The 277,473-nt window shown below is 41.7% G+C and overlaps 14 protein-coding genes across 19 annotated transcripts in view; 7 read left to right on the forward strand and 7 right to left on the reverse strand.

The window, feature by feature from the left end:
- Positions 1 to 48,561, forward strand: part of LOC115366287 (AF4/FMR2 family member 2-like) — a 65,341-nt gene extending 16,780 nt beyond the window's left edge. The window contains exons 6-23 of the mRNA XM_030061642.1: positions 6,499 to 6,536; positions 21,188 to 21,305; positions 23,780 to 23,885; positions 24,086 to 24,236; positions 24,457 to 24,672; positions 26,266 to 26,467; positions 30,127 to 30,815; positions 30,921 to 31,209; positions 31,357 to 31,472; positions 37,552 to 37,789; positions 38,685 to 38,818; positions 41,497 to 41,560; positions 42,213 to 42,349; positions 43,392 to 43,463; positions 44,321 to 44,414; positions 45,821 to 45,873; positions 46,970 to 47,193; positions 48,413 to 48,561. Coding sequence (XP_029917502.1) covers positions 6,499 to 6,536; positions 21,188 to 21,305; positions 23,780 to 23,885; positions 24,086 to 24,236; positions 24,457 to 24,672; positions 26,266 to 26,467; positions 30,127 to 30,815; positions 30,921 to 31,209; positions 31,357 to 31,472; positions 37,552 to 37,789; positions 38,685 to 38,818; positions 41,497 to 41,560; positions 42,213 to 42,349; positions 43,392 to 43,463; positions 44,321 to 44,414; positions 45,821 to 45,873; positions 46,970 to 47,193; positions 48,413 to 48,534 — 3,063 coding nt within the window. The 3' untranslated portion in view covers positions 48,535 to 48,561. The remainder of the gene's footprint in view (positions 1 to 6,498; positions 6,537 to 21,187; positions 21,306 to 23,779; positions 23,886 to 24,085; positions 24,237 to 24,456; positions 24,673 to 26,265; positions 26,468 to 30,126; positions 30,816 to 30,920; positions 31,210 to 31,356; positions 31,473 to 37,551; positions 37,790 to 38,684; positions 38,819 to 41,496; positions 41,561 to 42,212; positions 42,350 to 43,391; positions 43,464 to 44,320; positions 44,415 to 45,820; positions 45,874 to 46,969; positions 47,194 to 48,412) is intronic.
- Positions 48,562 to 62,696: 14,135 nt separating this feature from the next.
- Positions 62,697 to 77,948, reverse strand: ids (iduronate 2-sulfatase). The gene is made up of 13 exons (XM_030062488.1): positions 77,768 to 77,948; positions 77,056 to 77,192; positions 76,709 to 76,886; positions 76,423 to 76,511; positions 75,027 to 75,227; positions 69,866 to 70,036; positions 68,773 to 68,899; positions 67,828 to 68,001; positions 66,687 to 66,793; positions 66,314 to 66,430; positions 65,100 to 65,210; positions 64,772 to 64,897; positions 62,697 to 64,625 (listed from the first exon to the last, which is right to left on the reverse strand). Exons 1-13 carry the CDS (start codon positions 77,841 to 77,843, stop codon positions 64,545 to 64,547), a joined length of 1,695 nt encoding a protein of 564 aa, XP_029918348.1. The 5' UTR covers positions 77,844 to 77,948; the 3' UTR covers positions 62,697 to 64,544.
- Positions 77,949 to 80,425: 2,477 nt separating this feature from the next.
- Positions 80,426 to 85,752, forward strand: LOC115366040 (m7GpppX diphosphatase-like). Its single transcript, XM_030061245.1, has 6 exons — positions 80,426 to 80,657; positions 82,538 to 82,688; positions 83,777 to 83,922; positions 84,022 to 84,135; positions 84,499 to 84,609; positions 85,226 to 85,752. Exons 1-6 carry the CDS (start codon positions 80,466 to 80,468, stop codon positions 85,490 to 85,492), a joined length of 981 nt encoding a protein of 326 aa, XP_029917105.1. The 5' UTR covers positions 80,426 to 80,465; the 3' UTR covers positions 85,493 to 85,752.
- A 4,308-nt stretch (positions 85,753 to 90,060) lies between these two features.
- Positions 90,061 to 96,057, forward strand: LOC115367069 (m7GpppX diphosphatase-like). Of its 2 annotated transcripts, none has more exons than XM_030062781.1 (7): positions 90,061 to 90,079; positions 90,411 to 90,685; positions 92,565 to 92,715; positions 93,807 to 93,952; positions 94,052 to 94,165; positions 94,529 to 94,639; positions 95,257 to 96,057. In XM_030062781.1, exons 1-7 carry the CDS (start codon positions 90,076 to 90,078, stop codon positions 95,521 to 95,523), a joined length of 1,068 nt encoding a protein of 355 aa, XP_029918641.1. In that variant the 5' UTR covers positions 90,061 to 90,075; the 3' UTR covers positions 95,524 to 96,057. The 2 variants fall into 2 exon arrangements, with proteins under 2 accessions (XP_029918641.1, XP_029918642.1); XM_030062782.1 differs by having other exon boundaries at positions 90,414 to 90,685.
- A 1,887-nt stretch (positions 96,058 to 97,944) lies between these two features.
- On the forward strand, positions 97,945 to 154,291 carry LOC115366459 (cancer-related regulator of actin dynamics). The gene is made up of 16 exons (XM_030061918.1): positions 97,945 to 98,048; positions 127,714 to 127,796; positions 133,661 to 133,835; positions 134,963 to 135,089; positions 137,406 to 137,540; positions 138,481 to 138,540; positions 145,137 to 145,295; positions 145,416 to 145,515; positions 145,635 to 145,932; positions 147,219 to 147,777; positions 148,163 to 149,621; positions 150,176 to 150,279; positions 151,026 to 151,185; positions 151,414 to 151,532; positions 152,254 to 152,344; positions 152,973 to 154,291. The coding sequence occupies exons 1-16, from the start codon at positions 97,984 to 97,986 to the stop codon at positions 153,485 to 153,487; spliced, it is 4,209 nt and encodes a 1,402-aa protein (XP_029917778.1). The 5' UTR covers positions 97,945 to 97,983; the 3' UTR covers positions 153,488 to 154,291.
- Positions 154,292 to 159,742: 5,451 nt separating this feature from the next.
- Positions 159,743 to 176,337, reverse strand: LOC115366182 (LON peptidase N-terminal domain and RING finger protein 3-like). Of its 2 annotated transcripts, XM_030061501.1 has the most exons (12): positions 175,352 to 176,337; positions 172,335 to 172,453; positions 171,984 to 172,106; positions 170,761 to 170,946; positions 170,436 to 170,655; positions 170,249 to 170,321; positions 169,801 to 169,915; positions 169,136 to 169,257; positions 167,872 to 168,030; positions 167,510 to 167,672; positions 166,822 to 166,971; positions 159,743 to 166,136 (listed from the first exon to the last, which is right to left on the reverse strand). In XM_030061501.1, the coding sequence occupies exons 1-12, from the start codon at positions 176,037 to 176,039 to the stop codon at positions 165,978 to 165,980; spliced, it is 2,277 nt and encodes a 758-aa protein (XP_029917361.1). In that variant the 5' UTR covers positions 176,040 to 176,337; the 3' UTR covers positions 159,743 to 165,977. The 2 variants fall into 2 exon arrangements, with proteins under 2 accessions (XP_029917361.1, XP_029917362.1); XM_030061502.1 differs by lacking the exon at positions 171,984 to 172,106.
- An 8,241-nt stretch (positions 176,338 to 184,578) lies between these two features.
- Positions 184,579 to 192,425, reverse strand: commd5 (COMM domain containing 5). The gene is made up of 7 exons (XM_030061506.1): positions 192,238 to 192,425; positions 191,678 to 191,838; positions 190,622 to 190,650; positions 190,443 to 190,493; positions 189,914 to 190,009; positions 187,881 to 187,956; positions 184,579 to 185,337 (listed from the first exon to the last, which is right to left on the reverse strand). Exons 1-7 carry the CDS (start codon positions 192,395 to 192,397, stop codon positions 185,236 to 185,238), a joined length of 675 nt encoding a protein of 224 aa, XP_029917366.1. The 5' UTR covers positions 192,398 to 192,425; the 3' UTR covers positions 184,579 to 185,235.
- Positions 192,426 to 192,463: 38 nt separating this feature from the next.
- fam199x (family with sequence similarity 199, X-linked) lies at positions 192,464 to 202,639 on the forward strand. The gene is made up of 8 exons (XM_030061504.1): positions 192,464 to 192,589; positions 194,082 to 194,260; positions 194,898 to 195,117; positions 195,494 to 195,652; positions 196,675 to 196,836; positions 196,975 to 197,158; positions 197,564 to 197,667; positions 199,045 to 202,639. Exons 1-8 carry the CDS (start codon positions 192,464 to 192,466, stop codon positions 199,216 to 199,218), a joined length of 1,308 nt encoding a protein of 435 aa, XP_029917364.1. The 3' UTR covers positions 199,219 to 202,639.
- A 1,111-nt stretch (positions 202,640 to 203,750) lies between these two features.
- On the forward strand, positions 203,751 to 206,854 carry smim19 (small integral membrane protein 19). The gene is made up of 3 exons (XM_030061507.1): positions 203,751 to 204,041; positions 204,408 to 204,532; positions 206,163 to 206,854. The coding sequence occupies exons 1-3, from the start codon at positions 203,917 to 203,919 to the stop codon at positions 206,228 to 206,230; spliced, it is 318 nt and encodes a 105-aa protein (XP_029917367.1). The 5' UTR covers positions 203,751 to 203,916; the 3' UTR covers positions 206,231 to 206,854.
- Positions 206,852 to 220,293, reverse strand: pld7 (phospholipase D family, member 7). 2 transcript variants are annotated; one of them, XM_030061499.1, is made up of 12 exons: positions 220,000 to 220,293; positions 219,338 to 219,445; positions 217,879 to 218,907; positions 217,083 to 217,270; positions 215,433 to 215,613; positions 215,209 to 215,323; positions 214,890 to 215,017; positions 214,300 to 214,503; positions 213,475 to 213,614; positions 210,254 to 210,419; positions 209,695 to 209,794; positions 206,852 to 208,907 (listed from the first exon to the last, which is right to left on the reverse strand). In XM_030061499.1, exons 1-12 carry the CDS (start codon positions 220,111 to 220,113, stop codon positions 208,705 to 208,707), a joined length of 2,676 nt encoding a protein of 891 aa, XP_029917359.1. In that variant the 5' UTR covers positions 220,114 to 220,293; the 3' UTR covers positions 206,852 to 208,704. The 2 variants fall into 2 exon arrangements, with proteins under 2 accessions (XP_029917359.1, XP_029917360.1); XM_030061500.1 differs by lacking the exon at positions 220,000 to 220,293 and adding an exon at positions 219,811 to 219,967 and having other exon boundaries at positions 206,860 to 208,907.
- Positions 220,294 to 220,354: 61 nt separating this feature from the next.
- gpr137 (G protein-coupled receptor 137) lies at positions 220,355 to 225,779 on the forward strand. The gene is made up of 8 exons (XM_030061505.1): positions 220,355 to 220,515; positions 221,250 to 221,836; positions 222,162 to 222,211; positions 222,372 to 222,609; positions 222,734 to 222,883; positions 223,599 to 223,724; positions 224,162 to 224,280; positions 224,751 to 225,779. The coding sequence occupies exons 2-8, from the start codon at positions 221,456 to 221,458 to the stop codon at positions 224,845 to 224,847; spliced, it is 1,161 nt and encodes a 386-aa protein (XP_029917365.1). The 5' UTR covers positions 220,355 to 220,515; positions 221,250 to 221,455; the 3' UTR covers positions 224,848 to 225,779.
- Positions 225,780 to 226,160: 381 nt separating this feature from the next.
- Positions 226,161 to 240,186, reverse strand: syvn1 (synovial apoptosis inhibitor 1, synoviolin). Its single transcript, XM_030061503.1, has 16 exons — positions 239,983 to 240,186; positions 236,832 to 236,983; positions 235,386 to 235,478; positions 235,020 to 235,172; positions 234,473 to 234,521; positions 233,423 to 233,526; positions 232,191 to 232,317; positions 231,941 to 232,040; positions 230,775 to 230,840; positions 230,198 to 230,314; positions 229,802 to 229,959; positions 229,169 to 229,315; positions 228,502 to 228,648; positions 228,199 to 228,382; positions 227,724 to 227,839; positions 226,161 to 227,134 (listed from the first exon to the last, which is right to left on the reverse strand). Exons 2-16 carry the CDS (start codon positions 236,961 to 236,963, stop codon positions 226,935 to 226,937), a joined length of 1,893 nt encoding a protein of 630 aa, XP_029917363.1. The 5' UTR covers positions 236,964 to 236,983; positions 239,983 to 240,186; the 3' UTR covers positions 226,161 to 226,934.
- Positions 240,187 to 242,317: 2,131 nt separating this feature from the next.
- Positions 242,318 to 257,854, reverse strand: smad5 (SMAD family member 5). Of its 2 annotated transcripts, none has more exons than XM_030062340.1 (7): positions 257,625 to 257,854; positions 251,467 to 252,400; positions 247,712 to 248,014; positions 245,993 to 246,100; positions 243,990 to 244,211; positions 243,648 to 243,904; positions 242,318 to 243,418 (listed from the first exon to the last, which is right to left on the reverse strand). In XM_030062340.1, the coding sequence occupies exons 2-7, from the start codon at positions 251,867 to 251,869 to the stop codon at positions 243,275 to 243,277; spliced, it is 1,437 nt and encodes a 478-aa protein (XP_029918200.1). In that variant the 5' UTR covers positions 251,870 to 252,400; positions 257,625 to 257,854; the 3' UTR covers positions 242,318 to 243,274. The 2 variants fall into 2 exon arrangements, with proteins under 2 accessions (XP_029918200.1, XP_029918199.1); XM_030062339.1 differs by lacking the exon at positions 257,625 to 257,854 and adding an exon at positions 257,078 to 257,236.
- Positions 257,855 to 261,043: 3,189 nt separating this feature from the next.
- Positions 261,044 to 272,355, reverse strand: ap1ar (adaptor related protein complex 1 associated regulatory protein). Of its 2 annotated transcripts, none has more exons than XM_030062283.1 (10): positions 272,164 to 272,355; positions 270,528 to 270,576; positions 270,409 to 270,435; positions 269,990 to 270,015; positions 269,739 to 269,835; positions 269,369 to 269,467; positions 267,902 to 267,963; positions 266,457 to 266,530; positions 265,901 to 266,023; positions 261,044 to 265,548 (listed from the first exon to the last, which is right to left on the reverse strand). In XM_030062283.1, exons 1-10 carry the CDS (start codon positions 272,232 to 272,234, stop codon positions 265,277 to 265,279), a joined length of 900 nt encoding a protein of 299 aa, XP_029918143.1. In that variant the 5' UTR covers positions 272,235 to 272,355; the 3' UTR covers positions 261,044 to 265,276. The 2 variants fall into 2 exon arrangements, with proteins under 2 accessions (XP_029918143.1, XP_029918142.1); XM_030062282.1 differs by having other exon boundaries at positions 267,902 to 267,966.
- Between the last annotated feature and the right edge of the window lie 5,118 nt (positions 272,356 to 277,473).

The raw sequence follows: 277,473 nt of genomic DNA on the forward strand, positions 1-277,473 counted from the left end.
GTTATCAAGCGGTAGCGATGCCAGCGTTGGATTCAAAGCAGTCGGTTTGGGGGGTCGTGGCGCTGCCCTCTCCCACTGTGCAAACAGATCCGTGCGCTCATCAAAGAGAGTCCATTAGACATTTTCTGTTAATGAAAAGATACCAACTCCTCTCATGCCCCTTTAACTGCCCCCTTGATAATATAATTATCAGAATGCTAGACGTTATAATTATGGATGACAGCGGATCGGGATCATGATTTTAGTTGGTTTTGTAATCATGGTGAAGGTAGACCTGCTAATTACAGATAGCAGCGAGAGAGAATTTTAGCAAGTGGCTCTCTTAATCATAGGGGTTATTTATTGAGACTATGATCCCTCTTAGCGTCGCAATCTGTAGTCAGAAAGGAGCAGGATAAGACTTCTTTTAGCTTCTTTTTCGTCTTCTTTTTCTCCTTTCTCTCTTTATTCCTCCTTTTCGCTGTCATGCATACAAATTCTTTTTCTCATCTTCATTTTTCCCCCCCTCTATCGCTCTGCTTCTGGCTGTAGCACAATCTGTCTTTATCCCTCTCTAAGTCTGTAACACACAGTCTCACTCTGTATCTTTTGTCCATCTCTTTCTTTTTGGATGACGGTGCAAGTGAGGCACCGAGAGCGACTGAAATAAACAGAGGGAAAGCAGGAAGAGAGAGAGAGAGAGAGAGGAAGGGGGGAACAACGAGGACAAGAATAAGCGGGACAGAAAGGGATGGAGCAATTCTGAGAGAGGGAGACAAAAAAAGAAAGACAAGCCCGATAACGAGTAAACAGGCAAAGATAAAGAGAATGAAAGAGAAAGAAGACGACGGAGCGAGAGACAAAGAGATGGAGAGACAGACAGAGAGAGAGAGATTAATTCAATGGCATTTTTCCTGTGCATGCTGTTAACAGGCTTATAGCAAATGACTGCATGGTGTATTATCAAGCTTTTATAGCCTGGAGTAAAACACAACACACACACACACACACACACACACACACACACACACACACACACACACACATGCACACATCCATAATCGAGCATACAGACATGCATGTATCACCCGCCTGTATACACACATATGCATACCAACACATGCAGAGTACACACAAGCACGGATATGTACACATGCGGACAGGCTCTCTCTCTCTCTCTCTCTCTCTCTCTCTCTCTCTCTCTCTCTTTCACACACACACACACACACACACACACACTGTCATTAGTATGCTGTAGCACAGTGCTGTGAGGGCAGCAGAGGAGTATGATGAATATGTTTTTGGCACAGGGGAAAGAGACAGGATAGAGGAGGGAATTGAAAGAAAGAGGAGAGGAAGGCGGTTAGGGTGGACGAGTGGAGAGGATAAGATGGAGAGAGAGAGAAAAAGAAATGAGAGAGAGAGAGAGAGAGGTGTTCCTAATGACTTTGGATACTCACAGAAAAATAAAAACCCAATTACCGCTACATGATTCCTCTCCCTCTCTCTCTCTCTCTCTCTCTCTCTCTCTCTCTCTCTCTCTCTCTCTCCCTCTCTCTGTCTCTTCCTCTCTGGATGAAGCAGAGGAGGTTTGTGATGACAGATCACCTTGGTCGGAGCAAAGTCAAGCTTAAAAGCGGTGTCTTTATATGAAAGTGTGACCCGCAGCTAGTTAAAAATGCCCGGCGCAGCGGGGATGGTGGTCATGGCTACCGTGCGACTGTGGCACGGCTCAGCAGGTGGCAAAACTACTTAGACAGCTTATCTGCACTCTCTCCATCCTTTAACGCTGCACCCACTGTTTAGACGACATAATGCAGTAAACCTGGTAACATGTCATGGCAGGACCTTTTAAACTGCAGCTGAAAACAAACTTTGGATGCAATTAATTCTGAAGATATGAAAGTCTTTGTTGTAAATGTAACCAAGAATGTAGGCTCATTTAGCTTTATAGCAGAAGCATACTGCTATTATACTACTGTTACACTAGTATTATCTACAATTTTCCCTTAAATTTCCCCCTATGTAGCTGTATCTGTTGGTTTCAACGCTTCATGAGTGAAAAATTCAAACCCAAGATCCTGTTGTTTTATGGCTGCAGGATCACATCAAATATAAACTATGTAGATGTCTTTTGCATCATTTCATACACATTTTCCTGTAATTCAGCAGGGCATATTTGATATCTTTGGAAACCTTTGGATCTCCACTTGAATTTAGAATAAAGCTCTGTGGGTTTGAACAAAGCTCAGTGGTGCAGCAAAGACAAACACACCAATGGAGCCAGCACGGTTCAAGAGGTTAAAGAGGAAAAAAAAAAGTTTTTCCATTCAATAATTGAGTGAAAAGATAACTAGTTTCTGAGGAGAAACAACTCCCACACTGGGTCTTTTTCTTTTTAGGACCACAAATTTGAACATAATCCGGTTGGACATGTAAAATATTCATCTGCTAAAAAGGCTCCAAGTGCCGATCATCCGAGGTTTAACAGGGTGGGAAGTGGCAGAGCGCGGCTGTCATGTCACAAATTCAATGGCAGCTTGGCAACAAGTTTTTAAACCATATAATTTTCTTGGAGTGACATCAAATCACAGTTTGGGCTGGTTTGAATATGTAGTGGCAAACTTTCAATATGGAGGATCTGATAAAGTTAATGTTAAGACAAGAACACAAGGTCGAGGGTCAGAAGAGACCTCGCTGTTTATGAAGTGATCGCGCTCAAATCTGATCATTTAGCTTTATTATGATATTTTTTCCGATGGTACTATCACCCTGTTTGCTTGGTGTCTTAATCTGCTCAGATAATTGTTTCCTCCGCTGCGTGTTTGTGACGGTGTTTATTTGATTGATTTGATTTTAAAGTTAATCACAGATCTTATATCGAATACAGATATAAAAGTAATTCCATATATAAAGTGGAAAGTGTGGCTCAGGAGTGACTCATCAGTCTGTTGTGCAAATCAAATTCATTACTCTACTTAAATATTAATATACCTTTATTGCCCAATATTAACACTGAGGAGATGCTAACTGCACTGTTACCATAGAAATTTGTCAGAGGGTGTGCTAAACTCGAGCTCAAATCCTCCGAGGGCTTTTTCTCACCATTTTGTTTCACACCACAGTGACATTCAACCAGCTGCACTCCCTCTCCTTCTTCTTCTTCTTCTTTTTTGTTTTTTTCTTCAATTTAAGAACAAAACACATCATTTAGTGGATCCGATCTTGTTTTCCATGAAGTGTGAAAAAGCACAAGAACATTCTCAGACCCGTGATGATTCGCCACGCTGTGTCTCATCCACCAGTGTGTCGATCCAAATGTTATCATGCAGGCCTAGAACCCAGTCCTTGTGTTGCATATTAAAGCCGATGACACGGGATGCTTTTGTTATACGTTGATGTTTAACCCCCTCAGGCGATCATGGTTATTGAGGACTCTGGAGTCTTAAATTTTCAAGTCAACCTTGCTTTTCCTCCCTGCTTTATTTGTAAATTAAGGTTAAAGGAAAATGGTATTAATATCTAAGTATCTTTGAGATGAATACTGCATTTGCAGAGGCTGATAGAATGTAATGCATAGAAATTTAACACAGTGCTGCTGGTGGATCATGAAACATGAGAAAATAAGACAAAGTGAACAAAGCATCACATGAAGCAAATATGATTTAAGATGTAGTTGAAATGCTAATTGCATTCTTAAAGCAGGGTGCTCTGCTGTCTCGCTGCCCTAGAAAAATCAAAATCACCTTTAGTAAGAGTGAAAGTAAAAGTAAAAGTTGGAGTGTTTTAAGCCTAACCTGTAACCACTGGAGAAATACTAAAATCTTGGATACAGAGTCTCTTTGTTTTGCAGCAGTTAAAATCCCACAGTAGCTGCTGTAATTTTTTGGGGGGGGGGTGGGGGACGCGATGCAACCGCTGCGCAAGAGTTGCATCAGATACTCAGGATTTTGAAGCTCTTGTTCAGGTGTTAGAAATGCTTTATAAACTGTCTCTTGCACTGTAAAGTGTCACCAAACAGACGAGCGCGCACTTCATTGTTCAGTTGGTGTGGGGGTGTTTAAAGCCTTGTTAAAACAACACCGCTTGGCCTGATGTACAATACTGTGATGTCTTGCACCCACATATGGGAGAGATGAGCTCAGTGAGAAAAAGGACAGCTGGAGATTGAAGATTGCATGAACAACCACATAACGTGCATTGAGCTCACTGTGTCTCCGAAGCTTTACGATTTCAATAGTCTCTGTCACAAATAGTCGGGTACAGCAATACTGTAACAGAGAAGAGAATAAATACTAGTTATGTTGTTTTTCTTTTTTTTTTCCTTTTAAGTATCTAAAATTCAAGCAAAAGCACCAGATGGCTAAATATATTCACAGATAGATCCTTTCCATGAGCCCTGCAAGTCTCTCAAAGCCAAAGATCTGAGGAGGTTTGTTGTTCTAGCCCGAAGCTACGCATCGATCTATCAGAAACTTCACTGGTCCAGTTAATCACCTTATTCCTAGAGAGAGAGAGAGAGAGAGAGAGAGAGAGAGAGAGAGAGAGAGAGAGAGAGAGAGAGAGAGAGAGAGAGAGAGAGAGAGAGAGAGAGAGAGAGAGAGAGAGAACCAGGTGAGAGTGGCTGCATTTTGTTTTTTGCAATTCTGTTTAATTTTGCTGGGTTTCAGTGGTTGGAGATGAGTTAATAGCAGATATTTGCAGGGCCCTGTTTACTATTTTTGTTTTGTTATTGTAATTGATGCCATGCAAAAAAAAAATAGACTTTGAGTTGACAGAGGGAGGAAAATTGGAGGGGTGGGAGGAAAGGCTTCACTGATGAACTTAATCACCCCATTCTGCAACTGAGAGGAAGAGATGACTAATAGAAAGGCTGAGCAGAGGGGTGAGGGAGAGGACAGACCAACGAGAGGGGAGAAGGGAAGGAGAGGACTGAGGAGGGAGAGGAGAGAGAGACAAGAGAGGAGGTTAAAAGGGTTTTCTTGCCATCTTAATCACCCTGTTCCTCCTCTCTGAGAAGGAGGAGAGGGATAGAGAGAGGATGGAGGGGTGAAAAGTGAGGGTCAGAGGGATGAAGGTGTTAGAGAGTGGAAGGGGGAGAGCGAGCGAGTGACTTAAGTTCTATTGATTTACAATCGAGTCACAGCGACGTGGCGTTTGGGCCCAGTGAGCCGCAGCCTTTCTTTACAGCTGTCTCATGACACTGTAATCTGAATTTCATATCACCAAAAGGTGACAATATTTATTTATGGGTGTATTCATTTATTTATTTATTTGCTTTTAAGTGTGAAACATGGAGAATTATTGAAATAGTTGAATGATTCTGTACCTTTTAAGAGCGCACAAATCTCACATAGTTTTTTTGTCCTTCAGTTCTGCTGCTTCTGAGACTATCGCTGCTGTTTCAAACACTGTTAATATACATACATGTATGCATATATTTATATATGTATACTTTTTTTTCCTTACTTTTTCATTCGTGCATGATGCTTGTATGAGTTGGAAATTTTGAAAATTACCCGCTGAACTCATTCAAGGCTTAGTCCGACTCACTGCCACTGGGGCTCTAAAAAGTCTTACTTAAATTCACTAAACTGAACTTGTTTAATCTGATTTAAAGTAATCTACACTAAACTAATCTATCCCAACTAAATTAAATTATTCTAATCTAATGTAATATCAATTTAAGTAACCTCAAGTAAACTAATGTAATATAATCTCATATAATCTCATATAATATAATCTCAACTAATCTAATTTTATCTATTTTGATCTAATTTAAAGTAATCTTAACCAGTTTTAACTAATCTAATCTAATCTGATCTGGTCTAATCTAATCTAATCTAATCTAATCTAATCTAATCTAATCTAATCTCAACTATGATAACCTAATCTAATGTAAACTAATCTAATGTAATATCAACTACACTAGCCTAATGTAATCTAATGAAATGTAGTGTACTCTAATCTAAAATAATCTAATTACTGTATTGAAAGACTAAGTGATAAATTGTCGGGTGATTGGATGAAGTGAGGAGTGACTGGATTACACCATTAGTGGTTCCATAGTAACAGAGCCATGTTTCATCATGCGTCCTCACCGTCTCTCATGAATGTATCGATCGTGCCGCCCCGTTGCCGTCGTGTAAACCCAACAGCCTCTCATTTATTGTTTAGCAGGGACGTGATCAGGCAGCTAAATGTCAGCCGGTAAACACTCCCACTGACATTTATCACTCCTGTTTCCAGAGTGAATTTGATTTATGTCACGCACACATTTGCGTGTGGCGGCGAGGCGTTCGGCCGCCGCCACGTCGCTGCGAACGCAAAGTGCAGCTTCACCCACATTCAGCCCGCAACTGTAATTTGGACTGCAAAATACAGGCGAGGTAAAACTGTGAACGTAAGCACGGTTTACTGGAAATTGAATGTGTTGAGTAAAGACTCTCTTTCTCCCTCTCTCTGTCCTGTGTGTGTGTGTGTGTGTGTGTGTGTGTGTGTGTGCATCTATATTGACAGGTGTCTGACAAGCCCAAAGCCAGAGGCACAGCCCTAAGGTAAGACAAATGACCAAACTCGGTGTTGTCATTACATTGTGCTGTGGCGGTTTGTTTACTTACACTGCATTATTTGCAGTGCGCTGTGTGGTACACCTCCACTCACAACAAAGACGGATACTTGCACAACTCTATATCTTATTCGCTCGTTAGCCTCGGCTCATTAGTTTTTGTTTTGGTTTTGTGGAATACGAAGATAAATACAGCCCAGTTTTATTCTGCATTAGAGCCATTAGCTAAGACATCACCACGTAGGCGTCTAGGTACCAATTTCACCTTGTCACCGTCCATGAGTGGGATATACAGCAGTGCTGCTATATGTGACAGACTGATGAGTCACGGTATCTGCTAAACAAGGAGCCGTGGACAAATTTTCTTTGCCTACAGACAAGGAAAGTGTTGTTAAAGTTGGTCGATGTTTTTTTCTGGGCAGGAAATGAACAGACTCGCAGCGACTATTTTCTCTAGTTGTATGAAGGCTCAGATAAGGTCAGGGATGTGACTGGGATCATGGAGCATCAGGGGTTTAGTCGTGAGGCAGACATATGGGGGGGAATTATTTTCACCACAGCAAAATACATCATTGTAGTGCAAACTGGGGACTGCATCACCTAAAACCTGAGGAATTAAATAATTGTGGTTACATTTGTGAAAAGGCGATGCTGTTAAGTTTAAGTGTAAATGATGTTAAACGGGATCACAGTTGCTTTTCGGAGTAATGATTTTTGGCAATCATCATGAATACAGAATCAGAATCAAAATATCTCTCTTATACTGTTATTGGCTCACGGTAGTTTTGTTCCCTTTTTATATTGTACATACATGTATGATAATCTTAGGTCACAGTAAAATGAAAATATTCTCAGCTGAAAGCATATAGGACCACTGTTATTGAATGAAGAAATAAAGTCTCTTTTAACACAGGTTTAAATATGATCTTGATGATATGCCACATTCATCCACAAAATAATGAACAGATGGATGGTTATTTTAAGCCTTTTCCATTGTGATTTTTTTTCCCTCTAATAATTATTCATAATAACTGGGCTATGTTTTGTCATGGGCATTGATTTGACTCAGCATATTTTTGAAGCAGCACAGGTAGCCACACAGCAGGGTAAGTCACTCTAGTATCCATATTTACAGTCGTTCATTCATTCATTTTCCAAACCGCTTATCCGTAAGGGTCACTGGGGGTGCTGGAGCCTATCCCAGCGCTCACTGGGCGGAGGGCAGGGGAAACACCCCAGACAGGCCGCCGGTCCATCACAGAGCATATACAATCAAATATGTATAAATAATTTGCAGATTGATGCCTTTTAGAATGCATTTTCATTTTGGCAAACAGATCTGTGACACCTCAGTTACTGCAGATGGGACGCTCTTCCCTCGTGCAGGCATACTTTGTGATTTAACCCTTGAAACTTGAGTAAATTCACTTGATTCTTCTAAAAAAACATGGGAAAAAGGCAATTAGCTGAATATATTACATAAGCAAAAATTACTGGAACATTAGTAAAAAATTTAGCAAATTAACAAGAAATTAGTTTAAACAATAATTAGAAATAATTACCCCAAAGTGTGTTTATAAAAATACAAGAAAATATGAGAAAAAACAAAAAAGAATTTTGTTATAAAGGGGAAACAAGACCTTTCAAAATAAAAGCCCAACCATGGACTACACGAATTCAAGGGGTTATGGGGAGTATTTTTGCTTAAATATCTTGGATATGTATATACTACAGTCCCACAATCTGTGGTGTTTTTTATTTTTTATTTTTGTTTTGTTTTGTTTTTACATAACATTGCCTACAGTTGCAGTAACCCTAGTTAAAGCCCCGGTCCACAAACGCAGACCATGCCGGCTCAACCGTGACTGCTGAGGCTGCTGCACAAATGGCATGAGGCTTTAAGGTCATGACATACAGGCAGAAACAATGCAAATGGAAAATTGTTATCCACTTTAGTTTTCTTTCATTCGTGCTCTCGGGGTCAAGCACACGGGGTTGTGCTTTGCTTCATCATTGTCTTGTAAGTGTTGACATCCTGGGGGAACATGCCACCAAATTAATAATTTTAGAAATATTAGCCTTAGCTTTAATTTTAAAAAATGGGGAACAAATCATGTAAACAGATGATTTTGACATGAAGATACATTTTTCATGAATTAATTTTTTTCTTGGAATTTGTTAAAGCACAAAATCAGTGCATAAGAATAAAAGAATCTTTTATAAATGAGACCCGTTGTGCTCACAGTCTGAGGGCATTAGTATGCAAGTCTGGTCTGTGACTGTGGTTTTGTGTGCACATATGTATGTGTGTGTGTGTGTGTGTGTGTGTGTATGTGTGTGTGTGAGAGAGAGAGAGAGTGACAGCGAGAGTGTGACTGCGTTGTGTGTCTGTGTGTGCCCCAGGCCATGTGTTACTCTGCTACCGCTAATGAGCCCATTCACACTGCAGCCCACTCTACTGAACACACACACACACACACACACACACACACACACACACACACAGATATATCCACAGGGATGCTGAGACTAGAGATGCTGCAAGCAATCCACTGGCTATATCCCCCGTGGAACGCCACACACACACACACACACACACACACAGACACACACACACACACACACACACACACGCTCACACACACACACACACACACACACACACACACACACACACACACACACACACACAGACACACACACACACACACACACATACACACACACACACACACACACACACACACACTATCTCCATCTCTCTCACTCACACTCCACACACCATCCACACAGACACATGCACACACATTTTTGTTCAGAACCTTGCTCTGACAACCTCACCCACACACCAATTGCTTTTCTTCTACCACACACACACACACACACACACACACACACACACACACACACACACACACAGCCACCCACTCTCCCCATCCCTCTACAGCACATAACAGACCATATCATTTTTGAAACACTTGTGTTCTGTAATCTTTATGAGGTTCTGGCTCGTCTCCATGCAGCATTCCTCCTGTGCATCTTTCATCAAGAACACCCAGTTGTGAAAAATGCCCTCTAGCTTTATGGATTCCTCTTTCATTTAATTTAATTATTTGAGGTTTTGCCTACATTGCATTGTTTCACCAGTTTCCTGTAAAGCGCTGCACAAACTGTAGCACCAGTAGAAATAATAGAGGCAGCAGTAGTAGCAACAGATAGATAGATAGATAGATAGATAGATAGATAGATAGATAGATAGATAGATAGATAGAAACTTTATTGATCCCAGAGGAAATTCAGGCATCCAGTATCTTATACAACATATCTCAACACCAATAAAATACCCTAGAATAAGAATAAGAATAAAAAATACAGGAACACAAAAAATAATAAACAAACAAAATAAATAAATACATAAATAACAAAAATACAAACACACCAGTGTAGTTATCGTCCAGCTGCCAGAGTATGCCAGTGGAGGTAGTGCAAATAGTGAAGTACTGGAAAATGTATAATAATAATAATAATAATAATAATAGAATTAATATGATAGAGTAATATACAGTATTATAGTAAGAACTGTATCAGGATGATAGATAATAGTGTAGAGTAATATAACAGAATCATATGATATTGATAATAACAGTATGAGATAGGATTCAAGATAAGATAATAAGATATATATAATAATAATGATATAGTAGTAATAGTATGTCAATATTAGTGATAATATACTAGTAAACTAGGAAAGTGCGTACATCACTGTGGTTCAGAAAAGAATATCTCCATTTACGTGTCTCAAAACTCACTTTAAAATATTTTTAGTCATTTGTTGTTTGCCATCGACTGGATCATATATTTTAAAGTAATCTTACAATCAGTATTTATCTTCTGATCTGTCTCAAATGGATTATTTTTATCTTCATTTATTCTTCATTTGTTTGTTTGTTTGTTTGTTTTGTAGCTATGCTAGTACAAGCACTAAGACTACACATCCCATAAACCCTCAACTCTCCTGTTTGCTACACTAGCAAGCTGATTCACCTTGTAACCATGGCGACCCTCAGTGCCATGCTCTGTTTTTGGTGGGAAATCCTTACAGGCAGGACACATCGAGGAATTTAGTTTTTGTGAGGGTGAGTCGTCCAGGGGAGCAGCTTTTTCCAAGTGACCCTCGTGGTGCACGAAGGGAGATGTATTTCATCAAAATGGACAACGAACAGGTGCATGAAAATATTACATTTTCAAAACCAGTGAAACAACAAAGAGCACAAACTGAAAAGTTTTTTTTTTTTCTGTTAGTGCTCATTCCATAATTCACTCCAGCTCTGTGGCATTTACTCGTCTAGTTTGGTTTGTTTGGCCCGGTGAGAGCAAAAAGCTACAGTTTGAACTTTTGTGGCACCAAATAACAGAACTGAGGTTTTATACGGAGTCAGATTTAGACATCTGATAGTTACTCATCCTCCATTTCTTCATGTGTCTTCATCCGGTTTGATCAACAGAGAAAGGTACATTTACAAAAAGCACAAACAAGTCCATAAAGTTACTGGGACTGGATGCCACTGATGCCACCAAAATCTCTAACCTGACAGGATGCCACGTTACTAAAACTGCCTACTAAACAAGTCCCTGTTGAGTTGTGTGACTTTTGTTTACAAGCCCTGCATGGCTCACACATAAGTAGGCAATACGAACCTAAACACCCTTTAGCACAAAATGCAGCGTAGCTGGGGCCAAAGAAAACAAACTGTAGATTTGCTGGCAGTCTAAAACTAAACACTGCCAGCTTATAGCAGGCTGCACGGGTCACCCGCTCTGATTTACTGTCTTTTATTTAGACATTCTCATCAGGCACTAGGCTAATTACTTCAGCCCATTAAATTGCAGGTATGCTAACCTGATGGCAGAGAAATGAGCAGACTGACTTCTCCCAATATGGCTGAACACAGATGTGTGTGCTCACATTTATTGTCAATAATAAAAACGTGAGTAGGTAAGAAAAGAAAAGAAAAAGCCCCCACATGCACACGTGGGTTAAGCAGCGTCAGTGCACATGTCAGTCAGGTGCATCAAGTGTGACATGAGGCTCCATGTGATCCACTTCATCAAACACTGTCATTCCCACCGCTGCCAGGGAGCATAACAGTACATATGTAGGAATGGAAACCTATTATAGCCTTCCCCATGGTACTGCCCCAGGCACACACACACACACACACACACACACACACACACACACACACACACACACACACACGTGCAACTGAATGCTGGAATCTGCCAGCCTCTGGGTTTGTGACAAGTTGACAAAGTTCGTTCTTCTGGGTGTTTTGTTTTTATGACATTAAATTCATTTTCATAATTTGCATATTTTGAAATCTTTATATTATTCATTTTTATTACCGGTCTATTATGCAAAAAACAATATAACGTATCTACATGGGCACCGATAGTGAGTAATCCTTATTCAAATAATTTTGTCATTTCGCTGTTTGCTAAATTGTTATACTGCAATGAAATTTTCAACATAGTCAGTTGTCATGATGGCAAATCTAGGAAAATAAGTGGAATTATCCTTTAAGTTGACACAAAATGCACACCGAATATGAATCCAGTCTTCAAGATTATTTGTTACAGGCAACAAGGGATGAAGGAACTCCTTTCTGATGACACACTCTCAAACCTAGATAAACACACACATAAGCATGCATGCATGCACACACACATTCATAAAGACGCACACAGACACAAATGCAGATTGCACACATGTATACATGTGCTTGAGAGCGCACACACATGAGAGAGTGTGTGAGTGATTGAGGGAGAGACAGAGATTGGAAAGCCAGCTGTGCAGCAGTAAAGCCTGCCAAGTCGAGTGCAGAACTAGCAAGCTGAAGGCAGATGATAACATGACAGATGAACTGGGTCCAGCTGACCTCCACATCTTCACTTTACAGGCACATGATGCTTTTATAATACTGCAAATACTCAGGTGGTGCTCTGCTAACTTTATTGACATTTATTTACCTATAAAAGGTCGACTACACCTGCTCTTCTCCAGTAATATCCTGCTCTGCACTCAGTTTTGTCTTTGTCTCGTCTCTGTTGGCAGAGGCTCAGCCGAGCCATGGCCTGTGTGGCTCCAAGCCACCAGCTCCATTGTTTTTAGAGCCTGATCAATTCAGTTTCCCAAGAAAAGCAATTGGGAGAAATAAAAGAATGAAACTGTCAATTGTCTGCTGATTGTCCTCCTTGTGTTCAAATCCTGCTGGTTAATCAATGGAGACACAATCCAAGCCAGACCATCTATCACAGCTGGACCCAGGAGGGCTGAGCAGAACAAGGAGTAAAGGCATAATGATTACATGGTTTAAATATTCCTTTCATGAGGAGGAATGAAGATGCATAAATAATTAATCAGTCTTGGTGTGTTTGGCCCGCACTTTTTCCCACCTAACAAGCTATGCCATTTTAAACATTTGCATAACTTAGCTCAATAACGATGCATAATTTTGACATTTAGCCTTGGTGTTTTCCATGTTAGACTCTACACAATAACTAGTGATATCTCAAACGCAAGTCCAGTCCAACAAATGGAAGTATAACCAAACATTTGAGCAGCATTGAAAGCATTATTGAGAATACAATGAGAATTAACTATTTTATAATTTCAGAGTCTCTTGTCTCAACATGAAAAAGGTTCTTTTCTGCCATTTTGACCTTATTCATAGATAAATAGAAGATAGAATAGGTGTTAATAAGCCCTGATTATGAACAGACAAATTAACTGATGATAATTACTAATGCACAAAGGTCCTGTGGTGCAACAAACTGTAAATTGTATCATACTTTCTGTCATCATTTGGGAACAACCAAAATGATTTGTGGAATCAGATGCAGCACTTCCATCTTGCAGATTCACCAAAACTCCAGACATTCATTCATTTAAGGGAATGTCTGATGTTTCGTTCTAACACTAACTTTGAGATCATAACATTATTGGAACATTTTGTCACTCATATTACAAACATTTTTTGAGAGGAAAAGAGCAAAATGAAGGATGCTGAGATGTGGAGTGGAGTGGGAAGAAAAGGGTGGGGAGAGAGTGGGAAGAATGTGCCCTGCTTAAGGTAATACTTCATCAGAGGAAGAGGATCTTTTACAAGCAGCTTGTGGAGACTGAGCCTCTAGAAGGAGGCTAGAGCTTTCAGGAGCCAGTCAGTCTATAGCAGTGGTAGACACAGATACAAGCTCAAGTCAAGGCTGAACATGCAAAGGCAGAGCAGAAAGAGAAGGAAGAAGGACCAATGAGCTTACAGCAATCCAAGGTGGATGCATCGTGCAGCGATAGTGAGGGCTGAAAAGATAATATCAACGGCTCTTGAGATAGTCATGAGTGCAAAGCTTACATAGATTGAAAATCTGAAAAGAGATTACCACTGAAGAGAAGCCCTCTGCAGGATGCAATTGATGAGCTCCAGACTGAGAGAGCCAATATGGAAAAGGAGAAGGAAGAGCTTAACAGGCTGAGCAGTTTAAAGAATCTTTATACTTGAAATGGCTGAACAACTCCCAGAGAAATGGCAGAGCACCTAATTATCATTATCCAGGACTTGTAAAGCAACAGAGAGACCATGACATTGCCTCTCAAAAGGCCTGGTCTGCCCAAGAAGCAGGTAGAAATGGCCAAAAAAAAAAAAAAAGGAACTCAGGCTGCAGGTGAGTCAGGCCTCCATCTCATACCTAAAGACTCAGTGAGAGTTAGGAAAAAAGATTGCATTTGATTAGCAAGGCAGCTATCTCAGAGTCAAATTAAGTTTTGCCAGGCTGTTACTGATGCAACTCAGGAACAACTTTTCTGACGGCCCAATAAGAGACAGAGAAAGACCCTCTCCTCATTGAGAAAGAGGAGGTGCTTGCTGCCCAGGATAACCACAAAGTCAATTTTTAATCCCCAACAGTAGTATGTTCTCTCAATCTCAAGAAGACATTGCTGTTTAGGTCTTGACTCGAGGCAAACAGAGAGTTGGCCGAGGGCCAGGCCACCCAGCATGTGAATGAGTAGAAAGGAGGCTAAAGATCATCTGGCCTCCAACCACATCCACTGGGATGAAGAGAGAGGCAATCTACTCTCACACCAACGGGAGGCCATGGTGGCCCACAAGTGGGTAGAAAATGACTCGCTGGAACTCATTAAAGACCACCAGCACACCATCCCTGGGCAAGAGGTCCAAGAGGCAGAGCTCCTCAAGGAAAAGTTGACAGAAAAGGGCAGCTTGAAGAATATTAAAACCGAGACCCTTTAACTCAAGTGGGAAGACGCCAATGAGCTTGATGGATGAGCTGGAGGCCAAGAGGAGAAGGCAGGTAGTGGAACTGAACCCAAAGACTCTGCTGCTGGAGGAGGAGAAAAGAGCAGGAGCACATCTTCACGTACATAGACACAGGATCTTTTGTTGCATTCAAGCTTTATATTATACATTTCTGTACAAGTTTCACTCATGACCTCAGTTTCTTTCTCCAGCAGCTGGCAAAGAAAAAGCAATGGATGTACAGCTGCATGCTTTGGCAGAAAACCCTGACATTGATCACTGACACTGGAGGAGTATAAACGCACCATTCCTGGCCAATAACTCATCCCACGTGGAACATAAAGCAAGCTGTGTCATTCCTACATTGCATATCTGTCCTCAGTAAAGATGCATGGTCTTGACATTTAGCCTGTGTTTGACATTAAGCCTGTAAACCTGTGTTTCCTTGGTTTCCAACATTTGCAACAATATCTAAAGAATGTAATCAGTAGTCTGTACCCACTGTTATTCAAAGAATAGACACCCTGCTTTTCTCCATTGAAGACTGACCTACACTTACGTCACAAATCTTTTTCAGGTATCTCTCATTTGTTATATACTTGGACATATTTTGCAAATAGCAAATTCTCTACTCGACCTCCATGTTGTTTCCAGTGGTTGATGCTGTGAGATTTGTAAAGCTACTGCAAAACTTCAATACAAAAGCCGAACCGCTTGCAATCCTAGCCTGTTAGCGGCACCCCATAAGTAAACATCTGTGTCATGTGGATCTTCTGAGGCCCATTGGACATATCAAACCAACAGATCATTTTGTTAAGGCTGTAAGGCTTTCATTTCCCCCGTGGTGTTTGTGATTTTATCACACAAATACACAGACAGACACAAAAGCCTCTGCTGGAGTCGAAAGATCTGACAAAGGCTATTTTGTAAGTCTTATCAATGCTACTTATGCAACATGCACACACACACACACACACACACACACAAACACTCAGAGGGAGAAGAAAGTGAAGGCTCAGTGTCTTCAATAAACAACACTAATACAAGAAACACAGAGGCAGGGAGACAGAGACTTATTTGAAACACTGAAGAAAAAAGAGACTTGTAGTCAATCAATTTGTACATACTCCTTATATTTCTGTTTTGTGTTTACAATAATGTTAGATGGACCTCATATGGGCACAATATCTCTTGTGTCTGTATGGCAAAAAAGACATAGGAAATGAAGAACCACACTCACTACTAATATGAGTACTTCCCATACTTCAGATTTATGTTATTCATTACACAAAGTAAAGACACAAAAATAACTACCCACCACTTTTCAAACTTAATTGCATTATTAAAAAAAAAAAAAAAAGCTATGGTCAAAATATAATGCTATTCTGAAATTTGATTGGCTGAAATTTACTCTTGCATTATGATTTAGGTATCATGTTTCATTCTCTAGTGAAATATCAAAGACGTTTATTTAAAATATCCAGCCACATTCTTGTCCTTCTGTGTATTACATTCTAACTCTTCTAATTCTGCTGTTGGCAGTCGAGTTGAATATTAGATCGTTGATTTAGATGATGACCGAGTCCTGAAAAGGAAAGTGAGCCAGGGGCAGGGCTTTCACACACACTCACACACACTCACACTCATTATCTGCTTTAATCTGAGGCTTCCATCGAAGCCAGTCACTGGATTTGGTTGCCAGAATCCAACAGATTTACACAGCAATAAACTAGCAGTCCCATGAGGAGGGGAAGACACTCCTGCTTACCTCTGACTTTTTAACTACAGCCATTTCACTTAAAAAGCAGATAAGTAAAAATTATCTACAGTACATCCAACAATTTAAAGGTGAATTAACCGTTTTGCGCCACCTGGCCTAAAGCTACAACCACTAGAATTTGAAACTTCATGACACTGTCATGCTGGCTGCTGCTTGCTCATGTTATGTACGCTGTAGTATGTGCAGCTAGATATGTGCAACTGAAATTGCTAAATATGTGTGACAAATACTATTGTTGCTGGCAAGGATTTTAGTCACAACTAGACTGAGCTAGCAAAGTAACAGCTTGGGCAACAGCTGTTGAGTTTATTAAAACTTGGAAAAAATAAGGCTAGTAATACATTTTGGCTAACAGACTACTTATCCCGAAAATAGCTAATGTACTGGAGGCCAGCTGAAAATGAATGAATCTCTTCTTCTTAGCAATATATTAGGTAAATGAGTGAATGATTATTGGATGGATCCATTGGATCACTGGATTATTGGAGAATTGTAGTAACTTTTAAATCAATAGCTGATGCTGCCCAGCTTTCTTTAGGCATTTTGGGACTGGACAGCATCTGGACTCATGGGACTATGACACACTTTGGACAAATGTGTGTTTTGTGTGGGACAATGACCATTTGTATCTGTGACTCATTGTGAATCACCAAGAAAAGGTGCAAGTTGCTTATATTATATTGAATTCAGTTATTTTCTATGTATCTAACAAAATAATTGTTGTAACCCCCTACAGTGTTTACTATGAATGTTTGAGGCAGGTGGCAGGCTGGTGTGGTGTGTGGTGCTACATGCACTCTGACAGCAGGAAGGACATCAGACGTGCCACTCAGGAGCTGTTTGTCCTTTCAAGAGTGTGGCATTTTGACAGATGAATAAAAATTCAGCATAGTTGCAGCACTCTCTGGTCAATGATCTCTGTCTTTTTCGGGGGGGAGGGGTTTGAATCAGGAATGAGTAATGAGTCCCCTCCACAACACAAAGCTGCTGCTGACTCAAAGGACTCCAGTTAGATGACAAAAAAACAGAAAAAAAAGGGCGATGAAGGACAAAACCCAGACTGAGGCTAAAAAGTCCAGGATATGTTTTCACTATCTGTCTGGTATCTCCACCTCAGCGCTCCAGTAATCCATGTATGAGTCTGTTCAGGAAAAAACAGACATTTTTGTTTGACAGCAAATAATGCCAAGCTGCCATGTTCCAATGCCTGACATCTGATTGCCTGATATCCCTCACTACCAATGATTTTAATACACAGAGCCTTTTCTGTTGGCTTGTCGGGAGGCGGGAGGAGCTGATGAACACACAATCAGCACACGCACACACATCACAGACGCTTTCAGAGATGCATATGACCCACTCCCTCGACTGGATATATCATGTGATGTGTGGTATATTGCTAGTGTAGCCTTGTTTCATATAAATTTTTGCTTTTATGCGCTTGGCTACAGTACTAATTTACCCCTTGGCATATTAAAGTTTATCTAATAAAATTGGTGTTTCAGCAGCCGTGACATAAAGCACACATGCACTGTGCTGTAAGGTAACGCGGCTGCAAATATGACAGAAACAAATCACAAGGAAATATGGATGCATGGACATGCAAATAGAGCTTTTTCACGGCAGCCATCTTGACATGAAAAAGGAGGTAAACGCAGGTTACTAATGGCATTAATGAAGGTTCTGTTCCATTTAAGTGTAGGAGAGTCTTTTCTTTTCAGGAGCCTGGATCTGTCCGACCTGAGTGGAACTGAACCTTCATTAATGTCATTAGAGAAACCCGTGTTAACCTGCTATTTCATGTCAAAGTGGCTGCTAAGGTCTATTCCCCCATTACAGTGGGAGGATACATTAAAGCTACAGTATGCAACTTTTACATATAAATAACCTAGTTACATTCAAGATAATGCCAAACGAGTAACACAGGTATTATTAAGCCTCTCATCAAATAAAACTCCCTGTATTTTGCATTCTCCCAGACATTCCCTCACTGGAGTGCGGCCGACGTTTAGTGACGTGTTTTACACCAGCAGCACTTCACAATGTCTACTTTTAGAATAGAAACGATAGCATGGCTAAATACCACAGCTGACAATTTCATGACTCAAAGGATTTTCTCCTCTTTTTCTTTGCATGAGAAGATTGTGACCTTGAAACCTAAATTCACTGCATTTCTGTCAAATATATGTGCTCAGCAGTGTTCAGCAAATGACAATAAATTACAAGAAAATTACAAGAAAATAAGCAAAAAATCTAAAATTACCTGAAAATTAGCAGTGATTAACTCAGATGCTGGATTTCTTCTGCTCTATCTATAATCACATTACTTAACAAGTGAGAGAATTACAGAAATAAATTAGATATCAGTTTGATATCAGTTTGATATGTGTTCAAAACAGTTGCAAAAACAATTTGAATTTAGTATTTAACATATCCTGTCCTTCTTATTGATACAGCATTATAGATCATCATCATTTATCGTTTTTATCCCAAAGCTTTTTTGCCTGTTTATGTGTTTGATGCTGAATTTGGAAATCTTGCGTGTCCTGCTCGCTGGGAGGGTAGGAGACGCGCCGCACATTTTGATGCTTCTTTGTTTTCCAACACACAACAACAACTTTCAGTCAGACTGCTGGTGGTCGTGGCACGGTGGAGGGTCTGTGTAGGGAAGATGAATACACAGGAACCGCGTCTTCTATAGGCAAGGCGAAGACGCACACACACACACACACACACACACACACACACACACACACATTCACACAGACTTAAACTCACATCGCCAGTATTTTTCCAGCTTTGATGCTAAGAGAGCAAGCTGAGGTGAAAATTTAATTGAAATTGAGAGACAGAGGGAGGGAGAGAGAGAGAGAGAAGAGATGAGTAATGATGGAAGAGGAAAAAGAGGGCAGAGACTGCATTCATACAGTATCCGCCACTGTGTGTGTGTGTGTGTGTGTGTGTGTGTGTGTGTGTGTGTGTGTGTGTTGCCTGAGGAGCAGTTGATGGATTTGCTGCTTGACTGCTCACACAGATTGGTGCCTGCTGTGATGGCAGCCTTGAACTGAAATTACACACTCTCTCTCTCTCTCACACACACACACACACACACACACACACATACACACACAGTGCATACACACACACACACACGCACACAGAAAGAGAGAGAGAGAGCTACACACAATTGCAATTTCTGTGTGTGTGTGTGAGTGTGTGAGAGCGAGAGAGACAGTCGGTGTTTGTGTGTGTTTTAAGTGCGGGGAGCGGCTGTGCTGCCTCACAGGAGGCCGTTTCAAAGGACTCTGGGAGGATGGATGAATAAACAGCCAATCAAAGCAGCACAGAAGATGAACCAACAATTGAGCCGGTTCAATACAGCGTGTGCATGTGTTTATTAACAGCCGTTTATTATACGTGTGTTATTGTGTCACAAGGCTTCACTGTCACTAAACGGGGACAAAGGTGGCTGGCTGCTCCTGTCATTGTTTTCACAGGTGAACAGCACAACCAGCACATTAATGTCTGTATCGGCTCAGTGATGAATTTAACCTCCTGAAGCCCACGCTGTCATTTCGTCACGGCATCACTGAGCTGCTGGCAGACTGCCTGCAGGTTCCACTCTCCAAAAACAAAACCCTACTCTGCCTGCTACTGTCAAAGAGGTTTTAATGAACGTAATTTGTGTTTAACCCTGTGACAGCTGAATGAAATTCCCTTTATTTCATTCAGAAATGATTTTAAAATTGTTATTTTGGTCTTTATGGATTGCATTTTTCTTCTCTTTTTCTTTCAGTATGTTTTTTTTTTTTTTTTCAAATTTGTTATATGTTAAATATTGTAAATCATTTTCATATTTGAAAAAAAAAAGTCTTCTTCATATTTATTTAGTTAGCATTTAGTCATTAATTCATTCATTTATCTGCCTGTCTATCTATCTATCTATCTATCTATCTAGAGGGCCAATAGCAGTGGATTAGTGTAATCACATGTTTTGATAGCCCTCTCAAAAGGTTGTTATATCACCTTACTTCATTATGAAAATGTTGTGGAAAATGTGAATTTATGAATGCAGAAGACTTGCAGTGGCCCAAAGATGCTTGGGGCAAAATTTCAAAGAAACAAAATTCAGCCTTGGATTGTAAGGGATGTAAACCAGATAATGTCAAATAGAAAAGCATATACCATGTATGCTAAGTACCTCTGCTCACAGTGTCCATCACTGTGCAAGGAGCGGTCATGATGTTGAGCCTACAGAGGGGTTCAGGGGCTCTGAGGGAGGCTGTGTTACATGGAGGTGAATGGAGGCGGTTGCAGAGTGGAGCGGAGCGGAGCACTCTGTACATGCAACTTTTAAGGCTATGAAAGATTCATGCATGCTAGTTTGTGTTTACTAAGGACTAACACTGTGTGCCCAACTACATGGAAGTCAAGGGAGTGTAAATCTAGATGTTATGACCTTCTGTGGGGTAAAAATAAATTATTAATAACATATTAAGGATTAATTACAATATGTAACAAATCTATCTATCTATCTATCTCCAGTGGAGCGTCCGGGAGCAGCAGCGAATCAGAGAGCAGCTCAGAGTCGGACACAGACGAATCAGAGAGCAGCTCTAGTGACAGCGAGTATAACCCGGCCTCCCGCACCAACACTCCAGAGGTATCGTATAAATTGTGTGTATTTGTGTGTGCGTGTTATTTGTGCATGCTGGGAATGGATCGTGTGTGTGTGTGCATGTGTAAATCAACCCGTCAGTGGTTCATTTTTATCTAAATGAGATGCGCAGTTGCATAAAAACTAAAATTATGTTTATTGTCTAAGCACAACAGTAGTACACTGTTGAAAACAAGAGGCAGATAAGATTTTTGGAGGTTGAGTTAAGTATGTATACTTTACATTACTACCAATTTTTTTCAAAGAATGAGAATGAGAATTTAAAAATAAATAAATAAATAAATAAATAAATTCCCTACTTGGTAATTATCCAGACTGTCTATCACAACTTTCTAGAGCAAGACAAAGCCAAATACAAATCCTCCTTTTCACGAAACCCATGTTCGCTGATCATTTATCTCCTGGATTTGATTTTCCAACAATTTGGCGCCTGAATGCAACACATTTTGGCAGCCGGCTTTGAAGTCCTGGATGTCTAAGCTTCCCAGCAGCGTGTGAATGCACCAGAAGACGTGCACACTTCTCAAATCAATGCAGGCATTAAACTAACACGATGATAAAGTAACTGACAAAACAAGAGCCGGACAGGATGGTAACTGTGATGGATTACGTATCTCGAGCAACTTTCAGGCCTCCGCAAGCTGATTTTCACGCTGCACTGAAATGAATGGAAACAAATGGCTACCTTTCACGTCTGAAAAACACATTCAAACATCAAAAACAGTATTTATACTTTGGAAAATGGTTGATAGTAATGTAAAGTATATATGAAGAAAAATCAGCTAAAACACACAAATGGCTCATTAAGGTGTTTCTTTCATTACCTTCAAGCTGAACGCTGACAACACTTCGTTTGTTCACTGAAAAATAAATTGTAAAAAGTACTGCAAAAAGAGATTCTAGAGAAAATCCTGTTAATTTTCTGTCACTGGCAGAAAAGCATGTCCACATATGTTGGAGTCACAGCACTTGGAACAAGAAGAGATATATTTTTCTTAGCATCAGGCGAGATGAATTTCTTCAGTACACAACAAAAGCGCACGTGTGCCATGCATATTTCTAAACCCAGGTTGGAGACACCTATCATCAGAGGAGTCATGCATGGCTTTCTTTGCGCCAAGCGTCAAAATCTCATTTTCCCCTGTTTCTTTTTTTTGCAAAAGGCAGAGGTAAGGTTTTTTTTTTTTTCTCCCTGTCGCTAAAATCCCACAGGAGGCCAAGTAAACAACCTTTCAACAAGTGATGGTAAAGCATGTTGCTAATATAATGTCAAGGATGTCTCCGGCTCTGACAAGTGTCTCCAATTTCTGTTTACATTTCCTGAAGTGACAAATGCACTTTCATTGCCTTTTTTTATTTTCTCTAACTGGTTCACCATCACTCACCATGTGCAGTACGCTGGCCCATGTGTGTGTGTGTGTGTGTGTGTGTGTGTGCTGGTACAGTATAAATGGTCTCTTTGTTCCCGCAGTTTCTGGGTGGTTTGTTAAAGTCGTAAAACTCCACAGCAGAAAACTGAATTGTCACATTATTATAATGGCTCGACGCTGACTGGTTTCATGGAGTTAGTCAGACACATGAGAGAGAGAGAGAAGCTCAGAGAAGGAAGAAAAAAGATGAAAAGACCAGTCATCTCTCTGGAGCTTTCAGTCTGAACGTCCTGCCTCCAAACATACATGATGCATCGTGAGTCACACACACGTAAAAACAAGCCACATCACGGTAATGAGCGGCGCACGGTAACATTTTGTGCAGCAGAGTGTAAATGAATGGCTGATTGCCAATTTATTGCACATTTAAGATTTCATAACGGTTATCTGTGTGTGGGGAAGAGAGAGAGATTGAGAGTGAGTGAGTGAGCATGTGTCTGTGTGTGTGTGTCTGTGTATGTGTGTGCGTGTTGTGTGTGTTTGAAGGAGTGTGTTTGTGACACTGAGTGAGTGAGGGAAGGAGGAAATGGGTGATCAAGTGGGCGGTTGTTAATAATTGCAGTGCTTGCGCTGTTTAGTGCAATAAAATTGAAATTATATGTTTTTTTCAGTATTTGCTGGTAATTGTTAATTTTGCTAAAGCAATCATCTATTGCAAAATAACTATTTTCTGGTGTTATAAAGGATAAATGGAGCTGCTTTCCCGTCTTCCTGAAAAGCATTTGCTAAGAGACAAGTATAGACACCTGTGGTCTGTCAAAAAAGATAAGCATTTAATTGATTTATGACTGCAAGAAAAATACTTTTGATGTTGACTTCCCCATAAGAGGCAGTAAAAGTAAGCAAAACAACTTACATTTCCTTCGAGTTTTTGAGTGATATATATTATGAGATGTTGTGTGACAGATAAGAGGATTTATTTGGTAGTTTTATACAACTCCTCTGTTCTTTCTCTTTTCTCTCCTTTTCATTGTTTCCTTCTCCCCTTCCCTCCTCCACCACTCATCGCACTCAAACCCTCTACCAAAGCCGGAGCCTCCCTCCACCAACAAGTGGCAGCTGGACAGCTGGTTGAACAAAGTCCAGGCTCAGACCAAACCCCTGGTGCCCCCACAGCAAGAGCATCATGACACAGGTGGGCACACACACTGTATGTATCGTAAAGGGAAAGTCAATGCCAGTGTGTCTATCGGTTAAACTCCACGGGGATTGAACTTCAGTGCAATTTACAGTAAAGTGTGTATATTTACATAGTTCGGAGTGCAGGTAAAAGCTTGTTATAAATGGGACAAATATTTACAAAAATGAAATTCACTGGTTAACCCTGCGGCCCAGGCTCTGTCACCCAGGGTCCGGAGACTTTCTCCCCAGGCAGCGAGGCGCCAGGAGTGGGTGTGGCTGCCAAGACCAAGCCCTGCGGAGCCACCAGCACCCCCATAACACCTGCACAGCCCGCCGAGCACAAGGACACCAGGGGAGCCTTCTGGTATGAGCTGTGTAGAACAAATAAACAAAAAGCACTGGTGCAGTTCAAATTTCACCGTTTGATAGATGAATGAATGAGTGAATAAATGAATGGATGGATGATGGCTAAACAGACAGATTAGAGTGAAAACTGACTGACTGAAGGGGCTTTTCTGTCTAAATCTTTGCCTCCAACCATCAAAAAAAAAAAAAAAAAAAAAATCAATTTTTATTCTCCACAGTCCCGGCAGAGAGAAGGCCAAGGCCAAGCTGAGCCAGAAGGCCTCAGCGGAGGGACAGAGGTCAAAGATGAGGCTGTCGCCAGGGTTGTTGTCAGGGTCAGAGGTCACGACCCTGAGGAGGAATACAACAGGGAAGAAGCAGCCCAGACGGACAGACAGGTCAAACAGTCTGGAGGATAATCCGAACCAGACATGGAACAAAGCAAACCAGCACAGGTGAGGAGGCATGAAAGAAAGAAAGAAAGAAACAAACAAACAAGTTAGTATTCAGCTGAGGTGTAAATGAGTTTTTTTTTTAAAAGGTTTTGAATCACTGCAAACACGAGAGGTCCTTGATCACACAGTCAGCTGTGCACAAACAGTATTAGGCTCGCAGATCCACTAGTATGTGAGAGTGGCTGCAGACAGACACACACGACCAAATGCATGATACCCTCCCAGCTACTGAGTGGCAGGGATAACAAATAAAAAGGGAAAAAATTGGGGAAAAGGCAGATACAAAGAAAACAAATGAGGGAAGCATGGAGGCTGAATGAATTAAGTGACATCTGAGGAAAAAGCAAGGGCGGGTGAAGCCACCGAGACAGAAAAGCAGGTCCTATAATCCAGTAAACGGCTTGTTGTCAAACCACTTGGCCGCTCCACCCTTGACCAAGTGGCCACTTAACTTGAGCATTTCAAAGTAGTACCTCCTTTGCATTTTGGGTAAACTGAATGTGATTTCCATCAGTCATTTGGCAGCATCCCAAAACCTCATTTGACTCTGCTAAACAACAGTGCTGCGCTCTGTGGGGCGTTGCTAGGTTACAGAGCTGAGACCGTCCCACATTAACTCAGCAGTGTTTGGGTTCATTATTCAAAAAAGTAAGACCTTCCTCATTACTCAGTATTCATTTCAAAAGTAATATTACTCATTACCGGTCAGTGTTCTTGTCGTCCTTTTGATCAGTGACATTAAAGTGGTGGGAACATTTGCAGCCAGAGGAAGTCGGCTTTTCTATACCGTTTCTCATCTAAACTGGCTCAGCCGGAAACCGAAACTAATTAGGATGTGGCTGCAATACAGTTACTATTTGATCATTCAGCCTCTGTCTGGTATAAGAGGGGGGTGAAAACAAAATTTGCAAATTTCTTATTGATTAGTTAGTTAGTTAGTACATTTATTGTCCCCTTAGGGAAAATCTTTTCCATAATCAGCACAGGGTAAAAGCACAATGACTGAGGAAAGCACAGCAGAGAATAATGATTCATGAAGGTGTTGGGCAGCTGGGTAAAAAAACAGAGGTGTGTTAATTGTATATGTGGCAATATAACTACAATTAATTGATATTCGGTCAAAGAGAACTAACTTAACTTCCTTTTGCCCCTTTTTTCTCCCTCATCACCTCTTTCTTAATCTTTGTGTATCCAAGGATTCAAGGATTCTTTATTGTCATACCAACAACACATACATGCACATGAGGAGGTACGAAATTAAGCACTGAATCCCGGTCAAGCCGAGAACAATACAAGAAGTAAACACAAATACAAAGAAGTAAACACAAATTGAATCTAAAAATATAGCGTAAAAATGTGCGATAAATAGTAATCCAAAGAAATGTGTGTGCTCTTTCTTCAGTCCTTAAATATTTTTACATTGTTTGTGTTTTATTTTTTTCAAAATTACACACATTCACTCTGGGAACTCCATCATCCGCCACTGTGTCCACTGTAAAGCTCCACTGCAGCAGCTGTGGGTTCACTGACTTGGTCTCTCCATGCCTTTAAATCCTGCTGATTTGTATTTGTGACTCTGCTTTATCCCTCCAGCCCTGCAGCTCGGGACAAGGACCTGTTGCCTCCCCCCTCCCTGGAGCATCCGAACCCCCCCAGGCAACGCACCAAACCCCCCAGCGGGAAAACAGCCCCCAGGAAAGAGCCTCGTGGTGCTGCCAACGCTAACAACACAGTCACTAACCCTTCATCGATACAACAAACCCCTATGACAATCCCTGCTGTGAGTGTAAACCAGGTGAGTGATTGGAGGTTTGGTCGGGGGGCCAGCAGAGTTCAGGTTAAAAACAATCACAGCTCAACTTCAGTGAACATGAAGAAACTGTGTTTACTGAATCAGTTGGAAAAGACAATCATGGCATTTTAATGATCAAGGTGCTTCAAGGAGCATTTTAAAAATCACTACATTATGGTGAAATTTAGAGTGATTATTTTGTATAATTACTGTAAACAAATGGCAGCATGGTTGAGATGACTGGCCTCTACCTCATGTCACATTTCCCAGAAACCCACCAAATCCAGCTGACTGACAATGTGAAATCTAGTTTGTTTAGATACTATTGTCTCCGGATCAGTGTGTTAATTCTCATGACTTATTAATGTTGAAATGGTTCGCATGCCGCAGCACATTAAAAGGTAGTCCACTTCCTAATTTGGATGAAGTGAACTGAGTGTAACCCCGATGGCTGGCTGTTCCTGTGTCTGTGTGCGCCTGCAGAAGAGATTTATCCTGAACCGAGATATCCAGCCTTTGAAAAATCCTTTGCTTTTAAATGCAGGCCGGCTGGTTTATTTTGGCGCTGGAAGTATTCTACAGTACAAATTATTTGTCTCTGGGTTTCTTAGAGCTTACAATAAACCCAGCTTTATGGTTGGGTGGGAAGCCTTAAAAACAGGCAAGGTAAAAAATAAAAAAAAAAAAAGAAAGAAAAGAAAAAAGAAAAAAGAAAAAAAGAAAAAGGTCATTTCCAAGAGCTTCAAAGCCTACGGTCTTCATCTGATGGGGATGGATTTCAGTTCCAAGGCAAAATAAACAGTTTTGTTTTCCAGCAATCCCATATTCATCCAAATGAGAGTTTCTGGTGGAAAGAGGACATTAGCTGAGTAAAATACACAACGGGAATACAGGCCTTCTACCCAAAGCAAGCACATTAGGGGAGTTTCCTTTCCGCAGTGTGCATCTGGAATATGACAAAATACTCGAGTCCAAGTCCTCCACGCATGTTAGATAACCACTGTCCATGTATCCCATAATAATCTGTTCATCCTCATAGTCTCTGGGTGATTTGCTGAAGTCATAAAACTTGACAGCATAAAAAATTCATTATTACATGACTATTATGGCTCAACTCTGACTGGTGTTATAGAAACAGAGAGACAGGCAAACAGGCAAAGAGAGAGAAGGGAATCATTGTGTTATCCTTTAATGAGCTGACGTTTAATGGTTTATGAAAATTATGTGGTTTCAAGTAGAAAGAAAGAAAGAAAGAAAGAAAGAAAGAAAGAAAGAAAGAAAGAAAGAAAGAAAGAAGGAGCTGAATTATCACTTAAATCATTTCCCCACTTAACTCTGAGTGACTTTATGTACCCAGACAGAGAGAGAAGGACAGAAAGAATATAAAGGGACTATAAAATATTAAACTGTTTCTATTCAGTCAGTAATAAAGAAAAAAAGAAAATTGGAGCTCTTTGCATTTCAAAATAATTCTTTTTTATTCCTAACTAATTCATGTCAAAACATCAATAGTGAAGAAGATCAGTGTTGCAGTTGTTGGCTGTCAAAATCATGCTCTGAAATCCCTCCTGTGTCCCTGCAATTTAAGGCATGCTTGCTATTGAAGCGCCGTACACTCAGGAACAGCGATATAAAAACCTGCAAAAGCAGTTTAGGGTCACAAGAAGGTGAATCTTGACATTGTGTGTCCCCAGAGAAAACATGAGAAAAGCACTGAGGTCGGGCCTACATGTCAGAGAGATCAATAGATATGCCTCATCCTCAGAGGAACAAAATAACCAAACGTCACCGTCGACTCACGCTCCAGGCTGGAGTTCGGTTCTGTTTTGGATGATGTGCCGTGTTTTGATCTTTGCTGATCTCTGTGACAGGGGTGCCTCACATCATTATATTAATAGGGGGGAAAAATTAATAGGAAAATTAATAGGAAAAAACATCAGCTTAGAGGAAACTTGTATTGCCAAGAAGTCAGCTCTTCAGGCACTTAGAAATATTAGCTTGGATTTCCTGCAGACACCCATGTGTGTTTTCTGTTTTAAAATCCATTTAGATAGTTATGCTTGGTCCCAGTGTCATGACACATTTTCTCCTGAGCAACGCCAACTCTGTCAAAGCACGCAGCCTAAAATGTGAGTGATCAGCCTGACCTCCTCTACCCTTGTCACTGGCAGCTTGAGGTTTATCCATCTGGACATCTGGCTCATAGAGCCAAACATTAATTCATTCCTATGTCCAAATAATTATCAGCAGAGGAGTATGGAAGAATATTAGGGCCACAAAAAAAGAAATGTGTCCTGAGATTAATGTCAAAAAATCAAGCGAATTCTGAATTTAGTCTCACAGCTCTTTTTTTTTTCTTTTCTCAGAATTCCAAGATGAATCTTAAGAACTCAATTTGTGTGTGTGTGTGTGTGTGTGTGTGTGTGTGTGTGTGTATAATGGTTTTATAAGGAAGAATTCTACGACAAAATATTATCTCCCTTTACAGGGAGAAAAGAAATTATGGAGCTGGGGGAGAGGGGTAATATTCAAAGAAGAAAAAATTAGAATTTCCAAAATTAAAGTCATAAATTTCCAAGATAAAAAGAACTGGATATTTTTTAAATTAAAGCAGTGAATTTCTGGTGAAAATTCACAAATTTATGAGAAAAATTGAAAATTCTGAGATTAAAAACTGATAAATTTGCGAAGTACAAATTTACTGGACAGAAGATAACATCATAACTTCATTCACTGTGGGCGCACATTTTACAACTCTACACACAGCAAAATTTACTGTTTTGTTGTTCTCTATCTGTATAACAGCAGTTACTTAGCGCCACCCACTGGCCAGGGTAGGATTAGCTTTCAGAGCACATCATTCGAAAGATTTGAATTTGCTGAGGTCGTCAGTTGCAGGTGTGATGCACGGCAAGGCTTTAAAGGCTGAACCAGCCTTTAAAGAGAAAGAATGTGCTTCCTTGACAAAAAAGTAAAAGAAAAACAATTTTTTTATGAGTCTTGTTTCTCATAAGTGTGTAACCTCAGAATTTCTCAAAGTTTTTTCTCATTAATTTTTTTTTTTTTTACCTTTTTTTTTTACCTTTTTTTTTTTTTTTTTACCTTAATCTCAAATTTCTAAAAAAAAATCTGAATCTCAGAATTCTGGGATTAATGCCATACCAACAATAATCATAAGGATTGTGATCTTTTTTCAGAATTTTGAGATAAAGTAAGAGTTCTGGCTTTAATGTCACAATTATGACATGAATCTCAAAATTCTGATTTTACTCTCATAATTCTGAGATTAATTTCAGCACTTGTTTTATTGTTATTAGTGTTGTTGTTGTTGTGTGGACCTAATATTCTTCTGTACATGGTAAATCATTACAGAAAAATAAAAAATCTTTTCCAGCCAAATCCACATTGATAACAAGGCTACTGGTAAAGTTTTTAACTGTGCTGTGCCTCTGTGTGACACTGTGGCCTTAGTGTGAGATAAATTCTTCCTTTGAGACAATTAAGTCATCCTAAACCTTATGTAGTCCAGGAAGGGCCTAATGTAGTCATTAATATATCATTATGCTATTTGGGGCCACGGGGAGAATCGGGGCTGCTGTCAGGGTTCGGTGCTATGCTTAACCCACATTACTCTGTCCCTGTTTCTTTTGTCTTTAAAACAGGATAAAAGGAAGCACCGCGGCCCGAGCAGCAGAATCACACCCAAGTCCCGAGAATTCATCGAAACGGATTCCTCCTCTTCCTCGTCGGAATGCCAGTCGGATTCAGAGGAAGCCATCAAAATTCCAGTTCTGCCACCTCAGACGACACGCGCCGCCATGAACACGCAAACCCTGTCCAACACACACATACACACACCCCTTCTCCCGTGCCTTGGCTCCACTAGCAGTATGGGGAGTCTCGGGACATTTGGAGGCAAGGGCCTTCGAGTCAAAGACAGTAGCAGTGTGAACACGAACGGTAGCAGCAACAGTAGCATCAGCAGTGGAAGTAACGGCAGCAGTGGTAGCTGTACCTCCCTAAGCATCCCCAATCTAAGCGGCTCGTTTGGTACTTCGGTTCCTGACCCTGGAGGGTTAGCGGGACAGTGTAAGGACTTGGAATCCCTGTCCCCACCTTCCAACCTGGGACACGAGCTGCCTCTCTCACCCCTAAGGGAATACCAAGAGATCCAGAGCTTATGGGTCAAAATTGAGCTGAGTTTGCTCAGCAGGGTGCCTGGGCAGGGCCTGGGGGAAAGATCCAAAGGAGAGATCGGGGAAAGGGACGGGGGTGAAGGGCTGGGGGAGAGGGACAGAGAGAGACAGGGCGAGAGAGAGAGAATCGGGACGGCGGAGAGGGAAAGGCCAAGGCAGGAAGAGAGAGAGTGGCCAGGGCTGAGGGAGAGAGAGAAGTTAGCCAAAGGGGAGAGGGAGAGACAGGAAGAAGAAAGCGAGAGGGCGGGGCAGGAGAGAGAGAGGCAAGGCGACCGGGACAGGTTAACGGAAAGAGAGAGGCAGACGGACAGAGATGACAGAGAAAGATTCGGACTCGGGGAGAGGGACAGGACGATGGTGAGGGACAGGGAGAAGGCAAGCCAAGGTCTCGGGACCTCGGACCACCCGGCCATGCAAGAGCAGAGTAATCCAAGGCTGGCCGGCAGGACGGAGAGAGGCGAGAATGGAGGCAAACACAGGAGGCAGACAGCAGGGAACATGGCGGTCCCGGCCGAAAAACACACCAGCAAGAACAAAAGGAAACACAAGGTAAGGACTTCCTCTTCCCTGCTCTAATCCATTTCTCTTTCTCTTTGAGTGTACATTTCTTTTTCACATGTGCACTCTGTGTTTTTTCATGTCTGAATTGCATGCGCTCTCTCTCTCTCTCTTGCTGTGTGTTTTCTGTATCCTCAGCCGGACCACAGTGAATCGTCCGTCAACAGCAATAAGAAGTTGCGATTGGACAAAGACTGTCAGCTCCTCCCGCCCTGCATCTCTCCAATACACACCCACAAGAACAGCTCCACAGAGTAAGTACTAACATATAGCCTGTCTCAGAAACTCAAGAATTTTTTTGAGGAACCAGAAACCCTTAACCCGGCTTCCACCAGAGGAACCAGTCCCACAAAACTGCGGTACTGCTTCTCTGAGTTTCTGTGGGTGTTTCTGCACTAAACATCCCCGATTGGTTAAATGTATGACGCAAGCAGCAAGAAAGTATCAACGATCAAACACAAAGACTGTACGCAATGTGAATTATTAAAAGAGCATACTATCAAGAGTTTGTTCAGTTGGTATTTGAGAGAAAAATTGACCATTCATCTCTGCAGCTGCAGCCCGCATCACATTGCTTTTCTGACATCCTCAATCTAATTTTTGACCACAAACACACAAGGGTCCTGGCTTTGCCACAGAACACTCATCCGATTTTTGGTGGAAAGGAGGTGCTACACAAAAGTAGTCCAACAAAGTAAACAGAAATTGGAGATACTCATTACAGCATGAAATATGCCCAATATTGTGCTGGTAAAAGAAAATACCACCCAGAATCTACCAAACATTGTTATAGCTACGGGTGATCATTGTAAATTACCTTTGTGCATCTATTTTATTGTTTGGTGGTGCATATTTCTTATTACTGTGGATACCTGACCAGATGTAGATGGCACAGCATCACACTGAAGTATTTCTAGTGCAACTGCAATGCAGCTTAATGGGAGAAATATTTTAAACAATCTAAAACAGAAAACATCAAGTTTTAGTGTCAGTGTATCAGAATCAAAATGCAAGAGCTCCTTATAGAAATGGCCACAAATACCAGTTTCTCCACCCACAGAGGCCTCAATAGACTAGGATGCAGTGCAGCCATGACTCTAGGGCACGACTCTAATTTTTCTGGAAAATTATTCTGGGAGTAAAAGTCACAAACTGAAGCAGAAATAGACAAGGAGGATGGTGAGAGAGGGGGTGCACCAAAAAGTCAAGACTGATGATTGAGGTCTTCCTTTTAACTTTATAACCATTGGTGAATAATCAGTAAATATGCTCATCCAATGCACTTTCAACAGACAGTTCCCTCACTCTCACAAACAAGGGAAGGTGGAAAATGAGATTTTGACAATTTGTTTGAAAAATAATGGAATGCCATGCAATGTTCAAGTGATTAAAGTCAGACTATGTCTAAATGATACAGAGATATGGAAGTAAGACACTGACACTTGCTGCAGATCAGAAAATCAAATCTCTCTATCTGACTTTATCAATAATTTGAATATTTTCAACTGATTCCAACAAACTGGAAATGGCCCAAGTTTGCACCCCTTTCCCTGATTCCCATGCTGAACACCAGGACCTCCTTTGGCCGGGACGGGGACTGGTAGACGTTGTCAGACATGTTATTTGGAGATGGAGATTTTGGAGAATATTTTCAGAGGGGCTTAAACACTTTAACGTGGTGATGAAGTCGCGGGAGACAGGATTTAAATTTACACTGTGACCCAGGAATGACAAGCCATGAATTTCAGCTTTCCATTTGAATTATTAACAACAGACTAAGCTGGCTGTCTCTATAAATAAGCCTCATCATGACAACTACAGAGGAAATATTTTTACAGCATCTCCACTTCATTTGACAGTATACAGCGGCGGGAGTCAGGAAACGATGGAGGGGAAAGAGAGGTTGTGGCCTGGATTTGAACCCGTCACATTGTGTGGTACACAAAAATGTCCCGTTATCATCTGGCCTCTGTTCAGCCTGAGGAAATTAGGAGCCTCGTTATGAAAGCTGTAAACTGGATGATGTGTCAGTTCCCTACAAGGCAGGATACAATGTGTTTTTAAAGGAGCATTACATAACGCACGATGAGCTCTGTTGGCGACAAATAGGCACTGCAATAAAATTGATTGAACTTGTCTCCTCTTACATAAATACATTCCCACTTCCCTTTATTACACTGAACTATGGTGACCTGTAATTGACAGAAATAATGAAGTTACATTTTCACAGTAGAGAGGAGTAAGGGCTTACTTGTACTTATGCGCCGGATATTTTCAATCGATATTTTTCAACAAAAACATAGACTGTTGTTGCGCAATGCCTGCATTTATACACGATGCACACAGCGTGGTCTGTCCTTTCCATGGTAACAAGTTGCAAATTAAATTAATTGGCAAAGCTCCTCATAAACTCACTGGTCCCACAGATTCTCCCATTAGTGTTTGCATTCCAATACGCTGATGTTCAAAGTGTCGGAGATGTTGTGCCAAGAGTTTGCTGCCATTTGGACGTTTCTGTGTTCTTGCTCTTATTGCTCCTTATTATTCTTCCTTTGGCAGCCAGACTTTCCTTTGAAGACTTTTTCCTCGGCCGCCATCTTGACATGAAAAAGCAGGTAAACACAGGTGTTACGAATAACATTCATCAAGGTTCTGTTACGTTTAATTGCGCCGGTCGATCCAGTGAGCCAACATGAACAACATCAGGACTCTGGCTCTGTTGGACCGGAGTGGAACAGAACTTAAATCAGTGTCATCAGTAACACCTGTATTCGCCTGCTATTTCATGTCAAAATGGCAGCTGTGGAAAAGGTCCATTCTTTCCATGTTGTTGATGCAGTTATTTTTATTTATTTTTTATTTCTTGCCAGCCATTTATAGAAGTGTAGAAGCATCTCCTTGGCAACTTATGTCCAATCACACTTTGCAACAGTCCTGACAGTGTTTGCAACTATCCAGATTCTACATGACACTTTTTTTTTTTTAATCAAAAGTGCATCATTCATGTTGAGAGACTGTTGAGAGTGTCGAGCAACAAAGTATAAATAAGCCTCAAGGGACCTAATTGGACCAGGCATCCAAAAAAAGGGGGGTTTTCATTGATTTTTGGCTAGAGAATGAGAAATTGTGGCTTGAGTATTTAGCCTATGTCGCTGAAATATCTTGTGATATTGCTGAGGAGTTGAAAAAGGGAGTAGGTGTGTGTGTGCGTGTGTGTGTGTGTGTTTGTTCCAAAACAGAGTGGAGAAAAAGGGAGTTTGGAAAGCTAACACCTGGGCAAGTAATCACTGAGTCAATGGAGATGTATTATGGCAGATATATTTGGCAGATATACTATGGTCATTCTGTGTTATGGGGCAGTAAAAGTGTTACTTATTTCCCCTTTAATAACTGGGAGAGTTCACACACATAATTGATGGATGCACACACCAGCATTCGCTTATGAGAGCACACAGACACACGCGTGTATGAGGAAGCATGCACCTGATCATGGTCACGCACGGGCTCGCACACACACACACACACACACACACACACACACACACACACACTACAGCAGCTAATTAGTCTTTGTCTCTCTGGTTTTGTGTATTATCACTAATGTCGGGGCCTGGGGCGGTGTTCTGCGAGCTCAGCACTTTCTCGCCACATCAAACCCCCAGAGTTTCCAGGGAGAGCAAAACAGAAAAATATTGTCTGTTGTGTTGCAAACAATATGAATCACAAGAGCTACAGTAAGGCAGCGGAGGGGATAATATCCGATGTTCTGGCTAGAGAGGAAGAATATATAACAAATCTGAAAGGAAAATATCATTCAGTAACCGCAAGCTAAATGAGAAATGTTGGATATTTTCAGCAGTGAGATGATTTTGCCCAAGCAAGGGAGCCTGTTACTTTTAGATACTGGATTTCTGTTTCAGTAGGAGACATATTGACTTTGTTTTTGCCCTGCTGGCAGGAAGGGACTAAGCATGTGCATGCACATGTGTCCTTCTGTCCATCTGGCCCTTCACTGCAAGGCAACATAACATGTAACATCCACAAAATGGGACAAAATCAAATTAGTGTTTTGCCATGGTATTTGGTGAGTACGTTCAAGCTCTTCAAAGGGAGATTCCTCTTCATTGTGGTGACCTTAAAATGTATCGGGCAGATTTCCATGAAATTCGATGAGCACAGCATGCAGTATGTCAGTTTTGGTGTCACCGTGACCTTTCCACTAGCACCACCATTAGGCCAAAATGTCAAATTGATATTTTAAAGTCTCTTGCCATGAATTGTGGAAAGGACATTCATGCTACCCATAGGATGAACCCTATCAGCTTTGGTGACCTTTTCCTCTAGTGCCACCCTCTGGCCAAACATTTGACTCAGTTGAATATACAGTGGTCCCTCGTTTATCGCGGGAGTTACGTTCTAAAAATAACCCGCAATAGGTGAAATCCGCGAAGTAGTCAACTTTATTTTTTACAATTATTATAGATGTTTTAAGGCCCCTCACTACACACTTTACACACTTTTCTCAGACAGGCATTAACATTTTCTCACTTTTCTCTCTTGTTTAAACTCTCAAAGTTCAAACCTTCGTAGAAAAATAAGTCCAGTATTATAGAATGAACGCATTCTGTACTGTACAGGAGACACGGCACGGAGGAGATTGATTGACAATGGTCTACAGTCCCTTAGCCAATCAGGACGCAGAACACAATGTGATGTAAAAAATAAATAAATAAATAAAAATTTTTAAAAAAGCATGCAAAATTTGCAGTCTTTTTTCCTGAACTTAGTTATAAACTTCACCTATAGGGGATGGATTGCCATGCAGTTTGCTGAGTGACTTTAGCCTTCCTAGTGAATTAACTCTATCACTTTTAGTGGGCCCAACACAGTCTAACACTGCTTGTAATTAACTCTGACAAAGCAAAATGCTATTACACACCTAATACCTAACAACCTCACCCCGTTAATTTGGGGAATCTTATAACATTTCCCCTAGTAACATTCTCAACCAAATGTACAAGCCTCTTTTTCCCACAACTTGTCTTCCTCCAACGTACACCACAGCAGTGGGGCACCAGTGGTAAAACCTATACTTGTTTATATCTGTCCACTTTTGGAAAATAAAGTAAAGAGAAATATAAGACAATTTGCAGTAAAACAAGAGGGCATTATATCTTGTGGCACCTCTTTAAATATATTGGTGGGTTCACAGTATACATACCTCTCAACCCAACTACAATTGATTTATACTGAATTATAGACCACCAACTGTATGATACCCAACTCTTGGTCAAAATATAATATATGATCAGCTTTCCTCCAAAACCTTGTATTTCCAAAAACTCACTGGTACAAAAAATGAAGGATCCATTTTCCCGTTGATACTCAAACATTATTGGCATTTCATGTTTAATGGTTTCATGTTCAGAATCAATTAAATCATTTCTATCTATATGGGATGGTTACAGATTAAAGTAAATCATGAAAACATGTTTCCCTTGGGCCAAATAATGATCTGTCTTTTAGAGATGTATGCCAGTCAGTCCCCTGACCAGAGAGCCCTCGTCTGATCCTCCATGTAGTCGCACCTGCTTAAGTGTCCTTGAACAAAACACTTAACAGCTACTTGATTGTCACCAAAGACTCTGCAGGTTTTCATACCACCCAAACACCGAAAGAGCTCATTTCAGTGATTGGCACCTTCAGCCAGAAAGTAGAAGCGAAACCAGTGAGATCAGCTGGTGTAATGTCTGGTGGGAATGAAAAACTGCTTACCCCTGAGTTACAGTGCACTGCGTTTTTACTGACTACAAGCATGTAAAAGATGAACAGGATAGATTCCTGGCAGCACATGCATTTGTATTTGCTAATGCACATGTTGTATCAACTGCTACATTGTGCAAAGGAATCGTAAATGCAATACTATTAATAACAATAACAATATGTTCTTATCTCAGATATAAAGACAAAATATAGTTACATACCATATTACATAATTAAGTTACAATTGGTTTGATATGTGAGATGTCGTCTGAATGCCTTGCTGATTGTGGATTGATCACTTTGTGTTAATAATGTTGCCCCTTATTGTCAGGATTGCTTGTGATTATTTGCTTTGTGAAAAAATAATGAAGTAGCTCACCTCGATAAAGCTCATCCAACAAAAGTTTGTCTACTGACACAAATTGGACACAATTGTCACTACTTTGAAGAATATCAGAGAGTTCCCATATTTTAAATCTCAACTACTCTGCAGATCTTCAGTATGTCTTTATTAAGTGTAAAGTGTTTTCTGCTTACCTTACCTGTGTGTGCACCTTTGTGTTGTTCCAGCTCCCTGAACAGGAAGCAGTCTCGACGGCGCGACGAGAAGCTTCTTCCTCCCCTCCTGTCCCCCCTCTCTGATGATCCGCCCCGCAAACGGACCTGCGATGGTGGCTCCTCGCTCGGCCAGGAGGGCGGCGCCACTGGGATGCTAACCTGCTCCTCCTCCACCTCCTCCTCCTCCTCGTCCTCCCACAGACACAGGAGAGGAGAGGGCAAGACATCATCGCATGTGAAGAACAGCAGTGTAAGTACTGCAATAGTGCATTGAATTACAGCAATTAAAGGTTTGTGGTTATTTTCAGTTAACAGTGAGATGATAATTAACAATGGTTACTTATTACAAAGTAAACTATTTATTAACAGTTTATTGTTGCACATATTATATGAAATAAATTGACCAAAGGACCAATTCCCCCAAATTATCATTATTGTTATTATTTTCAGAGTTGATCTGTTTCATGCTTGCATTTAATCTGGTTTTGGAGTTCAGTTTAGTCACAATGATATGCAAGAAAGCCTTCAGGTAGAGTATCAGGTAATGCATCAAACACAGCTGGAAGGGGAAATAATGGAATATAACAACAGTCAGCAGGTCCCGGCAGCTACATAAGCAGGACCAACTGTACCAACAGTTACCTTAAATTGACAATGATACATTAGATGAAACCCTGCACGGGTCACCTCTAAAGGTTTCACATTTCAAAGTTATAGCTTCCTTTGTGAGTAAGGTTAAAGACAAAGAGGAAGCTGCAAACTGCAAAAATGTATTAGTTGCTCTGTATTTTCACAAACAAAACAGTTATTTTCTATGGCACAAACCACCCTTAAGACTCTTTAACTGAAAATATAACTTTTGAGGTTCATGTAGTATTGATGGATTCATTTAAATGTACACTTTTACTGCTCTTACATTATTCTGATCATTGTAGTGTATTGATACAGATTAGTGTGTTTAACCCCATACCCGCATTTACTCGTGCAGTATAATTAGTTTTCATAAAAACACCAGGAACGTCTCTTGCACACAGTCGTTCTTCTCTTTCTTATAGCCTCTCTTGTGGTCACCTGCATACTGGAAGACTAATTAATAGCAATATAAAACGATGCACCCCCTCTCCTTTCCGCTCTCCCCTCCTCAGGAAATAGATGCCCATGGTGACAAGCCCTGTGGAGACGGTTACCATGCCAACGGGCAATCAGACTCAGAGGTGTGGTCCGAACCACTAATGGAGCCCACAGAACCTCGCAGACCCAGACTGTCATTCAGCGACACGTATGTAGAAATACAGAATGAAAAACACGCACGCGCACACACACACACACACACACACACACACACACACACACAGTAGAAGCCCTATCTGAGATTTAAGAGCTCACATGCACCAGATCTTGACATTTTAAGGTAAGACATGTACCACCAATAATCATCTCCCCACAATTTTTGACACACCAGTAAAACCATAAAATTCAAGGCCATTGGCAAGAAAATTCGTCAGCCATCTGCTGGACAGAGTTTCTCACAGTGGCCAATGAAAAAAAACAATGCAAAATATCAACCAATGGACGTCGTCTTTACTACAGGAAGCAATTGGGTTTATGGAAAATACATTAATAATTCCTCTAGTGTGAGACAGAGGCTACCAGTTGTCTCAGTTGTTGTCAGTCATTTACAGTGAAGTTTCCCCCATGTGATGAAATCACAGGGAGCGAATATGGCTTGGACTGTGTCCCTCTGTCCATCCATCAAATGTCTCAGGCACCACTGGTCAAACTGGTCAGGGACACTGGCTCTTCACATTATGTTTGGACCAGAGAACTTGAATTGACTAGAACTGGCATGGGCTTTCGATTCATGGCAAGTCACCGTATTCCTGGGTGGTTCATTCTTGTTGCCAAGGCAGTTGTACACATTCAGTGATGTCACCAATCTCATAGAGGACTTTGTTCACGGTGGTGAGGAGATCAAGGCTAACTTGATGCACAGCTAATGGAAAACATGCTCAGCTGTCACAGTACTCTAAGAAATCAGATAAAAGAATTCAGAAAATAAATTCTTGGGTCATATTTTTTTTTTTATTTCCATACTCCTTTATATTTTATATATAGTATAAAAGTATACTACATATGTAGATATAGATACACTATATTACCAAAAGTATTCGCTCACCTGCCTTTACTCATACTATGAACTGAAGTGCCATCCCATTCCTAACCCATAGAGTTCAATATGATGTCGGTCCACCTTTTGCAGCTATTACAGCTTCAACTCTTCTGGGAAGACTGTCCACAAGGTTGAGGAGAGTGTTTATAGGAATTTTTGACCATTCTTCCAAAAGCGCATTGGTGAGGTCACACACTGATGTTGGTCGAGAAGGCCTGGCTCTCAGTCTCCGCTCTAATTCATCCCAAAGGTGTTCTATCGGGTTCAGGTCAGGACTCTGTGCAGGCCAGTCAAGTTCATCCACACCAGACTCTGTCATCCATGTCTTTATGGACCTTGCTTTGTGCACTGGTGCACAGTCATGTTGGAAGAGGAAGGGGCCCGCTCCAAACTGTTCCCACAAGGTTGGGAGCATGGAATTGTCCAAAATGTTTTGGTATCCTGAAGCATTCAAAGTTCCTTTCACTGGAACTAAGGGGCCAAGCCCAGCTCCTGAAAAACAACCCCACACCATAATTCCTCCTCCACCAAATTTCACAGTCGGCACAATGCAGTCTGAAATGTACCGTTCTCCTGGCAACCTCCAAACCCAGACTCGTCCATCAGATTGCCAGATGGGAAAGCGTGATTCATCACTCCAGAGAACGCGTCTCCACTGCTCTAGAGGCCAGTGGCGGCGTGCTTTACACCATTGCATCCGACGCTTTGCATTGCACTTGGTGATGTGTGGCTTGGCTGCAGCTGCTTGGCCATGGAAACCCATTCCATGAAGCTCTCTGCGTACTGTACTTGGGCTAATCTGAAGGTCACATGAAGTTTGTAGCTCTGTAGCAATTGACTGTGCAGAAAGTCGGCGACCTCTTTGCACTATGCGCTTCAGCATCCGCTGACCCCTCTCTGTCACTTTACGTGGCCTACCACTTCGTGGCTGAGTTGCTGTTGTTCCCAAACGCTTCCATTTTGTTATAATAGAGCTGACAGTTGACTGTGGAATATTTAGGAGCGAGGAAATTTCACGACTGGATTTGTTGCACAGGTGGCATCCTATGACAGTTCCACGCTGGAATTCACTGAGCTCCTGAGAGCGGCCCATTCTTTCACAAATGTCTTGTTTCACAGTCTGCATGCCTGAGTGCTTGATTTTATACACCTGTGGCCAGGCCAAGTGATTAGGACACCTGATTCTGATCATTTGAATGGGTGAGCGAATACTTTTGGTAATATAGTGTATATATACAAGATGGCTGTTGGTTTGCTACAGAACTTCCTATATAAATACAATCCCCTACTCAACTCCATGTTTCTGACATTTAAAAACACTACACATGTTGGACTGATGGGAGCACTATCATTTTAAAGGTCAAAATTTGTAATTTGGAAACGTCATAACTGCTACACCACCAGCCTGATTTTGATGAAAATTGAAGAGATGATGCATCTTGTTACTGACGGCCCCAAGGGACGTCTGCACCATTTGTGGGGGCTGACATGTTTACTTTTTGTACCGAGGCATCACAATTAACATGACAGTGATGTGCTGAGGATAAACAGCCCGCATGTAAACTTCAATTTATGTTTTAGTCTCTTGTTTTTTTTCTCAATCAGTCTTCATACAACTGTGTTTTAGCGTTGACAGCATTTTGACTGAAATCAACTTTTATTATTAACTGCAATCTGTGGTGATGAAATGAAGAAGTCTAATACACAAGTTGTTGTTGTTGTTTTTTAAACTGAGCTGTCTGTGCAAAGATGTGATGACTGTTGCCCTCCCTCTGTGCTGTGTGCAGGGTCCACAGTGCAGACTACTACATGCAGGAGGCCAAGAGACTGAAGCACAAGGCTGACGCTCTGGTAAGACGGAGTGAGACTTTGATGTAGCCGCACCGCAAATTAGTCCAATTACTCTTCATAAGAGGCTGACAACACACACAAACATACACACACAAACAGGAGGCGGTCGCACACAGAAATACAGACAGATAAAGACACACAGTGTCAACAGCTACAGTCTAGACTCTAATTGTGTGCGTTTGTTCACACGTGTGTGTGTCGTCATGCACGTGCACGCCTCTGTAGTACCAAAATCTATTCCATATCCAAAACTGTGCTGCATAATTCCTGTTATTTATTGCACCATTTGTCTCCAAGGGAACATTGTATTCAAGGACTGATGATGTCTGCAAGATTATACAATATCAAAAGGATTATCTGATCCCCCCCCACCCCCCAAACAATGAAATGAGATTTATTTAACTTGTTATTTATCTTTGTTTACGTGTTGTCTCCTCAGATTTATCGGGGGATTTGCATCTTAGCAGGGGATTATTCAAAGAGAAGACTGTGTCTGCCACAATGTTGTGAAGATGTTGCTTATTCCATCTCTCTCACACTTGCGTTCTCTCTCTCTCTCTCTATGCACTTATTCTCTGTCTTTGAATGTTGCTTTCTTTCTTTTTATCTATGCCATGACTGCATTTCTCCTTCTTTTTTTGTCCCTTTGTAGATGGATAAATTTGGTAAAGCGGTGAACTACGCAGACGGCGCCCTCTCCTTCATAGAGTGTGGAAACGCCATGGAGCGAGACCCGCTGGAGGCCAAATCACCTTATACCATGTACTCTGAAACTGTGGAGCTAATCAGGTGAGGATAGATAGATAGATTTTAGATTTCTACACTCACTATGAGACTAAATGACTGGTTATGATGTAGTTCTGATTGTCTGTGGGTCAAAAGCTTAAACTTTTTCATCTGCAAACTTCACATCACTGCAGCAGGGAAAAACTTTCAGCCACTACTAGATGGCATCAAATTCAAGATTTTTCTGCCTGGGTTTCATGCTCTTATAAATGTGCACTAGGCATTATTTTTATGCAAAAACACAACCATCATATCAACTGAATCACATGTGCATGCTAACAACATGCCAGAGATTCAAGTATGAGCACACAGAAGCTGACAAGTGAAATCCAAACCATCTTCCAAACTGCAGAAGAAGCTAGACTCACCACCTTCATGTAGTTTGCCTCTCGTCTTTTTGGTATCCTCTGGTAAACTGGCTGGGTCGGTCAACATGAACGAGCTGTGTGCGGTTTACTGACATCACCTTACATGAATTTCTTGGGTATTTGGTTCTAATTTTTCAATCCGTTACCTCCGGCTGCCATTTGAAGCTGCCAGTGCATGACGTGGGCCCGGTGCACCGAGAGAAACAAATGGCTTGTTCCTCTGGAGGCTGACAGAGGTCGGCAGCAGGGTCACGCAGTCAGCACAGAGCACAGCCCTCCGCTGGAAGACTGCTCAAGCCCCGGCGTCAGCAACCCTGCACCCTGCTGAAGTGTCCTTGAGCAAAACGCTGAATCCCCGTCAGGTCACATACAGAGCAGCAGCTATGGAGCTTGGAGGGATTCAGTGCCTTGCTCAAGGACACGTCAGCAGTGGAGGTTTTTTGCGGCATTAGGTAACTGAGCGCCGGGCCTCGCAGCTGAAGGACGGTTAATTGCTGTGCCGCCATTTTATCATTTTGATGTGCAGCGGCGAGAGCGGCTTTAACCTCAGTTTTATGATTGTCATGGGTCTACAACATGTATTTGGTATCGTGAGAAAGATCAAGTGCAGCGGCGTTTGGGCCACATTCATCACTGGAGCTGTCACAAAGTGAGTAATGGACCTCTCTCCTCTCCAGGTACGCCATGAGGCTGAAGAACTTTACCAGTCACTCAGCCACCGTGGCCGAGAAGAAACTAGCTGTGCTCTGGTACGTTTTGGTGTGCCTGTCAAGTCAACTTAAATTAAAAAAAAAAATACTACTCTCCAAACCTATTCTACCATGTACCAAAATATGGGAGCAGAGCTTGGGACACCAACAGCAAATTTAAGATGTAATTTTATGTAAAACAATTCAGAACTCATTCTGCCTGCTCATTTCATCTTTGTTTTCCTCCTCTTCTTCCCTCTCCACTATCTGGCTGGTTTGAATGGAAATGAAATGGGTTACCTAGCAATTTTACTGGAGAGTATGTGTCTAAAGGCTTGGACGATATCCATAATATTAATTTAATATCACAATATGGTGGAAGGTGATTAACAAAACATTTTTAAAAATCATCAATTTAATTTAATCTATTCTAAATCTCCCTCTACAAAATTGCATATATTATCCGGTATTACTGGATATCTTCCCAGTCCGAAAGTGTGTAGATTTTTATAACTAGGTATATAAATAGGGAGAAGTTTTAGGCTGTAACCTTTTTCATATTTTGTTTTGTTTTTTGCTTAGTCATCCAAAAGCAGGATAGGGTGCAGTGCCACACCTTGTGTGTTTGTTTGGTTTGTTTTGTTTTGTCTTCCAGGTGTCATTTTGCCTTCTATTAGAATATTTATCGATTTGTTTTTCTACACAGTTTCAGAGTCGTGGCTCTGTGTTTTTATATATGTGAGAAATCTAATTGTCCTGCTGTCCTCAAGTTTCTCACAGTCTGTGAGGACCTGTGGAGTTTATTTGAAGTCCTGACACACTTCTGGTGGAGGACATGAAAACAGTTTTAAAGATGGAGCTTTGAATGGGATTTGTACAGCGGATTCATCTGCCTTCTAATGGTTTTGTTTCCATAGTAACCGCTGTCTGTCTCTGCTGTATCTGAGGATGTTTCATCTGAAGAAAGACCACGCTGTCAAGTACTCACGGTCGCTCATGGAGTACTTCAAGGTAACACACACGCACGCACGCACGCACGCACACACACACACACACACACGCGCGCGCGCGCACACACACACATAGACAGACACACGCGCACACACAGACTTTCATTCCCTCCACCTCCCTGTCTCTCTCTCTCTCTCTCTCTCTCTCTCTCACAGGTTGGAAACATGCAAAGCCAATTACAATCCCCTAAATACAATTCATATTCATTTTCATGGTGCCTGTGCATTAATTTTGCATGACGTTATTAAAATCCATTCTTTCTCTTTGATATTAATGTGCTAATTAGCTCCATCAATCATCACAGTGGATTGTTAGAGTTTAATGTGCTTGTTTTGATTAATTATGTTTAGTTTAATTAATTACATTGGATGTCATTATCAGAGTATGCCGTTTGCATTGGTGGAATTGGATTTTTTGGAAGCGGGTGACAGGGTGTATGTGTGTGTGTGTGCGGGCGGTGCACATATGTGTTAACAGAGAGAAGAAGAACAGAAATTAGTTAAGTTATGAAAGAAAGAGACGCACACAATCTAGGTCTAGCCAGTTCTGCAACATGCTGATGGGTTTCATGTTATTTCTCACCATGTTGCTACGCACTGCTGGGTTTATGTGACTTTGTGCATTTTTCAATTCACACATGAGCGCCAACTTGGTGGCTCCATGGGCTAAGGCACTCATAGTAACAGATTTCTTTCGGCATTTATCGGCTAAACTGAAGCATTTCATTCCAAATTGTTCTATATCCATTTACGAAAACAAAAATAAAATCAAATATTTATTGCGCTGTGTTTTAAAGAACACATCATGTCATTAAAAAATGATGCAGCCCAACAGGATAACTAAGAACTTGAGAGATTTTAGCCTGTTATGCCCAACACTATTTTGCCAGTTTGGCATGACATTATCATTGAGGAATGAAGCTCTTTTAACACAGACATCTGGCCCATGCTATCACGTCTCTCACAAAAAGGACCATACCAGTGATTTTGAATGTTTGGCTCACTTAACTACAATTTAGCCACATTTTACATTGCAACAAGCCATTTTGTAAATTATGTGGAGGTGCTGAACATTTCACTACATATAATCAAAATCTCTCAATTTTCAAATGTGAATTGATTGAAACGCCCACCTTATAATGTGCTGCTTCTGTGGAGTGAATGAAAACCAACGCTTGGATGAAAGGTGGCAAAATGATGTCAGACTTCTACAACGCGACTGCTCGCTTTGGGAAAAGATTAGCAGAAATGTGAAGTATATACAGTTTGTAGATATTATGCTAAACATGCTGAGTCACCTGGATGGTCTTTAAATTACTCCCCTCTCGCTACCTTGTGGAATAAATCCTGCATGCCAAAGATATGCAACTACCACTGTTTTAACAAACTTGTCTGTGTGTGATGCAGAACTCAGCAAAGAGCTCCCACCAAGCACCATCACCCTGGAGGACCAATGGGAAGTGAGTGTACACACACACACACACACAGACACAGGCACACTGGTCCCTCTCGATTCATATAGATAATTGAGAATTTGTAATTCAGCAGAGCTCTGCTGCAAAACAGCGTACCTTCCCTGACAGCCGCTTACTCAAACAAACCCCTCAGGAAGCAAATAAAGGGATTGATTTGTTGCTGGATGGGTAGATATGAGAAAGAGAAGACGGAAGGTGCTGTGGAGGGAGGGCCGGGGTGAGAGCGAGTGATGAAAGGAGTGATGATAGATGGAGGAGCAGAGGCGTGGAGGAGCGGTGGATGTGAAGCTAATGAGTTTAGACAGCTCCGGCTCTGCACAGCAGCAGGACCGGGGCTCGGCGTGTGCACGTGTGCGGCGCAGGACCAGCACCAGTCGTCAGGGCAGCGAGGGTCAAGGCCACATCACAGACATCATTACATCAGTGCCAGACCCGCACACCCTGCTGTGCACGGCGCTGGCACGGCTGCTGCTTACAGTGCAGTCGCTATCAAAGGTCTTACACACACTTTCACAGGCTTTATTGCCTTGACGCCTGAACTGACAACCCATTAAGCCAGACATTTTGCACTTTGATATGGATGTAGCAACCAGAAAAAAAACCAGGTAAAAACAAAAGACATTTCCAAAAAGGCATTAAAGGTGCTGTGTAGCATTTCAAATATCAGCATATCACAAACAAGTTAATTGTGACACCTCAGTATAAGAACGTTGGGGTATTTTCTGATTCCCATTTTGGAAAAGGACCTTAATGATTTTTTGAGGCTGAAAATAAGTGCCCTGCTGGACTGTGTTAAAGTCAAGTAAGATGCAACATTTCAATACAAAAACCAAGCATGTCCTTTAACAGTGACCATGGTCAGAACAAGTGGTAACTTTTTCATGCCAGTGGTATTCTTTTTCAAAACTCAGACCACATTTCCCATAAACGCTGCTGCCTCCTGTTGCAAAGAGGATGTTGCTGCTTTCCTCTGCGATGTACAGTATGTGTTACCACATGTCGCTTTACATTTTAACCCCCCCTGTTTAATTCCTGCAGTGCTATAGGCCTGACTGCCTCTCTGTATGTTTTTGTGTTCCAGGGTTAATGGCACTCCGTCTCCTCTCTCCCTCAGCCCCTCCCCGGCCAGCAGTGGAGGTGGAGGAGGGGGAGGAGGGTCTGGAAGTGCCCCAGCATCGTCTGGCAGCGTGGCGATTCCCCAGCGAATTCACCACATGGCTGCCAGTCACGTTAACATCACCAACAACATCCTGAGGAGCTATGAACACTGGGAGACGGCAGACAGACTGGCCACCGACAGTCAAGGTGAGGCTGCAAAGACACAAGACAGCGCCTTATTTGTCAAGACCGCACCGCCCCCCGACACACAGTACAGTGTTGTTCTGTTGTGGGGGAACACATGTCGCACGTCAGCGGCCATGTAATGTCACGTAGCTCGCATGTGAACATTATCTACATATTATTGTTGTTCAGCATCAAAAACATGTTTTTTGGGAATGTGTTTAGATGAGAGATGAGAGCTTTAAACAGAACCTCAATCATCACATAAATGGCTCTATACCTTCAAGTCAAAACAATAATCAGCAGTTTTTTTAATGTAGTCATTTATTTGCTTATTTATTTTTGCCTCCGTGTGCTGCTAAGTGCTCACTGCTGTGGCGTTTGTGCTCTGCTCTTCACTTGTCAGTCAAACAGTGTGCGTAGGACTGTAACGTCTTTTTTCTTGGGTTTTCTGTTGAAGGAGTTTCAGTATTTCTTTTTTTTTTTTTTTGTCCATTTAGCCACAGCGGCTATCACTACTCCTGCGAAAATACCCAGTTCTTCTTATCTGTTTGTTCCAAAACAGCCGGAAATATGAAGCTCAATTCCTGTGCACCGCAGGAATTCAGACACCAGGTGTTAAGAACAGCGAATGTAAAAGCTTTCATGAACTGGCCACAGGTTGAACTCATATCATGACTTTAAAGTAAAAAAAAAAGGATTCTGCACAGTCCACATTGCTTTGTGTTTTTGCAAGCTAGCTAAAAATCTATTTTAAAAGTGCAAATATCAGTTTCAGACAGGGCTGTGAACTTTGAGCTATACATTGCACCCTTTGGTGGTTTCCAATAGTTTACATCCAATAAAAATAATCATAATTTTTCCTCACACATTGACGTGAGTAGTCAAAGGTCAGGACGTCAGAGTAGTTATTTCTGAAAAATGTGTAATTCCCACTCAAGGTTCACAATAACAGATCTGTTCCCAAAGCCGTCTCATTGATTAAATTGTTCCTCAGCAAACAACAGACATGATTTGTAGGAAATTATTTCCTCGAGTGCTGTAAATCATGATGAAGTGGTGAACTGTGATTGATAGTGTCTAGGTAGAGGAGTGAAGTGTCTCATCTGATTGAATTTGTGTCTTAATGGCATCGGGAAAGACAACCTAATTGTATCTAAGTGTTTTATTTTTTTCCTACAAAAGCAGCAGTGGAGACAGTAACCCATCCCCGCCTCCACCTTTGTCTCTCTGCCTCCTGTAGAGTTCTTCCAGGAGTTGGACTCGGTGATGGAGCCGTTGAGTCAGCAGAGCAGCATGACCGAGCTGGTCCGATACATCCGGCAGGGACTGCACTGGCTGCGCATAGAGGCTCACCTGCTGTAGAGACTGGAGCCGAGCCGAGCTGAGGAATACTGCGCCTGGGAACTAGAACTGGGAGGACAAGCGGGATGAGAGCGAGGAGAACTCTTCAGTGCTTTCTGGAACCAAACCCTGAAATGACCCGACGTTACCTATGGACACACCTACTGAGCATGTGGGACTGTCTAGGCATCAATATCTTCAAATTCACCCACAGTAAGGAAGAAACAGCAACCAAGTGTATATGGTATCACAGAATACAGATCCACATTTTACACTTTGGCTCCCGCTGTTACTTTGAGTCGAACAGTAGAGTCAGCTTAAATTCCTCGAGTGCAGTGGGCAGAGCTACAAGGTTTTGGTGAGAGATGCTGCAAACATTCCTGTGTCCTTAGGTAGGTAAAGGTAAGGTAAAGTTAGCTCTTTCCGGGACGGGGCCATTCTCAGGAGAATGTGGCAGAGGGTGATGTGATTTAGTCGGCTGACCGGATGGAAGAAGCTCAGACAGAGGCTCATCTCTTACAGCGACCGTCTAGAAGTGTGTCTGTGATTGGGACTAGAATTAAAGCCTCAAGCTGATATTGATCTGAAAAGAACCGGTCTAATCCATTAGAAAAGGACCATGCTGGTAACAGAAAGAGGCTTAGGCTTGAAAGACTGGGGGTGAATTAATGGGAAAAGGCTGAAGCTAGTCTTCTGCTCCTCTTTCAGTAGAGCCATGAACAATCCATCTTCAGTCCTAAGAATCGGCCTCTCCAAAGCAAATCCTGGCTGAAGAGGCAAGTAGCTTCTTCAGCACGGTGATATTCTGCATCCCCATCTGAGGGAAGCAGAATAGCACCTGCAAAAGTGCTGCTGCGAGCTGCAGCATGTGGTAAAAGTGAAAGAATGGTTGTTGTTGAATATCTGAAGGCCGGATTTGGACGCCGGATTTGCTCCTTAATACTGGATCATCCTCTGATTCGCCACAAGGAATCAGAGGATGCATCCATTCAAGTTCTACACCGGTTTATACGAATGCCCAGCCATGCAGTCACCCTTGCCTGTACCCTTGATATAGAGGGCTCTGGGTTTTATGCAGCGCCAGGGACTTGGGTAAAGCTTCCAGTGCATCTGTGAGTGTCGGGATATCTTTAGCATTCCCAGTTGTTATCAGGTCTCTTGCCTCTGACCTGTGTGATTTGACTGAAATCACTTTTCATACTAAACGCCGGGCAGGTTTTGTTGTGCACGGGGCCGTTTTAGGAGTTGAAATACCCGCGGCCCTGGATTTCCAAAAGCTCCAAGATCTCAGCCCTGTAGACTTACAATGGGATAAAGCTAATCTCAACATTAAGATGCATTTGGCTAAGCTGAGGATTGCACAAGACTCGGTCAAGTTTTTTCGTCGAGGGAGTTAACGGCTCAACGGAACAAGCGCTCAATTCACTGGTCCTGGAAATGAGGGCTCTCTGCCATTAAATAATGTTTGTCTTGTTCTTCTCTTACCGGTTTTTGGCTTTTATGAAATTCCACTCAGTTCTAGTTCCTATAGTAACCCACCCACTAAGGTGTCAGACACTTACGGAGGGGAAAGACTACAAGATTCAGTATGATTTGGCTCTAATTAAGCCCCCACCCACACACAGTTATAATAAACAGGGTGAGAGTCTCACATCATCATGTTACTCAAAGGTTTCTGCCTGCGCTTACGTCTAAAAAAATCTGTCCAAGATCAGTGACTTTGTACAGTTACACTTAAGGAGTTCAAAGAATCCAAATCTCGTAGTCTTTTTCCAACATGTGTTGTGTTGTGGCGTTGTGTGTATAGGTGTACAGCTGATTGTCGAGTCTATTTAAATCATCACCTGACTGGACACAAATGGTGTTTGTGTATTATAATGTACAGACTGTGACTCCTGAAGATAGTGTTTGCTTTGTGTTTTTTTTTTTTTCTTCTTAAGTGTCTTTTCAGTGTGAGTGAATGGCGAAGCAAGAAAATAAGAGTATCTGTGTGTATGTGTGTGTGAGTGTGCAAGTGTGTGTGTGTGTGTGTGTGTGCTTCCACGCACAGTCTATTGCTGCATTTACACCGCAACAAAACAAATCAGATTTTTAACCCTTTGTGGCACAGATCAGATGTTCCCATGGCAGTCTAAACAAGAGGAGACCGTGCGGTGTCCACGAGGTCCCCTCTTGTTTAGACGTGTGCTATAAAGACTTGAAAACTGGATCTTTTGTGCCTCTGTAAATCCAGCTCATCAAGCATGAGTTTCCTTTTTTGGACCATTTCACCATCGCTGAATGTGTATGGAAGACAATGTGGATGTGAAAAGTAATTTTCACTTCGACAAAAAAATAACCAAGTGCCTCTATTAGGGTCCAGCGGGAATTGCTCTATTTATTTAAGAACAAAGAATGAATCTAAATGATTTTTCCATACCATATTGGTATAAATATGAGATTGTTTTTCGTAAAATCAAATGTTTCCATAAGCTTTTTACTGGCGTTTATGACGACACCAGGGTTTGGCTTTAAGAAATTACAAATGTGTGACTTAACATGTCAAATTTGCATCAGTTACTGTTTTGAATATTCGAGTATGGGATTGTCTGAAATGCCTGATATGACCTAAAAATTTAAAAACCATCGCATGCAATAAATGAAAGCTTCAGACCAAGAACTACTGGCGTCCATTTTGGAAGAAAACAAAAAAAATGAAACCGTCATTGTACTTGTTGCATAGTCATTTACAGTGTGAATGATCTACATCACCTGAAAATACACAGCCGCTCCTGTGTTTAGCTATAGATGCACACAACATACAGCTCATAGTCTGGAGGTGAATAAAAGAACGGAAACATCGCTCATGAAAAATGGAAAAATGGACTCATGGTTCTTCATCTGAAAGCCTGAAAAATGTTTACTAGTGAACATTGCTGGGCAACACTCCAAAATCCACTTCCTGATACGAAACAAAATGCCTTCTCAAGTTGCTTTTTTATTCCAATGTAGTGTTTTTAGGTCATGAAGCCAAAATAGGTGTTTTAGAGCATCCCAAACCAACCAAACCAACAACTTCAACTAACAGCAGCCAACAATCAGAAACCATTAGGTCTCCGACGTTAGAAGTCAGTAGTTGATCCACAGTGTTGCTCAGTCTTCTTCAATGATGTTTGATGTTGTTTTGTTTTTTGGTGAAACAGTGTTGTTACTGTATGGTTATTGCTAAGTTCACACAAAAGTCCTTATTTTGATTATATGCAGCAGTACAATATAATTCTACAATAATATGCTGTAAAATGTCAATACATTGCATCAGTGACATCCACTTACATGGGAAACATTAGTTTCACTCCACTATGCTAACTGTCAAATTATGGGTATGGTAATTATTGAACTCATGCAACAGTTTCTTTTTGATTATATGCAATGATAGTCAGTATGTCAGTATTTCTAAAAGTCCTGGAGACAGCCTGCATCAGTCAAGACGCATGGTCCTTTATTGTGCTGACACATTATTTAAGATCAGTTTTATCCCATTATCTCCCATCACGCTCTCACACTTGTCAGCTTGTTTATAAAAGGCACCAGTGACAGAGAAACATCATCGCTGCTGTCAAGATCTCAATGGAGAGCAAACCAAACGGATTTCTTTTCGACAACAGATGGTTACAGAGCTGCTAATGCATTGATAATTTCTCCAGTAGTAATGAGCGTTTCTAATATTTGTTTGTGTTTCGCAAAGTGACAGATACACTTTGACTGTTTACAGGAAATTTGCCAGTTCCTTTGGATGTGAAAGTGGCGAGAGACCAGTATTCAGAAGGGATAATTCACTTGAATTTTTTTTTTTTTTTTTTTTCTTTTTGCTTCTTAACTCCTGGGAATCGACAGAAGCAAAGTGTGTTTTTAGCTGTTAACCAGCAAAGTATAGACTGTCCTCAATAATAGAAGGCATGTAGCAGTTTCTTGGCCTTGTTAGCAAGCACTATTAGAAATATCACAACACTTTGTTTTGAACCTTTCTCTCAGCAGACTCGTCATCTGAATGGAAAGCTCCAGAGCGCATCTGAAAAAATTAAAACAACTCACCACCAGACAGATCAGCGTCAGAAAATAATCGGTAACTTTATGAGTCTGTCTTATTTGCAAGGAGGCTTCTTATCACCTTGGTACCTTGTTAGAAACATCCAGTATTAGGAACCTACTTTTGAAAAAAGAAAAAAAAGGTCACATGAATTTAGAAAACCAAAAAAGCAAATGTTACATGCAGTATCCTCCGTTTCCATGGTAATCAGGCCTTTTGTGAAACTGGAATGTAAAAAACATAACATAAAAGTAACTGAAGGTGACTAGTGGCTAGGCTAGTGCAACGTACAGTACCAAGTTTTCAGCTCACCGCACAGATTCATGGGATACAGACAGTGGCCATATTCCCTAAAAATGCTACCTAACCAGGAAGTCTCCTTGCAACCGAGACACGCCCTCAGTTCTGATTCCCGTTTCGCTACCAAGCAATAACCAACCATGTGGCACATGCAGTATGAGGTCTTAAAAGTTATAACTCACCATGATCGCCAATATCCCCAAAGTGTTAAGTAGCAAATCAAGTTAATTAACAAACAAGTTAATGAACTGTTGGCAAACATCAGTCTCTTGATAGCATACTTGAACAAATCAAAACCAAAAGTGGCATATGTTCAGATTTGTTGGATAAGCTCTTTGTGCAGCTCGCTACATGCTCGCTTGTTCATGATTTAATGCATTACAGTGCCTCTGAGTTTATGTTACGCTCACTATTACAGATATTACGGATGACAGGTTGTTCTGGTTGTGGATGCTGCCTTTTGGGATGTGATTTAAATGATGTTAAAAGATGGCGGTGGTGCTGCTGACCCCCACCGGCCACTTTGATTCATTAATTTGCTCAGCCCACCCCTGGGACAGCAGCCATTGTTCATACCATGGAGGAGGACAGGAAATGTCACAGTTGTATTTTTAGACAACAGTTCATCATCTAAAATAGCCAATAATGATGAAAGCACCCCCCTTTAAACCTGTATAATGCCGTGTGCCAAAACTGAAGCATGTGCGAATATGTAGAGGTTAGACTCATAGTAATCATCTGATCAATACCAGTTCACTTACAGCAGTAAGTTAATCCAAGAGCTTATTTGTCCAAAGCTGTGCATATTAACTGAACAATGACTCTACCTGAGCTCTGACCAACAAAACATCAGAAACCAGGTTATGACTCCTAATAAAAAACAGTCAGTGTTATTTACTTAGGAAGTAAATCCACCTTTATTTTTTCTCATCAGTGTTTAATGGTTTGTTTCAGTTTCCCATCTGCAGCTGCTTTGTAACAGCCATTTTGCATCCCCACACAGTTCACAACCGGTGAATATGACTGAAATGAAAAGGTGAGAGCCGTGTGATGCTGGAGAACAAAGAGGTTTTATTTGCTGACATTGGCACTTCAAAGCAATACGACAGTAAACTGGCTCGCTAATGCCGCTACTACATGCACAGGCAGCATGTTTCAAGCTTGGTAACAGCTATTTTGCATTCCTCCTGGGGAGCGAAATTCATTTGGGGATTCAAAATGGCACCGGTGTAACCAGCAGTAGTGGAAAAAAATGGCTCACAATTGGTGAAAATAACTGAAATGAAGGAAACCGTGTGATGCTGGAGAAAAAAGCTTTCTTTGCTGATATTATGGCTCCAAACCGAGTAGCACTTCAAGGCAATATGACACAGTAAACTGGCTGGGTGATACAGCTGCTACACAGCTTTGTAAGAGCCATTTTGCATCCCACCTGGGGAGCAAAATTCATTTGGGGAGTCAAAATGGCACAAGTGTAATCAACCCCCAGAACAGGAGGTCAGGAAACAGTGCTGGCTCTTGGCAGGCCGTGGTGTTTTCAGTCGTCCTGTTTCCTGAGCCGCCGCGCTGCTGTTGGCTCTGCAGCTCATATGTAAAGGTTCAACGTGTAGCTTATTAATATATCACTGCATAACTATACTAATGTCTCAATGTGGTAATAATGTATTGATGTTAAAACGCTACACGTAGCTCCTTTACAGTGCTGGGCGTCTCACTGTGGTCCTGCTGGATGTTCACATGACTGTACTGGATAATTACAGCCAGACCTTGTTACGTCTTGAGGGGCAGCAGCGTGGTGCCTGTGACACGGCGTGACGAAACCCCTTTTAATCTGCTGTACATCACAAACTGAGTGGATGCTTGTAAAGACGAACGCAAAATGGCACCCATGTATCTGAGAACACACCCGTCCCATCTGGGTTGCATTGTATTTTCAAATGTGTTGCACAACTTCCGCTGTTTTTCTTTTTTTTTTTTTTCCTTTCTTTTTTTCTTTTCAGTGTTTTAATCAGTGCTTTTTTTGGCCTTTTATATGGTTCTTTTTATAATGAAGTTGTTCTATGTGATGATCAGAAGTTGTGATGCAGTTCCATTGTTTTTAAATATTTAATGTCTCTAGAAAATATGGATTAAAACCTGTTTGAACCGGTGGTCTGGATGCTGGCGTGGTCTTATTGCCTACAATCAGTTTTTGCTGGACAACATGAAATATCAAGCATGACCAGAAAGTGCACTCTCACACTCCACTGACCCCCATCTTATCAGTTGTGGAGTACATTAAAAATATCCAGGAACTAAATTTTGAAATTGACAGATGGAAACTTCACTTTTCATACTAAATGTCGGTCAGCATTTTAAAATCTAGGGTATATTTCTGTGTCTCTGCTGTACAACACCACGTCTCCAGCTCTGGCTAAAAGTCATGATTCTACTGTGAACTTGTTTCATCAACAGAGATAATACCATTAATAAATAATATGATGTGCAACGTCTCAAATGTCATCATGCTTGTATGCAAGTACAGACTGTGTCCAGTTCAAAGATACATTTGTGCCGATGAGACTTGATTTATTGGTTTATTTGTCAGACACAGAGCATTTTGATCAACAGAAAAACAGGCAACAGAGTGTTTTACAGTCCATTCCATCGCCATCCTAGGAAACAAAAACTGGCTACCAGTGGTTAGCTTAGCTAGAAGGGAGGTGCCAGCTTTGAATGTTGTGTTTACAATCCACAACCAATAAATCCTACTCATCCTGCCTTTAAATCCTACCCCTGACAAACACTCCGCATATTATAATAAAAAAAATTAAATAAATAAAAATAATACCAAAACTAATAAACACTAACCTAAAACTAAACATTTTTAAACAATAAAAACTAAGCTGGAATTGCCAAACCCACTTGGGAAACCAATTGAAACTAAACTGAATTGAAAACAAAAATTAAAGACAAAATAAGAATAAAAACTACTAAAAACAAAAATGCAAAAATTATAATAACTCTGGTTGGTGGTGGTGTTTTGGCTGTAACATCAACGGCTTCATGGAAAATGGACCGGGCTGTGCTTCCCAGAGCCTGTCGCCACTAAAAGGCTCCACTGTATTCTCTCTGAATGAAGTCAGTAAGTCAGTGAGGGACTAACGAGTTGGTGGCCCCTCCACCTCCCAGCGGGGGCCCAACAGGAACAGCTAAACAGCTCTTCTTAATAGAGCTAATGGACTCTTATTCTGCATCATAGCAACTATTAGCCCACTTCCCCATGCATGATTAACTCACTGAACACAGCCACACATTACAATTCAAGAGGGAGGGAGGCTGTGTGTCTGCAGAGAGGACAGACAGTGAAGGAGAGACAGACAGCACAAAGAGTGAGTGAGAGAAGAAAAAGAGAGAGAAAGAGAGAGAGAGAGAGAGAGAGAGAGAGAGAGAGAGAGAGAGAGAGAGAGAGAGAGAGAGAGAGAGAGAGAGAGAGAGAGAGAGAGAGAGTCTGGTGTTCAAGTCCAAATTAAAGTGTACATTTTCTACTCGACATAAATCCCAGCTAATTAAGTATTTCCCTAAACGAGTGAGGAGGAGGAAAGCTTATTTGCAGACCCTGATACATTTATTAGACTATGTGTGTGTGCATGTGTGTGCATGTGAGTGTGTGTGTGTGTGTGTGTGTGTGTGTGTGAGTGAGTGTGTGTGTCCTTGGTGCAGAGCCAACAAGCTGACAGGTTAGATTTATAGGTTTAATTGCCATAGGTAACCATGCAGTCAAATAAGCTCGCAGAGATATGGTTCAACATCACATCACATCTCACACACACACACACACACACACACACACACACACACACACACACGCTTGCACAGAGACTAATGTAAACTGAAGATGTATGGACACACACACATCAAATGCACAGTGTAGAGATAAGTGTCCATTAGCCCCAATGGGAAATCTGGCCTGGGACTGTAGTTATTTACTCATGTGGCTGGGGCCTGACTTACTGACACACACACACTAAAGTACACAATTTATAGATTAAAAAAATATCAAAAAAGCAGTTTTTATCCTGGCTTAAGGCAGAGCAATATTTTGTCAATAAAGAAATTGTGTAATTAACATTGTTATTATTTTTTTTTAAATTTCTATTTATTTTCTCTGATACAGATCCACTCAAATTCAGGAGGCTTCTCGACTTCATCCCAGCTGACAGCAAAACATATAATTGTTTTGTTGTTGTTGTTTTTTTTCTGCAAGGTTTCAAAAGTTCACTTAATATGTGCGAGATCAAATCTGCTCCTTTTCACGAGCAAAACAGACCTGTGTCTGGAGCTGTGTCAGGTTGTGAAAGATGCAAAAGCTCATTAACCAGCCCCGTGTTGAACAGAATACGGCTGAATAAAATTCTGCTTCGGGGCTTTAAGTGAAAAGCATCTTGGGCTTTGATTCAGAAGCGCCGAGTTAATTTAAATCCTCCAAATACAAGCACGTCTTCAGATGTTTGCATCCTGACTCGCAGCTTAACAGCTCTGGAAGTTTAACACAGACTCCTGAGAGACGATAGAATAAGCAAACCTGGCAGCTGTTGAAATAAAAATAATATCAGTATTGCATTTTCAAGTGATAGTAGGCCATAATGTAATGATGGCAAACGGAGATCAATAGTCCAGCTCATTTGCTACACAGTACAAACCGCCCTGCTGATAATCCTGCACATGCATACACTCTGTTTTTCTTCTCATACTAGAGAGCTGGAGGCAAACCAGGAGCCAAGGGGGTTTCACACTTTTTCATCTTGTGGACTCTGATTTAAGACCCAGACCTCCATTTAAGGTGATTTCGCCCGCAGGACTCTGATACGAGAAGATATTTTGGTTTATGTTAATAATGGAATTGTCTAAGGGTCAGACGTGTCAAATAAATTCAAAATGAGACAATACAACACAACGTTAAAATCACTCACATGTGTTTGTGTTGTAGCGATGTTTGCTGAATTTGAAACCTGAGCAAATTTACTTGATTTTTTTGGAAAACATGGGAAAAAGGTGATCAACAAAAACCTTTTTTTTTTTTTTTTTTTTAAATAGCAAAAAATTACCGGAATATAAGAAATTAGCACCAGGGAATTAACAAAATAAACAACCAAAAATTAGCAGCAGTGAAAATGATCAGATTTCTTGGGTCTGAATGCTTGTGAGAGGCGTCTTTACAGTGAAACTAAGCTATTCCTCATTTTGCTGCGGGTCCCCTGGAAGACCCTACCGGCCCCCTGGGGGTGACTGGGCCGCACTTTGAAACCCCCTGACCCCTGAGCCCGACTGCATGGGGAGAGAACGGGCTCCTGCTGTGAGGCCCGGAGCCTCCAGAGCCTCCAGAGCCACACTCGATCAGTTTAACGTCTCCACGACGACATGAGCCTGAAAACCTCTCTCTTTGAACTCTAATCTAACGTTATGATTATGCTGATAATAATTTTTTTTAATCTCATTCTCCAAACAATAGCCTCTCATGGCTGTAATTACTGGCAGAATTACATTTTGCTGAAGAAGCATTTTGCCCCATTTTCAAGAAGCGCGGCTCTCCCTCGCCAGCTCCCTCCAAAGAGTTGATTACAACCATTCAGCTTCATTAAAAGACACCCACTCAAAACTCATTCTCTCTGTCTCAACGCACAGAGTGGCAATTTTAATAGATTGTCTCTTCCCGCATTCTTTGGCACCTGTTTAAAAGTGATTCTGTTAAACAGTGATTTTTTTTTTTTTTTTTTTTTTATTTAGCTCGGTAGTTCACAGCTCCGAGGCGCTAACGAGGGAAGGGCTCGTCAGCTCTAATTGAATGACTCCTGATTAAACCGGTTTCACACTGACAGCCAGCACCTCGCATCTTCTCCGGCTCCTAATTGGCTGCTTCCTCGCCGCTCCACGTGGAATTACAGATGGCTGCATTCTGCTTCACAACCGCTCCACAGACGTGCCGGGGCGCCGAGCTCAGAGGCCAGGCCGTGTTTGGACAAAGAAAAACAAAATTTTGCATAATTTTTTTCTGCAGCACAGATCAAACAAAAAGGTTCGCCCCAAAATCAGAGCGGCTGTTGATTCGCTCACTCACACGCAGCAGCGAAGCGTGGCATCATTAAAGGAAATGAGACAGCATTTTGAGCTGCTCCTGCTCGTTTCTGGGTGCACGGTTGACACAGAAAGGCAAAAAGAGTGAAAAAGTGAAAACCAACAGGAGATCATTGAGGGGGAGTGCTTTGATGGGAGGGGCGTTATGATTGGCTGGAAATGGTTTTGACGTCACACTGGTTCAGTTTGGTGTCAGAGACGGGAAGGAAGTAGGACAGTTCACCTGCTGGCTCCTCCCATTATCAGTGCTGGGGAAAATAAAAATAAATAAAACAACACACCTTGGTGTTCAAAATGTTTGGAGTCAAATATATTTTCTTCTTCTACCAAAAAAAGTATGACGCTTATTTGTTTGAGCAGCTTATTGAAATACATATCGTTTTAGCAACATATTGACGTCACTCTGTAGATATTTCAGAATAGGTATTTTAACATATTCAAGGTGCGGTTTGATCATGGATCGTGTTTCAAAGGCCGTTAAATAACCAAGTTTTAGTTCTATGTCGTCTTCAAGGCTGTAAAATCAAGTTGTGCGCTGCCTTTGTTGCAATAACCTTCAGTTTTCAATAACTGTTTTTCCTAAACAACACACAATGTGAATTTAACATTACCTGAGTTCCAGCCCTTTCCTCCCCTTTAACGCCCTCTGATGACATCACCACTGAAAACTGTGTTTTCCTGGAGGCCATTTTTTTTCTCAAGGATAGCGAAGTCATTTGAGTTGTCATTTTGTCTTATTGGTTCAGGTTAGAGTTAACATTTGGCATCAACAGGTCACAGCTGAGATTAGGGGAAGGCTGTAGAGAATTAATCAATTATACCATGACTTTGCCATCCTAGGGGAAAAAAACAGTATAAAAGTAATGGGATTTTGATATAAGAAAACAATAAAATAAGATAAATTAGTGAATTCTTTAGCATTTCCTGTTAAATAGGTGATTGGAAAGTTAACTAACAAGTTGAAAAAGTCATCAGTGACTTTAAAACTGTGTTAGTCCAAACACTGCTAGTTAAAGTGCACTATGTAAAACTGCAAATGAGGACCTTTTAGACTCAGCTGAAAAAACACAGAACACACACTAAGGCTGAAGGTTGAGTCTACATGGTTCTCAGCACAGATCTGCCTCTGAAGCTCAGATAGCTGCTCCACTTTTTATTTATTTATGTTGCCAGGTGAGTCTACACAATCCATACCTCCACCTCAGTTTAGCACAGGGCATCGTGAACGCTGGCAGCTCACTAAGACTGATCAACTTTTCGAGGAGGCCCGGCCAAGGAAGCATCGCAGAGAAACCGTAAAGCCCCGGCTGAACTCTGTCAACAGCAGATTCTGAGCACAAGCCGAAATCCAATCCGTGGTCAGAAAGGTCGCTGTGTGCTCCAGAGGTGCTGGGACAAACTGAAATAGATCCTGGAGGCAGCCCGTCTCCACTTTTTTCTGTCACGCCGTCAAACAGAAGCCCTCTCATGCTGCACACGCTGGCAGGTTGCTGCTCCTGGTGATACAGAATAAACACTGAATGTTCTTCCAGCAAAGACAAAATCCAGGTCATATATACACAAAGTTTCACCCAAGTAAGCAGAAATCGATACTGAAGGCGTGGAAGCCAGCGCTCAGGTCAGGCCTGGCGAAGTCTGGGCTGAGAGCTGGGACCCAGGAAGTTTAACATCAGGCCACAAATTATTCTGAATTTTATTTACATATTTATTTTTTAGACTGGAAGTTTTTGCATAAAGCTGCCGGCTACAGAATGTCTGAGCAAAGTTTTCCTCCCATGGTTTCAAATTGGCCAAATAAAGTACAGGAGGTAGGTTGGTTGCCTCAATATAAATAAAAAAAAAAAAAAAAAATGAATTTTTTTTTTTGAGCGGAGTTACATCGTAAACTAGAAAATCAATTTGGGCGCTGAAAGCATTTCCTTTGAAAAATAGTTCCCAAGGGAAAAGATGTTGAAACCACTTCTTCAAGTCCTTGGGAGGGATTGTGCAGCATAGTTTGTTTACTATGTCTAGCTCTATTGTACACACACACATACACACATCCCTGAGACGAACCACAGCCATGCTACCGCTGAGCTAAGCACTTTTTGCGCGCACACACACACTCCGTCTCTCTAATGTAATTGTGTATGTCGCCAAACGTTAACAGAAAGGCAGTGTGACCTGCCAGAATATCAACCCATGGCCGTAATGCGATTACCCGCGTATGAAACATAATGATAGAGAGAGGATGAGGGGGGAGACAAAGAGAGAGTGGATTGGATGAGACGGGTGGTGGAGGAGGTGGTGTGTGTGTGTGTGTGTGTGTGTGTGTGTGGTGGGGGGCAGAATGAGAAAAAAGAAAGAAAGGGCAAACAAACAGAGAGAAAAACAGAAAGTACACTGTAATGTAATTGCCATCAGATGATCAATTTGGTTGTGGTCAGGGATCAGTGCTCAAGATGATAAATATTGATCTAATAAACTCAGTGAGGCAGGGATATGAGCTGACACACACACACACACACACACACACACACACACACACACACACACACACACACACACACACACACACACCGGGAATAGAGGAAAGCAGTTACAGCCACACTGACTCAGCCTTTAACCTGCAATTCAAAGCGTAAATATGAAAAATCAGGCAGGTTGTGAAGACTCGCAGTAGACTTCTCATTCTGCATACCAAAACAAAACCAGGCTGCACGGCAGATACTACATCTGCAGCGCCCTCTAACTTTAGTGAACTGCCCTTGAGCAAGGCAGCAAACTGCTTCAGCGAAGGACAACTCTGGTTTACCTTGTGTTGATAGTACCATTAAAGGAATTATTGATAGTGTATTTGTTAGGTTGCGCATGAAATATACAACTGCACCCACTGCCTTCAGAGAGCATGGGGAATGTAAAGGGAATTACAAGAGCTGGTAGTGAGAAAGACCCAGACAGGCAGACCTGAGGGGGCTGATGTGCTCAAAGAGGAGAGGAGAGGAGCACAGAGAAGGAAAAGTAAGGGAGAGAGAGAGGGGGGAATGATGGAAAAGAGGAGAGGTGATTGGAAGGGAGGAGAGAAGTCGAGTGCTTCCCTGGTTTCTGGAAAAAATTCGGACTTTTCAATTTGGCGTGTATGGACTTCACTTCAGGCTGGGTTCTACATGGATGAACACATTCGATCACTTGGGAATTGAAAACAGTAAAACGTCTAAAAGGAAAAAAGGTATGAGAGTGGATTCATACCATCTTTCAAAATGCATTTAACCGTTTGTGTTGAGTGGAATCTGCTGCTCTAGCATATGCACACTTCAGTCTGCACGCTGCAAATGAGCAGTCCAAATTCCTCCAGTGCCCAGGTAATCTGTTCTGGAGAGGAGACAGGAAACAAAAAGAGAAAGTGAGTGTCGGTGGGAGAAAGAGAGAAAACACTAAATAGACCGGCGGTGCCCCTGAGGAGCTCACTAGCTGGCTCCCTCGCCGCTCTGCAGCGCTGCTGCTCCTGCAGTGTGTGAGCAGAAAATGCATTACAACAGAGGCAAGGAGAGAGAGGGGGGGGCAGCAAAATATGCTGGTGAGAGAGTGTTTTTGCAATAAGTTTGTGGGACACAGGAATACACACACACACACACACACACACACACACACACCATCACCTGAGTCAAACAGAGTGAATGATGCTGAGAGAATAAGTGACTAGAAAACACCAAGTCAAGCTCTGGGTTGCTGTTTTGCCTGTTTTATTTAACAGAATGCATTCTGCAAAAATATTTTATTTTTTAACAAACTGATCAATACACATATATAAATATATCAGCAGCTTGTCCTTGCCAAGCTTGAGATGTGAATTATTGCTGCAGCATATATTTTTTATTTTCCCTTCAGAGAGCTGGTGCTCAGGCTTAAGGCTGCTTAGACACAACCATACATCTTCACATTGTTCCTGCCTTGTACAACTTTGAAATCGTGTAAGCAATTAAGGATTACAATAAAAATGTCAGACGTGTTAATATCTTCCAGGAGACGGGAGCCACAATAAAACCTGAAAATGCAGAGTAAACCGTCAAAAATGGAGTGGACGTCAGCAGGGTGAAAATTCTTTTCCTGAATACTGGAAAGTTGGTTGGAGGTGAGGATGATATTGGACACAGAAAATGTTTTTTGTTCAGACAGCGTTGAAAAGATTTGTTTTACAAGTGGGGAAAGGCACAAAGAGCGCTTCGTATTCCAGCTTAAGAATCAATGTGACCTCCAACATATTGGCGCGCCGGCAAGAAACCCACCGTTCACAGGTTTCAGCTGCATTCCACTAACATCAAGTCGGTACAGCCAATAATAATATTACAAGAAATGTGGGAGTCCAAATCCCTCATTGTTGGTGCTGAAATTCAAGCTGAAATTGCATTCCACTGAACTTCTGCAGTACAAAATGTTCAAACGGCCTTGATTGGAACGGCAGAAAATCACAACGTAGCCACATTCAGAGGCATTATAGATATATAATGTGCGGCTTTCACTCGCTCCTTTGTAGCTCCCTAAATTGAACCGCTTACTAAAGGAGGCGAATGGAAGCTGTGACATCAAGTGCAAACAGAAAAGTCATAATGGTCAAGACTGTACAGTGCAAAGCGATAAGAGGCCCTTTTTGTCCATCTTAGTTTAAAGCGGCTGCTGTAAGTCCCAAAGGAGACTGAACGATCAAGAGTCTATTTAATTAGACTGGTATCGCTATGAATCAAAACAGCTAAGCCTTAGGTTTCCTCAATATTCCTTTAAGTGAAGAGCAGCTGCTACCAGCCTGGAGGATGTTATATTAAGAATTCCCAAGGAAGAGGCAACGCTGTGACAGCCAACCAGAACTGCCCATCAAGTGCTCATGCTTTCTAGTGAAGTTGTCAGGAGGAAAAAAAAAAAAAAAAAGATTGCTTGATTCAGCTGCTCAGGCTTCTGTGTGGTGTGAATTAGTGAGTAGTCTGAGAGATGTGTAAATTAGGCAATCACAAGTTTGTCCACTCGCTGGTGAAATGGGAATCATTTAAGAATAGAGCGACACTTCCTCCACACGAGTGAATGAACAGGCTTCACAGACGTAAATGGTGGGTCTGAAGTGGCCAATTCACCAATTAAAAAAAAAAAAAAAGTCCGGGACTTGTGTTTGGCAGTGGGAAGTCAGACCAATCACAAACAAGGTTCAGCACAAAAATTGTCGACTTTACAGAAAAATATGAGATGCCCTTTTCTCCCCTAAATCAAGTTCTTTGTGAAGCATGAATTCCCCTCGAGGGCGCAACTTCTTATAAGAAACTGCTCAAGTGCTTTCCCATTCACGCTCCCCTGGTCTGCCTGGCCACACAAAGTCCCCAGGGAGGCACGAGGTATTGAGCCTGTAGGATTAATAGTGATACCTATATTTCTGTGATTGAATCAAGTGTTTATTATGCTAAAAAAAGAACAGCGTTCAACGTTTTTCCCGTTGGAGATTAAGCCTTTCTTGCACCGATCTTCCCTTTTGTACTTGTCTCCGTCGGCCCATCTGTCACATTTCATTCTCATCTTGTCGTCGCAGGCATCACACCTTCCTTCTACTCGTTTTCATCCCCGCTGTGAGGTAGAGGAGCTGCAGCCTCATCCTCTTCTGGAGACTCACAGCCTGGAAAGCCAAAGAAAAAAAAAAAAACAGCAGAAATAGTAAGTCATTGATAGACAAAAAAAATCCAGCAGTGCTTGGGATAAAAATGCATTTCTTAACCCTGGCAGTAAGACACAGGTGTGTTTCTGAAAGAGAGGCAGGCTCACCTGATGAAGGCCGCCCATCTTCCTCATCATCAGGCCGTGGTCGTTGTCGTTGTAGAGGTTGTTGTCCTGACCGGGGTCGTCCTCTAACATGTACAGCTCTCCAGCGTGGACGTCTGATGCATTCACCTGAGACACATTCATATCATTTGTTCTCGGCTTGGTAAATGTCTTGCAACATACTGAGCGAGACAAGATGGATGAACAAACTGAACTAGATCTATCTGGTTCTCTAGCCTGAGCTCGCAGACGCGTTCAGAGAGACGAACAGAGAGAGATGTCCGTCACGTGCAGGCGCCTGAAACATCTGCTGGCTGAATCCCTACAGTACCTCGTATGTTTTGGAGTTGAAGCCCAGCCAGAGGGTGTATCTGTAGTCCCAGGACCGCAGAGAGTAGCCCATGATCTTTATGTCCTTCAGATCTGGCAGATCTGAGTTCTCCTAAGAGACAAACACACAGGTTTTCGTGGCACCTCAGAATTTGCATACGGTACAAAAACTTGTCTGCAGTGCTGGCAAACCTGCAGCTGCCAAGTCATCCTGCCAGTCGGCCCAGGAGCTAATGTCAGGCTGCCAGATTGTTCTGTACAGAGATTAACCTACAGCGGCTGCTGAGTTCACCTGGATATTTTAGATATTTTAATCCAAAGGCCTGAAACAAGCCAACAACACGATGCAGCAGGTAGAGGATCAGAGGGTTAAACTGGAGTGTCAAGACAGGACACTGACTTTAACTAATATTGCAATCAGTTTAAAAGCAACTTCAAAAAATGCTTATTCAATCTAATAAAGTGTGACGTTTTTCTATAAATAACTCTGTATCATTGATTTAATGCAATCGTGACTTAATGTATATCAAGTTCATGAAAATCTTTTATTTGCTTTGCTGTAGGTCTTAATAATCCTCTGAGGAAAGGAAGTTCTGTTCTTATGTTTCTGGCAAAAGCAAAAGTGTTTTATCTGGCATAAACACAATAACTGTGTGATTATCATGAGCGGTGATAGCCATCATGGCTGATCAGCGCAGCATGTACAGAAATTCAAACTTTATCAGCAAAAACTCCAAGGACAAAAGACACCACAGGCCCGCCCACACTGTGTGATTGACAGGTGACCTCTGGGTTTGCCGTACAGAAACACCACAACAAAGATGGAAGCAAAAAAATATAACAAAACAAACATGATTTTCACATGCTGTGGCTTTAACATAGAACCCAGATTCAAATGAAATGCTAAAATATCAATTCAGAACAGGATACGTAGTCATACAACAAGTACTTTCAACTGAGTAATTTGATTGGTCAAAGACGTGTTTCAACTGTGTTGATAATTTGGTAATATGACAACTCACGATCAGTGTTACCAGACTAACATAAACGTCCCAAACTGAACTTCACTGTTGGAAAAGTGAATCACAATCAGCAGGTCTTGATCAGTTACCCACAGACTGTTCATCTCTCTCTCTATCCATTAATGTATACGTCTATTAGTCCGAGCAGCGATTCATCAGACCATCTGCGTGTCCCCCGCCCCTCCGGCCGTACCTGTGGTGTGTCAGCGGGTCTTGGGTACTGGCTGAAGGCTATGTCCTCCTCATCCTCTCCTCTCTCTCTGTGTCGGAAGGTGTAGGCCAGGTTGTCTCCCTCCGTGCACAGCTCCTCCTGACAGCAGCACACACACACACAAAGGGAGAAAAAAGGAATGAATAAACAAGATAATCAATTAAACATGGCAATGATGCCATTTCACCTCTGATAAACGAAATGAAAAATTGTAATTTAGTAGGTTTAGCATTTCCACTACAGCTCACACAAAGGAAAATAACTGCAGGTGTGATCACACCCTTGGAGTGCAAACAAGTATTTTTTTTTTTTAAGCGTAATAAGGCTGAGGGAATGAAGCTTTATGTCTTGTTACCTTGAAGGAAACATCAGGACAGGGTGCCGGCGCTTTGAGACCAGCCAAGTAGGAGACGGTGGGAAAGACATCCACCAGCTCCACCACGTTTCTTATCACTCTGTCGGCTAGACACACAGAATATGACTTTACTGGAAACACCGGAGCAGAACAAAAAGCGCTCATAATTGAGACGGAGATTGATGTGACATTGAGATCAATGCATTGGGGAGCTTTAACCTTGCAATAAATAGCCTTTAGCACAAAAGCCAGGAGAGCTTTGTGTGCGATAAAAAGCAAAGTCGGCAAAAAAAATATATATATATATCTGCGTTCTCTGATCACACTCATTTCCCATTATGCTCTAGAGAAATATTTGGCCCCAATTTCACAATTTAAAAATGATCACCGGCTTCACAGAACAGCTAGAAAGTCTTTTCATGTGCATCTAGCTCGCTTAGTGTTACATGTACGGTATGACTGTATTAATACTACAACACAGAGAGCTTCTCGCATGAATACATTTTGATAAATCAATGTGTAAATCAAACGGCACTATATTGTAGGGTACATGATGTATTTGTGTATTTAATAATTTGATCGTATTTCTTGCATGAACTCTGTATTGTACTGTCATTACCAGATTTTATTGTTAACATGATTCTTTTTATCTATTGTTTTTCCCCTCAATGCTTTAGCAAGACAAACGTATTTAAATGTCATGCCATGAGACTGAAATTGAAATTGAGACAGAGAGATGGCAAGAGAGATAATTATCCAACCACAGAAGACGAAATAGTGAAGAGATCCACTAAATTGCAGCAGACGTTTTGCACTTCAATTTCATCATCATTGCGCCATTTTGCATTTGAAGTAAAAAAAAATTGTATGGAAGCAAAATATCAAACAGTGTATCCCTGTTTAAATACTTGGAGCTCTCTCTATGCATATGAAAGACATGATCAAAGGCCAGCTGGCACTTTTCCTCAGCGTTTTGATGGGGCTTAAAGGGGCAAAAAAAAGAGCAAGAATCAAAACTCAGACTTTATCTTAATCTGTCTGTGTTTGACTTTGCATGCATGAAAAAAAAACACTGTACTTGTTTGATTAATTGAGTAGCAGTTTTTGTTTTGTGTGTTAACACAATACCGTGAACTCTTACTCTTAAAGCTGTGCTCTGATTGGCTGAAGACATCAATGAAGGGGAAGGTAGACTCCTCTTCTGGCCAACTACGGGCTGCAGTGACGCCAGGGACGTAGAACATGAGCGGGACTCGAGTCGACACATCAAAGTTCGAGTATTTCGCCCACTCACCGTGCTCACCTAATGACCAACCTGGAAAATGCAGACAGACAGTGAAAATAGAAGATTAAAGGGACACGAGTCGCTAAAATCAAAGTCACCAAACACAACATACTCCACAATGGAACAGCAAAAATTGCAACCAAAAACACAAAAATACTGAAATAACTCATTTGTTTTGAGCTGAGTGATGAGCTCTCTAGAGAAGGAAAATGTAATCCCACAACATCAGTGAAGACAGGGGTGAAACTAATTTTTTGGACAGCCGTGCTTCTATATCTATATTTAACAAATACAGTTTTAGGTACTGAAAAGTGTTTGCATTTCATTGATGTTTTCCCCAGTCATCTTAAATCTGAAAAGCATGGAATTTGATTGGGCTGTGGTTCCTGCAGAGGATTCAAGAGATGATTTAAGCCGTGTCACCTCTGCACCACTGAGAGAGCAGGCGAGGAAAACAAAAAATAGTTTCTAAGTCACAAAGGAAAAAAAAGATGTAGTGCAAGAAAAGACAAACATTTTTAGGATGGAGCCAAAGTGGGAGGAAGCAAGTTGAAGCAAAATATGCTGTTATCATACTGCCACCTAGTGGGGAAAAAGAGTACAGCCAAGACAGTCAAATACTGGCAGCATTTTAGTTTGGTGCATTTACTTTGTTATTGTACTCATTTGCAAAGAGATGAAAAAAAAAAAAAAACATGTGATTGTGAAGCATAATCAAATCAATAATCTTGCCCATTCCCATTTTGTTAAAAGCACTGACGTGTATGTGTGTGTGTGTGTGTGTGCTGCGTATGTCCTTACCATGATCTGAGCTGAAAACCACCATAGTATTGTCAGCCAGCCCGAGCTCATCCAGAGCGCTGAGCAGCCGTCCAACCTGGGCGTCCATATAGGAAACAGCAGCAAAGTAATGCTGACGGATACGCAGCTGGAAGAGAAAGACAGAAAACAGCTGGGATGAGGAAAGAAAAACACTGGTTGGTGTGTGTAAGATGATTGGGCAGATTGATTGATTGCCTGATTGATTGACTGATTGGGGGAAAAATGAGAGCACCAAAGCTGTGCTGACCGATGCAGCTAGAACCCAACAAAGGCCAAGGAGCTGAAATTACAATAACTATCCAGCTGCAGGATCACCAGCAGACCCTTAGTTTAATCCAACCCAGCATGTCAGGCTGCGACCAAAACTGCTCCTACCTACCTGGACTCTTTCATGTTTACGCTCCCCCTCCCGCCCACTTCACTCAACCATGGAGCAGCACTTGGTGCTGCCAGCACAACAAGGCCGTAAATCAGCAGCTAGACTCTTCTCTTCTGTGGTTCCTCGGTGGTGGAACGAGCCAACAAACTCTACCAAAGCAGAGTCCCTCTTAATCTTTGAGAGAGGGCTAAGAACCCAGCTCTTTAGGGAACACTTGATCACCTAATGGACTGTGCAACTAAATATCAAAAAGATTGCCTCTATGCTTTCCTCCATCCCTCATGCACTTTTTGCACTCTGTATATATTCCCTCTTTGCACTGCCATGTGGCACCTCTGTGCTTTGGACCAGAACCGGGGGTTTGTGGCACTTAAATAGATCTTTGCTTGTGATGTATAAAAATCTCATATGTATGTCCCCTTTGATGAAAGCGTCTGCCAAATGTGAATTGTATTGTAATTGTAATTGTAGCCTAGTCTGTTGCTACATTAAGTTCTGGTGATTGTGTTAGAGCTGATCTTGAAAAATGCCGTGGCTCTCACAGAAGATAATTAATGGATACTACTGACTTGCAGCCATCATGTAGCTCTAAGGAAAGGCCTGGCTAATGTTACCCTGAGCAAGGTATGGCTCCATATGTTGCTGCCCCTCAACGGCACAATATTTACTGTTTGTGGGCTGGCCAGTTCTTACCTGGAAGTCTTTGGGAATTGGTCCATAGGGGAAGCTGACGTTGAGTTGCTGAACATCGTCTCTCCTCCGCAGATCCACCCAGGGGTTGTAAGCCACCCGGGGAAGGAGTTTGGGAACACTGGGGTCAGGGGCCAGCGTCATTTGATCTAATGGATACAGGCGCAGGTACTCCTGTAATACACACAAACTAAACTGCTGAACGGCACTTCTGCCAAACAAAGGGGGGAGGGGGGGGGATCAATATTGTAAACAAATCCATCAAATACAGTACGAGTTGAAACCGTTGATGTGTTTGTCTCTTATGTTTTGTGTATACATTATTCATTATAAATATGCACTGTAATTTATGCTGCATCGAAATTTCCAGTTCAGGAAAATTCAAGCATTAAACAAAAATAGCAACATATGTAAAGTTAAAACTTAAATTTTTAAATATTGTTCTTGAAAGACTACACTTTTAACCTCTAGGAAAATGTTGTACTCAACCAAGGGAGAAAAACATGATGAGAATATGCATCACTTATTTTTCAGGCACTTATCTTTTCAGGCAAACACATAACACAGAGGTGGGAGTGAGTGTTTTTTTTTGTTTTGTTTTGTTTTCTCTTTTCTTTTCAGAATGTGAGGCCTAAGGAATCCTGGTGGCATTTAAACTCAGTGGAAGCAACGGATCCATCTGCAAAACCTAAGAAAGCTTGCTTCCTAAAGTTTAGCTACATCATTAAAAAAAACAAAAACAAAAAAAAAACATCCGTAATATTTTCTTTGTCTGTTCCCAGAAAAGAATGTAGCAGCAAAACAGTCTAAAAATTTTGCAATATTTAAGGAAAAAAGAAACTTTAGCCAAGCCAACCAGCATTACAATTCTGCCTTGAAATCAAATAAAAGCTACATCAAATGCAGTGCAAGTCCCTTGACATAATGAGTAGTGTCTGTACTTTGGTCTCCACACTGTCATTAACCAGGACAGCAAGTACAGAGTCTCTGTGCCAGGCTGCTCCGGTGGAGAGAGGATCTGGGGCACACAGCAAAGTGGGCTCATCATTTAGACTGGCTGCCTTGACTACTGATCAAGTCATACTGAGCATAGCTGTGTGTTCATCACAGCGCACACACACACACACACACGCACTATTAACTCATGCTGCTCTGAATACCATCACATCCATGTTTAATATTTCTGTATTTTAACATTTTGAATAAATTATTAAAGTAATCTGTCAGAGTACACAGTTAGATGGCTGTGAAGTTTCATATAATCTCTTTTGTATGCATTTACTGTAAACCAAAACACAGACAGACCCCTCCTCAAAGGGTTCCAGTAGCTCCTGCAGGTACGGCTCCAAATTGCGTTCCATGATTTGTGATTAATACAGAAGAGGTTTTCATGCATAAAGATGAATGAAAAAGTCATTTATTACTGAGCTCTTGGTCTGGTTGATGTATTGGGCTGCTGGCAGATCAGTCTACCGGCACATCACCAATAACAAAATGACATTTTTCAAAACACTAATTCATTGTTGTGCGTGATTATTTCAGCAGGATAATGACATTATAACTATTGTCATTAGTCATGCGAGCGGTACTAGTTGTGGTAACATCTGACAGCGGTTGCCTATACCAGCAATATATTTAGGCTTTAAAAAAGTCATCAATTTATAGCATAAACAGCATAAATTGGAGAACTACAATGCTTTAAGCAACAGCAGTAAATTCTCAGTTTTAGGCATGCTAGGAACTGTGGACCTGCCAAAAGAAGCAGTAAAGTAAGAAGTAGTAAATAAAACTGCCCTGGTCGTTATTGAAAGTCTTGCAGTTTATAGGAACTCATTTCGTTCCTGATGACGTAAACCATGGGGTGATCAGTCAACATAAACACAGGAGCTTAAATTACATTTGCCTTGCTGACAATGAACTAAAATAATGCCTCAATAATTAACTGGATGTTTTACTGACAATATTTTAGACTTATTTTTATATTATATGGAGCTGAACAGAACATGGGTCCTTCGAGTAATGTGGGTAAAAGATCTGCTGTTTCCATGACGGTGATCAGCCTGACCATCCAACAAAATTACAAATGCAAAAAATGTTTTCAAATACTCCAAATCCCTCATGCAACTTGGTTTGCAGAAATAGTTCAAACCTATTTTATGGGTTTGCATGTTTGGAGTCCAGTTTTTCCTCATTATTTCAGAAATTGCCTGCTTCCCTCAGTGGTAGAATCTTTGCTCTTTAAAGTTGAAATGAAATGAGGATGGGCCCACATTTCTGTCTCATTTCCTTTGACAGGCAACAGGATGGTCCTCTGAATGTGGTGCTTGGCAAACACACTATGGTTTTTGCTTTGGCGCTCGCTTTGGCATAGATGGCTGTGTGTGATCAGACAGTTTGGAGCGAGTCGCTTGTTGCATACATCACATGCTGGCAGATGGGAGTTAGAGGTATTGACTGCAGGGCTGATTCCAACTTTTGGCTTGACCTCTTCCTCCTTTTCATCTTTCAGCTTATAATTACACTTTGCAGGAGGCTTCTGTGGTTTTCTGCAGAATTGGTTCCTGCTCTATCACTCTCCACTCTCTCATCCATCTCTCTGTTTCCTATCTGCTCCTGCCAAAATGCATCTACCATACTTCTAGAGCAATCGTCAACTCACAAATGTACATCTCAATTACAGCTTTCAGGGCCCTCTTTTCCTGTTTTTCCTCAATTCTTTTACTCCTTTTCTTTTTCAGCATCTGTACAATCCCTCATCAAAAGTAATTGCCTGATGCCTGACTTCAGGCTTCCAAGAGAAAAATTTCCAAGATATCAATTTTGTTTTGCCCCGCTGGCAGACAAAGCATAAAGACGGTTGTGTTGGGCGGTCTGTGCATCCCACACTTAACTCGATGGCAACTTATCTTCAAATTGGATTACCATGAAATTTGGTGAGCACATTTATGCTCCCTGTAGGGTGTGCCCTGTCAGTTTTAGTGACCTCGTGGCCTTTCCTCTAGCGCCACCCTCAGGGCAAAATGTCACAAGATCAGGAAATGTAATCAGTGGATTGCCATGATATTTTTGTGAGTGCACTCATACTCCCTAAACAAAGATTCCTCTTTGGTTTTAATGACGGCATGACCTTCCCTGTGGTGCAACTCTTAGTCCAGAATTTCAAATGTGAAAAATTTCAAATGTATCTCAAAACTCTTTGGGCGGCTTGTCATGAAATATTTACAACGACCTCACGACCTTTCCTCTAGCACTACCCTCAAGCGAAAATGTATGAACCTCATTCTCATATAAATTGCATTTCTATGGCATCCACCAGCAGGGCACCAGCAGCGGAGGGCTCAAGCTATTTGTCTGTTTGCTCAGTCGGTATTAAATTTTCAGGTACCTTACAAGCGCTGGTTCTGTTATCGCCTATTCAACTTCCTTCTTCACCTCCAGTCCACCATCATCTCCCTTTCCTCTTCCTCTGTGTTTCCAGTGATCCGGTGTTAATCTGGTGTTAACACTGCCATTCTGTGGCATCTTTTGCTCAACAGGACTTGCAGTACTTGAAACAGTTATAATCATTTGGGGACAGTTTCTGGATCAACGCCAACATTGTCAGCAATACAGTTTCTTGAGTCAACGCACCAACTGGTCAATAATTTAGGCATTCAGGAGCTGGACAAATGAGGGAATTTCATGAATGCATGAAGTGAGTGAGTGACTGTTTATACTATTGTGCATTGTTGGTCTAGATTAAACAGACATAGAAATTCCAGTGGTGCCAGTTAAAAGCTGCCCTATGAGCAAACACGAGGCTTGGTTAGGCCTGTGTAGCCATGGAAACTTTATCTGTATTATGGGGTGTGTAGAGCACCGCTGTTCACCTGATTTGTTAGCATCTTATCAGGCGTTTCACAGGTCACAGGAGTGGGATCTACACTGTATGTGGTTCATATTAGGAGCTGCTTGATGTCTGATGTTGAGTTATTGATTCATTTAGAGTAGTCAACAGAAAGTTGACCAGTCAGTGTTCCCACTGAGGATTTTTTTTTCCAGACAAAGTCAGAGTGAAGCATAAAGCACTGGCACCTTGAATGAAAACAGTGGTTTATCTTGTCAATCCAAATGGTTACTGGAGTCAGCTTTTTTTAGTTCACATTAATAACTGTTCACATTGTCTGTTATTGTCTAGTCATCTGCCTGGAGTATTGTCTGTCACACAGTTACTGCTTCCTCTTTCACACTATCTGCCGGTAAAGAGTAATGTAGAAGAATGCACGACACTTTTGACAAAACACACGACCAATCTGCTTCGAATGCTCCATGTTCAAATGAAGGCCAACATATTAGAATTACATCTCCGGGGTTGTTTGATTGAATGTTTTGTATTTTAATGCTAAAGTTTTTGTGCCAAGTATTAGCCAGGATGTCGAGTTTGGTTGTGATTGTTGTTCAATATACGGGCACAGCCTGGCACAAAGAGATCCACAGCATACTAAATCACTGTGTCCTACATGTCCCAACTTCTAACTGCAAAAACTGTCACAGGGAGGCAGAGGAGTTCAGTGTCATGTTAACACAAAGATGACTGCATTAACTAGTAGTAAGTCAAGTGAGCAAGTGTAGATTAGGGCTGGGCAATATAATACTGTGATATATGACCAAATATCACCTGGGACTTTGGATATCTTAGTATGGTGATATGGCCTAAGTGTTGTCATTTCCTGGTTTGAAAGGCTGCAGTACAGCAAAGGGATGAAGTCTCTGAACGTATTAGACTGTCATAGCTTGATCATATCCACATTACTAATGACTGTTTATCAAATATTTCTTGTGTTTAAATATCTTACGAAAACACCAAAAGTCATCCTGAAAATGAAATCACAATATCAATATTGGGATATTTGGTCAAAAACATAGCGATATTTAATTGTGTTCATATCGCCCAGCCCTAGTGTAGGTCTTAACTGTCGTTTGATTATTTGGTGAATTCTCTTGTCACAATGACATTTGCTGTCAAAGGAAACTTTCAGTTCTCACTCAGCAGCAGCATTCGCTCTATGAGTGGCCTGAAACCCAGCATGGTTCCTTGCAGATATGTTCAGTTCCAGCTTTCACATCAACTAAACGTCCTACGTTGATTACAAACGCCACACAAGAGCGTCTGAGTGTCACATACCTGTGGGATCCTGAACGGTATATGTGGTTTGTGAAAGCCGACAGCCAGGAAGAATGGCGTGTCATCGTTTGCCCTGTGTCTCAGTAATCTCACGGCCTCGTCTGTGCTCTCCAGGTCAGGAAGCGTCTGCCCGGGCTGCTCTGTCACGTTCACTGCACACAGCAGATTGACGTGGAGTTTACCATCCACTCCTTTGCACATCTGGAAACAAGGGACAGGGTGAGGCTCATAGCACAAATAAGCTGCTATTGGTCAAGTTTCCAGACAGCCGGCTTCCACCACATGGAAGGTTCACATCAAGTTTACCTGCCTGCTTCCTTACATACCTGAGAATCCCAGAATGATTAGCTTACACGTTTCAGACATATGCAAATCAATGGCAAGGTATTTTACCACTTATTTGTCAATATCTGGTACACTTGGAAAAAAATGCAGAACCAGAGGCAAGAGAGTTCCTCTATGCATTATGGGTACACATGGGCCGTCCTGATACTTGCAGAGTACTGCTAACTGGTTAGCTTTTCTGCCAGTCTCTGTATTCCTGTTGGCACCAAAAGGTTTTTATTTCTTCATCAGCTTATAGTCTGAGATCCAAGACAGCCAAGTTTGTGAAACCGACCATCAGAAGAGACAACGAGCATGGGTGACAGAGGTCTAGATGTTGTTCATATGATTTTATATCACATGGTTTGTACTGGAACAAATGTGTACCAGACCAGTGTGCTGTATACGCAGCAGGAGCAGTAAGCCTCCTTTCAAGTATGTTAGGAAGAGAAAACTAGAAATAATGGCTACACTATTGCTAGCTGTCAGAGACATGTAATATTATTTTTATTTATTTTAGTTTTGTTAGTTTAACAAACAACAGAGTTGCAGCTTATATGTTAAGTGAGAACAGCCTCCCACAAATAATTTGAAACGATAGATTTAAAAGCTTGTTAGATCTGGCAGAGTAATAAACAGAATGGCAAGTGAAGTATGATAAATAATTAAGTTGTGTCTTATATATAACATGATAAATAGATATAGTAAAACTACATAGTAATATCCATCTTCTCACATTTTTATCACAGCATATGTTCAGTCTCCGAGGCTTCTCAGCCACTTACATGGAGAGAATGTCACCGTGTCCAGTCCACATTCTAGCCTCAGTCATGTGCACAGGGAAACAAACGGTCTGTTATCAACTCAAACCAATTCATTCTGCATCCTGAGACCATGAGGGGGCGTTCAGGAGACTTGCAGTGTTGGAAAGTAGCAAGCTTAAATGGCACAGGATTTGTTGATTGGTACATTTTCATAACAGTGGTGCTGGTTTGTCATGTTGTGTTCATGCAGACCGACACAATGCTGATGAAATATCACAAGTAGAAAAGAGATGTTTTTTTCTTTGTACCTTGGATTTTTCATATGCAAACGAAGGCGGGTGGTAGGCAGGGACAGACCAGCTGTAGGGGAAGTCATCGGTGTGGTTGGAGGCAATGCCTGAAGGCAAAATATAAGATAACAGAGCACAAAGCATCATTATTACACAGAACTCAAACTGCCATCTGCATATTGTTGATTGAGGAATATAAAATATGTCCCATTTGTTTCAAGTCAATCACCCTGTCACTTTCTCAAAAACACGACATGACGCTGCAAGTCATATTTTAATCTCAGTTTAAGGAGATCAGACACACCTGGATGAAATATCTTGCCCACAGACATGGTGAAGTACCCTCTGGATTTAAAATACTGCGGCAGGGTGGTGTAGTTTCCTGCATGGACTCTCCAGTAGGAGTTAAAATCGTAGAGCCTGGTCGTGTCTGGTCTTCTGCTGGTCAACATGGACGTGCGGCTGGGACCGCACACAGCTTGCTAAGAGAGAGAGATGAACAAGACACAGACAGACTGAGAGAATGATGAGACTTTTGAATTCAATACCAAACTCAATTATGAAGCAGCAACATTTGGCTGAGCCGGTCACTCACACCAACGCCGCTGCTGTGTCAGTTTCAGACAGTACACGAGCAAGATGCCAGCTGACCTGTGCGTACGCGTTGAGGAAGACTTGGCTTTTGGAAGCCAGTTGGTCAATGTTTGGGGATTTCACTACAGGGTCTCCATAGCAGCCCAGGGTTGTCCGTAGATCATCTGCCATGATGAAGAGGACATTCCTCCTTGCTGAAAACAAATGAAAAAACTGGTGGACTTATGTTTCACACAGCTTCATGTTAACCACTGATAATCACTTTAACACTTCAAGCATAACCTAAACAAAACTTAACTCCAACTTGAAAACTATAGTCAAAATAAATACCAATGCAAAACGTTTCTAAGTAAACCCTGGAGGACAAGCAGCAGAAAAGTACTTCAGAAACCAGGAATAGCTGAAAATCTCTTCTGAAATCTTGTTTACCATGAGTCAGCTTGCATGATTTATTAGCTCTAAAAATCACATTTGGACTCACAGATTCCAATCGCATCACATAGATAAATCATGGGCTAATGTGTTTATACAGCTGTAAATCTAATTTTCTTGCTGTTTTGTGAATTAACCACCACGTCGGGCGAAGGGAATGCTAAATGATAAAATTATGAATACAGCCAGGTTATAAAGCTAAAATATACTATAGCCAGCCCACACAACATACAGGATAACCTTATTAAACCAACAAACTTGAATTTATTTGGATGTTACAGCTGCCAGGGCAGTTTTGTCTTTTACAGACACAATCAGTGCAAAGTACACACTTCACCTCTCTTTGCAGTGACAGCAAGTACGAGCGTGTGGAGAAGCAGGAAGCCAAGCCACCTCCAGCCGGATAAAAACATCGTGGTTTACCGCAGAAAACCACAGACACAGTGCCCTGCCAACACAGTAAAGGTAAAAGTAGTTCAATGTGGTCTTTAGTCGGCTTCCTCCATCGTGTCCCCGCCGTCAGGTGTCTAACTAAGCCGGTGCGCGTCGCCGTAACCTTAAATAACTTCCTGATTATCCGCGTCCACTGGCTGCTGCGTCGTCATTGGTCCAATCACACCCGCCCCGCCCCTAGCGCTAATCACATTAGTTAAACGATGTGTCAATCATTTTTTTGACCACCACCTGGGAGCCACAGGCATCAACAGCCTCTTCATTCACTAACAGATTAAATTCTGTATATTCACTTTTAATGGCCCACTGTTTAACTTAGAAAAGCGCAAATGCAGGGTTGTCATTTTGTAAACGGGATTAATACATTCTATGTTATATTCCGGTTGGTTTTAATTGCATCTTGTATCTCCCGAGTATCCATTTATGTCTGACTGATGTCTGTCAGTATCAGTATCAGATCAGATCACTTTTTTCACTGAGCAAGTGTTCAAATACAAGATAAAGGAAAATACAGGAGGCTCTTGTGAGATGTAACTCAGAGAATAATGCTCCGTTCAGAATCTTAATCGAATGAATAAAGACTGTAGTTGCAGTACAAAGACTGTAAATAAACTAAATAGCCTACTTTTGTGAGTAAAGAATTCCCTTAATAAATTATCTTATTAAATAGCTCAAGACACGGTCTATCTTGCAATTCTTTGTATAGACCCCACAAAACCATGTAGTCCCAGGAACACAGGTTCTCACTCCACACTATATTTAGTGGGGAAAAGTCAATCAAATATCAGTGCCAACGATGTAATGCTCTAGAAGATGTCAAAAATATCGTCATACATTGTCGTAAATATAATTCAGAGCGTGAGACATTAAGAACTTGTGTACATAAGACAGGGCAGGAATGGAGTTTAACATCAATATTGAGCACAGGGCTTAAGAAATTAGAAATGGTTGAGAGGTTACATAATACACACAGAATTAGGAAACAGTGTGTAATTTTCTTTCTTTTTTCTTTATAAATAGATTAATCAGTGTATTTACACTCAGTGGCCACTTTATTAGCTCCACCTGTACAATCAACTACAATCTAATGTAAGTGTTCTGCTGTAGTTTCCTTCTCTGCTGTCTATAATGCTCAGGTTTTCTTTTTGTCACAGTAATAGAGGTGTTCAGTCAATTCTCTGTTTGGCATTGAGCTCATCGTTAGTGCTGCTGTTGTACTGGACTGCATTTTATTGAGAGATGTTTCTAATTTTCTGTCCCCCCCTTATGTATATAAATAAGGAGGACAAAAAAATCAGAAACACTAAATGTAGTCCAGTACAAGACCCCTTCAAACTACAACCTCAATAATAAACATAGAATTAAATTTATACATTCTCCACATTGTCAACAAAAACTGAACATTATAAACTTTTCAAAAAAGGTAGAATTAATGGCCGAGCTGTTGCATTGAGCTGCATTAGATTGTACAGGTGGCTCTAATAAAGAGGCCACTGCGTGTATACATATATAAATAATGTCATGCATCGACACACTCCAATATAGTAGATGTCAGTATGCACTTTTATTTATTTATTTATTTATTTAGAAGAAGAAGATGAAGATGATGATGATGATGATGATGATGATGATGATGGAGCAGCACAGGAAGAAGCAGGGGGTCACCTCCACACAGAAACTTGAAACCAAAGATCGCAAAAGGGCAGTGGCTTGTAGGACAATTAAATATACACTACTCACAAAAAGTTAGGGATATTTGGCTTTTGGGTGAAATTTATAGAAAATGGAAAATGTTCACGCTACAGTGATATTATATCATGAAAGTAGGGCATTTAAGCAGAAGCATACACTGGTGATTTCCTCATCTCAAACAATTTCTTGAAACAAAAGCCAACAACAGTGGTGGGTATACCACAACAAAAAATGTCAGTGTCAATAACTTGTCATGTGCCCTTGAGCATCAATTACAGCTTGACAACGACGTCTCATGCTGTTCACAAGTCGACTTATTGTCTGCTGAGGCATGGCATCCCACTCTTCTTGAAGGGCGGCCCTCAGGACTAATGATATGACCTCGATGCACTGAAACATTGAACAGTTGGACATGTGCATTCAAAAGTTTACAGAAGGTCACATTAAGTTCACCTGTAAAGGTTATAATGCATTTTAGGTTCATCCTGAAATTTCACCCTAAAGCCAAATATCCCTAACTTTTTGTGAGTAGTGTATATTAAAAAAAAGTAGCGAGGACACATGGAATGGAGGCTTTAGGGTTCACCAGGTCCACTCCAGTCAGTAGCATACCCTCCTGGTAAAGATGGACAGCAGTATCCTGGAAAAGAAAAGAGTATGGAGACTGACGGGTTACTGGGAACAGAAGGAGAGGGAGAGAGGATAAGAATCACTGTTAGGCATTGTTTAGGTTTATAAGAGACACAAGGTTGGTGTGTTCAATTTAAGAAAGAGTAAAACGACATGATGTTACCCACTCTTGCACAGTAGGTGGCGGTACGCACCTTAAGCTGTGTGCGGTCCGCCAGTCAGGCTTGAGGGAAGAAGCCGAAGAAGAAGAAGAAAGCGCCATGGCGGACACCGGCGCCAACCCGAACAGCGGCAATGAAAGCGATGAGGAAAATCGGAAGGTCAAGAAGCTGAAAGGGGAACCAAAAGGTGACCGAGGAGAAAATGGAGAGGAGACCAATCTGTCGGACTTCAAGCCAACGTCCGTGCTGAGGGACTCTGCACGGGACAAAACCATATTCGTCCACGGAGAGGTACGGCTAGTGCAGCTAGCCTCAAGCTAACCATAACATAGTAGACTTTTTCTTTTTATTTTCCCTTGTATTTTTCGTTTTTAGCTGCAAACTTGATATGTGATGTGACTTTGACGACTACTTCTTTAAAATAAAGACTCACGACCTGCATGCAAAAGGGCTATTTCAGTATCTGTTAGGCCCTCCTTGATGAAACTGAAACTAAAAAGGAAAGGTGATAAGGTCAGACTGGCTGGAGATTACCTGTTAGAAAAGCAAAGAGCAAAGTTATGACGAGGAGGCTTTTGTGTGCTAATTATAATTTCATAAATTTATTCGAAATATTTAGTTTCAGCTCCTTTTGTGTTTTATTTAGTGAAAAAAAAACTCCTGTAAAGTAACACCAGTTCAGACTAGGGCTGCACCATATGGACAAAACTACAAACCTGGATATTTATGTCAAATATATATGACGATGGGTTCACGCCCATTTGAAAGTTTAAATGTAGCTACATGACATAATAATACGATTTGGGTGTGCACAATGTAATTAGTTCACAAAATATTTTCTTAATCAGAACTGTCTTACACTAACTCTAACCCTAAATGTGATTATCATCCATTGCGTTGCCTTTTGAGATATTAATATCTGGCATATTCATGTATAGATAGTTGTGTGATAGTGATATACGGCAAAGCCCTAGTTCAGAGGGACAGTGTCAGGTCTGTAGTGTTGTTGGAAGTTGCTGTGCGTATCTTTAGTGCAGACTGCATGAGTGTGTGCTTGTTGTGGGTTGGGTCAATAACTCCAATGTCATAATTATTATTATTTTTTTTAACCATGGTGTTCAGCCCCACTGCACACCTACACCTTTCAAAATATTAGTCCCCAATCACAACTGAGTATCCAAAATGAAGAGTAATGAAAAAGTGGTAATAAGTTATGTCCTGTGGTTTATGATGGTGGTGGTGATAATAATGATGATGATGATGTCTCAGGGTAAGGGGAAGAAGAAAGTGGACTTGTCTTGTCTTGTTTTCTCCAAGTCACGACCATACCGGTGATTTTGGATGTTTGGCCCATTCACTTCAATTTGCCCACATTTTACTTTGCAGCAAACCATTTTGCAAATCACCTGGGTGCACTATAGATTTCACCGCAAATAATCAAATCCCCTCCATTTTTAAATTAGATTTTCTTTGGTTGAAACACCAAGCTTATAATGTTCTGCTTCTGCGGCTTACAAAGTCAGTGCCTTTCATAATGGACTGAACAAATAATTGGCCGTGTAAAGCAAACGTTTCCCAGGGGACTATTTTCCCCGCCGGAGGGAAACTCAAGAGTGCTGTTGCTTTTAGGAAAGTTAATGTGGACGACTTTATTACAGTGATGTTATACTGGAGTGAAGAAAGTTTGAAGTCTGTGAATGTTCAATTACATGTTGTAGTGGGATGAATGGAAACCAGTTGCTGGATAAAAGGGAGGAAAAACACCACTGCTTGCTTTGGGGAAAGATTAGCAGAAATGTGAAGTATAAATGCAAAATTAACTGACGTGACCCTTTTTATTACGACTTCTGAGTCAAGGAGAAAACCCATCATGTTACGTTGATACATGTCAGTGGTATACGGCTTGATGAACAGAATGCTATAGGTTGATATAGTCCAGTTTAAGTCTCAAAGTTCATCGTAGTGAAATGAATGGAAACCAGTGGCTGGATAAAAAGTAGGTGTAATGATATTGCAGTGCTAAAATACAACTGCTTGCTATGGGAAAAGATTAGCAGAAATGTGAATTGTACATTTTGTAGATATGCAAAACAAAAAAAACAGAAGCACTGATAGATGCGTCCTGGGCCAGTTTATGGCTAGAGTGACACTGTTGTACCTGTCGTCATCAGCTGAAAGAGCAGCCGGCGGTGGTTGTCCTGGAGAAGACCCCCTTCGGTGAAGATACCCTGACCGAGATGTTCAAAGGTGCCAAAACAAACCTGGAGGTGAAGAACGACATCTACAGCACCTACGTGTTCCAGCCTCCTGCACATCTCAACGGTACGCTCACATACACAGCTGTGAACTTCTTGCATGTGTTTTGTTTTGTTTTTTTAATTTAAAGTTCACTTTTTCAAAACTCTTGACAGCGCAGCAGCACACCACGTCAGCCAAACTGTGGCGTTTTCAGAGTTCTTGAATTGATTTCTCACTCCAACCATCAGCAAAACTTTTAATAATACAAAAAAACAAGAACAATAATAAATTCAAAGTCCTAACAACCAAAATCATAGATATTGTTTGTGTTTTTTGGTGGAATGAGTTCAGACATGCAGACAGCTGCAAGAGGACTTTTGAAAAGTACTGAGAAATACTGATAAACTGTTTTAAAAAAAAAAAGTCTTCACATCCTGTTTATTTAAATGGCGCAGTCCCTCATGCAACAGATAGTTAGCAAGCTGTACCTGTGACTAGTCTTAACTGTACGCTCTCTTATACTCTAATTCAAGTCAACCAGTTTAAATCGCTGTGTATCAGATTAACTTTGGCTGCCAGGCAAATGCCGCTGAAGTTTGGCAGCACAGTTTAATAATTCGAGTAGAAAGAAAGCTTATGCACACCTACAAAATGACAGGTGTGTTGCAGAAGTGGCTCATTAACAAGAGAAACACATGGCTCCTGCACACTTCAACTAAACTTATTTGCAAAAAAAAAAAAAAAACTTTGAAGGTCTGTGGTCTGTAACCTTGTTTGTGTTTGCTGAATAAATTCATTTTTTTGCAAGTACAGGAGCCTTCTGTTTCTCTTGTGTTTGATAATTGTACCAGATGATTTTTGGGGGGAAAGCAGCCTTTGTTCAATCAGTCTGGACTCTTAAAAAAACAAATCAGTCACGATTTGCCAAGCGGTAGCCAGTTCTAAAATACAACTGCGTGCTTTGGGAGAAGATTAGCAGAAATGCGAAGTATAAATGCAAAGTCACTGATGTGATCCTTTTATTAAGATTTCTGAGTAAAGGAAAAAACCCATCATGTTATGTTGATACAGGTCAGTGCTGCACAGCTTGATGATCAGAATGCTATAGGTTGATATGGTCCATGACTAAATGCCACACTGGCTCATGGTCTGTCTTTGTTGTTGCTGTGCAGAGATCAAGGCCACTGTGGTGTGTCCAGCCACGGAGGCGCATGTGCAAAAATACCAGCGCAAGGAGATCATCATGGTGGAGGAGACAGAAGACGACTACAAAAACATCACCCTGCCTTACATTACGAGCAAGGGCCTCAGTGTGACGGTCAGTTTCCCCCATAAGCCCCCTGAGTACAATATCAACATCTTTATGCTGGCGAGTGTTCAACATTAACTCTTTTTTTGCCTTCCCTGTTTCTGCCAGTGGGTGTACAACATCCTGGAAAAGAAGGCAGAGAAAGAACGGATCATTTTTGAAGATTCAGACAAGGAGCTTGGCTTTGTCCTCCTGCCAGATTTCAAATGGGACCAAAAGCAGGTGAGGCAGCAGGCCTGACACCAGAAGGAGACACTGACGATGCAGTTCAAAGTGGGACTCAAACTCATTGGCTTTTGCCCCCATCATGACCAAAGCAGCACCCACTTTTTGCACATGTAATCATCCTGAATGGGGACTTTTGATGCCAAATGGTCAAATTCATTTTCCATTTTCAGGGCATTTTACTTTCAAATGTGAGTTATTTCACATTCATTGAGTAAAAACAATTATCTCTGTGTGGAGTAGGATTTTTTTTCTCTCATTCTGTAAGTCCTCTTCAGAGCTGCTAGGGGCCTGAACCTCTGGTGGTGAAGCATTACTATAAAGGATATCGCTAATGCAGTTTCTCGTCTCCTCTTCCAGGTTGATGACTTGTACCTGATAGCCATCGTGCATAAGAGAGACATTAAGAGTCTCAGAGACCTGACGCCTGATCACGTGCAGCTACTTCAAAACATCTACCAGAAGGGAACGGTGAGGACGTATACAGTGAAGTTAAAGGAAACATTCCTCCAAAATACCAGCACTGATATTTCCCCACTTCCTACTGGTGCGATCTGTCCATCCAGATAGATTTTGTGTGATTTGGTGAGTCTTCGCCCCGGTGCAGTGGAACAGGATGAGTTTGGTTTTGTTTTGTAAATTTCAAACCATCAAATTTACTTGTGGAAAAAGTCAACAAATATTACACATCCAAATACCCAGATGTCAGCAAACAGTATTTATCTGCTCCATCTGAGTTCAAGCAAGAGGTGGATTGATACAGTTTCCTGGGCATTAAATAGTTCCCAACAAGGCTTTGTACCCCGAGGGGCTATGGATTATGTCAGGAATATTTTTTCATAGACTGGACTGGATGGATAAATTGTACTAGGGCTAGGGTAGGGAATATCTTTTTCTTGCTTTTTGTGTGAAGTATTGCTTTAAATTTGGTGCTGAGGTGATTATGACATGAATTTTAGACTGAATGTTTGCCAGTTTCGGTTGAATCTTTGTTTATAACGCCTTGGCAAGGAAACATCAACCCTGAACATATCTGTGCTGTCAGACGAGCCAGAAAAAAAAGCTGATCCCTGTTCTGTTGTTACAGGACGCCATCGTGCAGCGCTACGGCCTCCCCACCAACAAGCTGAGGGTCTACGTGCTCTACCAGCCGTCCTACTACCACTTCCACGTGCACTTCAACGCTCTGAGCTACGAGGTGCCGGGCAGCGGCGTGGAGCGCGCCCACCTCCTCCAGGACATCATCCAGAACCTCAAGTCCAACCCACAGTACTACAAAACCCGGACCCTCCTCTTCCCGATGAGAACCGATGACGAGCTGATCAGCATGTACAAGGCGGCGGGGAGGTTGTAGCCGCACACGACGTCAACAGGAAGAGGCGGGGCGACGTACAAGGGGGGCAGATCAAAACCCACTCATCCCCTTGTTGTTGAATCCTTCCCAAATCATGTGGCTGTAGTTTCTCAAGCCAGCTGGGTTTACCAAGACCAACTTGTTAACTCAGTTTCTTTTGAATAAGTAAACATGTGAAGAAAGGTGTTAATCCACACAGCTTGATATTCTTGCACTGTGAAATTAACCAGATTTTGCATTTCCGCTGTTCTATAATCAGTGTATTTAGGGCCCGAGCACTGGAACAGTGCGAAGCCCTATTGTTATTGTAGTGTTTTTAGGGCCCGAGCGCTGGAACAGCGCAAAGCCCTATTGTATCTGCTTCGTTTTTTTTTTTTTTTTCTTCATTTTTATTATTATTACGTCTAAATAACCCTTAATTTGACCCCCTAAACATGCTCCAAAACTCACCAAATTCGGCACGCAGGCCAGGTCTGGTGAAAAATTTCTGTGCCTAGGTGGCGCTACCGAGCGCCACCTAGGCGCAGCAGCCGCTGCGGCCCACAGGAATGTGATAGAAACACCAAACCAACGCCGAAATGTAGGTCTCATCAAGCCCTACAATTCACGTGCTGACACCCCCCACCTAAAACCAACAGGAAGTCCGCAATTTGCGTTTGAACGTCACGTTCTCGCCCAAAATTCCGCCTTTGAACAAAATCTATCTCCTCCCAGGGCGTAAATGCCAGCGGCTTGAAAATTTAATAGATGACAGAGGACACAGTGCTTAACAAAAGTTGCTAAAAACTCCGTCATTACTCGATTAGCTTGGATTTTATAAGCCCTCAAAGTCAGAGTGGCCAGAGCCAAAATCTCATTTTTTCCCATGGAGTTTGGTGTGCAGAGGCTGACACTTGGCATTAATTAAGCCCCTGGAATCTAAAGTAAAAGTCTGACGGCTTTGAAACTATGCAAATGGAAAGAGGACGAAAATTCCTACAAAAATATGTAGTTTTGATGTAGATTGGACCAAGTTTGTGGGAGCTATGAAGAGTTTTCAAACATTTTTGACTCTGGTGTGCTCTGCTCTGCACTCTGCCTGGACATGTGACTCACTCTAGCTGCCTCAGGAATGCGCAATACACACCCATTGTAAGAGCTCAGAGGGAGTAGAAAACACTCTCAAACTAAAACTGCCATAACTCAAAAACGGTAAAAAATAGCAAAATCATGTAAATGGGAGATTTATAGATCCGAGTCTTGTGACTCATTTAAGCTTTTAATCAAGTCTGTAACTGAAACGGTGACCGAGCTGTGACGCCTCAAACAGGGCTGGGTTTTCTGGATTTCTCCATTGGATTGAATGAGGATTTCTCTGTCTGCCTGCATTTTGGTGTGATCATGGAGCAGCTGCCAGTACTCCTGTCGCTCACACACTAGGACTTCCGCGGCCTTTCAAAATAAAAGCCCAAAACTCTTTCAAAATAAAAGCACCGAAAAATACCCTTAAAACTGGCAAAAACGGACAAATTGTCCACACTTCGACACGCGCGCCGTCCCCGACATGCACGGGGGGGCGAGGGCCCGTCCAACGCTGCTTGCAGCTTTAATTTTCTTCTCCTTCTCCTTCTCCTTTCTTATTATTATTACGTCAAAATAAACCTTAATTTGACCCCCTAAACATGCTCCAAAACTCACCAAATTCGGCACGCAGGCCAGGTCTGGCGAAAAATTTGATAAAATGGACAAACGGACCCCCTAAGTGCAAAAATGGGCTCGGTAGCGCCACCTAGGCACACAAAGGCAGCCGCTGCGGCCCACAGGAATGTGATAGAAACACCAAACCAACGCCGAAATGTAGGTCTCATCAAGCCCTACAATTCACGCGCTGACACCCCCCTCTAAAACCAACAGGAAGTCCGCAATTTGCGTTGGAATGTTCACGTTCTTGCCCAAAATTCCGCTTTGAACAAAATCTATCTCCTCCCAGGGCGTAAATGTCAGCGGCTTGAAAATTTAACAGATGACAGAGGACACAGTGCTGAACAAAAGTTGCTAAAGACTTGTTATTAATTCGAATCGTTTGGATTTTATAAGCCCTCAAAGTCACAGTGGCCAAAAACAAAACCTCATTTTTTCCCATGGAGTTTGGTGTGAAGAGGCTGACACTTGGCACTAATTAAGCCCCTGGAGTCTAAATTAAAAGTCTGACAGCTTTGAAAACTATGCAGATGGAAAGAGGACGAAAATTCCTACAAAAATATGTAGTTTTGATGTGGATTGGACCACGTTTGTGGGAGCTGTGAAGAGTTTTCAAACGTTTTTGACTCTGGTGTGCTCTGCTCTGCACTCTGCCTGGACATGTGACTCACTCTAGCTGCCTCAGGAATGCGCAATACACACCCATTGTAAGAGCTCAGAGGGAGCAGAAAACACTCTCAAACTAAAACTGCCATAACTCAAAAACAGTAAAAGATAGCAAAATCATGTAAATGGGAGATTTATTCCGAGTCTTGTGACTCGTTTAAGCTTTGAATCAAGTCTGTAACTCAAACGGTGACCGAGCTGTGACGCCTCAAACAGGGGTGAGTTTTATGGATTTCTCCACTGGATTGAATGAGGATTTCTCTGTCTGCCTGCATTTTGGTGTGATCATGCAGCAGCTGCCACTACTCAAGTCAGTCACACACTAGGACATGCTAAGGGCGCCATCTGCTGGAGGGGCGCTGCTAGTGGCCAGAGGGGCACCAGCAGCGAATGTACTACCAGTGGGTTTTTGTTGGCGTCGTGTGTGTGTGTGTGTGTGTGTGTGTGTGTGTGTGTGTGTGTGTGTGTGTGTGTGTGTGTGTGTGTGTGTGTGTGTGTGTGTGTGCGTGCGTGCGTGCGTGCGTGCGTGCGTGCGTGCGTGCGTGCGTGCGTGCGTGCGTGCGTGCGTGCGTGTGTGTGTATGTGTGTATGTGTGTGTTTTTGTGTGAGTGAGTGAGTGAGTGAGTGTGTGTGCCTGCATTTTGGTGTGATCATGCAGCAGCTGCCAGTACTCGTGTCGGTCACACACTAGGACTTCCGCGGCCTTTCAAAATAAAAGCCCAAAACTCTTTCAAAATAAAAGCACCGAAACATACCCTTAAAACTGGCACAAACGGACAAATTGTCTGCACTTCGACACGCGCGCCGTCCCCAACGTGCACGGGGGGGGGGGGGGGGCGAGGGCCCGTCTAACGCTGCTTGCAGCATTAATTTTGTTTGTGTCTGCCTGAGACCCAGCAAGTTGTTTTTGTATACATTTTTATGTACATTTAATGTAAAGGGCATTAATGCCACCCCTTCTAGTTAGCACTGTTTACTTGTTTGTCCCATTTTTATACGAGAAAAAATAGATTTTGATAAAACACTGTACTCTCTTTGAGATGCAGGCCTTTGCATCCCAGTGTGCTTTTCTAATGTCTGATGCCTTTTCATGTGTGTATTTAACCGGTATGACTGAAATAAACACTCTCATTTTACTAGGCCTGAAGGGAGAGATGAGAAGTCTTAACTGTTGGATGGAAGTACAGCAAATGAAATTAAAATCTATTTTCCAAATAAAGCTGTTTTGTATTGGGTATTCACTGCTTTGCACATGGAGATCTTTGCAGGGATGCAAACAGCGCGCCGAAAAGCGCAACTCGCTTTTTTCGTGGCCATTTGGGTGACTTATGTGAATCATGCAGATCCGATGAGATTTTTTTTTTTAGGAGGAGTGGTGGTGGGGGGTTTACTTATCGATCACAGAATTGCGGACGGAATCGCGGAATTAGCCAAATAAAACAATCTATCGGAATCTAGGATCGGAAACTTCTCTCTTTTTTGAGGTCTTGCTGTTTGCATCCCTGTCTTTGTGTGTGTGTGTGTGTGTGTGTCAAGCCAAGCAACAGTTATCTGCTTGTGTGAGATCATTTTACTTGTTTCTAGTGAAGTGCAACAAAAAATGTCTTGATGCTCATGAAGTATTCTTCCACATATGTCGTGTGTACATATACAACTTTTTTTTTTTTTTTTTTAATGATTTAAGAAAAGTGATTGTAGTATGAAGTGAACTGATTTTAAATCAGTTGAGGGTGAAGATGACAGACTGGTCGCTGCATAAAAGCTCTCGGTGACTTTCACTTAGCTCGCCAGCAGGGGGGAGTGTTGAGCCAAGAGCGTCAACTTTCTGGTGTCAGGTCATTTAAAAGTCTCCACTTATCCAGTCTGGGCTCTCTCTGTGTTTACTTTGTTTACAGAAAGAAAGCAAATGGTATGTTTTGTGCCATAGTTTTTCAAATCATGTAGCCTAAACACACGGCCAACATTTTCTACCAAACCATATTCACAACTCCACCAGGTGATTTCACTGATCACCCTACCTCCAAACAGAGAGGCGGGACTAATCAGTGAAATCACCTGGTGGAGTTGTTGGTTGGAATGAAAACCTGCAGCCTCTCGGCCCTCCATGGCACGAGTTTGACACCCCTGCTCTAGAATATGTTTACTTGCTCTGCATCAATCGATTATCTGAAGTCATTCTGTCTTGACTTGCTGTGCTGGGTAACCAATCAGGTGTTAGGATCCGCCCACTGACTTTGATGGGTGAGTTTGACAGATAAAATTAATTCATGAAGCACTGCAACACCGGTCCATGAAATAATTAAATAAATAATGAAATAATTATATATATGTTTTTACATTAAATGAACTGGTATTTTAATGAATTAATGACACATTTAATGACACATTTATTTATTTAATTCCCATTTTAATTAATTAATGACACTTTTAAGTATTTATTTAAAGATGTATTTATTTATTTCATTCTGTCCCTTTTAGTCCTCCATATTGTTTAGGTTTTTAAGAGACACAAGGTTAGTGTGTCCAATTTAAGAAAGAGTAAAACGACATGATGTTACCCACTCTTGCACAGTAGGTGGCGGTACGCACCTTAAGCTGTGTGCGGTCCGCCAGTCAGGCTTGAGGGAAGAAGCCGAAGAAGAAGAAGAAAGCGCCATGGCGGACACCGGCGCCAATCCGAACAGTGGCAATGAAAGCGATGAGGAAAATCGGAAGGTCAAGAAGCTGAAAGGGGAACCAAAAGGTGACCGAGGAGAAAATGGAGAGGAGACCAATCTGTCGGACTTCAAGCCAACGTCCGTGCTGAGGGACTCTGCGCGGGATAAAACCATATTCGTCCACGGAGAGGTACGGCTAGTGCAGCTAGCCTCAAGCTAACCATAACATAGTAGACTTTTTCTTTTTATTTTCCCTTGTATTTTTCGTTTTTAGCTGCAAACGTGATATGTGATGTGACTTGACGACTACTTCTTTAAAATAAAGACTAACGACCTGCATGCAAAAGGGCTATTTCAGTATCTGTTAGGCCCTCCTTGATGAAACTGAAACTAAAAAGGAAAGGTGATAAGGTCAGACTGGCTGGAGATTACCTGTTAGAAAAGCAAAGAGCAAAGTTATGATGAGGAGGCTTTGTGTGCTGATTATAATTTCATAAATTTAATAGAAATATTTAGTTTCAGCTCCATTTGTGTTTTATTTAGTGAAAAAAAAACTCCTGTAAAGTAACACCAGTTCAGACTAGGGCAGCACCATATGGACAAACCTTCAAACCTGGATATTTATGTCAAATATATATGACGATGGGTTCACGCCCATTTGAAAGTTTAACTGTAGCTACATGACATAATAATACCATTTGGGTGTACTCAATGCAATTAGTTCACAAAATAATTTTCTTAATCAGATCTGTCTTACACTAACTCTAACCCGAAATGTTATATAATCCATTGCGTTGCCTTTTGAGATATTAATATCTGACATATTCATATCTAGATAGCAGTGTGATAGTGATATATGGTAAAGCCCTAGTTCAGAGGGACAGTGTCAGGTCTGTAGTGTTGTTGGAAGTTGCTGTGCGTATCTTTAGTGCAGACTGCATGAGTGTGTGCTTGTTGTGGGTTGGGTCAGTAACTCCAATGTCATAATTATTATTATTTTTTTAACCATAGTGTTCAGCCCCACTGCACACCTACACCTTTCAAAATATTAGTCCCCAATCACAACTGAGTATCCAAAATGAAGAGTAATGAAAAAGTGGTAATAAGTTATGTGCTGTGGTTTATGATGGTGGTGGTGGTGATAATAATGATGATGATGATGTCTCAGGGTAAGGGGAAGAAGAAAGTGGACTTGTCTTGTCTTGTTTTCTCCAAGTCACGACCATACCGGTGATTTTGGATGTTTGGCCCATTCACTTCAATTTGCCCACATTTTACTTTGCAGCAAACCATTTTGCAAATCACCTGGGTGCACTATAGATTTCACCGCAAATAATCAAATCCCCTCCATTTTTAAATTAGATTTTCTTTGGTTGAAACACCAAGCTTATAATGTTCTGCTTCTGCGGCTTACAAAGTCAGTGCCTTTCATAATGGACTGAACAAATAATTGGCCGTGTAAAGCAAACGTTTCTCAGGGGACTATTTTCCCCGCCGGAGGGAAACTCAAGAGTGCTGTTGCTTTTAGGAAAGTTAATGTGGACGACTTTATTACGGTGATGTAATACTGGAGTGAAGAAAGTTTGAAGTCTGTGAATGTTCAATTACATGCTGCAGTGGGATGAATGGAAACCAGTTGCTGGATAAAAGGGAGGAAAAACACCACTGCTTGCTTTGGGGAAAGATTAGCAGAAATGTGAAGTATAAATGCAAAATTAACTGACGTGACCCTTTTTATTACGACTTCTGAGTCAAGGAGAAAACCCATCATGTTACGTTGATACATGTCAGTGGTATACGGCTTGATGAACAGAATGCTATAAGTTGATATAGTCCAGTTTAAGTCTCAAAGTTCATCGTAGTGAAATGAATGGAAACCAGTGGCTGGATAAAAAGTAGGTGTAATGATATTGCATTGCTAAAATACAACTGCTTGCTACGGGAAAAGATTAGCAGAAATGTGAATTGTACATTTTGTAGATATGCAAAACAAAAAAACAGAAGCACTGATAGATGCGTCCTGGGCCAGTTTATGGCTAGAGTGACACTGTTGTACCTGTCGTCATCAGCTGAAAGAGCAGCCGGCGGTGGTTATCCTGGAGAAGACCCCCTTCGGTGAAGATACCCTGACCGAGATGTTCAAAGGTGCCAAAACAAACCTGGAGGTGAAGAACGACATCTACAGCACCTACGTGTTCCAGCCTCCTGCACATCTCAACGGTACGCTCACATACACAGCTGTGAACTTCTTGCATGTGTTTTGTTTTGTTTTTTTAATTTTAAGTTCACTTTTTCAAAACTCTTGACAGCGCAGCAGCACACCACGTCAGCCAAACTGTGGCGTTTTCAGAGTTCTTGAATTGATTTCTCACTCCAACCATCAGCAAAACTTTTAATAATACAAAAAAACAAAAACAATAATACATTCAAAGTCCTAACAACCAAAATCATAGATATTGTTTGTGTTTTTTGGTGGAATGAGTTGAAACATGCAGTCAACTGCAAGAGGACTTTTAAAAAGTACTGAGAAATACTGATAAACTCTTAAAAAAAAAAAGTCTTCACATCCTGTTTATTTAAATGGCGCAGTCCCTCATGCAACAGATAGTTAGCAAGCTGTACCTGTGACTAGTCTTAACTGTACGCTCTCTTATACTCTAATTCAAGTCAACCAGTTTAAATCGCTGTGTATCAGATTAACTTTGGCTGCCAGGCAAATGCCGCTGAAGTTTGGCTGCACAGTTTAATAATTCGAGTAGAAAGAAAGCTTATGCACACCTACAAAATGACAGGTGTGTTGAAGAATTGGCTCATTAACCAGAGAAACACATGGCTCCTGCACACTTCAACTAAACTTATTTGCAAAAAAAAACAAAAAAAAAAACTTTGAAGGTCTGTGGTCTGTAACCTTGTTTGTGTTTGCTGAATAAATTCATTTTTTTGCAAGTACAGGAGCCTTCTGTTTCTCTTGTGTTTGATAATTGTACCAGATGATTTTTGGGGGGAAAGCAGCCTTTGTTCAATCAGTCTGGACTCTAAAAAAAACAAATCAGTCACGATTTGCCAAGCGGTAGCCAGTTCTAAAATACAACTGCGTGCTTTGGGAGAAGATTAGCAGAAATGCGAAGTATAAATGCAAAGTCACTGATGTGATCCTTTTATTAAGATTTCTGAGTAAAGGAAAAAACCCATCATGTTATGTTGATACAGGTCAGTGCTGCACAGCTTGATGATCAGAATGCTATAGGTTGATATGGTCCATGACTAAATGCCACACTGGCTCATGGCCTGTCTTTGTTGTTGCTGTGCAGAGATCAAGGCCACTGTGGTGTGTCCAGCCACGGAGGCGCATGTGCAAAAATACCAGCGCAAGGAGATCATCATGGTGGAGGAGACAGAAGACGACTACAAAAACATCACCCTGCCTTACATTACGAGCAAGGGCCTCAGTGTGACGGTCAGTTTCCCCCATAAGCCCCCTGAGTACAATATCAACATCTTTATGCTGGCGAGTGTTCAACATTAACTCTTTTTTTGCCTTCCCTGTTTCTGCCAGTGGGTGTACAACATCCTGGAAAAGAAGGCAGAGAAAGAACGGATCATTTTTGAAGATTCAGACAAGGAGCTTGGCTTTGTCCTCCTGCCAGATTTCAAATGGGACCAAAAGCAGGTGAGGCAGCAGGCCTGACACCAGAAGGAGACACTGACGATGCAGTTCAAAGTGGGACTCAAACTCTTTGGCTTTTGCCCCCATCATGACCAAAGCAGCACCCACTTTTTGCACATGTAATCATCCTGAATGGGGACTTTTGATGCCAAATGGTCAAATTCATTTTCCATTTTCAGGGCATTTTACTTTCAAATGTGAGTTATTTCACATTCATTGAGTAAAAACAATTATCTCTGTGTGGAGTAGGATTTTTTTTCTCTCATTCTGTAAGTCCTCTTCAGAGCTGCTAGGGGCCTGAACCTCTGGTGGTGAAGCATTACTATAAAGGATATCGCTAATGCAGTTTCTCGTCTCCTCTTCCAGGTTGATGACTTGTACCTGATAGCCATCGTGCATAAGAGAGACATTAAGAGTCTCAGAGACCTGACGCCTGATCACCTGCAGCTACTTCAAAACATCTACCAGAAGGGAACGGTGAGGACGTATACAGTGAAGTTAAAGGAAACATTCCTCCAAAATACCAGCACTGATATTTCCCCACTTCCCACTGGTGCGATCTGTCCATCCAGATAGATTTTGTGTGATTTGGTGAGTCTTCGCCCCGGTGCAGTGGAACAGGATGAGTTTGGTTTTGTTTTGTAAATTTCAAACCATCAAATTTACTTGTGGAAAAAGTCAACAAATATTACACATCCAAATACCCAGATGTCAGCAAACAGTATTTATCTGCTCCATCTGAGTTCAAGCAAGAGGTGGATTGATACAGTTTCCTGGGCATTAAATAGTTCCCAACAAGGCTTTGTACCCCGAGGGGCTATGGATTATGTCAGGAATATTTTTTCATAGACTGGACTGGATGGATAAATTGTACTAGGGCTAGGGTAGGGAATATCTTTTTCTTGCTTTTTGTGTGAAGTATTGCTTTAAATTTGGTGCTGAGGTGATTATGACATGAATTTTAGACTGAATGTTTGCCAGTTTCGGTTGAATCTTTGTTTATAACGCCTTGGCAAGGAAACATCAACCCTGAACATATCTGTGCTGTCAGACGAGCCAGGAAAAAAAAGCTGATCCCTGTTCTGTTGTTACAGGACGCCATCGTGCAGCGCTACGGCCTCCCCACCAACAAGCTGAGGGTCTACGTGCACTACCAGCCGTCCTACTACCACTTCCACGTGCACTTCAACTCTCTGAGCTACGAGGTGCCGGGCAGCCGCGTGGAGCGCGCCCACCTCCTCCAGGACATCATCCAGAACCTCAAGTCCGACCCACAGTACTACAAAACCCGGACCCTCCTCTTCCCGATGAGAACCGATGACGAGCTGATCAGCATGTACAAGGCGGCGGGGAGGTTGTAGCCGCACACGATGTCAACAGGAAGAGGCGGGGCGACGTACAAGGGGGGCAGATCAAAACCCACTCATCCCCTTGTTGTTGAATCCTTCCCAAATCATGTGGCTGTAGTTTCTCAAGCCAGCTGGGTTTACCAAGACCAACTTGGTAACTCAGTTTCTTTTGAATAAGTAAACATGTGAAGAAAGGTGTTAATCCACACAGCTTGATATTCTTTCACTGTGAAATTAACTGGATTTTGCATTTCCGCTGTTCTATAATCAGTGTATTTTTGTTTGTGTCTGCCTGAGACCCAACAAGTTGTTTTTGTATACATTTTTACGTACATTTAATGTAAAGGGCATTAATGCCACCCCTTCTAGTTAGTACTGTTACTTGTTTGTCCCATTTTTATACGAGAAAAAATAGATTTTGATAAAACACTGTACTCTCTTTGAGATGCAGGCCTTTGCATCCCAGTGTGCTTTTCTAATGTCTGATGCCTTTTCATGTGTGCATTTAACTGGTATGACTGAAATAAACACTCTCATTTTACTAGGCCTGAAGGGAGAGATGAGAAGTCTTAACTGTTGGATGGAAGTACAGCAAATGAAATTAAAATCTGTTTTCCAAATAAAGCTGTTTTGTATTGGGTATTCACTGCTTTGCACATGGAGATCTTTGTGTGTGTGTGTGTGTGTGTGTGTGTGTGTGTGTGTGTGTGTGTGTGTGTGTCAAGCCAAGCAACAGTTATCTGCTTGTGTGAGATCATTTTACTTGTTTCTAGTGAAGTGCAACAAAAAATGTCTTGATGCTCATGAAGTATTCTTCCACATATGTCGTGTGTACATATACAACTTTTTTTTTTAATGATTTTAAAAAAAAAGTGATTGAAGTGTGAAGTGAACTGATTTTAAATCAGTTGAGGGTGAAGATGACAGACTGGTCGCTGCACGAAAGCTCTCGGTGACTTTCACTTAGCTCGCCAGCAGGGGGGAGTGTTGAGCCAAGAGCGTCAACTATCTGATGTCAGGTCATTTAAAAGTCTCCACTTATCCAGTCTGGGCTCTCTCTGTGTTTACTTTGTTTACAGAAAGAAAGCAAATGGTATGTTTTGTGCCATAGTTTTTCAAATCATGTAGCCTAAACACACGGCCAACATTTTATACCAAACCATATTTAAGCCGAGTCAGCTTGCTGCAAACAGCATGTGTGGTGGCTGCAGGTCCCCACGCTCTCTGCAGAGATCACTTCATGTGACACCTGCCCAGGTGCTGGACAGCAGCACACCTGTCTGTGCTCAGGACGGTCCCGAGGTGTCCCTGCTCTCCAGGCCAAGTCCCTGAGACAGCTCTGACTTCACTAAAGCTCGTCATCACACTGGACTGGCAACAGGCCTCTCAGTTTCCCAGAGCACATTTTGCAGCGGACATGAGTTTCTTATCTGATCTGAGGTCAGCTGGGTGGTGCTCTGCTTTGGCTTAAGGTGCGTTCAGGTGTTCCTTGTAAACTCTTGAATTTACGGACGTCCTCAAAAGCCAAAGCACCCAAAACAGCTTTGGAAAGAGACAGTCCTCATATACTCTCCTTTATTCCAGCGAATGTAGTAATAATAATTACAACTGTAAGTAGATACTAGCCTACTCAAAGCATCCACTCTCTTACTGGGGACCTTTACTGGGAATCCTCCTTAAGGGTCTTTAGTGGTCACCAGACCCCATTACGACCACCACTAGTCTAAAAAACTGCATCTGACCTTTTCATATTAACAGTACCCTCAGTGATACTCACCTTTACCTCTAACCCTTTATTCTGGCGAAATAATTCAATGTTTGTATACAAAATCACATTGAGAAGATACTGTTTGATCTGTTCCTAATGCTATTTCACACCAGCTGCATCAGGAGTGAAATATCACTTTACATCTAATTAAGTGTCCCAATAGAAAAAAGAGGATTATAGTCCTACTGTACAAGATGAAATATGTACAAAAAGGTCACAATAAACCCACACTTGATTTTATTATTTTTTTTAGTTTAGTGTATAAGTTTATAACAGTTTAACCTTAAATCTTTTTATTGCAGATTTATACGCTCAATTCCAAATACCTCATATACTTTTTACAACTAGGATTAAGCACAAGCAGGATTAATGCACATATTTACACATTATGCACATTCTGTTTTGTTTTTTGTTTACAAATTTCTAATGCATATATTTTTATATTTCTTTTTCTATTTCTTGTAATTTCACTTATGCGTCTGACATATTCTTCTCTTGAGAATATGAGCGACTGCGGCTGACCAAGTTTCCCCGTGGGGCATTTCTGATTCTGCTGATTCTGGTTTTGATTCTTAGCGTCTAAACAGGCGATTCGGAGTGAAAGCGTGTTTTTACGAGGCGCGCCTGAACGCGGCAGCGGGGAGCGGAGGACTGCAGGGAGGACTGAGACTCATAATCTGGTCATTAGTCCTCCAGCGCCGCTCATGTCCTGGTTCCAGTCCCTGCGGGATGACTTCACTCTGAGGCCGTTTGAGAGCCAGCGGACGCCGTAAGTAGGCCGGTCGCCTTCTGGTGGCCCGGAGTTCATCCGCCACTCCAACTTTTGCTTTGTTTGGCAGCGGAGATGCGTTGTGGGGCTGCAGGGAATTCGTGTTGTTTGATTGGGTGATCGATGTGTGTGATCGATGCGCGGTGCCGTGCTTTTTTTGTTTGTGCCATCGATTGGAACCGGAGCGACAGGGACTTCTCTGCTCGGGTCGATGTGATTCACAAGCAACATGTTGAGGCGATGGGGAGTTTTGCCTCCCTTAACGAAAAATCACTCTAATAATCCCGAGTCTGTGCTCCTCAACAGTGAGTTTATAATGATATTAGTGTGCTTCAGGCTATTTCATATGATAAACATTTGCCTTTAGGGACACGTTTTGCTCTGATAGCCCATTAGTGTGATTACTGTTGCCCATCAGGGTAAAAAGTTGATTTCCTTTGACTTCCAGTTGATGATCATGAGGCAAAGCGTTGCCAGTATGAACCAAAATTAATTAGCCACACTTTGAGGAAAGCACAAGTCTTTTCCCTTTACAAGATCCATAGGTACGTGTCATGCTGTTTACAGTTATTTGTATCATCAGGGTAGATTTTAAATCCCTGATCATTACCTGTCCTGTCTTGTCTTCACTGTCCTATAGTGGCTCATCAGGTGTGTGAGTGTGTCCAACTCTCATGACAGTTATCTCATAACAGCAGATTATGTTTCCCTGTGCTACAGATTTAGGAGTGTCTTTTGTTTGGACTAAATGCAGCCTTATGTTTTGTTTTGTTTTGTTTCTTTCAATGAAGGCACAGAGCTGAAGTCATATTCCACCTTTTCCTGCTCTTGGCAATTACTTAGCTCAGTGTCAATCCAAAGATTATGCATTCTTCACCGCAGTATAATTCTGTGTCTGTGAGATCACACAAACACACTCTCTCTCTCCCTCTTTCTCTTTCTCTCTCAAACACACACACACACACACACGCACACAGGCAGTGTAAGTGAAGTGTGTGTATGAGCTCAGTGTTTGGCAGAGGCAGGTCAAGGACAGTCCAGATTAAGTGGTTATCTTTCCCTGTGTGGGAACCACTGTAATCCTGATCACAGACACTGACTGTTGACTCTCCAGAGGCAGAGTGATTCACAGTAGAGCCGTGCTGCCGGTCACCGTGTGAGGAGCAACAATGCTCAGCCGTGTTCCTCCTGGAGTCTGTCACGAAGATACTGCAGAATAAAACAGATTGTAAAAGAATGGAGCTGCATGGTATCGTTCAAAGATTCAAATGAAGCTTCTTTTAAATCACCAGCATTTTATTGTCAGATCAACAGTGAAAGCTTGGAATAATTATCATAAACAAATGAGATCATCGTTGAGTTGATTGAGAGTCTCTACTTCATGGCAGGGTTATTGTCATCAGTGTTTCTCAAAATTAAAACCACATTTTCCATAAACTGTGTTGCTTCCTGGCACAAAGAATATGTTGCTTCTTTGGGTTTCTCTTTGGCTTTGCTGAAAAAGATGCATATGTTGGAGGTGATTTTTTTTCCTCACTCTTCCCACCATCTCATCTATCGTTTTCAGAGACTCTGAGTGTTTTTGCTGTGCCATAAAGCAGTTCAGCAGTTTTCCCATCAAATGGGCCCAGCATAAGAGATGCAGCATACAGGCTGACATTCTCCTCAGTGAGGATCTTGTTTGTTTCATAATGAAGGTGGTGATGAGTTATGGATGTCAAGGCACTAAATGTGGTACCCTATTAATTGTAATTACATGAGACGAGTCGTGCTGCAAATTAAAACGGAAAAAACACAACTTGAAGAGCGCAGATCTCCACCAGCCATATCTCTCCTTCTCCAGTGTTAGTAGAAAAAAAAAAACAGCTGAGGAGTTAGCACTAAATGATGTAGAACAGTTTTGTTTTTTTTTTAATCAATGAAACTATGAGACGTCACCAATCATTCAGTCATAACTGTGCAAAAAACAATGTTAGGCTGATGGGTCTAGTCGTATGCAAGATTAGCTGTTGACTCAGACTTAGACAAAAAACTACTACTTTTTTCATCTACCAGGAGAAGGGAAAATCCAGGCGTACTGCCAGAGGAAATGTCCCCCTCTCCGGTGCTTGTTTTTTAAGGTTTTGAATCACCACAACCATGAGAGGTCCTTGATCATACAGTCATAATTGTGCACAAAAACATGTATCTATAAAAATACAAATAAGGTTGATCGGCCCAGTAGTGTGTGAGATCAGCTGCAGACAGATAAACACACACACACACATGATCTCCTCCAGGCTGCCGACTGGCTGAGATGGCAACAGTCAGCTTTTATGAAGCAAAGACTCGCACGGCCTCGTCATGACTCATGATGTTAGAGTTTGTTCGGAGAGCTCAGTGAAAATCATCAGAACAGCACAACGTTCAGCCTTCACAACAAAAAGACTTTGTATTATCTCACTGGATGAGGCCATGCAATCGCGAGGGCATCAGGGCTGCTAATCTAGACTTCAGAAATAGGCCTGCGTGTCTCTCTGTGTGTGTCTGTGTGTGTCTGTGTGTGTGTGTGTGTGTGTGTGTGTGTGTGTGTGTGGCCTGTCAGTCAGCCAGCTGATTAGAGGGCTGATCATGTCATTGAGCGAAACCTCTGAGGTTTTACTACTGTCCTGTTTACTGTGGTGCAAGGAAATCCTCTCATGACATGTCACTGACACATAATTTGTCACATATGTCACTGTTAATGTGTGTGTGTGTGTGCGTGTGTGTGTAACTGAATGGCCTCTGTTGTGTGTGTGTGTTTGCGCTTTCTTTCACAACGCTTTGGAACCTACCAAACAGTTTTCAGTGAAATCTGGACAGGATGCATCTCGCTACAAAATTGCGCTGATTGGCCTGAAGACGACGATGAAGCAATTACCTGCAAATTTATGCAATTATTCAAGCGCAGCTCCCGAGTCCCGCCTGGACTGAGCTGCCTGCACGTGTGTTTCCTCTCTCAAAAACAAGTTTGTCTCGAGTCTCCAAGCTCATCCAGGTAGATTTTCCAGGAGCGAAGCCTCTTATCTGCCTCATCAGGAAATTAGCGTTGTTGCCACTGATTATTCATGTCCTGTGCGATTTGCTGAATCACTTGTGGTGGGATAATGTGCTTACTGAAAGTGTGTCTCATAACTGTTCCTTAAAGGAGCAGTTCACTCAAAATACAAAAGCCAGATCCGGGACCATATTTCTCCTTTCCTTGCATCTCTTCATTGGTTACCTGAGTGTTTTTAGAATTGATTTTAAGGTTTATTTCTAACTTTTAAAGCTCTGCATGGACAAGCTTGTAATTACACTGTGAGCCTTTGGAAATCCCTCCCTGAGAATCGCAGACTAGCCAATTCAGAGTCCTCTTTATGTCTCAAAGCTTATTTTTATGCTCCGAAATGTGTGATGTAAGCCCATTATTGTACTGTTGTCAGGAATATTTCCCTGCTCACGTTGTTCTCCTGTACTCATTTATTTTAATCTTCTTTGTGTAGCACTTTGTAACTCTGTTTTGAAAAGTGCCATATAAATAAAGTTATTATTAGTGCAATCTGTGCATGCAGGCAGTTTCTGTGCGAGCGCTTTCCAAAAACAGTGACATGGACACCTGACATAATCCACAGTCTCTGGGTGTGTGAGTTTTGTTGGGAACTATTTCCTGCCAAAGAACACCATCAAACTGTATCTGTCCGCCTTTAATTCATACTGAATCGGGGAGGCAGTGACAGCTTGCCAGGGAAAATATCTTTTTTTGGTATATTGTCTCAACAGTTCCTTGAAATATTGCCAACAAAATCACTCTTGGGCTTTGTAAAGCTTCTTCTTAGTGTTGTGCTAGAAGACGAATTGACGGGGAGTCCAGGTTCCTCAGGATGAAGTGCTCACTTACTGCTGTTTAGGATTTTAATCTTCAGTTTTGATAGGTCAGTTCCTCTTGGTGGAGATTTCCTGCGAGTGCATGCAGTCCCAACTTATGATCGAGGCTGATAAAAAGCCTTCCCTGGTGCAGCGATAAGCATCGCAAGACATTTTGTTGTCTTTTTATTTGTTGTGTCTGTGGTCAGCGTGCGAGGATTAGTTAAAAGTGTACCTGGACAGATGGAAGTTGGCCTGGTGGCCTGTTTATTTGCAAGTGATAATAAGTAAAGCCTTGCTGCCCAGAGGGATGAGCCACTCTTAGTCTCTTCCCGGAGGGTGAAGGGAGAGGAGAATCTGTCTGTTTCTCTCTCTCGTGTCCCCTCGTTCATCCTCACGTCTCTTTCTCGCTGCTGTTCATATCCACACAGCAAAATAAAGGGATGGGAATGGGAATTACAGCTGTAATCTGTTGTCCTGTAAGTCTTACTCTGCAGTCACACACACTGCCAGCGACTCGGTTGCTGGTTCGTTCTGTTGCCGTGGAAGCGGTGAGAGGCTTTGATTCCGTCTCTGTGGTTAAAAAAAAAAAAAAAAAAATTCTGAGACATTTTTTGGTGCTGGGAACTGGGAAGCTGTGAACGTTCTCCCATATTTTGCTTTATCTCTCGCCAGGCAGAACTGTAAGTCGTGAAGTTACATCACACTGTTGGAGGAAACAAGGAAGCGTGAACGCGACAGGCATTTACAAAAATGCATAGCAGATGATTGGCTCAACCAGCGATCATGAGCAAACTCGGCCGAGCAGACAAATGAAACGTCACAGGTTTACTGCAGTTTACAGTGCTCAATATTGCTGATAGCAGGCAGATGATGATGATATTAATGAGGAGACACCGCACCACACATCAGACTGCGGTTTAAAGCAACTACAAGGAACTTTTATTTTGTGCTGATTTTGGCGCCCCCCTGTGGACAAACATGGTAGTGCTTCCCGCGATGAAGGCTAGATTTTCCCATAAGCACCACCTTTTCTCTTGACCTGGCCGTGTTGTGAAAGTGAGCAAAATACAACACCTGCAAAAAGGATATTTCATGAAAGGGGGAATGCACCTCCTATCCTCCGCAGCACACACACCTGAACACACACACACAATAGGCGTGTCACCGCGAATGAAGTGAAACAGGGCTGTTTAGTTTTATCACCCTGTAAACGTCAACAGAGGACCGAGAGAGCAGAGGAGGAGGGAGATGGACGAGAGGTTGAGGATGAGAGAAAGAAGAGGGGTCTGAGGTTGTTGAAGTGAAGTGTGTCATGTTGAAGATCACACACACACACACATACACACACACACACACACCACCCAGTGCGGCAGGCTCAGAGCAGGGGTATGATTACTGGGCTATTTACGCTACAACGTAGAGGGACAGGGAGAGGATGAGAGAGATTGGCAGAGAGGGAGAGAGAAAGAGAGAGAAGATGGCTTCCAGATGTGAGGAGGAATTCTGAGCGCTAGAGCAACTCCCCTTTGTAAAGAAACACACACAGAGAGAGGGAGAGAGAGAGAGAGAGAGAGAGAGAGATCTGGATCAGTTTCTGTATGTTGTAATGGAGAGAGTAAGAGACCGAGAGAAAGAGAGAGAGAGAGAGAGAGAAACCGCAAAACAAAGTAAATGGAGAGAAGAAAAGCGTTGCACTGCAGGGGTGAGCAAGAGAAACTTGAGCCCACAGAGGGAAAAGAAGTGATGGAGATGAGGAAGGGGGTGGAAAGAATAAAAAAAAAAAAAAGAAGAGAGGGAAGGAAAGCAGGGCCTCTTGGTCGACCACAAGCACAGAGATCGAACTGCGAGAAATTCACTGGTTTGTTGCAACAAATCAGTCGCTTGCAGATTAAAATATTTATTACTGTTATTATGATTAATAATACAGGTGTCTATCTACCATTGTGCAGTCTGACTTCTTGTCCTCTCTCTCTCTCTCTCTCTCTCTGTGTGTGTGTGTGTGTGTGTGTGTGTCTAGTTTTCAGAGGGTCCAGACTCAGGCCCTTTCAGGAAATACCAACATGCATTTTTTTTTCTTCGAAGGGAAACTGACCGACATTCCTCTTGCTTCTATAAACAGAAATGCTGTATGACTGATAGATGCATATTCACTAATATACAAACTCTCTCACACATTTGCACACATACACGCACGCACACACACCCCTGGATCCACTTTGACATGTTAGGACTGTGAAATTCATAAATATACACACTTGCGCTGGGGTATTGGATAGCTGTGTTTTGAAAAGCCGTTCCTGTTGATTTCTGCAAGGCACAATGAAAGAGGGGGCGGGTGTTTTATATTCCAAATGCCCAACATGGAGGCCAGGATCTCCCTCCATTCAGGGCATGTTTGGTTAAGCTTGCAAGATGTCGATCACGCGAGGGTCCGTCTTGCCAGGCGTCACGGGATGCGCTTGTGGCAGCACCGCCGTGCTTCAGGCCAGTCAGCGTCCCACTGGCAGCTACGAGCGTGGTTTCTGTGTGACGACAGCAGGAACAGACAATGGCGGCTTCTAAAGAGGTCAGTGGGGTTAACGTAGATGCTGCTAGAGCATCAGTTATGTCAGAACGGGATGTGCAAATTTTCCTTAAGATGTCAGCAAGAATAGACTGCGGCTTGTGGTGATTTCCTCTCCGTCGCGCTCCCGCTGCGTCAAAGGGGTTTTTTTTTTTATCTTATTCGTTGAAGTTAGCCTGTGACAGACAGATGGTTCATCCAATCACCTGCCACATATTTTCTGAAGTAGCTTCCAATGCCAACTTCTCAGATGGCTCTGTATAACAAACCATCTGGTGCCTCAGATTAATATTTGTTTTCCTTTGCAAAATACTTAGACCTGAGTTTATTGTCATGCTTATAGGAGTTGAAGCAATGCATGGCTTAGGTGCCTTCGCTTTGCAAAAGAAACACTTCAGGTGTGATGATGCATTTTTACTCTGTCCTCTGGACTTAATTACATGATTAGCCTGATGGGGGCGCTATACTTAAAGACTAGAATTTCAGACATGGAAAGGCCCTAACTCAGGGGTGTCAAACTGGTGCCATGGAGGGCCAAGAGGCTGCAGGTTTTCATTCCAACCAAAAACTCCACCAGGTGATTTCACTGATTAGTCCTGCCTCTCTGCTTGGAGGTGAGGTAATCAGTGAAATCACCTGGTGGAGTTTTTGGTTGGAATGAAAACCTGCAGCCTCTTGGCCCTCCATGGTACCAGTTTGACACCCCTGATCTAACTGCTACACCACTGGTCTGAGTGTGAAGAAACTTGGAGGGAAGCTGAATCTGAAACCGTACCAGTGGTTTTGTGTGTTTAGTCTTATATCTACAACATGTATAGATTCCATCTTGATCTTCTCCCAAAGCAAGCAGTCATATTTTAAAACCCCAATATCATTTTTCCTGTCATCCAGCCGTTGGTTTCCATTCATTCCAGTATGATATGAAAATTAACATTCAGAGAAAATTTCTTTGTGCCAATGTTCCACCACTGTAATAAAGTCGACCTGAATATTATGTGGAATTTAAAAATCTAGGGATGTTGTGAAACCTGAGTACCCTTGCATGATTTGCAAAATGGTTTGTTGCAGTGCAGAATGTGGGCATATTGTGGTGAATGGGCCAAACCTGCAAAATCACTGGTATGTTCCCATTAAAATGAGGACCGTTTAGACTCAACTGACAAAAAAAAAATAAATAAATAACTAAACCTATGACTGAAACATATGTTCTTACATTTTTCTATTCTGTTCTGACTGAAACTTATCATTTTTGAACCAACTCAGTGATCATTTTTTGGTTATTTCTGATTTTGTGAGTCTAAATGGTCCTCATTTGATCATCCAGTGATAGTATCCCAGTTCAAAATGGTTTCTCTGCAATACCATGATGGGTTATATTTTTGGTGGCCTTCAGGGTAAGACGAATAAGCATTTTAGAACCACGAGTCCTAATTGAATAGATCTTGCCATCATGATCGACGGTAAAGACTGACTCGCCTGTTGTCCAGGTCCAACCCAAAGCCTTCTCGCACTTATTTAGATTAAAAAACAAACTGAAAATTGGAGGTTATTCAACCAAACGCTCTATTTAACCCATTGCAGAACTACTCATCTAACCGCAGCTATCAGGTTGCAATTGCCAAAAAATGCTGTACAAAATAACAAAACGTTTGAGTAAATAGCCCTGAACTTCGGGCTGGAATTTGGAGGTTTGGTTTTGGGTTTGAACTGACCTGATTTGGACAAGTTTAAACATGTCTTAGGTTTGTGTTACACTTTCCCCCGTACACTCCACTGCCACACAGACCCAAGAATGGTCCTGACTGATAGTCAAAGCAACATATAAATACATACAAATTGGTTCTAAACTGTGCAATTCTCCTTTAAGTGGAAATGTAGATTAGGATGCTTTACATCCATGGCACAAGCTGTAATTTGATGGAAATAAAGAGGTCTCCTTATACAAGCCTAGATTTCCTAAAACAGTTTATGGGCACTAAAATGTTTGCAGTCTTCAAAGTCAGCATTAAGACTTGTCATTGGTGCAGGGAGACAATCTTCTTCACCAGTCAGGGGACATATTACTCTTTTTTCACATGCTAAAGACTTAAATCAGGGTCATGATGTGTGGAAGTCACGTTAGAGGACTTTCCCCTATAAAACTGCTCCGGTGTGAGTTGCTCAATCAAACTCCTGCGTCACCGCGTCTCCATTGCTTGGCAGCCATGGGTCAAATTTACCCGTCTAAGTGGTTTGTCCTAGTTTCACCAAACTGGGTGTGGTTCTCGGTGGTTCTCAAAGTGAGGATCCAGGGACCTTCTGGGGTCCTTGAGGGGCTTCCACACGGTCCCCAGGAAAATGAGGAATATTTCAGTGTCATTGTTATTATATTATCTGGAAATGATCCCAGTTAGAGAATGGATGTAGGCTTCACTCTCTCCACTTCTATCTCACCAGATAGATTTTTTAGTATAGTCAATACTAAATCAATAACAAGAAGAGTCTTCCCATATATGGAGGTTTGAGCGACACAGTTTTACCAAATGTGGCACCAGAGTCTTATTCCTCTCTGGCGGGCGGCCCATCACATGAAAACATTTTAAAACATTTGCATTCCACAGATTTGCACATTATTTAATTTCCGTCCTGGAAGAAAAATGGAGAGAATCAGGATGGGAAATCCCAGGGTCGTGGTTCCTGGTGTTAATCTCAAGAAAGTACAAGGCGATGCCGACAATACTGGTGGAAACTGTGATTAGCACCGAAGTTTACTATGTTGGAAAGACTTTGTCAGCACTGCTTCGGTCTGATGTGTGTGATTGGTAATGCTGTGCCTTAGTTGCCTCTATGGAGAGGACGCTGTGTGTGTGCACATGCAGGAATTTCTCAATCCCAACGTGCCAAAACTCATCCTATTAGAGAGAGAGAGACAGAGAGAGAGACATTATGTTGTTGAAATGGAGCTGCAGAGCTCTGGAACTGATACAGACTCTTTCATTGTTTACACAAAGACACACACACACACACACACACACACACACACACACACACACACACACATTTCTCTGGAGAGTTGGACATCTTAGATCAGTTTCAGCATGTTTGGACTGAAAAATGAATCACACAGACCTCAGACAACAATCAGACAGATGCAAACAATGACACACACACTCTCTCTCTCTCTCTCTCCCTCTCTCTCTCTCTCTCTCACACACACACACACACACACACACACACACACAGAGTGGAGAGTAGAGCCAGTCCCATCAGTCTGGGCATGTCGGGATTGAGAAATCCATTCTGCTGGTGTTATTAATGTGACTTGGATGTTACTTTGCAGGGCCCATTTTAACACTAACATCTTGGCTCTAAGATCACAGCTGTATTTGCAGGTTGGGTTTGGGGGTGGGGGGGGGGGTGTTGCTGGGTGAGGGGCCGCTGGGGGCCAAAGCATTTTTCCAAGAAACAAGCACTGAAACTTCTCCTTAAAATCTCTTCTGTGCTCACTCCACAAGGAGCTGCCATAAAAAAAAAAAAAATTACCTTTTTACTGGAATTGTCAGATGACTTAATTAATGATGAATGAATATACTCAACAGTCATAAAGAGAAAAACCTCCATAAAGCTGCTTTTAGTGGCAGACAGTAATCCAATTAAAGTTGTTGAGGATTTAAAAAAAAAAAAAAACACAGCCAGCTTACATGATGAGACAAAACAAAGCAAACAGGACAGGCAGCATCACGTCACACTGACTGGCTTAGCATGTTATGAAATGACTTAAACTACAAACATAGATAAAATCATCTTTTGAAAAATTAAAGATACATATTACCATCAGAAATAAGTGATTTCTGTCCGAGGGAGGCCTGGACAGCAGCAGTGTGCACGGAGACGAACGCAGTGTGGGGATCAGTTTAATTAGCATCGATGTTTGGTGACTCCATAATGATTTAACTCCACTGACGAACGACAACACAGCTAGTTAGCTGAAACATCTGCTTCTTTTGACACAGCCCGTGTGTGTGTGTGTGTGTGTATGTGTGTGTGTGTGTGTGTGTGTGTGTGTGTGTGGGTGTCTAAGAGGATATAATTGTAAGGAATCTCAGCCAGGATCAACCCTTATATCGCCTCACACCCTCCCCCTCGCACACACACATATGCGTGCACGATACACACACACACACACACACACTGTAGTGGCTATAGGTGGTTAATCTGCCTGTTTAATTGTGATTAGCTACGACAGGCTGTCGCACAGCCTGTAGGCCCTTACTGAGAGAGAGACAGAGAGAGAGAAGGAGAGACAGAGAGGGAGAGACAGTGGCGGACATGTCCTGTCTGAGTTTTGCATGGTCATGGTTTACATTTTGTAACTGTTGTACCTCACACTCGGAGAGCTTTTGTCACCCAGTGAAGTGCTGGAGGTGGCCATCATTTTATTTCTATTCCACGTCAGATGTTTTAGTTTCGGTGATGACGTATTATAGAGGGTTTCTCCCCTTAGAGCCCATCCATTCACCATCACAGAGGTCCAACCGCAAACTAGCTGTGCGCAAACGTCTAAACACAATAACCAACCTCAGAAAACAAAAATGTGAATAAATAAATTTAAAAAAAAGTAAATAAATAAAAAGTAAATAGTAAATAGTTACATATGTCCACTCTGTCCCAGTAGAGTGAATGGTCTAATGAGGTAGATTTGGTGAAAAGATGAACAGAATAAATGTTACAGGCTGTTCTACCTGTAGACCTTTACTGAAAATAATATATTCAGATGCAACTCCTTTTGCAATCACCCATATTTTGATTATTGGCTGCCAGGGGTGTGTCATGTCACCTGAAAATCTGCTATATCGTCTGCTATAGAAGCTACTGTAGATGTTTTCGTACCAAACAATGAATCATCTCACTGTGGGCTGACTGTATAAACAGGTGTTGGTTGGTTTTGGATATGTACATTTTGCACACTGATGTTGTTGGTAACAGCAGTCGTGAAGGAGAAGGAGAAGGAGGGAAAGCGAGAGAGAGAAGGAGAGGTAAAAGAGACTGAAGGGTAAGAAGGGCATGTGGGGGGCAGTCTGTTACTCGCACGTGCCTCCTCCCTTTCCCCTCCCTCTTCACCTTCATCCCTCCCTCCTGCCCTCCCTCTTCAGCAGAGCGGTGGCGGTGGCCAGGAGGAGAGCAGCGAGGCTTTCAGCAGCCAGCCACTCATTCAGTGAGCTGCTTTCCCTCCAGCTGACTACCAGCATATTGTACCACTCGTGAGGATTTGGACTACACCTTTTTCCTGAGACGCAGGAATCACATGTTTTTCCTGTTTTGGGACACACACAGAATCCCCCTCATTCACTTGAAAGGGACATTTCCTGTTTTTCTAATTTTATTCCAGTAATCTTATACTTCTCGTGTGTTGCCCTCATCCTGTCATAATCCCACCTTGGCAGCAGCTGAGACTGGCTGGCTCGAGTCGCACCGGTGCCAAAGTTTGGAGAAAAGAGTTATGTGTGGTATTTGACTTTATTGGACCTCGAAGGCAGGAGAATCTCTAAAGATGGTTTGACTTGGAACCGGGATCTTCTCCAGTGGCATCTTTTTTTTTTTTCTTTTTTTTTTCCTGCTGCACACAAGGAAGAAATACAGGGAGGAACAGGAGTCTGATGCAGAACCAAACCACAAAGTGTTGGATTTGAAGGGTTCATTATTCCACGCCTGGACAGCTTTCCGGGGGGAAGCATCATCCATTTAGCAGAAAAAGGATAAAGACGTCCTCTGTTTTGCAGGAGAAGTTTGATTTTCCCAGCGTGAGTGTTTTTCCCCCCACTCGCTGAAGTGTTAAAGCATGGCCGGGATGTACGGATGCTTCAAGAGCAGGAAGTAAGTTTGCTTTAATAATGATGTCACTCTAGGTTGCAAAATATGCCTGGAGGCAGTAAAGCGTTATCATCACAATAAACAGTATGTTTCCATGACACCTACGTTACTCACTTGGTTTTCCACATTGAACACTCCTCATCCTGCTAATGATAACAATATTGCTCATCTATATTATTTCATCACATATAATACTCAAGTTCTTCTGAAAGATGTTTGATGGGCTGTGGGTGTCATTTGACTCCTCGTCATGTTCAACACATGACTCGATCTGATTAGAGACCACACACTCCTTGTGATACCTTTCAATGCAGCGCTTAAGAAAGGCAAACGCTGAACATGTTGTCCGTAACCAGATTAAAGCTCCGTGCTGGAAGTGACAGATCCACAGGGGCACACTGATTCAGTTTGCGAGCTGGGGAGCTTCCCAAAGTTGACACACTCTCTCTTTCGTGGAAGCGGTCTCATCAAAGTTTTGTTTCTCTTTGTCTCATGAGACAAATGATGGATTGTCGCCGGCTCCAGCAGTCAGCTGCATGACTCAGAGCTGATTGACTGAAGGGATTGATTTTACAGTGGGAGTGAGTGACTGATTAGTCAGAACATCCCTGAACAAAAGTGACTTTGTACAACAGAATCGTGTTTGTTTATTGTAGGTGGCTGTCACTTTCCTGTGAATTCCTCCGCAGGAGTCGGGACTTTCTTGCATCTTAATCGGCGTTTGATGACTAACTTGAGGTCCAGTCCTTGTTGAATGATGCCTGCACTGATTTCAATGCAACTTTCCTATATATAGCCTCACACTCTGGCCGTGGCAGTGTAATTGTGCCACAGAGGGAGGGGATAATGAATGCTTGTGGCGGTTTCAACATGGTGAAGTATCTCTTTCTCCCAGAGCTGTATGGATGTTGTGTTGGGCGCACTGATACCCCCTTCCACTGCCTTTTGTCTCTGTGCTTTCAGTCTCATGACATGACAACAATACAAGCTTTTATGGCTTCCCTTCGCTTAGTTCATTTAGATAAACACTGTGTGTGTGTGTGTGTGTGTGTGTGTGTGTGTAAGAGAGGGAGATTGTGTGTGAATTAGCAGGAGAGAAGAGGATAGACTGAAAAGATAGAGTCAACAAGAGTCAGATTTGTATCTCAGAGTCCAACCCTGACCCGTGCAGAAAGCAAGACTTACTGGAGCCCTACACACACACACACACACTCACACACACACACACTCTTTCTGTATCTCATAAAAGCGGTGATAGATTTAGTGTAAAGAGGTCCTTGTGTTTCCTGTGTCATAATAACATGATCCCTTCCTGAAATCAATAAGCCCAGAGATCCCCATCATGTGCTTTTAATGGATTTTGTTTGAGCACTACAAGAACGGAGGAATGGTTTCTCTCTCTGTTTGCAGCGAAAGCAGCGCAAACTCTGTTAAAACCTTTATAAATCTTTATCATTGATCCACATTGCTGTCGGCATCGCAAAGCAATCGATTCTTACCATTTCACACTCTGTTGACAGCAGAGACGGGCAACATATAGAGAGTTGACCCAGCTCGGCCAACAAAAACACAACGCAGGGGTTCAGCTTCAGGCGGCCCTCGGTGAAAAAAATGCACAGGACAGATGGGAGTTTTCAAGCAGATGAAGAGTGTGTGTTGTGTGTGTTGGTTTTTTCTGCCCGGCCCTGCCTCTCCTTGCGTTCCTCTGGCCCGACGTTCATTATATAACCGCAGCGGATTGGGTTTGTACGGCAGGAGTGGTGATGCAGCTGTAAATGAATGTAGCCTGTGCAGAGTGACTGATGAGACTGTTTGGTCAGTGTCTCCCTGAGTCCATGTATGGCTCGTTGCTAAGAGCGCAGCCCCACATTAAACAGGCAGTCAGAGGGGAGAGGAGATGTTTGATTCAGACGTTGGCAGGTTTACTCTCAACCATCTGCACGGCTCAACTTTATTCTTTACTGATAGTCAGAGAACTGGAGACATAACAGGACGTCCTTTTGGTTATGACACATCCCGCTGTCAGAACCCGAAATATCTGAAAGTCCAGCTGCTGAAATCATTTGAGATTTAAATATTTCCCTCCAAAGTTCTCACAACCTGTTCAGTTCTAAGGCTTTGGCTGTGGCCAATCACTCCCTGTGTTGTTTTACCTTGTTCCTGCTGGATTATTGTGTACAGCACTAGTCCAGATTAATACAGTCAGGCATGCTGGACTAAGAGGCTAAGCTCTCTCCTTTTCTAGCTGATCTGGGAGTTGCTTGAAACAGGCGGCCTCTGGCTTTGTATCAGGTATTTGCTGGTAGTTTACCTTCATGGAATCTGAAGGAAGCGAGCTGACACTGTCTGGTGCAGAATGATGGTTAAAGGATGGACGGCTCCTTTGATATCTGAAGTGGAAATGCTGAGAAAGCACTTACTGCCAGACACAGGGGCGTAGCTACGGTCTGAGAGATGTGGGGGGGCACAGTTTTCAGTTTTGAGGGGTCCTCCCTCTGGCAAATTTTAACCCATTTAAAACGAATTCTCTGCATTTTTCCACAACCTTACATGACTCTGTACACCAACTAGCAGGCTGAAATATGATATACTAACCTACTGATGGGGAAATAAACATTTTTATACAAATGAGTAAATGCCAGCCAGCCATTAGTTCCACTGATGCAGTTGAATAGCTTCGGCTTTATCCTATTACAGGCATGTTCAGTCCAGTTCTTCAGGACCCCAGACATTTCATGCGTCTTTTCAATTCTTGGGCCAGCACATCTGATTTAATTAGTCAAGGCCTTGATGAGTAGGTGACTAATTTAAGGTGTGCTAGTCCAAGAGAACTAATGTGTGGAATATGTGGCAATCCCTGGATTGAAGGCCCCCATCTTTTCACATGAAGCTGACTGTGCAGTCATTTCAAGGATATTGCAACACAACTCAGGCAACACAGAGCCATTTCAATCCTTGCAGATCTGAAACAGGTTCGGCAAGCTCTGCTGGGAAAAAACATTTGGGTGACAAAAAATTTTCGGAAGTGGGATGACTATGGGAAATTATACATGTGACCAGACATGAATGTATTCCCGCATTCAAACCAGCTTTCATTTTGAACACTTGTTATGACATGTACTCATTATGACAGTTATTTATTTACTACGTACGGTCGCTGCCGACTCGAAAGACTGGAGAGATCAAGGTGATGAAATGTGATAGAGGTCATGAAGCATGCACACATTATACCAGCATCCTCAAATCAGTATCCTTGGATATTTTCTAATCTGTTGGCCACAGGTAGTGTGACATGTACAGTGGATATCACGCTTCCATTTTTCTGTTGTATTTGTCTCATCTGTCCAAGGATGGGATGATATTTTGAAATCACAATTTAACAAAAAAAATGGGCAGATTGTATGGTGTGAATAAAAATGAATCATGATATTAGCTATTTTACTCTGCTGTAGTAATCGTGAATGAGATGGCTCACCCTTCACAGTTTCACGAGATCTCTGTTGAAAATGAACCGTTTGCACTTTGTTATGACCACATTTATGAGGTTTTTACATTCTAGCAGGCATTGCCATTGCTAGAAAGATTCGTAGTTGAGAAATAAATGTAATTCTGCCGTTATACAGTGTTGTTCTTTATTACACTGTATCTTGGCCATATTAAATCATCAACTCCTTATTGTGTAGAGAACTGTGTCATGAGTTAAACATCTCATCTGTAGTCCATGTTACATATTCCCCTATCTCATCTCATTCTGTGGTCCTTACAACTGATAACAGCCTTGCTCCTGTGAAAACCTTCTGCTATTTCAAATTCCAGTGAAAATTCCTTTATGTGTCATGTGTAGCAGCTAAAAATACGCAGGAAATTAGGATGGGGAAGCACATGATACTTACAAGTGCAACACTGACATTAAGGTCCAGCAGTTGGTGTACTATGGACAGACTCAAAAGAAACAAAGAATTTGAAGCTGCACTGTTGAGTTTGTATTACTTTATGTGGCTTACTGTCTCCAAAATAAATTTTTCCACCTAAGGAAACCCCGCTGTCTGTCTTATCAAAATGGCTTAAACATTCTCACATGTCAGGCCCAAGGAAGTCAAAGTAACAATGGAATTCTTTGGAGTTCAGCACCGAAATGCAATGAATAACTTTCCTCTTAGTCATCCGTCTCCTGCTGACCAGGCAGGGGTTGGATGGTTGAATGGGTCAAGAGGAAATACTGCGGTTCTGGAGGCTGTGGCCGTGCTCCTGCTGAGGTATGTGGGGTTTGCCGAGGGAGAGAGAGGGAGAGACAGAGAGCGAGAGAGACAGGAGGGATGGGGAGATAATGAAACAGAGGGGGTAAAAAAGAATGTAGCAGGAGGAGGAGGAAACGGGGAAAAGGTGGTGGAGTGCAGCTGTGTTGTTATCAGGGTACATTCCTAATATATTTCTTGTTATATCCTTATATGGCCCTCTGGAGCCCCTTGGAGATGGAGATGGGTAGCAAAAGTCGCGTAAAAGCTTTTTAACGTCTGCACAGAGAGCGGAGAGAGATTTGTCATCAGAGAAATCCTCCTTCACTTCCTCTTTTTTTACATGCGTTTGGCCATTATGCTGTTTTATTAGATTCACAAGAGGCATGAGGTGGAAGTCGAGAGCCAGACTTTGTTCGACAGAGCTTTCAAAAGATGCAACAGCACCTTTGATCTACAACCTTGAGCAGTGGAAGTCTCTACATCCCGATTTGCATGAGACTGATAATGTAATAACAGCAGCGACTGTTGTTGGGTTTTAACCCAGGCTAAATTTGCCATGTGGAATTTGTTAAGTAGCAATTCCAGCACAAGTTACTATCTTGTGGTAAACACGGATCCCCCTTGATTACACTAATGCTGTGCAGCTCAAATGATCTGTTATTTCAACCATGCAGTTTCTTTTTCATCCTCACAGATGATTTCTTAAAATTTAATTATTGCATGTGATGTGTTACGTGAAACCCAACACACAAAACCTCTCTCATGTGAATAAGTCTTTCTTTCTCTCTATCAGTCCTAATTGCATTTCTACACTGGGTTTAAATAAAATTCCTCATAATTCTCTCCCTATCACATCAGGGTGGGATGGCTGCTTGTTTTATCTTGCAGAAGAAGTTTATCTTATTTATCACAAGTCTATGTTGGATAAAAGTTGTATATGAGGCAATAGAACAGGCCATTAACTTTTGATTATGGGTCCTTAGTGGCATGTAAAATGGCACCAGTGGGGGAAAAAAAGAAAAAAAAGAAAAAGAAAACATGATCTCGCTGGTCCATTACTTAAGATTTGAAAGGTGCAATGCGAGTGCACTTGTGCCAAAGCTTTTGACCTAAAATAGAAAGTCCTCCTCTAGCAGGCCTGTCTCCCTCTCACCACACTGGGCTGAGGGTTCCTGTCAGGATGATGTGGCCTACAGCCGCAGTGGCAGATCACTCCAGGTCGTTCACACAGTCAGCCGAGGTGAGCCAAGTTATCAGCTTTGGTTGAGCCTGTGGGTTCAAATCCGTATCGCCGCCATTGTCCTGTCATCCCCATTTTCCCCGACCCATGTTTTTCTGCCATTCTCCACGGCGGAAGAAACATTTCACAGCAAAACCAGACCAGGGGTTTTGTGTTTGTGCCTGAGATTCTGGAGTTTGACTTTAATTGTAGTCTTATTTTCCAACAAATTTATTTACTTTCACATTTTTTCCCTCAGGCTACAAATGGATGTTGGTTTATCCAGAGGATTTTTCCGTCAAAATTCACTCCATATTGTGTTTAATGCACTTTGTCCTGTTATGTTTCCTTTTATTTTATGTGCAGTTTCTTTCCAGAAACTCAAAATAAATGTTTTTTTTTTCCTTTCTTTTTTTAATTACTGCTTTCTACACTAAGGCGCGGTTTCCCAGACAGGGATTAAGTCTAGTCGCAGACTGCGCTGCCCTTTTACACTGGAATAGCTAAATTTCACTTGCTGGGTCATGGATTGAAATAGTTCTCGCTGTTTATCTTAATAATCAGTGTTAGTCCTGAAGTAAATGAAGGTCTAAATCAAACTTCCAAGGCAACAGGTTTAACTTCAGATCGCTGCTGTTTCTCCTCCAGTTCCACACAGTTTGTGGCTTTTCGAGATCCACTCCAGGCTTTATGAGCTTCCCTGGGTTTTCAAATGAACCCTTTGAGCAAATTTGCTTGATTTTGTTTCAACAACATGGGAAAAAGGTGATGAGCAATCAACAAAAAACCTGGAAAATAGAAGAAATTTGTCAAGTAAAAAAAATAAAACAACCAGATAATGCAAAAAAATGGGGAAAGAGGCAGGTTAAGAGACATTTGAGAGCCAGTCGAGTTGACACAAGAATTATTTCAAGGAGAGGAGCTCCTGGCCTGATGCATACTCTGTGCACAGTGCAGAACATGAAGAGGACAGAGGGGATAACATCAAACCGAGGCCCTGAGCCAGATCTGAGCCCACATTGTTATGAGAGCACTGTAAACATCTGAGTGCACCGAGCGCACCGCAGCACCACAGAAATCTCTGTTTTCAACAAATCACGAGAGTGTGCCAGATAACGTGTATATATAGATCTCCTCAAATTGCACACGCCGCACATTATGTTGTGTACACACAGTTGTAAGTTGACATGCGTGCTCTGTGTCTGTATACACACCAAGTCAGACTATACGGCTAAATCTGTACTTAGTGGTTCGTCCCGGTCGGCCGTGTGTATCATTTCAGCTGCCGGAGGACTATTTCTTTCTCTGCCTATTCATCATGATTTCTCTCTCCCTCTCTCTCTCTCCTTCTCTTTTCTTTCACTCTCCTCTGCCAGCGTAAATTGAAGGCTTGCAGCTTGTCATTGACCCGCCAACAATATGTTGCCCCAGCCAATTCCTCCACACTTCCTCCGCTCAGTCTCTCATATCCCTTCATTATGCAGGGACTCAAGTTCGGGGATTTGTTTTTGTCAAGGTATAGATTCCTTTGCTCCTTGTTTTGAAACTTTTTGCCAAGTAGGTCATGGGGTTTTCTCGGTATAGGGTTCCCGCTTGGGTTCCACGTAGCAGTGCGCTGTCATTATCCTGGGTACCAAAATGAGAGACTAAATAGTCAAATAGACCATCCTGTGCTACAAAATAGACACGGAGCCGGCATGGTGCACCATTAGTCTGGTGTCTGCGCTGTTCTTCCAGTCTGACTGATGAGGTAAATTATAAATTGTTTAAAAAACTACATGAATAGTCTTTGAATGAGTACCTGGGGTGATGGGAATTTCTCCCCAAACCTTCCTTCATTCTGCACTAACAGTGTTCACGTGGCTCGGTTTAGGCCTGTTTTTACAGTGCTGAGCCACACAGCTAGGGGTTTGTTCTGTGAAGCCGATGCTGCAGGCAGGCCTCGCAGTGCCACGCCGGTGGAAAATCCCGACTTACTGTAGTATAATCAGGTTATCTAAGCGGGACAGCATTACAAGATCTCTCGCAGATTCCTCAAACTAGTCAGAATTACTGTCCCTACAGCCGTGAAAATGTCAGGCTTGATTGTGGCGCTTATCGTGGTTCAAATCACAGTTGGGGTATTTATCAAAATAATCACAGTGTCTGTGTTTGTTCTATAATGCTAAAAAGCAATTTTATGGAAATTGAGAAGCAAAATAAAGAACCTTTTCTCCCTCAATACAATACGAAAGAAAAATCACCAATTAAACCTCAAAATGCCAAGACAACTCTGTTAATGGCTGTAGTTGACGGTGCATTTCTACTTTGCTAAGCTCTCAGCTGTGTCCCTCTTTACTCCCAAGTCCCTAATTGCTGTTGTAATGTAATCACACCATATTAGGCCAGTTTACCGCTGGTGGTACAGAAGGATTAGGACTGCAGCAGAGTGGATTGGCTTTGCATTTTGAAAGCCCTGCGTGGTGCCTACTGTCGAAGCCCCTGCCTCTCTAGATTCAATAAGGTTAATTTTGAGTGAACAAGAAGTGGCTCGCAGCAGTCTGCACAGCGCGCTCCACACTCCACAGACAGTCACCCTCGCAGAATCCCAAATGGAATTATTTTTCATGTAAAAATGTCTGTTTGAGTTAAGAATGTGTGGCATTTTGGGAAGTTCAGAAAAGAGTTGTTCCAAACATCTAGCTCAGCAGTATCCGAGCCATAGGCTATCAATGAATCCGGGTAATACCAGCTCCATTGAGGGATTAAGGCTCAACTAGATTGGATTTGCTTTCTGTCAGGAGAGGAGCCTCGTTGACAAAGTCAGGTTACAGTCATCTGTGACCAGCAGAGCTCAGCGTCGGTTTCTGCCTCATTTCCACAGCCCGTCACTCATTTTCTCTCCCTTTCTGCACTCACATGTTTTCCTGTCTCATTTCCACTTGTGTTTACTCTCCCTGTCCTGACCATCATTAGATGGTCCAGATCAGGACCATTCAGCAACCGGCCGCGTATACGGCCTTTTTGATTTTCTTCTGTGCCTGCCTAAGAAATCAGGCTGGCATCAGTGATAGGCTATGATAAATAAAGCAACACAGACTACAGGCCTACAGGCTAATAGTGTTGGTGTTTTACTGTAGTCATCCTGCTCTCTGCCTTTGTGGATGTGGACCTGTCAGAAAAACACAATTGGCTCTATTTTCATGGGTGCGCAAAAACCATTGCAATCAGCACTAGGACCAGCTGTCATTTTGGGGAACTGGAAAACATTTTTCGTGCTTTGATGAAGTGGGAGGTTTATTTAGATGAGGAAGCGCAAGGTGAGATTTGCTGTTATGGTTAAAGAAAAAAAAAATAAGTCATTGTGATCAGACCCCTGCGGACAAAGTCAAATCTGTCGTCCCTGCAGCCTTCCAGGGCTTTTACGCCAGATATTATAACGCCACATTTGATGACAACAACTCAGCAGCAATGTAAATCCATCATGTGTTGTAAAGGGCAAAAAGTGTGCAGTGGAGCAAACATTTGGCTGAAACTGTGTTTTAGATGTTTGGACAAGTCAGGTGGCCCGTTACAATACAGAGCTCAGGGAGTCAGTGTGTTCTTTGTGGCATGCTGTGTTTTGCACATGATATATACTGTGCAGCGAGGATGATAACATGACTCCTCAGAGGAGACATTACAAGGCGTAAGGCAGAGCAAAGCTAAACTGAATGTAGTGATTGTATAACAGGCTTAGTGCTGGTCCTTGCGATTGTGGAGTTAAAATAGCCGCCCGTGTCTCCTTGGTCTGTTAGATGTAACCTTTTGCACTTGTGTATGAAGCTTTGTAGCCTTATCTGCAGGTCTTATTGGTATGGGCCGGCTGCTGTCTGGAATTGATTATAGATAGATAGATAGATAGATAGATAGATACTTTATTCATCCCGAAGGAAATTCACAGTTTTCAGCAGTATCCACAGAGTACAACATTAAATAAATAAAAAATAAAGAATAAAAGATGACACTCGAGATCTAAAGATCTAAGTACCCAATGTGCAAAAAAAATGATACTGCACATGGCCATGTTATTTCATGTAATTATAGTTCTATTTATGTTACACTGTGAGAGTTACCTGTAGCTATTCATTGCCAAATTATTCTGTGTGGGCCAACAACCCCAAGTGAATTCCAAATTTGGCACACTTGTTGCTAAAGCCCTGGTCTAGATACTTACTGTGTTCACCATATAGACTGGAACATGGTGTGCAGTGCAATCATGATGGATTTATATTGTCTGGATTTGGACTGCGTTCTGTCTACATCAGCTGAACAAGACTTACCTGACAGCAGATGGCATGCCACTGTGTGTGTGTGTGTGTGTGTGTGTGTGTGTGTGTGTGTATGTGTGTGTGTGTGTGTGTGTATGCGCGCGCGAGTATGTATGTATGTAATCAGCGAAGTCTTGTTTTAGCATATAATTATGGTAATCTACAAGTGTCTGCATATTTGCGTGTGTGTGTCAGTGTGCATGTGTGTGTGTCTACTTATGTGGGTGTTAATGAGGTTGTTTTCTCTGTCTAATAAAGACAGACCCCTTACTGAGAATGTCCCAGCCCTAATCCTTTATTACATAATGGGGCTGACTGCGCACGCACACACACTCGTGCGCACGCGCACACACACACACACACACATACACACACCTAATGGCATCCAAATGAGGTTGATTGTGTGCCTGTGAGTGTCATGGCTGAATACGACATCGTGCTTAAATTAAACAGTTGAAAGTGTTCCAGATCAATGGTGTTAAAGTGAACGCATAAATACAACACATGAGCCGGACCAGTGGTCTGACACACACACAGCCAGGCGAAATCAAGGACCCTGGGTGGGTGTTGTGGTTTCGCAGTTTACGGAATAACCAGTTCAGATCTACAAAGTAATACAACATGCTCTTGCAGCCCGTGTGAAATGTTGTCACTTTGAAACATAGTGTCAGCATACAGTGAGGAAACACCCACAAACTTATAAAAGGTTTTCACACCCACTTTTAATGCAGCTCTGCAGCGGCCTGTCCAAGCATCAGAACGAGCAAAAACTATTAAAATAGCACTACACTGCTTAATTGAATCCATATAGGATATTTGGTGAATATGAAATGTTTTATTGGCTTTACCGCTTAGTAGTGTTGGAAAATTTCCATGGGAATTTTTGGAAATTCATAGGAATTAATGGGAATAAACGTGAATTTTGGGGGAATTTTCGGGAATTTATATTCACTGCATTCACCCAGTCATATACATGTATACATAATAAACATTTTGGTTTGTTATAAGCAGATATGCATGCAAACATGTTACATTATAATGAATTTCCAGGGAATTTTCGGGAATTTTCCCTAGCTGAGTCAAACTGTGTTAATTCAGGCATAGGACTGTGTGCAGTACTATTGTTAAGGTGTGCATATGAAGTGGTTCAAACTACCCATTAAAATGCATAGAAATGGAGGAAATTGAATCGTGATGCTGATGTGATGATCGTCTGTCTCAGTGTAAGTGCTGTAGCCTAGTAGAGTATAGGCTACTGATTGATGATGATCAAATGTGCTCGGAATTATTTGCATAAGTCGAATTTGCATTGAATCATGCAACATATTTGTTTCCACCAAAATGCAAAGTTAACTGTTTATATTTAAGTTTTATATTCAAGTTTTATTTCACACACTTGGCTATGGGGATGATGATGTTACAGTATGCTGGCATTGTGGCCTTTGGGTTAGAGGTGAGTCCTGAGCTCAGGAGATTAGGGTTTCCATTTCCAAAATGGTGATATTGATGTTGACATTCATTTTATTGATTATTGTTTATTTTTGCCCCATTCACCTTAAGTTAACAACAACAAAAATGAAAATTTCCAAAATTACCAAGCTTAAATTTCCATGGAAACTTTTTAAAAACCTCATTCAAATTGATGACAAGAAAATAAATGAAAATTCCCAAAATTCCCGAGCCGAATTTTCCCGGGAATTTTCGGAAAAATTGAAAAAAAAAAAAAAAGTGACAGCAAAAATCTTCTGAAAATTTCCAATATTCCAGAGCGAAAATTCCCATGGGAAATCTTCGGAAACTTTCCGGGAAATTTACCGGAAACTTTCCACCCCTTTGCAACACTACTGCTTAGACAGCCATGTGGTTTTGACCTTGGCTACAGTCTCACCATGGTTTCCTATCACTGTTCCTGCTTACTGTTTAAAATGACCAAAATGAAGATTAAGCTAACATGACCGAGAACTGAAACATGAATCTTGTTCGGACTCTAAATATATGAACCAAAATTATAACCATATAAAGCCCATCTCTTGTCTGCATGGAGTGTTTATCCTTTCTCAAGGCTTATTGAATGTGTGTGCGTGTGCATATGCATGTAACAGCAATTTCTCTGAGAGCCTATCTTTGGCTGAACACACAAACACTGTTTCTCTAGACTAAAAGGCCCGTGTCCTCAAGTCTCTTCACCCTTTGTCGTAGTTTGTCTGCCTCTTCCTCCTAATATTCGTCTGTTTATCTAACTGACTCTTCTTTCCTTTCATGCTGCTCTTTCCCACAACCCCTCTCTCTGACCCCCTCCCGCCTTCCCTCTCCCTCTCCCTCTCCTCTCGTCCCGCTCACATCTGCTTTCTCACCATCGCCCTTCTCGCACTCCTGTCCTCAATATTTATGTAGCGCTCCCCCTGCTCTTCTGCGATTCTTTTTCCCCGTCTTCCTACTTGTTTCTCGCTCTTCCTCTCTGTCTTTGTTTCCCGCTCCCTCTCCATCCATCCATCCTGTAAACAGCTGACGCACAGGATGTCATGGTGGGCAGCCAGCTTTAGCGGAGGGTGCAGGTCAGTCACTTTGACCCCGAATCCCCAAACCTCAAACATGACACTCATCCATTATAGCAAAAATATAAGTTTTGGCGTCTAATATTTCTTTTTTCACCTTATCTTAGTTGTACCTCATACTTAGATGTATAGGCTGTATATGTTGATGTGTATGTTGATGTAGAGGCTAGCTTTCCCTTCTCTCCCTGCTGTTTGTTTGTTTATGGCATTACATCATTTCCTGCTACATAATTGTCTTTGTGCGTCTCTGTGTGCTTCTGTTTGTGTCTCTGTATCTGTGTGGCATTATTAAGGCTGCTAAAGCATTGCACCTGTCTATCTGAGTGACCTGACTGCGTGCAGTGTGTGTGTGTGTGTGTGTGTGTGTGTGTGTGTGTGTGTGTGAACTCTTGGCTGTAATGTCTTTCAGCAACATCAGACAGAGGAAATGGATCTGCTGAGTGCTATCAGCTCATACACAGAAAAACAGTGTGTGTGTGTGTGTGTGTGTGTGTGCAGTTCAATAAAGCCGTATAAAAATGCATAATATTAATGATAAAACATATTGGAAATGCTGTGTGTCTGACACCTGAAGTGATTCAAAATGATACAAATCACACTTTGAGTTTGTTCAGTTGTTGCATGTGGTGGTGGTGGTGATGATGATGATGATGATGATGATGATGACGAAGAGGAAGGCGATGGTGATAATGGTGCTGATGCTAACGACTGATAATACTTATAGCTGCAGTGACTCCAACTAATAAATTATTGGCCAACTATGTTGATAATCGCTAAATCGTTTTGAGAGATTGTTTTATTTTTAAGAGGATTTTTTGGGGGGAGAGGGCTTATGGACTGATTTTTTTATATATAATTTTTCACCATTTTCTGACTTTTTATGGACCAAACAAGTAATGGATTAATTGCTTATGATCATATGATGATAGTTATTGCAAAAGAAGAAAGTATAAAGTGTTGTGATGACGAAAGGCCGTCAGTATGCCGGCAGAGCCTCTGGAACATTCCCTCTGTTTCCAGAATCCAGTGTCACTGTAAACACTGTCGACAAGAGGCTCTCCATCCTCTCACTGACTTAATGGAAACTGCCTGTCCACAACAAACAGGAAACATGTTAAGTGCCGGTGTCCTGCAGAAACCTCACATCTCCAGAAAGGAGCTGAGGATCATTTTCCACTTGAGACTCATATTTTTGACGTTTTAAAACACATTTTAGTGGTCCAGCCTGGTCCCGGGGTCATCAGACGGCTTTATTGATGGTGATATTAATGCGAGGTTTTGGTTATTTTTCCAATGCTGGTATTATCAAAAGCTTCTCTGCACTAAGTCCATATCTGTCCTCTGGATTACAGTGAGAAAAAAGACCAAACAACGCCTAATACAGAACAAAAATGTTTAGACCATACATATACAGACAGTTTGACAAGGAATTAAGATTTGTTGTTCCTTACAGTCCTCTAAATCAAATTAAGATTTCTTAATCAATTGGATTCCACTCTGCGTACTGTATCATCTGCACACAGAGATGGATTTCAGAAGTAAATTTCTCGTTCATTTTTCCCATCAGGAGATTGATTCTGCAGCATTTTAATGGTGTTACCATGAGCAATGAGACTGTGAAATGGTATGAAATCAATTTTGTTTTTAAAAAAAATCATGTTTTCTTCCCGAATTCCCTGGTAAAATACTAAACCCTTAATATTATGATGTCATGTTCAATACGAGGGAAATGTAATTAATAACATTTGCAATGCTGTGTGCTGTATTGTCCTCTTGCCTTTTTACAAGCTCGTGATTTAACTGGGATCTGGCTGCCCCGGCTCTAAGCTTAAGGCTTTATATTGTAATCTTCTGAAACGTCTTTGAGAAAGTAAACGGAAAATTGACTTGTGGGCCCCAGGCCACTGAGAGAGAAGAGACACATTTCAGCTGTACAGCTACTTTCACCATCCTCTTCACGTATTCCCATTTCCACTGTACATGACATTGCACATCCTTATTGCCTCATTGCCCATCACATCTGTTCAGGAGACTGTGTCTGTGGCTGTAAATGTTCCCATGATGCTTTAATGAAATTTGGCCCAGCAAAACATTCCCCAGCACAGTTCCCTTTTGACTTATCTCTCTCGCTCTCTCTCTTCCTCTTCCTGTCTGCACCTCCTTCTCATGGCCGTGGAAATGAAGGCATCAGTTTGAGCAAAAAATTGATCATGACGTTGCCACAGTTGCTCTAAATAACCATTTACCCCAAACTATATGAGCAGTACCTCAGCTGCCTGCCAAACTGTGCAGGAAAGCCCCTCGTGTATGTACTCTGCATGCACAGATAATTAGATTTCAGAGCAGCATGGGGTGATATTAAACATACTGAAGCAGTGCTGTTTCTGTGTGGGAGAGACTGCTTCAGCATGCTGGGACTGAACTCTCACATGGCCTCCAGCTTCCTGTCTGCTTCTTGGCTGCTGCACAAAGCTCACTAACAGAGCTAGACATGCGAGCTGTTGTGTTTAGCATTTATCTTAAAGAAAGCTGCAAAGGCTTGTGAAATCTAGTGAGTAATGAAAACGACAGTATCAGCGCTGCAATCATTTAAAGACCCCGTGAAGGGGACTCACGCGTTCTTGATATGATGTGTGGATGAGACATGGTGCAGGGACGGATCACTGACCAACGGGACCAACAGGATATCAGTTTGGGAGAGGAACACCATTTTATTTGAAAGGACAGGTTTAAAGATTTGTGAAGATTTTATTGGTTGAAATGTTCATTTACACCCACTAGTGCAGCATGATGTCGCTGTTTAAAACACTGTTTACAGGAAGTAGAAGTCATGTGAGGTCATTCCATCGGGAGTTTAAATGGTGAAAACGAGGACCATTTAGACTCAACTGATAAAAAAAAAAAAAAACATAGCATCGGCATGTGAGAACCATGTAGACTCAACCATTAAACTGCTTTTTCCACATTTTTGTTAGCTGAGTCTACATGGTCCTCAGTTGAATTGACCCTTGATTGCAGCTTCAAAGACACAGATAACAGCATGTAACAGCTGTCTAATTTAATTTAATTTAATTCTATTTATGTATTTATTGTTTGGCTGATTGGTTTATTGTCAGGTAGGTATACATTATGAGATGGTAAATTAGCTGATTAGAAATGAAAGTGTCAGTTTTTATTTCATTGTGACTGTGGCTCTAATAAAGTGAAGACTTGAGCTGCTGACTCCATCAGGAGCGGGACAGAAAAACAGGAGCAGCTCTACATGACATGGGGGTAATGTCATTTAGCAAAGCAAATTTGAATAAAAAGAACCGTACTGAGATGAATGTCACTCAACACAACCGCTAGGTACTGTAAACCATTAAATTGAACACAAAAGGGGAATTGATGTTGTTGTCTCATGAAGCTTCACTCAGAAATTAATGGATTCCTGCAGAGACACTAGAACGCTGCGGCACAATGAGAGCAATAACAAGCTATCAGTGGATAATGTAATTTTATGCGTGGCCTCAGAGAAAAGAATGAGAGGTCTGCGGTGGGAGTTGCTGGATGAAGATATTATTATCCTGACAGACAGAGAGAGAGAAAATATGAGGGGATAGGATTATAGTTGTGAGGCTGCTGCATGGTGCGCTGAGCCTGGGACCCGAGCATTTTTGGAGGCAGTTCATCCGTAATCACACTCAAACACATGCCCATACCATAGAAAATAACAAGGCAAAGAGCAAATCGGGTGAAAGCAGTTCATATCACTTTCCTGGTCGACATAGAGATGTTCTTGGTGAAAGGTGATCGTCTCCGCTGAGGAAGTGCCATGCTAGACCAGTTTTACAGAGCTGGATGCCAGAGCGGAGCAGAGCGCTGGAAACATATTTGAGATGCCTCGGTAGAGACTGTTTGGATTTGAATATAACATAACCTTTGGGTTAGGAACAGAAGTTCAGAGAGCAAGCTGAAGGTATGTCTGAGGGATTTAAAAGGTACAAATCATGGATTTGGTTGCTGTGCTGGGCTCAGGGCGGGGGATGTTGCATTGTTTCTGTAAACTATGAGCCTATTGAGACCATCACTCTGATTAAGATCTTTAAATTAATCTGAACTTGTTAGATTGGAGGATATGGTAGCTGTGTAGCTGCATGGAGGCATGAATTTGCAAATTGTTGCTTCTGAACTAACACTTCCCCTCTCTGAAATGTCAGGTTTTTAGGAACTAAGCAAACCAGCCTTGTTTTTACCTTGATGGCAATGCATTTTATGTATTTTTAGAGCTTTTACAGTGAACACAACTATCAGACTTCTGATTTTAATTTCAGTTTTGACATCCAGGCTTTATAAGGCATGTTAAGAAGCATGTTGGATTCCCAAATTGGACTTAAATCACACTGTAATCCACTGAGGCTGATCACTTCACAGGCTGGTTAGGTTGGCCTGATGTGGATCCCTTAGAGACCAGGGTTTCCCAACATTAGATCTCCATGTTCAGAAATTAAAGAGAGCGATTTTATCAGAGTAACAAAAACAGGCTGACACAATGAGTGCTTAAATACGGAAACAAGAGAACAATGGTGTTTGGTGGCAGCTCATCGACCATAGACACACTGTGTGATTAGATTTCATTTCTGGATTTCATTATGTTCAACCAGTGATAAAAAGCAAAAGCATTGAGGGAAAGGAACAAACCAGGGTTCACTTGATTGGAAAAGTGTTTCCTGAGTCATTTTTTAAAGCTGCGATGAGGATATTTTTGTCTTTGGCTCCACATCTGTCCTTGTTTTGGAAATGTAGTCATGCTGAAGCTCTTAGTGAATACTTTACACTGACAAAACAGATAATTGTGAGTATTGCCCATTTATTAAAATACAAAACTGAACAAAACAAGTAAATTCTATATTATTATAAAGAAACTGTGAGCGTCCTGCATCATCTTGACCGTATTTGTTGCCTCTACCAGGGGATTCATCAGTGTGCTGTTGTGTTGTGCAGCATGAACCAACTCTGTCCATCATTGACCATTATAGTATCTGCTCTTCTTCATGTAAAGGAGAACCGCGATGCTCATGGTTGCTTCTGTCTCTCTCCCACAGCAGTGACAGCGCTGCCATGGCATCAGGGCCTCCGGAGGCTGTGGCCAATCAGGAGCCTGCTGAAGTCGCTGAGGAATGCTCAGGTGATGACTTAATGAATATTTGTCACGGCCATAGAGTGTGAAGTGTGTACTTTATTCATCCTATATTTATTCAACTTTATTCATCTGCAAAGGTGCGGCTTGTTTGGGGGAATGAATAGACCAATGCTTGAACTTCAAAATCAGTTGGCATCTCCAATCATATAAATCGATCCACTTATACTAAAGCATTAAATCAGCAATGCAATGCAAAAACATTTAAGTCACATTTTACGTCCCACAGACATCTAACAAGCATAAATCCGTACAGATATAAAACACAGCATGCTTTGCCCTACTTTGTGCTCGTCCTGAAACTAATATGATCTGTTTATTATCATCACCAAATCCAGTATGATGCGTGTGTTGCTGCCAAGGCTGCTGCAGCCCTTTCCAAACACATAAACATCTATAAACAGAACATTGTGCAGTCAGTCTCTTCATTCCCGTAGGCAATAGTTATATGAATGTGTGACTAAGGACCACAGTAAGACTGAAATGTTGATTTAGACTTTCTGGGTAGCTTTTTATATACACAAAGCTGAAATTGCTTCCAACTCTTTCCCAAAAACTCCAAAATTTCAAAGCGGGACTTGACAGTTTCCCATATGCAGTGAGGGGAAACTCTGAAAAATATGAACTTTAGTACCCTACAAATCCTGTAAGATGATGTTAGTGAACTTTACACAACACAGCCCTGTTCACCAACCAGTGATAGTACACCACAAGAGACGAGAGAGACAAAGGATTTAATGTCAGTTAAAGTGGTTAGACCGAGACTAACTGCATTTCACTGTTAAGATTGAATGTTTCACTTGCCTTTGTACACTGCATAGCTCACACAAGATTTTATTTGGGTAAATGAAGTGAATCTGTGCCTCGGTTTGTGATTTAACCCGATACAACAGATGTATTTTGACGTATAAAGCCTCAGCTCTGCATTTAATTTCCACGTTTCAGTCAAGTCAGGGTATTGGAATTGGGAGTTACGGTACCACACAGGTATCTAAGGCATATCACCAGTGAGATTTCCTACAAACACACACACACACACACACACACACACACACACACACACACACACACGGCAGATGAGATCAAGCCAGGCTCAATAATCCAGATCTCTTTACTGCTGTTGGCAGGAAATGAAGGAACAGAGAAAGCTATTATCATCTCTCAGTCATACACACACACACACACACACACACACACACACATACTGTTCATACAGATGGATACTGTATATGCTATTGCTGTGATGGGAACCAGGAAGAAGTGTATTGCGAGGTCAGAGAAAGGTCTCTGGAGGAAGAAATGAGTTCGGGTGGAGCTGCAGTTAGAATTTACTATCTGGTCAGTGTTTACTGTCTTCGAGTGCCTGTTGGGATTGTTGTAAACACTTGAACGATCCAACAAAGTGGTTAAAAAAGGCTGGGAAAGTGAGAGTTTTCTTTCATACCTGAGCTTCTGCCAGCCTACACTCCATGAGCAGGGTGTTACAAAGCCAGAAACCCAGCAAGACAAATCCTAGCTGGGATTAGCCACATGGCTGGAAGCTCAGTGTGGAGCTGCTGCTGCATTCAACCCTGGTCGTTTACATCTCAAGTCACATCACACACCGACTTGAGTGTGAATTGAAAATTTTCTCTGATTCACCTCTGTTCACTCACACACATGACCTGGGAACATCACCACAGGCAGGTTTTGGTTCAACACACATAGAAGACAGTTCACATCAAGTCTTGTACACAAGATTGTCAGACGTGATAATCTAGAAGTTAATCGTCCTTTGACTGTCGAGGGTAACTTGGAGCTTTCCATAACCTGGGACTAATCAGAACCCATGAAGTTCTGGGATTGGCTTTGTTTCCATTTCTACTGTATGAAGAACTAACCATAAGGGTATGAAGTGCTTGATAAAAAAAAAAATGTTCCTAATATGCTTCTTTTGTTTTTTGTCTCACTGTTTGGCTGTACGCTTGATGCCCGCTTCTCCCGAACACTGTGGAATTCAGGCGTTTGCTTTTGCTGTTTGTTTTTGCAGTTTTTCGTTTGGTGCTGGCTGTATTTAATGTCTGTTTTGTGTTGTAGCCCTCTAATCCAGATAGCACCCACACGTTGGTCCGATACAGGCTGTAGATCTAAGATCGTAAATCAGCTGAACATCAGAAAAAGCATCTTGCCTGTGTAGGTCTGATGCTTTCCATTGGAGTTTTACTTGAAACAATCTCCAGACTATAACAGGATGACGTAGTGAGGGTCCTCAGAAACAAATACATCGGTTCAACTTTGTGCTCAAGAAAACTACGTAGGGGCATCATCAGTACGATCTAATCATTCATCAGTTTGAAGTTGGGTAGATGGGCTGATTAGAGTGCACTGTCAAGGAATGATAGTGCATGTTAATGGAAGTTGTCACATCAGGGCTTGACTAAGATTGGCAGCACTGAATGCTCCTTGTATTCAGATTTTAGTGTCACCCCGCAAACAGGGCTGAAAAAAGCTTTTGACAGCATAACCGGAAATGTTTCGTAGACAATGGAACCAATTCCAGGACCTGTAAATTTGGTTTGATGGCACAGCACGCCTCGCCAAGTTCCTACAGTCGAAAAGGGCTAAATGTGGCTAAACTTTCTTTCTTTGCAGGGCTGAGCTCGGCCCAAATCTAAACCCTGATCTTGATCATGGATGTTGTGTGGGATGAACTCGACATGTCCACATGGACAGTCGACCCAAAGATGAAACTGACTCGACACTCTGAAGCCACAGTTCTTGCATTTAAGTGGACATCTATAAGACTTTTGCTAGACATTACAGTAACAAGGCTCATTAGAAGCAGCTCTCTTATGGAAATGGACAGTTGCTGTGCCTTCAGGTTTTGAAGTTAAGCGATTTACTTTTGTTTTACCCCCAAAGGAGAGTTGGAAGTCAGGCTCGACTCCAGACATGATGGACCCAGCTAGTCATGTCCATCTCAGTCGACTTGTGGTAACTTAGCATTGTGACAGACAGTTAACCTGTGGTAGAGTGTGCTGCGTTTTAATTGGCTCATCACTGTGTTTTATATCTTACAGAAGGATTGGAGTCTATATAGACAACATCCAAGCGATCTTGTGGCTTGTGCCCAATCCCTTTTTCTTCTCAAACCTCTTTTTTCTGTTTATCCACTCTTAAAAAGGGACTCTATAACAGTTTGTCACTTATAAAATTATTTCCAGTAATGCAACATCATCACAATGACTGGTTATTGTTAGGCCATTATATATTTACAATTGTCCCTTCCCTCCGCCCTTACACAGTGTACTGAGGTTGTGAGAATTCTCCAGGTCCCACAATGCTCCCTTTTTATTGTCCTCCCCCACCACTTCCTCTTTCTTCTCAGCCCACTCCATTGTTTCCCTGTGGAAGGTCACCATCTTCTCAATGTATCAGCTGAGCTCAGGTCACCCTAATATTGACCATACACCATGCGAGTGTGTATGTGTGTGGCTGCAGATTTGACATTCTCGTAATAATGCCTCGTGTGTCTGTGTGTGTATCCTCGTTTGTGATGGAATGAATGTTGGGAGATTGTTAGCTGTATTTCTAATGTTAGGTCTACAACACTGACCTTTCGCTGAAGCCGTGGCCTTTTTAAACACCCATAGAGTGGAGACCTTTAGTTTAAAGTTGTATTGTCCCTAAAATAGCTCAATGCTCATGCTGATGAATGGTGCTGCTGTTTTTGTTTTTTTTTTGTTTTTTGCGCCTGATTTCTCTTCTTGGCAGTGTAGAAACACCCCTGGAGTGTAATCAAACTCCCCACTGGACCCAAAATAGAAGAAATTCTTGGAGGTTGGTGGCTCAAGTCAACTCAAGGTTGGGGAAACACTGATGCACTGAAGGCACCAAGGGTGGATTCCACGTGTAGTTTTGGTGTAGCTGTAGTCCAAACAAAGGAGAGGAGAATGCATATCTGACCTTTCTTTACGCGAATGAAGAGTTTGGTCCAGAAATCTAAGCATCTTCCATTTGTGACTTGATAGCAACCAATCAGAAAGGCTGGACACTCATTAGTGAATTTGCATGTGATATTTACTTGTAATTGTGCCTTCTATGGGGGAGAACATACTCTCTTTATTTACCAAAAAAAAAAAAAGACATCAGAGCCCACATGCTGACAACACTTGGTCAATTTTACATGAAAAAGCTGATCAACTCTTTTGAACAAAGTTGTGCAAGATTGCTTCTACAGCTTTGTCACCTAGAGGTTATGAGCGTATGTTCTGGGTACATTTTCCTTTAAATGTGATCGAATTGCCCAGTAAGTATAGTATATCTCAGAACGAGCACCAAGTCAAGGCATACCAGGCATTTTCCAGCTCTCATTGTTCTCTAACCAAAAAGCAGCAGATGCAAATTTATTTTTAGTCAAAGGAAGGACTGCTCAAGGATTCCCCACAGGGGGAAGGACAAAAATGACACCGTTAACATTGTCCTGTCAGGGCTGCTTTTTTTTTTTTTTTTTTTTTTTTTTTTTTTAATTCACTGCTCCCTTTACTACACAGTCTTTCCTTGTTCTTTGTGTCTGGACCCCATGTCTAGGTTTCAAATAGTCTGTTACACGTTAAACTGTGACACACATTTTGGAGCTTCTCACAAATGCTGTCAAATTGGCAAAATGTCATTCCCCGTGTTCCCTTGTGTGTGAAGACAATAGCTGGGTTAAGCGAGAGTGTTATTTCTTTTGTGATGATATTATAGATCCAAATAATAGTATTTCTTTACAACTGATGGTTCCAGCATCACCAAAATAACACATTTGTGTGTGAGGAGGCACGCCTGAGGCCCTGCTGCTACGCTGTGCGCCTCGCCATGTTTGGAGAATCCCGCTCTGCTGAGACATTGTAGATACAAAACGTTGGCACTGATACAGTCTTCACCACTGTTTGTAAAATCCAAAGACAGGCCCTCCTATAAAAGTGAAAGGGCAAGTCTTTTTCCTTAAGGCTGAAATTTTGAGTCAACAGAAAACTGTAGAAGAAGACAGAAATGGCCGCAGCTCTGTTGAATCCGGTGACAGAGAAAAGCCCAGCGGGCGTTTTTCACCGAGTTCTGGATGAGTGCCCTGCTGACTGAGGAGCAGTTGGTGGCTGTTTAAAGAGTTATAAAAGAGTTGTTGAGTTTTTCCACTGCGGTGCTAATGGACCTGGACTCGAAAGGGGGTGGTTTTTACAAGCTTGGATTTGTGTGTGTCTGTGTGTGTGTGTGTGTGTCTCCATACACACCAGTCTGTGTGTGGTTTTTACTAGGCTGCCTACCTGGGCCTTTACAGCCAGCACAGGGCTAATTGCTCGGCATACAGTTCACATGAGGGTAATGTTTATGGATACTGTGTGTATAATTTTATCATTAATGCATTGATATATAGTAAAATTAATTGTAATAGTACACACCAACACTGATGGGGAAACATACAGAAATTGTCACTGTTATTAACCCTTTCATGCATGATTTGTGAAAGCCTGAGTCAAGATTTTTTTCTTATGTGTTTTTACTCTTCTTAGGGCATGAACATTTTTGTGAGTCTGCATACTTCTTTAAGGATGCAGGACTGGTATTACCATGTCATGATACTAGTATTAATATGTTTTCAGCAACAAGAATTGACAGTCTCTGCATAAACCTCAATGTAGGGGAGCAGCAGAGAGCATTCAAACAGCTGATATGCAATTCCACCATAGAAACCATTGCATTTAGGAGAGAATGACTTTAAACAGCTGTCCACTGTAGTGACCGCTATGCGTGAAAGGGTTAAATGCATTTGATTGACAAGGAATCAGTCAAAGTGATTAGTGCTTACCAGCCTTTTATTTCTGTCATCTCAGGAAAGAAGAAGTCAAAGTTCCAGACATTTAAAAAGTTCTTCGCCAGGAAGAAGAGAAAGGAGGCATCAGCCACTGGGGGGGACGCGGGGCTTAAAGCCAGCCAATCAAGCGACAATGTCAGCAAGACACCAGAAGATAACACACTCACGCGATCAGAGAAGGATAAGGGCTCTGGGTAAGATACACAAACAATGCCAACTCATCTGAATACACACACACACACACACACACACGCATACACAACTCACACTAGCTGCAAGTCACCGGCGCTGAAACCCATTTCCAAGAGACATCAGAGTCTATTTAGGTAGTGCACTTTGTGAAATGGGTAGAAAATTGTATGAAAGATGCTACATTCTCAGCAAAAGCCAGACTGCTGAGGCAAATCCGCCTCAGATGGGCTGAAAGGTTCAGTTCATTATTGATGAGATGGGTTTCTTAACAATCCCAACTATGCTTTCACACATCCAGCTCCATATTGGACAGAGACATCCCACACATCCCACAGACTGTCTCATTAACTCTGCTCTGACAGGGGCTTTGAACCAACTTCTTTACATATACATACATCCAATGTAATGGATGGGTTTGAGTTGCTCTTACACACTTTGAGAACTTGCATTTTCTTGTAGTCCAGCTTTGAGTCCCCATCCAATCTGTTAAAAAACTGCTTTTTCTTTAAATACCAGTAGTTAATACGACCATACTGAATAGACATCTGTCCACTTAGATAAACCTCTTTTGTCGGGCACAGCAGGGATAATTTAAGAGGGGAGGAAAAGGCTTTCACATCCATCTCCTGTTCCTCCCAACTCACCTCAGTGAAGGCTCCTGGCTTCCTGTGTTTTTCAGTAATGAAATGTCACTTCCTGTGGATAGTCCTTATTTCCTTTGTTTTTACAAGCTCTGCCACTTCCTGCAGTGCCTCTTCACTCTCCCTTAATGTCCCAGGGCACATCTGCCCCCACTGACTTTGCAGTGGCCATTTTGTGCTCCTCTTAGTAAACATTAGGTCTAATTTAGTCTGGAGATGCGCAGCTCTCTGGGGAAACGGACCATAATAGGAAAAGGAGGAAATATCCATGTAGTTTAGTGTTCAACGATGGGAGGGGAAAGGAAGGAGAAGACACAAGAGTTGGGAACCAGATTTTATTTCATTATGTGAATCTGTTCGTTTTAACTCATTGACCCTTCAGGACATCCCAACATCCAGTTCTCTTGAATCTGTTTTGTTGTGTTTTAGAAGCGGTGAAATGTAATTGTTTGTTTTGCTTTGTTTGTTCCTCTTCGTGTCTCCCAAAGGTCAAAGATTAGCTTGGGCAGCAAGGCCTTGTCACATGACTCTGTCTTCGTCTCCGACTCGTCAGAGGCTAACGAGGCTTTGGGAGCATCTCAGGACAGCATTCATGGCAAAGTCAAATCACTACAGGTACACACACACACACATACAACTATACATACAAATACTGTAAGACTACTTCACCTGCTGCTTTGAGAGACAATCAGTCAACCACAGGGTGTGTGTTCAAGCCCCTGTGACAGCAAATAGCTTCTCTGCTGAAGTGTCCTTGAGCAAAACTCTGAATCCCTACCAGCTGCAGAGCTGCTGCTCTGTATCTCACCTCTACTCTACTCTACTACATTTCTTATCATGTATTCTGGAGATCTACTCTGACGAACTAAAAGAGCCATAAGAGTGGTGGTTTTCATGAGCCTTTGCCATAACCTGTGACAGTTTATATCATCGACACTTAACAAAGAAACAAATGAAGACTGTGTTGTGCATTTGCTCTTTCATAGCTTATGGCTCTATCAGCAGCTGTGGTACATGAGCCTGTTCACATTGTGAACTTTGATATCGAGCAGTAGATTGAACTGTTGACAGAGTCTGTTTGAGTTGTGCTGATTAAATATAACACATATTTATATAGAGAGCTTATGGACACCCTTCAGCCAATCAAATTCAAGTATTCACAATGGCCATATATTATAATTATATATGTCATGGGTATAATGTGTTTAATATCTGTGAACCTGTGCTGTGAGCGGCAGTCATAACCAGTGTTTATCAGTAATGGAGTTGACAGAGGTAGGCAGCCGATGTGGTGTATATTTAGTCAGTCTGATGATAAGCCTCAGGGACGCGAGCTGCTAACCACTCAGGGTTGCAAAGTAACAGGTCGCAGGTCACAAAGGAAGACATCTGGATAGCAGCTTGCAGTGTGAAAATGTGAGTGAAAGTGTGTGAGTGTGACAGACAGGCCAGACAGGCCGACATGATGTGTATCACAACAAGATGCTAAAACTGAGCCGACTGTCAAAACAGAGTGAGAAAATTGGGTGACAAGCAGAGAAGCAGGCAGACGGGACAAATGTCTGACTCCAAATGAGGCTAAAAGGGGAAGGCATGAGACTCAGACGCGCAGACTGACCTGAAGTTACGTTTTTTTTTTTTTTTGAAGTGCACACTGAGCTACCTACAGGGGAGTGAGAGTTAAGCGGCATCTTAAGGGGATTTGTCAACATGAATCACTTGCTCCCACAGCGGAAGAAGAGAAAAAGTGTGCATGCGTGTCTGTTTTTTGAAGCATGTCAGACAGGAAAGACGGGGATAGAAAAGTCGGCAGACAGATAGGAAGACACAGATGCACAAAGTAACAGGAGAACAGGCAAATCACAGAAAGACAGACCTCCATTTAGACAGAACGACAGGGAGTTTATTATATGCCATAAGAGCAGGTTGAAAATGAATGGCAAATGGTTCAGACAGCATGACTGCAAAATTAAAATAAGTCTTGTTGAAATAACACAATGCAAAGCCTAGATTTGTTTCTAAACTGAATTTACTGAATTTACCATCTGATGGCCATTTCATGACCTCAGTCCTAAAGCTGAGCTGGTCAGACGCTCGTTTGATAGACAGAGGAAGGTGCAGGGCTGTATTTACACATATTACAAGACATGTAATAATTTAGCTATAAATTATTATGAGCTCCATTGTCTGATAACAGAGGCAATATGTCAGTGCACTGTAATACATTTTATTGAGTTCAAAATCTGGAGATCTTTGATTTCAGTGGGATGTTACCTGGTAAAATTCACTAAAGATTAGATGTTTAAGCTATCTGGAAGTTAAAATGGCTGGTCTCTGTCAGTGAAGGACTCGGTGCATGTGCTCCCGTCTTGAGCCCCGGCCGATGAAAAGCTGTATTGTCCCGTGTTTGCTTTGCACCTTGCTGGGTAAATGAGTCCTTGAGTAACTGTTACAGGGCAGCACACACCAGGCAGATACCAAGTCTGTTAGTTTGAGTTTCTGTGATACCTACTGTGCAACACACACACACACACACACACACACACACACACGCAAACACAAGGCCTAAAATAAACAGTTTCTCTTAGGAGTGCCAGGAGACTGTCGTCAGAAGCCATTCTCTGTTAATCATACCATATACCAGCAAGGATTCTTTGACCATGAAAGTCGTTGGTACACAAGGAAACACACACTCAAACATGCCCTCGTCACCTTTCATAAAGACTTTCACACTGGACTTCCCTCTATCTCTGAGCACCTGCACTCAAAATGCCTCTTTTCCCACATGGCCCAGAGAAGGGACCATTATTACATGTTTAGAAGTTTTACAAAGATTTTTCCGTCTCATGTGAATGTTTGAACCCACAAAACGTAGATGGCAGGCTCCTGCACACTAACACAGTCACTCTGCATATTCTTGTTGGTCTGCAGCTCCAGCTGAAGCAGGCCATCCGGCTGGGCTCTCCTCCCTCCCTCATGTGTGTGAAGAGGATGGAAGATGGAGGGACCATGTCTGAGGATGATGGTTTACCATGCAGCCCGCCTGAATACTCCACATCACACACGGTATTAACACCCACACACACAGTCTAAAGGTCCAGTGTGTAGCATTTAAATTGAGTTGGACACAGAAATGGGATATAGTATTCATAAGGATACTAGAATACACTAAGGATACTAATAAGCGCAGGTCCCGGTTTTGTTTGGGCTACCGTGTTGCTTCCCCATGTTTCTACAGTGGCCCATACAGAACAAACCAACCCAAAGTACACTTTGCGACAAAGGTGTTTCTCTATTTCAAGTGGCTGACAGAAGTGGGTGGCACGAACACACCAGTTGGTAGCGAATCAGTGGAATTGCTACCAAAAGAAGAAGAGCAGTTTGTTTTGCTTCTGGTTGTATCTATGGCGGATCATAGCTATACTGCAGCAAGAGAATTACTGTCGAAAAACCAAAAACAGGATGAAGCAAAAAGAGAAGGGGACAGACGATGGCAGAAAACAAGGATAAATATCGCCACAGCTTAATTTGATTTAAGTCACTGACAATGGAACAAAGGGTTCAGAGCAACAGACAAGTAAAAAGCCATAAGTCTTTTTTTTTAGTTGTTGTTTTGTATGTTTTTATTTAGTGCCCTATTGTGTTGGGCATAAAATATTACAATGACTGTGTTTTATCGCAGAGTAACGATACTACCACAGGGACCTTAATGAAATGATGAGTTGCTGAAAAAATCTTTTCCCACATTGATGTTCAAAAAACTCCCAATGGCTAGAGTTTTAATTTTACACGTAGGCGCTTCGATAACGTTTGTTCGTTTTGTTGCATTCTGCCTTATAACCATTAGATAGCCACTAAATCCCACACACTGTTCCTCTACCAGGTAGCTCACCTGAACATGAATCTCATTTGATGGGTGGTAGCATGAATACGACATGTGAAAGGACACTAAATACCTGACAAAGTTATTTCTTATTCTCTTTCCTTCTCTCTCTCTCTCCCTCAGAATCAGGCTCAGACAAACAGCTCTCTCAGTCTGGAGGGAACAGACAGCGATGAGGACCAGGTAAGCACAACCACAGTCATGTGTGTAAATCTGTGTATTGATATGCATATATTTGTGTATGGCTTATTGAGTGAGCTTTACCACTAGGGTTTGGGGTACAGCTCAATCCAGTTGTACATGTTTAGGTCCACCATTAAATACTATGACTTGGCTAAAATGCTGGTCAGCCATTTAAAAATGTCAGCTTCAAACTTCAAGTAACGCTCGTGGTATGATACTTGATACAGATCCTGATTTTCAGCCTATGCCAATGTTCATGTGTCTGTGTGAGTGTGAAATTTCTCTTCATGTGACTTCTATGGCACAAAGATCTCATGATCAAACTCTTTTCCTCACGCTGTTGGACTTCCTTCTCTCTCTCTTTGCCTCCTCTCCCTGTCTGAATTGATCTTTAATGCTGTCTCTTGTAGTCTTGTTCTGCCAGTGTTTTGCACGCTGATATTTGATCTCTTCACTAGGCATGTTTGTTGGATCTTTGCCCCCTTGAGCTAACTTACTCATCTATTTGGCACTTGGGTGGGGACTGTGGGCATGTTCATGTCACATGGTATTTACCCTGAGTGCCATCTTGAACATTTTTTTTTCTTCCTTTTTGACAGTGGACTGATATGATATATCCCACAAGAGGATAAATAACATGACATAACAAGTAACTGGAAAATCACAACTGTTAAATGTAAATAAATCTCAACTGGATGCTACTTTAATCACTTTTTTTTTTCACTGCAACTAAGTATCATAAACTATCATAGATGTCATAAACTATCATAAAACTGAGCAAATTAAATTAAAATAGTGGTTTTATAGTGTTCCCTTTTGATTAGACTTAAAGAATTATAACGTTAGCTTACCTGAATTTCTTGTTCACTTATTTACTTACTTGATAACTGACATGAACGCTGAGAAGTTGTATTGATGGGAATCTTCCCCACCTCTTTCTTCCATGTCTTCTATGTGCCTCAGACCTACTCTGGTTGAGGTGGTGTAATTTGTAAGTTCGGTCAATGTTATTGCAGTTCCTGCTTGTCGCCACTAGAGGTCTTTAAAGGTCACAGGTTACTCATGCCCCTTTAATACTGCTAGTTATCTCCAATGTGAAGTAGTGAGAAAAGAGTCAAATCAAACTTTACAGTCAAATCAACTTTACTTAATTACTTATATCACGCTTTAAGAAGACTATAATATGTTTTTTTAATTTATTTATTATTTAGAGATGGATTTCAGCCCATGTTGTCAAGAATTGCGTAGTAATCGCCAGTATGCCTGCTAACAACGCTATCTGTCACAACAAAGCACTGAAATAAGTGCTTTTTGCATGGAGCGAAAGGACTGCCAATTTGTGATACAACAGGTTTCCTAAAAACCCAAACTATCCATTTAATCTCAATGGGCATAATGTGGGCTGAAAGCCGAGTCAGCAAAGTATGACAAATGAGCATTTAATGATAGTGCAGTTTTAGCAATTTCAGAACGGTTTTGGCCATTCCGCCTCCGAATGAAAAGAACCACAAATGGCCAACTACAAAGACACGCATACAAAAACGTGAATTATCCCTTTTTAAGTGCATTCCACACACAGGAATGCGGTCAGGAGCGACGGCAGTGACTTCTGAATTACTATCGCAGAGACACTTTCTGGCACTTTTCCACCGGCAAAGAATCGGTGAAAGACATGATGGCGACACAGAATGGCTGTTTGAGCTTTTCCATCCAAAATGACTTTGATTTCATTGTAGTGCTAATAGTTGCGAGCCAGACAATGTGACCATGTCGGTGTGAGATTTCCCTGGGTGCTGCTAATGTGTCGCTGATTTGCTGTCAGTGGAGCCACTCCAGGTTTTGTCATTAGACAGCATCTAGTTTAGAGCTTGTTTCCTCTGTTTCAGCTTTAGGAAAGAGCTGTTGTTTTCACAGATGTTGATAGAAAGGATCAAATGAGAAAAAAAAAATCTGCTCAGGAGTGAATTTTAGAGACAATATTGGCCTTTGATTTTTAGTCTCTATCGGCTGGTGAAATGGAGATGGCATAAAGGGACAGTCCCTCAAACTGACTGCATGTGGTATTATTATGTCGTGTATATTTTTCAATCTGCCTGCAGAGCAACACCAGGCCTTCTCACAGAATACACCATAAAAAAAAAAATCCACCTCAGTCATTTACTGTAGCTTCACAGTTTTAAAATCTTGTTTTTCTTAAAACATATGATCTGCCTTATTCTGCCTTGTTTCAGCATATCTATACTCCCTGACAGAAGTGAGGGAAACAAAATAAAGGACCATGTCAGTGATTCTGTATATTTAGCATAATATCTACTCAATGTATACTTCACATTTCTGCTAATCTTTTCCAAAAGCAAACAATAGTATTGGAGAACTCTGATATCATTTTCCTCCCTTTCATCCAGCCATCGGTTTCCATTCATTCCACTCTGATATGAAAATGAACTTTCAGAGACTTCAAACTTTCTTCACACCAGTTTTCCATCACTGTAATAAAGTCGTCCACATTAGTTTTCCTAAAAGCAGCAGCACTGTTGTGTTTTGATGAATTGAAATTGCTGTGGAGTGAAACACTTCCTCCATTAGGGAAAATCGTTCCCACGGAAATGTTTGCTTTACACACCCAATCATCCATTCTGTGGTTTATGAATGGTGACAAATTTGTTGGCGACAGAAGCAGAACATTATATGGTGGCTGTTTCAACCCAAAATTCAAATTTAAAAATAGAAGAATTTTGCACGTGTTGTGAAATCCTTAGTGCCCCCGTATCATTTGCAAAGTGCTTTGTTGTGATGTTAAATGTGGGTAAATTGTTGCAAAAGGGCCAAACATTTAAAATCCGTGGTGTGCTCCTTTTAACTTCTCCAGCTCAGTTACTGTACATACAGTCTGTCCACAAACACACACGGTGTGTAGCACTCTAAATAGTTGTCATGTGCTGTGTGTGTGATGCTTGCAGCTGGTCCTCAGGTTGTGTGTGTGTGTGTGTGTGTGTGTGTGTGTGTGTGTGTGTGTGTGTGTGTGTGTGTGTGTGTGTGTGTGGGCGTGGGCGTGGCTGCAACCAACCCTGAAGCTGCTCTTCAAACCTTAAAAGGAAGTCTGCTGCTTGACCTCCTCTTTCTCAGTATGCCTCAGTCTCTCTCTCTCTCTCTCTCTCTCTCTCTCTCTCTCTCTCTCTCTCTCTCTGTCTGCCTATTTTTCTGACTCTCCCTTTTAGATGTCTCTGTTTTTCTGTGTGTGTGTGTGTGTGTGTGTGTGTGTGTGTGTGACCATAATTGTGTCATTCCACTGACCTACTGTGTGTGTGTGTGTGTGTGTGTGTGTGTGTGTGTGTGTGTGTGTGTGTGTGTGTGTGTGTGTGTGTGTGTGTGTGTGTGTGTGTGTGCTTGTGCATGTCTGCATTCACAGTACATTCCCATTGGTTTTGCTGGCAGTCACTGTGTCTGCTTGTCATTGCAGCTGAATCTGAATCTGTCAAGGCCCGCCGCACACACACACACACACACACACACACACACACACACACACACACACACACACACACACACACACACACACACACACACACACACACCAGACACTCCATAAATAAGACTGGATGTCAACAAAGAAGATCTGTAATCATGCTGGAGTTTTGAGATTCCTCTAAACAGTAAATGTTCTGTCAGTTCAGGTGTAAGAGTCTCACTGTGAGTCTGAGCTGAACATTTCAGTCAATTTCATGGTCAGCTTCTCCTTCTCACATGTCACACTCTTTACAGACATTTAGAGCAGATTAGCAAGAAAACATGGTAGCATATAAAAAGAAATGACAGCAGTACACCACAGACGGCGTCGCAAAACAAGGCCACAGCAACATGCAGATACATGAAGCTCAAGGGGGACGTTCTGGATATTGTTCTAGCTAAAATGTGCAAAAATGATTTCTTGCTATTTCCAGCTTGGGCAATGCAAAGGTCATTTTTACCACTCTCTAAGACAACATGCTAAAATTAAACCTTGCACCGGAGCAAACTGCATACAAAATGAATACCGGTCACACAGAAGTGACAGATCTTGCAACTGATTTCCAGTCTTTGCACAAGTGGATGAAGGAGCTACCAGTAACAGGATAAGTGGCAAAACAAAGTATAAATCTGTGTCAGGGAAGGAGAAAGACAGAGAATGGGAGGAAGGGAGATGGTGAGAGAAAAACACACAGAGACAGAGAGAGAGAGAGAAAAAGAGAGAGACAGAGAAGGCAGGATATCTCTCCAGTGATGACAGAGTGAGAGTTGGGACAGCAGATAAGGACTCCTCATGTTTATACAGATGAAGTCTCGCCCTCTCTCTCTCTCTCTCTCTCTCTCTCTCTCTCTCTCTCTCGCCTCATTTCCTTTGGTTGCCCAGTGCACTGCTTTAAGTGAAAATCCACCTTTCAACAGAAGCGGTGTGCTCTTCCCTCTTCCATGATCTGTGGCTGTGTAGTTGCTCGAAGCTGGAGACTCCACTCTGTGACATCTCCAACTCCTTCTGGAGCTGTTCCATTGGCCGTGAATGGGACGAACGGGAGACAGACTGTGTGAATACAGTGACATGTCGACTTTTTTTCCAGAACACGGGGGCACAAATCTCAGTTTTTGTCAGGGGAGCTCCTCCGTGAAGTTGATTGCATCACAGATTTGAGCCTTGGCTCTTTGGTTTGAGGCTTTGGCTGTGAGGTGGAATTGTATTGAATCACCCGGTCGTGTGCATTCAGCTTTACGGTAGATGAATCATTTGAATCACAACACCAAAAAAAAAACACATTGGTAGCAAGCCAGTTGTACTCATGTTGCTTGTTTGTATGATGCAATAGATACTCATATACTCTAACCCAAACCCTTAAACAGACCTCATTCATTTGCTCATTAGAGGAACCCAAAATGAAAATGTTGTCATCTGAACACCGCCATGCCAGCTGAAACCCAGGTTAAGTGTCTTTGGCCATACAGACTGGTGCAACTTCACGGCTGCTTCTCTAAAACAGTCAACAGGCTGTAGTCTTTGAGAATCTGTGTGAGAAATTCTTGCAAAAACTTCTTGTTGAGCAGAACATGGCAACGTGAGGCTTAGATGCATGTGAACTATTGTGCTATCAAAGGCTAAAGTGAGGTTTTGTGCTAAATTTCAGTGTAAATATGGATCTTTTACACTCAGCGTGTGACTGTTTGGCTTTGGAGGACTTAGGTCAAACTGCACTACAGCAGCTGTAGGGGGCCATTTTTGTGTTTTTTGGAACTCGAGAAAGCAATGCCCGTTCTTTTTATTTGACTTGGAAAAGGCTGCCATGGAGCCGTGTTAGCTCCCTCCCTGCATGTTGCCGGGGTGGATAGCAACACAAATGAATAAATGAGCACCACTTTTGATGAACGACTACTCTTCAAGCTATTTTCTGTGGGCTGTATTTATTGCTCTTACTCAAAGAGTAAGTCATTTTTATACTCCACTCTACTCTTTTCCTTGTTCCATTTGACCAAATAGGATGTGCAAGAATTATTTCTCCCTTTGTGATGGTTGTAAGGCCAGTTTAAACCAAAAATTCACAACCAGACAAAAATTGAGTTGCAGCGCTGAAATCAAGCCAGGAGACGGTGCTGCTGTGACTCAGCTTGGCAGGTGCCAGGTGTCTGTTTTTAAAATAGTGTTAAAGTGTGTGTCTGGATGCTAGATGCTAAGTTGCTTTCACAAATTTGTAACCACGGCGATAACATAGCGTTCATGATGTATTCTTGGAGGAAATTAATGCTTTCAAGAGGAAGAAATTCCTCATACAGAGGAACAGAGTCCATTTCCTCAGTTGACTCAGTTGACAACGTCGTGTTGGGGAAATTTATAGACGATACCCTGACGTCCCATTCCCGTGAAGGCAGCATGGAGCTGCACCACAAAGTATCCGGCTGCAGAAAGCCGACAGTTTTTGAACGTTGCAGGCAGCATTCTTCTGCAAAAAGCTGAGCTGCAAGTTTCAGCTCGTCTTGTGGCGAAGCTTTGGTGTAAACTCGCCTTGAGAGAGGGCTGATGATTTTCATACGGTGAGCTGACAGTTCACCCTGCAGCTGTGCAGACAGAGTGACGGAGCCAAATGATTAAAGAAGGAGTCAGTGACCTTTTCAGCTCCAAGTCAAGCTGGTCACTTAACAGCAACAGAAGGTCGGATAACCAAGTCAGAGGCTGCGGAGAGCAACCCTCAGCAGCACCTAGATCTGACAGTTTAGAGTTGATGAATTGTCTGAGCAGCAAATAAAATGATGTTAAATCCCTTCTTTTTGAATCACAGCTCTTTATTTTATCACAAGGTGAGAAAAAAGACCACACTACAAATGTAACTAGTACTCACTACTCAAAGTAGTTTTTACTGAGTACTCTTTGTTGTCTTACAGGATAACTTTTACTCATACTCAAGTCCATTTTTCGTGGAGTAACTTAGTCAAGTAGAACTGAATGTTGTGCAGACAAACAGACTTCACCTCTGTTTCAGTTTCGCATGCGGCTGAGTAAATAATTGTTTTGAGTGAACTGCTCCTTAAAGTTCCAGAAAGTAATCTCTCTTCCTCTGTGTTTCTGTGTCTCCCAGTTGTCCTGCGCTGCCTCCAGTAGAGCGCTGAGCCCCCTGGTGGCGGTTCCAGGTGACTTCAGTCAGCCTGCCCGACCCTTCGCCTGTTTGGACAACTCGGCCGCCAAACACAAGCTGGGCCTGAGGCAAAAAGCCTGCAACAAGAGGAAGCCCGTCAGTGTAAGACACACATGGCAGTCTACTCCGATGCTTTCACACACACACACACACACACACACACACAGCTTTGATTTGCACCCTGTCACTGCTGATGTGTGGAAACGTCCTCTGTCCATGTAGAGGTTGGAGATCAGAGCAGAGGAAGACTCTGTGGTGGAGGAAAGGCTGAGCACCGCTGTTCCCAAAGCTTCAGAGGAGCAAGAGGAGCAGGAGACGAGAGGTCTTTGCTCTGTTCTACACAACTGTACTTTCCTGTTCACTCCAAGACGGTGACTCAGCACGTTGCTATTGTGTCTAGTCAGGCTGAGCAATGACATTTGTTTCCTCATTGTGTTCCAGATGTGAGAAGTGATCAGGTGAAGCCAAAGGAGGAAGAAGAAGAAGCAGAGGAAGAAGGAGAGGAGGAGGAGGAGGACGAGGCGGCGGACCAATCACATTCCAGACAAACGCCGTTGAGAGATGAGGAGGAAGAAGAGGGGGAGGAAGAGGACGAGTTGGAAACAGGACAGGATGTTTCTCACAGTCCGGAGGCGTCCTCTCCTCTGGAGCGACGTCTGTCAGAGGAGGAAGCCGCAGACGCCCAGCCGCTCGCCTCCTCCAGGCCCAGCTCCAGCTCCTCCTCCCTGGGCGGACTGAGGTGATTCAGAAGTTGTGTTGCACTGCAAAAAGTCTAAATCTTACCAAGATTATTTTTCTTATTTCAAGTAAAAATGTCTTATTTCTAGTCAAAATATCTCATTACACTTAAAAAAAAAAGACATGATCACCTCAGAAATAACTTGTTTTTAAACGATTTTCACTTGTTTCAAGTGAAAATTCACTTGAAACAATGAAAATTAGCTTGAAACAAGAAACAAATTTTGCCAATGAAACAAGCAAATTTTTACTTGTGACACAAGTGAACAAGTGAAAATTTGCTTCTTTCATTGGCAAAATTTGTTTCTTGTTTCAAGCTAATTTTTACTTGTTTTAAGTGAAAATGAGCTTGAAACAAGTGAAAATCGTCTAAAAACAAGTTATTTCTGAGGTGATCACGTCTTGAAATAAGAAATAACTTGAAATAAGACAAATATTCTTGGTAAGATTTGGACTTTTTGCAGTGTGGGCTTTGTTGTGTTGTGCCATGTCAGCACAAACACAGGTTCCCTTGACCCTGGAAACACATAGGAAGGAGGACATATATGTTTTGAGTCACATTTTTAACTCATACTCCATATTCTACGTGTTCATGTGTTCAGCAACAGCACAGCCTCTTTCTGGGTCTTCCTAGTTTTGTCCTCCTAGTTGCCTGACACCTCCTTTTTTTTCTCCTTCTAGCTATTTAACATTTCCTTGTTTTTTCCTATTGGCAGCCCGACTCTTTGTTTTATGCTCCTGGTAGTCTAACTACAGATGCTTGATAAAAAAAACAAAGATTGTGGACTTCATTGTGAGAACTTGGCAACACCTACTGTCCAATGTCACTGTCCAATCTGGTCTGATCCATCCTCTCAGTCTTTGGTGAGGCCTGAAAGCCCATGTTAGAGAAAGTAGAAAATCAGTTAAAGTTTAAAGCCACTCTAAAGATGCACCTCAGAAATAGCATCTTTTTTCAAATTAAGTCTTTTTTTATCATATTGCAGGGATTTTTTCTCAGTTTATGGACAACACGTTCAGTTTTTGGTAAATCCGGTTTGTGTTTTGCTTAGATGTCGCTTACAGAAATATGTTCGCTATACTTTCTGATCGACGCCAATTGTCGACTTTGTCCGCTCTGGTTTGCTCTGCAGGTTTCCGGCCACTTGATGATGATGCTATTCCATCACTGTGTCAGGAATTAGGCAAAGAGCCAACTGTCTTTGTTTTTATCCACCATCTTTTGTCCAACTCCTCCCCGTTGTCTCTTCCTTGCTGTCTGACCGCTCCTTGTGTTTTTGCTCCTAGGGCCACACCAGAGCCCCCTGCAGTTCAGAGAGAGTACCTGCTGGACCCTCCAGGTGTTGCCTATGGAACGGAGAAGGCCAGGGTTGAAAGTGACTCTGCCCTGGGAGGAGAAGAAGAAGACGGGGCCCTGAGTGACATTGGAGGGGAGGATGGGGAAAAGGAGAGTTCCTTCTTACAGGAGGTGCTGAGCTCCTTGAAGACCCCCCTCACTTCCTGCTCACTGGGCCTGGAGACCGAAGATGTTGTCCTCAAGTTGGACGAGGAGGCGGAGGAGAGCAAGGCGGAGGTGGAGGACTCAGGCGAGGTGGAAGAGGAGAAAGAAGGGATGGTGGCAGAAGAAGGAGAGGAAGCGACTGAGGAAGAGACCGAAGAGGAGAAGCCTACCAGTCATCAGGCTCCTCCCTCCGGTTTGATGCCCCTACTCTCGGGCCAACCCACCCATGAAGAGGATGTTCTGAGTGAGATCACCTCTTCCTCTCAAGGCAATGAAAAAGAGGAAAATTATGATGATGAAGAGGAAGAGGACGAAGAAGTAGTGGTGGAACGATTCCAACATCGTGTATGTATTATTGATTCATGAACTTGTAGTTTTAAAGTTCCAGTTCCAGGACCAGTTCGTATTTTTAACGATTGCTTTGGTGAATGGATGGGGAGAAGGAGGTTGTGTTAGTGTGTGTGTGTGTGTGTGTGTGTGTGTGTGTGTGTGTGTGTATGGGGAGGGTATTTTGCATGAAGCACTTGATTTTAGTCAATAATACAGTGCAGGAAATGCCATAGAAGCTACACTACACCCATTTGATAAGATTTAACATAATATTCATAATCTATTCTCTGATTATTTTTTTTCTATGTACAAGGTCCTGTATATATACATTTTTAAAATGCCAGATCTCTTTCTTTTCCTCTTGTCTTCCCTTCTCTCCACTCCATCTTTTCTCTTCCAGCAAGAAGACGAGTGGCAGAGAGAGGAGGCACAGGAAGTCATGCCTGAATACAGCACCAAAGAAGAAGAAAATTCTCTGTTTTTAAGAAAGAGTGGCAAAGAGGAGGGAGAAGAAGCAGAGAGCGAAGGAGAGGAAGAGACAGGAAACTTGGAGAGAGAGCCTGAGGTGGAAGAGGAGGAGTGGGAACAGAGAGAGGATGATGAAGAGGAGGAGGAGAGGGAGGAGCTAGAGCGAGCAGAGGAAGCTCAGGAGGCGGAGGAGGCAGTGGCAGAGGAGGAGGACAACAGAGAGGAGATGACAAACATGGTTCCTGATGAAATAGGAGAAATGGTTCAGACCGTCATGCCTGCTCTGGAGGCAGATGAAGGACAGGACACCCTGCCTGAAGAGGACAGCGCCTTCACCCCAGAACAGCCAGACCGAGTCCAAATCCACGCTGAGATGTGTGACCAAACAGAAAATGAAACGGCTCCTAACCAAAACTTTGTGGATGAAGATGGAGAAGAAAGGGCAGAGGAGTGCATAGAGATTGGCCAAATGGAAGAAACGTCAGACCAAGAGGAGGACTTGGAAATGAACCAACCAGACGTGGACCAAAGTGAAGAAGCAGGCGTGGCAACAGACCAACCAGACGAGGACCAAGAAATGTCTCAACTCGTGGTTGAAGACCAAAGAGACATAGATCAAACCGACGTGGACCTGATGCCTCCTTCTGTTTCTGCCCCAGACTCACAAGCCTCTTCTGAGACTCGAATACAAGAAGAGAGCGAGACCAGTGTTCCCAGTCCGACCAGTCCGACCACCAGTACCACCACTCTCCATATAAATCTAGTCTCTCCCAGCTCAGAGAAAGCCACATGTCCACTCCAGCAGTTCTTCAGTGGAGCAGACACCACTGAAGAAGTCAACCAGTCGTCCTCTCACACAGAAGCGACCGCAGAACAAGACGAAACGAGGCAACCCCCCATAGCTGAACAACCAGCAGAGACTGCAGAGGAAGAGGAAGAGGAAGAAAAAGAAGAAGAGGAAGGAAAACAGTCACCAGCCACTATAGAAGAAGCTCAACCATCTAAACCTCCTGCCGCTGCAGAGGAGGCAGTCACTCAGCCATCGAGCGTTTCAGATCAGGGCAAATCCCGGTTCATCATCGCCCCCGCCTGGCAGCGATCGTTCTCTACAGGAAGTGGGAGCACCAAAGAGCCCGTTGCGTCTCCCTCCCCCTCCTCCCCGCCACCCTGCGTCTCCTCCTGCGTCTCTTCATCCCCCTCTGCCACAGGGCCTGGAGGCGCTGAGGGGGCAGCTTCCACTAAGAAAGTGGAGGGGGTGAGCTCGGCTAAAGCTGAAGTGGTGTTGAGCCCCGTCAGAACGAGGAGTATAGGATCTGCCCCTGCAAAACCGCACAGCACCACAACAGCCGTCACCGCTAAACCCCAAACCTCGACTGCTGCAGCTGCAGAAGGTCAGGATGAATCACGATTTGTAGTTTTTGTATTTTTCTGTTTGTTTATGTCCTTTCTTAACTCGGTGTGAGTCATGTCTTTTCTTTACATCACAGTGAAAGTAACCAAACTGAAATCACATGGGGATATCTTGTTGTTTTAGTTAAACTAAACTTCAGAAACCCCCAGTTTTATTTTATAAAGTCACAATCATACAGCATTTTGAGAGCCTCTTGCATACAAAATGTTATGTCTTGTTAAAACAAGATGTTGTTGCAGGGCTTAACATGGAGGGGCATGTTTTAGAAGTATAAACCAATCACTGGTCAATCAGAAAAACAGTTTTAACTGATGGGAGCAACGTCATTTTGAATTTTGTGTGTTTTCTAGGAAGTATAATAATGAGGACTTAATTTTTTTTTTAAATCAAAGTTTAGTTTATTTAGCATTTATTATGAATTAGGTGAATATTATGGCATGGAAAATTAGCTAACAAATCAGAGTCATTTTTCTTTGCATTGTGACTTTAAACCACAGATCAGTGTAACACCTTTTCCCGCTCTCCCCTTTACAGAGAGCGCTGTCGTGGTGGAGGGAAACCCAGAGAACCCGTTTGGAGTCCGACTGAGGAAGACGGCGGTTCTGCGCCGCTACAGCTCAGAGGAGGAAAACACAGAGGTTATATCCTCAGCTATGTTGGTGCTGGGCCATTGATTGGTTGTCTCATATTTTATCCCACACTGAACAGCGAAATTGGTTTATTTTCAGTGGCAAATAAATCACCCAAAACATATAAAAAAAAGATATTTCTCTACATTGTCTAGTGCAGTCATGTGTGATTTGGTGAGGTTTCCAGTCTGTCGCCCTTCACCCCAGTACAGTGGGGTTGGATGGTCTCCAACTCTTTCCAAAAACAATGATACAGATACAAGACTACAAGAGTCCACAGTGTGAAGAGTTTCATTGGGAACCATTTCCTGCCCCAATGAGTACAAATTAGAGGAGGTTCCTCTAACATAAAGTATTCCTCACTTTCAACATTCACTTTCAATCTATTTATGGCATGGACACCGTACTTTTTGTGACAGATATACAGTTTTTGATTTAAAAAAAAAAAAAAAAAAGTTTTTGAATATGCTTGAATTAAAAGTTGCCTGATCCCAGTCCTGGTAATGCTTAACTGATTCCCATTAAGCCTTTTCATGGGGCTTTCAGTGTTGAATGAAATAAAAAATAATTTCAATACACTTCAATAAACATTTGCACTCTGTATACAAAAGTTTCATTCATTAAAAAACTGCTCCTCCCTGTTCAAGTTAATGTAGCTGAAATGAAATTGTTTAATTTTTGCAGAAATTCTGTCTTTTCACTGTTAAGGCCTGTAAAGTTTTTATTTACCCATTATGTGATTTACTCATTTACAGCCTGCCTCCCCTGAGCCGCCAGCCCAACCAAGTGGCAGTAAGGTTGAACCACAGCCAGTTAGTGTTAAGCCTTCCATAAATCAGCCAGTCAACATCAAGCCTGCCATCCCTAGGAAGCCAGAGGTACATGGAGACAGTGGAGGGAAAATCAAGCGGCCAGGTATGTGTATGCACACACACACACACACACACACACACACACACACAGGTCTTCACACACTTTATTGTGCTGAAAAGGGTTAGTTATCAAGTGCACAAGGCTCAGACTCAGGCGCTATCTGACATAAACCGCTCAGTTAACACGTCTAATGGTAACAAACTGAAGCACCAAAGCATAAATCACCTGCAGCCAGCCCTGTAACGTGTGTCTGCTGTGATGTTGATTCAGACCCAGCAGCAAGTCGAAGTGTTTCTGCTGGATCTGACTCGCCCAGCTGGATCTCTGTGGCCAGACAGAAACAGAAGATCTACAAAGACAGCTCGCTGGACGCCGCCACTGCCAAGAAGGTAGGCTGTGTGTACGCCTGTGTGTGTGTGTTTTTATGGTTCTGTACTTTCACTTTGTATGGACACAACTTCGCAGCAAGAAAACATAAAACCTGTGAGGTGACATGTTGACAAGTATCCAGTTTGATGATCATGATGTGAAATTCCCTCCTGAAGTCAACAAGCTGCAATAACATGAGCGCTCACTCCCTTAGAGGTGATGCAGGATGTAAACTGAGAACATTTTTAAAATATTGGTGTTGAGTTTTATTTATTGCATTGTTGTTTCATTGCAACTTCACAATACCTCCATGTATTTCATTTGCATCGGACCCTTTCCCCCATAAAATAAAAGTCCTAATGTGCCACTGTGATCCTCTAACAAATCAAGAGAATGATGGTGAAAGGCAGCTTGTTATTGGTCCATCACAGTTTAATAAGTTACTTTACAGTTTTAAATGAATACTAAGCATGTCAAAGGGCTGTAATGTAGATTTGGACATATGACAGTGATACATGTTGTTAGCTGAGAGCCACCATGTTGAAGTGAACATAGCTGACTGGATGGCAGATTTACATCTAGTTTTCCGTCAGTCTAACCACGGTTCATATGGGGGTTGTTCTTGGATGGGACAGCAGTTGTGTTTGTTTGTATTGTGAGGTATTTTCAGCCTGTGCTGATTCTTGAGAACAGAGTGTATCCAGATTGTAGAGAAGTGACTGTGCCTGTATCTGTCATCAGGAGGAGCCAGAGAGGAAATCTTCCCTGCCACTGTACGTCAGCTCAGCTGCCTGCAGGGAGCACAACAAAACCTCTGAATCCACTGGCAAAGGTCAGCACACTCTCACATGCACACACACACACACACAAGAACACATCATTTGAAATATTGAAAAGGTGCATGGTTCCTTATATCTTGAATCAGTGTGATGACTTTAGGCTCCCTGAAACCCATTCAAAGCATTTTCTGTAATTTTAAAAATACAGAAAATTCTCAAAATGCCCTTTTTTCCCTCTGCTGAATGTGTGTGCCTCAAACTGTTTGCATACGGCATGTTTGGATTAATGTGCTGCTGCCTCCATGTGGAGAACTACTGCCAGTGCAACAAAACACCAGTCTAACAAATGACTTTACCATGAACTGGCAATTTAGCAATGTTTCTGTGATAGCTGTGAATCTGTAAGGTATAATGAGTCTCACAACATCCAGGACAGCGTTACACTTTGCTTGCCAACACATGACTGACTGGGTTGACCATTTTTTAAAATGATGGTCAAGTTTTTTTGAAGAATGTAAAGGTTTATAAGTTGTGAAATTCAAAAATGCAATCAGTACTCAAGGGATCTGTTGATGAATAAGAAGAACAGCTTTGTTCTTCAGAACTAAAAATTTGTGTAAAGAAAAAAAATTATTATGTGAAATATTGAATGTACACGTGCTGTTTTCCATCTGTCCACAGTGAGTCAGCTGGAGATCACTAAACCTGCAGCGTCTGCAGAAAAGGAGGTGAGGAGGACACTCTCTCCTCCGACTCCAGTGCCGCCGCAGCCTGCGAAATCCCAGCCGCTGCCCTGCCCTGTCGCCTCAAAGCTCTCGTCCCAAGTGACCCCTGCCACCCCAAAATACTCCTCCCAAATCGCCCTCTCTCCCCCAACTCCAGTTCCCATTTCCCAGAGAGCTCCCTCTTGCACAAGCCCCACGCCCCCATCCAAGATACCCCAGCCACAGAGCACCCAAAGCTCCTCGCCCACCGCCCAGAAACCCAGCGCCCAGCCCAGCTCAGCTCTCCCCTCGCCTCCTTTTTCATCGAGAAGCGGCCTGGTTCCTCCGAGAGCTGCATCCCAGCCATCCCAGCGAGGCCTCCCCAGCCCTGGCTCACCTCCGCCGGCCTTGTCCCAAGACGAGCCCCCCTGGATGGCCCTGGCCAAGAAGAAGGCCAAAGCATGGAGCGAGATGCCCCAGATAGTCCAGTGATGGCTTAGGCTGAAGTTTGAAGCTAGCTGGCCAAAATTAAAAGGCCCAAAGGGTCAAATCTGGGTGGGGTGAAATGGGGCAATGGTGGGCAAAGAGTCAGAGGATGGACCAGAATGCATTTGCACACCCAAGAGCATATATATGTGTTGTTTTCTACTTCCTGGTTTGTGTCGTGGGCTCAGGTCACACGGCTACAGACAGACCCACTTACACTCTTTTTCTTTCTTTCCTTTACATTCCTCGTTCTTTGAACTTTGAGTAAATTGGTCCAAGTCATCGCTTCCTAAACCAAAATTCTTGTGCCCGTCCCCGAGTGTTGGATTTATATGTGAAAAGAGTCCTAATAAGTTATAATGTGCCTGAAAGAGAGACTGCTCTTAAGCTGCAAACATTAAAGATTCGTTCGTGAAAAGCAGCCTCGCCCCGGCAGATCGGTGAATGTTTCTCCAGCGTGCCACAGGTCATTCCACGTGACCTGAGCGACCATTTCAGGCCAGAAACAGAGGAAGGAGATGTTCTTTTAGGAAGAGGATGTACCGCTCACTCTGCCTCGGTTTAGAACGAGGGGAGCGCGACAAAGTGAACCTTTTGTTTAGGAATTCATTTGTTCTGACTTTATAATGGACAGGATGCTGTCGTCTGTCTAAAAAGTGTGTTTGTCTTTGTTTTAAGGCGATACGTGGACAGTTTTTTGAGGCTGTAATATTGCCTTCATTTTGGCCGTGGATTGGCATAAGCAACATTAAAGTGGCCAACATTAAAGCGGCTAACACTGTGGGGTGTAAGGAGGAAAAATGTTGGGGGGAAAAATGCCGTTGGTCATAATTTGTGGTAAAATTGTTTTATACACAGTTCCTGAAAAATGATGCCTGTATATTAAGTTGTATAGGCAAACAAGGTGTCGACATATTGTTTTACTTTTATATCTCTTCAGCAGACACTAAACAGATGTCACTTGTTTAAGCGAGTGGTGAGTGTGGGGCAGGTTTCAAATTGTTAGTGTAAGTAATATTTTTAATTTCCCTTTTTTTGATATTTTGGAGAATATTTGTAAGTGTCCTGCAGAACACATGTATCTCTGAAAATTCAACTACAATGACAAAAAGCTGGCACCACATTGACTCCCATGTGTTTTTGATATTCCACAATGCAGTCTTTTTTTTTTTTTTTTTTTTTTTTTTTTTTTAATAAAGCAAAATACTTATGTGCAACATATTGCAGCTTTCTGCAGGACACACTGCATCATGAAAGGAAAGAGAGTTTCTCAGCTGTACGTTCCCTTTGTATCAATGAAATCTGTCTCTGTCTCACAAAACCTATATATGTTTTATGCATTTTGTTTTATTTTGTATTGCCTTGGAGAGTTTGTCTTGTAAATAAAAAAAAAATGTCCAGTAAGGAACTGAGATCACATTCTGTGTTTGCTTTTTTTTACTTTTTTCTTTTGCTGTTTTGCATAGATGGTAGAAAAAGAGAGGGAATATGTCCACAAAGTGGTCGAGGCATAAAACATCCAAGTGCGTGTTTGTCTTCTCCGTGAAAAGGGTTTAAATGTTCAAGCAGCAGCAGCAACACCATGCCTATGATTATTAATAGCAGCAATAGGAGGCTATTGTCAGTGTTATAATGTTAATAAGAGACCTAAAATTTACCATTATACCTTTGAAACCTATGAATGGACACATTTGCATTAAAGATGTGCGATTTGGCATTTCAAGCTTTAAACTGTTGATAACTCATTAATAAATCAGCCCCAAACGGTTTGACAAGACTTTAACTCTTACCTTTGCTCAGCAGCTCAACTTTAGCAGGGAGACCTTCAGCCTTACTGTCCTGATACACTCCTGCTGAAGCTAAACTATTGATTTACATCAGAGGTGGAACAAATATACAGATGCTTAGTTAGGTTGATTAAATGGAGTGCAGCATTTAAAACTTGACTCTTCGTTTGTTTGGACACTGAAAGATTTCTGTGTCGCCAAAATGATCCATAGTTACATCCCTGACGTCTGAACGGGTATCTGCTTTTATTTCTGTATGTGACTTTCTGCATGTATGTGTGCCCAGGCTGTGAACGGCATGTGAGCGATGTGTTTTGTATGTGTGTGTGTGTGTGTGTGTGTGTGTGTGTATGTATGTGTGTGTGTTTACAGTAATCAGTGAAAGGGTTGTTTAAACTCCCCAGATGTCTTTTCTGGGTGAGTTAGGTAAGAGAACTATTGCCCTACTTCAGACGCATGCACTATCACATGCTGCTCCGAACTGGACCTGCCAAAGTGTGTGTGTGTGTGTGTGTGTGTGTGTGTGTGTTGTGTGTGTGTGTGTGTGTGGGTAGTGCACATGTGAGCATGTTTGTGCGTGTATAAGTGTGTCTGTGCCAAGTATCCATAGCGATGACTGCTGGGTGCTGACCTTCTCATTTACAGGTTATATAACCAACCAACTTGGCAGAAATCAGAAACACAGTGAGGTGAGGAAAGAGAGAGAGAGAGAGAGAGAGAGAGAGAGAGAGAGAGAGAGAGAGAGAGAGAGAGAGAGAGAGAGAGAGGGGTGTGTTAGTGTTTCGGTCGGGCACTAAGAGAGGTAAATGATCTGAGAAAAATTTGCCACAGGCTGACAAAAACAGAGAGACTCCAGAGACTTGCTGTCAACACTTCTGCTAAGTTTGATCGACGCTGCTTTCATGAACTCTCTGCCCATTTCATAACTTTTAACATTCTTAATCCCCTAATGGGTGTACTAAACTTTATTACCAGTTCACTATCCAATATTGAAGCAAATGAAACTCTGTCTTGTTTACTGTCTGTGGTTAAAGTTGCACAAGTCCAAACTTATGTGTAGATCCATATCAGTCTTATCAGTCTAAATCACACAGTTTGGATTGAGAAGAGCGTCACTTTCCCACGGACTCTCCCCACTGGCCCACATGAGTTTCTGGCGTTGGGTATGCAAATTTGTTTCACAATTTCTATTTGACTTACAGTCATTCTTTACAGCCTTTCCCTAATGTTAGCCATAACCAACTTATGCCTGACCCTAACCTTAACCATAATCTTAACCAATAAGCCAAAATGATAAAAAAAAAAAAAAAATTAAAAAAATCCATCTGTGCTAGGAAATGACACATACCTGACTCCAGGAGCTCACACTGGCCAATGGGGAGAGGGATTTTTGGGAGGGGCAGTTCGCAGTACTGAGGGCGTACCAGGAGAAGGGAAATACAGAGGCACTAGCTGTGTCCGGTGCATGGACTTAGGGAAAAAACAGCTTAAGAGTTCACACTCAATTGTGGTATAAAACAGGTTTTTCAAAGGTTTTGAATCACCACAGCCATGAGAAGTCCTTGATCATGCAGTCATAACTGTGCACAAAAAAAAATCTACCCTGATAGGTGCAGTAGTGTGGGAGATTACCTGCAAACTGACACACACACACCCACACACACACACACACATACACATACACGGACAGATACTTAGAACCAAACACACAATCCCCTCCAGGCTGCCTCCTGGCAAATGTGATCAAACAGGTGACAGCTCTATTTTGTGCAAACAGAAACTCCTGCAAGTGCCACATCTTGCGAATGTAGAAAAACAAACAAACATGTAAGAGAGTTTAAATGTGAAACTTCAGCAGTCAGAGAAAAGTTGTGTGTGGTGTTGTTGCAGTTCACACTGGCCACGGACAGAGGGCGACAGATGTCACACAGCTCTATGCATCATGCATCTCAAGACATAACATGAACCAATAAAACAAAAAACCCCAGCCACCTGTTGTGGACGTGACAGCGGCCCATGCACTCGAATGGGTTTTAGTCCGATGTAAGTGAATTCTGCAACAGGCTGGACAAGATACTGGACACCATGTCAAGTCATCAGTGAGGGAAATAAACACTATGTGATGTTCTGGACTAATAATAGCAGCACTGGATATTGACATGAGTAGGTACACAAAGATCTAGGAACCTGTGTGCTGCCAGCAATCAGCGCAGTAAAAAGAGTCATTCCAGGAAAGGAAGGGGCTATTCAACTTCCTTTCATTCCCTCTCTCTCCCCCTGAGTGTGTGTGTGTGTGTGTGTGTGTGCCTCTATAGCTTTCTGTCTTGACTTCTGTCTCTCTCTCTGTCTAACTCACTGTGTGACCTACATTTGCATTGCTTGCATAAACTGCCTGTCTTCCTGTCTGCCTCTCTGTCGCTTTCTCTCTCACTCTCCCTCTCTCTCTCTCTCTCTCTCCCTCTCTCTCCTGCAGTTGCATGTAATGGCCAATGTATTTATTTATTTATTTAAATTTCAGACGCACCCCGTCATCCAACAAGAGGACATTCTGGAGTCAAGCTGTCGTTTCTCCTCACTTTTGATCCCCAAAATCTGAATGCATAGAAATCAAACCTCTCTTTTCCTCTCTCTCTCTCTTTCTCTCTCTCTCTCTCTCACACATTTCATCTCGCTTTCTTTCTTACAGTCTAATTGCCTCATCATTTCTCTTTCTGCTGCCATCTCTGTACCATACTCCCAATTTCTCTTCTCTTTCTACCAGTCTGTTTTTGTCCCCTCTTTCTCTTATCACACACTTGTTTATCTTTCTTCTCGCTGCATTTCTCTCCCTGTCTTTCCTCCTGCGGCTGCACTCCCCACCCGCTCTTCCTTCTCCACGAACTCTCTCGCTGGTCCGCTGGAGTATGTGGCCATAAGTGGTTTTCAGATACTTCCTCCAGAGACCCACCGATTCAGAGGAATGTTTCCTTTGACCTAAATTGACTTTGTAGGCTGTAGTGTAGACGTACCATAACTTATTATGACTACTCATGTACAGTGTTGTTATTGGACAGGGAAAGACTTGGTTGCGTAAGATAGCCGGTAGCTTCACTTGCTGATAGTTCTCTAATCAAAATCCGGCGGGTTATTTTTGTTGACCCATTTCTATCTTGAAACAACTTTGGGTCACTCCCAAAGTCCCAGCCAAGTTTGTGAGAGACACAGCGGTGAACTAACCACAGCAACAGAGGTGAAACTTCGCCTGATTTGGCCAGGAGTAACAGACTGAATGTAATGAGATTAGAGTAGGCTGGTTGTGGCAGGTTGCAAGAAAGAAAAAAACAGCAGTTGTCAAATTTCAGAAATGCCGGGAGAAAAAAAAAAGGAAAACTGTGTCTTCATGGTGAAATTACACATGCAAATACGAACTGTCACTGCCAAAAGAAAACGTGAATCTCCATAATTTCAACTTTTCAGGAGCAAAGAAACATTGGTTTTAGTTTGACCACCACGCATTTTGGAGATTAGGCTATCCAGTCAGTTTAGAGAAGGCTGGACGGTCCATGAGGGCCACAGAGTCCTCTCAACCCACACGGGAGAATGTAATCCTTCAGCTGAAGAGGAAATATGACAATAAAGATAAAAATTATCTTCACATGATGTAGCTGGTGAGATGTTGGTGACACTGCTGTTGAGAATGTGAGCTGATTCAAATTAGTCTGTTGTATGGGACACATTCTTGCCCCCCACAGTTTGGTGTTGGAAGCTATCAGACCTCGTTGTTGGGATTAATTCATGGCACTTATTTCTGAGAGCAAATTTAAAGTCACAATGAAATGGCATTTTGAGAGCCTCTTGCCTCTTTTTTCACTTTTTCATTTTGACATGAAATAGCAGGGTAAACACAGGTGTTACTAATGACATTAATGAGGGTTCAGTTCGTTAGTTAATTAGTTAGTTAATGTCATAAGTCACACCTGTTTACCTTACAGCAAATTATTATGGATCGATTATGGAAAAGCGATCAAGAACGAATGTAAGTCAATTGGTTGATGACTTTGACCTCCTAGGGAAAAAAGAATCGTTCACCCTGCTATTTCACGTCAACATGGCTGCTGTGAAAAACGGCTATTTGATGTATTTCCTGTTGAAACAGGATGTTGGGGCGGGGCTTAACACAGACAGGTATCTTTCAAAAATGTAAGCCAATGGGAGATCAGTTAGGGGGAGGAAGACAGTTTTATTTGATGGGGGTGTGCAATTGTTTACAAAAGGTTTTGTTTTTACTGGTTGAAATTTCGGTTCACGACTTCTGGTTAAGGGTGACATCATTACTGGATGTACGCTGTCTTTCGGGATGTAGAGGTAAATGGAGTTTCATTTAAAAGACACTAAATAAGTAAATCATCTGGCATGGGAAAACATAAAATCATTTTCCAATTCGTTGCGGCTTTAGGCCAGTGATCAGTAGTCTGAGCTAATGACCCGGCTCCGGTCCAGTCCAGCGCGCTCGGCATCCCAGACAGCACCAAGACCACAAACCTCTTGATTTATTCACAAGCCGAAATGTTAGACTGTACATTTGCAAATGTTTCTGCATACTAGGTTTTTTAATGTGAGTAACAGACATGTACAGAGAACATCAGAGAGATGTCGAGACATACATTCATGTTGTGTAAATGCACACAGACACTTTTAGAGGCCATGGTTTTCTACAAGAGCTCAACAGCCGCTGAGAGAGGCAGACCCGGGCGAAGACGTGAGACTTTTCAAATACTGGAGAACATGAGGAGCGCCTGGATTATCTTGGGATGATTTGTTGGTGGCCAAAAGGTTAGAAAAATAAGACTGTGATGTCAGAGCTACTTGGTCAAATCAGGTTCAGGTTTTTAGTAGTTTTAGTGGTTTAAAGAAGACTTGAGTTTTGTTTCTGCTTAAGAAGCTGTCTCCAAGGATGGTAAATCAAGCGCTCCTTCAAACTGTCCAAATATTTAAAAGCCTCTTTCAAACTGATCACTAGTGTCTCACAGAACCCTTTTCTCTGTAGTACAGCGAATTTTCATTTTCACATTTTCCGTCTGAAGTTTCCGTCTGATTTTCTTTTCCCATCTTTGGAGATGTGAGGTTTTTGCGAGACACTGGCGGTATCTTTGCCCCGACGTTGAGACAGGACTCTGCCTTCCAACACGGATGAAAAAATGACAAAAACACAACAAAATCATGAAGCTTTTTTTCTTTCTTTCTTTTTTTTTTTTTTAATCTGTCTTTCTGGAAGCACTCTAGGAAGATGCCCGAGGTAGGTACACTTCTTCAGCTGTAAAGGTCAAAGGTTGAATTCTGGGAAGGTCAGGATAACCCACATCCTACTTTTTCACATAGTTGAACGACCAAGGAGCTGATGATGATCTCAGTATTAATACGAAGCACACACTCCCAGTTTCCTCTAAACACACTGAAAACATTGAGGAAATGTGTGTTTCAGCTCCTACTTGTCCATGTCATCACCACCAAAAGTCTGTAGCGCTACAATTTAAAAAAAAAAAAAAAAAAAAAAAAAAAAAAAAATCAAATTATCCCATGAGGCTGCCAAAGCAACTTCGCCCCATCCTGACCTGTTTGGATTCAAGATTTGACACCCACACAAATAATGCAGTAATTACTCGTAGCCCAATTGGATCATAGCCTAAAAAACCGGGTTGTGTTTCCTGAATAGCACCTTCACATTAAAGATCATTTTTGTGCCACTGCAAGGCAATGAGGGTTTGCCAGGGAAAATACCACTCTGCCACTCCCATGTGTTTCGACGCAGAGAAATTATAGTGTTTAATAGCGAGTTAAGCGTCTGTAATTACTTTGATTGCTGTGACTGAGGGATCAATCAGAACTGTAGGAGAGGGAGCCGAAGCTCATTGTTAGCAAGAGGGGGGGAAAGGTGATTTCAATCCCACAATGCCTTTGGGAACCAGGATGAAAACTGCCTTAATGGTTTATGCGCTGTGATATGTTTTTGACTGCGACCGCATGGAACCACCAAAGTCAAACACTTTGATGAGGGTGAGGTCTAATCAGTGGCACACACATGATCATTATCCTGAGATGTTATGCAGGGAACACCTGGTGGTTACACACTACCTCGCTCTAGTTGCTACTGCAGGTAAAAAAAAAAAAAAAAAAAAACATCAGCGTACAAGTGAAAAATGGAAGAAAGTCAACTTAAGGCACTAGAACTGCTGCTGTGGATGAACAGTGTTTCACAGATATTAGACTGCTCTTAAAGCCAAAATTCACCCTTGAACAGTTTTGCAGAGGTGCATGCCTCTCCCAAAGCGAGAAATGAGGAAATGGAGGCTCCTCTCTACGAGAAGAGTCAACAGATGAAACCTTGAGCTGCTCTGCTGCCAGAGACGAGCCTTGATCAGCCGGGGAGTCTTACATTTTGTCTGTTACTTGAGGAAAATCTTCACAAATCTTGTTAATATGTGGGAATAGCACATGTGAATTTGGGTGGAGTTTCCCTTTACCTCTGCCTCGTCATATATATCAAGGAGTACATCTGGCTTTGATTCTGAAATTTCTGTCACATGCCTTTACACTCAAGGTGTGAATCCATTACTGATGGCATTTCCCTTAATAACAGCTGTGACCAACATTAATTGCTTCTTGCACATAACTGCAATATTAGCAAATGTTATATTTCATAGAAAGTGTTTATTAAATGCCAAAAGCACTGAGATGCCAAGTCCACTTTACTGTCATAATTCTTTACATTAAAGTTGCTCAGACCAATACTTGGGCCGCGGTACAATAATTTTGTGATTATTCCACACATTGTGCCTTATCTTAAGTAATGCTAATTGATTCCGTGATATACTGCAACCATTTGAAGGTGGTAACAGATGAACTTGATGTTTACTCAGTACTGTGGGGAAAGTAGCATGATATTGTCATTTAGTCAATTTCTCTGCCACCCTATAGTACCAGAAAAAATGGCTTTGGCCCTTTAAATACAAAACAACTGATGCTGCTGATTTGACATCAAAACATTTTTTCCAACAACCACTCCCTGTAGTATTTCATATAAAATAAAGAAATCACCACGAGATAAATTTAACAGAAACATATAAAATACAAAGAACCTGATGGACATAGAAACATGTAAAATCCAACATATGTATAAAACAAAATACAAACTCACTTGAAGGCGAAGCTCAACAAATCTCTTGCATTGACCAGATTAGCCTTTACCAATTAAAGTAGTTGCCACTGATATTAGCAAGGCCTCGGTAGTTTTACGTTTGGAAAACAACATTGATGTTCAAAAAAAAAAAAAAAAATGTTTTAAGTTTATATTTTGAGTATGCTCCTCAAAATCAGTGTATTGTCAAACACTCATTTTAACAGGTTTGCACATTTTTGTTTAAATGTTCTAGGTGTATTTTTGTTTTTTTGAGGAAGCTCTGCTTTGCATGGAAACACAAAATCCATAAAGGAGTTTCACTCTATAAAGAAGGCATTAGCCTTTACCGGTAGCGCACATCAGTCAAACCCTAAGAAACTGAAAAGTGGCAGAAGTTGGCCGAGTCAATTCACCACACAGGAGAAAATACATCTTTTCTATGGGATTTCCAATAACATTTTGACTCAGATTAGATATTAAAAACTCCAGCGCTCAATATATGTACACATACATCTCTGCCCCATTTCTTTCCCTTACTCACTTAAAGTGGAAGTGCAACAAAGATTAAAATAAATAGTAAAATAAATACCTGGCCATAGGCAAGGGAGATAGTGTTAGCAAAAATATAAAAAGTATCGATTTCACTGTTTGCTGCATTGCTGACAGGCTCTCTTTACGCCTGTAAGCATTACAGATATCTCAGCCGTGGAGAGGCTGGTGACAGCGGGGAGATCTAAACATGCTGATGTAAACATAAGCTAGCATTATAACACAACTAAAAACAGAACGTCGATTTGACTTGATCTAAAAATAAGCGGTTTGGGTGGGAATCTACCAGGATGTACTCCACGACTCAGGCTGGACACGTTAAGAGATCCACAGGCACAGTTTGTCCTGTGCAGCTATGTCAGCTGCATGTTGTTGCTGCGTAAATGCTCAAGGTCTCCCAGCTGATCTCTGAAATGTTGGGCTTCGCACCACGCTGATGTCATGGAGGCTACTGGCACCTATTTATAGCCAACATTTGTTCGCTGAACGCCGTTGTTACACATTAATTTGCTTTTACTGGGCGACTGGAAAATCGAATCGGCTTCAAATTGTGTGTAAGGAGAACAAGCTGGTGAGATCAGAGGTTGAGGTAGAGGAGCGGTTCACCCAAAATGCAAACGAGACATTTTCCCGGCTACTTCTGGTGCATTTTATCCATCCAGGTGGCTTCTGTGTGATTTGGTGAGGTTTCCAGTCTGCTTTCACCCAAACACAACTGGGGTGGATGCTATTTTCAAATTATTTCCTGCCGAAGAACACCGGCAAACTGTACCTTTCCGCCCCAAGTAGAGACAGGTAGATACATATTGTAGGTGTTCTTTAGCTTTTTAACAGTTTGAGTGCCATTAAAAAAAAAACAAAAAAAAACATCCAGCCCCACTGAGTTGTGAGGGGTGAAGGGCGACAGACTGGAAACCTCACCAAATCACACAGAAACCGCCTAGATGGATAGACTGCACTAGGGGTAAGCAGGAACACATCTTCTTGTATTTGAGTGTGAACTATTCTTAACCCCACTCTGAGTCACCATCAGTGAAAATAAGTTTAAACTGGAAAATGCAGCAACAAGCACCTTGGCAGACATCAAATGTAATTACAAGTTAACTGGAGCTCAACAGCAATGCTGCAGCTCCCAGAGAAATGTTTACTACCAAGAGCACATTTAGAGAGCGAATGATGAAATGTTATGTCAAAGGAAATTAAAGACTTCGTGTTTCTGTGTATCTTTACTTTATAGCAACATTTTTTCACTGGGTTGGCTCTCTAAAACCCCGGCAACAACATGGACAAACGTTTTGTGTCAGTGGCTCTCGTTCACTGTGACTATGTTTATCGCTATTATTCAGTTTTACTTTACTTTTACTGGGCAACTGGGAAATCTAATCCACCTCAAACGGATGCATTTAGGGAGGGAATGATGAAATCCTATCTAAAAGGAAATCACAGACTATGTGTCTCTGTGTATCTTTACTTTATACCAACATTTTTAGCGGGGTCAGCTCTCTAAAACCCCAGGTTTTTCTGTCAGTGCCTCTCATTCACTGTGACTGTGTTTATTGCTATTATTCTGGGGCCACTGGTAAACAAAACAAAACAAAACAAAAAAAAAATAAGAACGCCTTTGGAGACTGAGCAGCTCAGCATCTCTTTCTGTGAAATGTAAACAACGTCACTGCATGCACACACGGTTATAAATAATGAAAAAAAAAAAATTAACAAATCAAAAACATATAATTCAAACACAAGATCAAGAGCCTTAGCACACCCATGTAAAGACTCAGTCCATAGTTATTCAGCTGTGGTACTTAGATGACAAGGAAGAAAACAATGGAAGGAGGGAAGGAAGGAAGGAAGACAGAATACTTGTCAAATTGATAATTATTGTATATAAAGGTAGCAAATAGTAAATGTACACTGTTACAGATGTCTACATTTACCAGTGGGTAGGTAAATTTACCATTTTCCAGATTAAACTGTAACTTAGTATAACTAACCACATCTTATCATTGTTGTTCACTCAACTACAGCAAGTGCATTTACACGCAAAGGCAAATCCATAGTTTGGTCGATTGCAGAATGGACACACACACACTGACAGACATATGGGCAGACAGACAGCCACCCTGCTGAAGACTGCAGTGTGGGCGCGTGTGTGTGTGATTCACACTATAGGGTAAGCCGGGAGAGGATGGAACAGTCACAGCACATATTGAGTAGTTTGGAGTGTTGATTTACATGCAAGTTGTATTTGCTGCTGCTTGATGATGACTGGGGCTGGCTGTTGCTTGCTGCAGGGAAGTGCAAATTGTGCAAGTTGTTTTTGTTGCAGTGTCCTCTGGTTGTGAAAGTAGCAGGCTATTATGCATCTGAACCGGGAGATTTGCTGCGTCTCTGCTCTAAAGTTATGTTCAGACAGACAGGCAGCTGAAGCTGGATTTTTCGAAACGACATTACATCTTCATGCATCTTTACACTGCACTGTGACTCAGGGAAAGCAACAGAGAAACTTCCTTGTTACTAGCTTGTTGCTGCAGCCAAAGTTACTGGACAGGAAATGCCTGTCTTGTTACTATGGCAACCAGTGTCATCATGACAGGAAGTGATTCTCCAAGAACGTCTCTTGTTAATGACAATGAGGACAGTAAGCCTGAAAGATCAGATTCAACAAGTGAATCGTGTTTACCTGCTGCCTGAACATAGCATTCGTTGCTACTTGAATGAAATGGTTCTTCTGTAAGTCTTTACGCAAAGAGTATTAGAGTAGAATTAGAGTTTTACTATTCAGATCCCAATTAGTTGCATCTTTGCTCTTGAAGCTCAAGTGGCTGCTGATGGGTGCATGGGGTCGTGCTTTCTGCAGGGGGTTCAGCTACAGCAGGGGAGGTGCAACCACAGACATCAGTTCTTTGTGCGTCAAAAAGGACAACAGGTTAAATGCCGCTCGGCGGAGCGCGGTGTGGGTTACTGCACGTTCCAGGTGGCTCAACGCTCCTTCCAGCACTCGTCACCGGTGCCTGGTGTGGGCCATGAAGAGCAGCACCCTGCGGATGCCGCTGAGACGGTCCTTTAGGGAGGTGAGGGCCAGGAACGGGAGCTGAGCTCGGCCTTCTAACGGAAGGACGGCGAGTAACCACCAACACCATGACGGGCCGTTAGGGCTGGCCTGGAGGGGCGCAGACACAGAGAGAGGAAGACCGTGAGCGTTTAAAGAGAATTATCAAGTGAATAATGACTTTTTTTTTTTTTTGTTAACCTGATGCACAGGTATTTAAAGAAACAGTGTACCAAAAACACTCAGTGCAGTCTATCCATCAAGGTAGTTTCTGTGCAATTTGGTGAGGTTCCAAAACCATGGGGCTGCATGTTTTATCTTAATCTTTTATCACTCAAACAGGTGCCATAAATGCATATGTAACAGAAACAAAGGCAGTGCCATTTAATGTTTTCTCTTTATGTAACAGAGTAAGGGTTATTGTTAACTGTCAGCTTATGAAAGGTAAAGACAGATGGCCTGTGGGAAAGAAGAAGTGGAAAACTACTCAGTGTAGCAAGTGTGTACACAGAATGTGAAAAGACGCAGCAAACGGCCTCGGCCTGCTGGATTATTAACAGAGCGGGTCAGAACGAGACACAGAACTGGAGTGGACAGGGAGTCTTCGGTTCACTGTTCAGGGCACACGCACGAGGTTGACTTCTCGTGTGCTGTGCTCTGAGCATTAATACAGTGTCACAACACTGTAAGGGATTTTGTCTCGTTCCTCAATGTTGTCAGAGTTATAATTGCCATGCCAAAAAAAAAAAAAAAAAAAAAAAAAAAAAGCAAAAGAGTGGAAAAAAAGAACATGTACCTGTGGTTCAGAGTCTTTCTCAGGCATGGGGCCAAAATGTCCGACAATGCGTTCTTTCTGCTCCGCCTTGAGGGAGTTGACCCAAACCAAGGCCTGGTCATACACCTCATCATGGAGAGACTGCAGCTCGCGCTCTGCCACACCCTCCACCTGCACACACACACACACACACACACACACACACACACACACACACACACAAAACAAATTGACTTTTGGACGTGTCCAGCCTTTTGGACCTAATGTGGCATTGTTTGGCAATAAAACCATATTATAATTATCATCATGCCGCAGGAGCTGTTGGTAGAACTGTGAACATTTTACTATCTCATATGTGTAAGAGGTGGTTCTAGTAAGTGTGTTCATTGGGATATAACTTCAGGAGCTGAGTCACTGTGTGTCCCACTGACTTCAATAGAGTTTCAGATGACAAGAGGAGGAGATGATAGCCAAATTATTCACCCCAAGGCAAATAACTGACCTCTCTTCATCCATCCTTTACACATTTATCTATATTCATTTTTTGTTTCACCCATTTCTCTTTCTCTTTGTGCCATATCATCTCATTTTCTATCAGCTGTGCTTCATCTGTCCATCACTCTATAATCCTTGTTGCTTACATTTTAGTTTCCAGCTTTTCTTTAGCACCTATATTGCTTCTGATTAGTCCTCCTCCACCCACCCATACCTTAACGTCCTCCAGGTACTCTATGTCAGCGGTGTTGTATCCATCTCTTTCACTGTGCTGAATGACTTTGAACCTCCGCTTGCCAACGGTGTCGACAACTGAGCGTCCGTCTGAGAAAAACTCCACATTGCGGATCTCCAGCAGGCACCCGTAGTCTGCAAACCTGGAGATTGGGGGAGATTATAAAGGTGAGAATCCACTTTGTCATCTTACTATTATCTACAAGGGATGAGGGATCGGTCTCCACTTGTTCATTCATATGATTGATCATCCGTTACATAACTGACTCACAGATTTAGTGAATGGTCCCTTTACAGTTTTATGTGAATTGAATTTTTTCCACACACCATCCTGATACTGACCCCTTGAGGTTGTCTCCCAGGCACATGCCAAAGCAGTTGGTTCCTGTCTCCATGCATCGGCGAATCATCAGTCTGTAGCACGGCTCAAAGATATGGAGAGGACACGGCACAGTGGGGAAGGCCATGGTGCACACAAAGATAGGCACATTCTTGTTAAGACTGAAAAACAAGCAGAATGAAAAAAAGCACAATTTTAATGAAGTAAACAGGAGAAGCATGGTAAAAAAAAAAAAAAAAAAGATATCTTCTTAAAATCATCTTTAAAAAAACTCCTCTGGGTGGAACCTCTGTGCTACTTTGACTCAAAGTAGAAGGAAAAAAGGAAAGGAAAAAACACAGCAATAACCGGCAACTCTTGGTGACGCACGCTTGCTCTAGGAAACTGATACTGCACATGTGACCTATCATATGTTAAGAGGTCAGTGTGTCAGTCGGACAGACACATGGTCTTTGCATTAGCTGGGTCAGTAGGTCAAATACCAGAACAGGGCATTCACGTAGAGGCTCCATGCCAAATCAACGACAAGTAGGGATGCATGGTATTGGATTTTCTTTGCTGATATTTGATATGCCTATATCCTCCAAATCTTTTGGCTGATTGCTGATACTGATACATGCATATATTTTATTTTCCACCTAACTGCAGAGAACATCAAGTCTCTCCTGTTGTGTAATAAATTAGTATGCCTACTTGTATCGTGATGGCCCACTGGATGATGCAGACATAAAATACAAAGCTTTTCAAAATGTACTCACTCACTGGGCAAAATAAGGAAACTACTTCAACTTAGGTTATGTAGAACAAGTCATGTGTATATTTATTTAAAATTTTCTTTAAAACAAAATTATGACATATCAGCATGTCATATTGGCAGACATTTTAATTTCAGGCCACTACAGATATTTCATTTTAAAGCCAGTTTCAGCTCATACCAAAGACGTGCTGTTTTTATCATGCATCCTTAATGACAAGCCTTCCCTCCCCTCTGATGCTGAGGTCAATGAAACATTAGGAATTGTTTATTTAGTGAGTCCAGGGTGGGTAAACAGATGGAAAAAGAGCGGGAGAGAAGAGAAGAGAAGAGAAGAGAAGAGAAGAGAAGAGAAGAGAAGAGAAGAGAAGAGAAGAGAAGAGAAGAGAAAGTTAAGAGGAGACCTGGCAATACTTCACAAGACAAGACCAAGAAGTGATAAGAAAAAGACAAGACAAAATATAGAAAAAAGAGAATAGGGAGAGTTACGAAGAATAGAGAGGCAAACGTACTTGGAGAGCTCAGCCATCTCCTCCTGGTTGGTTTTCTGTCTTTCCATGAGCTCAGCGGGAAGATACGTCGATATCAGTTTCTCCATCACTGCTGTCTTACAGTAGCGCCTCTGGGCAAGGTACTGCAGAGAGAGAGACAGACACACACTGTTAGAAGTGCACTGATGGTGGCAGAACTGTGGAAATACGCCGTTTAGCTCATCTAGTTCTCAGCGGCAGCAATATTAGCCCCACAGTCTGTATGTTGGTCTTGCATATGCTGTTTCTGTTTTTTTTTCTTGTTAGGTCAAAGTCTCATAACTCTAATTCTGGTCAGCATTTACTCAAGTTGTAGGATTACAGGCTTCTCATTGGGTTAAGCAAATTGTATGACCCTTTAAGTTATGAAACCCTTTCAAGATTTGCTGGGTAATTAAAAAGCTACATGGTCATTAACCAATAGAAGAGAGCTGTTTTCATGAATTCCTGTTGATTTCTGGTGTAATAATCCCAGTGTGGGGAAAAAGGATGTGTGTAACAGAGTTGAGATGGGGGTGAGTAGCCACTTTTCTGGAAGTACAAATCCCAATCATTTTCCCAAATGCAATGTTGGTTGGCCGTCCATATGAGTATTGGCCCCTAAACATCCAGTGTTGGTTGAGCCCTGATAATGTGGAGCGCCGTACCTCAGACAGTCCCTCTTTACAGAGCGGACACTTCGGGTTGTGGTCTAAACATCTCTCCAGACACTGGAGGCAGAAAGTGTGCCCGCATGGCGTCGTCACCGGCTCATAGAACAGTCTGGTGAGGGAAGCATATCAACACATTACATATCCTGCAAAGCCACTGGTACAAGAGTGAGTGCATGTGAACGCACACAATGACACACACACACACACACACACACATGGCTCTCGGTATGTTGCAAAACCAGTGGTACAAGAGTGAAGGATGCACATAGCACAATGGGAAAACCATGCATTTCTTTGCAATCTGACCTTTCACTGAAGCGTTGACTATGTTTTAATTTATGACCATTTATTCCTTTGTTACAGGCTATAAAACAATTTGTTCTGCTGCAATAGGCAATATAACTCTGATATAGACCTGAAGGATGCTCTGTGTAATCCTCACCTCATACACAGGGAGCACTCCAGATCGGTGGCTTCGAAGACGTCGACAAACGCGGCAGTCACCTCTGTTGGCTCTAAGTGAAGACAGGTCATTGAACGAAACATCAGTCAGGAAAGCTGCTGATAGAGAATTAGCATGTTTACAGTTGTGTATGTTTGTGCACAAACCAACATCGTGAAAAGCTCACCAGACTTGGACTTTTTACACTTCTCGCTTCCCTCCTCGCTTCCCTCCTCCTCCTCTTCCTCCTCGGCTCTCCTTCGTTTCCGTTTGAGGAGGAGACCGCGGTCCAGCCTCCTGCCCTCAACCTCTCCTTGACCTTTGAGCTCACTGTGCTCTGACCTCACACAGGGGGGTTGTGGGTAGTCAAGCGCAGTTGGAGACTGTGTGGACAGCTGGATGAGAGTCTAGGGGCGGGGTGGAGAGAGAAAGGACAGCATGAGGACCCTGAATGTCAAGTCTGTGTTCAGACACCGTCTGTGATAACTGGCAGCAGGGAGTCCGTCTCTTACCTGGGAAGCCTTGGAGGGAGCAGAGGTGCTGAGGGAGGGCGTGTGCGCAGCAGAGGCCATGTGTACATGTGCGTCTGAGTGTGTGAGGCTGTTTTTGATGTATACTCGGGAAGACAGGACACTGATGTAGTCTAGGACTCGCTCAGGGACCTGGTCTGTGACTGGAGCCAGGAGATCACTGAGGAGCTGAGAGGAAAGAGTTTGGATCACTCACAGAGATCTCATACAGTTGCAAATATGGTGGCACTTGCTTTTATAAAACAATTACCAAGGTAGAGTGTTCACATTTACCTGTTTCATGATTGGTCAAGACTAAGCTGCATCTCTTACTTATGTCATCACCTCCAAACTCACAGTCAAAATATGTTCTCTTGGGTGTTACAGCTTTGGTAGAGCATGAACTATTATTGCCCTCTGAGTATTTTCATGTACACACTGCCTCCATATACACAAGTATACAGATGCTTAGCAGCAATGCTAGGTGTTTCAACCTGGGAGAGTGGAGGGCAAACCCACATAAACTCAGTTTCTATTTGCTGAATAGTCTAGCTACAAACTCTGGCTGGCATATGGTAAATGTGCATGCTGTAAATTCATTATGAGATATGAAGATAGTCCTTTTGGGGAGAAAAAGTATACATGAACAAATTCAATAAATAAATAAATGAAAATGAACACACACACACACTCACATGCACTAGATGCTTCCAGGCTTTTATATGCAAAACATGAGATCAACTTATATGATTTGATATGATATGCAAGGTTTTAGATTTTAAACTAAATAACTAACTAATAGTAGGACTATATGGAATAACAACACCTAGCATTCAAGCATTCATTCATTCATTCATTCATTCATTCATTTTCCAAGCCGCTTTTCCTTGTAAGGGTCGTGGAATTACACCTAGCATCACATACAATATTAAAATAGGACACTTTTCAAAGGTTGGTGCAAGGAACCATTGTCAGTGCAGGGAACCATTCTGCACAATGACTACACACAAAATAAATCAATAACTAATTAAATACATACATTTTTAAAAAATGAATTGATTGAAATATTCTATGGTTTTCTATGACTCTCTTTTGGTATGCTGGTACTGCTACTTTCACTTTTAAGCAAAGGATTTAACCTGACTTCTTATGGAACCATAAACTGTTGTTGCCACTAATACTGGAGAGATTTGAAACGAAGAGAGAAGCCGTCATGAAACGTTTACCTTGTGAGCCTCAGTCTTGGCCAGCCTACAGTCAGGCTCTATGGAGAGACAGACCAGGTATTCTCTCAAAGCTTCCTCTGTTCTGCCCAATGACACCAGGGCCTGGGCCTTACGAACATGACCCTGTCAACAGCGGGGAGATATATTAACTTAGGTCAGCGTGCCATCCAGCTGTGAGCTTCTTACATTTTTAATGGGAGACTATTCAAACTTATCATGGCAGACAGAGGGCGGATAAATCCACAGGTTGTCTGCCAGCTTAGCTGCCTGCCTGTCAGTCACTTTCCAGTATGTCAATCAATCAATAAATCATTTAATCAGTCAATCAATCAGCCAATCAGTCAGTCATACCTTAGACCAGTGAGGCATGAGTCTGCAGGCCGTCTCAGCATCTCTCAGAGCCTTTTGATAGTGTTTTAGACTGGAGTGGATCTGGGAACGGTTACTGAACAGTATGTGGTCCCTGGGGGCTGCAGAGGACAGGAGAAACAATGAGTTATTACACAGATAGATAGATAGATAGATAGATAGATAGATAGACAGAAGAGAACCAGGTGCACATAATACCAATCTCATGGAAAAACACCTTTTAGTGCTTGAGCTGAAAGTTACACAGCTTTTATATAATGAGCTCCATGATCCCTCAAGCTAAGCCAACTGTTTCACAACCCAGTGTAGAATTTTAAAAATGCATGGCCACCATGATTTGGGGAAAAAAAGGCTGTTTTTCTCATGTTCGGGAAAACTGGACTCCACTGGAGATAAGAGGTTTTCAACCTAAAGCGGCAACATTTAAAAATCAATCAGGTTCCACATTACAAAACATCTTATGAAAAAAAAAAACAAGCTGCCTTATAAAACCATGCAGCACTAACAAGGTCACCCACATTTCAGGTTTCATAACTATGAAAACTTATGCAAATGTCGCAGCTAGCCCTATGGGAATCAGAGGGGAAACGCATTTTCCTGGCTTATGCACAGGCCCAGGTAGTAAGACAATAACAGAGGGAAAAGGAGAACTGCTAAGGACTGAAAAGACCACATGAAGAGAAAAATCTGAATATTTTCAGTGATGACGAGGTGATTTGAAAACGCTTATGTGAGCTTAAGTTTAATGTTACACATTCAGCACAATACTCATTACAAAAACTGACTGTGCAAATGTACTGATCTTCAGCAAAACAGCCCAGAGTGCACTGCACACACACACACCTAAATGTTCCCTGGTAGACTACAAACAGTCTGTTGTTAGCCACCGAGCTCCAGTTTCACAGGAATAAGTGCCATACTTAAAGGCATAGTCCTCATTTATTAGTATGTATTCATAATGATATGTAGGCCATTTAACATCTGCATATATTTTCCTAAAATATGTCCTGTCCTGCAGTAGTTTATGACCTAATACACGTGAGAATGAAAACAAGCAAGCAACACAGTCATTCACCCCACCTCCCATCCCATTCCACTCACTGCTATTGATCATGACCAGATATCAACATCCAGTCAGACGGCTCTACATTCATGAGTTGACTTGAATCACTCAGCTGCAAGACCCACAATGGAAATAACTCAAACATTTGTCATTGTTTGCTCATCTTTATTTGTCCAAGGAAGCTTTGCTGCGTATGCAGAAACTTTTTGGACGGCCTGCCCCACAGGCCTCTGAGCAGCTCCACTGGAACACCTGGGGCTAAAATGCCTTGCTAAAGGGTACCTCAGTATGCATGACTGTAATTATACTTGATAGGTCCTTCACTGATTGCAAACCATGTTTCTAACATTTGTCATGTTACGGTCATGAACTGCCTGCAACTCAAGTAGCGTGGTATGTAACTGTTAGCTCCCGATTCTTTTGTTGAAAGCCCAAGAACAGACCGGAGTCAGTCTTCAATTTTCTGATGCAATATTTATTATGGTCACATATAAAGCAAGGCAGCGCTGGTCTCAGTGTGACAGAGCTCCCGCAGGATCTCAGTCAGAGTGAGCCTCGATATCAGGAAATGATACACATTTATGTTCTTGGGCTGGGCCTGCCCCGTACATAGGTTGGACTTAAACGCAACCGAGAATAATTGGCCAGTTACCCGGACATGGACAGGCCAACCACTGTCCATGCCTTGCTCCCGGAATGTGTGATGCTATGTGTGTGAATGTTGACTGGGCGTGTATCTAATGCAACAGACCTAAATAACAAGATAGAGAAAGTACATCTGGCTCCTGCTGTGTCTGTCCTCTGCTTAGCAGCCAAGCTGCCCTGAACTATGTAATACATTGGATAATGCAAGAAACATTGAACTATACGGCCAATTGTAACATAACCAGCTTGTAAATGTATCCCAAAGACTGGCAAGTAAAGACAAATCAGCCCATTCGTGAAAAAGGAGTGGGCTGTGTCTGGGGATGCCCTCTTTTTCAGTCGTCAGCTAAACTGCCCTTCAAGTTTTTGCCCCAGCCTTACTCTTACCCACCTGATTCAGTTTAGAGCTGCTTATTAATGTCCATGACACCTTAAAACTGGATCAGATGAAAAAACCTGCAGGACAGGTGGGCCTTGAGGGCTGGAAAGTACTGATAAGTCCTTAAACTCAAACCAACCCACCCCTCCTCCCCCCCGCACCCACTCTCTCTCTCTCCTTGTTTTTTTCCAAAATAAAGTTTGCTCTTTATAGGCTAAAATAAATCCGCTGTGTCCATGATAGTTAGCAGCATGCACGGTATACGATGACAAAGCATGCGCAAATTAAAGTGTGTTTGATTATTCCCCTTATCAGTGACTGCTAAACCACTTGCCTCTAGGAGAGTCAAACTAGGATAACGCTGTGAGCAAAAGTGTGCCTAGTGGTGACCTGCAATAATACCCTTGACCCACATTCGCCTGATTCATTGTTGACGTTACACAATGCGGGAGCAGCGAGGCGGAATACGTGCTTACGCAATGTTTGGTCCACTAGCCCAGCCTGCATAACTCTGTTACCCAACACATGGTGGCATTGCCGCGGCTAGTGCTAAATATGCCGCTGACACACGGCGCTCTGTAAGTCACACTTCAGCACAGTGATACTGACGGCATTTATGTGGCAGTTCGCAAGTTTCCTGGTATGTTATACCGTAATGTTATAGATACGAAAGTCATACTCAGGAACATGACGCGGATAAATTCATAATGTGGCAAACAGATAAGCACAACAACAGAACACAATAGAATCGAATAGACGCACTCCAAACTAAGCTAGCTCAAAACAAAACTTTGTTGTTTGCTATCCCGGCCACAACACGGACAAGCAGACACAGTCTATTCCTTGTCAGTAACTTGGGATAAGTACTTTTTTAAAATATATAAGACCACAGTAAAACGTCGGGCGTCCTACCTATCAGTATTGCTTGGTTGTACTTCTCCAGAGCTGCCTCCATCCTCTTCTCGGCGTACAGCAGGTTCCCCTCCCGCCGCAGCCGACCGGCCTGGGTCTGGCAGGGGAAACACTTGGCCAGCAGGTTGCTGAGCACCACGTTCACCCTGTAGCTCTGCACGTCGGCCAGTCTGGAGTTGTCTTTGCACTCTTTACAGCTGATCGGCCTCTCCCTCTCCCTCTCCAGGCACTTTTTGCAGAAGCAGTGTCCGCACGGCAGAGTCACGGGCTCGAACATGAAGCCCAGACACATCCGGCAGGAGAAGGCATCGTACCCGCAACCTGTCGCGACACCGAAGCATGTCGACACTAGCGCCCCAGCCTCCTCTGGTGGTCTCGTCCGGCTGCTGTTTGGGCCGTCACCCCCGTCTTGCCTCCTAATACTATTGGCTAGGTACTCTAAAAGGTTTTCCAGATGCCCGGGTCGCAGTCTTTCAATCTCCGAGGCTTGCCGATAGATACCGAAAGCTTCTGTGAATTTGCCCCCGAAGGCGAGCGCGTCAGCCCGCTTTACCATCAGCTCCAGCCGGCTCCCCGGGTCTCCGAGCCCCGCTAGCTGGCACTCGTAGATATCCGCGGCCAGGTCGAAGTTTTTGGACTGGAAAGCCTCCGCTGCAAGCTGCAGCATACTCTCACTCTCTGTCCCCATACCGGGTAGGTTGTTTGTGGTCAACTTCCTCCTCTATGTGGCGTTTAACTGGTCAGAAACCCCAATGCCATTCATTTTTAGGTCGGCCGGTGAGAGATGATCGAGCTGCAGGTTCATGGTCCGGTCCAGGAGGCAATGATATTATTCTCAATGGAGAAGCAAAGGCGTGAAAAAAAACTGTTATGTAAAAGTTGTGTCACGTGACGCCGGCCAGCTGTTCTCATTGGGTGAGTTTTGTAAAACGGTTACAAAACAATCTTGCCATGTAACAGTTTCAGTGTCGGGGCAGGGGGGCTGAAGCCCGTCTGACCTGCAAGTAGGACTCCAGCTGAACAGGACGGCCCACAACTTTAGGAAGGGCCGCTGTCATTTGCGGGGATCAGTGAGAGCCAACGTTGGGTGCGGGGTCATGTGAGGTTAGGGTTGGGTGGGGTAGCGGTGTTGGGATGTGAAAGGATTTTTACAAGTATTGCATTCCTAATGTTTGGATTAGTATCAGCGGGCTAACCTTCCTAGGAGATGTCCCAGTGAAAGACTGTGTAAGGAGGGCTGTCTGAGGGGTGTTTGGGGCGCTAACAAAAGCACACTGGAGAGACAGTGCAGCAGCCTACAGGACAGTAATAAATCTGAGCCATACGTAACATCAGGAATATCTCAAATGAGGGTTTTGGGGAAACAGTCTGTGGTTTTAGTGCCTATTTACAGGGAGATTCTTGTTATACAGTCTGGGAATGAGGTCATCCATCCACTTTCTTTCTGGAGATCTATATTTTCTGCAGTCTGAGACCTTGATCCATATTGTTGTGGTTCCTGACAAAAGTCTTACTATTATTTAGTTGCAGAAGTTGCAGGCTGTATTCATTTGTATTACATGAAGTTTACATAGCTCCTGTAGGGAAAATAGGTCATTGCACATACTTTAATCTGGCAAGTGTTTGTTTTGTAATTACAAGTAGAATAGGGATCTGCACCAGGCATATCTGTCCGCTTCCCTTGTGATTGGACTTAGGTGATAAACCACCTCTTTTTTTGCCTACCAGGAGAAGGGAAGATATAGCAGCGCTGTCTGACTGTTGTCTGTCTGTTGTTCGGACGCTGCGAAAAAACAGTTGAGGAGTTAGCACTAAATTGTGGTAGAAAAAAGTTTTTCAAAGTTGTATTGCCGCAACCATGAGAGATCCTTGATCACATAGTCATAACTGTGCACAAAGAATATTAGGCTGGTAGACCCAGCTGTATGCAAGATTAGTTGTGGACAGATACATGCACACACAGACAGATACACAGAAGTACACACACGACCAAATGCAATATGCCTTCCATGCTACCGTCTGGCGGAGATTATTATTTTGACAGTTGTTGACTGGAGAGTTGTTTGTCCACACAGAGCTGATATTGCTGTGGGGTGACTGTTGAAGACTGTCTGAAGTTGGGAATTAACTCAAATGGGTGTGGACTTATATAAACACTGACAGAGTTGATGTTTTTTTACTCTCCCAGTGTTAGAAAAACAGACAGTTTTGCTCTGTTCGCATTACTCTACCACCAGGTTTTACTATCAGCGATGACACACACAGGGAGCAGCTTGGACAAATGTAACGAGGCATCCTCACTCCAGACCTGAGGACAGACTTGCCAAGTGTGCAACGCCCCTGCAGCAATCTGGGTTTTTGGTGGGAACAGCAGATCTATGCAATACCAGTACCACTCTCTGCAGTTGCTGGCACACAGCTGGAGTACACCTTGCTGTCAGTGCTGAGATGTGAACCGACAACCTCTGCCTCTGCTCACTAAATACATCAACAAGGGAGGCAGTGGTGGGTGAACTTGTTTTTGCTCTAAATTTCATCAACAGGAAGAGTTGAAGATGTATTTAATCACTAGTACTAACTAGGGAAGATGTTGTCCTCTCTCCCCTGCCTTTGCCGAGCAAGGTGACATTAGGTAATACCACCTGGCCGGATGTCAACGCAGTAAACTGTGACACTGTCCGTAAACACAATGTGGGTGATAAGTTTGATGACCAGTGGTCTCGCACTGTTGGTTTAAAGTTTATCCAGTGTTACATAAAAGTGTTTGCATAGTGATTAAAGCTGGGTATTGAGAAAACCGAGAAAATCATGTTGATTTCTTAAAGGGAGTACCAAGAGCTGTATACCCGAATGTATTAGAATATAAATCCTACATCAGCTAATTCTAGGCTCCTGCTACTACTGATGCTCCTACAATTACTATTACTACTTCTACTACTACTAATACTACAATGGCTACCTCAACTACTATTACTAATACCACTACTGTTACTACTAATACGAATATTACGACGGCCACTACTACTACTGTCACTAATACTACAACTACTATTGCTACTGCTAGTAAACTACTATTACCACTAGTACTACTAATATTACAACTACTATTACTAATACTACTAATACTATTACTACTGTTGCTACTACTACTTCTTTTCTATTATGCCTATTGCTAATATTACTATTGCTACTACTGCAACTACAATCATTACTACTACTACCACAAATACTATTACTACTACTACTACTAATTGCTACTACTTCTACTGTCTACTGCAACCATGGCTATTACTACTACTACTACTACTGCTGCTGCTGCTGCTGCTGCTACTACTGAAACTACCATTGCTAATATTACTGTAAATAATTATAATCATTAGTAGTCTTGTTGTATTATGTCACCTCATTGGAGTTTATAGGCTTCTGTCTTAGACCGTTGACATGTATTATTAGTCTCAGTTACATTATTTGGAAATCTATAAAATATGTTATAAGTTAGTCCTGATGGTATTTTTATTTCAGTGGAACTGAAGTACTTTATCACTGCATCATGAGTTTTGGAGGTGTCAAGTAAGGACTTCCTGGGACAGCAAGGACATTTTTGGGTGGTACACACTCTTTGAAAAGAGCCCATTATTTAGAGTGACAGTTACAGAGGTTGGTTTTAATGAAGTGAGGAGTAGAGTCAGAGTTAAATATAATCAGTGGATAGTTGTCCCAAGTGCTCTGATAAAAGGCTATATGGTAGCATTAGCTGTAGCCTAATAATAGTATTTCCTGCTCTCCAAACATAACCTGGTAATAAGCAGTGTCGGCCAAAGGAGTTCCCTCTGTGTGTGCGCGTGTGTGTTTGCGTGTGTGTGGATTATAGGCTAGCCTGCCTATTAGTGTCCATGTCACTACTAGTGGTGGTAATATAGGTCGACTGGTCTAGCCCGTGAACTCAATCCCACAAACAGACACAAACGCTGACTGACACCCACATCCTTGCAGACAGGGACACACTGACACACATGCAAACGAACAAAGACAGACAGATGTACTGACTGACACACATGCAAATTAGCATCGACACCCATGAATATGCAAGCACACAAACAAGACACACATCAGACACACATCAGGGTCAGGGCTGTCATGCACTACCTTGAAACTTCGCAGTGTGTGTTTATGTGTGTAAATAGGCCAGCAATGTAGTCTATCCTGTTCCTCCAGTGCAGACAGTCTGGACCTTGTATACTGGGTCATGACCAGCAGTTATCCTCAGTGTCACCACAGAGATTATTATACAACGGCTTATTTGGATGAAAAGAAAGATGCAATTGTGATGGATGCTAAGACTGCATTTGGAGTGTTCCCAAAATGCTTTATCTCCACTTTGGGGGAAAACTTTACCAGATTTTCATTGCTCAGTAGCAAGTATCTTAACATATGACAACTTTTACCTTAAAATCACAAGCACTAAAAATGTTTCCCCCAGACATCTCCTCAAAACAGGCTGGAAAAACCTTTGAAGCAGCATTTAGAGCATCATGGGACACTAAAACTCTCCACTGAAACCCAGATTATTCAAATGTAGGGAAACTACCGTCTTAAATGGTTGATTAGTTGATTTACAGAAACATTACTGAACAATTAAATGAATAAACAAAACATGGAAAAGGAAATCTGATTTCCTTTCAAGTTTTAAAGACTTTATACAGCTGTGTTGACAGGGACCTTCGTCATAGTGGCAATACATGACATGATGGCAGATATCTGATTTTTTTCACTGATGTTTCTGTTTGGTGAGTGAAGGTGTTAAATAACTAAGGACTTCCATAATGATCCATATAGTGGGAGGGCAACATCCTCTCGCCTCAAAATATATGAGAACCATCTCCCCTCTTCTCGTCCCCTTGCCTGTTTGTGTTGGATTAGTGTAGCAGTTACCCAAAGGTTGCTGGGTCACTTCTGCCTCAAGTGAGTTTTTGCCACATTATGGGAGATGTTCAAGGGCACAGACCAGATTCACACAGTGACCATTTTGCTCTGACGTCACACTCAGGTGGGAGGCTCAAATGCTGTTATCATACTGCTGTGCCTCAGGCTGCTTGTCGTATGAATATAGGGAATCTGACAAATTGTTGTCATTTCACTGCTTCCTTATTAATTAACAACTGAAAAGACAATGGATAGTGAAAATCGGAAGGGACATCGGGCCATACTTAAAGGTAAAACAACATATTTGATCACCTGTTAACTACCATTAGACCACTAACGTTAGAATTCGAACATTATATACAGTATGTGTGAAACATGATTACAGCATGTGAGCCTCCTACCCTGAACATGCCGGCAGAGGAAAATGGCCACCATGTGGATATGGTTTCTTGTCATTGTTAATGTTAGAATAAGTTGTAAATGACATTGGTAGTAATACTCAGAAAATCTGACTCCAGTTTGTTTTGGCTGAGAGCTGAAGGACACAGTCATTTGTGTACAGAGTGAATAAGAGGCCTAAACTAACACATTGTTGAGGGGCCGCTGTGTTAACTGTTGGAGCATCAGATGTGACTGACTCTTCCCTGCTGTGGCCTGTCTGTTAGAAAAGACTAGTAGTAGTATATACAAAACCGTTCTTTCTAAACTTATATTGATCAGATTTGGTCAGATTTGTTTTGACTGGTTTGTTTGCCCTGGCTCACCATAGTTTTTATTTATTTTTTTATTTAATCTTTATGTAGCCAGGAAGGTCCCACTGAGATACGCAATCTTTTCTGCCAGGGAGTCCGAGTTAAGACGGCAGCACAATTAGTTTTATGTAAAAAAAAAAAAAACAATTTCACATGGTAGAACACATACAATACATGAAAGCAGCACAAGGGAAATAGTGAAGGAATGGAGGCATGCAGGCTTTACAAAGACAGTCTACCTCAAGTCAAGGAAATTATGTAAAACAACATGTTTCCTTCACAGCAGTTTGTAAAAGACCTTTAAAAACATTTAAGAGGGGAGTGCTTCTAAGGTAATGATATTTTTTTCCATGCTCAAGGTGCATAAAAGGAGAAAACAGTTTAACCAAGCTCTGGGTGCAGATCCTGTGCTATAGTTGCTTGTATGAAAGAATAAAAGCAGGTATTTTACCTAACACTGTCTTGGCGATAATTGTGCAGCGTGAACATAAACCAACCAAATATCAAAATACAACAACATAAACATGAACAATGGCTACGGCCAAAGAAAACAAACCATAGTTTTGAACACATGTAAATTTATTTGTAAATTCACTATAAAATTCAGTACTCCAATGATTAGAGGTCTAAACCCTCAGACTGTAGTAGGTACTGACAGATTCAACTGAAGGATGTTTTTGTGGTGAAGTTTCTGTTCAACTGGAGGTTCAATTGACCACCGTCCTCTGATGTATAATGCAGGAACTCTGTACAACCTGCAGGGGTCCTTGTTGAGCTGCTGTGTGCTTGGAAGAGCAGGGAGTTTCTGACACTGGACGGCTGGTTTACTTGGTTTGGTTTGACTTTGGTTGCTTTAATTTTTTCCTTACACCCATGCATACTTACACATCTATATATCACACTCATCACTGATTAACTGACTGCAGACTTAATTTAGTCACCTGTTCACACCCATCCCCCAAAACTAAGCAACCAAAGAATGTTGGAGACGAGTTGAACGACATGACAGCACTGATCATTTAAACACAAAGAGCAAATCACTCACCACTGATGTGTAGGTAATGTCTTTTTTTGAAATGTGTTTAATAGCCATCTGCAGATAGAAAAGATACACAAATACCTAAGTATTTGTGTAGATGAATGTATAGGGAGTGTTAAATCACGTGTGTGTGTGGATATCGGGGTGTAAGATGTGGTCCTCCTTCACCCAGCTTTTTCTGCTGCTTCAAACTCTGCTACACACACGCACATAAATACACACACGCACATACACAGAGAGCGACGAGAGAGAGAATGAGGGGGAGTTTAGTTTTACTCTACTTGTGAGAAACTTGTATATAAACGTAATCTTAATCCTAATCTTGACCCTAAACCCTGGATCGCTACAAATGTAAAAAGAAGGGACATATTGCCAAGGCTTGCCACCTAACAAGAGGAAAAAAAGAGCAGTAAGCAAACCAAGTGGTCCAAAGGCATCGAGGTTGCATGCCACAAGGAAGATTTAAACGATAGCGCCAAATTGGAGGAACCTGAGAGCTCCAATCACAGCAATAAACATCAGAATGAAGAAAAGTCATCACCTTGTTTACATTGGCTGGTGTGATATTTTTTTCATAGCAGAGATATCTCATTTCACAGTGAATCCCCTCATTTAGACAGAAATGGAAAATCTGATATTTTAAGGCATTCCTTCGGTCTTAAAATACAGGAGGGGAAGATAGAGATGCAGGTCATGAGTCAGGTTTAATTCTGGCAGAGTGATTTTGTGGTGTGTGTGTGCCTTGGGAAATGGAAACACCTGATGGACCAAGAAAATCCCATTTTTACGGCTTCATGGCACAGATCTGATTTTTCATGGCTGTCTTGACAATGAAAATCAAATTCATGCTTGGAAAGCCAAGATAGCATCAGATCTGCTGCATCACCAATTTAAGATCATATCCCTTATGTTTATATGCATTTTAGTACAATTTCTTTTATTAAAATACTGTAAATAGAGAAAATATGGGATGGGGGTTCACAGTGCACCTCCTGTGAAATCATTCAATGATTTGATCATAAAAGAGCACATCATTTATGCAGTCAGATTTTTTAATTTTTATTTATTTATTTATTTTTTTTGAAGAACTTACTGATGTAGGTCTTTCAAAAAACAACAACACCTCCCCCAATTTCTACTGTGGTCCTTTTTTAAAATTTGATCAGGGCATCTGAAGTTGGCAGATACACAGCTCATCTGACATGGAGAGATGCAGTTCATCAGGTGAAAATGCATTATGGATAATACAAAAGGTACAGGAAAAATCCTAACATTATATGCAAAATACAGGCTATAACCTACATCTTTACAGGTTCTTAATTACACTTATTAATGATCTTTACAGGTTATCTGTGACAGGTTATTACAGGCTATTAATTACTGTGTCAGCCTCATTTACAGCTAGTTGGATTAGATGTACAAAGCCCGTGTAGATTAGACAATCAGTCATTTCCACAACATTCATTCATTCTCTTCACACAACTTGTGTTTCAGCACCATGTGAACATGACGTTCGCTCTCAAAAAAGAAAAGTCCGGGTGGGCAGAAATATGTTGAAGTAATGGTTGAGTTAAGCTCCAAAGAAGCACCATTTTGGTTAACTTGGGTGTAAAGATTGAACTCCAGTCATAATGTAAAGAAAATGTAGAAATAGCAGTGCCTTCTTTTTTCTCACTGTTTCATGACCACTGCATTCAGGATCCTGGGGCGTCATGAGACTTTTCGAGATCGCTTTAAGTTTGAATTTTCATACACCATTTTCAAACCGTGTTTCAGATATTACTTAGTGCCCTATAAGATCATGCAGTTTTGCTATATCCAAGAAGACATGGACAATATGGACATTATTCTTCTTTTTATGTTGAGGGAACAGGATTGTGTGTGTTGCTGATGTTTAATGTTTTGTATGTGGCTTATGTTGTTTTTTATAAAAAGGTATGGATAATACTCTTTTCCACAGGCCACTGGGGTTTAACTCAACCAGTGAGGGTACTTCTACCTCCAGAATAGCCCTGCGTTTGAGAAATGTTTAACTCAAACTTCACTTTCAAAGTGGTCACTTGACTGTGTTTATATTTTGACTCAGTTGAAATTCGGGTCAATACTCCAACAGATTCTTATCACCGTTTACCAGCTTGACAAAAACTGCATGTTGTAGCACTCACCATGGGTGGACTTTACTGTCAGGCTGGGTAGTTATCTGCCTATTGCCACCAGTGACTCCCAATGTCATATAAATTAGTTGTAAGATGTTTTCTCTAACCAAGGACTTCCAATCACTCAAAGTGCTTGTTTTACCACATTCAGACTATATGGCAGTGCAGGAACACAGCTTAGTGCAGCACCAATTTGGATATTAACAGGGAGATGATATAAAGGGGTGACCCCACACCTGGGTTTGCCTTGGGCCCCCAAAACGCTAAGCCCTCTCATGCACTGAGTCACTCAATCACTGCCCTGCACCGGCCACTTAGTCAGCCACTGGTCCTCCTCGTGTTTTCGGAGGCACTCAGACCACACTCAGATTAATCTGGCACATGGATAGATCAGTGTGTGGTCTGAAATGGTATATGAGATTTTTTTTTTTTCCCAATAAGCACAATCTTTGTTTCTGTAAGGCGGACCTCAGTTTGTTGAAGCCATGTTTACATCAGCACACATGCAATTTGTTCAGATTGAAAAATGATGCTACCACTGCAATATTTTTTTTGTACATCAAACAACTCCAAAACTTGATGTGGTTTTCACGTAGATCCTCAAACTAGGTGGAACCGTCACAACTGGGCGAAAGCTGATTAAATCCCACATGGAGAAGACCACGGTAAAAACTGTAGAGGAGTCCTCGTGTATGAGGAGGTGGTTTGAGCGTGCAGAGGCTTAAAGAGCAAGACTGCTGTTTCTCAGAAATCAGATATTGGCTTCCTGTAGATATACAAGTTGGGTGCTTGAGGAGTGCAGATAACCGGGTACCATCTGGCCTGGTCTTTATGCCTCTTAATTCTGACAGGCATAAAGGCCCTTGGATTGAAATTATTCAGTCCTTGGGCATGTAAGCTTGATATTTGAATTCTTAAAATGAACAGTATTCCCCTTTAAAGTACCTGGTGTACTGTAAAACCCAAGTAGAGTGAAAAGAACAACCTAATTTCATGAATGGCCAAAGTGACATATCAATCTTGAATCTTGAGAATGCTCCTTTTCTCCAGGTCATTCATCTCCTTGAGGATCAGAGCCACGTTGTAGCGAAGCTCCTGGAATTTAGACACGGGCACCTGAACAGGAAAACAGCAACAACAAGGATTTAAACACCGATTCAGCACAGTCTGGAAAAAATGCTGTATAGCAGGGCAGCGGAAATTGTTCCAGTAGCACAATATCACACAAAATATTGCATATACTGATAGACCTAACTCTAACCCTAACCCACAATTGTGATCCAAAATTCATCTAAAGGAAAAAAAAAACATAAAATCGTTGTGAGAGTGACTGACAGTCTGAGAAGCCTTGAATTTCATTTAGTGAATGATTCATGGCTTTTCACCGGAACACTGACTGATTTTGACATGCAGTTACTTAAAAGGCTGCCCACAGTGAAACTGACCAAAAAGGGAGTAATACGTTGTAATTTATTGAAACACAATACAGCAGTGTGCCGTGGTGAGGAAAGACACAGCAGCCACTGAATCCATGACCTCTGACCTCTGAGAGGAAGAGGGGTGTGGAGATTTTTCCTACAGGAATAATCAGTACCACACAATTATTATTATTTCCATTCAACCTCGAAACAAAGGAGCACTTGGCATTCATATCAGACCATAAATTCAGGAGATTACACACCCCAACCCCAAACCATTTGCACTGCTGCTGGCAGCCTTAACTGGAGCTCTAGTGCATTCAAGATGTAATGGAGGACTGTACACAGACTCGTCTTTTTCTTCTTTTATTCCTCCGACTGCAATAAGGATCCTTTTGCAAATGGAAGAATGAATGGCAGAATAAAAGAAGTAAAGGATAAGTCTGTGTGCAAACCAAAAATTCTGAAGATATATGTATTTGGAGCTGATTCTGTAGGAAATGCACCAGATAGGTGTGAGGACAGTCACAGATCATGAGCGATTGTCTGGTTGCAGGTGATGCATGTGCTCGAGTGCAGTTTGTTTTGGGATTACAGCAGCAGTCACAGCCAGGGAGACGAGCCCAGCCGAGCCACAGATCAGGTACACACGAGGTACAGTAATGATTACAGTCTGAACATCGGGTGCCGTGGCTACTAATCCACTAATCTATTAATTCTGCTGTAATCTGTTTATGTAACTACTGTGCTAGGTGCGATGACAGCCGTAGTATGGGTCCTCCATCCTGCATACATTCACACTACTACTACAGCGGTCCCTCAGGCAGGATCTACCCTGCCATCACAGACCAATTATGGAGTATGGCGCCCTCTGTTGAGCCAAATTATGAATGATTTGATTCATTTGGCTGAGGGCATTTCTGTCTCTGTCAGTGTAGCTGTCTGAAGTATTGTTACAAGGACTGAGAAGGGTGTATGTGATTACTGAGAAAGCAGATTTTTGTCAGACATATAGTTTCTGATTTATGAGCTTTATGCTTCAGTTTTTGGTGTTCAACTTTAAGCCCTCACCTCTGCTAATTACTATCATTTTTTATGTGTAATGTGTAAATTTGCATTGCTATGACATTATTGTAACACGCATTGTTTTGGCTTTTAGTCACATGGCTGTGTTAACATTTAGAATAAGGGACCAGGTGTTTTTTACAATAAGGTTCATATAAAACAACAATAGAGACTGCTTATTTGTTTCACAGCATTCGAAAGTCCAGGCTAGAATACTTACTAAAGTAGACTGTATAACAAAGAAAAGGTTTGAAAAAGTCAAGAAAGAAAAGTTTATTAGACTGGGTTATAATCACATTTTTTTCCACTGTAATGTCTAAGGAGATGTTTTTTATTCTACATTATGCAGAATATAATTAAGGGTCAAAATGTATGAACACCAAATCAAGAAATTATTCTAAGTATATCTGAATTATCAGTCAGTGTTTGGTTTTACTTAATGAGTGATCCTATTATGTTACAACTGAAACAGACTGACATTAGCCCGCTGCTGTATTTCCAATCTGAAAACAGACTGGAAAAACACACAGGAGTCTGGAACTGACACTTGTGCACAAATGAACAGATATGTGCAGGTTTAACAAAGCCTGACTTTTTAAGACTTTATTAAACCTCAGACCAATTTAAGAGCCTTTTTCCACTTGGACACAGCTGATTAAAGTTCTGGGCGCAATAGGAAAAAGCATGAAGGGAAGTTAATTGTTAAAGGACATGAATTCCAATAGACCTTTTTCCCCAGCAGCCAGCAGGTAAACCCAGGCGTTACTAGTGACATTAATTAAGGTTGTGCTTCATTTAGGAGCCAGGATGCTGCTGTTGTTCATGCTGTTTTACTGGGAAGACTGGAGCAGAACCTGAACCAATGTCATAAGTAACACCTGTGCTTACCTGCTTTTTAATGTCAGAATCAGAGCTGTGAAAAGGATTTATTGCTCTTAGAAATCAGCTGCAATGAACAAATGCTTTGCATATTGTACCACTGACACTGACATAACCCTGTTAATCTAAGAGTGTACATGCAGAGTGAAGACAGTGTGCGTTCCACATTGCATGTCATTCACATTATTAGTAGCAGTGTGAAGCTACTGTGAAGAGAGCATCTGTCAAACCTGTCTGCAAAGTCTGTAAAACTTCAAGTAAAATCAGAAATGAACCCATTCTTTGAGAAATAAGTACCTCAAAGCGCTGAAGACTCCCGTCTGATAGTTTCATCTGCATCAGAACAGAAGGCTGAAGGGCTCTGGCTAAAGAGCTGCGGAGACAAGAGAGACACCGGTTTCATTACACTGGCACTGGGGTGAGACTAAATGACACATCCTAGGCCAAAATGATCAGAAAACCATGATTTTAACAGAGACACTGATTCAGGTCCTGGAAGTAGTGAGGTGGACAGCACAAGGCAAATCATTTAAGGAGGTATTCTGCAAGATTCTTGTTTTTCAGTTTGGTGACAGTTTCGGTATGATGCACTCTTGGCTGCAATGTTCCTGCATTGCACAACGCAGAGATCACCTGTCAATCAAACCGAGTGGGAGGGACTGTGGCGTCTGTTTCCGTGGATTTTCTATTGACCAAGTCTGAGTTTGTGTGGGTGGTGCTCTTTTCTTTCTCAGTTCAGCCATGGTGCCTCATTCTAACACCTAGGGGTGTCACAATACGATTTGACTTTCGATTTTAAGGTCACAATTCGATTCGATTTAAAGTTTAAATCGAATCGCAATTGTGACCTTAAAAAATGTTTAAATTTTAAACATTTTTTTTCAAGCACTGATGGCATAGCTGGAGTGTCTTGATTTGTAAAGATTAACAGATCATCGGTTTTATGGCCTGACAGCTGTCATTTGCATTTTCAAAATTATTCTTTACAAAAACAGGCTATATTGTAGGAAGTGTGATAAGACATGTTTCTGGCGGAGTCATATATCCTAGCTACTGTATGTCACCCTGTGTGACTTCTGATTAGCTCGTCTTGGCATCATTAGTGCTGACATGTATAACGATGCTGTCATAACTACTGTGTTTGGACTTTGTCCTACCAGAGAGTCTATCCCTGTTTTCCGGCACCTTAAGGTTTGCCTCTACGTCAGGAGCTCTGGCCCCGGGGAGACAAGCAAGAGCAGCAAAGCGATTCACAACTGGTTGAGAACTGGGCCGTGCAAAAGACATCTGGCCGCAGCAAGACCTCTTGCCTCTTGAGACTCAGACAAACTGTGATTTCTGACGGTGGAACTACACTGCACTGTTGTTGTGAGTCAGCAGGAAGGCTAAGCCGGCATTAGCAGGCAACGGACGAGGAAGTACCTGCCAGCCAACAGCAGAGAAAAATACCGGGAGAATCACAAACCTCCTTGTGATTTCAGAGGTTGAATGTACATTTTGATCATTTTTCCATTTAGAATTGAAATCCTGACATCCAAATAAACCAGAAAAATAAAACAAGAACGAATAAACCAGAAACATAAAACACATCAACCTGGAAGAACAGCAGATATAAACACTTTTGCTGTATCAGTCAGCAATAGCAATCAGCATAGCTCAATTTATTCATGTGAAAATACTGTTTATTATTGCTTTAAGGCTGTGACAAAGGATTTTTTTTTCTCCACATTTATGACCATGAATATATTTTTTTTAATTATATTTTCCCCTTGTGGTCCACTCATAGTATCTCTACTGCCTTAAGATGTCACTCATCATCATCATCACCACCACCGTGGTCCATTATGAACCACAAGCTGAAAACTGACATCATGTATTATTTAGCACAGCCTGTCGTCATAAGATCATCAAATCAGTGTTCATTAGACGTGATCAACCTGCTTCTTGTATATTTAATTTTAATCAGTGTATTCAATCAGTTTAAAAGAATCTAAAGCCTTGTTCTGTCATTTATGAGTTTATAGTGATTGCTAATAAAATTTGCAATCTCACTTATGAGTGCTTACACACAGAGGGAGCATAACTGGATGAAGAGAATTCCAATGACAATTTGGAGGTTATATGGTATAAACACACACACACACACACACACACACACACACACACACACACACACACACACACACACACACACACACACAAACATCTACAGGGTCTATGTGAGGGATCAAGAACTTCTCAATCCAGTCCTAACATTTAAAACTAATTCAAGCATGTGACGGAAATGGCATTTTCATGGGTCACACTCCTCTCCTTCCTCGGCACATTACCTGGTAGAGATGGCAACATCCACTCTCCATCTGAAGTCTTCTATCGTGGGCAAATGAGGATCGTGCTGGGCGGCTGCTGTCTCCAGAGCTGCACGGCTGCACAGACAGATGACACAGTGATTCAGAGGTGTACGGACACGTAGAGATGTAACATAGCTGTAGTAATTAGATGTCTCTGAAAATGGTATCTACAAGTCGTCTGTAATAAAGATACTGTTCTGACATTGCTGAAAGAGCCAGTAAAGTATGTATTATAAATGAGTCATAGTTCAGTTTCAGAGAAGGTCCTGGGCCAGATGTCCTCTTGGGGTGCAGCCACGTCCAGATTTGACCCCACAAGTCCTGCCAGCACTGTAACTGCTGGCAGGACAACCAGCCTCACTAACCAGCAAACTAGTTCAAGTTCCAATACACAGCTGCCAGGCACGTCTTTTAGGAGAAAAACTTGTTTTCATCACAAGCAACAAAATTACATCCAGTACAGGGCATAACAGCCAGAATTTAAAGGCCATGCTCACATATAACATACCGATTTCCAAACACCACACTGGCGAAATCTGTGATGAAGTCTTCAGGTATCCTAAAGAGAGAGCAAAACAACAAAATCAACTTTCTGGGATGAACTGTGTGTGTGTATAGCTGTAAGTAAGACTGATGACATTTTTATAAGTGCACAGTAAGTATGGTGATAAAAAAAAAAGTCCTTACCTCAGTTCTCTGAGATCTTCTTTAAAGGCCTAAACAAGAAGACAGACCAAATGTATTAATTTTACTTCAGTCAGTGCACATTTTCTGCTTTTTACCTTGTAAACCTCCATATATATATACCATATATACCAACAATATTTTTTGCACTGGATATCATAGGGCTGTCACTTTTTTAGTTTGTTTTAAAAACTGGCGGAAAAAGTTAGATGAGGCTAATGTTAAAAACTACTGAATTACTCCAAGTGAAGTTATTAGCCCTGAGCACATCCTTACACACACACTCAGTTGTCCCTTGATCCTTTAAATAATACATGATCTGTGTATCTATAGAATTAAAGAGGACCATTTGATTGACGTCGCCTTGACATGCATGTTAAAAACCTGGTTCAAAAGTGTGTTTTACCACATTCTGTTAGAAGGATTGGTTTGTTTTTGCTTTAAGTGGCACTGAGAGACTTACATATGGTTTTACATTGTCCACTTTTGAAATTAAGGATGCACTGGTATGTTTATCTGAGGCCAACACTGATATCCATTATCTTCCTATCCATGACAGCCTATACTGATTACTAACTAAATACTAAATATGACTAAATAAATACGAGGTATTTTCTGATTTTTAGAACATGTTTTTTGTTGCTGTGTCTTTTTTCAGGTTAATCAGGCAGCGGTCTGCCAGTTTGTAGAAATCAGCAACAAGTCTGAAACAAAGACTGAGTGTTAGTGACGGTGGATTAACAGAGGAAAGAAATACACTCAAGGCTCAAGAGAAGCTTTCAAGACTCATTCAAAGTATTTGGCATAGTCGAATGACTGCTTTGCCACTCTAAGGGACAGTAGATGCTGTTTTTTTTTTTTTTTTTTTTTTTTTTTTTTTTTTTTACAAATTCACTGGTGAGTAAACTTATGGAACTTTGCATTTGGATCCCTTTATGTAGCCCCACTATATGATGTTTTAGGAAATGGGGCGGGTGCTGCAGAAACACCGGCCCGTGCAGGTTCAGCATCATCCACTGATGTTAGACAGTGTAATTCATTTATTCAGTAGCAGCTCACCTCCTGTTTGAGGGATGCTGAGGGGATGTGGACAGCTTCAGTCAGCACTCGGTACATCCCGGCTACGATGTGGCTGAGCTTCTCCTCTGGGACGGCACTGCTTTCTGCTATCGACCTCATCACCTCTCTGCAGTCCTTCCCTTCCAGGGCACTGACCACAGCTGAAGAAAGACAAGCATCCACAAGCATTTTGGTTCATTTTCCTGCCGTATCGAAATGTTCAAAGTGACGGGGCTGAAGCCTGTCCTAGCATGCACTGGCTGGGAAACTATCCTGCTCTACCAAAGTCATGTACTGCTGGCCACTATTAGCCACTTTAGTCCAATATAACAGGAGTCAGTACTGGGATTCACACTGACGACTGTTCAAACACAAACTTGCAGATCCCATGGGTGCAAACTTGAACATCAGCATCATGTGACTGGCTCTGATACACACCATGTATTTACGGTTGTGTTAGGCTGGGTCTATAATGAGTGGTGTTACATAAACCAACGCAGATTGTGGCTTTTCAGAGAGATAATAACAGCTTTCTTGCTTTGCATGCAGTTAGTATTTACCTTTGAGTATTTTTCTGAACAGCTCCTGGTCCACATCCTTTAGGTATTTTGACATTGATTCGATTTCTGGAGGTATCCTGCCTCCAAGGAAACTGGAGTCTTTCGTATGACTGGAAGACATGACTAATAATACATGCAGTCCGCACGGATAACAGATCATAAAAATACAACAACAAATACAGTGTAAAGTGTTGTGCTAAGCTGCTTCGCTGCCTCTTCCGCCTTCATGTCACATGCTCCCCGCGGGAGTCTCGCGGTGACAGCTGACGTGGTGGTTAGATCATCGGTGGAAAAGAAAGGATTTGCAAATGGAGGTGGTGGCAGGAATGGTCGCTCTGTGAACGACAACAAGGTTGGTTTAAACATCTCGGTAACTTCGAAATAACCGCCTGAATGGTTTTATAAGCCGCCCAGAGACTTTATTTCGCGGAGGAAGTCAGTTGGTGTTGTTTTGAGGCTTGGTAAACGCTCCGTGCATCGGGACTATTAGCAGCTAACGACGTAAACTTGCCTCGCGGTCTCGGCGTAGCGCTTTGAGCTAAACGTCAACGTAACTGTAGCCTAGCTAAACAATGTAGCCGGGTATTATAGCAAGATAGTGTATCAACATTATACTGTGTTGCCCACAATAACAACCAGGGTTAGTTGCATGCTAAGGTAAACAAGGGGGACATCTAGTGTTGACAACTGTAATGAACTTTAGTAGTTAGCTAGCTAACGGTGCCTAGCTAGCTTATGTCACAACTAGCTAACCCAGCATAAGTTAGCTCGGTTTGTAGTGGAGAGCACTGATTGCTGATATTTTTTTTAGAAATTTCGATCTTGCACCATTTAATAACTTCTTACGCATTTCGTGAGTGGCATGACGAGACGATTAACGTTATTTGTCTGTAAAATAACTGTCGTTCATTAATATTGCCGATAATGAACGGATTTTATTATTGACATGTCAGAATACTGTCGCCCAAACCAAATCCCTCACAACCAGGGGACATATGTATCTAATGTTAATATTCGCTAACTTTGGTTACCCTAAAACGGTCTCTGTGCAGTTTTCCGTAGACTTAATCATCAGCTGAAAACGTTTTATTGAGTTCAATGTCTTTTTAGTGCTGTTATCAATATCGCCCAGTCGTTTCAGCAATGGGCAAAATGGCTGACGACCCGGATTGTTTACCTGCTTCTCCGGAAACTCACATTTGTTTTCATAATGCTTCTCAAGTTCATACCACCAAGATAAATCATGAAATCATCACTGCTGCCTTTGTTTTGAAAGAATAGTTGGAATTAACCTCCTTAAAACTAATTGTACTGTTTAAGTTGACTCACTTTAGTGAAATTGCCTGTACAGTCAGCCTTCCTTTGGGATATGGTTGCATTGTCTCCTTCAAGTGTTTTGATATTACAGCTGGTAGTGTTTTGGAAATCAAAATGTAAATAGGAAAGTGAAAAGGGAAGTATTTATTAAAAAGTGTTTCAGCATCAATAACTGATCATCAGGGTTGCATAAGTATATTCATAGGTGTCTGATTCAAGCTGGGTTACACTGTTGCCCAGGGAGTAGCTGGATCTTTTAAGTCAGCAATTACACAAAAACATACAGTGTCAACAGCTTCTTAAATGAACTGCACCATTCAGAGCTATCATAAGCGCAGCCACATTTTTGGGCTCATAATACAACTGTAATGTTTATTTGTGGCCTTTTTCACAGAAAATAAACTCTGTGTCTGAGTGTTATAGTTTACTGCCAGCAAACATCTCAGTTACAGCTTGGTATACCTTAGTCTCTGCACATGTTTGGCAAAAAATCAGTCTCTTTCATTTCATCCTTCCTTTTGTCTCAGGTCCATCGCACCATGTCTGAGTCTCTGTATGAGAAATTTTTGGCCCCTGAGGAGCCTTTCCCTCTCCTCTCCCAGAGAGCCAACCTCAGTGATGTGGGAACCCTGGATGTCAGTGACTTTGGCTGTCAGCTGTCATCTTGTCACAGAACAGATCCCCTACACCGCTTCCACAGCAATAGGTCAGTACAGTGTGTGGATGTGAATGTCTGAGGGACTGCTGTCCCACTGGCTGCTTATCACAGAACAGATCCCCTACTGTGCTGCCACAGTAAGGTACAACAGTACAGAAAACATGTGAAAGGTTTTAAAGCGTCTTTTTTGGGTAATCGTGTTAAGCTTATTGAATTTAACAAATTGCTGTGACAATGAATGAAATGAAGTTGAATTGTGCTATTAGGCATTAATGCAGTGGGTATTACTATATTTAAAGTGCATATAACTTAGTCAGATTCAACATTTTCACAAGGACAGGAAAAGGCACCTTTATGCACGGGACATCACCACTAGGGAATGTGAGACAAGCTGAGCACATGGTTTAAAAATGTAACTATACTGTGGAGTTGAATGTATTGTAATAAGTCTGTGTTTACACATTACAGTGTTGGGTGGACAGCCATTAATAAGGAAAACCTTATTTGTTGAAAGCACATTTAAATAAATAATTGCTTAAGATTTTTTTTGTATTAGCATGAATGAAACCAAATTGGAATGCATTTTTAATCTGTATGGGTAGTATGGAATCTTAAGATTATGTGTGATCTGAACAACTTTCAGAAAAATCTCACATCTTCCATGCCCACTCATCTTTTTCTCCAGGTGGAACCTGACTTCATGTGGGACCAGTGTTGCAAGCTCAGAGTGCAGTGAGGAGCTGTTCTCCTCGGTGTCTGTGGGGGACCAGGATGACTGTTACTCCCTTCTGGATGATCAGGAACTCACATCTTTAGACCTGTTTCCGGAGGGCAGCGTGTGCAGCGATGTCTCCTCCTCCATCAGCACCTATTGGGACTGGTCTGACAGCGAGTTTGAGTGGCAGGTATTTTGAGAGCCAGTCAGTTTTCCAGTCAAAAAGTGATGCCACCAGCAAAGCTTTTGCTGTCCCAGAGGGCTTGATTACATCAGTATTTTTGAATTTTAAATTATAAAATAAAATGAATTTAAAGATCTGTTACCATCAGCTACTTTCATAACTATCTAATTTGTAGAAGTGCTCTATAAGTTAAAAGAATAGCACATAAGTTATATTTGAGGATATTAAACATAAGAAGAGACGGGTGTTGTCGAGTTTAGCAGGCTGCTGAGCTGGTGCTTCTTAGGTCAGTGTCTCTTTTCTGGTTTCAGGAACATCAGTTGGGCTAAACCATCTGTGTTGTTTATCTCAATGTTAGTCTCTTATACAACTGTCCTCCCAGTTGCCAGGAAGTGACATTGCCAGTGGCAGTGATGTGCTCTCTGACATCATCCCGAGTGTGCCCAGTTCACCATGTCTGTTCTCCAAGAGGAAGGCCAAGCCCCACCCTCACCGCAACCTGGACGAGCTGCCTTGGAGTGCCATGACCAATGACGAACAGGTACACGAAGCCAGCACACCTTTCTGTAACCATGTCCCAGCATCCCGCAGTTGAAAAATGTAGTTAAGACGCTTAGGTCTGTTTAGGGAATGCCTTCATGACAAAGTTGAAATGTCCTTTTGCTTGTGCTGAAGAGTCTAAAATGTTTCAAATAGAAGCGTTTACCTGTAGCCACCTGTACAGCATCACTGAAAAAGTGTTTAAGTGTGAGGCAGTTTTTAAATGAGATGTGAGAGGTTTCCATTTTGTATTGCCTTTATTGAAAAAGCAGTCAAAGCAAATGTACTGGACCTATAAGGGACAGCAGATTCTCACATATGAGGATATTCTAGAGGTATTTTCTGAGCCGAGCATAATGAAATCCAAAGGAGAAGGATTGGACTAGCTGTACATCAGAAAGAAAATTTGGATTTTCAAAACTAAATAGGTTGTATTTTGAATATTTGAGTTTAGTACTTTATTATAGATGTGTGTTTGTGTGCTTAATGACAGGGGTATAGATCCACGGGGTTTCCACTTAGGACCTTCAAAAAAAAACTTTAGATTTGCAATTTCTTGAATGAAGTTTGGAATTATTTCAGAGTATGAGAAAAGAAGTGGAAAAACTTACTTTGGCGTTCTACAGGATAGCCCCACCTGTCTCAGTGAAATTAAAAAGCAGTTATATCCTTTAGGTTCAGTAACATCAAAGGCACTGAGGACATATTAGAGCCTCCAGTAAGAAAATGATGACTTCCTGCAGCTAGGTGCATGGCTGTGCAAGCTTATTAAATATTTGCAGTCCTTTGGCTAGTGATTTTAGATTCAGAAGCCATTCAAGGTAAACGGCTGTCGCATTATTAAAATTGCTCTTGTGTCTTAAGCCAACATTTGTATGGTTGTTTGTGCATGTTGTTACCGACAGAGGTGTCTGGTCAGCAGGCCAGGGAGATTTCTTAGCCTGTGCATCAGTCTTCAAATGTGAGCAGAGAAACTTGGACAGATTGGGGTAAAACGGTGTGTATGTGTGTTTCCAATCCCAGGTTGAGTACATCGAGTACCTGAGTCGAAAAGTCAGCACAGAGATGGGCCTGAGGGAGCAACTGGACATCATCAAGATCATCGACCCCTGCGCTCAGATCTCCCCCACCGACAGCGAGTTCATCATAGAGCTCAACTGTCTGACCGATGAGAAGCTCAAACAGGTCGGTCGGACAGGGAGTGGTGTGAAGTCACATATCAAGGCTTTAAAACTACATGAAAACCCAGATAATGATGAAAATGAAAACCAGCGATGATGAGGCTGTGCTTCAGAGTCTCACAGACCTGTTCTCTGCCGTCAGGTGCGCAGCTACATCAGAGAGCACAGCCCGAGGCAGCGGGCCAGCAGCACCAGAGAGGGCTGGAAGAGGAGCAGCCACAGCAGCGCCAGCACCAGTGGAGTCAGCGGAGCCAGCAGCAGCAATGCGAGCATGGTCAGCTCCGCCAGCTCGTCTACTGGCTCCACAGCCTCCAACTCTATAGCTGGTAAGAAACCATCTGCTCGTCTGGTAATTAAGTAGCAGCAACTGTGCCACCACCAGTGGAGCCCACAGTGATGCTGCTTCACTTTACTTTCCAGCTCAGTTGATTTGGGTTGCCAAAATAGTTGTAAAATGAGAGGGCTCTTAAATCTAAAAGGATGATCTGTTCAGGAATTTCATTAATTTATATGAATTTTATCAGATAATTGTTTACAAAAGCTTTGAAAACTTTTACTTAAACTAAAAGCTGACAATTTCCTGCATTAGTTTTATTTATTTATTTATTTTTGAAGGTCTGCCTACTTTAATACTGATTTGAGAAAATGTGCAAGCTTTCCACTATTGTTGAATTTTAAGTAATTCTCCTTGTACTTCCCCTGCTAACTGTGTGAATTGAACCTGCTGTCAGGTGGCACAGCTTCAGCCTGCAGTGGAGGCAGCGTGACCAACATCAGCCGAGCTCACAGCGACGGCAACCTGTCCAGCGCTGCAGAACGCATACGAGACTCTAAAGTAAGCAACCACTAACCGTGTGCCTTTTAAAAATAGAGATAATCTGTCGAGGGTTTAGACACCGCCCTCCGTGCTGGACTGAGTCTGCTCACTCATTATGGTGTTGGTGCTTTTCTGTCTCTTTTAATGACAAGGAATTACCCCTCTGCGTGTCCTACATTGCACATATCCTCATGCTTGTAGTTTTTCTTGTTTTCATGCTCCATATATTTAAGATTTTTGTGTGTTCTCATACATGCATTTCTACTGGTGTTCTCTCAGTAAGCTGTACTTGCTGTTATGGTACACACACTAGGATAAGCATTTTTTGCCCACTTGGTCTGATTTGTTGAGGGACATTTTGGCCTTCTTTGGAAACCATTTGCTCAGTGCCTAGCATTGAGATTGTTTTCAACTTCTCTGTCACTGCTGGAAACTGGCAGCAGGCCCCACAGAAGAGGACAGTGTTGTTTTCCCCTGCATGTCTGCCGCCTCAGGCTCCACATTCAGTTGTTTTCTCATTTCTAGCCTGGAGCTCACTGGAATGAATCCCCCACAGTGGCCCACAAAGGACAGTAGTCACATTCACATTTGAACAGGAGACAGCTCAGCAAAAATGTGTCAAATCCAAAAAGGCACATCTAATTCTCAGGGTCATTTTTTGCTACCAAATTTTTAATTTCTCATTTTGTGAATTGTGCCTTTTTGTGCCTAATTTTGACCCAGCCTCGTTCTGTACCTATGTTATTCATGTACCTCATACTTTTCATTTTGTTGTAATTAACAATTGCATCACATTTTCTACCCCTCAGCTGCCCCATTCCTAATTACTTTGACTCTTTTCTTAGTATATCCTATTACAATTTGCTGCTATGACCCAGTTTCCCCCTGGGAATCAAGAAATCCTCTCTTTATTTAATTTTTGATTGGTCAAAGAATCATTCCACCATTGCAGCCTACTCTAGTACAGTACTAATCATTGTATTTTCATCTGTGTATATGTGTACAGTCTTGGGTAAACCACAAAGTATTGAAGCCATTTATACCTTTGATTGCTTTCTTTAATATAATTCATAGGTAAGAATTGAAGGTAGAAAGGGCTGCACTTTGATCAGCAGACAACTACATTTTTTTTTTCATGGGTGTGTTGATACACAGACAAAGGAACACATTTACAAAGTGATGCAAGTGTTTCCTTCCCAGCCTCTCCCATCCTCCTCCTTTGATTGGAAACAACAGAAACTCAGCAGCATCAGCTGCGGTCTACATCTCTCTGTGAGGAACATCACTGCCTCTTTCTGATTGTGTCTTCTAAAAACTTTTCAAAACGTCACAACTGGCAGAAATCCCTCTATCACAAACATCAGTAACCCTCTCCTTTTGTTTCTGTCTTTTCAGAAGCGCTCGAAGCAGCGTAAGCTCCAGCAGAAAGCGCTGCGTAAGCGCCAGCTGAAAGAGCAGCGCCAGGCTCGCAAGGAGCGTCTGAGCGGGCTGTTCCTGAACGAGGAGGTGCTGTCGCTGCGGGTGACAGAGGAGGACGACCACGGTGACGACCTGGACGTGCTGATGTGACACCAGTGAATCAATCAGTGCTCCCTCTACGCCTGCTCTCTCACCGCCCAGCCGCCACCATGCCGCTTGCCCGTAGGCCCTGCTAGTTGTTAGAGCAAGACAGATCACTGCATGCCATAGCACTTTGAAGAGCCCAACATGTTCATCATGCAAATGACTAGCAGCTGCTAGAAGTTTCCATTAGCCTGTAACTGCAGCTATCACAGTCATCTCCATCAACGTCACCTAGACAACACTGATATTTGCCCATGATATAGCTTGTGTGCTAACGCTGAAACTAGTGTAACATTGCTAGTGCCAAGCTAGCTACTAATGCTAATGGTGCAAAAGCTAAGACACTGCTAATGCTTTGATAGTTCTCGACCTCCTTGTAGCCTATGTAGATTGCGTTTAGCTAATGCTGGCACAGCTAAGAAGCTCATAGACACAGATAATTAATTTAAACGCCATTGCTGACGGTGCAACAACATAACATCTTGTACAGCTCGCTACAGCCATCACGACGACTGCTGATATCCACTGCTGCTAATCCAGACACCACTGCTGGAAGGACAGATCAGGCACCTGAATTAAGGAGACAGGTTTGCCATTTTGTGCAGCCACTGCTCTGCAGGTACAAAAATCCTGTTACCCATGAGCTGACCGTCATCAAGGAACACTTTGGTATAAATTATTTTTGATTCTGACAAAATTGTTGTTGTAGAAACTGAATGAGAACCCCATTTGGCTTCTATGGTTGTAGGTAACTCTATATATGTGTATCTAATAAACATGCCGGCTTGTTTTCTGACCGTTATAAACGCTTTGTGAGTGAAACAAGCCCTGCAGAGTGCGAGAGAGGAAAACAAATGGCTAGAAATGCATTTAGTCATCCATCCCAGCACTTTGATGAGGCTTCGTTTGCAGTTTAGCCGCAGTGCCTGCTGGGTAGCTCTTTAACAGCCAGCAGTTCTGTTTGAGGAAATGCTAGTTGTGGTTTCTGCTGTGGCAAAGTGGATGGAAGTTGAAATAGTTTTCACTTAAAGTGCTCAGAACTCTGCTTGCCAGGGCCATTTATCTCCTTGCAATGTCAGGGATGTAATAAGACACCCTCTCCATATAAAACCTAAATCGTTCTCATATGTTAAAGTTGTTACCAAACATAGTTGTCCAAAAAAAAGAGAAGAAAATATGTTTTGTTCCTTTTTGTTTCTGCTCAGATGACAGCGGCTGTACATTGTGGCTAAAACCTCTAACACAGATACTGACATGTTAAGCCATGCGTTTGCTCATCGACAGTACTAATGGTAAAACCTGCTTCTTCTAAAAAAGCAGGGCTAACGATGCATTTTTTAAAATAAAATCTATAATTTTTCATTGGGTCAAACGTACATAAAAGGCATCCCCATGTTAGCTCCTTATGTAAAAAACAAAAACGGTTGGAAACATGGTTTTAACATGACAGTAGATGCATATGAATGCACTCCAGTGGACAAATAATGAAAAAACAAAGACTGTGGGAGATCAGTGGAAGATCAGGCTTACTGAAGCAGAGCTTGCAGGGAACAGAAGGGAGCCGGTCTTTTTCTGTGGATCTGCTGACCGTCGTGGTTCCATTTCACTCTCAAGGCTTAGAGGGAGCACTGAAGCACTGCATGTTTTCAAAACATCACCCGCACACACACACACACACACACACAACCCCACACACCATGTGCTCAGTTAACGAGCTCACATCGTTCCTCGCATACACTTATTTAAATACGGCTTATTCATGTTGTAAATAAATGGTAAATAACAATATATTTGCTTCCAAATTTTCCTCTGTAACAAAAGTTTGAAATTACAATTATAAGTCCTTTTTTTTTGTCCTTGACTTGTGTATATATATTACCATGACAGGGTAGTGAACTAATTGATTGTTAAAGCTATGTATTGCCCACAAAAAGTGCTGTTAATCACCGTCGTTTGTCATTATTTTGAGTAGTTTTATCCATTGAACTTGGCCTCACCACAGGTTGAAGTGTGCTCGCTGTCTTGACCGGTTTTTAAAGCCCCGGTCTGGACTCGGACTTTGTTTCTCTCAACTGGCTCTCCATGATTGAGTTCTTCATAATGTTTTGCAGACAAAAGGTGGTTACTTTTGTGAGGTTTTAAACGGTTTGACCACCAGTTGAAAGCATTATCTCAAGTCTTACTAGAATTAATCACACAACTTTCCCTTTGTTTTCTCTGTTTCATCCGTTTGGTGTGTGTGTTTAAAAGAGATTTGAGGTTCATTCAACATAACCTTTTTTTTTTTTTTTCATTTATAGATTTTTTTTTTTGTCCTTGCAAAAAGAAAAAAACAGCAAGGAACATTGCTCTTTCTGTCTGTATACAGTATGGCTGCTGGCAGGTTTAGGCTCTAAAATTGAACCGGCGGCATCTTCATGTGAAACTAAGCCTTTAATGCATTTATCAGAAAAGTGTGTTGGTGGTGCTGCATTTAAAAACAGCATCAAATCATTGGACAATGTCAAAGAGAGCTGAAAGCCGAGTTGAGGACCTGTCAGCTGTCATGTTTTCAGATGTGTTAGAATTAACTGAGATATTGTGTTTGTGTGTGTTTGTCTCTCTTGAGATATTTTTTGTTGTCTTTTTCTACCTACCCTGTAAAACCCCCTCTTGTTCTCTGCTGTGACACTAAACCACTGCAGTTACTGGCCTAAAATCCTGCTTTACTTTCTCATACTTTGTCTGTGTAATGGACTTTGGCTCCTTTTTTTCTTTTTCTTTTTTCTTCTTCTGTATAGTTATTGATTACAATGCAATTATGAGGATAAAAGCAGCTTTATGTATTCAGTAGCGATGAATTAGTAAAACTCTATTTTGAAAGATAAGCGCATTTTGAAGAAAAGGATAAAACGCTGCAGTGCGATGCAACAATGCTAATTGTGTAAATATGGCACCATTTTATTAAGTCTCTAAATCACTGTCTCAGGTGATTAATAGAGACCCAGAAGTGGCTGGTAAGATGCATTAAAAAGATGAATGGTATCAACATTTTATTGATTAAAATGATGAAAGTTCATTTTGTGTAAACAGTGATATTTGGCAGGAAACAGCACTCCACATTATTAGCAGTCCTGTTAATAGAACTGTTTTACTGCAGCCACTTTTGGAGACAATGGGAATTTACATGGGGTACACAGTATTTCTCCATAATGCATTTGTTCTGTAAAGTCTGCGGTAGCGGCCTCGTCCCACATGGGAACCCAGATGCCTCCTGCGGGGATTATTAATCAGTGTTGCCTGTACTCTTTGTCACCATGGCATTTAAACTTGGACAAACTGCTCACTGGTTGAAGCATTTTGAACACCTCAGACACCATGCTGGACTGCAGATACAATGCATTGTAAACTTTACAAAATAAATTGAATAAAATGATGTTGCATCCTGCCCTTTGGTTCTTTCATTGGTGCTCTTGTTTGCAAAAGCATCAAGAATTTCAAAGCAGAGCAAAGTCTAAAAGCAGCATACATCAGCCCTATAGACTCCATATAGGGCCCAGGTTGAAAAATACTGAAATTATCCTTCAATTACATTTACTTTTATTGACATTTAGGGACCTTTAATTACTTTGAGTTGCATTTTGTTACTTTTAGTTCCAATTAGTTACTTTAAATTACATTTAGTAAGTTTTAGTTGCATTTATCTGTTCATCTATTGTTGAATTTAGTTACTATTGAAACAGTTACTTTTAGTTACATCAAGCTTTTGGATACATCTAACTTTCATTCACATCCAGTTCCTTTTAGTTACTTTTAGTTGGACAACAGCCTAGAAACCACATGCAAATGCCTTAGAAAACACTCAATAATACCTGGCAACCACCTAGTGCACTGTCAACCCCCAGGCACACACTAGCAAAAACCTAAAGTATCAGTCGAGCAATCAAAAACAAACTCTCTAGCAACCATGTAATATACTCTAGCAACCACTTAGCAATGCCCTAGCAACCATGTTGTGCACCTTGTCAACCACAAAATACACCCTAGCAACCACCATGCGCAATCAACCAAGACATACTGTAGCAACCACTTAACATTACCTTCACAAACACTTAGTAACATAAAATTACCTACCAATTACCTAGTAACACCTTGGCAACCACTTAGTACAGCTAGTACTAGTAGTACAACACCAGAAGACATCTCAGCAGCAAGCTGGTGCTCCGTCAATCAACCACCAAGACACAGTAGCAACCAATTACAGTATTAACAGACTAGCAACCACTTAGCAACACCCTAACAATCACTGCGTAGTACCTTAGTACCTTTAAAAAGCAAGTACATTATGTCTAAATATGTGCATTAATCCCACATAATCTTTCTGTATAACACAAAACCACAGGATTTAAATCATAGTGGAAGTGGAGTGGTGTACTTTCATCGACAGGGGGCAGTAGTAGGACGTCGATGCATCTGCACTGCCAAAAATTTAATTCACATTCACACTCCATTCCAGTTGGTGGCGATAAAGCACCACGACGTTTGCCAACCGCCATAAAACACAAGAAGAAGAAGAAGAAGAAGAAGAAGAAGAAACGGGCGAAAATACACAACAAGAGCCGACATCGCTCGGATACCAAAGCTGTGACTGTAGCTAGCTGCTTTCATAAGTCAGCTAATTTCCGTCGTACAGTCACACATTTGGTTTCCGGACACTGACTAGCAATGGGTGGTCGGGGGAACGAGCCTGAGACTTTAGACTACTCGGTGCATGAAGCCTGGAACGAGGCCACTAATGTCTACTTGCTGGTCATCCTGGTTAGCTTCGGCCTGCTCATGTATGCCAGAAAGTAAGCAATGTTTACCTCTTTATTTGACCCTGCATGTGATAACTTTACATGCCACTGTAGCGCTGCGTGTGCAGTGTGTGTGTGTGTGTGTGTGTGTGTGTGTGTGTGTGTGTGTGTGTTGTTGTGTCCCGTCCTCAGCCTGCCGTTGCTTTTCTCTCACACTGATAGACACCAGGTTCCATTTAAAAATCCTCAGTACAGCGTTTCCTTGTCTATCTGACAAACGCATATCCAGTACGGCTCTACACGGTGTGTAAAGAATAATGAGGGTTGTCTGGCAAATTCGGCAAAAAAATAATCCACCAGGCGCATTTATTTGTAACTAAAATGAGTTTTCAGTCGTTATCCCCTGTTCTCTCCGTCCAGAAACAAGAGGAAGATCATGCGTATCTTCGCTCTGCCTCCCGCCGCCGGCAGCAGCCCAGAGCCAAACTTCTACGACAGCCTGCAGAAGGTCCGCCTGCGGCAGCAGCTGGAGATGTACTCTCTGGGTGAGTGAGGCCCGCAGCTCACACCGCTGGGTGACGGGATGTCTTTATGACACTGTTGTCCATGTAACCAAAGTGATCAACTCAAGGCCTCCACATACCTGGCAGGGTTGGGGTTACTGATCACTCTGACCAGCAGCCAAATGAAAATCACATATTAATTTTATAACGATATGGAGGAAAGTAAGACAGAGGTGCTGTAATCAACAATATTGCTTTTTAATCTGATAAATGACAGTTATTGTTATTGAAATGTTAAAAAATAATTTTCTATCAGCTAATTGATTAATTGACAGTGGTTTCAGCACTGCCATAACTATGTTGTTTTGAAATGGTCTACTTTAAATTGTAATTTTTTGTCATTGTATGTACACAGATATTTCCATAAGTAATTGGACAGTGACACAGTATTCATATTTTGCCATTATACACCACCACAGTGGATTTGAAATGGAATATTCAAGACATGATTGAAGTGCACACTTTCAGTATGTTTTGGGTCATTGTCCATCTGCACTGTGAAGCGCTGTCCTATCAGCTTTGTGGCATTTGGCTGAATGTGAGCAGATAGTATAGCCCGATAAACATCAGAATTCATCCTGCTACTGCCATCAGCAGTCACATCATCAATATACACCAGTGACCCTGTTCCACTGGCAGTCATACATGCCCATGCCATAATACTGCCTCCACCATGCTGGACAGATGATGTGCTCTGCTTTGGGTCCTGAGCTGCTCCTTTCATTTTCCACACTTTTCTCTTCCCATCATTCTAGTACAAGTTTATCTTAATTTCATCTGTCCATAGACCTTTTCCAGAATTGGGCAGGCTTTTTTAGATGTTTTTTGCAAAGCGTAATCTGGCCTTCCTGCTCCTGAGTAGTACCAGTGGTTTGCACTTTGCTGTAAACCCTCTGTATTTATTTTCTCACAAATGTCTCGACTGTAGATTCGGACAATGATACTCCTACCTCCTCCAGAGTGTTTTGAATTCCCTACATGTTGTGAATGAGTTTTTCTTCACCAAGGAAAGAATTATTTGGTCATCCACTTTAGATATCTTCTGTGGTCTTCCAGGCCTTTTGGTGTTACTGGGCTTACCAGTGCGTTCCTGCTTTTTCAGGATATACCACACCTTGATTTGACTAATCCTAAAGTTGTTGCTATCTGTCTGATAGACTTTTTCTTTTTGAGCCTAATGTTAGCCTCCCTCATCTGCATAGACACCTCTTTGGATTGTATGTTGAAGGTTCTGATAAACAGCTACCAAATGCAAACACTTGGAATGAAATCCAGACCTTTTATTTTCTTATCATGGAATAACTGGGAATAAGGTCACACCTAGACATGGAACTGCTTTTTAGTCTAATGAGTCTAATAATGAGTGTCTAATGACTTTTGGGCCTCTGAAAATGGGATGACAGTGTATAAAGCTGGCTCTCATTTCTTAAGCAGTTAATGCCAAATTTTTGTTCAACCACTTAAAGCTGAAAGTCTGCAAAACTATGACTATTGTGTCAGTCCAAATACTTATGGACCTAACTGTATCTATAGATTTATTATTTTTAAAGATGTTGTCTTGTCTTGGGTTTGGTTTGTGATAAATCATTTTGCCCTCCTGCCTTGTTTCCAGCCAGGAAATTTGAGCAGCAGCAGCAGCAGCAGGGCCAAGCTGAGAGTGTGCAGCTCTCCATGGAGTGACACCAGGAAGCCTCTGACCCCTGTCTGTCAGAGTCAACACTGCCACCTCTGAAAGCCTTCTCCCCCCTGGGTATGAAAGCACCTGGGATGGCTGTTTTTATTGGCTAGGGCCCAGAGAAAGACACCATACTTCTTCCAGTTGTTTCTGTTGGACTCCATGAGTAGAAGTTTGTTTGGGTGCCTTCCGTTGTCTTTCCTTCTTCATCACTCCTGGAGCAGGTCTGGACCAGGGAGGCCTGAGAGTCTGGCACCTTGCCGGCTGCCATCTCACACCCGCAGTAGTGTTGTCCGCCAGGAGTGAACTGATGTCATCTGTGGCTGCCACTGTGACATTTTCAATGTAATGTGGGGAAAATGATGAAAACTTGACCACAAATTCCACAAGATAATCTCAACACAACACTAGTTTTCTTTTTACCATCTGATCTGATTTGTTTTATATTTATTTTTTGTACATGGTAAAATCTGTTGTTTTTATGGACTGTTGCCATATGATTTTCATGCCATTATTGATGACTGATAGTGTTGCTATTGTCAGGTGGTTGTTTTGGGTAGTGTGTTCACTGTTTCGTGTTTGTTTCAAGTCTTAACTGTGAAAATAAAGAACCAAATACCAAACAGTGATTTACTTTGTGGGGTGTTTATTCATTCTTTGATCATGATAACTTGGAGAATGATCAATGATGGAACCACAAAGAATATTTTACACCACAACAGTACTTAATTGGGGTTTCCCTTTGAGTGTGCCCTGTGGGACCAGTAATTAGTGCTTGTTCACAGCACCAAGAAGAAAGGACACTGTCATAAAACAATGTAACAGGAGGATGCTGGATTTTTGTTTTCTCATTGTGGCCCCTATTTTATCAGCAACTAGTGCAGTGCCCATGCAAAACATGCCTGTTCGGAATAGACCGTTTGCTTGGCCTCTGGTGTTACTGTTTGCAGCTTTCTAGAAAACCGCTCATCCAAACAACTTTACCATCAACAGTGTACTTCCCCAGGTCCTCAGAAACACAGCCACCAAGAGTGAAGGCGATCAGATGAACAGTTGCCAAGATAATCTAAGGTCAGACAGAGATTCCTTCCATTTTAGTTAAATTTATGCTGTAAACGTCTCTCTCTAGGAGGTAACTTAGCGAAGGAAAGATGGAGACAAGTGGATGGGGAAATAGTCACAGCTCCTGCATTTGAACGTCACAAATGAGATGCCAGTAAATTTCTTCTCATAAGATTTTCCAAGTCACGTGTACCTAAGTTAAATTAACTAAGATGAAGGGGATGGGCATTATTAAACACAAACTTGACAGTGGGTGTAACACATCCTCAGAGAAGTTCCCTGTCCCACAGTTATGAGGTCTCCGTTTGGAAGTTTAGCTTGCAGAAGTGACACCACCTCAAGTATTCTCAGAGAAGTAAAAAACACAAGCATGATGCACTGCTACTGAAGTTCCAGGCAACGCCAAAGGCACAGAATTATTGATACATTCTGAATTCATAAGGCGAAAGTGAAAAGCTTTGCTTCAACTCTTAGAGAGTGGCCAAGAAAATCAACTTGAATATGCACACTCTTACTTCACCAAAGGGTTAACTGATCAAAGCGACAGTTCACCCAAAATACATAGTGCATTAGTCTAACCATCCAGAAGGTTTCTGTGTGATTCGGTGAGGTTTCCTGTCTGTTTTCCTTCACCCCAATAACGTGGGGCTAGATAGGTGTTCTTTTGTGGGGTTTTGTGGAGAACTATTTCCTGCCAAAGAACACCTGCATCTGTCACTGCTTTTGTAAAGAGCCGTTGCTGTTGACTTTATCACATGTAACTTATGATGGCTTAAACGTAACCTAACAATACCCATTCAGCCCCACTGTAATGGAGTGAAGGGAGACAGACTGGAAACCTCAACAAATCACACAAAAACTATGTGGACAGATAGACTGCACTAGGGGTAAATGGGAAAATAACTTTTTGTATTTTGGGTGAGCTGTTTTTTCATCTGTTTTTATATTGATAGACATTCAAAAACAACTCACTTGTGAGTTAGCTGTCATTCAATAATAGTAAACAAACTAATAAGGCCATAGGATATGGAAATCATAGGGAACGTTCCTACACAAGAGACTGGTAAAGCTTGGCATTGACACTTCGGGAACAATATACAAAATGCTCCAGGCATAGAACAGTATTTGTCAAACTGTACAGACCATTCTCCCTCATTGATAGCACAAATTCAAATGCCATTAAGTCTCAGTGTAAGAGAACAGAAAACAATCAAAGTAAACATGTATACAAACTGCAAAATATAAAAACGCAAATATATACAGCAAAATAACAGCCACAGCCGTACAAAAGCGCACTGAAACATTAAATGAACACTGTACGGCAAGCCAACTCTCCATGTGCGCAAATCAAGTTCAAGTGGTTGCAATAAGCGAGATGCTCGTCTGCAATATGATGTGATCGACTAAATGAAACCCGTCAGTGATGGTGACGAGAGCAGACGTCCACGTCACTGTCAGACAGTGTGCGGGCGTACTGGGAGTTCCAGTCTCTCAGGAAGAGCTCCTCTACCTGGCTCTGCAGAGTTACCTGGCCGCTGCCAACCACCGTGCCAGTCTGGTTCACCACCAAGCCCACACCAGCTGTCTGGGTGAAGTAGTTCTCCGACCAGTTGGACGTCCCTGTGGACACAATAACACACACATATGAGTCAGTTTATGGAAGTTTAATGTCAGCTCCAGTGTCTGATCCAAAGATCTGATGAAGACAAAGCAGCAGCAGCAGACACCTGCTCACCATTTTCAATCTTACAAAAACTCATGGATGTATGAAGGAGTATGTGATACTGTGAAATTTTCGCTCTATCCTAATGAGTTAAAGCTTGTGGTTAAAATTATACGACAATTATCTCGACATTTAAAAAGGCCAGTGGCAATCTAGTTGAGCTGATAATTACAGTGCTTATATATTTTCCCTCAGAACCTACTGGAATGAAACCTTCACACATCTGAAATGTAGTGGAGGTATTTTATAGTGCAGCCAGATAAACTACTCACGGCAGAGTAGTTCACCTTCTCAAGCTTTGGAAATGTTTTTAAGGCAGTGTGTGTGACATGGTAGAGGGGATAATATTACACAAAGGACTAAACCTTCTAAATGCTGCCAGCCCCTTTCTAAAACCATATGCTCAGTGGTTCAATGTAATGTTTTCACAGTGCATCCTAATGTGGATGTTATTGATTGAAGAACCAAAACAGTAGAAGTTTTTTTCACAGCAGTCATTCTGACATGAAACAGCACGTAAACATGTTGCTAATGACGTTAATTAAGGTTCTCTTCCATTTCGACCTAACACAGCCAGGGTTGTGGAAAGGCTCTGGTACATTTAAATGGAACAGAACCTTAATTAACTTTTATTTATCTTCATGTCAAACCAGTTCAAGCACTGAGTAAGTAGAGAAATGTTACCTATATAGACCACCCTGTCTGTCACCATGTACTTGGCATGATTGACTCGTGCAAATGGAATCTTGCTCTGGGCCGATGTTGAAGGCACCACAAACACGTTCTGCACAAACACACAATCAGCAGGTTATTGCAATGGAAGGTAAGACAATCACAATCCTCAATTCACTAACTGTTGTCATTTTATTGTCTGTTGTCTGTTTATTGTCTTTAGTGGAAATTGCATTGCCTGTGGAAACAGAACATGCTACTGTGAGTGCACTGTAGAAATTAACACAGAGCCTGAGTATTAATAGTAAGAAAAAAATGCCCTGTGTTGATGTTGCCTGTTTCAGCTGTTTGATATTTAGTTAACATTATTTGTGCATGTCAACAGTTCAGACAAGCTCAGATTGCTCTAAAACAAACCAGACTAATCCTTCTCAGTTTGTTTGGAATTAAACTGATTTTTTGTTTTTAACTATATTGGTGACTTTTAATCAGTTGTATGTTGCAGGTAGGCCTGTGTACTCATGGAAAGCCGGTCAGAGTGACTTCCAAAAAAATAAAACATCCAACGTACCACACTGATGTCACATGCCAGTGGAGGTCTGTTGAGCACCAACAGGGACTGCAGGAAGATGAACATGGAGGCCGGCGAGTGCTGCCAGCAGCTGACCAGCAGCCTAACCTCCACTCCTCTGGTGCAGGCTGCAGAGCGCAGGGCAGAGTCGATGGCAGGCCAGAACCTGACGGCAGGAAACCAAAACAGCTCATTACATCAAAGCCTTCAGCAGCTCATGCTTCCTATGACACAACAATAACAACCATGTAATGATTTCGACAGGCAGCCACCTGGGGCAGCTGAGGGAAACAGAATCAAGCAGAGGAAAAAACTGTTATGGGAATTCAGATTTCACTCTATGTATATGATTTCTTTCATAAAGACAGTTTGAAATGTGTTTTTATTTCACTATTATATCCCCAATATAACAATGTCAGGGTTCTTAAGGATCCTGGACCGGCTGACCAATAAATCAGGCCGATATCTGGTATTTTAAGATAATGGCATTGACCGATGCCTGTGCTCACAAGGCCAATATCTAAAATTACGTTTAAATAAGTATAGCTCAGCTCTACTTAAAGAAACAGAGACAGTGCACATTTTTAATTTCAAATAGTTTTATGCTCAAGTGAATAATGAGTTATCATTAAATAAATGTTCATAGTAAAAACAAAAACAAAAAAAAAAAAAAAAAAAAACAAAGATGCTGCTTACTTATTTTATTTATGTTTACAAATTTACATTCTCTGTCAGAAATAAGGAGATGCTGCAGTCTTCTGACAAATGCTGATAAGTGCACTGGAACTTTTTCTGATTACTTGTGGACTTACTTTTTTATTATTATTATTATTTAAAATGAATATACTGCAGACATCAACAGTGTTAAATAAATGCTCTTTTCAGTTCAGCAATTTTGAGTCTCATTTGTTATTATTAAACTGTTGTATATTGTTCCGACCTGCTTCAAATCCACCACCATCGTGCCGGTACCAAAACACTGCACCCCAGCATGTCTCAATGACTACCGCCCAGTGGCACTCACCCCCATCATCTCCAAGTGCCTGGAGCAGCTGGTTCTGGCACATCTCAAATCCTGCCTGCCACCCACCCTGGATCCCCACCAGTTTGCCTACCGCAAGAACAGGAGTACAGAGGAAGCAGTCTCCACAGCGCTGCACTCTGTCCTCTCACACCTGGACAATAATAACACATATGCCAGAATGCTGTTCATAGACTTCAGTTCAGCATTCAACACTATCATCCCGTCAAAGTTGGTAACCAAACTGGCAGATATGGGCATCACAGCGCCCATCTGCAACTGGTTACTGGACTTTTTGACCAACAGGCTGCAACACGTCAGGTTAGACCACCACTGATCCTCCACTCTCATCATGAACACTGGCGTACCACAAGGCTGCGTGTTGAGTCCGTTCCTCTACTCCCTCTTCACCCACGACTGCAAACCTGTACATGGCTCCAACGCCATCATCAAGTTTGCAGATGACACCACCGTGATTGGCCTCATCAAGGACAACGATGAGTCGGCCTACAGGGAGGAGGTGGATCGCCTGGCTGCATGGTGCGAGGACAACAACCTGACACTCAACACCTCAAAAACCAAGGAGCTCATAGTGGATTTCAGGAAGAATGCTGTCACTCATCCACCCATCCACATCAACGGTGTGACAGTGGAGCGTGTGACCAGCTTCAAATTCCTGGGGATCCACATCTCACAGGACCTCTCCTGGACGACTAACTGCTCCAGCCTGGTCAAGAAGGCTCACCAGCGCCTCTTCTTCTTGAGGACTCTGAAGAAAAACCACCTCTCTTCAGATATCCTGGTGAACTTCTACCGTGGTACCATCGAGAGCATCCTTACCAATTGTATCACAGTCTGGTACGGGAACTGCTCTGTCTCTGACCGGAAGGCGTTGCAGAGGGTGGTGAAAACCGCCCAGCCATCGCCGGAGCTTCACTTCCTGCCATTGACAGCATCTACAGGAAGCGTTGTCTCAGGAGAGCAGCTAACATTGCAAAGGACTCCTACCACCCAGCACACAGTCTGTTTGCCCTCCTGCCCTCTGGGAGGCACTACAGGAGTCTCCGGACAAGAACCACCAGATTCAGGAACAGCTTCTTCCCCACAGCTGTCTCCTTGCTGAACACTGTCCCCCCAGGCCCCCGCCCCCTCTCGCTCCCACAAACCAACTCCCCCATCCCTCCACCCCTCCAGGAGGTGAGCTGAACTGGTCTAGTTACCCACTACTTTCCACTACTGGACATACTGTACCAGACTTATTACCCACTACTTCCTTGCACTACTGTACATACTGTAACTGTACCGGACTTATTATCCACTACTTCCTTGCCCCACACAATACCTCTCTGCACTCATGTACATACTGCAATCATCAAGATCTGTGTAAATCATATAATCTAATATGATAATAATATAAATCTCAACTGCATATTTTTCAACCTGTTTATTCTGTACATACCTGTAGCATTATATATTATTCATTTCATACCTGCACTTTACAGCAACAGTTATTTATTAATTTGCACTATGTGTGTGTGTGTATATATATATATATATATATATATATATATATATATATATGTTTATCATATAATGTGTATATACTGTACATTTGTATTTAATACACTGCTAAGCATTTCTGGTTGGATGCTAACTGCATTTCGTTGTTCTGTACTTGTGAAATGTGCAATGACAATAAAGTTGAATCTAATCTAATCTAATCTATTTTATCGAATGGCAAAACAAAAACCAAAAACAGCATTATACGTCAGCCATCAGCCACCCTGCTCTCTAGGTATTGGCATTAGCCTTTGAAAAACCAATATGGGTCGACCACTATCTGAGAAGTGAACACATTAAAACAAATACAGTTTATTCAGATCTTTTCAGCTTTGCTGTGCACATTAATGAGCCCTAGAGGAAGAGTCTTGTTGATTTTGGTTAGCCCATCACCTTTCCTCTAGCAACACTCAAGTCAAACTTGTCCTTTAAAGGATATACACTCAACCTGTAAGGCTACTGTCAGCCATCTGCAACTGTTCATTCAATAAAAACTTTTAACTAATATACATCCATTTACATATCTGCACACAATCAAAAACAGAATAATACTGGACCTTTAATACGTGACCCCCACTGAAGGTAATTATGGTTTGAGCTAGTCTTAAATACTGTGTGTGAGTTGGGTGAAGGCAGTCACCTGGGTGGCTCTATGAACTGAGAGAGAGGAAGATAGTCCATAACAGAGATGTAAATGAATTTCTGGGCATCTTCGATGACTGACAGGATGGAGGAGAGGTCGTCTGTGCGTCCCCGGGCTGAGATCTGTGGAGGGGCACTCTGGAACCACACAGACAAAAATAGGCAAATTTGCATCATGAGAACTTGGGAGAAGACCGGACCACAACTGGCTACACTCACTGTGTCAAAACAATAGTTCATGTACCATCTGAAAACCGTTTTCAGGGAACTCAACTTGAAATGGTTTTATGGGTAATTTTTTTCCTCATGAGAACAGTGAAAATGCCAAAATGCCATACTAAGACATGGGACAGAGTCAGTGGACAGCATCAGGATATCTGCTAGTTTCAGAGAGCAAAATTGAAAGTGAGTTGATATAGGAGTATAAATTTACCCATCGTGCATCGAGTCATGAGTGATAGCAGTATTTTCCATGTACTGCATGTACGAGTGATATGGACAGTACTTACTGTAAGGATTCTGTATGTAAAGAACAGATTTCTGTCACACTGACTGACTAAATTCACATTCAGGCTGAAACACATTTATGTTCAGTCACATCATGTTCATTCAGATGAAGCTTGAGGCTATCTATTATCAAGTCCCTAGTAGGAATATGAACACATTCTATTCACATGATCAGAACTTACATTTTGTCAACGTCTTTGATGGACATTGTACAATAGACAAAAGGGTCTTAAATAACATACCAGTTTGTCCAAAAAGCCAGGGAACCAGTTCCACCAGATAAAAAAAGGATTTTGAAGAGCAGCACTGAACTTACAGAGAGGTAGACATGTGCTGGCACTCCATTGAACTTCAGACGCAGGGGATGCTGGGAGCTGGACAGGGCAGAAAGGCGAGCAGGCCAGTAGGGGGGCAGAGAACCGTTCTTCCTTCCTCCAATGTCCCAGTATACCCCGAAGATTCGAGCTGCATCCTGAGCCAGGCAGCTGCAGTCTTCAATGGCGAGACCAACCTCCTTCACCTTGATGGATCAAACATAAGGAAGTGCATGTCACTTCTGTCAGGGTTTAACAGTGAACAACAGAAACACAAACCAACAGAAAATAACTAGCACAGAGTACAGATAATCAGTCACCTTTTTGTCTTTAATCTAGACTTTGGAACAATCAGACAATATGTTTTGTCTGTAGAGCGGAAAGTTAAACTGTAGCATGACAGTTGAAAGCTATGTAATAGAAGACAAAGCCAAACCAGGCCTCTGACCAAACCAATAACTACTTAGAAAAAAATCAATTCTCATGGTCACCTGGAGGCTAGTGTGAGACGATTTAAATAGTTTCATTTTCTGACTTTTGAAGGCAAAAGGTAAAGCGTGGCACTGTAAATATACTTAACATTAAACCATACCTGGCTCAGAGAGCGCCAGTCCATGTTAGCACTACCCACATAGAAATGCTTTTGGTCCACCACCCACAATTTGGTGTGGATGATCCCTCCTGTTACAGCTTGCAAATCTATCTCTCGGATCTCCGCACCTGAAACACAATGAAAGGTGAACCCAGAGAGCTTTAACCCCTCAGAAAACTTCTTGTTCAAGATGTAACACAATAGAAGTTGAAGCTAACCCCTAGCCCTAACCGGGCACCTTTGCCCAGTGTCAGCTCCAGTCCCAGTGATAAATGTGAACTTGATACCCTGATACCTTGACACCCTGAGTCTGTTGTACCTGTGGCTGCCAGATTTTCCGTGTCTTGAGTTGAGGTCTGGGGTGCGTTGACGGCAATCTGAAGTTTCACACCTTTGGATTCAAGTTGCATCAGCTGATCAAACACTTTTCTTCCCTAAAAATATGTAGAAATGACATCATACATTTTAGGTGTTTACAAACCACGGAGATTAAATGACTGTATAAAACTACATGTCAAAAGCCAGCCATGCCACTGCACTGACCTGAGAGTCAGTGGGCTCAGTGAGTTCCAGATCGGTGGCTCGGAGCGTGAAGTAGAAGGCGGCAATGTGGACTGAGCTGTTGGCCTCACCCAGCAGACTGAGCCAACTGTCTGAGATGCTCGGTAGGGATGGGGGATCAGATTCATAAAGTCCCACAGGAATGGTCTCCACCAGACGCACTCTAAATGGAGGAGAGGGCAACTCAGAATATAGCATCCACACAGCACATTCAATCCAAGCAACACCCTGAGAGTACAAACACAGTCCAGGTTTTTAAAGGACCATACCATTGATTCTGCGTGTTTACAACTATGAAATGTATATGCTTCATGTTGCTGCTAATCTTTTCCAAAAGCCAGCAATCATTATTTTACAACTCTCCAAGGCTACCTTTTATCCAGCCATTGGTTTCCATTCATTCCACTATGATGAGAAAATTAACTTTCAAATATTTCAAACTTTCTTTTAACTTTTAACTAACTTTTCAAACATTTGCATTACATAACCAATTATCAGTTCCATGGTTTATGAATGACATTGACTTTGTCAGCCACAGAAGCAGAACATTATAAAATCCAAAATTCCTGCTAAAAATGAAGGGACTTTGATTATATTTGCTGTAAAATCTTTAGTACCCCAGCATGATTTGCAAAATGGTTTGCTGCGATGTAATGTGGTAATGTGGGTAAACTGCAGTAAAGGGGCCAAACATTCAAACTCACTGGTATAGTCCTTTAAGAAGTCTATCTGATTAATTGTGAACAACTACAGTGTGTGCGTAACAATCTTGATATAACAGTGTCAAAAAGCAGGCACACTTTTCATTTTCAATGTCTTAAATGTGCTTGTTTTCTCGTCACTCAATCAAAGAGTGTGTGTCTGGATTCAATCACCATTACACAAATCCTGGACCAACTGGGATGTCTGAGCAGGGAAAGTGAGTGACTAACACTCTCCCCTCTCTCTGCAACTAGCAGCTTGGCATCAAACCGCCCAACTACAGCAGCTGGCAGTGGTTCTACTGGTCAGCTCCCAGATTTGAATGTGTAGAAATGAATGAATGTGAAGTGGGGTATGACTGCATGCATGCTCAGGCAACAGTTCATCCACATAGAGTTGAATCAAGTTCAAGTGGACTTGTTTGTAGATTCTTGAAGATGTTTCACTTCTCATCCAATAGGTTTCTTGAAGAAGAACTGAAGAAGCTTCTTAGATGAGAGGTGAAACATCTTCAAGAATCTAAAAAAAAAAAAAAAGAACCTACACAAACAGGCCCTGTATAAAAGTATAATATCCACTGAGGCTGAAAAACATTTTTTCAATATCCTACTACATAATAAATTGTACTCTAAAGCAGGAGAGAGATTGGAATGTACTGTGTGTGGTTTTTAAGAAGAGGGGTTAGTGTTACGCTAACAAATTCTGCCTCCAATTTCTCTAAAACCAAACCCCTGACAAATAGTTTGGGTTTTTCCCCCACTGGTGCTGTGAAGGACTCTGTGTTCATGATAAATTGCACACTCCTAAAAAAACAACTAATATTCTGTTAACAGACTGGTGGATTCCATATCCTCTAATCTGTATAACATTGACACACTCTGAATAACAAAACAGATGGGCTTTGGTGACACTTAATTCATAGTTTCTCACCGACAATCTGAGCTACAAGGCTCTGGTATTAAACCAAAGCCTTCCAGCCAGTGCAGCTCCAGCTGAGCCATGAGGTGGGCCACAGACATGGGGAGCCCGTAGTGCCAAACGTGCTGACCAAACCCCCCAATAAGAAGCAAGGTGGTGGGCAGGAGGCAGAAGAGGGCAAAACTGGCGCATGCCGAGCCCTAAAAAGTGGGTGAAGCAGAAGATGTTTTAGCTTTATCAAGAGAAGGGGCAAAACGACACCACCACAAACTGACAAGAGACTGGGAAACACTTCAGGACTATTTTGCATTCCAAAGCTGTTACAGCAGGGCGTGGTGAACTGTGTGTATATGACTGACTATTGCTGTTGCTAGGAGTGACACAAACCAATATTATGGACTAGGGCTGGGTGTTACAGACAGCATCAAATACTATACTATCTTTGTCTGAATACCTTGATATCAATATTATGACATTACTGTAACGATGACAACTGGTTCTTTCTTAAGACAGTTACATACAAAATAATTTTGCTAAAAACCATTAGTAATGTGGATATGAAGACCAAACAGGTGGAGGCAAATAACATAACTAATAAAACTCTAATAATGTTCAGAAAAAATGCATCCCTTTGGTGTAATACATCCTTTAAAACCAGAAAAAGACTACACTTATGCCATATCATGATATTATAATATCAGAAATCTCAGGCAACATCTATTCTCATGAAACAATATTGATATAACAATCACCAACACTATTGTGACATTAAAAGAATTTATGAACCAAATAGAAAAACACAACTCACCTTTGCTGACTGGCTTGATTTGGCTTTGGGTCGCCTGTTTGCTCCTGCAGGTGAGGTGGATTTGTCGATATCAGTGCTTTTCTCTGGAGGACTGGAGGACTGTGTCGGTGCACTCGCCTTCTCCTGAAACTCTTGGTGATGGACCTTCACTCCCTCTGATTCGCAGACACTTCCCGAATCAGACTTTTCAACTGCCACATCATCTGCATACTGAGCATCCGATGCAATGTCAGATCCATCATCCTCTTCAAGTGCAAGGTGAGACTGTACCGGCTCTGTCTCCCATGGAGGCTCTTCATCCAAAATAGACTTCACCAGGCTGAGCTTCTCCTCATCTTCGTGACCCGCCTCTTCAGACTCTGACCTGCCAGCATCACCTGTGTCACTGAGACCACTCCTGCTTTCCACCTCAACCCGCCACTTCTCCACTGTGTGTTTCAGTGACGTCTGGCTAAGGAAGTCTTCATGTGATAAGTGGCTTATGGGGCTGTCTTGAGTGATGTGAACTTCGTTTTCTGAGGACTGTTCCTCTTGCTGTCCTGTTCTCAGGGCAGGCCTGGGGCTCACGGCCAAAAGATGGTGCTCCACAAACTCCGAACCCTCTGTCCAACTGGAACTCTTGGGTGTGGAAGCCAGGGAGCTGTGGACTGGCACAGCAGGTTGTTCTGTGCTGCTGAGGGAATAGGGGGCTTCAAAGCCAAGTTTGGGGAGACGGGTTGTTGGGAGAGGAAGTGCTGTTTCTCTGATGCCGGGAAGTTTCGACTTCGAAACATCCACACTTCCACTGCTAACTTTCTCTGGAGGTGAAACTGCATGGCTGAGGGCATCTTTTTTGGGAAGAGGCAGCTCTGTGCTCTGGCTGCTGCCGGTGGCTCGTTTTTTGGTCGAAGTGCTTTGGAAAGTAGGGATTCGCGAGACAGGTGTCTTCCCGCTTTTGCGGCTCAAGTCATCCTTCTCTTCAAGTTCTTTTTTGGCGCTTTCCTCTTCAGGTCTGATACGATCCAACAGGACACTGCAGGACTTCATTTCCTGAGAAAAAGATGAATACTTTTTGTTTGTCTCACACCTATAAGCCTGTTAAGATATATTTTGCCCTGTGCAGCCTCATAGCAATCACCTGAACAAAGTGCTGCTAGGTGATATATAATGCTGCAATGTGACTAACACTTTTTAACTGCACTGAATCTGGTGCAACTTCTGTTGTGTTGGATGTAAGGTCTCTGTAAGTCTGTCATTATGGCTCACTATGAGGTAAATGAGATCTAGCCACTCCCACACCAGCATGCAAATGTTTCCTGTTGATTATACACTACTGTACAAACACATAACATTACATAGCCTGGAGGAAAAACAAACAAAAACCTGCCACACAAATACATTGTTGTGCCTGTACATGACGCCATCTGCACATGAAGGGCTTCTGTGTTTACACTCCATGCCAATGACAATGCAGTCCTACCGCTGAGCTCATGTCATCAGCAACTTCCTCCTCCAGCTGAGGTGGGGGACTCTCGTCTCTCTCCATCACTTGGCTCCGTACAGACTCAGCGTCCGACTCATCTGTCTCCTAGGAGGATCAGATCATTCACATTATTAGTAACAGCAGAAAAAACACAGTCTATAGATGATAAAGCATCTTAGGTAACGGAGCTCCACGTTGCGACTGAAAACTTGAGGAAAATGTGGAGGTATCACCGCATAATGAGCATGGTTTAACCAGCAAATACTTCTGCGAAGTTGTTTACATGAAAATACATCCTCAATGCTTTCAATAAGCAAAACTTCCCATGGTGTCTAACGTTATAGTGTTACCTTGCTGGGTGATAAGTTAGCACCAGTTGGCTGGACGCACTGGTTCACCTTCACGATAAAAATGGGCACACTTTTATTCGCTACACAAATGTTCAGAATATTGTAAGTGTTTTAAGTTACCTTGCTTTAGATGTAGCGACGATGATGCGGCTAATTGCAAGCTGTTTTCAATGCACTGTCCTCCAGTCTTTTCCTCTGCCCTCCGCTACGGTTAGCAAGCTAACGCTAGCGAGCAAGCTACGTGGCTGTGAGATGTTCAGTACAGTGGAGGAAGAGGAGGCGGAAAAGCTTAGCAATAAAAATACCCACCTCCACTAACGCAGCTCTACCATGGAGGCGTCTGGACCTTCTGCTTACCACTGGCGCCTCGTCCTCTGCAGGCTTCACGTAAACAGATTTCCTCGACCTTAACACCATTGGCATCCTCGGCTATTTTGCAACAGCTTTTCAAACGCGAAATTAACGGTCGAAATGTAACGTATGATTATTTTAATTGACTAAGTCACACAACGGCCCCTACTAATTGACAAGCCAATAATTAACCGTGTATGCATTGTGCAACTTGTTAGTATAGCGAAATTACCAGTCGCACCTGCTCTTTTGGTTTTGAAGGTTACGTTAGTTTGTCTCCTTCAAGAAAAGTAAACAAAAAATTGAAGAAACCGCGATTTCCTGTCGTTGCTGATTGGCGGTTAGAATCTCAAGTCGTGGCTCCGCCTATCAGACGTTACGCAGCTGCTGCAAGGCGGAAGTGGAGGATTAGAACCAGCCAGGATCAGTCGCCTGTCCCCTCGTCGTGAAGCTCAATGTCCAGCGCAAACTAAGGTCGGTTTGTAGGCTTAACTCATCAATGACAGCTAGAACATTTACTTTTATTCGCAAGCAGGCAAGGTCGAAATGAATTATAGGACATTACTGCTGGCGTTAACATGAATGAATCGAATATAATTAGCTAAGAGTTATCTTAAGTGTCGGAGTAAACACAACAGGGCTTTCACTTTGTTTTTGTGTTGTTCCGCTATCAGCCAGGTGAGAGGTCAGGCTTTTAGACACATTTCTGTGTCGTCTTTATTGCTATTTGCTGACTTCGGATCAGGAACACTTGCCAAGGTTATCCAACTGAGGTTTTCTGGGATTAATTTAGGCTGGCATGCCCTGTCAGTAGAGAGCATTAGGGCTGCACGATATGGACAAAATGTCATACCTCCGTCTTTACATCTATCTATCTATCTATCTATCTATCTATCTAGATAGATAGATAGATAGATAGATAGATAGATAGATATGGATATGGATATGGATATGGATATGGATATAGATATTTACTTGTGCATTAATCGTACTAGTAAAAAAAAAGTGTGCATTATGTTTAACTACGTGCATTAATCCTTCAAAATATTACAACAATAAATACATGAGTAAGAAATTGAGCATATAGAAAATGTTTACCTTTAGACGCCATATATACTGTAATTCTGTATAGGTAATAACCCACTTCAAGGCTGTTCTTGTGTTGTTCCCGACCTGTTAACATCATGTGACCTTGTTTTTGTCCCCAGGCTCCTCTTCTGAACCCTTCAGACTGAGAAGAGCAGGCTGTCTTTTCTTTACCGAGATGGATGCTTCCTTACTGCCGCTCCTAACATGGCCTCTATAATATCATCACTTTCTTATTTTGAATGCTTTTGATGTACTCTTAATAACCCACTACAAGAAGACCCTCCCTCTCACTGCTCAGCCCTGCAGTAGTCAGTCAGGCATCCCGATGGAAGCTACAGTCACACCAGCTCATCCCACCAATTCGTGCACCCTGCCTCCCCCTGTCCCCCTGCGGCCAGCCGTGGCCCCCTCCGTCGAGCTTGGCTTCACCATCCTCTACACGACTCTGTATGCCGGCCTCTTCCTGGTGGTATACGCCCAGCTATGGCTTCTCTACCACTACCGGCACAAGAGGTGCAGCTACCAGAGCGTCTTTCTGTTCCTGTGCTTGTTCTGGGCAGCCCTGCGCACCACCCTCTTCTCCTTTTACTTCCGTAACGCCCTGGAGGCCAATCACCTGCCCGTTCCGGTCTACTGGCTGCTCTATTGCTTCCCTGTCTGTCTGCAGTTCTTCACGCTGAGCCTTATCAACCTGTACTTTACTCAGGTAAGACTGGTGACAGACGGACAGGATACACCAGAAGGGCTGCCTAGCAATGCTTCCTGAAGCAGGCACAGAAAATTAAACAAGGAATGTACATAAAATTGGTGGTAAAATGACTGCTGGTCATAAATGTTGGGGAGAAAGTGTGGTAGCGTGGTCTTTACATTGTCTGTTTTAGTAGCTAGTTCTGCCAAAGCTGATAGTTTGTTGGTTGCTTTGAGGGATTGAAAACACCAAAGACCGTAATCTTAAAATCTACATTTGGCATCTCTGTTGCTTTTACATGTTCTCTGATTATTGAGCTCAGTCTGCCTGGTTCCCTCTTCAGGTGTTGCTCAAAGTGAGAGAGATGTACAGCTCACAGGAGGACAGAGGCCTGTAAGTTCAACTCTTACCTCACTCATACTGGCATGTATGTTGGCAGCAAAAAGATTATATTGCAAAAAAGCACTTAATCTAATTGTAAAACAGTGATATCATTACACAGTTACATTACATTACTCTGGCTCATTCACTGCTGTGGTTTCTGTCTCCCGAGGTGGCTGGCACGCTGCACATACGGCACACTGAGCGCCATATTCCTCTGTGTCAACGTGGTTTGTGCGGTTCTCGGCAAGCGAGGCGGCGACGGGTCAGGGGGACGGACCTGGACGCTGGTCCTGGTTCGAGTTCTGGTCAACGACATGCTCTTTATTCTGGAAGCGGTGTGTCTAGCCGCCTTGCTGTTGCTTCTGACACGACACTCGCGCTCCACCAGCCCCTACCTGAACAGCAAGGTGCGCTAAGCCACTTTGGTTTCTGGAGTGATTCATAGAACAGATTTCTTCTGAGCAGAATGAACACAAACACAGCAACTCCTTTATCTAGACCAGGCTAACTGTGGATTTTGCTCCTGATCAGGGTACAACAGTGTGCCGCACAGCAGCGTTAGGGGCGGCAGTCATCCTGCTGTTTGCCAGCCGAGCCTGCTACAACCTGGCTGTCCTCATTCTGTCCCAGAGCCGCCGGGTGGAGTCGTTTGACTTTGACTGGTACAACATCTCCGACCAGGTAACAGTCCAGACACCATGTGACCTCAGCTAGAATGATGGTACTCATGCAATGTTTGGGTTAGAGCAGCTTTGACCAGTTTAACCACTGGTTGGTTCCAAGGTTGTGGTGGCAGGTATCATGTTTTATATGTAGACACCTACACATAATGTCATCCGATTTTTTTTTTTCCTTCTCAATGTATCAAACGAATGAAATGGTTTCAAAAAGAGCATGCACCTTGGATTTGGCGAGCAGGTGCAAAACAGACAGTGTCCGGAAAAAAAACAAAACAAACCAAAGGTAGAGTCTGCACTCTGTCAGCTCCCAAAAGAGTTTAATTGCAAAGAGCAGCATTTTGAGCCACTCAGGACGTTTGTTAGGATGTCCTCGTGAAGGTGAACTTGAAAAAAATCCTGACTGGATCAAAGCAATTCTTCACAGTTAAACACTTTTTGGGGGCAGTTTTGAAAGTGTACAGACTCTGACTTTTTCCCCAAGTGAATGAAAATTATTGAATCCAGTGAGTTGGTCAAGATCAATTTGTGCTTTGGGTCAGATCACACATCACTTTGCGCTTTTATCCCTATTTTCACTTTGGTTTAGTTTGACATTACTTTCGTATTTTGAGATGAAACACGGACCAGAGTATTATTTTTTGTTCAGCCATGCTACTTTGTCATGAGGAACTTGGCTACAAATTGCATCAGGCTGTGCTTGTCTTTGTCCTCTGTAGGCTGACCTGCATAATGAGCTGGGAGACAGGGGCTACCTGGCCTTCGGTGCCATCCTCTTCATATGGGAACTGCTACCAACCAGTCTGCTCATTCTCATCTTCAGGGTTCGCCGACCCAATCAAGAGGTGTTTAGCTTACTGCTCCCCTTATGTCCATGGATTATAGCAGTAATAATGTGTTTGTGTCTCTACTGGCACAATGTCAAAAATATTCCACTTAGAAAAACAATTAATAATCAGTGATTCTCAGAATACAATTGATTTATGGGAGACAGGGTGGACTATTGGTATTAATGACTGTCTCAGAAAGATCACAGGTTCAATCCCTGCTACACCCACAAATCCTGTCCCAGTGTCCTTGAGCAAGACCCTCAAGCCTCACCAGCTCTCTCATTGTAATTTCCTCTGGCTAAGAATGCCAACTTAGGCCCTGATTTATTAAATGTGTGCAAAAATTTTAGCATGTACAGCAGTAGATTTGGCCCTAAATGTAGGATTGAAATGAAATGTGGCACCGAATCCACATCCACATTTCATACCTGTGTTATTCCTAATCTTCCCAGGCCAGCAGCATGACCATCAACAACAGGGTTCTACCTCGCCCTTATTTCTTTGATGACCCTCAGGGGAGCAACGAGGACTCGCCTGTTCCTTGGACGCGCAGTTCACTGCCACACTCGAGGTACTGTCACCATAGCCAGCTTCAAAATGCAGGACTCTTGTTGTCCCATTGATATTATCTAAACTGAAAGCCTTGAAAAGTTTTGACGAGACTTGATCAAAAATAGCTTCATTTACCAGTCAACAGAATGGACACAAGATACACCAGGATTATCAGATTTTTACAGTGTTTAGACATTTAAACTGAAACTGTGTGGGTATTTCCCTGGAGGTAACAGATCTCAACATGCTGGATTTTACTTCTCCAAACACTTGCCATATCATGGAAGAGGAAGTCTATATTTATACTTCACTTTTCCTGAAATTTGATTTATTAGCATGTCATTGGAAACAAATTGCATGGCCAAGTTCTGTGTTTTGTGAGGGGAAATGACCAGCTTCAGCTCATTCATCAGAATCCTCGAACACTACAGTGCACACGTCAGTCCACAAGTAATGTTCAGCTTTTATTGGTGCTTCTCCTCCCTTCAGCTGGTACGGATCGGAGACCACGCCCCTCCTGTTCGCCAGCAACCCCGTGGACCAGAGCAACCAGCACCATTCCTTCTACTCCACCCCCCAGAACTGACCCACACGCCACACTTGATCGGGACTGTGGCAAAGTCGTCCTTGGCGACGCTCGTCTCCAAGAGGTGGCACACACCAGCAACCAGCCAGTAGTACCTCATCCTGTCGGCAGTTTGTTTGCACTGAAAATCTCAGGAAAGTCACTCGAAGATGAATATGCACCTTTTTGAAATTTTTTAAACTCATTAGAAACGAGATACCAGGTCAGCAGAGAATTTAGTGAAACTGAGTTGTTTCTCAGTTCAAAGGGAACAAAGTGTTAGCCAAGCTGACTACTGGGCAGGAAGTGGCCTGCCAGACGTAAATGGCTAACCAATGTGCTTTAATGGTCTCCGTAAAGGGCATTCTGAGTGGCACTACATTTGCCCAAACAGTTCCAGAAAACAGTCATTTTATCTGTTAGTTTTTTGTTGTCAGTCGTACCAGTTGGTACCATGTATTAACAATGCTAATTTGCATAATCATAAAGCTGAGATGCCAATAACTTTTTTTCATACTGTGTTAACCGTTTCAAAGGGAGTTCAGGCTAAAATTCAAATTATCAAGGTATGTCTGACAGCAAAGGACTGTTTTTGACAGGACCAGTACTGTTTCCCAATCCACTAAGCAATATGTACCACTACTGTTATTTACATAGCTACACCTTTACAGTCAGCTTTTCCTGTGTACTTTTGTTGATTTTAAATTCTTGACAATTAATTTTATGTCTTGTATTATTGTATGTCAGTGACACTTTAACTTATTTTGTAACCAGGGTTTTACCTCTCTTTGTACAATAGCTAAATATAAAAAAAGATTCCTTCAGTTTTTTTTCCTGTCAGGACTGAGGCTCTTCCTCATAGCTAATGGAACATAGTCACTCACCTATGGCAACACAACTGCAATATTTACCATGTGACCCTCAATACAATAAAAAACATAGAAACTGCTTCATATTCTGTTCTTACTGCACAGAAAGCTTGTGTGGAAGAGGTGCTCAGGATCTATTTTTGGTCCTACAACTTAAATATGTTGCATATCTGTATTCAAATACCTCTGCCTAAAAAGTAAACTACAAAGTTTGCAGTTCTCTTTAACTGTGCATTTGAAACAACTGAATGAAAGTGTAAATAATTATTCCACATCCAAAGTTAGAACAGTTGGAAGTCATGTGTGCCCATTATAAATTAATGTTGAAATACACTGCTTATCTCCCCAAACTAATTTTGAGGTTTAGTTTATAACAGCAGTGGCATGAGGCTCATTATGTAGAAGACATTCTGCTTTTATGGCACAAGTTCGTGAATATATAAACCAATATACATGCTATGCCACTGCCATTTCATTCAAACAGTTTATTCTGCATTATGTACAGATCATCCTATTAAAATTTTTTATACAATATATACAGCTTCAAATAAATCATTTTTATGTTACAACATCTGCAGTGGCAAGATCTTGAACAACAGAATAAGAGTGAATGGAGGAAAACTGAACAGCAAAAGCCAACAAGTTGATCGTTGCCACTCTGCAACTTTAACCAGAATTCCCTAAATTTGCATTCACTGGATCTGACAGATCTGTGTCCTCTGTAACATAGAATAAAGTCTGAAGAGTGTGAGGCCAACTTAACAGTGAAGGGAAAGCCAACAGTCAACTGACTGCGGTATTAATCCATGATCAAAGTGCAGACTATATGTTGGCGATGTAACCTAAAACACAAACCTGAATGTTGTCCATTTCATGTGGAGAAACAAATTAGATTTGGATTTGAAATGGCAATTCTTCCTTCCATCTCATTAGCCTTAGAAAACACCGGTGGCACACTTGTCGCAGTAGTCATTCATTCTGTTTTAAGAAAAAAAAAAATGCAATCGAAAAAAATATCTTACTATTGCTCTCTGACAAAGAACAGTCTTGAAACCGTTAAGGATCACTGCCATGAACGTTTTCAGCTGGCAGGAAGAGTCCGACTCAACACAGAAACCTGAGCCTGCTGGAGGCAACAGAGCCACGGGGAAAAGAGGAAAAGAACCAAAACAAAAATCTATCGACTCATTAGTCATCTCCATTGGTCCAGAGCGATATGTCTGAGTGAGTGGATGTGGATCAGTTGTCAGGTGGGGGCAATGACGATGATGATGATGAGGATGTCTCCAGCTTGCGAAGGCGGCGGCGCCTCAACTCAGCAGCGTTTGGCTCTCCATCCTCCTCTCCTTCGTCTGTCTTTTCTTCTCTTTCAGCTTCCAAGGCAGCAGTGGTGGAGTCGGCTGGCTGGGAGAAACCCGTTGCTCCACTGACTGGCTCAGCTGGAAATGAGAAATAAGAGAGAAACTATTAAATCAGGTTCTGAAATTAAATTCTGAAACCATCACAAACAAGAAATGGTAAAAAATACTGGCATTTGGCAAATACATATATTACCATCACTTATAACTCCAAATTTGTCCCAACTGACCGCCATACACTCTAACTCAGTGAGGCGTGAGGCTCCTGTTACGCTGCTCTACACAAAGCAGTACAGTCTTACCTGGTACGATTAACTACTGATCCAAAATTAGTTGAACATTTAAGTGAGCCCACCACAAAAAAAAAAAAAAAAACAATTAATACCAAGATAAATTTTACACTTGAGAGTGAGCAAGTTTTTAAGGACCTATAAACTGTGCTCTTGTCTTTTTAGTGACTATTTCACACCATACTTGCTGCTAAACATGAAAAGGGTTGGGCACTAAAAATAGCTGAATAACTTATTTCCATGAAAAATGTACTTGGCAGGTAATTTTTTTTTTTTTTAATCTTACTAGCCCTCAGAGGGTGAGCGTAAAAGCTAATTCCGGACCCTGTTTTCAAAAAAAGATTTTCAGACAGTACTGATGTGAGAAGTTAGTCACATACAGCTTTGTGCATCGTTGTCCTGGCTGGGGCTTTCGGCACTGCTGCCAGTCTGAGGGGACGATGCAGAATCGGACGTCCCACCAGCCTCTCCACTGCTGGCTTCAGCTCGAGGAGGACTGTGGAGGAAATAACAGAGCACTGTGACAATGTGAAATTTAACTGTACAGAAACGAACTGATATCTCTGATCTAGCTTACATTCTTTACCAGTGTCAGTGAAATCATGGGACAACAAAAGTTGAATACATTCAAACATTTCCAGGTGTATCTCAACATTTTAAAGTTTGTAAAGTTGAAGTATGCAGATGAAGTGAGTCCAACGTTTTAGAGAAATTATTAATCAAGAAAGAGCGCAATGGCTAGATTTTGCTTGCCAGATCCTCACTTCTCCACAGTTAGAGAATCTACAAACCACTGTAACACAGGAGAGCGGAGCGGCCTAACTGACTTGCATAAAGCAGAGGAAGCTTGGTTACGTGAGTGTGGTGACAGTGCTGAGGTAGTGGTGGATGTTAAGCATGGCAGCGTCCAGCAGGGTGTGGATGTTGTGGAGACACTGGAGCCTGGCCTCCAGGCCCCGCCGGCCCTCTGCCTCCAGCTCCCTCAGCTCCTCCTCCGACAGCCTGGACAGAGACGGAGGAGGGGGAGGCATTGACGACACTGGAGGGAGGAGAAAAGAGCAGTTAACACACACTGATGTGGGGGAGAAATGTGGAGATCTGACAACAAGCAGAACAGTTCACAGTGAAAATAACTACAAAACAACTGCTAGTCCTTACAGAAGGGTGGTGGTGGTGGCATAGGCAGCCATGGTGCTGCAGGGAAGGGAGGAGGAGGGAAGGAGAAGGGGAAGCCTGGGATGGCTGCCCCTGGAGCAGCGGCTCCTGTGGTGGCATCTGGAGCAGATGAAGTGGGCTGGCTGGTGCCTGATGGACACAAACACACAATACCGTCAATGTCAGACATCAACACCTGGAAAGCACTGTTTTTATTTTCACTGTGAGCACTAATGCTTATGACATGTAACAACAGCCTCTCCCATTTTCAAAGCTTCTCATTTGTACAACAATTGAGTCAAAAAAATATATTCACAACTATATTGCTAATAAGGTATTGTTCTCCTCTACCTAAGGGATCCTGTGGCATGGTTATGGTCAGTAGGTTATGCTCAGTAGGCCTCACTGCTCTCTAAATAAATTGACTGAATGCATGAATGCAACATGTATGTTACCGAAAGTCCACATCATGTCTTAATTCAACCTCCATGTGTGTGTTGAGTGATATGACTGATCCAATTTCCATTTTGCTAAAAGAACAGCAGTTGAAGGTTGTTTATTAATGTTGAACTCTTAGGAAAATGCTATTTAACACCTGAATCTGAAAAGTCTTGAAATCATTTAAACAGGAGTGGCTAATTTGTTACAGAGGAGTATGAGGTCTCCTTACTGGTTCCCTGTGCAGCCTCTGTACTACTCTGTGGAGCATCAGTAGCACCCGGGGCTGCAGCTGCTGCGGCAGGAGGAGGCACACCAGGGAAGGGACCCCAGAAGGGGAACATGCCAGGAGGGAAGCCAGGTAACATGCCTGGAGCCACTGGAGAGGACACAGAACAAAAGACATCCATGAACATTATTTATAATGTTCATGGACATTATTTATATGATCTTCACAGGTGTGAATAGGACCAACATGACTGCTTTTTATTGCAAGAAAATACTGGTTGAGTTCATGTTGTAAACTATGTCCCAACAGAGGCAAGAAAAGAAACAAAACATTGTGAGGGGTGGAAGTGTAAAAACAGGTAAAGCCAAACAGTCTCTTGTACCTGCATAGCACAGGAAACACCATGTGATGGCTGACAAGCTGCTATGTAACACAGTGCACCCACATCTACATCACATAAAGCCTTAATCTGATTTGAAGAGCTCTGAAAAGGTCAGCTACAAACTGGGTCAGGTTTAGATCATTCGAGCTTTGTTCACTGTGAGTCTTGGCTTGTAGCACAGGTAGCTCTGCCTCTGACGTGGGCATTAACAAAGGAATTTTGCCGTGATCAAGTGAAAGAGCCATGACTCTCACCATTGGCAGGTGGGGCTGCAGGGGCATTCGCAGGAGCTGCTGGGGCAGGGGGCGGGGCCTGGGGCGGGGCTGGAGTCTGATTGGTGTTAGATGCTCGGAGGACATCCATCCGACAGGTGGGACATGTCTGCTGCCTCTGGAACCAGGAGCGCAGGCAGCTGTGGGGAGGAAGTAAAGGCAACACGACATTACTCAGGACACTGCTAAAACAAATACAGCAACCTGAAATACCAAAGCACCTCATTTAATGCCACTTTTTCATCTACCAAATTGTCTCCTTTACTGTTTCTGACAGCAACAGTTTTACCAAATATGCTGAGCAAGTCTGAAATTTAAGCTTTGTTGTTTGTTTGCAGTCTGGAAGCCTGCGCTGAGTCAGAGCATCACATGACTTACCTGGAGTGGAAAATGTGATTACAGGGTAGTTTCTTGGCTCCAGTGACCATTTCCTCACGACAGATGATACAGACGTTATCGGATGCTTGCAGATCTTCAGGGGTAGCATCTGGGTAACTGGACAAAAACACAAATATAAAGAGAAATTAACTCTGGCAATTCAAGCATGTGAGTTTACAGGTACACACTATCCCATAAAGCAACACAAATCAGTTAGTCTTATTCAGGATTACCTCACGTGTTTTCACAATCTACATATTATGTAAGATTCTGTATAATAGTAATGAAAACTGATCTTGTGGACAAAGTATCCCACATTAGTACAAGCATTTGTCAGACAATTTACATGAGTTTCGAATGTCCTGAGTAAGAGCTTATCCAGGTTATTGTGCAGGATATGTTTACATAAACAGCTCAAACATAAATACTCTGACAGCGACTGAGAATTAAAATCCCAGTGGGCTCACTCTGTCTAACCAAACATTGACAGTATGAATAAAGGGAGAAGAGGTAATGGGGAAAAAGTGTCTTCACATATACAAAACAATGCAATCGGGAAATACACAACATCACCCACAGTGTGTTCATGTTGCGGATGGCCCGTCGGGACATTATCGCGTCTGTTACAGCTTTCTTGAACTGCCTGTGAGGAAAAGACCAATACAACACTCAAAACAGGTCTTAAATAGGATTTCCAAAAAGGCTATTAAACAAAATTATATTCTACCCTACTGTGACAATGTAGCTGCAACGAATAGTCAAATAATTGATCATTTGCCAACTATCAATTGCCAACTATTTTGATAACAGATTAATCCTTTTGAGTTATTTTTAAGAAGAAAATCTCCAAATTCTCTGATTTCAGCGTCTCAAATGTGAATATTTTCTGGTTTCTTTAGTCCTCTATGGCAGTAAACTAAATGTCTTGGGTCGTGGACTGTTGGTTGGGACAAAACAAGACATTTGCTTTGGGAAACTGTGATCAACATTTTTCACCATTTTCTGGCATTTCACGGACCAATCAATCAATCAGTAATGAAAATAATCCTGAGTTGCAGCTCTGAACAACAACAGAAATAATTTGAGTATATCTGAATATTTGGCCTGTCATTTATCAGTTAAAAAAGTGTGTAAAATAAATAAACAAAAAAAAAAATTGTTTATTACTGCTGTATTGAGGACAATGTAGACAGATTACTTTTATAATGAATGGGCCAAGATCAACTATAAATACTACAACCACTCAAAGGCAAACAAGTTGCACCCACAACACTATCAGCACATTCTTCACTGGCATTAACCTTGAAATACTCTTTCTAAATAAACAAAAAAATAAAACTACTAGAATGTATACCTAGTAATAGAAAAATTAAGTGCGTTTTGAAATTGTAAGTGAATAAAAATTCTAGACTTTTTGCATAACTTAATTTCTTGATTTGGCAGAAATTTGATATTCATAATGGTTTATGAAGACTGTCTTGCTCCTTAATAACAACAATATCACTCTATAAATTATTATTAGTTGCAAATACTCAAATATGTGAGATGAGAAATCTAACACCACAGAAAATGTATAGTAGCACATATGAAAACATAATATAATTTCCAAATGTATCAAGACCTGGAAAGGACCATATTGATATTCCTCAAGTTTCCAAACCTATGTATGAACACTGAAATACAAAAACTATCACAAGTCAAAAAGCATATTCTCATACACACACAAACGCTGAAGCTGCTCACCTCATAGCCAGGTACATGGGGCGAATGGCAAACAGGGGGAAGGTGTGGACCTTTATCATGATGGTCATGAAGGCCATGTACAGGAGCACTTTAATGAAACCTGGAGGTCAATAAAAACACCAAATATCAGTTGAATAGGGATGCTCTCACTTTGTATCTCACCACTGACATTATGAAATGTTGTCTGGAACTCAACAGCGGGGTAAAAGAATATTTCCCTATATCATTTCAACTACAGCAGGTATAGTACCAGTGAAAAGCTCAGTGTAGAGCATGTAGACGGCCTTGTTGTCCCAGGGGTTGTCGCTCTGCAGGTCAATAGTATGAAGCAGATACTTGATGAAGGTTGTCAGCACCATGGTCAGCAGGATGGCATACTGGCAAGGACACAGAGGAGGAAAAATCTCAGGGAAAATAGAGCTCATATGCTATCTGTAAATTAGCAAGTGTTTTTGTGCCCTTGTTGTGTGGTGACAAGTATGAAAGAAATGAGGGAAACAAGTTACTGAGTGTGGGGCTGAAATGTCAGGGGAAATATTCAGAACTGGTCATTTGCCACCAATGGAAGTGGCAAGTGTTCTTCCCTCTGGAAAACCTCCACTGAGTCAGACTTGGCCTGTGTTCATGGCAAAACCCTGGATCTCTCTCAGAGCTAGTGTCATCTGTTTGCCTTTGATGTTAATGAGTTGTAACCAGGGACACTGGATTTAGATTCAGGGCAGATTAGTCATTTTTGGTCTCTGAAAAGAACAAGGATTTGGGGACACTTGAATCACAAGGGGAATGATCATTTGAATTAGTCACTGGTCAGTTTGTTGTTGCTGTGATCTAATCAAATATCCTCAAGATGTAGAGCCCGATGCTGCTCTCCTGACTTTGAATGTACAGTACAGTGAGCGATTTTTAGGTAAGACAGTTGTTCTTCCCAGGAAATAGTTGCAAATTGCACTGAAATTATCTGGATGGATAGATTACACTAGGGGGAAAGTGGTAAAATATCTTTTGTGTTTTCATCTTCTGCTTTTGTAATGTTCTTTGAAACACGTATTATCTTAACTGTGTGAACCTAATGGTGCAAAATGTGCTGAATCAGAAAATGTGCTCAGCCCCCCAGAAAATTCCTCTGTGCACTCTCACAGTCTTTTTGTCCCGTTCGTTCTTGCTGCAGCTGGAGATCAGACTAAATATCAGAGGTCAGCTACAAATTTATCTTCTTAGCAGATGTTCACTAATAAAACCAGAACTGTCCAACCAGTCTTCGCCAAATTAATTAAACTTTCAAAGCATATCACTGTAAAAATGACTTGAAATAAATGGAAAAATATTAAAAAATAGTCATCCTATAAAGGAAGAATGATGGATTAAGGTACTGAACTGAACTGAGAGAGATTCATTTGTGCTGTGTTTACACTAAAACACACAGCGCTCTATCTCATATTAGGCTTTAATCAAGACAGAGGCTCAGTGCACAGCATTACAAACCTCAAATCCAAAAACCAGCTGGACCGAGGCTCCTCGAGTGATGATACTGTGACAGGCATGGTTGACAAACAGGAAGTCCAAGACACCCAGCAGTGCCATCAGAGCTGGAGGAAACAAGGCATGACACATTATCAGTGTGTTCTTTATATTCATTCAACAGCACTGGCTCCTCTGCACTGCTAGACAAAAGAGGGGAAAAACATTTTATTGTTTACCCACAAACAAGTATATTCAATAGCCAAAGAAACCATGACACTGGTATCCAAATAAGAGCTATTTTAAAGCTTAACAGCTGTTGGAGCTGGTTCTGGGACTCAAACTGGGAATGAACGTGACTCATTGATAGAGCTACGTGGTGCCTCCTATTCAAATAAAGTTTGTCCACATTCCTCCTCAACAGTTCCATGTTAATGGGAATGCTATGTCAAATGCTTCCTTTCATTTTAAGATGTCTCAAACAATATTAATGTTTATTTTTTTGTTGTTTTGGACTCTTATCTATGCTATGATTCTACTTAAGAATTGTCGCCTATGCTTTTGAAGACTACCAACACATTTTCAGACATATTTATGTGTGTGCTACTTAAATTTTGACCATGACAGCACCAGTGACACCAGCCAAAAAAGTAAAGTATAATCCTGGTGTGGCATCAGAAAGCCCCTCAGACTGTCCAACTGCAGTCAAGTTGCTTTGTGGAGGAGAATAGCTCTTGTAGCAAAGTTTAGCTCAACATTCCAACTTGTGTTATGCTATGTTAATGTCACCCCTTATGTTCTATTATGAGTGTCCCTGTGTAACTGTGGTGCATCTGGCCCCAGGTGCAGAGAGAGTGATTTGCATGCAGCTTAATTTAGCTGAAGGACATGTTTCTAAAGTATCAGCAGTGAAGCAGAAAGACAGAGAAAAGTGAAAGAGTGGCAAAGAGAGAGAGAATTGCCTCTCAGTTGAACAGTTGAGCAATGTCATTGCAATTCAGTAGCATTTCCAAACTGAGGTGCAGACAGAATTACTGCGGTCTACGCAAACAGCAGCTGATAATGTGTACTCACACAGCACCCTGAAGTGAAACACCCAGGATATGTTTGGACTCCTTTCCATCTGAAGGGGACAAGATTAAAAACACAGAAAGAACAATTACTGGCATGTTACATATATCATGCACAGTGACTACAGTGTACTCAAGCACTAAATCTAGTGACCAGTTATTCTAGGGATTACATATGCAACACTATTACAGATTAACCTGCACTCTCAAATTCTGTTTTCCTAGCTTTCTGCTGTTCATGGTTGCTGCCTTTTAACAGTTTTTTTAGCCTTTTCCTAAGAGTAAATAACTATTCAAAGGGGCACAAAGCAAAAACAAAACAGGACAGCAAATCTTTGTATTCAGATCCCTAGTACTAAGGTTTTTTAGTTCTGACCGGCAAACAATCAGCACTTGTGATAACTGTGTTAAAGTTTGGCTTGCAACATTAACCACGTCATCCACCCTTTCCTTTGTTCCAAGTATCCTTTCTGTCTCTACATAGTATAAAGTGAATAAAGTGTCACATGGACTGGGTATGATGAAGTAGTGGTATGTGTATCATCACTCACAAAGTCCACACGGTCTTCGGCTAGCCAGTGGAAGCACTTAAGGAAGAGCAGCAATGTGAAGAGGGCGACAAAGCGAGGGGAGAAATCATCTCTGAACACGGTGAAGGCCAGACACGTCTCAGTCACTGCGTACCAGGAGCGCTCGATCAGGTGCTGAGAGCAGTTGAGGAACAGAGGCAAAAGCACAAGAACAAAAAGGCCCATTAGCTGTATCAGCAGGACTGGGTAAGAAGCAAACTTTGTTATATGCCACAGATGAATGGGGCATCTTTAAAGAACTATAAAAGCATTGCTTTCTCTCAGAAAAAGTTGTCTTGGGTTACATATCAGATATGAATGTAATTTTCAATGATAACAGAACTCTACCTCCATTTCTGCAGCTCTCAGCTGTCCAAAGAAGACCTTCCTCATGAACTTTCCCAGCAAGAACACCAGCACAAAGGCCTGAATGTACAACACCTGACACCAAGGACAAAGCAGACATTAAAGAGTTGATTTTGGCTTTTAGTCACTTTATGAAAGGAGGATGTGTATTTATGAATGACAGACTGTCTAACCTTTGCATATCAGGAACATTTTATCTTATACTACAGGTTGAGGACCACTAGAATATGGTGTGTGGATGTACATTTTGTCAGCAATTTTAACTACGATTACACCAATACACTGGTTTGCTGAGAAGTCCAATATTCACCTTTTATTTATTACCAGGCAGATCACCATTAATAGTGTGCAAAAACTGAAATGAAATCTTAGTTCCAGTTGCACCTTATTTATTTAACTGTTCAATTATGTTTATGTGAAGTAATATTTCACTTAAGCGCTGTAATGTATGTCCAATGTCCTCTTAAAGAGCTGAATGTGCTTAAGTTTTATGGAGTGTTCTGCATGATGGTCAAAATGATGTTTTAGAGGCTCTTAGACCAAGACGTAGAAGTATAACAATCTCTGCAGGAAACACTGACTCATGGAAATGTTCTAGCATGGGAATGATGAAATTTAAAGATATTCAATATTGGCACGCACACACACACGCACACACACGCACGCGCGCGCGCGCGCACGCACGCACACACACACACACACACACACTAGGGATGGGCGATATGTTATCGTTTGCGATATATCGTCAAAAAAATTCCCCACGGTAAGAATATGTCATCTCGCGATAATAACGATAAACTCCTGTTGATGACGTAATTACGTGCGCAACGCACTCGCCGCTGGCAGCCGGCAGCTCACAAGTGTAGCACAATAACAAGCATGGCGGAAGGCGGGGCTGATAGCGAAGAGCTCGTTGCTAAACGAGGCTCCAGCTCGATTATCTGGAACTGGTTTGGCTACAGTAAGTCTGACGTGGCGCAAACATCTGTCATATGCAAAGTTTGCAAAAAAGCGGTGATTACAAAGGATGCAGTACAGGTGTACTACTTAAACTTAATTGGTATAGTTTAGTAGCGTATTTGACTACAGTAAGTATTATTTTTGAGCAGTATTTGTGGGGTTCTCAAGACTGAATGCGGTGATAGATTTGTAGTCAAAAAGATGGAGTTGAATTGTTTTATATTTTTTATCGTCACTTTTATCGTACTCGCAATAAATGCCAGAAATTATCGTGATAAAATTTTTAGTCCATATCGCCCCTCACTAACACACACACACACACACACACACACACACACACACACACACACACACACACACACACACACAGACACACACACACAGACACACACACACACACACACACACACACACACACACACACACACACACACACACACACACACACACACACACACACACACTTACTGCCATGCTGGGGCTGCTCTTGGTGAGGTAGACCACAGTTGGGTAGAACTGGTGTTTGAGGAAGTAGGCATGTGCCACTACGGCCCCAGTCAACGCCAGACTGGTGGCGGTCACCAAGGCTGCTCGCACCATTATGGACTCAGCTACAGATACTGCAGAGAGGAAATTGATGCATAACGAAACTGACAAGAACTGTTCATGGTATGTGAAGGCTGATCTAGCAGAGCAAGTCAAGCAACATGTAGAAAAAAGGCAGAACTGTGACAGAAACTGACAGTTTTGGTCACATATCTTAGTGCTGTGCTCATTTTCTCCAGCGGACAAGCAAAATTAAATGGGCTTAGACGGTCTGATTCAACTACAAACACAGCTGTGCAAACTGGTGTAAAGCCTCAACAACCACTGTTTCATTATTCAACAGGTAGTATGAGCCCAGCAATTTGTCTTGGTAAACCTATGCTCCAACACTGCTGACAATTCCAAGAATGTATGTTTCATCAGACTTGATAAAAAAAAGTTGAACTGACTGCTATATAGATATTTATGATTATCAGGGAAATGATCTATGTTTCTTACACATTTGCAGTCACTTGAGGAAAAGTTTCAGAGTATGTGTGTTCATAAACAACTGTATAAAAGCTATGAGGAGCATTCTTCATAACAGTGAATATATAAGAGGCAGAGCTTTTGTTAACTGCTGTTTAAAAGTTTTGCTTTGCAATTGTCCACCATACTGAAATTGAGGGAAAACTACAGGTCAGTCAACTTGTCTGTTCATTTGATTGTAACTCCCAGATATTACTGATTGGGTTTTGATGAATTACAGGAAAATTATGCATCTCACCACTGTATTCCAGTACATTCTCTGTTCACTCATGCATCTATGATGTGCAACACCTCAGACATGGCTGATAATTATGTGGTAATTATGTGAAACATGTGTAAAGGTTGCATCTCACCAAATAACAAAAATGAAGCTAAAACTAATACAAATGACTAAGTCATTTAGGGTACTCACAACTGAGCAGTAATGAACATTTTTCAGTACAGACATACTCTCATGCCTGGATCACACTTAATGAGCTGAATGCATTACTCTCTGATGGAAGTTCTTTCTGATGAGCAGGTCTGTTGCCACTGCATTAGTGTATTGCAGATGCATTGCATTGTGTTGCACATGTCTGTCATGTATACAGTGACGTGCAATGTAACACTACACTCAGTTTGACTAGAGTTTAGCCACACAATCCTTGCACATAAGTCTGCACGTAATTAACAGCAACACAAATGACGTGTGATCCCAGTGTTAATATGACAAGTGCTGTGCAGGTAACGTGTACACAGCAAGCTCCACTTGTTCACATACAATCACCGTTGCTCATGAAGGCCAAATACACTGCGAACTTACAGTGCATGTCTTAGGTTTACTGTGATAACAACATTAAGATTTCAAGAGGGGTTTCTTTAAATATAACTGTGGTTTGTACAAACCAAGAGGAATGTCCAAACACTATTGACCATTTGGAGTGGTATCAATATTTCCCTCTGTATCTGAACCACAGTTATGTAAATATGAATAAATAAGAGAATGTCCTAGGGGCTGTATGGGCTCTAGATATAGTAAGAAAATACAGACTGAATCATCAAGCACTAGGTGGGCAGATGTGTCTGAGCCCGAGCCCAAGCCCCCGAGTCTCAGGCTTTCTTGCAAGAGGGCCTTGCACTAAGGAATAACATATTGATTACTGTCTTTTTGGTGAGCCTGAGATGATGGGGGCTTGTTTCCAAGGAAACAAATATAATGTACTGTTACCACCCTAACAAAAAAAAGAACTAAAGAAATCCAAGAAGAAAAGAAAAACTTTAGAAGGACATGATTCAGATATTGCAGCAACAATTATAAGCATCTATAGAAATGTTACAAGGAGACTGGTGATTTTATGTCAGGGACTAAGGAAGAATACTCATGACATCAATGGAAGCACAATGATCAGATTTGTTTTTTATCTTTCCTGTAACCTTCAAACTTAATAACACTGTTTTATCAATTGGGGTCAATTTGACCCCAGTAAATTTACCCCCGGAAAATGGGTAAAATAAAAATTGTTATCCAAGTTTATGTGTCACCTAGTATATGTTTCTAGTTGACTACCTAAATAGCCCTTTGAATAATCCCTTAACACGTCCAAATTCTTGTGGGAATCATGTTTTTCCCTCCCAAATCTCACATTAACTGTCAGTGGTTCTCATACTGCTACAGGTGTGGCTATGTTTGGTGAGGGCCCAAAAGGAGAGGGAAGGTTTTTGACTAAAACCACTATAACAAATGTGTGTAAAATGTTGACGTATCTTATATGTTTTATACACCTAAAACAGTCTGGGGTAAAATAGACATCAGAGAAACACAGATGCATGAAAAATGTGTCCAGGACCTTGAAAACATCTCCTCATGTTATTTTTTTGTTTACCCAGTTGTCCCCATTAACTTAGGAAAAGTCATGAAATGTGAGGAAAAAAACTGACGTTACTCATGTATTTACAAACGTTCAACATTGAATTGGGTCAAACTGAACCCAAAAATAATAAGAGGATTATGTATAATAGTAAATACTTGTTTGACCTCATCTGTACTTACTGCATTTATGGTACTCCTTCCTCACCAGCTGTTCAGCAAGGTGTATTTGGTTGTCATTAACACCAATCCAAATACCGTTGATCAACTCATACATCAAACACACATCAAAAGCAACGTTATGAATTGATCCCGATTTCCAGTTAAGGATGCCCCTAAAGTATTATTATGCTAAATACTAACACTAACCTTCACGGTCGATATTTAACAGTTAATTAGCTAACTTTACCTTAGCTAGCCAATCGTAAAGCTAACGGTTACATAGTTACCAACAATATGGGCTAGCTAACAAGCGCTAACATTGTGTTAGGCTGCAAGCGAACAGTGTAGCTTAAAAATGCTAAAGCCAATTTCTTGGTGAATAGTGAGTATGTGGATATTTGTTGTTGTTGGTAGCGTTAGGTTACCGCAGAGACAGCCAGACTGAAGGTAATTAGGTTAGTTAGCCAGCTAACGGCAGCTAGCCGGGGACGCTACAGCTGTCAGTGCTAGTGCTGCTGCTGCTGACTGAGGACTCACCGACTCGATGTCGCTTTGTCTGCGGAAGACTGGCTCCTTGGCTGTTTTGCTGAGTGTTTCCCGAGCTACTTAAATATCAGTATTCGTACTAGCTATTCCATTTCTGTCATGTCTCAGCGGCCTTTTCGTGACATTTATTATCGTCGCCCTCCACGTCTGGCTACGTGTTTATCTTTGGCTTGCTCCTTGAAGTGGCCACCTCACATCCGGCTGCCCAGGTGATTGTGCGCACACACAATTTCAACTACAGTTGATAATGCATCAGATGTTCTGCGAGTTATTTGTTGCAGTTGTTTGTTTGGAATATAATGAATCGTATATGTCTGACATTGCTCGATTCATCGCGCAGTGTTAGTGTTTAACAGATCCGTTTGCTCTTGTGTTTGGAAAGATCAAGTCGCACCTTGTAGGAGGTTTACGGTAAATACCAACGTGGACCAATAGGAAGTTGTCAGCCTGGTTTTCCCCTGCAGCCCGGCGCTCAGACGGTGTGTGTGTGTGTGTGTGTGTGTGTGTGTGTGTGTGTGTGTGTGTGTGTGTGTGTGTGTGTGACAGTGGCTTCTTAAACAATGATGCTTATCACCTCATTTAGTATGAATGGGATGAGTGAACCGTGACAAAAATCATCAGCAAACACGTTAGCGTCAGTCGGATATGGCAAAGTATGAGCTGCCTCGGCCACACCTATCGCCTCCGAGGATGCACCTTTCCTCTTGTGATCATACTGGACATCAAAGAAGGCAAAAAAAAAAAAAAGTCATAAATCCATCTAGATTATTTATTTTCAGGGCATTCAGCATCACTGTGTCCCCTCAGGCGATAGATTGACGGGAATTATATACTTATGTAAATAATTTATCACATTGAGTAAATAATATCTTGTTAATCATCAGTCGTAGATTGTCCCTATAGTCAGTATTTAGTCTAATTAAGACAATTTTTAAATCTTGGTCGCAAATTATATTAGATATATGGACGCTGCCACACCCAGATTTATGAATTGACGCCGCCTTCCGGCAACACTGCCCTTACCAAGATGAGCTGAGAGAAATGGCGTACAATTTTATTGATCTTATCTTATTGAAGTTTGAAATTATTGCATTTTCAGAAATCCGTTCATTTTATAATTAGTTCCATCGTAATCTAATCTAAATCATAACTGAACTTGGTCACGATTGGCTCAACTCACACAAAAAATACAAAAATCTTTCCAGATCAGGCAAGTTCAGAAAATTTGATCAGGAAAGCCTCAACTGAGCAGCTTTACTGTCAGCCAGTCAGCGTCCAGTACTGTCAGGATTCAGCCTTAAAATTTAGAAAAATCTCATTTTATTTATAGGGTTCGCAAAACATCCTGAAGAACATTATTCTTATCCCGAGCCAATGTATATTTGAAAGAGCAAACAGATACACTGAGATTTCCTGTTCTGTCCCACTTGTTATATAGACATTTCCCTGTTTTTTTTTTCCCTTTCTTTAGTTTAATTTATACAGCTTTATTAGATCAAAACACCTTGAGACAAAATCCATCCCCTGGGTAAATAACTGCTGTTACTGTAAAGATTCAGTTATACAATGCTGAAAACAACTAAAAAAAAAAAAAAAAAAAAAAAAAACTCATCCTCTTTATTCAAAAGCTGCCAGAAATATAGTTTTGTGTGTTCAACCACTCTGTTTATGGGAGCTGGGTTTAGTAACAGCCTGAATACGATTACAGGTCTAAGTTAGATTAACATATAGCTGTTAAAACACAAAACAAACATTATTCAATATAAATAATGGACAAATCATCCATTTATTAAAAATAGGACATTTTAAAGCTCTAAAACTCATTTGTGAATATTTGTTAGTTTCTGGTTCATGCTCTCACTGACATGTTCAATAAAACACAGGCGTGCCTGAACAGAGCCATATGTCAGTGACGCACCATCAGTGAAAGTTTAACCTGCAAACTGTGGTCATGGTTACAGATTCCTTTCCTCCAAGTCACCAACATGAAGAAAAAAAAATCAGGATGTATCATCACAAAGGTGCTTTATATTTTGATTGATATGGAAAAGTCCTGGAATTACTTGCACATGGAAGCAGATTAAGGGAGCAGGTTTTAAGGAATAGACAATGTCCTCTGGGTAGTTAGTCTAAACGTACTGTTTGTCCATTTTTTTTTTATGAAATGTTATTCTCTGTAATAAATGTCTTATCTGCATTGCATTTTATTGTAAATTGTTCAACAAGCCTCCAGCTTCTTAAAGTAGCTCTAAGGGACAAGTGATACTTACATTCTCATTCTGCTAAATATCACTAAAATACTGAAGAACAGGCAAGAGAACATACATTAATTGTTACCAAATTACCTGTGTTTATTTCATTGTGCTAATGAAGTCATTTATCTAGCAACATAATGCCTTGGTACCCACACCAAAATTTAATATGCCTCCACAAAATCCATGAGTGCACAATATTGTTAATACAGTGAGTATGGAAAATAGTCACTCTTTCACTTGAACTCAGTAATACAAACAAGAATCAGTAATGATGAAGTCCACTGTCTGATTATATCACAAATGACTACTTCTATTGCAAGAGATGTAACATTCACAATGTTATTAGCTTATGGCATGTTAAACTTGTTCAGTGATTGATCTCCCATATCAAAGACTATCAGGTTGGCATACATACTTTATTAAAAGGCAGTAGCTCAGTGTTTGTTTCTAGCAGTAGAGTCTATAAAAAGGAAGCATTTGTTATATCTGAGCCTAATAGTAAACATAATTGGATCTATACCTTAACTGTAAATATCTGACATTTAGACAACAATGTAAGAAAAAAAGTGTTCAGTAAAATTCCAAGTCTGACTGTTGTAAGGCAGAGTAGTGATAAACAATTCTCTTTCATTCATACACTACAAAGAGAGATAAAATTGTCTGAGGAAACAATAAAACTTGATGAAAAAAAAAAAAAAAAGCTTGACAATCAAGCCCACATTTGATTCATATGATGATAGCCTTGTCAAGCAGTAGTGCGTCCATGTCATTGTTGTTGCTGGGGCTGTTCCTTTTTCTCCAGGTGTCTGCTTGTAATGTTACTCTCTTTGAACAACTGGATTCTGGCAGCTGCTGCTGCTGTTCTAGCCAGAGATCAACATCCCCTCCCACAGTAAGTGTAAACAGTTCAGCCATTAAGACCAACTTAAATTATAAATCAGTGAGGGGGAAGGAGGGAGAGGGGCACATAAAGTAACTGTTAAAAAAAATCTGTAAAAAGAATCTCCCGAGCTCGCAGGGGGCCATCATTAGGACACAGAGGAGATCGGGTTGAGAGGTGAACCCATTTGTGTCAGCACTTTGTCCAGCCACTGGAGGGGCCCGTGCAGGTGCACCTCTATCCAGCAGGGGGTGCTAGTGACATCCTGTCGGTGGTACTCGGCTCCCCAGCCCTGTGAGGAGGAGACAAATTACAGGCCACTGAGTTTGATAGTCGGTGATAGATGTCTGCCTTCAAGTCACAGTCATGACTATGACCAGCTGCACTGGTACATGTCACAGTTTGGCTGTTGTTTGATCAAACTGGAAACTAACTTAATGCACTTTTACATAATCAACAGTTGCCTAGCTTTTACTTCTTTTCTGTCCTCTCTTTAGTTTCATTTATAATGAACCGCTTACCTTGACAAAGCTCATCCTGATAGTGCACATCTTGGTGAGCTCATAGACGGCCTCAAAGCCGTGGTTGACTGACTGGGCCAGGAGCTGCGCAAACTCCTGGTTGTTGAAGATCTTGAGGCTGCAGCCGCTGGGGATCTTGCAGACAGTGGTGGGGTGGAAACCATGGTGGTAATTACAGTTACGGCTCTGGACAAAAATGCTGGTGTCACTCAGGCACTCGGCGTATACCTCTCCACCCACATAGTACAGGTGCACTCCTGGTGAAGAGGGAGATGTGATATTTTGTTATCAAACGCCTCCATTTCTAATGCTGCACCCCTGACGGTCAGTAACCAGTTTTACCTTTGCCGATGTGTCGGCGGGTGTTCTCAATGGTTGAGTTGCGGTTGACGTTAGAGAGCAGGCCGAGGCAGAAGCGGTTCTTGTTGTTGGAGGGGTCAGTGAAACCATCCACAAGCACGCTGGTTGATGATGCATGGTAAGCCTCGCCCACACGATTGTTGAGTTCATAGTAAACAATGGAGCACCAATGGCTGGGCTCCTCATACTCCACTGGTTGCACATCTATGAAGTTGCAAAACAGGTCAAGATGAGGACAGGTGAGTCACAGACTTACAGATTTCCCAACACATGAAAATGTTCTAGAGGATTCTTTTAAAATGTACCCTGCATGGCGATATGCTTTAGTTACAGAGTGGCAGTGTGTAGTCTAAAAGAAACATAGTTCCACATGGAAAACACTGAAGAGATTCACTTCTCTATCTAAAACTGTTACTGTGTTCCATGGTTAGTGCACAATTGCCAACTCTTCTCAAAAATGACAAAAGTTCAACTGGCTTGATTAGTCACAAATACATCTACATGACTGAAAATCTCTCTGGAGATCTTTGCCTGTCAGTCAAGTTCGTGACAAAATTACTTCTGTCAAACTCTCTACAAACAAAGAGAAAATGTGCCCTGACAGGCTGACTGTTGAGACTGCACAAAATGTCAGTATTCCTAGGGTATTTTTGCAGAATCTGCATTAAGCACACTAGTCTCCTAGATTTACATTGTTCTCATCTACACTCTCACCCCACAGAGCAGCATGTGTACAGTGTTCCTAGCAAGACTGAACATCTGGCAAGATTAATCTACAATATATTCATCTTAGGGATACATCTATTCTGTGCCGTTACATTTCTATGGTGTAATATCTGAAGCTGTGTAGGCCATGTACCACATTCACATCACAAATTGTATTGACTATACAACTAAAATTGGAAGCAGTTTGAATTGTTAACAATGAAGTTAGTGAACTTTTTAACATCCAGCTGAATGTAGTTCCCCGTTCAATAGCTTCAAAGCTAAGGAAACTATTTTATTGTGTGCGGCATATTTATTGATGTTTTGTTCTTGACAGCCAGATCTTTAAACAATGTATTTATTTTGATATTCATAAAATGTAGAGTTGAAGACAAAAATGAAAAGATATGCAAGCTGCAGTTTGTTAAACTGACTTGACAGCAAATGAGGCAACAGAGGAACACATAGTTACATCAGAGTTTTTATGCATTTTTTGAATCCCAAAATGACTGTGATAAGCAGCGTTAACTGCAGAGTTTCACTTCAGAAATTCTATTCCGTTTCCAGGCCTTTCATCATCTGAGCGCAGATTTACAGTGGGAGCAATGTTGTCTCTGTGTTCATTCTACACACAAAGGTTATTGTTCAAAGCAACAAGGGGTGCAAATTGTGAGCTTAACAGAGATTCAATCTGATCCATGATTAACTAGCTGGCATTTCAATTTCAGAGCACATTTTAGAGCAATTCAATTTGATTTTGTAAACTGTGAGTCGAGTCAAATATTCAATTCAGTACTTCTACTACATTAATAATCATGTTCAATAATTAAGATTATCCTTTTCTTCTGAAATGTTGGCAGAAAAATTATACAGCATGATTACTGTAGCATTATTGAACCTATGAAAAAAATAAGATATGTAGCGGATTTATGTCCAATACCATTCGATTTTATTTTTTGTTTTAATAATTGTGAATGAATCAATTCATACTGATTCAGGCTAAAATCAGAGGTTTTATTCCATTATTTCTTTTAGCAGATCAATTCAGCTGAATTGGCAGAATTTCTAATAGATGTACCAATGCAATGAATTAATTGTTATACACCCAAAAGCAACAAATATGAAAATTTGTGAAATGGCAAGGACTATATAAAATGTGTAGTTGCATTTTTCCTTACTTTTCCACACTTTTGTGCAACTTCCAAACTCTAGGACCTGAAAATTACATATTTTGGTAGATTTCGTGCATTAAAGGATGTGTATTTAGCAGTCCTCCTCACCTCCTCTGGGCATGTTCTGAGGCACCAGGCTGCTGCTGGTCTCCATGGACTGGCTGTCCTGGCCCAGCTGCTCATCAGGGGGCATGTAGGCTGGGGGTGGGGTGTCAGCTGAGATATTAAGAGAGCAGTTACAGAGGATGAGACCAGTTGTTGCTGCTGGCAAATGGTCTCTCTCTCTCTCTCTCTCTCTCTCTCTCTCTCACACACACACACACACACACACACACACACACACACACACACACACACACAGACACACACAGACACACACACAGACACACACACAGACACACACAGACACACACCACACACAGACACACACTCACTCAGTCACTCACACACACCTCCCAAGAGTCAAACAATCATCACAGGATCTGTCCTCCGGAAACGGTGTCAGATTTCACACATCCGTCACTTGCTAAACCACATGCTAAACCAACCATTCCCGGCAGAGATGCAACTTGAGCTTTTCAAGCCCATATTCTGGAACACAGGAAAAAGACTGTTTTCAATAAAAAAAAAACAAAAAAAACGCAAACCCCCCCCCCACCTAGACGGCAGCGACTACGGTGCATGAGTTTAGACAATGACAATGATCGGGGCTATTCAGCACAATTAAGCTCAACTCCAATCCTAAGCTGCCATTAAAAACTTAGCTTCCTTCTGCCTGACTGCCTGCAGCCGCTGGATGTGTGCATCAGCAGATCTGGCCTACAGCAGAATAGAGCAGTCACCAGACACACACACACACACACACACACACACACACACACACACACACACACACACACACACACACACACACACACACACACACACACACACACACACACACACACACACACACACACACACACACACACACACACACACAAGCAGCACAAAGTCACACCCACGCCCACATATAATCAACAGTTCAGGTCACTGTTCCAATGCAGTGACACGGCTGGACGGGACAAGAAGGAATTTCTTTGTTTGAGCCCCGTTCCTCCATGTTGGTTATATCTACTCTCTGTTCGGCTCAGTCAAAATGAAGAAGGGCTGCCTGGTCCACTGAGTAAGAGCCTTGACAATAGCCAGCAGCCCTGGCTCTGGTGGACACTGCTTAGTTGGCACTTCCATTGTTCACATTTCAGTAGTGTAACTTGATTTGGATGGATATAATAACTCGACCTGGTTAGAATACTGGTAACAAGCTGCAACGCATCTCTCTTTTCTTTGCATCACAGATTTTTGTGATCATCATTTATCTGAAATAAAAAATATGTCTTGCCATCATAAATTTCCAAATAATTTGTATCAGAGATGTTTTGAGTTATCTCTTAGTTTGATAGTGAGTGTTCATCTATGTCCTAAATACTTATGTTAGGGAAGTGATTTGACTTACTACATCCTGCCCAACAGGTGGCTTGTTGAAGTCAAATGAAAACATGGTTGACACTTGCAAGTGGAACGTTTCTGAGTGACAACATCCTGTACATGATGGGAATATGAAACTGGATTCAACTGGAACTTTGGTGAACAGCGTAAGATGTCACAAAAATGTCAGCAGCCGCCATTTGACAGTATTTTTTCTTTTTACTGTTCTCACTGGAGAACAGTGTGAATTAACTGTCAGTGAGCTGCCTTGTTGGCTGGGTGACAACTGTGATCAAGAAAAAAAAAAAACAATGGCTTGGCTCAGTGCCCAGGTGTAGGTGTTGAGTGTACATGGTGTACCTGGGAGCTGGAATGGACTGGAGGGACCCGAGCTGGCAGGAGAGTTGGGGTAGGTGCCGCTGCTGGCCGGGGATGGGGGGTAAGGGGAGTTTGGAGAGATGGGGAAGGAGCCGCCGCCACCACCGCTGCCTCCGCCACCGCCGCCGCCACCGCTGCCACCACTGTGCGGCTGCTGGAAAGATTCAGGGAAGGTGGCGTTCAGGGGCATGTGCGGCTCGTTGTGGGTGAGATTACGAAACTGAACCAGCAGGCTGTGCTGCGGGTTGAACTCGCTGTGCCGTGGCACCAGGACAGGAGGGAGCACTGGAGAGAAGGAGGAGAGGAAAACAGAGAAAGAATAGGAGGATGGGAGGGGGAGAGACAGACAGGGGAGGGATAAGTCATTATTTAATGGATGATTATACTGTATGGTCTATGCCCACCCAACACCTCTTTTCACCAGGCAGCCTGTGTGATTTGTAGCGTTTGTTTCTTTTCCTTGTTAATAATGCATCCCTTCCATTATTAACAAGGAAATGCAACCAATGTTGGAAAGACAAGTCCCTGATCAGCAGACTCTTTACAAATTAATTATCACAAATACTCCAAACACTGTAGAGGCAAAAGTATGCCTTAATATTTCTTTAAAAAATATTGAGTCTTACAGTAGAACCGGCATCATGTAGTTTTCTCAAAACAATTTACAAATATTTTCTAACAACATTGCTATGATGCAGCTTTCTCGCTGTTGTCGATTTAGACTTTGAATTGTGTGCAATACTGCAGATACCTTTTTATTTTTATTTTTTTCTTACACAAACAAACAAAAAAATCTGTTGCCACTGTAAAAAAGCAAACCATACTGTTCCATACTCATTGTGTGGAGTCATAAGAGCGTAGATCTACAGTATGCTGCTCAACCTGAACAAGCCTGCATTCCTAAAAAGGCCACGGTAGCTCTTTATGAAGATCCAGCCACAGAGGTCACACAAATTTATTTTAATTTTTAATGATGTCAAAAGGATAGCACACATTTCGCCAGCCTTGATTTTCATCAACTAACTGCCTTTAAGCGTCATGGCCCCAAGGCTGTCCAACCAAAACTACCCAGTGAGCTTTGGTTTAATGATATGACATGTTGTTTCTTCTGACTGGCATGTGATCCCCAGCCTTGAAATGGTCAATACTGGGCTGGAAATCCCAAGTCAGGCTGGTGTCAGAGTCTGGGCCAGGGCCAAAGTAAGAGAGGGTGTCCTTAGGGTCATCTGTGAGTGTGTGTGATGTGGTTTGTGAGTGACAGACAAAGAGAGAGAGAGAGAGGGAAAGGGTGGTGGTGGGAAGTGTTGGGAGTTTAGTCAGAGTGGAATATGCATTTAGCAAGCAGCTCTCTGATGCCACACCCCATCTTGAGTGCCTGAGGCATATAATCTAATAAGACTCAAAAAGAGCTAGTGATATTGATTTTCTGTGAAATGGAGGGGGTTGGGCAGAACAGGCCTGTGTGATGACAGCCCTGCCTACTGACCTTTGTAGATTTGTTTACCAGCTCCACAGCCGACTCAGGACTCCGGCCAAGGGATGTGCACAAATCTGTTAACATGTAGCTGCTGCTACCCAGTGACCAAAAAACCTTTTGCAACTGCTTGACTGTGTATTTCAGTAGGGCTGAGTGATACTGGAAAAAACTGACAGTGTGATATCTTTTTTCCTGCGATATGAAAAAAATGAGGAGATTTCACCAGATATATACATTCATGTAGCCAATAGATATGTAATTAACAATCATAATTTTCATCATACGGGTACTTTAAAAGTCTATCCTCTTCTAACAAAACTTTATGTGGGCTTAAATGGACTAGTGTCTCAGTTGTATTATTTACATGTAATTTACCATTTCTAATCATGTTCAAATGTATGTTTAATCTATGTGATAGTAAACAGCTCTGAGGATGGTAAAACTCTCAAACTGAAGCAACAAACAGATTTATCTACATGTAGATATGACAAGTGCAGATAAATCTGGATACTGCAAGTTTTATGTGTGTGTTAAGCACGCAGCCTCGCATAACTGAAGTCCTGCCTGTAGCATCCAAGTGACTTCATATGTGACAGGAGCTCCGTCTCATTCATGCTTACAGACAGGTGACACACAGACTCTACATGCAGAGCCATCAGTTTGTTATGTGCTCTGGTGAAGGACTGCACATTATCATTTTATCAAACAACAATAGGCAGCACTCTTTTTGAGGTTGTAGTTGGAGACAAGTGGAGCTTTTGGTGTTTGATAAACTCATCACTGTGCATGCAGAGTCTGCTGTCACTAGCAAGGAACTCTGTGTATCCAAGAAACCTTAAATGTTATGTTTTGTTACATCTTGTAGATTGTTTTTTCCAACACTGATATTAAGGCAATAGTAATTAAATACTATCAGAACTAAGAATGCAATAAAAAAAAAAATCAACTCAAGAATCTGCGCCCTACTGTGCATTTCAAATTACCACTGAGTCCTGTTAATCAGCACAAGTGACATGTGAATGTTAGATCCTTAATTACAAATCAGTTTGCCATCTCTTTTCCATAGATCTGACACCCTGCATCTCTCATTCTCCATATGATTGGTAACCAAAATTTTACTCTGCACTCCATTAGAGTAGTTAAAGTTACAGATATGATTTGGACTGTGATATCAGAGATAAGATGATGTTAAATGGAACATGATGCTGTGATGTCGCACAAAGTCTGTGTGTCTGTGCTTCGTGTGCTGTGTGTCTGAGTCACCCTGTCTGTCTGACAGACACATGGTGAGGTGTGTTTTGGCTAACAGCACCTGCACTGCTACCAGTGCTTCCTTGGGAATGTTTTGCAGCCTCAGAGGGATGGTGAACCTGCACATGTGCAAATAAATTAGTGGTCTGCATGTCCCTCAGTAGCACAAACCTATCTAGCTGGCAGATATGCTGTGTAATATTCTTATGCTCACCTTTAGCATCTGGGCAAAACCCATAATATTCCCAAGTACGGAATGTTACATTTTCACTGGCATGCTTTGACATAACTTCCCCCACCCTTCAAACCCTCGGTGATCGGATCGCCTATTGGTGATCTCAAGTAGACACGAATAGACAATATGAAAATAGAAACAGTCACCCAACCCTATTTTGTATCAAGCAGCCAAAAAGTTGTGGCATGATGTGTTTGAGTGAATTTTCCTTACTTAACATCACATGTCCTGCAATGTGACTATTGCACATGCACACATTGTGATCTTGATGCTGAAACAATGCACGTGCAGACATATATTTCAGTTTTCATTAACTGTTAACATGTTCTTAAGAGTCTAGCCTGAAATTTGTAAGGACAGTCTGAAATCAACTGTCAATTTAAAAATAGTTGCTGCTGAGTAAACACTATTTGCTTTGATGCGTCGCAAGTAGAACCCAACTTAGAACTGCAATGTGGCTAAATACAACAACCAAATCACAGGAGCTTTTGGGATAATGTTAAAATGTGTGACAAAATAACGTTATAAATAAAGCATTGTGAAGCTACAGAGAGGCTCTGGCCCACAAAGTGTATTCTACAGACTTAAGAAAACATGTTTGGCACAGTGTTTTCAAAGAAAGTGAACACCCCCATTGACACATATTCTGTGTCAATGGGGGGAAAGCAAGCCTCGCTAATTGTAAAAAAAAAAAAAAAAAAAAGCATGGAAAACAAAGTGCTTTCAAATCACTATTTGTTAGTAACTCCACTGAGATTGAATGGGAATACCTACCAGGACTCTCCACTCTCTTGTAGTGATAGGGGTTGATGCAGACCTCCTTCTGTTTGGAGCCAAACGGATATTCACACACCTCCAGGGGCTTGAGCTCATGGTGGGACTGGAGGTCGGGCCAGCGCCACACACGGCAGTAGATTACATGCGGCAGGCCTTTCCTGTGGGAAACCTGCAGTCGGCCATCCAGCGATCTGGGGATGGTCACACACTTGCTGGGCTGCCCAGGGCTGCTCAGGGCTTTTTCGAGGTCCTCCATGGCGCCTTTCTTCTTCTTCAGTTTCTTCACCAGCGCATCCACTGCCTTCTCTGCCCATTTCTCTTCCTCATCACCCTGCTTCCAGCCAAGCAGGCGTTTGACTGCTGGGCTTGTGAAGGAGAACAGACTGGACATGGAGGTCATGCTGGATGCTGTAGTGTAGGGGAAAGGGAGGTACTACACTAGGAAGACCAACTGACCTGACTGAGGGGACTACGAGGTGCCGAGTCACCAGCTGATGTTCTTCAACAAAAGTCAATAGACTGAATGGGTGTATGAGTGTGTGGTCAACAAGGGAAATTCTGCCTGAGTGTATGTGTGTGTAGGAGAGGCCAGTAGAGAAAAGGGTGGGGTAGGGGAGAGGAGGCTTTAGCCTTGTCTGACCAAGGACAGGAAGCGAGGGGAGGGAGGGGAGGCAACAAGCAGGACGCAGCTGCTGCTGCTCAGGAAGGGCCCTGCAGCAAGCTGTCCGGAGCTGGGTCACCACCACTGATGGGATGTGTGTGAGGGGGTGTTCAGTCCGCGGGAGCTGGGATCAGGACTGCTGCCTAGCAGACACAACGCAGCAGGTCTCACTCAAAAGAAGGCACTGCTTCTCACCGACGACTCCCAGTGTCCCTGTCTTGGCTTGACTCTCCCACCAGTACACAGGCAGTGTTTTAGTCCATGGGCTTTCTACAAAACAGTCCAGAAAGATAAGATACATATGAGTCAATATCAGTATAGAGTGCCATTGAGACTTCCCAATGACACAAAAAAAAAGATGAGATTTTCCACTGAACTCCATATCCATTGTATAAAGTAGACCTTAAGCTGTTAGAAATGCATGTTGGTCAAGCTCCTGCACCTTTTATAAATTGACTGCAAGAATAGAAAGTACAAGTGAATTGCAAAATGTGTCCACCCTGTCATGGGACAATTTCTAAATAGAGTAAATATGTTCTAATCATATTGATTACAAAATGTACATTTTCAGAAAGGTATTTGGTCCCTCGTTCAGGAAAATATTTTAGTTTCTGGAAAACATCTCTCAAAAATACAGAAATTATGGAAAAATATGTTTGTATATGTAAAATCTGTGAAAGTTGTACTTTCTTTTCTGAATAAACTCTATAAATAAAGGTATCTGGTCAAACTTTGAAATAATACTGTTTGGCCCTAATCTCTTCAGAGCAAAATCACACAAAAGGTTTTGATAACTTGTGAAAATAATTATTTATTCACATAAAACATGAACATGACAGGGTGGACAATGACATGACGGGGTGGACAATGTTATGGTTTTGTCAACAAATGTTTTTTGTCAAAACATGACTTTTTTCACCTACTGTATTTTGAATTGTGCACAGGTAGGCTACATTTGGAAATGACACTCAACAACAGCAAAAATAAATAAATAAAACCTTCAACTAGACGAAAAAACAAGATTGATATAAACAAAACAAAAACCCTTGGTCCCTAAATGTAGGCCTACCACAAAAAGTATAAACATAGGTATCCTTTCAAATGGTTTCTTTCTCTGCATATGTTTTGTCCTCCACTTGACTTCTGGAACACTGAAAAACTTATAAAACTGTTATAAAACTAGACTTGATGACAGGGTGGACAATGACAGGGTGGACGTTTCTGGCTGAAGTTTGCATTTAATGAGCACATGTTGGGCCATTAGCTAGCAACATGTATCAGTTAGGAAGGTGACTGTGTATACTTTAACAAACATATTTTGAATTTCTGAAAAGCATTTATATAGATGAATATTTTGCAATGACAGGGTGGACACATTAAGATTGAACACATTCAAGTTCAATCATAAAATGATGAAAATGTCAAAATATAAATGTTGATATGTACTCTCTCTGCATGAGCTATTCTTCACTCCATTTGTAAAAGACAAAGCAGTGGTATTGATGTCACTGATTACAGCAGGGGGTTTCTTTTAGTGGCAGTAACCACCTAATGACGGGGTGGACAGCAAATCCAGGGACACATGCAAAACGTTTATTATTATTATTACATTAGACCATAAATGATTCAATTGACTCATTTTATTCAAGTACTTGATGAGAGCAACAAGAGCATGTAAAAGGTTTGTACATTGTATATCATTTATCTACTTATTTCACTCAGTGAAGTTAGTAGAGAGGAGTTTGGGACATGGCAAAATCACATGCATCTAATCATAGAAAATTTTTTAAAATATGAAAAACACCCTTTTAAAGATGTATCTCTGTACCAATGTGTGTTTAAATGTTTGGCCATTTATAATAAACCATCAGAGTTTTGTTATTTTGCAAATTTTTCATGAAAATTGAGTGATTTCTGCCTGGGACACCAAATGGTACCCTATATTGATATTGACTCATATAGAGGTCAGCAACACATTCATTTGTTTGGTGCCACTAACATCTGGATCAAAAAGCTGCCATTCCAAAGATTCTTAAATAAAATAAATACACACATTATTAAACAAACGCTACATTTGTCAAAAGAACCAATACCCTTTGCCCTCCTTTAAGATCTGACACTTCATTTCCATTATGAACCTGGGTCTTGTTGAAACTAAAATGACTCAATTATCTGATGAGTGCTGTAGACAGTCATGGATATGGAAAGACAATCAAGTACAAAAACACCCACACAGCTAAAGAAAGAGACTGACAGACAAGGAAGGTTGACACATTAGTCTACTGGAAAGTGTTTAAAAGGATAACAATTCTACAGTTTTAACAACATAGCTTCAAAATCTGCATTTGACATTTAAAAAACAGTTACTACAAATTCAATCAAACACTGAATTAGTGAAAAGTTGAAGTGACAGCCGAAGATGCCTCCCTCAAGAGCAACACAATGTTTTCAGTCTTTATAAAATTACACCTGACTAAGTGTAAAATTTTATTGCAAATCATACTGTGATGCAGCATAATACTCTGTCCATATCACTCAGGGCAAGCAAGCAGCCAGCCAGAGGCTAGACAGATAGAGCAGGGCAGACAGCCTGCAGCAGCAGCAGCAGCTGTTTGAGGGCCTGTGAAGCTGGCCCCAGCCGAAAAGGATGTGACCACAAAGAGCAGCTTCCTCCCTCAACCCATCTCTGCCCCGATCCCTCCCTTCCAGCACACAGCTGTCCAACAGCACTGCACCCACTTCCATGGCTTATTGTTCTACATTCACATGAAAGCACAAGGAAACCTCCCAACAGTAGGATAGTCAAGCCTATTAAACAAAATTTTATCAGACGGTAAATGTTATGAGTTCCTCTGACATTCATCAGATTGTGTTCCAAGAGCGGTTGTTTCCACAAAGCCCAGTCAATTAGAGAACCAGACTAGATCACCAGTGATTCATCAGCTTACAGTTCAGAGTGAGTAATGACAAGAAACAGATTTCAGCATAAAGGTCTGTCTGTCTGTGAGGAGTAAGATCACATTGATTAACATAAAGAAGATAAAACTTGCCTGAACGAACACCTGATAAAGGTCATACAAAAAAACTGATAACAGTCCACACTGATAGCTTTGTGTTTTCAACATCAAGCACTATCACTCACGTCCATCTTACATTCAACACAGCATGTCAGAAATTTCCATGTATACAAAGTCACATTTACAAAAAAAAAAAAAAAAGGGGGGGGGGGTGTAACTGAACTACTAGCTGAAACGTCACTTAATGAGCAATGTTAAAATTAAGTGAAACCAATATCAAAATAAGATTCATTTTGGTCTGTCTGACAACAATCAGCGTAAATTCATCTAAGCTTTATCTGATTAGAGTTGTCTGCCTGATTGTACGTTTGCTGGACCTAATGAACTGTAGACACTACCTCATACATACAATGCATAATATGATTAAATGTCTCCCACCTCCCATACAGTACTTAGAAAGTTAATCAAAACAGACATTCATAGCAAATGGAGTAAGTTCTACATTTGGCATTTATGTGGTTTAATTCAATATCTGAGATCTAAGGTTCTTTTTCAAAAGAGGTGCCATTTTTCATTTTGGACTAGGTGTTCTTTCTTCCAAGAAAATAAATCTCTAACAGTCACTTACGCCAACATCTGAGAAAACAAATGCTGTTTCTAGAGCCTGTAACAGACTAACAAGGAAGCCTAGGTTTCCTAGACTTTAGATTTATAAAGCTGTCGCAAGAAACACTGCAATTCAAAATTTGATCACAAACAAAACGCATGCTCTTTCTCATTTAAAAACTACAGCAACGACTCTTAAAAATCGGTTGCCATTTTGCTTGCACTATTTTCACATCTTTTTACACTTCAGGTCAGAGGATGTTTCCAGCTTTCAACATGGAACAGTGAATCACAAAGTGTTTGAGAGGGAAATTCTTGGACAAACCTCATAGTGAGCATCGATACCCTCTGAAGCTTCTCCCACAGCCAAACCAACCCATCAATTGGAAGACAGAGATGAATTGAATGTCAAGATTAGAAATTTGCCTCCAAGACACTGTCACACTGGAGTGCAAAATACCAGTGTTTATCAGAGTCTGGCCTCGCTGAAGTCTTGTTGGTTAGGTGATGTTACACGCTGTAATGCAATGCTGATGTTAGTGTGTTAACAACTTCTAAAACATAAAACACTGGAGAACTGAAGAAATACGTGTCCACTGAAATCTGGTAGCCTATCCACTTCTGAAATGCTTGACAGGCATACAGTACAGGAAGCAGACAATATGGAAGGATTATGCGATGACTAGCATGCACCCCCCCAAAAATGCAACAGAGACACAGAGAGAAAGGGAAACAGAAACGCAGATATGACGTTAGATAAACCCCAAACGAGTTGTAAAAAGTTTTTTTCCCCAATCACACAGTTACACTCTGGTCCAAACGTAACGTTAGCGCGACATCACGCAAAGACAACAGCACAAACAACACGAGTATATTTACATTAACACCCTGCTCTGGGCAACTAAGTGAACTTGCTAACTAGCTAACTTAGCTAACAGGCAACACCTTGTTTATCTTAAATTAAATTTGCAGAACACGTCAAATAACGCTACTTTGCAGTTCAACGGCACAGCGTTGATTGTTGTACTGCTTCTGAAACACGAAATTTGAAGTTTCCCTGACTTCTAATTTAGCGAGATAAACTTTTCTAGCAATTGGTGGCTAACTTTCCCCCTCCTCCTCCATTCCACAAAAACTTTTTCAACCACTTCTCCCAGCTAACGCTAAGTTGTGCTAGCTAGCTAACAGTTAGCCAGCCGTCCGAGGGAAAGTGGCGAGCCTCTGCCCAGCGGAGACCGCTGATGTATCGGCAGTTGATTTCTACTGTTAAACCTCATTCTCTACACCAGATTAAGTTGGATTAAGCCTTCGTTCAACCACATACCCTTGATAATGGACGCAGGCCCCGTCAAAGCTTTTTTCTCTTGGCCGTTCCAGGCAATACTTCCTTTTTCTTAAGGCTTTTCAGCTGTTTTTCCACTCCTTTCACCCTCAGTCTCTCCATGCCATGTTCTCCTGCTCCGAGAGACAAGTAGACTGGAAAGGCGGAGTGCAGGAGTGCATATCCTTCCGCTACACTGACAAACTAGTGCTAGCTTTAGTGGCACAGCTACAATAGATTCAGCGAAATTCAAAATCTCAGTGTGTACCAAATATCAGCGCTTTATTGCAAGATGCTCCATAAAGAAGTACTTGTATAATAAATGTCCAGTGTTCTATTTTTCAGAGCACCGAGTTACACTTATTTAACATATATTAGCGAACGTTTAAGTGAAAAAGATGAGCCCCCACTCCTCCATGGATCATAAACGTCGTGTCAAAATACAAGCAGCTGACGCTGCGACAAAAATTAAAAACTGATGAGGGCAGTAAGATACGAGCCTTTTGAGGTTATTGTAGTTTTTTTGAGGGAACGAAGTTGGAGTTCTTACAGGTTGTGCTGCGGCTCTGGGACGTCTCACAAGTTGCTGGCTCCAGTCTGTCTGGAGCGCCGCGGCGGTGTTGCACACTGTGGCTGTCCTCCTGTTGGATTGTGAAGCCTCATCAGTCGTCTGCGTTTAGTTATTTAACAAATTTTAATTGTTCGACGGTCTCATAACTTCTATTCCACCTCCACTGCGCAGGAGAGAAGACGCTGTATTCCTGCAGGATAATGCTGGAGTGGGAGCTCCTCTATCAGGTCCCATGTGAAAATCTGTCTCCAAACCGCACATTCAACCAGCAGTGGGCAGCCTAACCCCATGTTAGACTCCAGGCTTTATTCTTTATTCTTTATTTGGATCCCCATTAACTTTTACAAAGTGGTCGCTCATCTCCCAGTAAAAACAAGTAATAATTAAAACCACACTGTATCACATAACTCAAAAAGGAAAAACAAGAAAATGCAGTTTTTAAATACTTTTATACACTTGTAGTGTGGTGTGCTCACAGTCTATAAGTGTACCGGTGCTAGAGACATTTTGATGTCTTTACACTGTTCATCATAGATTGACTGGAACAAAATTATAATAAAACTATTACCTAACTTATTTATCTACCCTGAAAGTTTTGTCCATTTTTTACATTATGTAACTCCATGTATGTTGTGATGTAAATAAACAGAAAATCAACACAGCAGCTTGAACATTGAACTTTTGGTTGGTGTTCAGTGTGATGTGTCCTAGTAGCCATCTAACTTTATACATAAAGATTATTCTACACAACAAATATAAAATGTGAGATCATAGGCATGGAAACGACATGCTTATGATCCACACACACACACACACACACACACACACACACACACACACACACACACACACACACACACACACACACACATATATATATATATATATATATATATATACTGCTTAGTCATATAGTGCATGTATATGGCCAAGCCTTGGTGCATGTAGTTGATACTTTTTGGTTTGGGGGATCATTTATAATGCTGAACATTCAGCACCAGTGACCAGGTGCACTGCTGGCAGATCAGCTTTAATGACACAGTCAGATGCAGTCTGTCAGTGTTGCTGTTTAGATGATCCCACTATGAAGTCACGCTGGAAAAACTACACAAGCTGACACAAGACACCTCTTTCAATATCAGAGTTTATTTCCAAGTTTCACTGGTTGCAATAAAACTAAGCCCAAGTGCAGCATGCCTCAAGTCATATCACGCACAGTTGTAAATAATCACCAGAACACAAGAGAGTGAGTCAACACAGAGGAGGAATTCTTGCTTGGAGTGTGTTCTTGTCAAGTTACACACTGGCCCTGCTAATCAGCAATGGATTGACTTGATCCTGACAATCATCCCAGGTGGGGATTTTTTTTGTTGGCCATTTTTTGCCATTGAGAGAAAAATAAATTCTTATCTCTCTCTCTCTCACTTTAAAAAGTCTGTTGTTTTTGTAAACCTCTAAAATCAGTTTCCATGTGGGAGAAGACCCCTCATGATTCATGTTCCAGAACAACCAGCAGAGGAATCCTCTGGCTTGGTGCTGTTTATCTGATATTATAATGCAGGAGCTTGTGACACCCCAATGGCACACTCACTGTTGCCGCAATACAGCTTTTAATTTACATTGATCTTATGAAATATTCACAATGAACAGAAGTTGTGTCAGTGAGTTCTCCTGGCACAGAGAAACATCTAAATAATTTTAAGCATACACACACACACACACACACACACACACACACACACACACACACACACACACACATTCATCTGTTTAAATCTCTCCCTAATGCTATATAATATATATAGTATTAGCCCCAAAGTGTGTTTACCTATGTTGTCTTAGGAGGGTCACTGCTATTCTGTTGACAACAACACAATACAGATTAGTTGTGAAATATTAATCATTATTCTATAAATTACATTCACACTGCTGTCCCTTTATGCAAGTGTTATCATAAAAAAGCTCAAAATCTGGGAACACTTCATATAATTTCACCCACTGATATATAAAAAAAATTACAGTTCCCATAATTTTCTCTCTTTTATGGCAAAAATGTGCCAAGATAATGCAAAGATAACGCCATTTGCAGGAGTCTAAGATGACACATGACACATTTTCTTGTTCTTATCCACAAACACTAATAAGAAAAGGCATTTATAGCAACTGATTATGCAAAAACTACCAGGCAATAATTAAAAAAAAAAATCCACCTAAATCAGCCAAAGTGTAATAAAACATGCTAATATCATACATTACATTGCATTATTACAATAACTGGTGATTCTTACATTATAAAAGGTGTAACATTGTTAATTGATGATGTAATAGTAATAGTAACTAATAACGCAACTTAAGTTACTGTATTCTCCTTACTCTTGATAGTTATTACATTATTACTCAACATTATTACATCATCAAAATGTTAAAAATGTTACACCTCTTATGAAGTAACAGTTGCGGGATAATGTAATGTGATGTGGTTAAATTATTCAGCCATTTATTACTTTGAGACATTTTGTTATATTGTTTAACTGTTTACAATAACTTCTATTATATTTTGCTGAGTCATTACATCACCCACTGCTTCAAAGCTCATCTGGATGCAAACGCTCAATTAAACATTCAGTGAATTTACAGTACAGCACCAGGGAAAGAGTCACATTGCCAGCAGTGACAGTGGATCCTCAGGACAAATAAAATCTGATGTCGGCTGCTTCTTAGCTCCTCGACAGGTGTGTGTACAGGTGTGTGTACAGGGAAATGTTTAATGAAAATGACAGGCTGCTTTAAAGCCATATTTGCTGTGGCAGCTATTATCTGTGTTTGACTACTTAGGAAATCTCTGGTGGTGTGTGAGCAGGAAAATGTTGGAGATGATCTTCAAAGATTCTTGTTTAACTTAACTAACCCTAACCCTAACCCTAACTTTAACTCAGTGGTGTTTCTGCACTGTGCTTCCCAGAGATCGCCTGTCAATCAATCAAGCAGTGTGGGCGGGACTGCGGCACCTTTTTCATTGGATTTTCTATTGATGCAGTTTCTGTAGATGGCGCTCTTTTCTTTCCTCTGTTCAGCCATGGTAACTGTCACTGCTGTTCAGTTCTTGTTCTACTCATTCCAAACAATGTCACAGATTATCTAAATGCCCATCCCGAGAGGGGAGTATGTTGCCACCTGCTTCCCCACCGTCAGCTTTATTTGTTTATTTCAGTCCAGAATCCTGCCTCGGGTTTGCAGGCATGTCTGTGCTGCAGCAGTGGCGATCAATAATCACAATTTCATGCAAGAATGCCTTTCATTTCCACTTTCTTGACTCAACCCTCAAATAACGAGATTTCAATTTTCACACTGCAGCTGATAAGACAATCAGTCATGAACACACTGATAGGGCTATTTCAGCGAGTTAATTCCATTTATTTAGTTATTTTTTTGTATCACGCCAGTTTGCCTTTTGGATTTATTTGACAGCAAAACACCAGTGCATCTAAAGAGATAACAATTTCCCAAAGCTAAAATTCCATAGTGCAGTGTGCCATTACAGGGGGTTTAAATACATCCTATATAAACCAAGGAAGAGGATATTGGTGGCTTGTACTCAATCAAGTCATACAAAGCTGGGAAACATACAAATGAGCAAAAAGTCTGAGTGACTTAGCCAGTACCAAGTTTTATAAAAATGACGAGCTCTACAATCCAACTCATAACAATTTGGTGGATGACCTTACAGTGCTATAAACTGTTCATTTTTAGTACAGATATCCCCGAAAGCAGTTGTAGTGCCATGTTCTAACCATTGAGCCACAAAGGACCACAACATAGCAGAAAGACTTACAGTACAGTAGTGATGTAAAAATTAGAGGTAGCTCTATCTTCCAAGGTGTAGAAAACATCGTATAACATGGTCCATACCTCTTTTTAAAGTGATATTTCACTTCTGTAGAACGTGTACGTGTCCTTTTTACTGACCTTTTGTCAGTATTAACTGCAAACAAGCAATTTACTCTTTGAACAGTTCCAGATCACAGAGTAAAACTGTAATGATGAATGAAAGGGTTACCGCAAAGTACTTTTTCTTTGTTTTTGTAGTAAAAGTGAGTCTCCAGAGGAACCAAGTGTTCTTGTTTTCCATATGTACCAAATGCACCAAACACGTATCAAAGATAAAAATGACAAACGTTCAACCGGTCTGAAATATCACTTTAAGGATGACAGAAATGCAGGTGATAAACTACATCCTTCACTTTTCACAGGCAACAAGACTAATTAAGGTAATGGTGACGTTTCGGTTAAATAATTCAACATGACATGTGCAAAATCCCAGCAATGCGTCGTATCCAGTGTGCACTAAGGTACTACCATGATCAGAAATACTAGGGGAAATGTACTGTGTGTGATGCCCATTTATTCTCTCTCAGGCTCAGTGTGACAAGGAATGTTAAGTTTTTTACAGTTTTTACAGAAAACTACAAGTGATTATTCAGAGGCTATATGTAATCACAGCAAAAAATGTCAAAACATATTTAAATGTGTTAAAAACAATATTTTTAAAAAATTATAATGTACACTCTAATGACTAACTTGCTAATAGTGTTGCAAATTATCTGCAAAATGATCTATCTCCCCTCCGTGGAGTTCAACATTAGTGCACAGGAAGGGTTTCACAATCTAATTGTCAGATCAGTTTTGTCATTGTACAGAAAAATTTTAAGAATGACAGAAAACGTTTCAGTGAAAAGAAGAAGCCACAATACAGTCCAAATTAAAATACACACATCTGAGTGCAATCAGAGAACTGCAGTTGATTCGAACGGATTAACTGTCGCAAATCAGGCTGAATCATCAAGATGAGTGGAGGGAAAGCAATCGGAGGAATCGAAGTTTGTGCACCGGTAAAAAGAGAAAAGCAGAATCCTTTGTGGAGGAGCGTTGGAACATGGTAAATAAAGTTTGTGCTATCGAGTCTTATTTGAAACTGGATGCAAAAAGACCCAGGTCATCAAACGTTGGAGATGATCCTCATCCAAATATACAGAAATTACATTAGATACAGTAAACAGCAGTGAGCAGAATCTTTTTCTTTCTAGAAGATTCAATAGAAATATTTCCTCAGTGTAGTCAGAGCTGGAAATGGGCCAGAAGAGACTGAGACACAGTTGTGGTGGTAAACCATAGGGGGCGATGCGCTGAAAACAAACTGCTTTGGATAACATGGAGGAAATTATTAAATTAAAGGTTATTACGTATAACAATGATTTGTCTCCTGAACAAACGCAAAACGGCTGCAGCCAGTAAGACATTGATCAATTAATTAATTTAAACATACACCCTTTGACGTCTAGCTAAAGATTGTCTCCTGTTACGTTTCGCCCTTGGTGCGCACTCTCAAAATTTTCTCCAATGTTACGCGGCAACTCTTTTCAGTGATTGCCAAAGAGGAGGCTTCCCAGCAGCTGTTTGGACTAGAGAGGTACAGCTGTGATGTAAAGGAGAGCGGGACAGGTGGATTTACATCTCTTATCAGGTGGCACTGGTCCTGTGTTTGCCATGTCACACACTAAGGTTCACAGGGTTCAACATATTTTCCATTTGAAAATTCCATACTTCCGCACAAGGGTTTAAGTTTTAAACAATGCAGAATTATTGCTGATTGTTTTGTTTCATGTGGATGTAAATGTAAATAATTTTCTACATTTTCTACTTGGTTGAAACCCTGATTATTGAGAGGAAACCTCAGAGCTTAAGAACACAACCAGGGCTTGATGACATGCAGCATAGTAACAGTCACTCCTAAAATAGCCCACTAGGTTACTATGAAGAGTAGGGCTAACCCTAAGCTTGTGTTGCTGTAGGTGCCTAATTATACATGGCATATTATATGAATTGTATCAATCTCTTGTTTTTAGATGTTTCACTGTGGGAACTATGCATGTTAAAGCATAATAGTGACATATTTCATTATTGCAAAATTATTGCACAACTATTCTCTGGTACCTGCTAAAGAGGAACTTGCAACTCACAGCCAAACTGCTGTCAGTGCAGCTATATCAGCATTCACATTTTGAACAATGATCAAAATGGATACCTCTATGGTCATGCCTAGGGATGAACAACTAATTGAAATATTACTGAAATCACAATATGGACAAGTGCAATATCCAAATCGCAGGAGATGCAGTGTGTTTATAAAGGTAAAGTGTGTGACAAGACATTGTTGTAAGTAAAGTTTTATGGTGCTTATAGAGATGCCCTGGCGTGTATATTGTTATTCTCCAGAGGTAAGAAAAAGTGTTTGTTCGGTACCAATTCAGCAAAAATCACACAATCATCATTTTAATAGCTTGTTCAGTGAAAAAGAAAATTATAAGGCAAAAATGATCATTCCTACTAAAATTGTGAATCAATATCATAATCACAAAATCACAATATTTGGAAAATTAATCGCGTTATGATTTTTTTTTTTTACCACATTGTGCAGCCCTTGTCATATCACAAACAGGTGGGGGTGGGGGGGGGGGCTTGGGGGGAATCAGACTGTGGTCAAATTATTATTTGTCTTTTTACAGCTAATTGTCATTTTGTCAGTAGTTTTGATGAGATCTATTGATGACTACTTCAATAAAGTATGAACAAGACAAGTTTGCAAGTTTAACTCCAAGGTGTGAAATTTTATGCATCACCGTCGCTGCTGATTGTTGGGAAGCAGAAGGGAAAGGAGGACAAGTAAATTCCAATCACAGAATCAAGAGAAAACAGTGACAGTGAGTGAGACAGTGCAAGATGAAACTAGTGAGTCAGCTGTGGATAAGGTGAGCTGCTGACACTGCAACTACTCTGACTCTCCACTACGGTTTAGTCTCCAACATAAGTTTAACTTCATCGAAACAACTTAAACCACCCAGCAACCTCTGAATAGAGTTCTTTTCTTTCTCTGCCATCATTAAATAGTTTTAGAAAATTGAGTGGTTGAGCAAAACATAAGGAGAGAGAAGTGACTCAATTCTACATGCTGAATGTGATATTTTTTTGTTTCCTAGAATGGCGAAGGAATGACCTAATTGACTTCCATTCATTCTCTATGCCCAACCCTAACCTTAACCAGTAAGCCAAAATGACCACTCAAAACACAAAAAATGATTTCGCCATCCTCTGAAAAAAAAGAGCATGCTGTATACATTATATAACAGATTATTGTAGGACCAGTGACCGCCCCTCCAGTGAAATGTGGCCATTTCCATCACTTAGTACACTGCTCAGTATCAAGCATCATCATGCTTCATTTGAATTAGCCTTGTATTGAAACCTGGGCATTTTGCACTGCAGTCAAGCACTTACTGAATATTTCCAGTTACACTGCTTCAGATGATGACAACTGATTGGTGTAAGTTACAATGCATAAAATGGTCAGCTGATTTAGCACATAAAGGCACTGGAAAACAAGGTGTATTTGTTTGTCAAAATGTCACTACACTGTAGTGTTTGTAGTGAAATACACAACATATTCCGGTAGCATCAGAGTCCCAATGTACAGTGTATGAACAGCAATGAAGAAATATCCATCTGATGAGGCAAAAAGCTGGTGGGCTTTGACATGAAGAGGGCACAAGAAAAAATGGTTCCTTTGGTATGGGACACTATCTGTCCTGCGTGTCCAGCCTGAGGCCAGTGTCCAGTGCGTCCTCGGAGGGAGTGTCTAGGACGGGATTGACAAACCCTTCAAACTCAGCGTCTGCATTGTCCTCTGCATGCGTACTCACAAAATCATTCTCCCACTCCAGTGCGTTCGAGTCCTCGGAGGCGGAGGGCGGGCCGCTGTTCATCTGTTTGCCGCCGGGCCTCAGGGCTGCTCGCAGGATGTCCTCCTCCGTCCGTGACCTCTCCCAGGCTGGCACTGCGCGGTTGATTCCTGCAAGACAAACGCGCCAGCTTTCACTCTGACAGCAGAGGGGTGTCAAAGTCACTGCAAACTCCTAACGAAGTCAAAAACTGCTCCACGGGCTACCTTTGTGGCTCAAAATAATAGAAGTGTATCCTCTCTCTCCTCTAGAGTGTCTGCAAATGTCATCAGTTTAAATTGAATACTTTTTAGGACCATTTTTACACTTGTTAAAATGAAAACACTTAAAATTAAAGATTAAAATGAAAAGAGGGAATACAGGTCTCTGTGGAAACCAGGCTACCTCCAGAACCTAAATGCAATATTTAACAGTACTCAACAAGAAGAGAACATTTTCTGAGGGAAAAGGGAAAACACCCACCCTCCTCATCCTCCCACTCTAGATCCAAGGAGGTCCCGTCATCATTGGTGGAACGGGTCTTAGTGGTGAAATCCCAGCTGCACTCTGTGTTGGGAGTCACCACGTTGGTCTCAGATGGAAGCCCTGACAAGAAACACAACTGAGTATTAAAACGAAATGTGTCGTTGTGTTGCTCCATCAGTTTCTGGTATCACCAGGCCTGGGTAACCGGGACAAAATAGGGAATCATAATATCTTTGAATGAATACTTCGCTATTGATACTGTGACAATACTGTAGCAATGACAATTGCCTTTGAGATATTTACAAAAAAGAAATTTTGATGAACAGACATTAGTAATATGGATATAACGACCATGGAAGCGGAGGCAAACAATAAGACAGCAACAACAGTCTTATAAGTTCAGAAAATGTCATCTCTCATATCACAATATTGATATAATATCGATATATATTGCTCAGCCCTAAGTAACACTTAACAATACTGGTGTACTTGATGTAACCAGACACCAAGTGGAGAAACAATAAATCCACAACAGTGTGGAAAGCTCACTCACTGTTGCTCCTGAAGCCTTCTGACTGGGCTTTCACATTCTGGAGGTTGGATTCAAAATCTTCCCCTGGGGTTTGTCTGCAACATAACCACAGGCCATGATGAGGATCAATACAGGAAGAACAGGGCTGTTAGTGCATTCACTAACTCATAACATAATAATAATGACACTGAACAACACCATGCAGACGCAACTATGTATGTATGTACCAAGCAATCCAAGACAAATCTCAACTCTGTTAGCGGCTGCTGGTCTGAATAAATAAAACTTGCTGTTGTCCAGGAGATCCAGCCTAAAAAGTATTGTTACATTTGGGAGCGCTAACACTGTCTCGGCTTTGTTAATTCAACCACAACAAAGTATAATGAGAATTTGTGGCAAAGTAGAAAAAAAGTTGTGGATTCTGAGATTGAATATTTTGTAACGTCTTCCTATCTGTTCAGCTCTGCTGCAACAAACGACTGTGTGTTCTTCACAACACACATCTGTAAAGCATTGTTTCCACTGAAGAACCTAAAGGGGAAATGCACAATGTTTTACTGCCATTTAAATGACAAGGCAGTATTGTTAATCCGGTATTAAGCATGGTGATACATATTATATAACCTCTTCACTCAGTGTTTCTGCTGGATGTCTTCTCCAATCAGCTGCCTTCCTCCACTCTGTGAGACTGTTTTGTTTGTGTCAATTAACAGATCACCATAATTCAAGAGACCATGGGGCGCTGGAGGTAAATGGAGGTCAACTAAAGTCAAAAATTACAATGCCATGTCTGTGATTCGCATGACCCCAGATTCCCTTGAGGTAATTCTTGCAGAGAACGAGGGCCGAGCTGCAGACAGTCCTGCATTATGAAGGCCATCCATTACCCAGAGTTTTATGAGTCTACAGAACGACTGGTGATCCCTCTCTGTTCCACTGAATAACGAACGAGGTCTGTTGTCCCAACAGCAGTGAGATTTTTTAATGAACACTTTCAGAGTGCTCTTGTTCCAGCTGTTAATCATTAATCAGGGGTGATTATTTTCAAATAATAGTATTTGTTCTTACTGCTTCTGCTGTTCCAAGTTTATTTGGAACAGCAGAATATATTCCATTTATTTTTACATTTACTGAATTTTGTTTTTATCCACTGCTGAGGTTGTCCTTATTGTCTATGCTGACCTTTGTAATCTCATCTTTATAAAATTGAGGGCCTAAACCCTCAATGATCTTCCGAGCATTAAATAAAGGTAATGATGATGTTATAAATTCTCCTTATGTTTAATTATTGCTATACTGAGAATGTGATGGTTATATGTTTGTGCATTGGGGATCAACAATTATCTATCTATCCATCTATCATGCCCCTTTAAATGCATGTCTACTAAAACCCATGCAGGACATCATGACAGTGATCTGTCCCCACCGCCACAGCCATCCTGTCATTTTCAACTCAAGTTACTCACTTTCTATGCTGAGTTTCTCCACCAGCACCATCTGCTTTACCCCGTGTCCTCTGGCCAGCCAGCTGCTTGCAAAGAAAAACAGTCAGGAATATATATACACACACCACATACATCAATCCAAGGTTCCAGTGATTAAAATACAGAATTTATGAATAAAAATCTCCAATGCTGTCAACTAGGCAACATGTAAGCAAATATGTTTGATAAAACAAAGAAATGAGAGCCAGTGAAGCAGTGGAATGTGGCATGGAGAAAGCTATGAGGAAATCTGAATCCCAGTAGATTTTTTTCCCCTCATCTCGTTATCATATAATTATGATTTCAACTGAAATACATGTGACCAAAATTATTTCTACTTTGTTTTCAGCACTTGACAAAAAAAAGAGATAGAGAGAATCAGGCATCAATGTATTTCATCCGTCTTATTCAAGATTCAAAGCAGCACTAGAATATTTGATTAATATAGGATATCAGTGAGAATTTTGAAGGCGTTATCACAATTTCAGTTTAGTATAATCCACCACATCCCTATGTCAGCCATGTTGCATCTGAGAATGATGCAACTACATTGACATACTGGGCGAAGTATCATGTTCTGAGGTTAAGCAGATCACCACAGCGCTGTGGTAAAGCAGAAAATATGGGCATTACAGTTCTAAAAGTGCAGATTCCTCTGTCTGTCTGTCTGGACTTTAGGATTTACATGACAGTCACAGCATCAGCCTGATAAAAGTTCATTAAGCCAGATATACTACAACATGCAGGCAGTCCTCAGGCTAAGCCCTCGGTGTATATCGGCTTACATGCCCTTATCAGGTGAAATGCTAACTGACGCTAACATTTGCTTCAGTTAGCATTTGTTTGATGTTTAACATTAAACACATGTGTTTAATGTTGCATGCCTATTTATGGCCAAAAATAATGATTTTTTCCACATCTAATAAGTGTCACTGTTTGGAGAATGTGTCTATTTATTTTATTTGTGACAATTTCTTATCCATACCTGCAACTGTATTTCCTGCACTAAATGTGAGGTCCTTTAGTCTCCGGGCATCTATACTACTATGTGCATATGTCACAATGTGAACTGTCAATATTGAAATTGCATATTGCAAGTGATTCTGCTTCTTCAGGGCTCCTTATGGAAACCAAACAGTTCAGACTGCAGCGATCATATGCCAGTTAATTTCAAGTGAAAAAGAAACACTGCTACAAGTTCTTTTATCAGAGACCGAAGCACCAATATAGGAAAAGTACAGGTTAGTAAGGAAAAAGAATTAGATCAAATTTGAAAGTGTCAGCGGTCTTTTTGGACAGGACAGGCCAGGATCTCGGGGATGCTGGTCGCCTCTGCACAAGGCCAATAGGACAGAGGAGACGTGGTTTAGCCAAGCAGTAAGGTAAGGTAAGGTAAGGTAAACTGGCCATATCAAGGCAAGCAGAAGGGAGCGCTCAGTGCCGCCTCACCTCCTTCAACTTTCGTTCGCGTGCCAACCTGGCGGCCTCACGCTGGGCGGCATTTCTAGCCTCCTCTTCTAGCCTTAACTTCTCCTCTTGTGCCTCTAACTGAGCAGAAATAACAAAATGAAACAAATAAAAAAAAACAAAGCACAACACAAAAGGATTACAAAACAGAAAAAACAATGCAGCAAATTAAAAGGCAACAAAACACAAAAGAAAAATATGGGAGCTACTTCCTTATGACAATATGATAATCTAACAACGGCTATGGGTCTGAAGTTACAAAGAAATGCAACAGCTACATTCAACGCCAGCTACTACATTTGAACGCTCTGCTACACTCCCTAAAAAGGCTCTCCCTTAAACTGTGTCTTACCTCCGCTTGAATCTTCTGGTCTATCAAGGTCTGCTTGTCTGAGATCGCAGTGTAGCGGTGCTCTCTGAGGTGCTTGAGCTCATCTTCGTTGATCGGCCTGGCAAAATAACAACAAAAACACAACTAAAGCCAAGCCACGATAGCTGGAAGATCATCTCCAACTTGTGAATTCTTCTGTCAAAGAATATACCCATGACTAAGCATCTATAATACACTCAAAAACACAGGTTTACGAAACAAAGTTGACATACCTTGGGCAGGGCTGCGGACTCTCAGCCTACAATGGAAGAAAAAAACAGGATTTTTCATTTTACAGTATCAAGTGCAATATGAAATATGGGATGAAGTATGACGTATGTGAGCTTGGTGAAAGTTCACAGAGTTATTCCCTGTAAAAAATAAAAACACACTCTAGCAAGTTTTCTCCTGACAGAACTGGAATACGTGGATGGCATGGGAGTGGGATATCTGATGGATGTTTGGGAATAAAAAGGTGAGGAGCATCAGTGTCGGAGGCTAATGTAACTTTTAACATGGTACATATCTAACAAAGCAGATTAGTGAACAGCAAGGTAGTGAGGCCATATATAGTGAAGCAATAATAGAGAGGTAAGATAATATTTCATAAACTTATTGTGTGATTGTCAATGAATGGATTGACGAGGCTTACCTCATCGCTTTCCACGAGATTTTCAAACTGCAAAATCAAAGATCACAATGAGTCGATTAACTTGCTGCCACGCAGTCCGTCATTTTAACAAGAAACAAATCCCATTGCACAGATCATACCTCTATTGTGTAATGCTCCCCGGTGGTACTGCTTCTGAAGTATTTTGACCTGTATGAATAATTAAGAGAACATGAGCACAGTGGTAATCATCTGGTAACCTTTTCCAACCCTTTTCCTTTCAGACAGGTGCTGATTTTCATGAAGGTGGATTAAGCAATCAATAAGAAATGGGGTAATTCTACATTCAGGAAGTGTATGGTGATTATCATACAAGCCACTGACATCAGGTTGGTGACTGCAGCAATAAGCATGTGACTGGAGGTGAAAATATATGATCAACTCTACTGTCAAAATGATGAGAGCATAGACCGCAAAAGCCCCAATTTCAGTGCCTCTCCTCCTACCTACTAGTTTGAAAAGCACTGAGACACCCAAAGACATCCACATACTTTTGATTTTAAAACCTGGAAAAAAGGAAATTGCCAGGTTAGCAGCTAAATATCTACAGTCTGAAACATGCAATTTTCAGTGGAGGTAAATCCTAAGCGAGTATCAAAAACATGTTTGAGTGCTGTCCAATACACACAGCTTGTCTCAGGATTTACCAGAGACACGAGTGATTTCAGTGTCTATGTTCTCATCACTTGACAGGTAAGTTGTGTGTGTGGTGTGTGTCCTTAAAGTGCACGTGAACAACTCTCTGCGGGCTGTGTTTCTGATTAATTTAAGATTGGAAATGTCTACCCTCTTCTAAAAAATAAAAATCTTTCTTTCTCTGACCCATCAGCCATTAATCTAACAGTATTTCAAATTTACCTTTGAAAATACATGACATTTATATTTTACTGTATTGTTGAGCATGTAAAGCGAAACTGTCGCTGCCGTTGCTGCTTATAGTGAAAGTGATTGCACAACACATAAAACATGAATGGGAGGAGGAGCACTGTAGAAAGGAATTAGAATGACATTTCCAAATACCTCTAAACTCTGGGGAAAAAAAACAAACAAAAAAAAAAAACACTTGGAAACTTCCTAGCAGCTATGATGTGTAAATTTGTACATCTAAATGAATGCAAAAAAGAACCTCAAGAAAAAAATGGTACATAACCTGATAAAAGACAAAGAATAAGGTAAACGAAGGCCAAATGAAATGCACCAATCACCCAAGAGTTTGCTGCATAACTGGATGCAAATGACACCAGGAGCACCAGAGGCAGCTGAAACCCTACCACTGCATGATCAGGTGTCAGGACCGAGACTCAAGACGGGAGAGAGAGTGCACGGTGTAAATATTCATCACAATCACAAGTACAATCAATACTAAGACCTAAGTATGGCCATAAGACATACAGCAGGTCAATTAGTCCACAAATATGTCTTGCCCAGTGATAACAGGGGTGGGGTCTTGATTCCCTGCGGACAGCAAGCCTTCTTTATGGAGGCTTTCACCCCGGAAAACAGTGCGGGGGCTCGGCCAGCAGGTGGCTAACCCTAACCCCCAGATGTTACGTCTCCTTTCAGCGGACATGCAGCTCCCAGAGAGTCTAAAGAGCACTTTATAGCTCGGTAAAACCAACATAACCACCTAAACGCTAGCTAGCAGGCACCAAGTGTAGTCTGTGTGGTGGTGCTGGAGGCTAGCTGCCCTCACCCAGCTAGCTAGCAGCTACCAGCTGAAGAGATGTTGCTCCTTACCCGCCTCCTCTCTGGATCCGGTTGACCTCCCTCCTGAAGAGCCCAGCACAGTAAGCCCAGCAGTTACCCATCGCATTGTCAGCTGTCACTGTTTCCTAGCCGCCCAGCTAGTTACCTACTGAAAGCTGGTGCTGCAGTACAGGAGCTACATCTCCACAAGCAAGTCCTAAATTGTCACTAGCTACTTCCTCATCCTCCTTCCTCGACGCCGGCTCAGGTGGCAGGCCGGCTGAAGACGAACAGCGCCACCTGCTGTGTGCTCCCTGCACCTCCTGGGAGGCTGGAGCCAGTTATCTCCAAGTGGTTCTCCAAGGCCCACGCAGGAAATTTAAAGATAATTTAATTCTCTAATAAATTAACCTGATTAGAGAATGTAAATGAGTGACTGTTCTAATGATAGCTGTCACTGTCTTTCACTGTTATGCCCTCACATGCACTGTTCAAATTCCCAACAATACAATTATTCCCATATGAGGTCCCTGTGACTCATTTCAAAGCATGACACAACAGCATTTGACCTTTTTTTTTTTTTTAATGTTAAAGCATACAAAACAAAAGCACACAAATATGACCACTTAACTAAGCAAAACATATATCTAAATAGTACAGAGATTTGATCGGCATATACAAAACATATAATTGGTTCTCACTTATTATTATAGGCCCAAAAAAATAATTTTAAACCCTTCATCCCCTTTATTAACAACAACAAAACAAACAAACAAACAAACAAAAAATACAACACTGCAAAACTGCAATCACTTAACTAGTAATAGGGATAGAGCTGTTTAATTCATTTATACCTAAATAACAGATTGGTTCTCCAAATGAAAAAATGTAAAGTCTGGTTGCTTTTGTACATCTGTGTTCCATAATACCAGTTTACCTTTTCCCCCGTCACACCAGATACAGGGACGTGATTTTCTGAGCACAATGAGCAATTACGAGTTTGTTTCTGTTGCATATAAAATAGTTTATGTACAATTAAGTATGTTCTGTGAATAAAGTCTGGACCAGTTGTCTAGTGGTTCTCAAAGGCCCACAGGAAATTTAAAGATAATTTAATTCTCTAAAAAAAATTAACCTGATTAGAGAATGTAAATGAGAGACTATTCTAATGATAGCTTTCACCGTCACCACTGTTATCCCCTCAACATGCACTGTTAGACAGTTTTACAGCTCAACTCTAAATTACCAACAATAAAAGTATTCCCATATGGGGTCCCTGTGACTCATTTCAAATGGAGCATGACATGAGAGCATTTGAGCACCTCATGTTGCCTTTTTCAGAGATAAATAAATGGGTAAATGAATTTCTGTTCGCTTTGCAACACCACTGTCATTATTTTCATCATTTTCATAGATTTTTCCTCCCTGGCCAGTTTCACATGCTTTGCTCGTATGCCCTTATGCTTTTTAATGTGATCTGATAGATAGATAGATAGATAGATAGATAGATAGATAGATAGATAGATAGATAGATAGATAGATAGATAGATGTGGTTTCCTCAGGGCTGGTAGTCCCAGAACAGCTGGTTACAGTGTGCTCAATCAAGTCTGGTCTGACTGAGCCAAACTGATGTGCTTCATGTTGAACTCAAAAAGCCAGCATCAGTGGAGCGCAGATAAAAAGATTCACCATGGCAACCAATAACAAGGAAACCAGAGCATCATATCCCACATCCCTTGAATTTGAAAACGCTAAATGCAATAAGGTTCAGCGGAGATAGCCCATCTCAACTCTCTGTATGTGTCAGACTGTCTCGTTATCGCCATTAGGAGACAGGCAGAGTGGAGAAAATGGGTGAAAAATGAGTGTGGAATAATATGTGGGCTATTTCAATATGCAAGAGGAACAAACAAAATAACAGGAGATACTAATCAAACTAGTATAATACATTAGATTATCTATTTTAACACCAATGCAAATTTCAAACTATGTTCTCCTTAGAAACTCCAGTGAGAGCAACCAGAGCTGGCAGTTTATCACCAAGCAAGAGAACCAGACTTTCTAACAGTTTAAGAAACTAGGCTCTATGAATAATGATAATGGATGGACTGGCAAAAAAGGGCACGCCATGCCACTGACAACTGTTTCCCAAGTAAAACGCCGCAGGCACGATTTGTTTTCCGACCAAAAACATGAAGTTAGTTAAAGTAAAATGTCAGCTTCAGAGCACAAGTTACCATGGTAACTGACCCAGAGTTCATTTAATTTCCCCTCTTGGAGCAAAAAATGCCAGATTTCCCTTGCCCCTGGGTTAACAAACTCGGTCTAGTCTGTAAACTAGTTTTCCCACCAGTTTTTTGAGTCCCCAGTTGCACATACTGAGCAGGCACAGGTGTACATCTGGTGTCCAACATATTTTAACGAAGCAATCACAATGCTAAGACATCTGATATGTTTGACACCCCTTTCACTACAGTGGGTGAATGTAAACGCACGTAAATGTCCAGCTGGTTTCTTTCCCCTGCGTGTTTGCTGTGATCAGGTTGAAGACAGATCAGTGTAGATCACCTCCGGTCATTTGGGGATCAGTGCAAAACACTTTGTCCAGTGTCAGAGTGGCAGCCCTATAGGGATCACCACAGTAAGCTACCACTTGTCAAGCCTAGGAGAGGGTCACTCGAGCATCACTTTCCTACACCTCAGATGCTGATTTGCCCACTAGATGGCGCACATGGATCACAAACCTCGTCCCAGGCAACGCTCATCATTTTTACCCTGAGCTGGAGTGGCTTCCTCAGTTAGAAGAAACCCAGAATTTAAGAGTAGATCATAATGAATGCTTTGGAGGAGATTGATCTACTATCTCTACAGATTTCCAAATTAATCTCCCTCAATTCTCCAAGTAGAAATATCAGTTTATGTCAGCAATATAATTTTTCTAAACTGACTTCAGTAGCTTACAATGTGTGTGTGTATGAGTGAATATACTGAGAAGCTGATATCCTCCCTCCCACCCTTGCACACATGACCCTGCACATCTTAAATCAACAAATCAGCCCACACACTACTTGCTTGTAGGAAATGCCAGTGTCAAGTGGTGAAAGTAATGCATATGGGGGAGTTTTGGCTCTTAGAACAAAAAAGGGCATGTTGTGTAAGGAGAGAAGGACGGGTTTCATTCAAAATTGATGGAACAATCTCTCTTTTTCGAGGTTGGATGGAAAATGAGCATACACACATGCATAAGTATTTCTATCATCATTTGTGCCTAACCTCTCTGGCAAAGTTTGATCCAAGCTGTTGACTTGAACTGGAATTGTTCGGCAAGTTGTAGGCAGTGTACTTCACAAATTTCCTGGCACCAGTATTCACATTTTTGATTTGTGATAAAAACATTGCACGGTTATAAAGTCTGAGCATAACTTGAGCCAAAAAAAACAGTGGGTATATTTGTATAATATTCACATATAGAGTAAATAACATCATATAAATTAAAATGTATAGGAAAAAAAGGTGTTTAAAATGTGATAGGCAACATTTTCAGTGAGCAGCATCATCACTGGTGTACTGTGCAGAAGAAAAAGAAAAAAAAAAAGGTCTGAGATCGACAGCTTCTTATGGCTCATTTCTTGCCTTCATGTCTTCCAGTGAGTTCAGAGAAGTGATGTGAAAACACAGTAATGACCTCCTGTCATGACACACAGCCGACAGCGGAGAGGGAAGTGCCACCGCAGGGCCCTGGAGCCTGAACCTGACGCAAACCTCCCCCAAAGTACCGACTTATTATACCTCTATAACATTTAGACAGCTGTTGCCTGTCTGTCTGCACAGGATCACCAGGTAGACAGTACACCTGCAGGTAGCTGGTGGAACATATACAAGCAATAAGAATGATAAGGACTTTTTTAAATTATTATAGTTATTCTAAAGGAGTCCTCAAACAAATAAGACTAAATACGTAAATAAAACTAAGCATTAATTAATAATTAGATGATGTTTGCTTCATGAGCACCAGATACCCTTTAATAATTAAATTAATGCTGCAATAATTGAAGTTCCTTGGGTTGATTTAAGTGAGGACCCTCACCATCAACCCAGCTCACATGAGTTAAGTGCTTGTTCCACATGCTTATTTTCAGTATTTGAATCACTGTAGTTCTAAGTAATCGATAAAAAAAAATAAAAAAAAATAAAAAAACTTAAATCATGCTATTTAGTAACTGATTATTTTACCTCTTCCCAAAACAAATAATTTCTTAAAAGCTGAAGCTCTGTCAAAGAGAAGTCAGTATTGTAAGCATTATTTGAACATGCAAATGATGCCAATATTAATAATCTAGTACACAAAATTTGTGAAAGGCCTGTTAACCATGCCTTGTGTGTGTTACTGTAAGTTTCAGCTGACACAGAGATTGATTGATGGGATTCTGTGTTGTTAATTTTATTACCCTTTAATATTAATGGGTTTCTTGGGTTTATTCTATATATGATTTTTTTTTTGTACATTGTTTGGATGTATTCTATCTGTTGGTGTCCATAAAATCTGAAAGCTGTGAAAAGGCAGCAGGCTGGGGAAGCTCTAACAGATATGAACTGCCACTGATAATTATTGTCTCACTACATCACAAAGAGCTAATATCACAGGCTGGATCAGTTCAATGGCGATGACTCAGACATGAAAAAAAAAAAAAACTTCCATATGGAAACACATAAAGAGACGCATCAACGCCGAGGCAGAAACCTGAAGCAGCCGCTCGAAAGCCTGTGTAAGTTGACAGCAAAGTTGTGCCGTGCTGTCTGGATTTATTTATTTTTGGCTTTGTTTATGCTCTTTTAACTGGTCTGAGGACACTTGCTAAGCCACTATTTGATTCAGTGAGCTTGTTACAAATGGATTAAGGAAATCTGACAGCTAAAAGTGAGCTCTGCCACATTCACTCTCATTATGTCAAAACCACTCGAATTAAACACGATTCCCTTCATCGGGCTTTTTTACACACAGGTTGCAGATGGGCTTTTATTGGCCAGGTGTCCTTGGTTAGTTCATTTTGTATCACATGAGGGGCTCTGTTTTCAACACAGACACATAATCTGTGTTTATTCCATCAAATCCCATATACAACCACTGATCATTTTTCATAAAAGTCAGTGTTTTGACTGAATGAAGACCCTTGACAGTCGAAAATGACTCCACCTGCCATTTCAGCAGGCGCCGGCAGAGGCAGCTCAGTTCAGTCATCCTCCTGTCGGTCTGTCAACAGTGCTCCAACTCTCCTGTGAGAGCACACACACCCCAGCATCAGACTTTTCCCACAGTCAGTATGAGATGTGCCATCTCCACACTGTTCAACCAGGAGCTG

This window comes from Myripristis murdjan, chromosome 10, assembly GCF_902150065.1.
Source record: "Myripristis murdjan chromosome 10, fMyrMur1.1, whole genome shotgun sequence".
NCBI lineage: Eukaryota > Metazoa > Chordata > Actinopteri > Holocentriformes > Holocentridae > Myripristis > Myripristis murdjan.

What these genes read in the sequence shown, in the direction of transcription:
- ids (XM_030062488.1), bottom strand. Translation starts at nt 77,843, where the DNA reads ATGTTTTTATCCGGCTGGAGGTGGCTTGGCTTCCTGCTTCTCCACACG. An exon ending in TCCTCAACGCGTACGCACAG is followed by an intron (nt 76,887 to 77,055) that starts GTCAGCTGGCAT and finishes TCTCTCTCTTAG; the next exon opens with CAAGCTGTGTGCGGTCCCAG. An exon ending in AGATGGGCGGCCTTCATCAG is followed by an intron (nt 64,626 to 64,771) that starts GTGAGCCTGCCT and finishes TTGGCTTTCCAG; the next exon opens with GCTGTGAGTCTCCAGAAGAG.
- LOC115366040 (XM_030061245.1), top strand. Translation starts at nt 80,466, where the DNA reads ATGGCGGACACCGGCGCCAACCCGAACAGCGGCAATGAAAGCGATGAG. An exon ending in CCATATTCGTCCACGGAGAG is followed by an intron (nt 80,658 to 82,537) that starts GTACGGCTAGTG and finishes TGTCGTCATCAG; the next exon opens with CTGAAAGAGCAGCCGGCGGT. An exon ending in GCAAGGGCCTCAGTGTGACG is followed by an intron (nt 83,923 to 84,021) that starts GTCAGTTTCCCC and finishes TGTTTCTGCCAG; the next exon opens with TGGGTGTACAACATCCTGGA.
- LOC115367069 (XM_030062781.1), top strand. An exon ending in TCAAATGGGACCAAAAGCAG is followed by an intron (nt 94,166 to 94,528) that starts GTGAGGCAGCAG and finishes CTCCTCTTCCAG; the next exon opens with GTTGATGACTTGTACCTGAT. An exon ending in ACATCTACCAGAAGGGAACG is followed by an intron (nt 94,640 to 95,256) that starts GTGAGGACGTAT and finishes CTGTTGTTACAG; the next exon opens with GACGCCATCGTGCAGCGCTA.
- LOC115366459 (XM_030061918.1), top strand. Translation starts at nt 97,984, where the DNA reads ATGTCCTGGTTCCAGTCCCTGCGGGATGACTTCACTCTGAGGCCGTTT. An exon ending in ACAAGAGGAAGCCCGTCAGT is followed by an intron (nt 145,296 to 145,415) that starts GTAAGACACACA and finishes CTGTCCATGTAG; the next exon opens with AGGTTGGAGATCAGAGCAGA. An exon ending in CTCTGAATCCACTGGCAAAG is followed by an intron (nt 152,345 to 152,972) that starts GTCAGCACACTC and finishes ATCTGTCCACAG; the next exon opens with TGAGTCAGCTGGAGATCACT.
- LOC115366182 (XM_030061501.1), bottom strand. Translation starts at nt 176,039, where the DNA reads ATGGGGACAGAGAGTGAGAGTATGCTGCAGCTTGCAGCGGAGGCTTTC. An exon ending in CCAAGACTGAGGCTCACAAG is followed by an intron (nt 170,947 to 171,983) that starts GTAAACGTTTCA and finishes CTTTCCTCTCAG; the next exon opens with CTCCTCAGTGATCTCCTGGC. An exon ending in CTCCCTCCAAGGCTTCCCAG is followed by an intron (nt 170,656 to 170,760) that starts GTAAGAGACGGA and finishes CCCCGCCCCTAG; the next exon opens with ACTCTCATCCAGCTGTCCAC.
- commd5 (XM_030061506.1), bottom strand. Translation starts at nt 192,397, where the DNA reads ATGATCTGTTATCCGTGCGGACTGCATGTATTATTAGTCATGTCTTCC. An exon ending in GTTCAGAAAAATACTCAAAG is followed by an intron (nt 191,839 to 192,237) that starts GTAAATACTAAC and finishes GTCTTTCTTCAG; the next exon opens with CTGTGGTCAGTGCCCTGGAA. An exon ending in CAGCATCCCTCAAACAGGAG is followed by an intron (nt 190,651 to 191,677) that starts GTGAGCTGCTAC and finishes CTTCTTGTTTAG; the next exon opens with GCCTTTAAAGAAGATCTCAG.
- fam199x (XM_030061504.1), top strand. Translation starts at nt 192,464, where the DNA reads ATGTCACATGCTCCCCGCGGGAGTCTCGCGGTGACAGCTGACGTGGTG. An exon ending in GCTCTGTGAACGACAACAAG is followed by an intron (nt 192,590 to 194,081) that starts GTTGGTTTAAAC and finishes CTTTTGTCTCAG; the next exon opens with GTCCATCGCACCATGTCTGA. An exon ending in ACAGCGAGTTTGAGTGGCAG is followed by an intron (nt 195,118 to 195,493) that starts GTATTTTGAGAG and finishes CTGTCCTCCCAG; the next exon opens with TTGCCAGGAAGTGACATTGC.
- smim19 (XM_030061507.1), top strand. Translation starts at nt 203,917, where the DNA reads ATGGGTGGTCGGGGGAACGAGCCTGAGACTTTAGACTACTCGGTGCAT. An exon ending in CTGCTCATGTATGCCAGAAA is followed by an intron (nt 204,042 to 204,407) that starts GTAAGCAATGTT and finishes CTCTCCGTCCAG; the next exon opens with AAACAAGAGGAAGATCATGC. An exon ending in GCTGGAGATGTACTCTCTGG is followed by an intron (nt 204,533 to 206,162) that starts GTGAGTGAGGCC and finishes CCTTGTTTCCAG; the next exon opens with CCAGGAAATTTGAGCAGCAG.
- pld7 (XM_030061499.1), bottom strand. Translation starts at nt 220,113, where the DNA reads ATGCCAATGGTGTTAAGGTCGAGGAAATCTGTTTACGTGAAGCCTGCA. An exon ending in GTAGAGCTGCGTTAGTGGAG is followed by an intron (nt 219,446 to 219,999) that starts GTGGGTATTTTT and finishes TGATCCTCCTAG; the next exon opens with GAGACAGATGAGTCGGACGC. An exon ending in CAGTTCATAGAGCCACCCAG is followed by an intron (nt 210,420 to 213,474) that starts GTGACTGCCTTC and finishes TCCTGCCGTCAG; the next exon opens with GTTCTGGCCTGCCATCGACT.
- gpr137 (XM_030061505.1), top strand. Translation starts at nt 221,456, where the DNA reads ATGGAAGCTACAGTCACACCAGCTCATCCCACCAATTCGTGCACCCTG. An exon ending in TCACAGGAGGACAGAGGCCT is followed by an intron (nt 222,212 to 222,371) that starts GTAAGTTCAACT and finishes CTGTCTCCCGAG; the next exon opens with GTGGCTGGCACGCTGCACAT. An exon ending in GCCCCTACCTGAACAGCAAG is followed by an intron (nt 222,610 to 222,733) that starts GTGCGCTAAGCC and finishes GCTCCTGATCAG; the next exon opens with GGTACAACAGTGTGCCGCAC.
- syvn1 (XM_030061503.1), bottom strand. Translation starts at nt 236,963, where the DNA reads ATGGTGCGAGCAGCCTTGGTGACCGCCACCAGTCTGGCGTTGACTGGG. An exon ending in AGAGCAGCCCCAGCATGGCA is followed by an intron (nt 235,479 to 236,831) that starts GTAAGTGTGTGT and finishes CCTTGGTGTCAG; the next exon opens with GTGTTGTACATTCAGGCCTT. An exon ending in AATCACATTTTCCACTCCAG is followed by an intron (nt 229,960 to 230,197) that starts GTAAGTCATGTG and finishes TCCTCCCCACAG; the next exon opens with CTGCCTGCGCTCCTGGTTCC.
- smad5 (XM_030062340.1), bottom strand. Translation starts at nt 251,869, where the DNA reads ATGACCTCCATGTCCAGTCTGTTCTCCTTCACAAGCCCAGCAGTCAAA. An exon ending in TCAGAACATGCCCAGAGGAG is followed by an intron (nt 244,212 to 245,992) that starts GTGAGGAGGACT and finishes GCAACTTCATAG; the next exon opens with ATGTGCAACCAGTGGAGTAT. An exon ending in TCAGGATGAGCTTTGTCAAG is followed by an intron (nt 243,419 to 243,647) that starts GTAAGCGGTTCA and finishes TCCTCCTCACAG; the next exon opens with GGCTGGGGAGCCGAGTACCA.
- ap1ar (XM_030062282.1), bottom strand. Translation starts at nt 272,234, where the DNA reads ATGGGTAACTGCTGGGCTTACTGTGCTGGGCTCTTCAGGAGGGAGGTC. An exon ending in GGGAGCATTACACAATAGAG is followed by an intron (nt 270,436 to 270,527) that starts GTATGATCTGTG and finishes TTGATTTTGCAG; the next exon opens with TTTGAAAATCTCGTGGAAAG. An exon ending in AGAAGGCTTCAGGAGCAACA is followed by an intron (nt 266,024 to 266,456) that starts GTGAGTGAGCTT and finishes GTTTCTTGTCAG; the next exon opens with GGCTTCCATCTGAGACCAAC.